At 43.5% G+C, this 228,025-nt stretch overlaps 7 protein-coding genes and 1 pseudogene across 11 annotated transcripts; 4 read left to right on the top strand and 4 right to left on the bottom strand.

Annotated features, from left to right (window-relative positions):
• Positions 1–2,148: 2,148 nt before the first annotated feature.
• JOSD1 (Josephin domain containing 1) lies at positions 2,149–14,476 on the top strand. 2 transcript variants are annotated; one of them, XM_082665522.1, is made up of 5 exons: positions 2,149–2,336; positions 2,740–3,559; positions 11,277–11,405; positions 11,534–11,728; positions 12,371–14,476. In XM_082665522.1, the coding sequence occupies exons 2-5, from the start codon at positions 3,375–3,377 to the stop codon at positions 12,468–12,470; spliced, it is 609 nt and encodes a 202-aa protein (XP_082521648.1). In that variant the 5' UTR covers positions 2,149–2,336; positions 2,740–3,374; the 3' UTR covers positions 12,471–14,476. The 2 variants fall into 2 exon arrangements, with proteins under 2 accessions (XP_082521648.1, XP_082521647.1); XM_082665521.1 differs by having other exon boundaries at positions 2,291–2,409.
• Positions 14,477–15,799: 1,323 nt separating this feature from the next.
• Positions 15,800–17,872, bottom strand: TOMM22 (translocase of outer mitochondrial membrane 22). The gene is made up of 4 exons (XM_082665523.1): positions 17,732–17,872; positions 17,361–17,479; positions 16,775–16,892; positions 15,800–16,538 (listed from the first exon to the last, which is right to left on the bottom strand). The coding sequence occupies exons 1-4, from the start codon at positions 17,849–17,851 to the stop codon at positions 16,464–16,466; spliced, it is 432 nt and encodes a 143-aa protein (XP_082521649.1). The 5' UTR covers positions 17,852–17,872; the 3' UTR covers positions 15,800–16,463.
• A 6,186-nt stretch (positions 17,873–24,058) lies between these two features.
• Positions 24,059–39,333, bottom strand: CBY1 (chibby 1, beta catenin antagonist). The gene is made up of 5 exons (XM_082666501.1): positions 39,222–39,333; positions 27,262–27,377; positions 26,225–26,330; positions 26,021–26,139; positions 24,059–24,740 (listed from the first exon to the last, which is right to left on the bottom strand). The coding sequence occupies exons 2-5, from the start codon at positions 27,337–27,339 to the stop codon at positions 24,660–24,662; spliced, it is 384 nt and encodes a 127-aa protein (XP_082522627.1). The 5' UTR covers positions 27,340–27,377; positions 39,222–39,333; the 3' UTR covers positions 24,059–24,659.
• Positions 39,334–43,464: 4,131 nt separating this feature from the next.
• Positions 43,465–123,846, top strand: FAM227A (family with sequence similarity 227 member A; the record flags this gene model as incomplete). The annotated part of the gene is made up of 12 exons (XM_082666193.1): positions 43,465–43,609; positions 51,673–51,755; positions 63,705–63,851; positions 67,877–67,978; positions 68,475–68,579; positions 70,619–70,742; positions 75,397–75,516; positions 94,499–94,593; positions 104,755–104,926; positions 106,642–106,798; positions 112,871–113,011; positions 123,708–123,846. 12 exons carry the CDS (start codon positions 43,465–43,467, stop codon positions 123,844–123,846), a joined length of 1,530 nt encoding a protein of 509 aa, XP_082522319.1.
• Positions 123,847–135,760: 11,914 nt separating this feature from the next.
• DMC1 (DNA meiotic recombinase 1) lies at positions 135,761–173,645 on the top strand (the record flags this gene model as incomplete). 2 transcript variants are annotated; one of them, XM_082666140.1, is made up of 13 exons in its annotated part: positions 135,761–135,811; positions 136,495–136,539; positions 137,453–137,599; positions 140,673–140,755; positions 146,392–146,444; positions 148,009–148,050; positions 149,149–149,221; positions 152,859–152,950; positions 153,366–153,439; positions 153,572–153,686; positions 154,489–154,549; positions 166,315–166,431; positions 173,576–173,645. In XM_082666140.1, the coding sequence occupies 13 exons, from the start codon at positions 135,761–135,763 to the stop codon at positions 173,643–173,645; spliced, it is 1,023 nt and encodes a 340-aa protein (XP_082522266.1). The 2 variants fall into 2 exon arrangements, with proteins under 2 accessions (XP_082522266.1, XP_082522267.1); XM_082666141.1 differs by lacking the exons at positions 149,149–149,221; positions 152,859–152,950.
• On the bottom strand, positions 139,680–140,203 carry LOC309829363 (large ribosomal subunit protein uL22-like; annotated as a pseudogene). Its single transcript has one exon. The product of its transcript is annotated as a large ribosomal subunit protein uL22-like (transcript).
• A 14,598-nt stretch (positions 173,646–188,243) lies between the features above and the next one.
• DDX17 (DEAD-box helicase 17) lies at positions 188,244–207,230 on the top strand. 2 transcript variants are annotated; one of them, XM_082665485.1, is made up of 13 exons: positions 188,244–188,599; positions 192,751–192,901; positions 193,622–193,721; positions 194,555–194,688; positions 194,994–195,059; positions 196,472–196,613; positions 196,990–197,150; positions 197,242–197,414; positions 197,758–197,868; positions 198,001–198,062; positions 199,498–199,557; positions 203,550–203,786; positions 204,632–207,230. In XM_082665485.1, exons 1-13 carry the CDS (start codon positions 188,550–188,552, stop codon positions 205,135–205,137), a joined length of 1,953 nt encoding a protein of 650 aa, XP_082521611.1. In that variant the 5' UTR covers positions 188,244–188,549; the 3' UTR covers positions 205,138–207,230. The 2 variants fall into 2 exon arrangements, with proteins under 2 accessions (XP_082521611.1, XP_082521610.1); XM_082665484.1 differs by having other exon boundaries at positions 203,550–203,792.
• Positions 207,231–207,381: 151 nt separating this feature from the next.
• On the bottom strand, positions 207,382–218,840 carry KDELR3 (KDEL endoplasmic reticulum protein retention receptor 3). Its single transcript, XM_082665486.1, has 5 exons — positions 218,629–218,840; positions 214,336–214,436; positions 210,432–210,590; positions 209,328–209,580; positions 207,382–208,464 (listed from the first exon to the last, which is right to left on the bottom strand). Exons 1-5 carry the CDS (start codon positions 218,717–218,719, stop codon positions 208,424–208,426), a joined length of 645 nt encoding a protein of 214 aa, XP_082521612.1. The 5' UTR covers positions 218,720–218,840; the 3' UTR covers positions 207,382–208,423.
• Positions 218,841–228,025: the final 9,185 nt, after the last annotated feature.

Genomic DNA, 228,025 nt, shown 5'->3' with positions numbered 1-228,025 from the left:
TTGCAACTACGATCAAATCTTTTTTTTTTTTTTTTTTTTTTTTTTAATATTTGGCTGCACCAGGTCTTAGTTGCATGGCACACGGGATCTTAGTTGCTGCATGCGGGATCTAGTTCCCCGACCAGGGATTGAACCCAGGCCCCCTGCATTGGGAGCCTGGAGTCTTAACCACGGGGCCACCAGGGAAGTCCCCAATCAAATTTTATCTGTACAAACACAGGTGAGAATCTGGGATGAGAAGCCACCCAACTCCAAAGGTCTTGATAATAGTTCTTCAATTTTTTTTTTTCTGGTGAAATGGCTCACCGCTATCCTACATATGCCTCTATGAGGTAGATAAAAATATTAAAATCTCAATTTGGCAGAAGAGCCAAATATTGTGGCATTATACTCCAGAATAATAGTGATATTTAGAATCTTACCAACTGGCTCTTCTAGAAAAAGTTCAAGTTCAGAATGTGCTGACACCTGATGGTAAGCTAAAAAACATGCCCTTCTCATTACAGGGCTTTACCCAGAAAAAAAAATATTCTCAGAGAAGGTGCTTTTTGAATTGACTAGAGAAATCTGAAATCACATTTTAGAGAGGGAATTCCTTACCATCTTTACATCCTCTTTCGGAAGACAGGTTAGAACCTAGGTTCAAATCCTAGGTCCACTATTTACTAGCTATGTGACCTCAAGCAAGTTAATTAACCTCTCTGTGCTTCAGCTGTCATCTAAAAAAACAAAAGTACCTACCTAACAGGTTAGCAGTAAATGAGTTAATATAAGTAAAGCACTTAGAAGAACAATGTTTGCAAGCCTCAATTACGAATCATGCACAAATATAACTGTAATTCTTAGATGGCTTACAGATAATAAAAATTTAAGATGATTCAAAAGTTGTCTGGACGAGGGCAGAGGACTCCCAACCACATGGTAGGCACACAAGCAAGTATGTTAAGTGATAATTCTGTGTTTAGTGTAATGGTGTTGTTAAAAAGAAACAAGCCCCAAATGGAGTCACTTGTGTTGAGCCCCACCAAGATTTAACACCTAACCTAACTGCAGTTTCAACCTCTATCAGGAGTAGAATCTTAAACCAATCACTCTGGAATTTCCTGAACAACACTAGTGAGGTAATCTGCCTGATAAGACCCCTTGCTTCCTATAAGGGAATGTGACCTTCCCTAATACAATCCACTCTTTCTTCTGCCTATTGAAAACTTTCCATTTTGCACAACTCCTAGGAGTGCCTTTCTATTTACTAGGCGGGATGCTGCCCGATTCATGAGTTGTTTAGTAGGCCAAGTAGATTTTCAGATTTACTCAGTTGATGTTTGTGTTTTAAGTGTTGAGCTGTGTTGAAGCAGGATTAAAGAAATGACTGAATTAAGTGTGATCTTTTCTTTTATTGTTTTTCCAACTTTCTGAACAAAAATCCAAAAGGATAGCAACACTAAAGTGGATGATGAATATTTGCTGAAGCCTTCCACATGTCTTTGGGTAAAAAAAAAGGGAAAACAATCCATGTGGGACTGAGTTCATCTTCCTGACACACACAATGCACTTACGCCTTAAGAAAACTCAGAGGAAAGCTCTACGGCCGCCACTGTGAGACCAGACGGGAACCCGAAGGCAAAAGGGCAGTGGTCTGTGAGTAGCAAGCCGAAATACGACACCAAGGAACTGAAATAGGATTATTCCACTTGAAACGTGACTCCCGGCGAGGCACTTACCCTCAGAGTTCCCGGAAAGTGAGGGCGGTCGGGCCCACTAAACAAGAGAATTTGCGCCCGACCGCGTCAGTAAGGTGCTTTGAAATCACCTGGCGAACGGCATGCTAGACAAAGATAAAACGGCCAGCGCAAGTGAAACTAGTCCCGGTTCGCGAAAGCACTCGGCCCAAAAAGCCTGATCAGAAAGACGGGAGGGCTGGGGAGAGTCGCGAAGTGTAGCCCCAGGCTGGGTCGCCGCCCCGGAACTGAGCCGACGCCCGTGGGACGAGAGGGGCGGGACAGGCATCGGGGCGGGACTCCCACCGGCCGCCCGGCCTGCCCAGCCCCGGAGGGAGAGAACAGAGGATCCGGGCACCAGCCGAGGAGCCGGGCACTATCTCTACCTGCGGCGAGTCGCCGCTACAGCCGCCGCCGGGCTACCCACCCCACACCGCCAGGAGACCCAACGCAGCGTGCACCCGCGCAACAGACGCACGGCGGCCGCGACCCCACAGCCGGCGCCGGTGACGTCAGGCCGACGTCAGAGCGGACGCCGTGGCGGGGCGGGAGCTGGGACGGCGAAGGAGGGCGTTTTCGGAGCACGCGCTGGGCTGGGGCCGCTGACGTCGGGCTCAGGTGCGCGCGCTCGCTCGCCCGCCCGAGCGCGGCCCAGGTGGCGGCTCGCAGCTCCAGGTGGCGGCCTGCAGCGGTGAGGGGGCGACCGGCGGCGCGTCCGCACGCTGTCCAGGCGGCGCGGGAGACCGGGCGGGGTCGGGGTTAGGGGAGCGGCGGGAGGGCGCCTCGGCTTGCACTCACGTGACGGGCGGGGAGGTTGGGGTGGGGGCGGCGAGCTGGGTGGGCCTGGGCCCCCGAGGGCGAGACGAATTGTCCGGCCCCACCCCTCGCGGGCCTGCCCGTCGCAGTGCAGGACCTTCCTTGGGGCTGGGGCCGGACCCGCCGCGCAGCTTCCCTGGGCAGCCTGGTCCTCTGCCGCGGCCCACCCGACCGCCGGAGCTGACAGGAGTTGTCTTCCCCGTAGGGCCGCGGCGAGAGGGTGAGAGTCCGCGCTTTCCGAGGGAGCTGCGCCGGCCTCGGCCCCGCGGGGTCCCACCGCACCCGAGAGGATGGAGAGCCTCCCCCGACGCCCCAGCAGGGCCCGCGATCCCACGCTGGCCGGCCCTCGCTAGCTGCTCGAAATTTGCGTTTTATCCACCACCTAGGCCTTGTCTCCTGAGTCAGTGGCGTTGTGGTTCCAAAGAAATGGAAGAAAAGGAGCGATGTGACCGACTCCGTTCGGTCCTCCTGCCTTGAGGCCTGGTTGGCATTTGCAGAAAGGAAAATACAGCAAGAAAATCGTGTGTTTTTGGAAAGGGTAGAAGAGGAGGGTGGAAGAAGGAAAACAAGGTCTTAGATTTTATATGATTTTTTAAAACTTCTGCACTTCGACAGTGGTGGCAAAATACACTAAATCCAAAAGTTATCTTTGTTTTGAAAAGAGGGGGATTATTTTTCCTTTTGATTACAACCTTTTCTCCCCGTGACAAAGCATAAATCATGGACATCAGAAAATAAGGTAGACCTCAGGAATCCTGCAAAGACTGAGAAGCTTACATTCCTCCTCAGGAGGAAAGAGTGGGGTGTTTTTAGCCCTCTCTGGAACCTAAAACGAAAAACATGAGTTGCGTGCCATGGAAAGGAGACAAGGCCAAATCCGAATCATTGGAGCTGCCCCAGGCTGCACCCCTACAAATCTACCATGAGAAGCAGCGCAGGGAGCTTTGTGCTCTGCACGCCCTCAATAACGTCTTCCAGGACAGCAATGCCTTCACCCGGGACACGCTGCAAGAGATTTTCCAGAGGTAGGGGACTCCTTCTTGGTGCCTCTATCCTTCTGTGCTCTTTTTGAATTTCTGCGCGTGGGGCAGCGTCTCTGCTGCATAAACCTTCAAACCAACAGGGATTGTTAGCTAAATGCTGTTAGCAGGTATAAGGGACACAGGAATGGGAAAGTGAATAATCAGGACCATTTACTGAGCACTTAACAGTGGGCTGGGCACAGTGCTAAGAGCCTCAGTGGTGTTACCTCAAGTGATCCCTTCTACAATCCATTGGAATCTGTGTTGTCATTTCCATTTTATGGATAAAGACAGGGCTCAGAGAAGTTCAGTAATTTGCCCAAGGTAACATAACAAGAGATGAAGCCAGGCTTGAATCCAGGTTTGTTGTTGCTGTGCTGTTGACCACTATGCTGTTAATGCCTCTCAAGTCCTGCCCCCAAGGAGTTTAGAGTCTAGAACGGGGACAAGATACGTACACACTCAGTCACCTGTCATCAGGGTTGGAATGTAGTGGGTTCCATAAGAAGGGTATATACACAGCGCTCAGCTTTTCTACGAGGCCGTGTGCTGGGGTTGGTGCTTTTCATATGGTGTTTTGTGTAGCTCTCCTAACAGTAGATTTACTGTCTCTATTTTACTGATAAACAGAAAGAAAGGTCAGGTAATTTGTCCAAATAGCTTCTAAGTAGCAAAGCTGTGATTTGAAGCTGACTCTAGGTCCCCTCCCCTTTCTACTTCATTCTAGAGGGCCTTTCTTATCCACTTTCCAAACACTACCGGACAGGTTGATAGAAGTTCAGCTTTCTTCTGTCAGCTTTGATGTTCTAAAATTCTTCTCTCAAAGGGTATGAGAAATGGTTCTGCAGTGGCTGGTTCAGCACGTGTGCTGTCCATAGCAACTCTGACGGTGCGCCTGTCTCACTACGCCAGCTTATAAAGAGTTATCCCGCTCAATTCTCAGTGCAGAGAAAGCCCAAGAATTCTTCAAGCAATGTGTATTGGCAGTTCCAGAAGACCCTTCTCTGACTCCATTCAGAAATGAAGTGATTGCCCCAGAGGGCCTGAATTACAGCTGGGAACAACCTATTTGGGGTGATTTATGAAGCATAGGTATGGACCACTTACCCTGAAAGAACCGTAGGCCCTCTCTTAAAAGAATGTTAATCCCAGTGTGCTGACAAAATTGTAATGAGAGTAATTATTTTCCAGTGTCAGTAATAACCATAGTAATGCCTTAGCAGGGCAGATGTGTCCTTTGCATCATGGCCATCATCTGGCAAGTAGAATTAACTCTTTTCAGGAAACAGGGCCCTGGGAGGTGAGATAACTTGTCTCAGATTGCTAGGTCGTGTAGCTGAAAGCAGAAAGGAGGCCAGTCCCTTAGACTGCTTCCTTTTGGCAGCCATTAATATATCTTCTTCTCCTAATTGGATATTTTCAGATTATTTCCTAATCGAAGTCTAGGGAGAAGAAAAAGACTGACAGTGAGTCCTTGAACTTGCTTGGTACTTGGTACTCTGTGACAGCCCTGCAACAACCTTATCAGTAGTGATCCTAGGAAACTAGGTTTCCATTTAAGCAATTTGCCCAGTTTCACTCACTAGTCAATGTCAATTCCAAGATTCAGTGTGTCCATTCAGAAGTTTTCCACTTCTCTAAATTTGGCCTGGATCTGACATCATGATGATCACTAACACAGATGAACACTCACTCTGTGCAAAGCACTGTTCTGAGTGCTTTCCTTGTGTTAACTCATTCCTGACACCAATCTTAAGGGTAGATCCTGGGACTTCCTTGGCGGTCCAGTGGTTAAGACTCCGCACTTCCACTGCAGGGGGCACTGGTTGGATCCCTGGTCAGGGAGATAACATCCCACATGCTGTGCGGCCAAAAAAAAAAAAAAAAGGTAGATCCTGTTATTTTTCATCTTTCCAGATGAGGGAACAGAGTTCACAGAGCTATTAGTTTTAGGATTTGGTCCCAAGCTTTGTGAATGGAGGGCCTGCTTTCCTATCTGCTCTGCTACTTCCTGAGTATTGGGAAGGTGTCTCAGAGCAATTACATCATCAGTAGCTGTTCACCCTGCTAGGAAGTTGGGCCTGGGTTTGAAGATGTGGACTATAAGCTGTTTGTGGATAATAGCAGGACTTTTTCAGCTATGTTTTCCCTGAATGAAAGAACGCTAAATATTTGCTAAACACTCACATGGAACCAAAGTTCTATTCCTGGCTTTTGAAGCTTTAGCAAGTTGTACTACATTCCCCCAGGTACCTATCAGCACAAGATCCACCTCAGAGTAACAGCAGACCAGTACATATGAGAATATCTGTACCCTACCACTCCAGAGGTGGAATTCTGTATGGAGTATTTAATATGGGAAGATTCGGTGTGGATAAATAGAAACAAAGAAGTGTGAAAGGGATGAGAGGAAAAAACAAAGGGAGGAGAGGTGAGGGAGAGGAGATAGAATTTTTTAAACAAGAAACATTTACTAGCTGCCTTCAGTATGCCAGGCACCACTACACACTGTAAAGAAAACAAGCTGAACAAGACTCAGCTGCAGAGAAGTACGTCTTAGAACTATCCATTGACCCGGCCTTGAGAAAAGACTTAAGTGGATTTAGAACCATGGAATTCAGAGCAGTCTAAAGGGAAAAAGATAATCCATTTGGATTTTAACAGAAAAGAAGAGTAATGTTGGCAGTAATGTTAACTAGATAATTTTAAATTCCCAGATCTTAAGTTCTATGCTTTTTTGAAGATGTGGCTGATGAATGGTAGAAATGGGACACAATTTTTGATTAATGCCATTTGTTGAGAGGAAGTTCATTCTAGCAGTTGAATTTTAGCCAGACAGAATACAAAAGCAGGGTGGAGTTTCAATGCAGTTGTGGGTATGAGATGACTCATGGCTGGAATAGAAATGAATAGGAATTTAGACAGGACTAAGCTAATGACTCGGCAGCAACACAGGAACAGGGAAGAGAGGAGTCAGGTGTGACAGGCTCAATCCAGGATTTGAAGATAGTGGTCACAAAGAGATCATTGGTTTGAAAAGGATGAACAACTGCAATTGGAGAAAAGGTCAGACTATAAGAGATTATAGATACTGGTGAACATCCTCTACCACAGAGAAGCCCTCCTGCCTCTCCATTAAAAAGTCCCTGAGCACACATTTAAAGGAAGGCGTCACATTTAAAGGTATGGTTGTAAATGGAGAAAAGGTGTTGTTGAGTGTTAATCTCTAGAGATTTAAATTTTCTCATCCAAGGGCTGGACAGACTCCTCCTCGTCATCATCATCGCCAGCACCTACAGAGTACTTTTGTGTACCTGGCGCTGTGATCTGTGCTTTATGTATTTAAGCTGTGCTTTATGTATTTAATAATTTAAAAACACATTAGGAAGTTCTGAGCCATATTTTCTAAGGTCACACCTCAGAACTTATAAAAAGGAAAAAATTAAGGGAAAAAAAGGAATCTTGATGACATGTTTCCACATTTCCTTTTCATTCAAACCTGAAGCATCACCTTAGCCAGACACAGTGGTAACTATAAGAGAGGACCAGAGACTTAACTGAGGGCACAGACATCAGTGGAGAGACTTGGACTAGAATCCATCTTCTCAGTTGTAGATCACTTCAAATCTTATGGCTCTAACCTCTGCTTATGGTGACAAAAATGAGAGGCTAGCGTATAGTCCAGAATTTCCGTGGAAATAATTAAGACAGTCCTGAATAGGCGTTTGCCGAGGAGTCTCAAGAAAACATTCCATTGGGACAGAGTAGAATTCCCATGGAATTCAGTGGGATGAGTGTGTTGAAATATCCAGGAGACCGTTCATTGTAGCTTTAGGTTTAGAGGTGGAATCCTAGCTCTGCCACTCACTAGCTGTATATGACTGTACAAGTCACCATAACCTCTTTGTACCTCAGCTTCCTTACTTACACTATGGGGTTAATTTCTATCTCAAGATTGTTGGGGGCTTCCCTGGTGGCGCAGTGGTTGAGAGTCCGCCTGCCGATGTAGGGGACGCGGGTTCGTGCCCCGGTCCGGGAAGATCCCACATGCCGCGGAGCGGCTGGGCCCGTGAGCCGTGGCCGCTGAGCCTGCGCGTCCGGAGCCTGGGCTCCACAACGGGAGAGGCCACAACAGTGAGAGGCCCGCGTACCGCAAAAAAAAAAAAAAAAAGATTGTTGGAAGGATTAAGGGATAAATCTCATAAAAATAGCTAACACAGTGGGCACTTGATTATTGTCAAAGTAAAAACAAGCACTGGTATAATGGGCACACTGGATGGATCCCACTTACTCAAATGGCCACTCTTCTAGGAGTGAGTTGGAAACCATTCTTAGCATTTCCTATATTGATTGGTTTGACAGACACATGGTTATGCAGTTGCCAATGCCCATCTATGAGAGATACAGAGGAGATGAGTCATCCCCTTTGCTTTGGGAATTTACTATTTTGTTGGACATGTATAAAATAAGTGAATTCTTCAATGATCCTATAAGATAGGAATCATTCCCATTTTTACAGAGAAGCTAACAGGCATGGAGACTAAATCTCAGAATTGATATTGATTCTGCTTGGATATGAACTCAGATGTGTGTGGTCCTCCTGATCTCCCTCCTTTTTCTGCTGCACTGGAGCCAGGAAGGATTCCATGGAAGAGGTAGGATGTTAGGTTGAGCTTGAAGAAGCTTTAGGATTTAGCTTGAAACAGGAACTAGGATAAAAGAAGAGAGGCCACATGGTCATGGTGCCTGAAGTACACTAAGCCCAATGAAGGGGAAACAGCAGGTCAAGTGGGGCTAGGAGGGTTGGAGTTGGCCAACCAGGCAACTGGCTCCTCTGACAGTTCTTATGTAAGTGAGTGAAATGATACCTTGGTGAAGGTGGCAGGAACATAAAGGCTGAATAGGTGGAAGGAGCACTTGGAAGCAAGGAGGTCAATTTAGGAACCTGTGTCAAAAAATCCAGGTGTGGGACTTCTCTGGTGGTCCAGTGGTTAAGATGCTTCCAATACAGGGGACGAGGGCTCGATGCCTGGTCGGGGAACTAAGATCCCACATGTTGCATGGTGCAGCCAAAAGATTAAAAAATTTTTTTTTAAATCCAGGTATGAGGTGAGGAGCCTCCAGTTAGGGGAGAGATAGTAGGAATAGACAGGCAAGGATTTGAATCTGAGATTGATGTAGGACAAGGAGAAGAGACACTTGGAACACTAGTCCTAGAAGGTGCACCTCAAAAAAAATGTGTGGTCAAACCTGTTTGGGAGCTGAAACCTTTTGTACACCCTCTCCCCGAGACTCAAGGTAAATATTAGCATATTAGGGGCTTCAAGAAAACCTGTAGGAAACTTGTTTACTTGATTCATTCAGCTATTGTATTAAATGCCTCTGTGATCCTCAGAGGAGCGCATTGCGGGGAAACGCAGCACTAAGGTTTGAGCTTGGTAGGGAGTTAGATGGTGAAAGAGGTGGAAGACTCAGCAGTTTCTTTGCTGGAACCTTCATGCGTCTCCTGGCTGGAGACTTCTCTGAAGGTATTGAGAAGCTACTGAAAAGTTGGTGAAGGGAGAGTAACTTGATATATCTTGAGATAGACTTTCATAGGCTTTCTCATTTAATCCAAGTGCCCAAGAACCCACTGAGAGCCTTTGTCCTGTTAAGCTACATTTTAGGCCCAGGCCAAGGGACTCAGCTGGCCTTTCCTCTTATCAGCCCACCGCCACCAGCCACTCTGATTCATGAGTCCTTGCCGTAAGGCAGCAAGCAGAACTTTGGATTCAAACAAACCCGAGTTTGAATCCTAGTTCTGTCATCTATAAGGGAAGTGATCACAGGCTAGTCATTTTAAATCACCAAACTTCAGTTTCTAAACCCATAAAATGGTAATAATTCATAGCTTCTTACGGGTTTATTGTGAGGATTAAATGAGATACATATATGAAAGCATCTATCATCAGGCATGGCAGAGAAGTTTTCACTAAACGGTATTTATTGTCACAGGTAAAACAAAGTTTGGTTGCAGAGTGGAGTTTAGTGTCCTCAGATCCCCTTCTTTGCTAACTCTGGAGGCTAGCATATAAGCCCTTATTATTTTAAGGGTCCACTAATATTTACAGGGCAAGAGAGAGGGAAAACAAAATAAACATGGAAAACATTTCAACAAACGTCCCTCGAGCACCTGTCACGTGCCAGGTATTCTTTGAGGTCTGGTGATGGGTAGAGAAGGCCCCTGCTGTCTTTCTAGTGTGGAAAAACACGCAAGTCAGAAAACACGTCCAGTAGTAACACGAGCTATAATTAAATTAAAGCAGGTGGATGTAAGAGGAAATGACTGGGAGAAATGTAGGGTTGGGTGGTCAGAAAAGGCCTCTAGGGCAATAACACTTGAGACCCAAAAAATGAGGAGCAGAGCAAGTGGAGATCTAGGGGAAGAGGATTCCAGACAGCGGGAACAGTGAGTGCAAAGGCCCTCCAGTGAGAAAGAGCTTTGTGTGTTCAGATTGCAGAGAGAAGGTGTTTGTGCTAAGAGGTAGGGATGAGGTCGGCAGAATCCTAAGGGCCTTGCAGGCCAGAGGAAGTAGTTTAGATCGTATTTAAGTGCTTTGGGAGCTATGGAGGGTTTAAGTAGTGGCAGGAGTATGTTTTATGTTGGAAAAATATCAGTATGGTTGCTGTATATAGAGTATAAGATTTCTTAAGTTTTTAGAGTTGACCTAAAGATCTGATTCTCTCCTGGAGATGGCATTTAGCAACCTCCTAGACATCCGCTCTCCACTTTTATTCCTGAGGAACTCACGTCATTTCCCTTCCTCCCCTTCACACAGAGGTGAAAGGCATGCTGCCCCTTCCTTCAAGATGGCCTTTCCTCAGGTCCTGGCCTGCGCCGCCTATGAAAGCAAATTAATAGGATTGGGAATGCCTTCAGAACTGACCTTGTCATGAGATGGAGGAGTGGCTAAAGAGGCCTGGGCAAAGGTGGCTTAAAGCCAGTGAGCAAACCACACTGCAGTTGAGTTTTGTTTATCTGGTACAAAATTTTTTTCCAATTTGTGTTTGTTTGTTTTTTTTTTAATTCAGGTATTTTACACACGTGTATATGCAGAATACCTTTAGGTGGTTCATGAATTTCAGTTTAATATGGGCCTTACTACTTTATATTGCCTTATGTGGTCCCAGTTCATACATTTATGTTACCTGTCTGAGCCCCTGTAGGCCTTTGAGTATTTAATGATTGATGATTACCAAGTATGCAAGCCTTAAACAGAAAGCATTTAAAGTGTAAGAAATAAGAGTAAGAAATACTACCCATGCAATCAAACTATCAAATACTATTTTTAATGTTAAAAAAAAGGCTGTATCAAGGCAGGAAGATGAGCAAGGAAGAAGACTGCAGAAATGGGAAGACTGGGGATTTCATAGATGAGACTGCTTCGTGGAACATTCTCTGTATCCATTGAATTCACTGGAGACATACTTTCTAAATGGCAGGCAGATAGGCCCCACTGCTACTGAATTATTGTTTTTCATAAAAGGAAAGGTAATCCCTAGGGAAGCAGGAGCCCAGACTTCAAAATACTTTGGTAAGAACTCGTTACATTTACTTGAATGGGAGGAAACAAGCTTCCAGGGGCAGTGGTGTAAAGTGCTCTTTTGTCCCTGCCAGTGCAGGGCCAGGAGGGGTTAGGTTGACCAGCAAGTCTCAGCTTTCCTCCTTTCACATTTGCAGGTTGTCTCCAAACACCATGGTGACCCCCCACAAGAAGAGCATGCTGGGAAATGGGAACTACGATGTGAACGTCATTATGGCAGCACTTCAAACCAAAGGCTATGAAGCTGTTTGGTGGGACAAGCGCAGGTAATTGAACCAGGCTTGACTTGATGAGAACTGGCATTCAGCCGGGGAGGTGGCCAGTGGTGGTGTTACAGCTGGGGAATCCGGGGGAGTTGGCTGCTGCAGAGCCCAACACCGTTTCTGTTCTGCAGGGATGTCGGCGCCATTGCTCTCACTAATGTTATGGGCTTCATCATGAATCTGCCCTCCAGCCTGTGTTGGGGTCCACTGAAGTTGCCACTCAAAAGGCAGCATTGGATCTGTGTTCGAGAGGTGGGAGGTGCCTACTACAACCTCGACTCCAAACTGAAGATGCCCGAATGGATTGGAGGCGAGGGCGAGCTCAGGTACCTGTGTGGCTGATGTAGTGGCAAGTTGAGCTTATCTTTGGACAAAGGAAATGAAATTCCTAGTTCCTTGGGTCCTCTCCTTATTGTCACTTAGAATCATAGGGTTTCAGACTTTAAAAAGACCTGAATCTTTGATGGCCCATGAAGACATTAAATCCCATTGGTAGAGAAGTCCCATTACCTGGGATGCTGGCTTTCTAGTCTGGCAGAACTGGCATTGTAACATTCTCCAACTTGACGGTATAGCTGCCAGTTCAATGAAAGGAAGGCAAACATTTGGGCCAGAGGGGGCTAAATTTCCCTGGAACCAAAGAAGAAACTCCTTCTTCTTCTTCTTCTTTTTTTTTTACAATTATAAGTCCTTTAGAGTACTTTGGGCTCTGTTCCTCACAGAACTGGCTACTGTTGGCAGTAACATATGAGGATGAGCAAAAATTCAGATTGGAAATTTAACTGGACAGATTGAGGGGTAACCAAATGTGGACTCCTCCAAGAACAGATCACTACTAGAGCGTGTTTAGGGCAGCCAAGGGTATAAATAACAAGGGCCCTGTCTGGCGAACATGTGGCCCCAAGACTGGAGTTTGCAATTTTACTAGCATTTTCATTTTCTCTTTCATCTACCCTTTTTTCCTGTAGGAAATTTTTAAAACATCATTTGCGAGGAAAGAACTGTGAACTCCTGCTGGTGGTACCAGAAGAGGTGGAGGCCCATCAGAGTTGGAGGGCTGATGTGTAACACAGTTCTACCCAGCCTTCCCTCACCTCAACCCCCGAAATCCTCTGTGATGTGCTGTGGCCTCTACAGTGGGTCTGCCCTTGCCACGTCCCCAAACATCTCATCGGGTTTTTCCCCTCAGATTTGACAGTGCAATAGGACAGACATGTAGACTGTTACAGAACCAACCAGCGTTACTTGTTCTGGGAAAGGAAAGTAGGAGCTCTGTGTGCTTAAGGCAAGCTATGGAAGACTTTTGTTTTATTTGAGAGGAGAAAGAAAGGTGGGTCTTAGCTTATTTCCCCGTTTCTCTGAGGACTTGCCAGAGGCTCTGCTGGAGTTCACTGCTGCTCTGACTCACCTGGAGATGCTGCCTTCACTTCCCCTTTCCTGGCAACCAGTGGGTCTGAAGACACAGTACAGGCAAAGCCCATGCTGACGGGTTTGAAGGACTTAGAGCAAAAAGGCCTCTCAGGAAACCATCTCCAAAACTGCAGCAGCAGTACAGCATGCTGTCTCCAACCCTTAATGCCGCCCTTACCCCGTTTTTAAGAGTGGTTTATGGCCATCCTTGGAGTTTTATAATGAAAAGTTCTCTAATATTCCATGCCGGGCGGTTGAATCCTGCGATATTCTAGTGTGACAGGGTGAGCTAGATACCTAAGAGGATGTGGCCAGAACCAGGCTGGGGCAGGCATGGGCAGCCTGTCCGCCTCACTCCAGCATCATCCCTCCCACTTCACTGCATTGCACTGGTTTAGGAGGCTTTGAGGCACAAGATAGGCAAAAGGGCAGTTTTCCCAGCTGACCCACTCTGGCAAAAATCAGGAAAAAAATAAGACTGCCTTTGACATCAAATTCTACTAGTTTGAGACAGAGTTGGGCAAGGAAAGTATTGGGAAGATAAGCCTTCAGAGACCTGGAGCAGCTAGAATGGGTAGAAGTCCTAGGCTTGGAGTCACTGTAGTGACAAGAAGCAGAGCCCTCACATTGGGTGGATATGTGCATTACGCTTTGTCATCTCTCTGTAGCTTCCTTTACAGATCAACTGAGAATGGACCCGCCCCCTACCTCTTTAAATAGTTGTAGGCCACTTTTCTCCCCGTAACTTGGGAAAACAAAAGGAGAAGTAAGGGTCATACTACACCGCCTGTCACCACAGTGGCTGTGGTTGTCTCAGGGCAGGCGGGCAGGCAAGGATGGCCTGTCCAGCCCTCACAGGTCAGTGGTTTCGGCAGGTCTGAGAGCTGCCCCACTGGCCAGACCTCTCCAATAGCAGAGCCAGCCTGGGGCTTGCATGTCCAGCCTGAGCAAGCTTAACGGGATGAAGCTGAGGCTTTCTCCCCACTGTGACTGGAGTGCATGTTTACACCAGCACTTTTTCTGCACATGTATCTTCAATCCAACAAGGCCATTTTTTATGCTGAGTAACAAGTGGCCGCACTCAGCAAGTGGCCGCATTCTCCTCTGCACCATTTTCTACACCAGACCTGCTTGGCACCACAGGGAGCTCTTCGCCCCTGCACAGACATTCCAACCACCACCAGCCAGAAGTTACAGCCAACCTTGCTCATTGTCACAAGCAGGACCTTGGGTCCATTGGCACTGTCAGTGATGTAAGCCATTTCCTGGGAGGAGAAGGAAACTCCTCGCCACCAATCTGCTGGGGCCTGTGCAAACGGCACTTCAAAGGAGTCCCCATGCACTTGGAGTCCATGAGCCAGTGGGATATATGCAAAGACGCTTAAACATTTCAGGGCTGGTTTCTCTGTTCATATCCAATTCTGGTGCTTAGGAACAGGGACCTATGCTGATGCCCAAGGGCAAAAGGCCCCACTTCCCATAAGAAAGGGGGCAGGCCTGACCCTGATGCCCAGTAAGGGGCAACCCTAGGCTTTTTGTTTTTCTTGCTTTTATTCCTTTTTGTTGGCCTTGTGCTGGGTTTGTTTACAAAAGATGTATTTTGTTTAACCAAATATTAAAAATGGAAAACTCCATACATAAATTTCATCTGTCTGAATTCTATAATTATGTACATTAAAAAAAGTGAAGTTTAGTATGATGCTGCTTTGGAAGGAATTCACTACCACCATAAGTCATCTTTTAGAGACATACTGTGCTTTGGCCAGACCTCTCTCACTTCAAAAATCCAGACAAAATACTCACCAAGTAGGACTTGATTCAGAAAAAGCCCGAGACACTTTTCGACTTAATTTGTAAAAACTAGGCTCCACAACATGAAGAACCCTAACCCTAATCTTAAGTACAAGTTTTCTTTACTGACAAGTGACTGTTCTTCCCTGGTTAACAGGTGGAAGATTATGTATTTTCACAGAGGACCTGGGAGGCCCCAGCACCAAGTACATAGCAGGATTCCGAGCCAGACTGACTAGATTTGAATTCAGATCAGGCATTTTCTATTCAGCCTGGAACAGATCACTTAACCTTTCTGGGACTGTTTTCCTCTTCTGTAAAATGAGAACACTATACCAGCTCCTAAATTGTATAGTATAGTTCCAGCAACCCACGTAAAGGACTTAGTATTGTTACTAGCACAACGCCAATAAAAATGTGTGTGAAATGGGAAAATTACAAAGTTCAAAGATAGGGCTACAGTTGGATTCACTGTCAATAGCTCATCAGCAATTACAATTGATCCTCAAACAGCACAGGTTTGAACTCTGGGGGTCCACTTACACGTGAACTTTTTTCAAGAAATACTACAGTGCCACATGAACTGTGATTGGTTGGACAGAAGACACATAGAGGGCCAATGATTTTTAAAAGAAATGCACAGGCTTTTGACTGCAAGGAGCGTCAGTTCCCCTAACCCCGTGTTGTTCAAGGGTCAACTGTATTTTCAAAAAGAACAAACCTAAGATGTTCTATTTGCAACCTTCCTATCCCCAGACTAGATAGCAATACTATGTCATTCTTTGCAAGTTCTTTATAATTATTGTTTTTGCTTTTTTTTTCCTTTGGCTGAGCTTCACAGCATGTGGGATCTTAGTTCCCCAAACAGGGATCGAACCCGTGTTGCCTGTAGTGGAAGCACAGAGTCCTAACTACTGGACCACCAGGGAATTCCCCCTTTGTAAGTGTATAATGTCATTGTAGACTGTGCAAGTACATGGACCCAATCCTTTGCTGGTGGATCTGAAACTGACTGCTTGAACTCAGAGAGGTTCTTGGTCAAAGACGAATTTTTCTTTACCTCTGGGAATTTAACTAACGTGGGCCTAAGGGATCAGTCGGTATTAAACGGTGGTGCTGGCTCAGGTGAGAGAAAATGTGAGGGGCAGTTTTCTTTGTCCTAAAATGGTCTAAATAATTTCAAGGTATGTATGACGAGCACTTGGAAGACATTTTTGGTTGGAATCATTTTTTAATATTTAAATAGAAAAAGTGAGCACTGACTTTTTTTTCTCTTTTAGACACACACACGTCTAACAGCTGAAATATGCAGAGGAAATGAGCTCCTGCTCTGTCCTCCACAGTCCCCACGTTGTGGCTGAAGCTGTTGCCAGCCCTCTCTCCATCCTTTCCAACATACACAGAAATTCACAGCACAGCTGTAATGCATTCTATCTCGTGTGCACGTCCCTCCCCAACATCCCCATTCTTAAAAACCGAACAGTCGTTAATGGTCAGGGGCACATCCTTCCCGATGGCATCAGTTCCTACCCCACAATGGGATAGTGAGGAGATCTTCCGTCAGAAGTAATTTAGTGAAAGGGGTGGGATGGCCGGAGCTGGAGTAACCATCTGCATTGCTGCACTCGTATCAGAGTGAGGACAGAACACATAAGTCAGGAGAGCACGGAGGGCACAGTTGCAAGTGAGGAGTCTCTCCATGAGACAATGTGGGGAGAATTCTCCCCACCAGGTTTAGATAAATCAATGTGCCAAAGTTCAAAAAAAAAAAATTAAAAAAAATCCAATAATCAGCAGTTCAAACACTATTGAATTTTCAAACTTCTCCCACCAAGACAGGCCAAACATAGCAGTAACAATCTAGATCTTTCCAGGAAGTGAAGGTAGAGCCCCGGGCATTCCTCCTGACAGCCCTGTATTAGGCCCTAGAAGTATCTGGAAAAGAAAAGGAGGGGTGTAAGGCATTGTACAGACCTAGGGCTCTCATTTTCATCATACCTGTCCAGGCAGACAAGGTCTATGAAAACAATGCTGAGGGCACAGTCAGGCACCTAAAGGAGGGTGGGCCGGATCCCAATCCCTTCCGGCACACTAACCGCCCTACCTAGGTGCCGGAGGAATAAACAACTTATGTCTCCACTACTGGCAACAAGCCCAGGGTCTGGGCTCACCTGCCGCTGCTGCAGCTGCTGCTGCTGCTCCATCTGCAACTTCTCAGTCTCAAAGACGACCGGAAGAACCAGGATCATGAAGGAAGTGGTTCCAATCCACAAGGCTGCCCTGGAAAACCTGCGGAGGGAGCATGAGCACGACGGCAAGACAAAAATACACAGCTTCACCAAGACCTCACCAGTAACCGAATCTCTCACCCTGCACATTCCGATGTTCTTGGTAGGCGCGTTCTACCCAACTCTTGCACTGTACTCCTACCGGAAACAGGAGGAGCAGTTCTAGAGACTGTACCTCTAGTGAGAGTAGTCTGAACATCCTCCTGAGTTCTCACAGTGCTCCTTATACATTAATTATATCACATAATCTGAGCTGATCCTCACAACGACCCTGCCCAATAAGAACCCTCACTTTACAGACGAGGAAATAGAGACCAAGAAAGGTTAAAGTAGCACCAGTCCAAGGTCACTCAGTGATCTAGCTGGCGGGCTGGCTTCCAACCTAGGTCTGCGGCTCCCAAAGCCCGTGTTCATTCAGGGCACCTAGTCACCCCAGGCACACCCCAATGTCTTTGCCCTCGTCCCTTACCTGTACATTTTTTGAGCCACGAAGAGGGAGAGATCAAAAGTGGCTCCAGCCGCGGACCGGACTCTCTCGGGGAACATCTCCGTCAGACCCCACAGTCTCTCCGACAGAGTCTCATCTAACTGTGGTGGAGGAGGCGCGGATATGGGCCGAAGCAGCGGTAACCACCCCCCGACGCCGGGACATGCCGGTCTCCTGGAGCTAGGGCACCCCGGCCCCAGCGGAGCCTCACCCCGCCTCCCGGAGACGCCTCTGCTCGGACCTCTCCAGGCTCCGCGACGCGCCTTCGTCCCGCTCCTGCAGCACGCGGAGCCCTCACCCCCGCTCCCCGCCCGCACCCTCCCAGCCCCGCTCCGCCCCGCAGTGCCCAGTACCTCCTCGTCGTCTTCCTCCTCCAGCTCCTCCTCAGGCTTCTCGGCATCGCCTTTCGGAAGCAATTCGTCCGGGGACAGCGGCGCCCCAGGGCCCGCGGCGGCGGCGGCGGCGGCAGCCATGGCTGTGGGGAACACCGGAAGCGGAAGAGAAGAGGCGAGTGCGGCGCCGACGGCGGACAGAGCCGCCCTTCCGGGAGCCGGAGGCTGGAGAGCTGGGGAAGAGCGCTGCCCTCTGGTAGGCGGGCTTCACCGGCCTTCAGCAAAGGGCGGCCGGGAGGTCGGAGAACGTGAGACACGTGGGAAACTTATTAAAGCCCTGAATCGGGGTGCGTCAGCGGTTAATTCTGTTCTGTGGGCTTAGGGTGAGCCCGAAAATCTGCATTTTAACAAGCCTCCCAGAGATCGCACGTAGACAAACACGAATCCAGTTTCATTTCCCTGAGGGCTGTTTTTGGTAGGAGCAAAGTAGAGATTTGGAGATGTATTGGTCTTCTGGGAAAACGTCAAGTAAACAGTCCCAATGTACTAAAACAAAGGCGAGAGTGTACCAGGCACTGTTTGTACGTGCGAAGGGCGGGGGTGGGAGGGGCGCTCATTTAATCTTTGCATCAACCCACTGAGGTGCTACTATCCCCATTTTTTTTGGCCGGGCCATGCCGCATGCAGGAACTTAGTTCCCCAACCAGGGATGGAACCAGTGCCCACTGCATTGGGAGCCGCAAGTCTTAACCACTGGACTACCAGGGAAGTCCCTATTGTCCCCATTTTAGAAATGAGGAGATTGACGCACAGTACAGGGTTGCTGCAAGTATTTCTGGAGGATGGATTTCAAGATGTGGGTTTGCTGGCCAAAACGTATGAACATTTAAATTTTGGTAGGTATTAGCTAATTGCCCTCGGAATGATTATATCACATACTTTCACAATAGCAAATGGAAGTGTCCTTTTCTCCACACCCTCCCCAGCATTAGGTATTATCCATATTTGAAAATGCTCCTTTTTATAATGTGTCCCACAAGTTATTAATACAAGGGTAGTTTGATATACCTCTTTAGACAACTGACCATGGAACCGAAGAATCTCAGGATTGGACGGTCCTGATCCTTATCTGATACTTGAGAGACTTGTCCTGTGTTTACATATTCCGGGGAGGGGGGGCGGGGTTTGCACTTTCTCCAGATAGAGTCCTCAGTCCTCTTTATCTCTGGACAGGGCAGCTCTAACTACAAAAAGTCTTCATGTCACAAAAGGGTGCGTACTGTCTGATTCCACTAGGTAAAGTTAAAAGACAGCCAAAACCAATCTGTGGTGAGAAAGGTAGTGATCCCCTTTGAGGAGGAAGAGGAGGCGTATCTGGGAAGGCAGGAGAGTGTCTGGGGCGCTGGTAAAGTTCTGTCTCTTGGCGTGTGTGGTGTTCCCACGGGTGTGCCCATTTTGGATAATTCGTCAGCCTGTACATTTATGAATTACACTTTTTGCATGTATTTAGATTTTTTTTTAAAGTAGGCTTGAAACCAAGCAGGATCCTGTGGGTCCCTCCCGGGTACAAATCCTTTCCCTGTCCCTGTTTCTTGTTTGTAGGAAATAGGCTTCTTTCAGCTTCCCTGACCTTCCCTGAGTTCCAAAGGGCAGGTGCAAACAGTTGCTAATCAGGGAAGGGAGGGAAAGCAGAAACAAAGGAGGAGCAGTCAAGAAACAGTGCAGCGATCCTGGTTCCTCCTCAAGGGATATACAGAACCTTTGGGTTCTTCTGCAGGAACTAAGGTCCCCACGCAGGTGGAGGATGGTAAACTCAGGCTGAGAGCAAGATTCCTGCAGCACCGCCCTGTTACCTCACCACCAACCAATCAGAAGAAAGTCTGCACACAGTGGAAGATAAGGAAGACTCTGACCCTCTCCCCAAATGATTCTCCCAGAATCTTTGGAGTCCGCCTTCTCCCCAGGTTGCTGACCTCCTGAATAAAGCAAGCTTTTTTTCCAACCAGCACTTGTCTGAGTATTGGCTTTTGAGCAGTGAGCAGCTGAACCAGAGTTGGTAACAGGCTAGCTCTACATAAATGCAAGGGCAATCAGATGCCAATGGCTTTTGATTCTCTTATGGGCTCTTTTAAGAAATGCTGGAAGACCAACACTCTTCCTTTTAAAAAAATTATTTATTTATTTTAGCTGTGTTGGGTCTTCGTTTCCGTGCGAGGGCTTTCTCTAGTTGTGGCAAGCGGGGGCCTCTCACTATCGCGGCCTCTCCTATTGTGGAGCACAGGCTCCGGACATGCAGGCTCAGTCGTTGTGGCTCGTGGGCCTAGTTGCTCCGCAGCATGTGGGATCCTCCCAGACCAGGGCTCGAACCCGTGTCCCCTGCATTAGCAGGCAGATTCTCAACCACTGCACCACCAGGGAAGCCCCTAGACCAACACTCTTGAAGGGTAGAGAAGGCAGTCTTATGTGGAAACTACAGACATCATTGACTCTGATGAAATAAAATTCATATTTTATGGCAAGACAAGAAAAATTTAAACATAAAATCTTTCTTTGCCTGTTTGGGCCTCCTCCCTCCCCTTTAGTGTGTATTGTGCATCTGCATTAACCAGATCTCCTTAGGAGATAACCTTCCTTCTTGTAGAAGGCCATGATGACCCATGACCCACTACTCCCTGTGTACACATAGATCTGGATTGTGTAAACTGTCAATAATATGTCATTTAACATATAGCACTCTGTCTCAAAAACTTACATAACTGTGCTTTGACCTCTAACAGATGGAAAAATTCTCAGAGCTTTCTGAGAGGCTTTCTCCAGGTTATAATCCTCAATTTGGCTCAAATAAAAGCCTCCATTTCTTTCTTAGATTGACTGATTAATCTTTTTTTTTTTCCATCGACAACGCCAAGTGGAAAGTCACAAATGCTAATATGAAGAAGTTTTTGGAAAACTTTGACCAATTAATTTTGTTTATATTCACAAACAGTACATGATTTTTCTAAAAATCCATGTTTAAGGCTGAAAGAGCTCTTTCAATGTTTATAAAATTGTCCAAGGATAAGAAAAAATATTGGGAATCATGCCATGCAGAGTATTCAAACCTTAGGAATAGATGTGATGATCCAGAAATGGCCAAGTGAGAAAGACAGAGCCCTGTGGAATCAGACAGGTGAGGGGGTACTTAGTCAAAATCATAGAAAGTAGAATGGTGGTTGCCAGGGGCTGGCAGGGAGGAGGAGATGGGGAGTTCGTTTCCGATGGGTATACAACAGCTTCAGTTTTACAAGATGAGCAGTTATGGAGATGGATGGTGGTGATGGCTGTACAACAGAATGAATGTACTAACATTACTTAACTGTATGCTTTAAAATAGTTAAGATGGTAGATTTTATGTTATGCGTTTTGCCACATAAAACAATTTAATTAAAAGCAAAAAAAAAAATAAGAGAACAAGAAAAACAGAACAACTATCCCCCCAAAAACCCCCAAAGGGGCGGGGAGGGGCACCTTCTTTCCCCAAATCCAAGAGATTCGAGGAGGAGCTGCTGGAGATGAAGAAGGGAAACCTTCACTGAAGGTTTCAAGGGGAAATGCTCAGTAGCAGCAAAGAAGACATGTGGTAAGACTGATGCCAGCCCAGGGGCCTCAATCGAGGCACAAGTAAGTGCTAATGTCTCACGCTGGGCACAAAGCTGACTCTGCCATCTGGATGAGGACGAGGTGTTCTAGAAACACCCCCGCCCAGCTCCTCTCATTCCCTATCCCTCAAGTCCATGGTTTCCACCTTTCCTGTTCCTGTCTTGTCAGAATGGGAAACTGGTAATATAGTAGTTCCTAATTCAGTTTGGTTCGGTGTGGGGCGTAGATCCCTTTGAGAATTTTACAAAAGCTGTAAGTACTCCTCCCCAATAGAACATACACATTAGCCCGTATCTGTACAACTGTGCATACGGATCCCTTGTTAAGCCTCAAACTCTTAAGATTTCCTCTGATTTTTTTTGCACTCACACCCACAGAACTTTCAATCTCAGCTCTTCAGTAACAGTTCTTCCCTTATCTGACACTCAGCTCAGAAATTTACAAAACAATTGTAGTGATTACAAATGATGATGTCAAGTAGATAGCACTATTTACTTGGGTGCCCCCAGAAGTAGTAGATTTGGTCAATAAAGGCTTTGAGGAGGAAGTATTTTAGGCAGAACCTAATACATGTATCGGACAAAAAGGTAAATCTTTAAAGTATGTAGCATTTTTTTTTCTTTTTTTTGGCCACACCGCCCAGCTTTCAGGATCTTAGCTCCCTGACCAGGGATTGAACCTGGGTCCTCAGCAGTGAAAGCGCAGAGTCCTAACCACTGGACCGCCAAGGAATTCCTGAAAGTACGTAGCATTTCAGTGGGGGGGGGGGGAATAAACCAACAAAGGTTAGGGTGGTGACATATAGCTGATTCTTTTTCCTATTTCTTACACATTTTCATTAATAGGATTATCCTTGACTCAGATCACACACCACATCCATCAGCAAACTTACAATTTGATGGTGGGCTCCACCTTCAATTCCTGCCTAGAATTTGACCACTTCACCTCCTCTGCTGCCACTTCCCTGGTCCCAGCCTTGAGCTCTTCAGTCTGTTCTGACCACACAGAAGCCAGAGGGATCTTTTTTGTTAAGTCAATCATAGCATTCCTCTGCTGAAACTCACCAACGGCTTGCTTCCCTCATCACCCCAAATACAAGTCCTCCTTCACTGCAGAGCTGTCCCACATGGCTGCAGCCCCCTCAGGTGCCAGTGGTGGTACAGATGGGACCAGGACCCATGTCACTATGACAACCAAACGTGCCCCTCCTGACTCCAAAGGTTTCAGTCCTAGCCCCTTCCCTCCCAGCTGTATCACCTTGCTGGGCTTGTTTCTTCATCTAAAAGCAGGGGATGACGATAACAAACTTGAAAAATTCTCATGAGAATTAGAAATATAGCCCTTCTTTGGTTTATGTCCCAATAAACCCATCATAAGTTGAAAATATAAGTCGAAAATGCATGTAATACCCCTAAGCTACCAGACATCGTAGCTTAGCCAACTTACATGTGCTCAGAACACTTACATTAGCCTACAGGCGGGCAAAATCATCTAACACAAAGCCTATTTTACAAAAGGTGTCCAATATCTCATGTAATTTTTTGGATACTGTACTGAAATGAAAATGAAAAACAGAGTGGTTTTAAGTGTGCTGACTGTTCATCCTCGTGACTGCGTGCTGATGGGGAGCTGCAGCTCACTGCCGCTGCCTCGCATCACGAGCATCGTATTGCATTTTGCTGGCCCGGAAAACTATCGAAGTTCGAAGTACAGTTTATACGAAATGCGTATCACTTCTGTGCCACCATGAAGTTGAAAAATTTTAAGTTGAACCGTCATAAGTCGGGGGACTGTCTACAGATGTCTGGTATCCAGGGTGCAGGGTAAATGGTTGCTAATGATACTGGTCTAGGAATGAGCAAACTCAATTGCGCCTATTATCTGCACCTGAAGATTTACACCCTCATATAACATCCTTTTCCAATGTCTTCTGAATTAGTCTCTCCTATTATCGGGAAGGAAGGTTATGGGCTGGGGCTACAGATCATGCTTCTCTATCCCTCCCCCATGGAGCTGGCCCTGAGGGTGGCCTACACACAGCAGCCTCCATTGGAGGCAGCCCCCCACACAGCTCCCCTCTTTCAATGTGGGCCGGGAATCAGCAGGCTCCCACACTTCCGCTGTCTGATCCTAGACCAGTTTCTGAACCTCCTGGGCTTTGCTTCCTTATCTGCCAATAGGCACGCTGACTGAGAGGCCTTGCTCCACAGGGCTGAGCTGAGGAGGAAATGAGAGTGTGAGCAACATCCTGAGCCCCGTCCAGGTGGGAAACAGGTGTCCTGACCTTAGCAGCCATCCCTGGGCTAAAGCCTGGGGCTCTGTGTCCCCACCCTCAGCGGCTTCCCCCTTGACTTTGGAAGCTCGACTCCCTCTTACTGCGTTTGGCTGGCTCCCTCGCCCAGCCAGAGAAGCCCAGCTCACTCGAAGACACAGATTCCCACTCCAGGAAACCAGGCCCCCATCCCAACCACTCGGTCCCTGCCTGGTCCAGGCTAGTTCCAACACCCCGAAAGAGGAAGGCAGGGGAATCTGAGCAGAGAGACCGCTCTGTTCCAGACCAGCCTCTGCCAATGCCCAGGAGGCTGGAACGCTTCTTCTGCAACGGTGACCTTCCCCCACAACCTAAAAGTCCTGTCTTTGGATGGAGCATCGGAAGCTTAGAACCCAGCCTCCATTACTTACTTCTGCAAGAACTGATGTTTCTCTTCTCAGTCACTTTGGCCAGAGAGAGATTATAGAACATCATTTAATTTAAAAAAGTAGGGTAGACAGGAAAGTAGCACAAAAATATAGCGTTGCCGTGGGAGGGCGGTGCTTGCTGCTGAGGAGCTGACGCCAGAGGAGGCTGTGGGTTTGGGGAACAAGTATTCTCTAAAGGAGGGAGAGAGTGGCCTGAAGGGCAGAGAACCAGGAGACCTTATCTGAGACCCCTAACAACAAGGCTCTGTACACCTGATGCCACACCACACACAACAGTGTGAGGGGATGATACGACGAACTCCGTCCGCTAAGCGTGAGCCTGGGCCACGGGCATTGGTGTGTTAAGTAACTGGAGGACACCAAAGGCCTCCGTCACCCCAGACCTCCCTGAGGAGGCCTCGCTGTGCTGTGAAGCACAGGACTGGCCTGGAATCCACTACGCTGTCACCTTCCTACTGCCAACCTAAGGGGGCCAGTGCCTTTTGGCCCCATTATATGATACTCTCTCCCAGGACCTAATCCACTATTTGGTTAAAAATTCCCTCAGCCACATCCTCCTCTTCTGACGAAGGGTTTCCCCGTGTGCGCCTGACGGGTGGCTTTGGGGTCTTCATTTTCTCCGCCGGCTGACACTCTTCAGTTCATCCAGCTCCTTCTCCATTAAGTGGGATTCAGCAGTGGTCTCAGAGAGCTGGAAGCAGAGCAGCAAACCGTTATAAAGAAGGACGTTTCTGGGCTATGTTTCAGGTTGGCAAGGCCAGCCCTGCGCGCTGGGAGAAGCCCCACGGCATTTCCCTTAACGCTGCCGGCAGCCTCCACGACGGGAAGCCCTTGGTAACTGGGCAGAAAGTAACCTCCTGATGACCCAGGGCCTCAAGCACTTGAAGAACATTTACCATCCATTCTATCAACATTTTTGATCACCTAGGGTTGCGTGGCACTCACTGCGCAAAGCACACCAGGTTTCAGGGGATGAAAAAGGCAAATATTGGCGATTTTAAGGTTAAAGGACTAAGGTCTAAGTTGCTTCTGAGTCGTGGCTCACATAAAAACGTTTAAAAAAGCATGCCACTTCCCGCATCAGAATCCTTCAGTGGTCTTTAGAGGAGAGGGTGGAAGACACTCCAGGCAGGGACGGAGAGACGCAAACTCCAGAGGTCAGCTTACTGTGAAACAGAGGAGCCGCACTTCCTGAGCAAGACGCTATTCCAAGAGCTTTGCTTATATTATTAACTCACTAATGAGGTAGATCCTACTAGCGTGCCCATTTTATTGCTGAAGAGACTACGTTTCTTACAGATACAGAGCAGTTAAGTCACACAGCCTGTGTGACTGAAGTCACACAGCCAGTGGTGGAGCTGGGCCAGGGACCTGGGAATTTTAGCTCTAGACACCTGCTCTTAACCACTGCAGTGTGTGCTCTGCTGCCTCTCAACCAACCGTCACACACAGCCCTAGGCTCAAAAGGTTGTTGGGTTTTTAAAAGCCACAGGAAGCCGATGCCAACGCAGAGAGTGCCCGTCGGCAGGTCTGCGCGGGGCACTGACTAATGGCTGCGTGGTGCAGGACCTCGCCCAGCCCGGAGCAGGCTGTCCTTCTTCCTGAATGCCTTCATCCCAGCCTCCATTCCCACCTTTATCTTTCCACATTCAGCTCAAATATCCCTTCCCCTGCAACATCCTCCCGACTGGACAGAATGAATCTCTCTCTCCCACGTGCGGACACCAGGCCGTGGAAAGACTTTAATCACTGCCCTTACCATGAGGCACTGTCACTATGTTTACTGTCTATCTCCCCACTTGACTGGGAGCCCTGGAGGGTGGGGACTGTGTCTGATTTGGTTTTGTATCTTTGGATTCACAGCAACGTACCTGAGCAAACTGGCACTCGAGAGGTGTGGGCTGGCTGAAAGGACTCGCAGTGGACCTGCCTAAAGAAAGCCAAGGCTTCCCTCCCCACCACCCTCCTCACCATGTCCAGCAGGATGTCCACCTTCAGCCGCAAGAGATTGTTCTCTTCCTCCAGCTGCTGGTTCCGCCTCCGGAGGCGCTGGGCCTCCCTCCGGTCCACACCTCCACTAACCCCTGTCTCTGGTGGAAGGACACAGGCAGCAGTCACAAGGCGGGGGTTCCTTCCACCATCTTGCTGGGCAAAATGGTAGGAAATGCAGCCCACCTGCTATCCACTGGCCGTTTTCAAACTTCAGGCTCTGCCCGGCCAGGTTCATGGTGGGCGTTCCATAGTCAAGGCCCAGCTCCACCTCCCGGGTCGACCGATCCAACTGTGGGGGAGACGCGCATGTTGGCTTCAGGAGGCCACAGCACAGGGGCTCGAGGCCCAGCACCTCTTCTGCTAACGGTGTGATCCCAACAAAGCATTTCTTCTCTATACTCATCACCCAGCATATTTAGTGATTGTTTTTAAGTCAGAAAATTAAATAAGGTACCCCCAAAACTTTCAAACTGTAAGAGAGAAGAAACGTACAGCTTTATACCATAGATATTTTCTGGAAAAGCTATATATGCTGAAATTTGTAAACTGAATTATTTCGTATGTACAGGGCACTTAGCAGTTTAAGAAATCCGACTGTAAATTTTGAATAAAGTGAAAAATTCTTTTTAAATGTAATAAGCCCGAGCTATCATTTGTTTCTTATGGAGCTACGTATGTCCTGGGAAAGGCATAAAATGCTAAGGCCCAAGGAGTAGTAGGAGCTGTTCTTTAATGTGTTTTTCAGTGTTTCTACAGCTCACTGAGCGCCCACCCTGCACCAGGACTGGTACTGGATATACAGAAATGAATGCAACCCCTCTGCCCTCAAGGAGCTCAGAAACTGTCTTTGGAGCTGTGATATATCCTTCTGAACGCTCTTAATGATAGCAAAACATCATCCTTTGAGAATAAATTTGATTCTTAGACATGAGTAAAACTGATTCCTGGACAAGTCTTGGGAGTCAAGTGAAGTCAAATTGGATAACATCATTTGGTCCCCAAAATGATAATGAGGACGACTACCTTTTAAGGTTCTTCAACAAGCTCTGACAATAATTCCCAAAAAGGAGTTTAAAAATGTTTTCAGCAATAACAATAATATGAATTAAAAGGATGCCCTCCCACGAGGATACCTCTGGAGGACCACACTTTCCATAAGAAACCAGGCTCGATGCTCCAGTCACGCTGCACACCAGGTCGAGCCCCATGCTGACACTCACATTATGCAGGTTGGAGAGAGACGCAGACTTCCGAGGGGGCGTCTTCTTCGGACTGAATGTACTCCCAAAGAGAGGCATCTTTGGCCTGATGAAGGAAAGGTCAATGCTCTCTTCTCCTAGGGGCAGAAAAAGTCAGGGATACAAAGAGTTGGGTCAGTGACCTTGCGCCCCGTCCCGGAATCATGAAAACACACATCTCATCACGTGGCCATTAACAATCCTGGGTAACAATCCTCAGCTCCCATGTGCTGAGTGCTCACTATGTGCTAGGCATAGTGCCAAAACCTTGGCAATATCTCAGGCCTCACAACCACTCTTTGTTTAGTTCCTCTTCCTATACCTATTTGACAGATGAGGTTTAGGAAGACTAAGGTCCTAAGTGTGAGTGAGTATTAGAATGCAGGTCTGTGTGGCTCCACAGTTCATGTTAACCACAGGCAAGTGCCTAACTGGCCTGTCTTAAGTTTTGTCACAAATTGGCATTACCAGATTTACACTCTAGGGCAAGGCATGTGATCCTACTTATTCCTGAACACTGGTAAGACTCACAGCTAGGGCAACAGCTTCTATATATACTCCATTTTCAAGAAATGAAGCCTTTCCTGGGACTTGCCTTTTTCCTTTTTTTTTTTTTTTTTTTTGCGGTACGCGGGCCTCTCACTGTCGTGGCCTCTCCCCTTGCGGGGCACAGGCTCTGGACGCGCAGGCTCAGCAGCCATGGCTCACGGGCCCAGCCGCTCCGCAGCATGTGGGATCTTTCCGGACCGGGGCACGAACCCATGTCCCCTGCATCGGCAGGCGGACTCCCAACCACTGCGCCACCAGGGAAGCCCCTTTTTGCTTTTTTATTGGTTTCTTTTTAAGTTTTTTAAATTTTTCTTAAACTTTTATTTATTTATTTTTGGCTGCATTGGGTCTTCGTTGCTGATCGCGGGCTTTCTCTAGTTGCAGCGAGAGGGGACTACTCTTTGTTGTGGTGCACGGGCTTCTCATTGTAGTGGCTTCTCTTGTTGTGAAGGACAGGCTCTAGGTGCATGGGCTTCAGTAGCTGTGGCACAAGGGCTCAGCAGCTGTGGCTCACGGGCTCTAGAAAGCAGGCTCAGTAGTTGCGGTGCACGGGCTTAGTTGCTCTGTGGCATGTTAGGATCTTCCAGGACCAGGGCTTGAACCTGTGTCCCGTGCATTAGCAGGCAGATTCTTAACCACTGCGCCACCAGGGAAGTCCTATTGGTTCTTTTTTGATTAAAGAAGTTCTTAATTTTAATGGGATCTAACTTATCAAAATATTTTTTTAATGATTAGTGTTTTTGTGTCCTATTTAAGAAATTTTTGCCTAAGGTCACGATATTTTCATATATTAACTTTTGGAAATTTTCTTCTTGCAGCTTTCACATTTAGGACTATGACTCATCTGCAATTAACTTTTGTATGTGGTGTAGAGCAGGGTCATGGTTCATTTCTTCCCATGTATTACCCAATTTTAATGTGTAGCTTAAAAAGATTCCCTCGGGCTTCCCTGATGGCGCAGTGGTTGAGTGTCTGCCTGCCGATGCAGGGGACACGGGTTCATGCCCTGGTCCAGGAAGATCCCACGTGCCGTGGAGCGGCTGGGCCCGTGAGCCATGGACGCTAAGCCTGTGCGTCCGGAGCCTGTGCTCCACAGAGGGAGAGGCCACAACAGTGAGAGGCCCGTGTACTAAAAAAAAAAAAAAAAAGATTCCCTCTAAAAAACTGTAGACTGATGATAACAATAATGAAAGCACAGGTGAGCAAAAAGAAAGAACCACAGCTCTCACTTTTCCTACTCTTAGGTATAAAAATCTTCCTTCACCACATTATGAGATAGAAATAGTAATGAGTTTATCATATCTGACAGGAAGTTGGCCAAAAAAGAGGGAATTTCTCAAGACTATCTGAAAAAAGGTTTTATGTCAACTATCATTAAACGATAACTCAAAGTAGGAATTCATCACAATTAGCAAGACATATATTCAATGAGAAAATGAAGAAGAAATTCTGTGCTGTTTTCAGTGATGCCGAAATTAACATCACTAAAATTAATGATAAAAGTTTAGAAGCTTCTTCGGAAGCTTTACAATACATATATACACTGTACAGAAATATATGCATAAACGACTTATAAATAAATAAATAAGACATTTAGAGGTGTGTGCTCATGAGAGTTTTACTAGTGTGTGTTTCTGATTAAAAACAGTGGTAGAGGGCTTCCCTGGTGGCGCAGTGGTTGAGAGTCCACCTGCCGATGCAGGGGACACAGGTTTGTGCCCCGTTCTGGGAAGATATCACATGCTGCGGACCGGCTGGGCCCATGAGACATGGCCGCTGAGCCTGCGAGTCCGCAAAAAACAAACAAACAAACAAAGAAAACAGTGGTAGAGAGCCCTGAACCAAGATGGCGGAGTAGAAAGACGTGCTCTCACTTCCTCTTGCAAGAACACCAGAATCACAACTAGCTGCTGGACAATCACTGACAGGAAGACACTAGAACTCACCAAAAAAGATATCCCACATCCAAAGATAAAGGAGAAGCCACAATGAGACGGTAGGAGGGGTGCAATCACAGTAAAATCAAATCCCATAACTGCTGCGTGGGTGACTCACAGACTGGAGAACACTTATACCACAGAAGTCCACCCGCTGGAGTGAAGGTTCTGAGCCCCACGTCAGGCTTCCCAACCTGGGGGTCTGGCAACGGGAGGAGGAATTCCTAGAGAATCAGACTTTGAAGGTTACTGGGATTTGAATGCAGGACTTCAACAGGACTGGGGGAAACAGAGACTCCACCCTTGGAGGGCACACACAAAGTAGTGTGCGCATCGGGACCCAGGGGAAGGAGCAGTGACCCCAGGGGAGACTGAAACAGACCTACCTGCTAGTGTTGGAGGGTCTCCTGCAGAGGCAGGGGTGGCTGTGGCTCACCGTGGGGACAAGGACAGTGGCAGCGGAAGTTCTGGGTAGTAATCCTTGGCGTGAGCCCTCCCAGAGTCCACCATTAGCCCCACCAAAGAACCCAGGTAGGCTCCAGTGTTGGGTTGCCTCCGGCCAAACAACCAACAGGGAGGGAACCCAGCCCCACCCATCAGCAGTCAATCACATTAAAGTTTTGCTGAGCTCTGCCCACCAGAGCAGCAGTCAGCTCTACCCACCACCAGTCCCTCCCATCAGGAAACTTGCACAAGCCTCTTAGATAGCCTCATCCACCAGAGGGCAGACAGCAGAAGCAAAAAGAACTACAGTCCTGCAGCCTGTGGAACAAAAACCACATTCACAGAAAGATAGACAAGATGAAAAGGCAGAGGGCTATGTACCAGATGAAGGAACAAGATAAAACCCCAGAAAAACAACTAAATGAAGTGGAGATAGGCAACCTTTCAGAAAAAGAATTCAGAATAATGATAGTGAAGATGATCCAGGACCTCGGAAAAAGAATGGAGGCAATGATCGAGAAGATGCAGGAAATGTTTAACAATGACCTAGAAGAATTAAAGAACAAACAAACAGAGATGAACAATACAATAACTGAAAGGAAAACTACACTAGAAGGAATCAATAGCAGAATAACAGGCAGAAGAACGAATAAGTGACCTGGAAGACAGAATGGTGGAATCCACTGCTGCGGAAGAGAATAAAAAAAAAAGAATGAAAAGAAATGAAGACAGCCTAAGAGACCTCTGGGACAACATTAAACGCAACAACACTCACAATATAGGGGTCCCAGAAGAAGAAGAGAGAGAGAAAGGACCAGAGAAAATATTTGAAGAGATTATAGTTGAAAACTTCCCTAACATGGGAAAGGAAATAGCCACCCAAGTCCACGAAGCGCAGAGAGTCCCATACAGGATAAACCCAAGGAGAAACACGCCGAGACACATAGTAATCAAACTGGCAAAAATTAAAGACAAAGAAAAAGTTACTGAAAGCAGCAAGAGAAAAATGACAAATAACATACAAGGGAACTCCCATAAGGTTAACAGTTGACTTCTCAGCAGAAACTCTACAAGCCAGAAGGGAGTGGCATGATATACTTAAAGTGATGAAAGGGAAGAACCTACAGCAAAGATTACTCTACCCGGCAAGGATCTCAATCAGATTCCATGGAGAAATCAAAAGCTTTACAGACAAGCAGAAGCTAAGAGAATTCAGCACCACCAAACCAGCTCTACAACAAATGCTAAAGGAACTTCTCTAAGTGGGAAACACAAGAGAGGAAAAAGGACCTACAAAAACAAACCCAAAACAATTAAGAAAATGGTCATAGGAAGATACATATCGATAATTACCTTAAACGTGAATGGATTAAATGCTCCAACCAAAAGACACAGGCTTGCTGAATGGATACAAAAACAAGACCCATCTATATGCTGTCTACAAGAGACCCACTTCAGACCTAGGGACACATACAGACTGAAAGTGAGGGGATGGAAAAAGATATCCCATGCAAATGGAAATCAAAAGAAAGCTGGAGTAGCAATACTCATATCAGATAAAATAGACTTTAAAATAAAGAATGTTACAAGAGACAAGGAAGGACACTACATAATGATCAAGGGATCAATCCAAGAAGAAGATAAAACAATTATAAATACATATGCACCCAACATAGGAGCACCTCAATACATAAGGCAACTGCTAACAGCTATAAAAGAGGAAATTGACAGTAACACAATAATAGTGGGGGACTTTAACACCTCACTGACCCCAATGAAAATAAATAAGGAAAACAGAAGCTTTAAATGACACAATAGACCAGTTAGATGTAATTGATATTTATATGATATTCCATATAAAAATAGCAGATTACACTTTCTTCTCAAGTGCACACGGAACATTCTCCAGGATAGATCACATCTTGGGTCACAAATCAAGCCTCAGTAAATTTAAGAAAATTGAAATCATATCAAGCATCTTTTCTGACCACAACGCTATGAGATTAGAAATGAATTACAGGGAAAAAACGTAAAAACACAAATACATGGAGGCTAAACAATACGTTACTAAATAATCAAGAGATCACTGAAGAAATCAAAAAGGAAATCAAAAAATGCTTAGAGACAAATGACAATGAAACCATGCCAATCCAAAACCTATGGGATGCAGCAAAAGCAGTTCTAAGAGGGAAGTTTATAGCTATACAAGCCTACCTCAAGAAACAAGAAAAATCTCAAATAAACAATCTAACCTTACACCTAAAGGAACTAAAGAAGAACAAAAAAAACCCAAAGTTAGCAGAAGGAAAGAAACCATAAAGATCAGAGCAGAAATAAATGAAATAGAAACAAAGAAAACAATAGCAAAGATCAATAAAACTAAAAGCTGGTTCTTTGAGAAGATAAGCAAAGTTGATAAACCATTAGCCAGACTCATCAAGAAAAACAGGGAGAGGACTCAAATCAATAGAATTAGAAATGAAAAAGGAGAAGTTACAACAGACACCACAGAAATACAAAGCACCCTAAGAGACTACTATAAGCAACTCTATGCCAATAAAATGGACCATCTGGAAGAAATGGATAAATTCTTAGAAAGGTATAACCTTCCAAGACTGAACCAGGAAGAAATAGAAAATATGAACAGACCAATCACAAGTAATGAAATTGAAACTGTGTTTAAAAATCTTTCAACGAACAAAAGTCCAGGACCAGATGGCTTCACAGGTGAATTCTAGCAAACATTTAGAGAAGAGCTAACACCCATCCTTCTCAAACTCCTTCAGAAAACTGCAGAGGAAGGAACACTCCCAAACTCATTCTATGAGGCCACCATCACCCTGATACCAAAACCAGACAAAGATGTCACAAAAAAAGAAAACTACACGCAAATATCACTGATGAACACAGATGCAAAAATCCTCAACAAAATACTAGCAAACAGAATCCAACAACACATTAAAACGATCATACACCATGATCAAGTGGGATTTATCCCAGGAATGCAAGCGTTCTTCAATATACGCAAATCAATCAATGTGATACACCATGTTAACAAACTGAAGAATAAAACCCATATGATCATCTCAACAGATGCAGAAAAAGCTTTTGACAAAATTCAACAACCACTTATGAAAAAAACTCTCCAGAAAGTGGGCATAGAGGGAAACTACCTCAACATAATAAAGGCCATATATGACAAACGCACAGCAAACATCATTCTCAATGCTGAAAAACTGAAAGCATTTCCTCTAAGATCAGGAAGGAGACAAGGATGTCCACTGTCACCACTATTATTCAACATAGTTTTGGAAGTCTTAGCCACGGCAATCAGAGAAGAAAAAGAAATAAAAGGAATACAAACTGGAAAAGAAGAAGTAAAACTGGCACTGTTTGTAGAGAACATGATACTATGCATAGAGAATCCTAAAGATGCCACCAGAAAACTACTAGAGCTAATCAATGAATTTGGTAAAGTTGCAGTTTACAAAATTAATGCACAGAAATCTCTTGCATTCCTATATACACTAATGATGAAAAATCTGAAAGAGAAATTAAGGAAACACTCCCATTACCACTGCAACAACAAGAATAAAATACCTAGGAATAAACCTACCTAGGGAGACAAAAGAGCTGTATGCAGAAAACTACGAGACACTGATGAAAGAAATTAAAGATGATACCAACAGATGGAGAGATATACCACGTTCTTGAATTGGAAGAATCAATATTGTGAAAATGACTATACCACCCAAAGAAATCTACAGATTCAGTGCAATCCCTATCAAATTACCAATGGCATTTTTTATGGAACTCGAACAAAAAAATCTTAAAATTTGTATGGAGACACAAAAGACCCCGAATAGGGCTTCCCTGGTGGCGCAGTGGTTGAGAGTCTGCCTGCCGATGCAGGGGACACGGGTTCGTGCCCCAGTCCGGGAAGATCCCACATGTCGCGGAGCGGCTGGGCCCGTGAGCCATGGCTGCTGGGCCTGCGCGTCCGGAGCCTGTGCTCCGCAACGGGAGAGTTCACAACAGTGAGAGGCCCACGCACAGCAAAAAAAAAAAAAAAAAAAAAAGACCCCGAATAGCCAAAGCACTCTTGAGGAAAAAAAACGGAGCTGGAGGAATCAGACTCCCTGACTTCAGACTATACTACAAAGCTACACTAATCAAGACAATATGGTACTGGCACAAAAACAGAAACATAGCTCAATAGAACAAGATAGAAAGCCCAGAGATAACCCCACACACGTATGGTCAACTAATCTATGACAAAGGAGGCAAGGATATACAATGGAGAAAAGACAGTGTCTTCAATAAGCGGTGCTGGGAAAACTAGACAGCTATATGTAAAAGAATGAAATTAGAACACTCCCTAACACCATACACAAAAATAAACTCAAAATGGATTAGAGACCTAAATGTTAAGACCGGACACTATAACACTCTTAGAGGAAAACGTAGGAAGAATACTCTTTGACATAAATCACAGCAAGATCTTATTTGATCCACATCCTAGAGTAATGGAAATAAAAACAAAAATAAACAAATGGGACCTAATGAAACTTCAAAGCTTTTGCACAGCAAAGGAGACCATAAACAAGACAAAAAAACAACCCTCAGAATGGGAGGAAATATTTGCAAACAAATCAACACAGGATTAATCTCCAAAATATATAACAGCTCATGCAGCTCAATATTAAAGAAACAAACAACCCAATCCAAAAATGGGCAGAAGACCTAAATAGACAATTCTCCAAAGAAGACATACAGATGGCCAAGAAGCACATGAAAATCTGCTCAACATCACTAATTATTAGAGAAATGCAAATCAAAACTACAATGAGGGTATCATCTCACAGCAGTTAGAATGGGCATCATCAGAAAATCTACAAACAACAAATGCTGGAGAGGGTGTGGAGAAAAGGGAACCCTCTTGCACTGTTGGTGGGAATGTAAATTGATACAGCCACTATGGAGAACAGTATGGAGGTTCCTTAAAAAACTAAAAATAGAATTACGATATGATCCAGCGATCCCACTACTGGGCATATACCCAGAGAAAACCATAATTCAAAAAGACACACGCACCCCAATGTTCATTGCAGCACTATTTACAATAGCCAGGTCATGAAAGCAACCTAAATGCCCATCAAGAGACGAATGGATAAAGAAGATGTGGTACATATATACAACGGAATATTACTCAGCCATAAAAAGGAACAAAATTAGGTCATTTTTTGAGACATGGATTGATCTAGAGGCTGTCATACAGAGGGAAGTAAGTCAGAGAGAGAAAAACAAATATCGTATATTAACGCATATATCTGGAACCTAGAAAAATGGTACAGATGAACTGGTTTGCAGGGCAGAAATTGAGACACAGATGTAGAGAATAAATGTATGGACACCAAGGGGGGAAAGTGGCGGGGGTGCTGGTGGTGGTGTGATGCATTGGCCGATTGGGATTGACATGTATACACTGATGTGTATAAAACTGATGACTAATAAGAACCTGCTGTATAAAAAAAATAAATTAAATAAAATTCAAAAAAAAAAAAACCAACAACAAATAGCGGTAGGCCCACAACCTGGAAGATGGCATTTGACACTTTAGGACTTGGACAAACCAGAATCATTCCAGCTTGGTGGTGGACAGGACATCACTGAGGACTAAGATGATGAGGGAATTTGAAGCTATGCTATCATATCATCCAAAACACAGTGGAAGCCCCTGGCATTGCTTCTGCTGGAGAAAAGAAAAAGGGTGGAAGAGGGAAGACAATTAACCTTATGTCTACAGAGAGCGGAACAGGAATGAAATGGGAATATCCAGGAAGAAAGATTTTTAACTCAAAAAAGAAAAGGTCACAACAAAAACTAACTAATATCACTTCCTGCTTATCCACTAGGGTTTGGACACAATGCTAGGCACACTTCATATATTTCTTTTATTCCCTGTAGTAACCCCATAAGGTAATTTTTCTGTCCATATCAGAGATGAGAAAACTAGGGCTCGGAGAAGTTATCCAATTTTCCCAAGGTCCACAGCCATGGTCAGCTGGCTAAAGATGTATACCAAATTATCCTTGTATTAATAACTTGTGGGGGAGACTTCCCTGGTGGCACACTGGTTAAGAATCCTCCTGCCAGTGCAGGGCACATGGGTTCGATCCCTGGTCCAGGAAGATCCCACATGCCGCGCAGCAACGAAGCCCATGCATCACAACTACTGAGCCTGCACTCTACAGCCCACGAGCCACAACTACTGAGCCCGCGTGCTGCAACTACTGAAGCCCGTGTGCCTACAGCCCATGCTCCGCAACAAGAGAGGCCACCACAATGAGAAGCCCACGCACCACAACAAAGAGTAGCCTCCACTTGCCGCAACAAGAGAAAGCACATGCGCAGCAATGAAGACCCAATGCAGCGATAAATAAATAAATAAATGTATTAAATAAATAAATAAAATTTAAAAAAAAAAAAAATTTTAAAAATTCAAAAAATTTTTTTAAATTAAAAATTTTTTAATTAAAAAAATCAAAAGAAAAATTTAAAAAACCTTGTGGGGTACATCATAAAAGGAAGCATTTTCATCCATCACATTGGCAAAATTTAAGAGCTCAAGAATATCCAATGCTGGTGAGGGTATGGAGAAAAAGATACTTTCATTTACTCTTCGTGGAAACATAAGATGCTATCATTTTTTCAATTAGGCAAAAGCTAGCAAAGTTTTTCATGTGCCCACGCTTCTAAAAACTCTCCTCCAGAAAGAATTGGACATGTTCACGCAAATGTTCTCTATTGTTGATAACAGCGAAAAATAAGAAACAATTCAAAATGCCTACTAATGGTTGGTGTAGCCAAATATATCGTGGCACATTCTTATAAGGGAGTCCTAGACGTCAAGTAAAGACAGAGAGACAGCTGTACATGGACCCCTCTAACATTAAGAAAGCAAGCGAGGGACTTCCCTGGTGGTGCAGTGGTTAATAATCTGCTTGCCAATGCAGGGGATATGGGTTCGAGCCCTGTTCCGGGAAGATCCCACATGCCGCGGAGCAACTAAGCCCGTGCACCACAACTTCTGAGGCTGCGCTCCAGAGCCCAAGAGCCACAACTACTGAGCCCACATGCCTAGAGCCTGTGCTCCGCAACAAGAGAAGCCACGAGAAGTGGCTTGAGAAGTCCAAAGAGAAGTCCGCGCACCGCAGCAAAGAGTAGCCTCTGCTCTCTGCAACCAGAGAAAGCCTGCCCACAGCAACGAAGACCAAACGCAGCCAAAAGTTAATTAATTAATTAATTTTTTTAAAAAAAGCAAGCGACAGAACAATGTGTATACTATAATCTCACATAAGACAAAAAGAAAATAAAAAGTGAGCATATAGGTCGCTAAATAAAAAAGATTTGGAGGGATAAACTGCACACAGTGGTTAAATCTGGGAAAGGAAGTAGGATGGCTGACTCAACTGAATTTGCCATTTTTAAAAACTTTTAATTTTAATTCTAATTTTTTTTGGCCGAGTCGCTCAGCTTGCGGGATCTTAACTCCCCAGCTAGGGATGGAACCTGGGCCCCTGGCAGTGAGAGCACCGAGTCCTAACCACTGGACCACCAGGGAATTCCCTGAATTTGCCATTTTAAAGGTAAAAAAAAAGCCAAATAGTGGCAATTTCATGTTACAATATAAAGTTATATTAAAGAAATATATTTCTGGATTTACTGAATTATTACAATGATAATAATATATCCATATATTACTTATGAAAAAACAAATGAACAAAAAAAACAAATAAAAAGCAGTCCCTGCCCCTCCAAGATCTGGAGACCAATTGAAGAAGGAAAAATAAGCCAAGTTGTTCTTGCAAAGCCCACAGTGGTGCTAAGAGCACTAAGCCTGAGCATATCACCTGGACACAACAGACCAAGTTCTAGGCCTGGCTCTGCCCCTCAGTTGCCGGCTAAACCCCGGCCAAGTTACTTTATTCCTCCAGGTTTTAACAGGGCACTTCACGCATGACCTCACTAATTCTCACAACACTTAAGCCAAGCACCGTCACCAATATATTACAGATGAGGAAAAGGAAGGGTCTGGACTAGCTTTTAAGTCAGATCCACTCATCCACAAACAGCTCTGGCTGAGATCCTGGGATCCTAGAACATTAGTATGGACCAAGAGGTCCCAGCTGTACCCTTGGCCCAAGGAAGCCTTCTTTCCAGTGGAACTCCCTGGAGAGAAAGGGCTCAGCACAAAGGAGAGCTTCTAGGTTCCAACCATTGCTCTGCTTCTCAACCCCAGTGGGACCCTGCAACTTACCTTCCCTGGGCCCCAGGCATAACAATAGTACCCACTCACAGACTGTTTTTTGTGCTTTAGTGTTTTTAAAAAACTGTCGCACTTGATGCTCACAAACAACCCTGGCAGAAGTAGATCAAGTAGTTTGTTCCTGTCTACAGATCAGAAAACTGAGGCTTAGAGAAGTTAAGTAACTTGTTCCCAGTCACGCCGTGGGAAGGTGGTGGAATTGGGCTTCAAATAAGGTCTACTCGTCTGCGCTGATGATAATAATCACTTCAACACTGTGCAACGCTTTACAGTTTGCAATGGGCGATAAAATACATTATCTTATTTTAATCTAACAAGAAGGTGAGGAAGCAGTCTCTGGCTTTCATCGGATTCTCGAAGAGTTCAGAGCCAACCAAGTATAAACCATGCAGGTACACGCCCACCCAGGGCTGTAAACTAACGGTAGCGAACAAACGTTCGTTCGCAAGCTCTCGTTAATCACCTTCACAGCTGACTTATGAGAGGAACTACCACCCCAATTTACAAAGGAGGAAACACACTTGGATAAAGGAGGTGACGGGCCTGCGGTAAACCCGGCCCCCGCCCCCTGCTCCGCGCCCTCCGGCTGCCCCAGCTGCGGAGAGGCCCTGGGTCCCCTGGGGAACGCCCGGGGGTCCCAACCCTCCTCAGGCCCTCGGGCGACGCCTGGCTCGGAGACGTACCTGACGTGCCCCAGAAGCTGAGGTTCCAAGAGAACCCCCCGACCTCCCGCTGGGTACCCAGCAGAGGCCACGTCCCCCGCCGCGACCTCGACCGCCAGCGCCTCCAGTCCGCGGGCCGCGCGCAGGCGCACACGCAGCCCCGCCGGGCTCTACCACCGAGGGAGGTGGGGGTACCCGACACGGCACGATCCCCAGCGCGAGCCTACGCAAAGCACCAGAAACTCTTGAGGACTACCCCCGATATATTTAATAGAATCCACAAAGGCAGTGTCTTCTGGAGTCACTTCCATGCCCCGTGCTACAGGCTAGAACGAGGAACCACACTCACCCTCCCCACAAACCCCTGGGTCTGGTCTCCCCCGCCTACAGGGGCCGTCGCCGTGGTAACGGCGTCTCGGGATGAGGTGGAGGCTCGCCACGCCTCCGTTGTCGTGGGAAAGGTGCGAGTGGTGGCTGCGGCCCGCGTTGCCTGGAGAACGTCAGGACTTACAAACGCAAAATGGGCCTCTCCCCGACGTCCCTCCTCCTCTTCCTCCTCCCAGACCACAAAACAAAGCGCACCCCTTCCTGGTGGATGTGGGGACAACGGGTGTCGGGTGTCCCATCCAGAACTTTACAGGGTCCCCAGAGGGAGCCGTGGCGGAATAGGCCCCGAGTTCGTCGGATTCCGCCTATGTCTTCAGGTAAGATGAACAGACAGACAGTGACCCTGCCTGCCAGCCTCCCCACGCCGGGCCTCTCATTGGCTTTGACGGGCTGGGGAACCTGAGGTCAGGGGCCGCTTCAGGGTCGCACAGTGAGCAAGAGCAGAGAGCTACTCGAGAATCAACTCCAGATCTCCTAAAATCCTAACTGTGTGTATTACTGGTTCCATTTGACAAATGAAGAGACTCCGGGTCATTCAAGGGATATTTACTGGCTGCTTAGTGAGTGCACCAGGTCATCCATCCAGGGAGGGGCAGGACCCATAGGTCTCTGGCTCCAAGTGCAGTTTTCTTCCAACTACACGTTACTTCATTGAAAAGGGGAGAGTTCCGTGTCCTAGAACCAAACCACATGGTCTAACCCAGCACAGTCCAATGGAAACATAATGTGGGCCACATATATAATTTAGAATTTTCTAGTAGCCATATTTTTTAAAAAGTAAAAAAAAATCAGATGATGTTAATATGACTAATGTTTTAACTCATATGTCCCAAATATGATCATTTCAACATACAATCAATATTTTAAAGTTTATTCTGCTTCAGTTTTTAAATTTTAATTAACTAAAATTAAGATTTTAGTGTTTCGGTCACACTAACCAAATTCCAAGGGCTCCATTGTCACATGTGGCTAGTGGCTACTGTGATGCACCGGTCTAGTCTTTTCCTGTCTTTCTACTGTGTGTTCCTCTGCTTGGGTGGTATTTCCCCTCCCCACTTACGTAATTAACTCCTGCTCTTCCTTCAAGTCTTGACTCCCTTGACTAGGTCATTATCCACTATTATGTTGTCTCTCAGAGCGCTGTGTCCCTCCCTTTGAAGCAGTGATCAGTTATAATTCATGGTTATGTATATAATTAATTATCACTTGTCACCCCTAGTAGACATAAGCTCCATTAAGGCAGGGATAAAGTCTGGTTTAACTCACCAACCTGTCCCCCAGTAGGGACACATCGCTCGCTGTGTTGGGCAGTCAGTAAGTAGTCATTTAATGACTGAAGTTTAAACTGAACAAAAGTCTGTCTGACTCCAAAGTCAGCATTGTTTTAACTTGTTTAACATGTTTAAGTTAAAATGTGTTAACTTTAACCAACGAACTTTCAAATCTCAGCTGCCAGAATATGTGCTCCATGAGGGCAGAACATGTTTTTATTCTTCCACTCACCTGCCCCTAATATACAGCACAGTGCTGGGCACAGGGTGGATATTCAATAAAGTTAGTTTGCTCCCCCACCCGTTTTTTCTCCCCAAATAGTGACAGTAAAAACTTATCATGCTTCAGAGAATACTTACCCTAAAATGATATGATGAAAATTTCAGAAGGGAACAGAGTATTTTAAATGTGTCTTTTAACAAGCATAATATTCAATTCTCCCATTAGGTATGGGTAATAATGTTAAGCTAAAGCAAGAGGCTTCTTAACAGGGTCCCGCTAAGCCTGGCTTTTCAGAGAACATGGAGTTTTCCAGTCATGCTGGCGGGGGTGGGTGGGTGGGTGGATAAAAGTGAGAAGCCCTAAAATGCACCTGCCTCCTCTTTACCCTCACCCCCTTGCCTGTATGGCTAAAGACTAGGGGCAGGAGGCAGGAAATAATAGTTTTGACCTGAGCCTGGGCCAACCTTTCCTACAATCCAACTGACTTAGGACAGCCCAAAGTGGATAGCCTCTTTGGACCAGAAAGAAGTATGGTGAGTGAGTTAAAAATGGAATCAAATATTGAGTGAACCTAATTCCTAGAGAGTAATTTGCCTAATGGAGAAAGACGTAGAAGCAAATAAATTCTGGTTCTGTATTGTAAGTGCTGTAATAGTTGAAAGCAGAATCCTGGACTTCACAGAAAAGGGGTGGTATTAATGGCCTGGAGTAATTCAAGAAGGTTTTCCAAAAAGACATATCACCTGGACTGATTGAGTGGAGGGAATTGCATGTACAAAGGCATAGAGGCACAAAGCGCACACCATGGCAGGGATCAGGAAAAAGTTCGGTGGGGCAGGCATGTAGGATGGATGGCTGGGGAGAAGACAGCAGAGCAGAAGGCGTGAACCAAAGGAGAAGAAAGGAGACTGTGGTGAAAGGACACCTCGGTTAAGTTTTCCATCAAAATATACCTTTTCTCTGTCTTTTCATTATGTATGAGCTTCTTGAGGGCAGGTCTGAGTCTTTTACTTCATTATAACCAGGCCTATACCACCAGGCTCTGGACAGGGAGGACCCACAGATGGTAGTGATGAACTCCTCCTGGCCAATAAGCAAGGACCCAGGAGAGCACTCTGGCCAGAATATTACAAATCCAGGAGGAAAAGTAGTGTGGGGCCAGTTTCCTGAAAGGGAGCAGAAGGCCTCAGCTAGATTAGGAGCCTCATGCTGAGGAGATGGACCCAGTATCATAGAAGCCCAGCATCTGAGGGCTGAAAAGGGGCTTAGGGACCTAATCCGAATCTCTGACTTTACAGGTGAGGCTCAGAGAGCCAAAGAGATTTGACTGCATTTCTAACTTGGAAACTGGCTTGCTGGAGGGTCTGGAGCCCCGTCTTTTCAGCAGTCCAGTCTTCTTATTTTTATTTATTTATTGATTTGGCCGCACCGTGTGGCTTACAGGATCTTAGTTCCCCAACCAGGGATGGAACCCGGGCCCCTGGAAGTGAGAGCGCCGAGTCCTAACCACTGGACCACCAGGAATTCCCTAGTCGCCTTATTTTTAAAACCAGAATAATTCTCATAAGGGGGTGGTGGGGATCAGCAGGTAGAAAGCAAAAGTATATATGCCTTGAAGTTCTCTGTTAAGAATGTGGTACCTATATACAATGTACACATGTGGGCTTCTCATGTGGTACATATATACAATGGAACATTACCCAGCCATAAAAAAGAATGAAATAACGCCATCTGCAGCAACATGGGAGGACCTAGAGATTGTCATACTGAGTGAAGTAAGTCAGACAAGAGAAAAACAAATACCATATGATATCACTTATATGTGGAATCTAAAAATATGGTACAAATGAACTTATTTACAAAACAGAAATAGAGTCACAGATGTAGAAAACAAACTTATGATTACCAAGGGGGAAAGGGGCAGGGGAGGGATAAATTGGGAGATTGGGAATGACATATACACACTACTATATATAAAATAGATAACTAATAAGGGCCTACTGTATCGCACAGGGAACTCTACTCAATACTCTGTAATGACCTATATGGGAAAAGAATCTAAAAAGAATGGATATATGTATATGTATAACGGATTCACTTTGCTGTACAGCAGAAACTAACACAACATTGTAAATCAGCTATACTCCAATAAAAATTAAAAAAAATGGGCTTCTCAGACAAAAGCATTTATTCCCCATTAACATGCAGCATGTGCCTCGCTATCAGCCCTGCTTACAAGATGAGCGTGGTTGTGCTTTCTAAGATGGTTGTATGCTATTTGTGATTCCCAGGAGGCTGGTGGAACAAAACAAGATTGTAGTGAGGAATGAGAGGCTCTTAAAAGTGGAAACTTACTGTTTGTCAGTTTACAAGAAACTGGACAATGGCTGATTTCAGGAACATGGATGTCATCAATTTCACTGCCTTGCCAATGGTGCCAGTAGATGAGCACCTGGCTGTCTCACTCACTGCACGGAAAGCAATGAAGGATGATGCCATGAGGAAGAATCTGGAGGACAGTCCACCCTGTATCCTTCTGTGGTGCCGTCTGCAATAGAGACCAAACACACCCGTGCAGAGGTGTAACCTGGGCTCGAGTCTATAACATACACCACTTACTAGCTCGTTTCTTATATGTTTGTTAATTTTTTTCAATTACTTAAGCCCTACCTGTCCTTTAAAAGAATATGGAGCTGTGAAGGATTGTTTGTCTTGAGTTTGTTTTACTAAGATAATCAGAAAGAGCCCTAAAGGGAGACATACTGGAAATATTCATTGAAAGAATGGGGAAGAGAAAAAAATGTTCTTTTTACCCCATTGTCTCTTTCTTTCCCTTCTGCCTTCCAAAGAATTAAACTTATAGATAGAAACTAAGTTGTAGTCCAGCCCTCTGCCCTCAGACTAGTTAGCTGAGTGCCCAACTTTTAAAAAAAATTTTTTTCTTTTTTTTTTTGTGGCCACGCCGCACCGCAGCTTGCAGGATCTTAGTTCCCTGATCAGGGATTGAACCCAGGCCCTCGGCAGTGCAAGTGCAGAGTTCTAACCACTGGACCACCAAGGAATTCCCTTTGTTTCTTTCTTTTCATTTTCTTTCTTTCTTTTTTTTTTTTTTTTTACTCCCTTTGACCTTTCCTCTTCTCACCTGCCACTGCCAGCACCTCTACCTGGGCCCAGACTTTGCCCCTTCTGACATCATCCAGGCTCTACCAGCATCTTTCTTCTCTGACTCTGCCTTTATTGATCCTGATCTCACTTCTGACCCTGAACCTTGTCTCTCAGGGACCCACAGAATCCCGCCTCTGGGGGACCATAGAACTCATCCAGCAAATAAAGACCCTCTCAGGTTATAAATAACCCTGTCTTTCCATCTTATATAGAGCTCATTTACCTTCAAGTCATCCTCCTGCCAACCAAACTGCATGTATCCCTCTGCATCACCTCACTTTCCGTGCCTCTCAGAAACCCTTCTCAAGATGAGCACAAACGATCCCATCAGGATCTATTTCAGGGTCTCCCTTTCCTGGGCCTTTTTCTAATGTACGCTCTTTCTTCTTAATCCTACACTTATCTCAACCTAAGTAATCCATTTCACTTCCTATGATTTGTCATGTCCCTCCTTGGCATCTCCATTTGTCAAGTATCCTCCGATTTGTAAGAACACTTGAGGGTAATGGCAGTAGCAGTGAACCTTGCTATATGTGAAGGCAATGAGGAGTGGTAGGATTATGGGGCTTTTACAAAGGATATATCCTAGACCAATTGAGGCTAAGACAGAAAGAAATGCAAACGTAGAGAGGGTAGTAAGAGGGTGCATTGAACTGAGCAGCGATTTCAACAGTGATAAACAAGGTTGAGATGCCCTTGGACCCAGGCATCCTTCACCTGACAGAAACAGCTCTCTGTGTGACTGTGTGCACCACAGCATTATCTGTACTTGTAAAACAATTGTAAACAACTTAAATATTCAATAGCAAGGTACAGTTAAGTCTATTAAGATGCATTCTCTAAATGGATTTGTATTCTGCCATTTAAAATATTATGAAGATTATTTAGCTTTATGGAAAATAATCATAATAATGAGTAGGAGAGAAGTCAGAGTAGTAAAATAGGCATCCACTGATATTATAATTATGTAAAAATGTGTGTATATCATAATGCTAGGAGGAAGTCTCCCGAAAACCTAACAGGTTGGTAGGGTGGTAGCGTAATAGATGATTCTTCTTATATTTTCCAAGATGTCTAGAATATGGTTAATTTTTGTTTATAATTTATAAAGCAACTCATTTAACACAAGATAAAAGAAGTGTGAATGTTCGCAGAGAAAATAATTAAGTGAAAAGACAGCACAGAGGGCCCTGAACCAAGATGGCGGAGTAGAAGGATGTGCTCTCACTGCCTCTTGTGAGAACACCAGAATCACAACGAGCTGCTGGACAGTAATCGACAGGAGGACACTGGAATTCACCAAAAAAGATACCCCACATCCAAAGACAAAGGAGAAGCCACAATGAGATGGTAGGAGGGGTGCAATCACAGTAAAATCAAATCCCATAACTGCTGCGTGGGTGACTCACAGACTGGAGAACACTTATACCACAGAAGTCCACCCGCTGGAGTGAAGGTTCTGAGCCCCACGTCAGGCTTCCCAACCTGGGGGTCCAGCAACGGGAGGAGGAATTCCTAGAGAATCAGACTTTGAAGGTTACTGGGATGTGAATGCAGGACTTCAACAGGACTGGGGGAAACAGAGACTCCACCCTTGGAGGGCACACACAAAGTAGTGTGTACATCAGGACCCAGGGGAAGGAGCAGTGGCCCCAGGGGAGACTGAAACAGACCTACCTGCTAGTGTTGGAGGGTCTCCTGCAGAGGCTGGGGGTGGCTGTGGCTCACCGTGGGGACAAGGACACTGGCAGCGGAAGTTCTGGGAAGTACTCCTTGGCGTGAGCCCTCCCAGAGTCCACCATTAGCCCCACCAAAGAACCCAGGTAGGCTCCAGTGTTGGGTTGCCTCCGGCCAAACAACCAACAGGGAGGGAACCCAGCCCCACCCATCAGCAGTCAATCACATTAAAGTTTTGCTGAGCTCTGCCCACCAGAGCAGCAGTCAGCTCTACCCACCACCAGTCCCTCCCATCAGGAAACTTGCACAAGCCTCTTAGATAGCCTCATCCACCAGAGGGAAGACAGCAGAAGCAAAAAGAACTACAGTCCTGCAGCCTGTGGAACAAAAACCACATTCACAGAAAGATAGACAAGATGAAAAGGCAGAGGGCTATGTACCAGATGAAGGAACAAGATAAAACCCCAGAAAAACAACTAAATGAAGTGGAGATAGGCAACCTTTCAGAAAAAGAATTCAGAATAATGATAGTGAAGATGATCCAGGACCTCGGAAAAAGAATGGAGGCAAAGATCGAGAAGATGCAGGAAATGTTTAACAAAGACCTAGAAGAATTAAAGAACAAACAAACAGAGATGAACAATACAATAACTGAAATGAAAACTACACTAGAAGGAATCAACAGCAGAATAACTGAAGCAGAAGAACAGATAAGTGACCTGGAAGACAGAATGGTGGAATTCACTGCTGTGGAAGAGAATAAAGAAAAAAGAATGAAAAGAAATGAAGACAGCCTAAGAGACCTCTAGGACAACATTAAACGCAACAACACTCACATTATAGGGGTCCCAGAAGAAGAAGAGAGAGAGAAAGGACCAGAGAAAATATTTGAAGAGATTATAGTTGAAAACTTCCCTAACATGGGAAAGGAAATAGCCACCCAAGTCCAGGAAGCGCAGAGTCCCATACAGGATAAACCCAAGGAGAAACACGCCAAGACACATAGTAATCAAATTGGCAAAAATTAAACACAAAGAAAAACTTATTGAAAGCAGCAAGGGTAAAACGACAAATAACATACAAGGGAACTCCCATAAGGTTAACAGCTGATTTCTCAGCAGAAACTCTACAAGCCAGAAGGGAGTGGCATGATATACTTAAAGTGATGAAATGGAAGAACCTACAACGAAGATTACTCTACCCAGCAAGGATCTCATTCAGATTCAATGGAGAAATCAAAAGCTTTACAGACAAGCAGAAGCTAAGAGAATTCAGCACCACCAAACCAGCTCTACAACAATGCTAAAGGAACTTCTCTAAGTGGGAAACACAAGAGAAGAAAAGGACCTACAAAAACAAACCCAAAACAATTAAGAAAATGGTCATAGGAACATACATATCGATAATTACCTTAAACGTGAATGGATTAAATGCTCCAACCAAAAGACACAGGCTTGCTGAATGGATACAAAAACAAGACCCATCTATATGCAGTCTACAAGAGACCCACTTCAGACCTATGGACACATACAGACTGAAAGTGAGGGGATGGAAAAAGATATCCCATGCAAATGGAAATCAGAAGAAAGCTGGAGTAGCAATACTCATATCAGATAAAATAGACTTTAAAATAAAGAATGTTACAAGTGACAAGGAAGGGCACTACATAATGATCAAGGGATCAATCCAAGAAGAAGATATAACAATTATAAATATATATGCAGCCAACATAGGAGCACCTCAATCCATAAGGCAACTGCTAACAGCTATAAAAGAGGAAATTGACAGTAACACAATAATAGTGGGGAACTTTAACACCTCACTGACCCCAATGGACAGATCATCCAAAATGAAAATAAATAAGGAAACAGAAGCTTTAAATGACACAATAGACCAGATAGATTTAATTAATATTTATAGGACATTCCATACAAAACCAGCAGATTACACTTTCTTCTCAAGTGCACACGGAACATTCTCCAGGATAGATCACATCTTGGGTCACAAATCAAGCCTCAGTAAATTTAAGAAAATTGAAATCATATCAAGCATCTTTTCTGACCACAACGCTATGAGATTAGAAATGAATTACAGGGAAAAAACTGTAAGAAACACAAACACATGGAGGCTAAACAATACGTTACTAAATAACCAAGAGATCACTGAAGAAATCAAAGAGGAAATCAAAAAATACCTAGAGACAAATGACAATGAAATCACGATGATCCAAAACCTATGGGATGCAGCAAAAGCAGTTCTAAGAGGGAAGTTTATAGCTATACAAGCCTACCTCAAGAAACAAGAAAAATCTCAAATAAACAATCTAACCTTACACCTAAAGGAACTAAAGAAGAACAAACAAAACCCAAAGTTAGCAGGAGGAAAGAAATCATAAAGATCAGAGCAGAAATAAATGAAATAGAAACAAAGAAAACAATAGCAAAGATCAATAAAACTAAAAGCTGTTTCTTTGAGAAGATAAGCAAAGTTGATAAACCATTAGCCAGACTCATCAAGAAAAACAGGGAGAGGACTCAAATCAATAAACTTAGAAATGAAAAAGGAGAAGTTACAACAGACACCACAGAAATACAAAGCATCCTAAGAGACTACTACAAGCAACTCTATGCCAATAAAATGGACCATCTGGAAGAAATGGACAAATTCTTAGAAAGGTATAACCTTCCAAGACTGAACCAGGAAGAAATAGAAAATATGAACAGACCAATCACAAGTAATGAAATTGAAAATGTGATTAAAAATCTTTCAACGAACAAAAGTCCAGGACCAGATGGCTTCACAGGTGAATTCTAGCAAACATTTAGAGAAGAGCTAACACCCATCCTTCTCAAACTCTTTCAAAAAAAGGCAGAGGAAGGAACACTCCCAAACTCATTCTATGAGGCCACCACCACCCTGATACCAAAACCAGACAAAGATGTCACAAAAAAAGAAAACTACACGCCAATATCACTGATGAACACAGATGCAAAAATCCTCAACAAAATACTAGCAAACAGAATCCAACAACACATTAAAACGATCATACACCATGATCAAGTGGGATTTATTCCAAGGATGCAAGGATTCTTCAATATACGCAAATCAATGTGATACACCATATTAACAAATTGAAGAATAAGTACCATATGATCATCTCAATCGATGCAGAAAAAGCTTTTGACAAAATTCAACACCGACTTATGAAAAAAACTCTCCAGAAAGTGGGCATAGAGGGAACCTACCTCAACATAATAAAGGCCATATACGACAAACCCACAGCAAACATCATTCTCAATGGTGAAAAACTGAAAGCATTTCCTCTAAGATCAGGAAGGAGACAAGGATGTCCACTGTCACCACTATTATTCAACATAGTTTTGGAAGTCCTAGCCACGGCAATCAGAGAAGAAAAAGAAATAAAAGAAATACAAATTGGAAAAGGAGAAGTAAAACTGTCACTGTTTGCTGATGATATGACACTATACATAGAGAATCCTAAAGATGCCACCAGAAAACTACTAGAGCTAGTCAATGAATTTGGTAAAGTTGCAGTTTGCAAAATTAATGCACAGAAATCTCTTGCATTCCTATATACACTAATGATGAAAAATCTGAAAGAGAAATTAAGGAAACACTCCCATTTACCATTGCAACAAAAAGAATAAAATACCTAGGAATAAACCTACCTAGGGAGACAAAAGAGCTGTGTGCAGAAAACTATGAGACACTGATGAAAGAAATTAAAGATGATACCAACAGATGGAGAGATATACCATGTTCTTGAATTGGAAGAATCAATATTGTGAAAATGACTATACCACCCAAAGCAATCTACAGATTCAGTGCAATCCGTATCAAATTACCAATGGCATTTTTTATGGAACTCGAACAAAAAATCTTAAAATTTGTATGGAGACACAAAAGACCCTGAATAGCCAAAGCAGTCTTGTGGGAAAAAAACAGAGCTGGAGGAATCAGACTCCCTGACTTCAGACTATACTACAAAGCTACACTAATCAAGACAATATGGTACTGGCACAGAAACAGAAACATAGGTCAATGGAACAAGATAGAAAGCCCAGAGATAACCCCACACACGTATGGTCAACTAATCTATGACAAAGGAGGCAAGGATATACAATGGAGAAAAGACAGTGTCTTCAATAAGTGGTGCTGGGAAAACTAGACAGCTACATGTAAAAGAATGAAATTAGAACACTCCCTAAAACCATACACAAAAATAAACTCAAAATGAATTAGAGACCTAAATGTAAGACCGGACACTATAAAACTCTTAGAGGAAAACGTAGGAAGAACACTCTTTGACATAAATCACAGCAAGATCTTTTTTGATCCACCTCCTAGAGTAATGGAAATAAAAACAAAAATAAACAAATGGGCCCTAATGAAATTCAAAGCTTTTGTACAGCAAAGAAGACCATAAACAAGATGAAAAGAGAACCCTCAGAATGGGAGAAAATATTTGCAAACGAATCAACAGACACAGGATTAATCTCCAAAATATATAAACAGCTCATGCAGCTCAATATTAAAAAAAACAAACAACCCAATCCGAAAATGAGCAGATGACCTAAATAGACAATTCTCCAAAGAAGACATACAGATGGCCAGGAAGCACATGAAAAGCTGCTCAACGTCACTAATTATTAGAGAAATGCAAATCAAAACTGCAATGAGGTACCACCTCACACCAGTTAGAATGGGCGTCATCAGAAAATCTACAAATAACAAATGCTGGAGAGGGTGTGGAGAAAAGGGAACCCTCTTGCACTTTGGTGGGAATGTAAATTGATACAGTCACTATGGAGAACAGTATGGAGGTTCCTTAAAAAACTAAAAATAAAATTACCATATCATCCAGCAATCCCACTACTGGGGATATACCCAGAGAAAACCATAATTCAAAAAAGCACATGTACCCCAATGTTCATTGCAGCGCTATTTACAATAGCCAGGTCATGGAAGCAACCTAAATGCCCATCGAGAGACGAATGGATAAAGAAGATGTGGTACATATATACAATGGAATATACTCAACCATAAAAAGGAACGAAATTGGGTCATTTGTTGAGACGTGGATGGATCTAGAGACTGTCATACAGAGTGAAGTAAGTCAGAGAGAGAAAAACAAATATCGTATATTAACGCATATATGGGGAACCTAGAAAAATGGTACAGATGAACCAGTTTGCAGGGCAGAAATTGAGACACATGTAGAGAACAAACGTATGGACACCAAGGGGGTAAAGCGGCGGGGGGGTTGCGGGTGGTGGTGTGATGAATTGCACCAACTGGGATTGACATGTATACACTGATGTGTATAAAATTGACGACTAATAAGAACCTGTGGGCTTCTCTGGTGGCGCAGTGGTTGAGAGTCCGCCTGCCGATGCAGGGGACGCGGGTTCGTGCCCCGGTCCGGGAAGATCCCACATGCCGTGGAGCGGCTGGGCCTGTGAGCCATGGCCGCTGAGCCTTCACGTCCGGAGCCTGTGCTCCGCAGCGGGAGAGGCCACAACAGTGAGAGGCCTGCGTACCGCAAAAAAAAAAAAAGAACCTGCTGTATAAAAAAATAAATTAAATTTTAAAAAATAATTGAACTGTGGGGGAAAAAAAAAAAGCACAGAAAGGCAGTGAGCTGCTTTTCTTTACAGGCTCGCCCCATCCTGTTCTATTTGTGTGTAGTCATCACCCATAAAGTTTCCTTAACAGACTCACCTCCCAGCCTGCTGCATTGGCTCCATACAGCAGGTGAACCAAGGGATTGCTGAGACAGATCTGAGTCCCAACCCGCTGGTACACAGCCTGGTAAGTTATGTGTGCTGAGGCGAGGCTTCCAGCAAGGAAGTGCCCTAGGGGCCCCTCTACTTATTTGAAAGCACATTTGCACAATAGAAGTCTCAAAGATATATTTTTAAAATTAATAAGTTTTATTCTTAGAGAAGTTCTGGGTTCATAGCAAAATTGAGCTGAAAGTACGGAGTTCCCACATACCCCTCCCTGTCCCCACACATGCACAGCCTCCCCATCACCAGAGTGGAACATTTATTATAATTGATGTACCTAAATTGACACATCACATTCACCCAAAGCCCATGTTTACATTAGGTTTCTCTCCTTGTGCTGTACATTCTATGAGTTTGGACAAATGTATAATGATACGTGTCCACCCTTATAGTATTATACGGAATAGTTTCACTGCCCTAAAAATCCTCTGTGCTGCTATTCATCCCTCTCTCCCCCCAGTCCTTGGCAACCACTGATTTTTTGCTATCTCCTTAGTTTTACCTTTTCCAGAAGGTCATGGAATTGGAACCATAAAGTATGTAACCTTTTCAGATTGGTTTCTTTTACTTAGTAATATGTCTTTAAGGTTTCTCCATGTCTTTTCATGGCTTGATAGCTCATTACTTTTTTGCGCTGAATAGTATTCTGTTGTCTGGATGTCCACAGTTTATTTATCCGTTAACCTACTGAGGGGCATGTTGGTTGCTTCTGAGTTTTGGCAACTTTGAATAAAGCTTCTATAAACATTCATATGCAGGGTTTTGTGTGGACATATATTTTCAGTTCATTTGGGTAAATACCAAGGAGCATGAATCCTGGACCATATGGTAAGAGTATGTTTAGTATAGTAAGAAACTGCCCAATTGTCTCCCAAAGTGGCTGTGCCCTTTTGCGTTCCCACCAGCAGTGAATGAGAGTTCCTGTTGCTCCACATCCTCGTCAGCATTTGGTGTTGTCAGTGTTTGGGATTTTGGCCATCCTAACCAGTATACTGTGATATCTCGTCGTTTTAATTTGCAGTTCTCTAATACCGTGATATTAAACATCTTTTTATATGCTTACTTTCCATCTGTATATCTTGTTTGGTGGTGAGGTGTTTGTTGAGGTGTTTGTTGAGGTGAGGTCTGTTGAGGTGTTTGCCCCATTTTTTAATTGAGTTGTTTGTTTTCTTATTGTTGGGTTTTAAGATTTCTTTGTATATTTTGGATAACAGTCCTTTATCAAATGTATCTTTTGCAAATATTCTGTCCAGTCTGTGGCTGGTCTTCTTTTTCTCTTGACATTGTCCTTTGTAGAGCAGAAGTTTTAAGTTTTAATGAAGTCCAGCTTATCAGTTATTTCTTTCATGGATCATGTCTCTGCTGTTGTATCTAAAAAGTCATTGCGAAACCCAGGGTCAACTAGGTTTTCTCATCTAGGTTATCTTTTAGGAGTTTTATATTTAGGTCTGTTATCCATTTTGACTTAATTTTTGTGAAAGATGTAAGGTCTGTGTCTAGGTTCATTATTTTGCGTTTGGATGTTCGGTTGTTTGACCACCATTTGTTGAAAAGTCTATCTTTGCTCCATTGTATTGCCTTTGCCTCTTTGTCAAATATCAATTGACTTTGTTTATGTGGGTCTATTTCTGGACTCTCTATTCTGTTCCATTGATCTATTTGTCTGTTTTTTTGGCCAATGCCACGCTGTCTTGATTACTGTAGTTTTATAGTAAGTAAGTCTTGAAGTCAAGTAGTGTCAGTTCTCCTTCAATGCTGGGTTTGCTATTCTGGGTCTTTTACTTCTCCATGTAAAGTTTAGAATTAGTTTGTCAATATCGACAAATAAGTTGCTGGAATTTTGATTGGGACTGCATTGATCAAGTTGGGAAGAACTGACGTCTTGACAATATTGAGCCTTTCCATCTGTAAACATGGAATATCTCCATTTATTTAGTTGTTTAATTTATTTCATCAGTTTTGTAGTTTTTCTTATTTTGATCTTGTACATATTTTATTAGATTTATACCTATGTATTTCATTTTTTTGTTAATATAAATGGTATTGGGTTTTTAATTTCAAATTCCACTTGTTCATTGTTGGTTATAGGAAAGGGCACATATCCAGTTGATTGATGATGCTGTTGAGTTCAGCTATTTTCTTACTAATTTTCTATCTGCAGGATCTCTCCCTTTCTAACAGAGGAGTATTAAAGTCTCTAACTATTATAGTAGATTCATCAATGGATTCATTGTCCATGCAATTCTTTTTCTGCCTCATGTATTTTGATGCTCTGTTTTTAGGCACATACACATTAAGATTGTTAAGTCTTCTTGGTGTATTGACCCCTTTATCATTACATAATGCCCCTCTTTATCCCTGATAACTTTCCTGGACCTGAAGTCTGCTCTGAGTGAAATATACTTTTTTTTAAAATTAGTGTTAGTATGGTATATCTTTCTTCATCCCTTTACTTCTAATCTATATATTTATTTATATTTAAAATGGGTTTCTTATAGACAAAGTATTTTGGATCTTGTTTTTGGATTTACTCTGACAATCTCTGTCTTTTAATTGGCATATTTAGACCTTTCATTTTAAAGTGATTATTGATATAGTTGGATTAATATCTACCATATTTGTTCTGTCTTCTATTTCTTGGCCTGTTCTTAGTTCCTGTGTTTTAAAATATTTATTTATTTTTAATTTATTTTTATTTTTTGGCTGTGTCAGGTCTTAGTTGCAGCACCCGGGCTCTTTGTTGTGGCACATGGGCTTCTCTTTAGTTATGGTACATGAGCTCAGTGGTTGCGGCACGTGGGCTTAGTTTCCCTGCGACGTGTGGGATCCTAGTTCCCTGACCAGGGATCGAACCCACGTCCCCTGCACCAGAAGGCGGATTCTTAACCACTGGACCACCAGGGAAGTCCCCTTTTTTCCTACTTTTGTCTTCCAAACTTTTTCTGCCTTTTGTGGTTTTAGTTGAGCATTTTATGTGATTTTATTCTCTCTCCTTTCTTAGCATATCAATCATACTTCTTTTTGTACTTTTTGTACTTTTTTTAGTGGTTGCCCTAGAGTTTAAAATATACATTTACAACTAATCTAAGTCTACTTTCAAATATTACTGTACCACTTCACGGGTAATGCAAATACTTGATAATAATAAAATATTCCTAATTCCATCCTCCTCTCTTTTGTATCATTGCCATCATTCATTTCATTTCACTTGTATATGTGTGTATATGTATATACACACACATTGCTACTACTATTATTTTGAACAAACTGCTATCTGTTAGATCAATTAAGAATAAAAAACCAAAATTTTTAATTTTACTTTCACTGATTCGTTCTTTGATGCGCTTCCTTTCTTTATGTAGATCCAAGTTTCTGACCTGTATCATTTTCCTTCCCTCTAAAGAACTGCTTTCAGCATTTCTTCACGGCAGATGTACTGGCAACAAATTCCTTCCGTTTTCGTTTGCCTGAGAAAGCCTTCATTTCTCCTTCACTTTTGAGGGATAATTTTGCAGAGTACAGGATTCCAGGTTGGCAGGGGTTTTTTCCTTAACACTTTAAATATTTCACTTCATTTTCCTCTTGCTTGCATGGTTTCTGAGAAGTCGGATGTAATTCTTATCTTTGCTCTTTTATAGGTAAGGTATTTTTCCCCCCTGTGGCTTCTTTCAAGATTTTTGTTTCTTTTTTTTTTTTTTTGTCTCTGTTTAAATATTTATTTATTTATTTAGGCTGCGCCAGCTCTTTTTTTTTTTTTTTTGCGGTACGCGGCCCTCTCACTGTTGTGGCCTCTCCCGTTGCGGAGCACAGGCTCCGGACGCGCAGGCTCAGCAGCCATGGCTCACGGGCCCAGCCGCTCCGCGGCATGTGGGATCCTCCTGGACCGGGGAACGAACCCGCGACCCCCACATCGGTGGACTCTCAACCACTGCGCCACCAGGGAAGCCCTGTGCCAGCTCTTAGTTGCAGCACGTGGGATCTTCGTTGCCGCGTGTGAGATCTTTAATTGTGGTATGCGGGATCTTTTAGTTTCAGTATGCGGACTTCTTAGTTGCAGCATGTGTGTGGGATCTAGTTCCCCGACCAGGGATTGAACCCGGGCCCCCTTCATTGGGAGCACAGGGTCTTACCCACTGGACCACCAGGAAAGTCCCTAAAGATTTTTATCTTTGATTTTCTAAAGTTTGAATATGAAATGCCTAGGTGTAGTTTTTTGGGTTTTGTTTTTGTTTTTTGCATATATCCTAGTTGGTGTTATCTGAGTTTCCTGGATCTGTGTTTTGGTGTCTGACATTAATTTGGGAAATTTTCCAGTCGTTTTTTCCTTCAAATATTCCTTCTGTTCTTTTCTCTCTTTCTTCTACTTCTGGTATTCCTATTATGCACATGTTACACTTTTTAATAGTTGTCCCATAGTTCTTGGATATTCTGTTCTGTTTGGGGGGTATTTTTCAGTCTTTTTTTTTCTCTTTGCTTTTCTGTTTTGGAAGTTTCGATTGTCATTTCCTCAAACTCAGATTCTTTCCTCAGCCATGTCTAGTCAACTAATGAGCCCATCAAAGGCATCCTTCTATTTTGTTACGGTGTTTTTGATCTCTAGCATTTTTTTTCCAAAGATTCTTTTGATGTGGACCATTTTTAAAGTCTTTATTGAATTTGCTACAATATTGCTTCTGTTTTATGTTTTTGTTTTTTTGGCCACGAGGCATGTGGGATCTTAACTCCCCAACCAGGGATCGAACCGCACCCCCTGCATTGAAAGGCGAAGTCTTAACCACTGGACCGCCAGGGAAGTCCCCTCTAGCATTTGTTTTGGACCCTTTCTTAGAATGTTCATTCTCTGTTTACATTATCCTTCTGTTCTTGTATGTTTCCTGCTTTTTCTGTAAAAGCCCTTAGAATATTAATCATAATTTTTAAAAATTCCTGGTCTGATAAGTCCAACATTTCTGCCATGTCTGACTCTGGTTCTGATGCTTGTTTATGCTCTTCAAACTGTGCCTTTTGCCTTTTAGTATGCCTTGTAATTTTTTGTTGAAAGGTAGATATGACGTACTGGGTAAAAGGAACTGTGGTAAATAGGCCTTCAGTGATGTGGTGGTAGGTGTGAGGGTTGTGGGGGGAGTGTTCTGTAGTCCTATGGTTGGGTCTCAGTCTTCTGATGAACCTTCGGTACCTCTGGACTGGACTTCACCATTGCTTCTCAGTTTTTTTCCTCCGCTTGGGTGGGACAAGATAGCTAAATGGTGCTAGAATTGGGTATTTCCCCTCCCCCAGGTGGGTTAGGCTTGGTAAATTATTGTCTCCTGAGGGAAGACAAAATGCTATATGGGATATTTAAGAATGGTTATGTTTCCTCCGCACTTCCACGTGGGGTCACCAGCTGGAGCAGAACAGCAGTGGCTCTCTTTATCAGAGCGTGAGGTCTCCCGGTTGCTACAGTTCCCACCACTCCCTGACGCTCCTGATATGGAGGCAAAGTGTTGGTTGCCACATGGTCTTACGCTCGGCCGGCTTCACTCATTTATGTTACTGACTACGTCTCCAAACACAATGAAAGAGACTCAGACTAGATGAGAACCCAAGTCATTTGTTGGCAGTGCAGTTCTGTAGATTGGGAGGACCTTCTCTGTGGGTTCTCACTTGGCCTGATCTTCAGTCCACCATGCTCCCTGGCCCTCCTTCTCTCCCATCCCTTCTCTCTGCTTCTTCGGTCAGTCTTAACCCTGCTCCTTTACTTCCTGCCAGTTCACTCCACCTAAGCCTCCTCACCCCTTCCTACCTGGCGTCTTGCTCTCCACCAAGTTCCTCTGGCCCAGGGTCCTGAACCTGGTGATCTGCCTCCACAGTTTTTAGCTTTACCCTCACCTCGGCTTTTCCAGTACTGACCTTTGGGCCAGTTTAGCTCTTGAGTCAACAATTTTTTTCTTTTATTAAAAAAAATTTAAATAGCAAGGTAATGCATGCTTATTCTAAAGTATTCAGGTATCTACAAGTATGTAAGTAAACAGTGAAAGTCACTTTCCCTCTCAGCCCTAGATCCCTCCCTAGATGCTAGTTATGTGGTGTGTATCCTTCCAGAACTTTTAAAAAATACATTAGAAATATACAATATAGACATTTAGGGTTATTGTTTTCTTTTAGGGTTATTGTATCCTTCCAGAACTTTTAAAAAATACATTAGAAATATAGACATTTAGGGTTATTGTTTTCTTTTTTAATGTAATCAGGATCATACCATAAATATTGTTTTGGAAGCTGCTTTTATTTTTTTCTTATTTATTTATTTTTAGCATAAATACCTCTTGGAGATTTTTCAAAGTCAGTGCTGTTGACTGATCCCATTCTTTTCGTAGCTGCATAATATTCGAAAAGTTGGATATGGCATAATTAATTTAACTCTTCCCTATCAATAAGTATTTCAGTGCTGTTTTCATCATAGTGAACATGTGAATATTTTTGTACATGTATCTTGGGACTCATTTGCAAATATTTTTGCAAGCTAGAGCCCTAGAAGTGAAATTTAAAATTTTGGTAAATATAGTCAAGTTGCTTTTCACAGAAGTGAAGGCATTCTTCACTGAAGTGGAAAGGACACCATGAGCTTCTGTTTCCCCTACCCCACTGTCGAACACATTCTAGAATTGAGTTGTAAATGAAAGCAAAATAGACACACACACTATTTGGAATGATTCCATGTAAAAAGCCTTATACCTCTGTATGTGTGCATGAGGGTAGAGCACCAGAGGCACAAAATAAGACTGTCAGAGTTTAAATTCCTGCTGCTTTACTGTTTTCTCACACTGTGACATTAGGTAAATTATTTAACCTTTATGAGTCTCAGTTTCCTGTAAAATAGTGATAACATTAATAACATACCTGCCTCATAGATGTATCATCTCTGAGAGAACTGGACAAGTTGAGACTCCTGAAAACCCTTAGATCAGTGCCTGGCCCACAAGAAGCACATTGTATATGTATAAATGTGTGGGGGAGGGGTCTGGAAGGATGCGCATCAGATGGAGTCGGTTCTGGCAAGGGAGTGGGGTGGAAGCGGGTAAACTGTTTTTACCCTGACTACTTCCGTAATGTTTGGGTATTTTACAACAAGAATGTATTTATATGTCAGTTCTGTGGTTTTTTTAATGATAACTTGAGAACCAGGGAAATGAATGAGACGATTCTCCCAGTAGCAGGATCTGGTGGCTTTTCAAGGCTGCCCAGCATGGGCACAGCTCCTCGGTGTTCTTCATTGCCACTCAGAACAGGGCCAGGGCTGGCAGGAGCAATCGTGGATCCTCACGTGACCTGGAGGAAGCATCCTTCCTGCTCCTCTGCGCAGGCAGCTGGTCAGACCTGGCAGATGCTGGCTGCCTGTTGCCACCAGAGCCCACCCCTGGGCTACCCTGCCCAACCTCTGCTGGCTGCGGTGTGCCCTGCCCTTTATATATCAGGCCTTGACTGTATGGCTGCTTCTCCCACGTCAGCACCTATAGCCAGGCTCCACGCTGCCCTGCCACGTGGCACCTAGCACGTACCTGGTGCGTAAGAAGTGTTTAATAGCTGTACTAGCAAATGAGTGAGCCGCCTCCTTCTGAGACCCAGACACCCCCCGCCGACTTCCCCCACGGCCATGTCCTATTTCTATTCCTTCTCCCATGCCCTAAATGTGGGTTCCCCCCAAGACTTTGGCCGTGAACTTGCCTAGCTCTTCTTTCCAGTCTCCTTCCTTTGGGAGCTTGTTCACCCACCGTCACAGCTTCACCATTCACTCCAGCAGTAGGTGTGTTCCTTCCTCTCCCGATAGGCCACTGCCTCTGCAAAGGCCTTCCCTGCACTCTCAGCCCAAGATCAGTGTAGGTGCCCCATCGGGGCGCCCTTCTGGCATCCTGTCCCTCCCCACAGCAGCATCAGTCACCTCATAATCACCGGCTTCTCCCTGCTAGTCTCTGAGCCCTTGGTGGGCAGAGACGGGCTTCACTGCTCACGGCTGCATCTTCTCTTGGACACCAGCCCAGCACCTGGCTTTTAGTAGGTGCTCAGGGAAGATTCGTGGAATGAATGATATGTTTGCAAATTCTATCTTCTCACCTGTTTTTCAGTCTCATATTCCCAGCTACCTAGAGCAGTGATACCTAAACCTAGCTGATCATCAGACTCCCCTGGGAGCTTTTTAAAAACTAAAAGTGAAGAGAGCCAGGCACAGGCCTGTGAGCTGTGTGTGCTCTCATCTGAATAGGTACAGAATATCTCTAGAAAGCTGTGCAAGAAACTAAGGGTCTTGGGTGAGCAGTAGGAAGGAGACTTTTTACCGTATTTGATTTTGTATCACGTAAAATATTTATTGTTTTTTAAATTTAGAGAACAACTCAGGGGCCACAATAAACAATTCAGAACCCGATAAGGAATGACATTTATTCCTTGGATTGGATGTTTATTCCAGATTCTAATGAACCTGTATATCTGAATACTTCCGCAGCAAGGCTGGTCATCAGCCAGGTTTGGGAGCTGCCTTCCCAGGGAACAGCCCCAGCTGTAGGTCCTTCCGTCGTCTCAAATGCAAACTCAGGTCTCATCATTCTTGCCCTAAAACTTGCTTTTCCTCCAGCGTTCAACTATCTTTTCTGTTCTTTCTCTGTGCAAATCTTGTCCATCCTTCCGGGCCCTGACAATATCAGCTACAGTGACATCCTGGCAGGTATCAAAGACGTGGCTGTATTGACACACACCCGTCCGATTCATTCATCCATCATGCCTTCTCTAGTGTACTTAATTGGAGTGACAGTGTTGATGCATAGGCTTAGCAGTGTGACCCCTTCCCTGACACACACACACACCTGCGCACACTCCAGTACCTTTAGCTCATCGTGCAGGCCGGGGCTGCCGGTTCAGGAGGAAGGTGGGGGAAGGCTGGAGGGGCACTTCACGGTTTATCAAGCTAAGGAGAGATGCCTCCTCCCTCATATTCCCAACACTCGTGCCCCGCCACTTCTGGCCAGTCCTCTGTGACTGCTCCAGCCCATACCGATCTTACTCCTTTGAATCCTAAACATAGCAGTTTAGGACTTAATTGTTCCACGTGTGTTGATTTGGTTCTCTGAATAGACTGTAAATTCCTTGAGGGTGGTGAAGACATAATCATACTTTAACTTCGTTACCCAAGCTCAACGCTGGGCTGGTTGACAATCAGTACAACTTGCTGGGTCACTGACATTCATTTTCCTTTCCTCCCTTTTTGGCAGGACTGGGGGTAAGAGGAGTCAGAGATCAAGGGAAATCTCTTGAGAGGTCAGGGGTATGATGATTAATAATAATAATAGTTACCCTTTATGGAGCAGCTCCGATCTGAAAGCCTCTGTGCTAGTGTTTCACAGCGTATTACATTCTTTATATCTTATCCTTATGAGAGCACTGGGAGGCAGGTATTATTATCCCCCTTTACAGAGGTCAAACAGTAGCTTGTAACCCGTGGAGCCATGATCGGAACCCTGTTCCCAATCCTGTACTCCTCAGGAGCGTAGCCAGGAGGAGGGGCAGGTGAGAGAGCGTGGGGGTGGGGGACACATCGGTGGTGACACTCAGGGGGATGAGGTCAGTGACACAGATGGCCACCAAGGCCCTACCACCTAGTGGGAGACAGCAAGGCCTTGCCACGCACTTTGTTCCAGGTCTTTTGCACACCAGCAGGAGAAATGGCCTACTCCCTGACCCCTGCCCTCCTCTAAGATTTGCACTAACCCCTAAAACCCCATTTCTTTTTTGGTTTTTGAAGGCAATTGAGAAGTACGAGATGGAGAAGAAGGCTTTAAAAGGAGAGAGAAGTCACGGCAGCTTGGGAGACAAAGGCAAAACTCCTTTCTCATAGCCTTGATGGTGTTTTTGTGGGGTTTGGTTTTTTAGTATCTAAAATGTAATCGAGTAGGAGTCTGGAGTCTCAGATGAGGGTATTTTTAGCCTCTTCTGAAAGAGCCTTTAATCTGACTTCTTGGCATAGGGCAAGAAAGGGGGGAGGGACAACACCATTTCCAGACGACCTGTATGGGACACACTGCACCAGGTGCTTTCATACGTATCCCCCTGTTAAAGGTTCCTAATGCCCCCTACCTGTGAGGCGGGTGCCGTAGAAAGTGTTTTATAGATGAGAGAATAGGCTTGGGGGTAAGGGAACAACTTGCCGAAAGCCACACAGCTTGTCTGCGGCAGGTCCTGGATTCTCCCCAGCCTGACTTCAAAGCCCACGTTTTATCTTCTCCTCCTGGCTGCTTCTCTGGCTCAAGCAGTCTAATCAAATGAGGGGAATCTTAGTAAGTCAGCAACCCAGGTGGGATCTAGGGAGACTAATAGTGTGCGTTGTCATCTGCTCAGGTTGAATGAAAAATCACAGGTATGATCACCACACAGCAGTGGACAGACCCCGTGGTTACTCACATCCTATTTCTCTTCTTCCATACTTCTGCAGAAAAGAGCGAAAGAAAATCTCAGTATATTTGCAAAGGCTCAGAATCCAGGAATGTCAAATCTTTCATTATCAAAAGGGTAAGAGATCTATTGCTAGGTCTGTTTCTGCTGGGCATGGACTAGATTTTATTCCCAGGGAGGGGATACTTGGCACCTGGATGGTGACTACGCAGGAAAATGGCAGAATTCCCTTTTTAGAGAATCTTAAAGTATTTTAATAATGCTGGAATTTCTCGTAACGACTCAAAAAGATAGAATGAGGAGTGTTCTAGAGGTCATTTGTCTGTTTATTTTTAGAACTCAGAAGATGTTTGCCCTAAAAACAGTGAGTTCAGATTCAGTTCACACAGCCACTGTGCTGCGCAGCTCCGCGGGGCCCATTCCCACAGCAGGGCTGGTTTTGTCGGTCACTGCAGATAGCCCGGGACGCTGGCAGTCGGGAACAGTCAGAGGATGTGTCCAGCATCAGGCAGCTTTTCAGTACCAGAGACCTGCTTCCCTCTTAGATCCCCGGACCTGCGGCCAGGCTCTCTCTGCTGCCTCTGCAACCACAGCCTGGCCCCGCCATACAGCCGCCCCAGTTAAGATCCTTCTAAGCTGGCTCTTTAACTACCCAGCTCGTGTGTATTCAAACCTGGAAATGCTGGGGAACACGTTATCCTTTTTTCACTTTTTAGCCACACAGCATAAAGCCCGATGGTTGACGGTCTGCACTGAAACTGTCATACTACCCATGATGGTGGCTGAGCACACTTAAATGTCCTGTCCAAGGCAGGACAGCTAGTAAATGGGAGAGCTGACATCTGACTCAGAGTCAAAGCAGTTAATCACTGAGTTCTTCCATTGTCAAGGCCATAGCCCAGTTAGAGAGGAACTCAGTCCCGCAGCATGTTTCCAGTAGGTGCCTTTGGGTGGCGGTAATAGGTTTCCTCTTTCTACTTTTCTGTATTTTTACATTTTTTATAGTCATATTTTATTTTTATTCTAAAAATCCATTTAATATATATGTTAAGCACCATAGGGATAGTTGTATCCTTTGATCTAATAGTGCCATTTTGAGAAATTCATACTAAATAAATAACCCCAAAGAGGTGAACCGTATGCTCCAAGTTACTAATAAATAATATTAATTTGAAGTGATCGGTGAGTAGTTAAAGCAATCTTGTTAACAAGATATATTATTTTAAATGATAAATTTGAAGACAGTGTAACAATGTGAAAAATCTAAAGTTAAGTGGATAAAGCAGGACATAAAAGTGTGTGTGTACATATACGTATTCTAAAATGATTGAAGTAACATACATATCTGTATACATGTGCTCAAAGCCAGAAAGGGAAAGTGGAAATAATGTATATAGGTGTTTGGTAAGGGGTGCTGCGATCATGAACGCACTCTATAAAACACTCTGTCTATAAGGTTGTTATATTGTCTCCGTGATAAAAAGCAGATACTGTATTGTTTTAAACTGTCAAAATGATGGACCCCATTTTCGTATTCTGCTCTTTTCTTCAGAAAATAGCAGACAAAAATATGCTGGCAGAGCTGTACCAGTATGCACAGTTTGACGACTCTAAGCCAAACAACCTTCCAAATGGAGTGGACTTCTATGACATGGTGGGCAATGTGATCCAGGCTGAGAGAAACCCCCTTAGTGGCAAGGTAAGGAAAGAGAGCGGCAGCCCCTCTGTGATATCCAGCCAGCCTCACACCAACCTGCGCGGCAGACACAGCGGTCCCAGTTTTACACACCAGGAAACCAAGAGTGGTGGCAATTAAGTTGCTGAGGGCCACACAGTTTGCAAGTGACTGAGCTGAGATTAGACACCAGGCCCACGTTTCCTCCAAAACCTACATCCTTTCTCCCAGACCTCTGGTCTCCCAACTAACTGTTCTGATCACGTATCCTATTAGCACAACATTTTGAGTTCACACCCTCATGATATATGTTTCTTTATAAATGATATATGTGTTCTGTTGTCAGTCACGATGTTGTATATTGGTAAATTTAATTTCTTTTTTTTCTTAATTAGACATTAGTTAGAATATTTACTTCCCACACCCTGTGGTACCCCTTGGGGTGAGTCACCCACTTGGAGAGCAGTTCACACTGGGTTCCTTAGGAAGGAAGGAAGGGAGAATTCGAAGGCCCTGAAGAACCTGTGTGCGTGTGAGACAACGCTGGCCACTCAGGAGCTGGGGGATAGTTGTGAGGAGGGGTGGAGAGGGGAGGAGGCCCAGAAAATGGTCTCAGCAGCCTTACAGCTGTGCCTCATCGCCCTTCACGATGGCACAACTCCAGGGTTCTCAAAGCAGCTATGACATTGTATCCTCAGCTCCTAACGAGTCACCCTCACCCCCATTCTTGGGACCCAGCTTTACAGTCTCTTCTGTCTGTACTTCTCACTGCTGCTTCAAACCACACCCCCCTCTCTCCCTCTTTCTCCCTCTCCCTGCCCACCCCCATCTCCTCCTCCCTGTCTCCCTCTCCCTCCTCTGCCTTCTTCTCCCCATCTTCATGATTTTTCCCTGCTGCCCTCTCTCTGGCTGTGTCTCTACCTCTGTTCCATCTTGCATTCAGACTTCCTAAGAGCAATGATCTGTTTAGGCCAGTCACTGCCCAGTATGACGATGGTGTCTGCTGGACTTCCAGTGCCGGGCTCTGGCGTGGACTGCAGTCAGTAAGCTGCCTTTCACCAGGTGCTGGTCCCCAGGGCAGGTAGTGGTCACCCTGGGATCAGGTACCTGATCCCCTGCTTTCTTTATCAGAGAGGTAGAGGAGCAGCAGGCACTCAGAGCATCACATTCTCTCCAGGACAATGTAAAAAGATGCTCACCACATGGATTCTGTGATAGCAAGGGACTGGAGGGCAGTACATCTTTGGTGGTTAAGTAGCTCTCTGGGCTCCAGTTTCTTCTCCTATAAAATAGGGATAACAGGGCTTCCCTGGTAGCGCAGTGGCTGAGAGTCCGCCTGCCGATGCAGGGGACGCGGGTTCGAGCCCCTGTCCGGGAAGATCCCACATACCGTGGAGCGGCTGGGCCCGTGAGCCATGGCCTCTGGGCCTGCGCGTCCGGAGCCTGTGCTCCGCAACGGGAGAGGCCACAGCAGTGAGAGGGCCGCGTACCGCAAAAAAAAAAAACAGGGATAACAATAGTCTCTACCTTGAAGTATTATTGTAAATTAAATAAGATAATATACATAAGCACACTTAGCACAGTGCTTAGTAAGTCATAATTGCTCAAAAAATGATAGTTTTTATTATCAATGTTATTAGAAAAGTTTAATGATCAATAATAGAAGAACAGTACAGTCATTTTTGGTTTATACATGATGGACTACTTAGCCACTACAATGAATATTTATGAAGAGTGTATTTTAACATGCTATGCTATGTTGTTAAATGAAAAACATCGGTATATAAAATTGCAGTACAATGTTACGTAAGCACACACAGGAAAATCTGGGGTGAAACCATACATAGCTATCACTAGCATTCTCTGAGTAATAAGATTGTAGTTTTTTAAAAAAATTTTATTGAAACATAGTTTATTTACAATGTTGTATTAGTTGCAGGTGTACAAGATTATAGGTTTTTTTCTTCTTCCTTTTTCTATAATTTAAAAACGGAAGAAAGACCTTTGGAAATGGATGGGGTGTTTCACAGACCCGCCGTTCCTGTGAGACCTTCCAGCACCTCTGCTGCCCCTGACAGGCCCGCTGGCCCAGCCACATGTGCTCTTGCTCCATTTGCTGTGTGGGTGGCCCCCAGGACAGTGACTACGATGCTAATTAATGTCCCCTGGGGAATGTTTTCCTGAGACCTGAATCCCAAGAAAAACTGTGCATCTACGGGAATGCTTTTAGTCTTATAACTGATGCTGGTTCCTGCTTTTCTTTGGCTCCCAGGAAACCCAAGGCAGATATGTGCCCTGGCTTTAAAAGGACCCTCTTCCATCCTGCTCGGGGGGCCATCCCAAATTTTACTTGCCTCCTCCTGTGATTCCTTCTCTCAAATGTCTGTTTACCTGTGAACACCTTCAGGGCAGGGACTCTCATCAACATCCCGAGCACCTAGGTGCTCGAAAAATATCTGTTGAAGAGCTGAAATGAAATCTTTTCGAAAGGAAGCAGGAGCGTGAATAAATAAACGATAAAGAACTAGCACACTCTTAACAAGTGTTGCCTAAGTGCCCGGCACTGTTCTAAGTGAGTATGTATGCTTTGCGTGTGTGTCACTCACTCATTTAACCCTCATAGCAGTCCTGGAGGTAGGGACTGTCGTCATCATCATCTCCATTTCCCAGATGAGGAAATTGAGCACAGACAGTTTCAGTAACATTGCTCAGGGTCACGCAGCTAATAAGCTTAAGAGCTGGATTAGAATCCAGGCCGTGCGGTAGCAGTCTGTGCTCTCCACCTCTCTGACGATACTGCCTCTCTAAGGAGACATGAGGAATGGCGGAAAAGACAAAGCCAAGAGCAGGGCTCAGAGAGCTCCTTGCTAACTAGGGTAGCTTGTGTATCAATGCACCATGCCCTCAGCTTCTGTAGGCTTGAAGGGAGTGCCAAGGAGTCTTTCCCTTTGCATCCAGGATGGGGGCAAGAGAGAGATCTCTGCTCCTCTTAATGGTAAGAGGAGAGGCAGCCTTACCATGTCTCTGGGGCCAGGCTGCCTGCTTTTGAGCCTCCCAGGCTGTGTAAGCTTAGGCAAGAATCCTAACCTTTCGACCCTCATTTTTCTCTTCTATAAATTGGGGATAACAGTTCCATCAACCAGCACCAACCGCAGAGATAGATGATGAAAAATAAAGTGAGATAAACAATGAACGGCATAGCTCAGTGCCTGATACATGGCAAGCATTCACCAAATGTTACATATTATTGTGGTAGCAGCTTTGGAGTCAGGGAAGGTTCAAGACCCAGTTTAGGACAATGAAGCCTGAATTTTCTGCCTCTCTGAGTTCACTGATAATTCTGTTCCAATTTTAGAACTCCATATGCTTACTGCTAACTCAGCAGGATTTCATGGTCCAGTGATTTGCATCTGTATAGTATCTATGTTTGTTGATACTGATTATTATTGAATGAACACAGATGACAGCATGGAGCAACTGCCTAGAGTTATGGGTTCCGATCCTGGCTCTGCCACTTGCTGGCTGTGTTACTTTGGGCAAGAGACTTCAGCAATATATTTATTTTGGCCGCGCCACGTGGCTTGCAGGATCTTAGTTCCCCCACCAGGGATCAAACCCGTGCCCTCAACAGTGAAAACGCAGAGTCCTAACCTCTGGACCTCCAGGGATTCCTGTGACTTCATCAGTTTAGTCCTCAGTTTCCTCATCTGTGAAATGGAGATAATAACACATGCCTTGTATGATTATTGTAAGGGTTAAATGAGAACATGTAAAAACACCTGGCAAGGTAAATAGTTGGCACTCACTGAAAGGTTAGGTGGGTTTTTTTTTTAAGTTGACCCCAAAGTGTGTTGACTCCAAAGACGTCTGGCGGGGAGGTGGTGTGATTAATGACAGTAACAAGCCATGGAACATAGGTGGAAAAGCAGGTTTTGAGTGGAGATGATTATGAATCTGGCTGTGGCTCCAGGTAAATTTCAAAGAATAAATAAGTAAATAAATAAACAATAACAATAGCAATAATCATGTGAATTTTGTTTCTTTTCAAGTCTTTCTGTTCAGATAGAGAATTAGAGCGGTTTCTCCGTTCTCCTTCTGTAAGAGCCATGTGGCTGGATAGCTTCTGGTGGATCTTTCATGAAAGGTACCAGGTAAATGCAAATCCGACGGCTTCTCTCCCTCACTTAAGTTATTTTTCTGTGGCACAAACCCCAGCCTCTTTAACGTGGGCTGTAAGCCCTTCTGATTCCACGGACCGCCCCGGCAGCCTCATCTGTCACACCCTGTCCCTTCCCCACCCATGCCTCGTCCATGCACTCTGGGCTGTAAACATTGCACCACGTCCTGCAGCTCCCCAGAGCATTAAGAACTGGTCCGTGTCACATGGCTGGTCAATGGCAGGGCAGAGAGTAAAGTCAGGACCTCCTGGCCCAGAGTTTGGGTGCTTTCCTCGACATTCTACCTCTCTGTATGTGTTTTATAGATCCTATAAAACAAATCAGTGTAGTATTTCATAAATAATATGAGATTAATTACCTTGAGAATAAGATTCCTAAAAATGAGAGAAATACTTAGTTAAGATTCCCAGTCCTTGGCCGCTTCAACAAGGGGCTCTAGTAATTCCTTCTCCGTTTTTATTCCCGGTAGCCAAAGAAGGAAGTCCAGAACAAGCTGTTCGACCGGATAGCCCAGCACTACGCCTTTCTTTTGTCTTGTGAATCCAGGTCCCACTACGAAGAGGCTCTCTTAAAAGTGAGCATCAATCGCTGTTCAGGAAAAAAAATCACATTGGTTAGCTGTTCACTGCTAGTGCCAAGTTAATGCCCTTAACGTGCTTTCCATAAGGGAGTAATTAGTAAGTTGTGATGTATTCATATACTGACTTGTAATGCAGCAGTTACCCAAAATAAGGTAGATCTATATATACGGATAGGGAAGATGTAATGATGTATTTCAAGTGAAAAACAAAACTCCATGTTAGAAAAATTATATGTATATGTATGTGTGCCTATGAGTAGAAAAAAAAGTCTGGAAAAATATTTACCAAACTCATAGCAATGCTTATTATCTCCAGGGAATAAGGTTATAAGAAGCTTCCTTTTATATTTTATTTATTTCTATAGTATTTAAATAAGCATGAGATTTGAAAATTATGAATATACATATGTACTTTTTATATATGTGTGTATGTACATGTATACTAAAAGGGTTGCTAGAAGAAAATATAAGTGAATATTGACATGATTTGGGGGTAGGGAAGGACTTTCTAAATATGACCCCAAGGGATTAACCATAAGAAGACTGATTTAACTATATAAATTATTTAAATTGCTACAGTCAAAGTTAAAAGGCAAATGAGAAACTATGCAAAAAATACTGGTAACATATATGCCACACAACATAAAGAAGTCTTACAAATCAATAAGAAAAATGGACCAATGGACAAAGTACATAAACCAGAAATTCACCAGGGAAGAAATAAAAATGGGAGAAAAAGTTCACCTTTGACAATAATCGAGGGAATTCCCTGGTGGTCCAGTGGTTAGGACTCTGCTCTTCCACTGCAGGGGGCGCAGGTTCTATCCCTGGTCGGGGAGCTAAGATCCCGCATGCTGCGTGGTGCAGCCCTCCCCAAAATAATAATAATTGAAAATACAAATTAAAACAATCCTTTGGTACATCTTTTTACCTGCTAGATTGCATAGATTAAAAAATGTAATTCCCAGTGTTATGAAGGACATAGGGAAATGGCACTCAGACAGCCTGAGTGGGAAGTGAATTGGGACAGATGGGCTGAAAGGCACTTACACTAGTTAAGTGTCTGCTTAACAAGTTGCTTAGGCTTTCAGTGTCTCAGTTTCATCACCCATAAAATGAGGATAATAATGCCTCTCTCGTTGAGTTGTCCTGAGTATTAAATGAGATGATGTTTGTAAGGCATCTGACATATCACCCAGCACACGCCAAGCCCCCAATATATAATAGCTGCTATTATTACTCTTATTATACCATCTTCTGGAAGTCATATTTGAATATATAGTAAAAGCTGCTTTCATTTATGCATTCAACAAACTTTTTTATGCATTCAACAAACTTTTGATTGCTTAATATGTGCCAGACACTGAGCTAGCTTAATAAATAAATATAATTATTCTGCATAATTTGTAATGCAAAGTCCTAGAAACAAGACAATATCCACAGATGCTGAATGTTTAAGTAAATTTTGATATGGTCACTCAGCACAATACTATGAAGGTCACTACTGGAAAAAAAAAATCCCAAAGAGTTTATAGTAAGCCGGGGAAGTATTTATGTTATGATGTTAAATTAATAAGCCAGATATAAATGTATAATTTGACCTTAACCATAGTTAAAAAGGAACAACAGTACTACTTATGCACAGGAAAGGAAAAAAAAAAAAAAACAGGAAGTAGGACTTAATATTATCTCTGGGGGACAGCAAGATGGGTATGTCAAATGTACTTTGTTATCTTCTGCGCTGATCTTTGGCCAGGTTGTAGAAGGGGCTGAGGCACAGACCGCATGCAGAGGAGCTGGGGGAGGGGGGTTTGCTGGCCAACGTAGCATGGTGTTTGAGGAGTGGTCCCCAGGTAGGGTAAGGGGTCCACCGAGATGTGGGGCAGCTGCAGATAGAAATTGCTTCCCTCGTGAACAGGAAGGCAGCATGGTGTCAGGTAGAGTGTTTTATCACAGGTCCTTTCTGAAGTCAGGGGCTCTTTTCTGGGTGTGGAAATGTCCAGAATATTGCCTGAGCTCTGCTTGCCCCCCAGAGGTTGCCATCACTTCTGAGTAAAGCCCTGTACACCAGCTTCTGCTGCTGCTTCCCTCAGTCCTGGTTCAACACTCACGAATTCAAGTCTGACATCTGTAACACGATGAGCCTGTGGATTTCAGGTGAGAGGTGGCTACTTTCTCCTGGGGAAAGCAATTCCAGAAACACGTCTTCCACCCGAGCCCAGGTAGGTTCCTGTTTGCCATCACACCTCTTCATCGAGGCAGTTGTTCTTTTCTCTCCTTGACAATAAAGAAAGTAAAGTGTGTGGTTAGAGCCCGAGGAGTACTCATGATTCTGCTCCCTCAAACAGTTCTGAGACATTCCTAGTCCCCTTTCGTCCCCAGCTGCATCGGCAGGGAGCAGGTTTCGGCACAGCCCTGTTAGTTAACAATGTGCTCTAGGCCGATGGACCCAGGAACCCAAAAGCAGTGTGCTGGCTAGATAATCCCGCCTTCCACCCCCACTGTGACCCCACTCGACCCAACTGTCGTCCCCCTCTCCCTGCAGCACACACAGTGCCAGCTTGAGTTTGCTTGTCAATTACTTTTCAGTCTCCTTCCTCACGTCCCCCATCTCAACCCAGACATCCTCTAAGGTCGTTGAAAGCTGAGAGGTTCCCTGTGTACTAGGTACTGTGCTAAGTAAGCACCTTTCACATTTCCTACTGTGTTGAGGGTCTCCGAGATCAATTCCACATTAGGAGATTCGGTGGAGCTCACAGGTCTCGGCATACAGTTGTGTTTATGGCTAAGACTTATTATTACGATGTAGTAAGGGTACACAACCAGATCATAAGGGGAAAGACAGGCATTGTTTGGAGGAATTCACATGCAGCCCTCCTCCTCCCGTGAGGAGTTATACAGAGCCCCTCATCCCACTGCAGTGAACACGTGGCAACATGTGTGTGATGTTTCTGCCCAGAAGCCCGTTAGAGAAACAGCGCCCAAGGGTTTTACTGCGGGCTGGTCATGGAGGCACCTCTGTCTATCGTGTACCAAAGTTCTAGGGAAGCAGGTGTTTAGCATCAGCTACATTGTTATATAAACAGTCTAGGCGCAGTGAGTCACTCGTCAGCTAGGGAATAAAATTTCCCCCAGCTTTATTGAGATATAATTGACATAGGACACTATGGAAGTTTAAGGTGTACAGTATGATAATTTGATACACGTATATATTGTGAAGTTTTTACCACAAGCAGGTGAGTTAACACATCCTTCACCTCACATAATCCCCATCATGTTGTTGTTTTATGGTGAACATTTAAGATTTACTCTCAGGACTTCCCTGGTGGCACAGTGGTTAAGTATCCACCTGCCAATGCAGGGCACAAGGGTTCGAGCCCTGGTCCGGGAAGATCCCATATGCTGCAGAGCAGCTAAGCCCGTACGCCACAACTACTGAGCCCTCATGCCACAACTACTGAAGACCATGCACCTAGAGCCCATGCTCCACAACAAGAGAAGCCCCCGCTCGCCACAACTAGAGAAAGCCTGCGTGCAGCAACAAAGACTCAACACAGGCAAAAATAAATAACTAAAATAGATACACTAAAAAATAAATAAATAAATAAAAAGATTTACTCAGAGCAACTTTCAAGTGTACAATACAGTGTTATTAACTGTAGTCACCGTGCTGTCCATTACATCCCTGGAACTTGTTCCTTCTGTAACTGCAAGTTTGTACCCTTTGCCCCACATCTCCTGATTTTCCCCACCCACAGCCCCTGGCAACCACTGTTCTACTCTCTGCTTGTATGAGTTTGGCTGTTTTAGATTACACACACATAAGTGAGATCATACAGTATTTGTCTTTCTCTCTGAGCCTTATTTCACTTAGCAAAATGTCCTCAGGGCCCATCCATATTGTCACAAATGGCAGGATTTCCTTCCTTTTTATTGCTGAATAATGTTCTATTGTGTATACATGCCATAGTTTCTTTACCCATTCATTTGTGAGTGGACAGTTAGGTTGTTTCCAGGTCTTGGCTATTGTGAATAACGCTGCAGTGAACATGAGCGTGCAGATATCCCTTTGAGATAGTGATTTCATTTCCTTTGGCTGTATATCCAGAAGTGAGATTCCTGGATCATATGGTACTTCTATTTTTAATTTTTTGAGGGACTTCTATACTGCTTCCATAGTGGCGGTTCCAACTTACATTCCTATCAACAGTACACAAGAGTTTCCTTTTTTCTCACAACCTCGCCAGCATTTGTCGTCTCTTGTCTTTTTGACAATAGCTGTTTTAATAGGTGAGAGGTGATAATCTTATACTGGTTTTGATTTGCATTTCCCTGATGATTAGTGATGTTGAGCACCTTTTCATGTACTTGTTGGTCATTTGTATGTCTTCTTTGGAAAAATGTCCGTTCAGATCCTTTCTCTTTCTCTAATTGGACTGTTTGGGTTTTTTTGCTACTGAGTTGTATAAGTTCCTTACAGACTTTGAATATTATCCCCTTATTAGACATATGGTTTGCAAATATTTTCTCCCATTCTGTAGGTTGCCTTTTCATTTTGTTGTTTCTTTTGCTGTGCAGAAGCTTTTTAGTTAAATGTAGTCCCACTTGTTTATTTTTGCTTTTGTTTCTTATGCTTTTTGTATCATACCCTCCAAAATCACTGCCGAGACCAATGTCAGGGAGCTTTTTGCCTGGGTTTTATTCTAGGAGTTTTATGATTTCATGTCCATTTAAGTCCTTAATCCATTTTGAGTTGTGAATGGTGTAAGGGGTGTCCAGTTTCATTCTTTTGCTTATGAGTATCCAGTTTTCCCAAAACCATTTATTGAAGAGACTATCCGTTGCCCATTGAGTATTCTTGGCTCCTTTGTTAAATATTCGTTGATCATATATGCACGGGTTTATTTCTGGGCTCTCAATTCTGTTTCATTGATCTGTTTTTCTGCTAGTACTATATTGTTTTGATTTTCATAGCTTTGAAATATGTTTATTTATTTATTTTTGTAAATTTATTTATGTTTTTTTGGCTGCATTGGGTCCTCGTTGCTGCATGCAGGCTTTCTCTAGGAACAGCGAGCGGGGGCTACTCTTCGTTGCGGTCCACGGGCTTCTCATTGCCGTGGTTTCTCTGGTTGCAGAGCATGGGCTCTAGGTGCACGGGCTTCAGTAGTTGTGGCATGTGGGCTCAGTAGTTGTGGCTCACGGGCTTAGCTGCTCCGCAGCATGTGGGATCTTCCCGGACCAGAGCTCGAGCCCATGTCCCCTGCATTGGCAGGCGGCTTCTTAACCACTGCGCCACCAGGGAAGCCCCTGTGATATAGTTTAAAAGCAGGGAGTGTGGTGCCTCCAGCTTTGTTCTTTTTCAAGATTGCTTTGGCTATTTGGAGTCTTTTGTGGATCCATACAAACTTTAGAATTTTTTTCTATTTCTGTGAAAAATATCATTGGAATTTTGATAGAGATTACATTGAATCTGTAGATGATTTGGGTAGAATGGGCATTTTAACAATATTAGTACTTTTGATCCATGAACATGAGATATTTTTCCATTTATTTGTGTCTTCAGTTTCTTTCGTCAGTGTCTTAGAATTTTCAGTGTATAGATCTTTTAATTCCTTGGCTCTAAGTTTACTCCTAAGTATTTTATTGTTTTTGATGTTATTGTAAATGGGGCTGTTTTCTTTATTTCTTTTTCAGATAATTCACCGTTAGTGTATAAAAACACAACTGATTTTGGTATGTTGATTTTATATTCAGTAAAAATGAATTTTACTGAATTCATTTATTAGTTCTAACAGTTTTTGGTGGAATCTTTAGGGTTTTCTGTATATAATATCATGTCATCAGCAAACAGATACAGTTTTACTTCTTCCTTTACAATCTGGATACCTTTTATTTCTTTTTCTTGCCTAATTGCTCCAGCAAGGACTTATAGTACTATGTTGAGTATGAGTGGTGAGAGTGGGCACCCTTGTCTTGTTCTTTTTATATATATATAAATTTATTTATTTTATTTATTTATTTTTGGCTGTGTTGGGTCTTTGTTGCTGTGCGCAGGCTTTCTCTAGTTGGGGAGAGCGGGGGCGGCTCTTTGTTGTGGTGTGCAGGCTTCTCATTGCAGTGGCTTCTCTTGTTGCAGAGCACGGGCTCTAGGTGCGTGGGCTCAGTAGTTGTGGCACATGGGCTCAGTAGTTGTGGCTCACGGGCTCTAGAGCACAGGCTCAGTAGTTGTGGCACACGGACTTAGTTGCTCTGCGGCACGTGGGATCTTCCCGGGCCAGGGCTTGAACCCGTGTCCCCTGCATTGGCAGGCAGACTCTTAACCACTGAGCCACCAGGGAAGCCCAGCAAAGTGTAATAGTGTGTTGAACAAACATTTGCTAAGTGCCTATTTATTGTGTGCCAGGTCCAATACTAAGCCCTGGAGGTACAAAGATGAATCAGACCCAGCCCCTGCCTTCCAGGCAGAGGAGATAGACAGGAAAACAAATAATTACTATGCCTTCACATCTGTGTAGTGTGTCACAGGTTCACACGTCTGTGGTGTGATCTCATCCTCACACTCACGCTGTCAGGAGGGCAGGGTGGGCATCACATCTCCGTTTTCCAGATAAAGAAACCAAAGTCTCATAGAGAGGAAGTGGCTCACTCAAGGCTACAAGGCCAGTACTGGGGGGAGGGAGGAGGGATAATGCTGGAAGCTCAGCCTCCCCGGGACCAGCAGGGGCATCTCAGAGGCCTCTGTCTTCCATTTTCTGCCTCCCTTTCTCTTTTGCAGAAGTTTTCATGATCACTCTTGACTCCCTCTTAGGTATATATCCTTGCCCACACAGCTATAATAGCTGGGACTACTCGAAACTGGATCCGGAGAGATTCCAGAGAGAAGAATTAATGTTGCAGAAAAAAACTCTGCTGAAGGGTAAGGTGCCAGGTAGGGACTTCCGTCCCCTCTGTCCCCTGCCACACCCAGCTACCATCTAGTCCGGGCTGGGAGGGGCCCTAATACTGAAATCCTCAGGCCTGGTTCTCTCTCACGTACCTCAAACTAGCCTCCAAAATGACTGAAATGTTAATGCTTAGCAACTATAGAGTCAGCACACCAAAAGTGCTGGGATGTGTGGGAATTTTAAAATAGTAGATGTCAGTTATTCAGTGTCTACCATGTGCTAGGCACCAGGTATCCTTTTTTTATATATATATATAAATTTATTTTTTAAATTTTTTTATTTTTGGCTGCATTGGGTCTTTGTTGCTGTGTGTGGGCTTTCTCTAGTTGCAGCGAACAGGGCCACTCTTCGTTGCAGTGCGCGGGCTTCTCATTGCGGTGGCTTCTCTTGTTGCGGAGCACAGGCACTAGGCGCGCGGGCTTCAGTAGTTGTGGCTGGTGGGCTCTAGAACGCAGGCTCAGTAGTTGTGGCGCACGGGCTTAGTTGCTCCACGGCATGTGGGATCTTCCCGGACCAGGGCTCGAACCCATGTCCCCTGCATTGGCAGGTGGATTCTCAACCACTGCGCCACCAGGGAAGCCCCAGGTATCCTTTTTTTTTTTTCCTGCAGTACGCGGGCCTCTCACTGTTGTGGCCTCTCCCATTGCGGAGCACAGGCTCCGGACGCGCAGGCTCAGCGGCCATGGCTCACGGGCCCAGCCGCTCCGCGGCATGTGGGATCTTCCCGGACCGGGGCACGAATCCGCGTCCCCTGCATCGGCAGGCGGACCCCCAACCACTGCGCCACCAGGGAAGCCCCCCAGGTATCCTTTCAATTTAATCCTCACAACGGCCAGCTGAAGTACACATTAAATCCACTTCACAGGTGAGGAAACCAGAGTTCAGCGAAGCAACTTGCCCAAAGCCAACTTTCTTTTCGCACTTAACAGACACGTAAAGAGCGCCACGTGCCAGGCACTGTGCTAAATAAACACTGGGAACACGGCGTGGAGGCAAGCACAGCCTCCGCTGTGTGGTCTAGTGGGAAGTCGAGGTCAGGCAGTTATCCTACAGTGGACTGGGCACTGGTGACAGGTATACAGGGTGCTGCGGCAGCAGCAGGAGGGGGACCCAGGCCAGCCCTGAGAAGGTCAGTAAGTGACAGGTGAAGCGAAGGACCACTGTGTTCCAGGCAGAGGGGACAGCAAGTGAGAAGACCCAGAGGCGCTGAGGGAACAGAGGCAGTCCTCGTGGCAACAATGAAAGGACTGTGATGGGCAGCCAGCCCGTGGGTGGCTAAACCAGGATTCAACTCAGGACTGTGAAGCCAGGGAGACGCCACCTTGGGTTAGGATAAATTTACATCCTCCAGCTGGGGGCTGTCTGCCCCTTTTTATGGGGCACCCCAGGGATGCAGCAAAGCCTTGTCTGTAATGGTCAGTAGGCCCCAGGGGGCAGACAACATCTGGCTAATCAAACCCCCGTAGCAACATCTAGGACCCTTTGGAGGGGATAGGAGTGAGGAGAGTTTTTTTTTTCTTAAATATGGTGAAAACAGTTCATACTGTCAAAGAGCATGTATCTGAGCACATAGCAGTAATCTGAATAAAAATAATGCTAATGCACACGTCGTTCTCTGCACCAGCCACTGTTTGACTTGTGTCATTCCACACCGCAGCTTCTTGAGAAATCCTGTCACCTCCATCTTACAGCAAGAATTGAGGTGCAGAGAGGCTCGTGTGCCCAGGGTTTTCCAGCACAGTTGGGGAGCCAGGATTTTGTCCAGATAGGCTAATCAGTCTCCTGCTTCGGTCAGTCTGGCCTCTCTGACCAGTTAAACCATTCCCCTCCCTCAGTCTAACGCCCTCGGGGAAAGCAAGGGTGCTCGGCAGGAAGGAGGGACCTCCTAAGAGGCAGTGCTGTCTCACCGTGGTGAGCTTCCTATCCCTGGAGGGCTCTGGTAGAGCTGCCGCATGCTGCCTAAAAGGTTCCGTGTTGGGTGGGAAGTTGGGCGAGGTGTCCCCTAAAGACCCTCTTTCTGAAGGCTGGAAAACTGCAGTTAGGATTGTGGCTAGGATAAACGAGGGTGGGGGAACTGTCCCCAAGGCCATGTTAACTTTCGGTAATTCCTTAGGACACACGCAGGGCTCAGTGTGTAGTCGTACTCACCGCTGTGATCTATTGCAGCGAAAGGGCACAAAGCAAAATCTGCAAAGGGAAAAGACAGGGCTTTCCTGGTGGCGCAGTGGTTGAGAGTCCGCCTGCCGATGCAGGGGACGCGGGTTCGTGCCCCGGTCCGGGAAGATCCCACATGCCGCGGAGCAGCTGGGCCCATGAGCCATGGCCACTGAGCCTGCGCGTCCGGAGTCTGTGCTCCACAACGGGAGAGGCCACAACAGTGAGAGGCCTGCGTACCGCAAAAAATAAATTAATTAATTAAATAAAGGGAAAAGGCACGTGGAGCAAAGTCCAGTAAAACCAGGAACAAGCTTGCAAGAGTCCTTTCCTGCAGAGTCACACAGGACCCACTTTAATTCCCCCAGCGAGTTGTGACAACACGTGTGAAATGTTGCCTGTCAGAGGAGCTCGTTAGGGACCCAGTGCCCAGGGTTTTCCTGGGTGCTGATCACATAGGCGCTCCCCTGTGTGGTCACATACCCAGATTCCAAACTCCCAGAAGGAAAGTGGGTATTCAGCGTAAACCACATTGTTTGCACCGACAGTTTAGGCACAGTGAACCACTCTTATCAGTGGTGGGAGCCCTCCCGAAAGCTACATTCCCAGATGCCAGTCAAGGGCCAAGCTTGCAGTCAGGACTTTTCAAGGACAGTAGCCAGGACTGCTGTGTTAACACTTTTCTGCACAGTTGTGAAGATGGACGTGAAGCCATAAGCAAGATGGAAACTCATGGAAATTCAAGAGCTTTCAAGCACAGTGGGACAGGCCAGGAGGAGACTGGAGCTGGGGTGGCTTCCAGATTCTAAGCAGCTCTAAGCATCTAGCAGCCAGCGTTTGTAGGTGTTCCATTTAGAAGTAAGAAATCGAGAGGAGGATCAGGTCTGTGGAGAAAGGCTATACGTTCAATTTCAGATGATGAATTTGAGGGAAGGATGGGACATCAGGTGGAGATGTCTAAGACATTGTTGGTGATACGGCTAGGGGAGAGATCGGGGCTGGGACTCCCACCTGAGGATTTATTCAGATACATGTGTTTGTAGAAATTACCTCTAAATGGGAATATCAAAGAAGGGAGGAGACAAGGCGGCTGAGGTCAGAGCCTCGGGGACCTCCTACACGCAGGAGGCGACAGCAAGAGAAATCAGAGGCAGGAGGAGCCCAGAAAGAATAGGGCTGTGGCAGCCAAGGTGGGCTCTCCTGAGGGGTGGTCAGTGGTGCCAACTACTGCAGAGCGTACCCCGGAACAAGGCCTAGGAGGAAGCCATGGAATCATACAGTTAGGTTGTTGGTGATCTTTATATATCGGCTTTATTGAAACCTGATTTACATAACATAAAATTAACCCCTTTGAAATGTATAATTCAGTGATTTTTAGTATATTCCCGTCACCACTTATTCCAAAACATTCTCATCATCCGCCTCCAAAAAAACCCCTGTTAGTGAACTTTGAAACAGCTATCAACATCAGGTGGTAAAAGGCGGGACCCAGATTTCAGGGAAAGTGATACAGAAGTGAAAACAGAGTAGAGAAAGGTGTGCTGGAGGCATTAACAGGGTTGGGGGTAGGAGAGCCACCCTCGTGTAAGCAAACACCATCGCTCTTAGATGCCAGCTGAGAAGAGCGGAAATAGAATGGGTAGAGGAGGAGGGCAGGGTGCTTCAGCATCGCCCTCTCCCGTGAGGCCTCCTCCCTGGGGTAGGTTTCCTGGCTCAGGAGGCAGGCTACTGGGCCTTCACCTCTCTGCCCCACGTGGCTCCCGTGGTGTGGCAAAGACCCGCTGCTCTAAGTGTGGTCCGAGGACCAGCAGCATCGGCGTCTCTCTAGATCGACTAAAGCAGAGCCTGCAGTTTGCCAGAGTCTCCCAGGGATCTGTAAGCACATTCCAGTGTGAGAAGTCCTGGTCCAGGGCACAAGGGAAGAGCATACCTGGCAGCCCTTAGGGAAGAGTATGGCTGCAGTTATCAGCTGGAAATTATAAGAGCCACCACGTATTTGTCTAAGCATTTGCAGCTACTGACTCAAAAGGTTTGCTTTCCCAGCAGTCGTCATGGACACACAGGAATTTCAAAGTGAAAAAAACAATCTAACCTGGAAATTGTCTTCAAATTTAATGACATTTCAATGAATATTAAATTTAACACCTTAAGAGGTTGATAGATTGTTACTCTTTTAAGTGTTTAGTCCAACATTTATTCATTTCAATTGTGCAAAGTTCTGAGTTTTTGTTTTTCTTTTGAAGCCAATGCTTTTTTTGTTTTTTCTTATGGGTTGACTGCTTGCCCTGTGTACTCCCTGCATACATCATTTGCTTTAATCGGCTCATCAGCCCTTCGAGGTAGTTAGCATTCACACCCTTTAACAGGATCAGAGATGTTAGGTAATTTGCCCGAGGTCACTCAGCAGGTGGAATGACCGAGAGGCTCTGCTTTGTCAGAGGCCAGTCCTCTCGCTGTTGCTGTTGCCTCCAGGGAGGGGGGCTGTCTCAAAGCTCCTCCTCTACAGTGTCACCCCCAAGACAAGAAGGAACTGAAGAACTACTTTTTTTCTCTTCCGTAGGAAGAGAGTTTTCTTTCCGCACTTCTAGGAGATACTTCAGCCAGAAGTCCCCCCAGAGCAAGAAGGTCTGCTGCCCTCAGGTGAGTGTGAGGCACAGACCCAGACGCCTTGGAGCCCCCTAAGCTTCAGTGACTTCCAGTTGGTTCCGCGCCTCTGCACTCCCCGCCCCATCATCTTGGGGAGGGGTCCTGCTAGTCCTCCAGATATACATGGATGAGTGGGGCGCTAAAGGGTAGCCAGAAATGCAAGGACTGGGGGGAGAGAGGAGAGGAAGCAATCTTCAAGTGTAGGCCGCAGCACAGGTGCTTCTGTATCTTCTCCTCCCCAGTGACCCTCATCTCCAGCCTGAACCTGGCCCTCCTCCCCACACCTCCTTGTTCCTCTCTGCCCAGTTCCTCTTCCCTGCTGCGTAGCGCCCAGCACCACCACTCCTCTCCCAACACTCCAGGTTGAGCTCCCTTCACCAGTGCAGTAGGCTCCTGTCTCCCTCAGGCTCTCATCCCCTCCCACCCCCCCCCACCCCGCAGTGTTTTCAAAACACAAATCTAATTACATCATCCTGTCACCACCTGGCCCTGCCCTACTCCCCCAGCCCTAAACACGGTCCTCTCAGCCCAAATGAAAAACGCCTTCCAAGCCTCAGAAAGCTTCCTCCTGCCTTGGGGCAGATGGCCCTGCGGGGCCCTGCCATGTCTGGCCAGCCCTGCTGCCACCCTCCCGGACTCTGGGGCTCCTGCTGCAGGGACCTATTTCCTTGTAGACACCACACCCCCTACCTATACCTGGCCTCTGGACCTGCCGTTCCTTTTGTCCCAGGAAGGATCCCTCCACCACTGCCCTCATCATTGTCAGCATCTCCTCCCAGTGGTAGCCCGAAATCGTCCAACGCTACCAACCAAGGCCCATTTTTTCCTGATAAATGTCCAGGCAAACTAAGAATGAGGCCTTCCACTGCCTGTTGTCGTAAATGACACCTTACTGGCACACAGTCACAGCTGCTGCTTGATTATTGCCTTTGACTCTGCAGCAGAGTTGAGTGGTTGCTATAGAGAATCAATGGCTTGCAAAGCCGGAAACGTTTACTCTCTGGCTCTTGGCAGAACTTTGTCGCCCCTGTCTCAGGGGACACATACTTATCCTTCCATCTCAGCCGAGGCCCTGGTCCTCAGGGTCGGCTGTCTTGACCCTGGTCTGGATTTGGGTCCTTGTCATCTGTGCTCACATCCCTCTCCTTCAGAGCACTTATGTAGTTATTCGGTCCTGACTCTGATCACGGCGCTCTCCAGAGCTACTCTTTGAGCTCTGGACTGACATCCCCGTTTCTCATGCTTCATTCTTAACAAGTAGCTTATGAGACTTGATCTGCTGTTAGAACAGCCTTCCCCCTTTGTTTGATGCAAAGTTGGGAGTGTTTCCACCCTGGAACCTTCACCAAAAGGATGTTTGGGATGGGTGGAGGTGTGCCTTTCTTCTGTAAAGTGGGATTAAGGGACACTGCCAACACCTGCACATTCTCAGGACGCTCACTCATAGCAAACAGTAACTAAGGAAACTTGAGGATCTGGAAATGGGTGTTCTTAGAACCGGCAGTCCCACTATTCCTTGGAAAGTCTTCATGTCCCCACAGGGGTTGACGATCTCTGCCTAGGAGCCTGGTCTCACGGGTTCAGATTCGAGCTGTGCAGACGTAGACAAGTTACTTAACTCTCCTAAGACTTGGCTTCTGCAGGTGTGAAATGAGCACAGTCACAACAGTGCTTTCTTCCTGGCACCACGAAGGTTGCAGCACGCCGACTGTGGCTGGGCTCCCTGTAGGTGCACGGCCACACGTCTCAGCTGGGCACTCAGCCCTGCCCGCCTGCGCTACCGCGCTCCCCCAGCCCGTCCAGGTTCCCACTCCTCCAAAGCCTTGTTCTGTTCCCTTTGCAGAATTCTCCAGCTGCAGTCAGCCTTTCCCACGCGCCCTCCACCCCAGCCTCTCCCAGGTAATGTCTTCATTGAGAAATTAGAAGCGGTCAGCAGTAAGGCCCTCGCCTGCCGACCACGAAACAGCCTGCCCCCATCTGTACCTTCGCCGCCTGCCAACCCGGCGCCCCTGGAGGAAGGGCCCTGCCCCCCACCTGTGCTTGGACCTTGGACCTCGGCTTCCACTCCTGCACTTGGCACCCTCTTTCCTGCATCATCGTTTTCCCCGCTCTGTTGGATCACTCCCATCGTTGAACTGTCCTGCTCTAGCATCTCTTGCCTTTGCAAAGAAAATCCCCGTTGTCTCTGCACCCCCATTTCTTGCTGCCTTTCCCACAGAATTCCCTTGAAAGACTCGTCTGCACCGGCATCTCCTTTCCTCAGCCACTCCCGTGGGTTCCTGCCCTCCACGTGCCTCTGCACCTTCTCTGGCCAACCTCGCCTGGCCCCTAACCTGTTCACTCTTCTGGTCTGTTTCATGTGGTGGGCTGCTCCCATCTCCTTCTCTTTTTTTTTGGCTGCGCTGGGTCTTTGTTGCTGCGCACAGGCTTTCCCTAGTTGCGGCGAGCGGGGGCTACTCTTCGTTGCGGCGCGGGCTTCTCATTGCGGTGGCTTCTCTTGTTGCAGAGCACAGGCTTTAGGTGCACGGGCTTGAGTAGCTGTGGTTCGCAGGCTCTAGAGCACAGGCTCAGTAGTTGTGGCGCACGGGCTTAGTTGCTCCGCGGCAGGTGGGATCTTCCCAGACCAGGGCTCGAACCCGTGTCCCCTGCATTGGCAGGCGGATTCCTAACCACTGCACCACCAGGGAAGTCCCTCACATCTTCTTGAAATGCTTTTTTCTCTTAGCTTCTACATTACCAGACTTTTTCAAGGGTCTTCCTTCCCGGCTGGCTCCCTGCCTCATCAGTCAGGTCTAGCCTGGCTCCTTCCCCTTCTAGCTATATATTCTTCCCAGGTGGTCTCATCTGGTCTGGTGGCTTTAAATACCACGCATATGCCAGTAACACCCAAATCTCCCTCCACGCCCTGGCCTCGCTCGGGACTTAGGCAGGTCTGTCCAGCTGCCCTGTTGGCTTCCCTGGGAGGCTCTCAACTTAGCAAGGGGAGGGGAGAGCACTGATTCCCAGCCCCGGCGTCACTCCTCTCCTGGCTCGTGGCAGTAGCCTCTTCCTGGGCTCCTTTCCTTCACTCTTAGCCCCAGCTCAGTCGCCACACAGCGACCAGAGTGACCTTTGACAGACAGACACCAGACGAGGTTGTTCCCTGCTCAAACCTCAGCAGCTTCTCCCGTGCCCTTCAAATGAACTCCAGACCCCTTAGCCTGACCTGAACTGCCCTGCAGAATCCAGCCACCATCTCTCTCTCTCCAGCCGCTTCACTTCCATTCCCTCACTGCACTTCCTTCTGCCTCTGGGACGCTCCAGGCCTGTGCCCAGTTGCGTCACTCGCTGTCACCTTTGCCTGGAACGTGCTTTCCTCAGGGTCCCTGAGGGAAGGGCTGGCTCCATCTTGTCCTTCAGATTCCAATTTTCTGTCATTGCCTTAGTGGTGTCCCTGGCTCCCCGACCACTCTCTGTCATCACATTGCCTGTTATGATTCCCCATACAGTGCTTACCACTCTCTGCTATTCTTCCTGCAGGATTTATATGTTGTTTAGTATCTGTCTCCCCCTATTTGAATGTAAACTCCATGAGAACGAGACCTCTTTTCCTTTATCCCTGTTCTATCTCAAGCTCCTAGAATAGACCATGTACAAAGAAGACACTCAACAAATATCTCTTGACTTCACAAAGGAGGTCATCTATGTAAACTCCTCACCCTGTGCTTAGTGTATAATGGTGCTCTATACATGTCAGCCTCCAAAAGTATAGACAAAACAGGCACTGTGGAGGGACAGCTGTCACTCCCAGACCGAGATCAAAATATTATTCAGTGTTTTTGCACTGCCTGTCACAACCGTGTCAAACACATGTATTTTCTTGTCCTGGAATACGTAAAATCTTCTGACAGTTATTTCAGAAACCCAGCTAAGAGAGTCAGTTTTCTTCCCCAGAAATAGAAATAATCAAAAGCTTTCCAGCCTTAAAAGCAGCTGAAGTTTTACTGGGCAAACCAGGATGGAGGGAGTCATCAGATTCCTCGTGCGGGCAGATCCTCTCTCTTCTTTTTAGCAAACATGCTTTCCCATCTGCTCAAGGAAATAGTTGGCTGTGTTCAAAATGTGCTTTTCAATGACAGCAATCCGTCTGGGAGTCCACAGTTCGGGGGAATGAATGGCAGTCATTAAAATGTCTCTGACCTGTGGTTTGCCCTTCTCCCACTTCGTGTTGGAAATTTGCACCGTGGGAATGAAAAAGCATCTAACTGTATATCTGACTTCTGCCATGAGGCTCAGCTATAAATAAGGGCTCCTACCTATTAGAGACCGGGTCATTCGTTCATCTAATAAAATGAGAGAATTGTCAAATAAGACCTTTGTAAGGAGGAATCATCATCAGAGTTCTTATTTGCAAACAAGGGAATCTACTCCAGCTACTTTAAAGAGGAAGAATGTATTAAAGGGTATTAGTGGTGCACGGCTCCCCAGGATGGGCCAGTGCTTTGGTTTCAAATGCCACGCCACCAAGAACGATGCCCAAACCATACACCCCTGCAAAGGTACACTGATGTGCGCCGACCAATGGTAGTGGGGACTGATGCTCAAAACTGCACTCTGCTTTCCTTGAAAAGCCAGTTGCCCCTGTCAACAGTCTCTCCAAAAGCTAGAGTCTCGTTGGTTCCCCACTTGCTCACATTGCTCATTTCCATCTTGAAGTCTCAGGCAGGTGCGTTGCCTCTGAGGGTTAGAGCCTAGGTAAAACTTCTGCACCCAGCCACAGAGGAAGCTGGGAGAGCAGCTTAAGTCTTTCACTTTGGGGCCTGGGTCTCATGAACATGGAGAACATGTGACAAATAACACCCCCAGAAAGTGCCATCTGAGCTGAGAACCAAAGGATGAGAGGAAGTCAGCCATTAGAAGAATGAATGAAAGAACCTTCCAGGAAACGGGAACAGCATGTGCAAAGGCCCTGAGGCAAAAAAAAAGGGGAGTTGAGACATTCAGGGAACAGAGAGAAGGCCAGTGACGCTGTAGCCCAGTGTGTGTGTGTGTGTGTGTGTGTGTGTGTGTGTGTGTGTGTGGAAGAGGGGCAGGAGTCGAGGCTGGAGAAGTAGCAGGGGCTGGATCCTGCAGAGTTGGGTGGGTCATAGTAAGAAGTATGGATGTAATTGCAGTGCTGTGGGAATCCATTGAAATAAGGGGATGACATGATCTGATTTCTATTTTTTAAAAGAACAGTGTCTTCTGAATACGGAGAATATAATTGAGAGGGGGACAGAAGACCAGTTAGGAGGCTTTGCAGTTGTCTAAGGAAGAGGCAGTGACAGCAGGAGGCGAGAAGCAGAGAGATCTGGAAGGTGTTTTGGAGATGGATATTTCAGAGCTTGCTAATGGATTGGCTTTGGGAGTGGGGAGGAGGGGGAAAATGGGAGGAGTCAAGGATGCATCCCAGTGTGTGGCTTAAGCAGCCGAAGGTGTGTGGGGTTTGTGAGACGGAAAGTGAAGGGTCAGGGGTGGGGGAAAGCTATCAAGTTCAGTTTTGAACTTGTTAACTTTAAGATGCCTGTGAGAAGTGCAAATGGAGATGTCAAGTAGGTAGTTTAAACATGCGAGGCTAGACCAGAGGAGAGGCCAGGGTTAGAGAAAAAACAATTTCTACCCAAGTTTCATGTATTGGTGACAAAATACGGGGACTGCGAGTGAGTGACCACCATGGAGCCATAGGCAAAGGCAGAAAGACATACTAGGCTTGGTTCCAGAAGAGCTAAATTTTCCCACCTACCAGTTATATAAGCTTTGAGCAAATCTGAGTCTCTCTGTTCTTATTTGCAAAATGGGCATCATGACTGGTATTAATTCTTATAGATTCAGTCTAGGTTTAGGAGATGTCCCATAAATTGTTGTCTAGCCATGTCCTGTCAGAATGTTTGCTCATTTTAACCAGAATTTTCCCAAGTTCCAGAGCATGGGTACATAAGGGTCATTTAACAATCATGATCCGAATTCCTGCAGCTCATTCCCATACCTGCTGATACCAGATCTGCAAAGCCCACTTCCCTCGCGGCCATTCCAGGGCATCCCCAGATTGAATCTCACGTTGGCTCAAAAGCAGGTTTCCCTGCTACTCTGTCCCATCACAGCTAAGCCCTCAGTGTGCAGAATCTGAGCGGCAGGCTGACACAGGGTGGAATGGTTCCATCTCCTCTGTGCCATGGTAGGAAGGGGGTCCCAGAGGAGTCTTAGTTAACCCCCCAGCCCAGCAATAGTCACCTTGCCTCATATACTCAGAGGGCGGTTGCTGGTCACAACACAAGAGAGTGGGTGGGAAAGGACTTTGGAGAAAGTCCACCATGTACAGATTTTCTTTGCATATATCCTCCTAGTCTATACGACATCCCTGCACTGCACGGTAGGTAATTATTATCTTTACTTGACTCAAACTGGTGAAAACTTGCCCCAGGCCACACGGCTGACTTCAGATGACGTCAGGTTGCTGTCATTCTGAGCTCTTTCTGCATCATCATGCTGCCTCTCCAACAAATACAAGGGTCTAATAACTTCATCCAAGCCCGTCTCCTTGCATCTATTCTCTGCTCCACGACAGATCGCTCCGAGGCCTGTTGACAATGAGCATGATGCTTCACTGTGCCCCGGGAGTGTCTTTTCTCTAACAAGTCCGAGTAACCACTTCAACACTATACAAATCAGTAGCTGTTGGACAACCAGCTGCATGGTGGATGGGGAGTCCTTTCAGCTTTCTTCTTCCCATTCAAATATCATATTTATATAAAAGCAAAGTGAGGATTGTTGAGGCTGGTGGACTGCTTGTCTGCCACTTGGTGGGCCATCTGTTTAACATTGCCAAACTCCTACTCATCCTTAAAGACAGAACAAAAGTGTCTTCTCTCCTTGGAAGCCCTCCAGCTCTGCCCCAAACAGAATCAAGCATTCGTCACTCTGGCTTCCTAGAATACTCTGCTGGTACTGCTGACTATTAACTGTTCCCCAATATTTGTTGTTTCCTCCCTCTATAAAAAAAAGAGAACCTATAAAATACAGATTACATTTCCTTACCTCCCTTACATCTATGTGTAGCCATGTGACTAAGATCCAGTTAATGAGATTTAAGCAGATGTGCCTTGTAGCCGTTTCTGGGAGCCCTCCTTCAAAAAACAGCTCATGTGACTCCTTCATCTCTTTGTCCTTTTCTCCATTCTGCTGCCTGGAATGTGAACGTGATGACTGGAGCTCTAGTTGCCATCTTGGACCCTAAGAACAAGGGTCCTATCTTAGGAAAGTTGGAACTGAGCTAGAAGAAGTCAGAGTCCCTAAGGACTTATCAGAAATAACATATAGACCCTGAATTGCCTACCTTCAGACTATTATGTGGGAGAGAAATTTCTACCTAGTTTGAGCCACTATTAATTTTGAGTCTTTGTCACTCACATACAAACCTAATGCTAAGTTACGTTACCTCTCTAATACGTGGTACTTTCCACACCTTAGCATAATTGTCTGTTTACTATTATCTCCCCTACTAGACTGGGAGCTCCTCTAAGCAGAGATTAGGTTTCAGATTCTGCCCAGTGCCAGACGCATTAGAAGTTGCTCAATGAAATGTTTTCTGAAGGAAGTGCGGTGAGTGATTGCATAAACAACTGTGCAGTGTCAGCGGAGCACTTGCCACGAGCAGCAATGCATGCACTTTGCATGCATTAGCTGACTTAATCCCCATAAGAACCCCACGAGGAAACCACGGCAATCGAGAGGTTCAGTGACTTGCCCGAGATCACCAGCTGTTGAGTGACAGGGCTGGGACTAGACCCCAGTCTGCCTCAGTCCCCAGCTCACGTATTTTCTACATCAGCCACTGCTGTCCCCCGTGCTCCCAGGATGGAGGGCTGAGTTATTGAGCTGTGCCTGAAAGGTCTCCCTCTACGTGTTCCTCTGTTGAGAACAATGACAAATATCTAGGAAATTGCACGTATACTTTTTGTATTCCTCTCACTACCAGTTTTACTAAATTTGTTCTTCTGTGTTTTTGTTTTTTCCTCTCTTGGCATCTTCTGATATGAATTCAACCAATGTGAGAACCTCTTTTGCCCAGAAGAATTCAATGGATGGCTCACAAATACAGAATATCTCAAAAGGTACATTAACCACCTAAAGGAGAAATGTAGGCTTTTGATTTAATTATCATCTCCAAAACTGTAGTTTCTTGGGTTTTTTGGAACCTAATCTGCCACCCTCATTTGCACCTGTGGTTCTAGCCTTGGGCCTTGACATCAAGCAATATCTTAGGAGAAGACACAATTGTCTTTTCATTTCAGTTACCACTAGTTAAGTTCCACTTTTGTGATAATGAGTTCAGCACAGTGCTAATATCTGTGGGGAAGAGAGATTGTTGGCAATGGAAGAAAATAAATCTAAGATATGATCACTGCTTCTCTCCCCCATCAGAAACCAGCATTTATTGAGTTAGACGCTGATTTGTACCTGGGTGTTAATTTACAAAGGTGACTGAGCGACTACACAGGTCAATGCCATTGAAAGAAAACTTTGTTGCTCTCAGTTCTAGAAACGGGAGGCACAGCTCTCCATGCAGGACCCTGGGAGGGAGCTCCAGTGTTGGTTAGGAGGCAGAAAATGCTACTGAAAGCTCAGCCTCTCTGGACACTGGTGCCAAATCCAATCCCGGGGACAGAGTTTTGGGGGAAGTAGAAAAGGATAGCTGTTGTAGTTTATCTTAGGACAGGGCCAAAAGTAAGCTCGTCACACGAGATGAATTGTGCCGAGGCACAGCAGTAGAGGGCTGCCGCTCGCTCAGGCAAAACAGCGCCGTCTGTCCTGCTGTGGTAGCTTTTATTAAAGCATTATCTAGGTTTACATTTTAAGACTTGTTTTCTTAACATTCCAGAAATGCCAAAGCAGCAACCTTTGTTTTTATTAATTACACAAGCAATAATTGGCTTTCTTGAGAACCTGCCGTGCTCCGTCCTTGAGCGCAAGAACAGCACAAAGTTCCCACCATTATTTTGATTATACTGAACTAGCACAAGGACATTTCCTTGCGTTCCCACCACTCTGTTTATACTGAGGACATCTCATGGATGAGTGCCCAAAGCACTCCATGTTTTTTTGTAGGCCCCCGGTTTGTTGGGGGGGCGCTCAAAGCATTTAGAACTGTTTACAGTTCTGGCTTATTCGCTAGCCCCCAGTTTGTTGCGGGGCGCGGCTCATGGGTTACGTCTCCTTTCCATGTCCTCAGTTGTTCCACTACAGATAGCTTTATTGCTTTGCCAGGCAAAGGGGGACACACTGGGCTTGTGCCTCATAAAAGCTATGTGACCCCACCCCAGAGGATTTGATGAGGGGTTTTATAACAGTGGTTCAAAGGTGGGGTCCTGACAAGATTAGTGTGTGTGCAGGGCTCGCCCCCCCCCCCCCATTCTTGTCTCAGGTGGTTTCTTGTCTGCTCCTCCCTTGATTAGCAACTGTTTGAATCCACCCTTTGGAACTCAGGGAAGGTCATGGAGGCTGGCGTCTTGCCTACAAGAAATGGTGGACAAAAGGAGGCCTCTGTGCCCAGCCTCCACTTGGTTTCAGGGCCTGGGAGCCCCACAGGGCCCCGCGCGGTTTCAAAAGGAGCAAGGGGAAAGCACAGGCCACAGCCCTTACTGGGATTTCCTTGGGAAAGGCAAGACACGACAGGGTAAACCACTTAGGATTGGCTATATTGAATCATTCCGGTGGGCTTTGGAGTATAAGGGCTGTCCCTAGTTGTCTGGCACCTGGGCCTGGGCTGATTTAAGTCAGGGGAAATATTGGCTTGGTGTGAGAGTTAGATAAAGGAGGTAGTTCAGAGTATGGGCTCTGGATCATGGAGGAGTTGTAAACGACTTTGGCCATTAGTTTGGCCCTGTAATTAATGGATGCCAAAGAGGCGAGTATAGAACCTGTGAAACCTGAGTTAGAACATAAACACGTAAGTATCATTCTAGACCATTTCACACATGCCATCAGTATTTGAAAAAAGTTAAGCAATCCTCTTTCTTGATGGAGAAATGGAGAAGTACGTGAATTACATCTCAATAAAGCTGTTAAAAATACCCAAAACTTGGGGGCCGCTTATTGAGAGGTATAGAGGGGATTCCAAATAGAGGGAAATATTTGTGGGAGACTTTGCAAGTCCCCAAAATATACATATATAGACCTATGAATCAAAGAGGAAGTATCAAGGGAAATTAGAAAATATTTTGAACTGAGTGAAAAGGAGACCTTTTCCCCTAATATGACCATTTAATGCTATAGAGTTCCCTCTGCGTGCTAGGCGTCCCACAAATGTTTTAGATAGAGTGTTTTTATCTTTATTCAGTTTTGTGTTGTTTCTACTTTGTAACTATCATAAATAATGCTGCTGTGAACATTCATGTACAAGTTTTTGTGTAGGCACACGTTTTCATTTCTCTTGGGTGTATGTGTACCTAGGGTGGAATCGCTGGGTCGTATGTTTAACATTTTGAGGAAATGCCAAACAGCATTCCGAAGTGATTATCGTACATAGTTTAAAGAATGTAAGAGGAGGAAAATACAGTATTATATTTACTCTATATAACCAGATAGATTTATAATATATATTATATATTTACTATATATATTGTACTTACTATATATAACCAGATATTTACAGTTCCTGTTGCTTTTCCTTCATTCCTGAAGTTCCAAGTTTCCCTCTGGTATTATTTTCCTTCTTACACGCCCCCTCCCAAAAGAAAACCCTTCACTTAAAATAAGCCTGCTGGCAATGAATTCGCTTAGTTTTCTTTCTTCTGAGAATGTCTTTATTTCACCTTCATTCTTTTTTCTTTTTTTAATGGCCTACTCACAAGACTGCCTTTATTTTTTTTAACATCTTTATTGGAGTGTAATTGCTTTACAATAGTGTGTTAGTTTCTGCTTTATAACAAAGTGGAGCAGCTATACATATACATATATCCCCATATCCCCTCCCTCTTGCGTCTCCCTCCCACCCTCCCTATCGCACCCCTCTAGGTGGTCACAAAGCACCGAGCTGATCTCCCTGTGCTATGTGACCGCTTCCCACTAGCTATCTATTTTACATTTTCACCTTCATTCTTGAAGGATATTTTTTTCTGGTTATAGAATTCTGGGTCGAAAGTTCTTTCCTTTCCACACTTTCAAATGTTGTTCCACAGCTTCTGGCCTCAAGGGTCTGATGAGAAATCCACAGTCATTTAAATTCTTGTCCCCGCTTTTTGTCAAGCATTTCTCTTAGACTGCCCTCAAGTTGTCTTGCCTCTCAGCTGGTTGTTAGGATGTATAGGGCATGGGTTTCTTTGACTTTGACTTGACTGGGGTTTGCAGAGCTTCTTGAAACTGTAAGTTTATGTCTTTTGCCAAATTTGGGAGGTTTTTCAAATTTTTTTTGGTACCACACTCTCCTTTCGTTTTAGGACTTTGATGAGACAATGTTAGACCTGTTGATATTGTCCCATAGGTCCCTGAGGCTCTGTTCATTTTTTCTGGTCTTTTGTGTCTACACTGTTCAGATTGTGTATGTAATAAAAATACAGATTTGATCTTTGTCCCCAGGTCCTGGCACAGAGCTCCTAAAACCCTTGGGATTTCCTGAGTGATGGGAATGTCTTTTGTTATTCATTATTAGCATCTTCCAGCCACACCTGAATATATCCTAATATAGTGACCCAGATTGGGGCCTTAGGTAGCTTCAGGATAGAACCCAGAAAGACCAAAACATGAGGGACTTCCCTGGTGGTCCAGTGGTTAAAAATCCACCTTCCAATGCAGGGGACACGGGTTTGATCCCTGGTCAGGGAACTAAGATCCCACATGCCGCGGGGCAACTAAGCCCGCGCACCACAACAGCTGAGCATGTGGGCCACAACTATAGAGCCTGCGTGCTCTGCCCACACACCACAACTAGAGAGGAGCCCATGCCCTGCAAGGAAGAGCCCGCGCACCACAGCGGAGGATCCCGCGTGCCGCAACGAAGACCCAAGGCAGCCAAAAATAAAAATAAATATTAAAAAAAACACAAGACCAAACATGATTAGAGGGTGGGAACTTTCAGCCTCACCCCTCCCAGCCTCCAGGGAGGAGAGAGAGACTGGAGACTGAGTTATAGAAACTCCTGAACAATGTGATTTGGTGAACTGCCAGGTCGCTGAACACACTGATGTGCTGGGAAGGTGATGTGCCTGAAGAGGGCATGGAAGGTCCGTGCTCCAGCCCACATACCGTGCCCTATGTCTCTCTTCCATTTAGTTGTTCCTGAGTCGTGTCTTTTATACTAAACCTGTAATAGTAAGCATAGCACTTTCCTGAGTTCCATGAGCCATTCTACTGAATTATTGAACCCAAGGGGGTCATGGGAACCCCCAAATTTATAGTTAGCTAGATAGAAGTATGGGTGGCATTTGACACTGGTGCTTGAAGTGGGGACAGTCTTGTTGGATTGAGTCTTTTAACTAGTGGGATCTGACACTAATTCCAGGTAGATTTGAAACTGAATTAAATTGTTAGACACCCAGTTTATTTCAGAGAATTGGAGAACTGGTGTGGAAAACCACACATATGATATTAGAAAACACACAAATTGGATAATTTTTATTGATCTGTCTTCAAGTTCATTGTCTCCTTCCTCCATCACCTCCGCTCTGGTATTGATCCAATCCAGTGAATTTTTTATTTCAATTATCGTGTTTTTCAGTTGTAAAATTTCTATTCAGTTCTCTGTCATAGCTTCTATTTCTCTGCTGAGACTTTCTATTTTTTCATTTATTTCAGAAGTATTCACCCTTACTTCTTAAAGCACTGTTATAATAGCTGCCTTAAAGCCTTTGTCTGATGATTTCAACATCTGAGTCATTTCAGGATTGGTGATGCCGATTGTCTTTCTTCCTTGAGAATTTATCAGATTATTCTGCTTCTTTGTAGGTTGAGTAATTCTGGATTCTATTCTGGATATTTTGAGTATTTTGAGTCTTGTTTAAATGTATGAAGCATGTTGGAGTGTTTTGTTTCCTTTGTTTTAGCAGGCAATTCACCCAGTTAGGCTCAGGTCATAAGTTTTGTAGATTGTGGTTTCAATGTTAGTTCAGTTTTCAAAACTTTTGCAGTGCTATTTTGATCTGTCCTAGATGTGTGCTACCCGGGGACCACATCTGAGACTTGAGAAGTGACCTACCCTGTAGTTCAGTTCTCAAAGCCATCTGTTTAGGGTCAGATACACGTTTATATGTGCAGCTCAGGGGTGAGCACATGCATCCGTACCCAATTATTTAGGATTCCTTTCTTGAGCTCTCTCCTCTCTGTAATTTCCCCCATATATATATATATACAGAGAGAGAGAGAATTTTTAGCAGTTCCTTACTGCAGTTCTCTTGGTAAGTGCCCTTGTTTTTCTATGAATGTCTTTATTTCATCTTTCTTCTTAAAGGATAGTTTTGCTGGGTATACACATTTACCTTAATGCTGTGGTGATTTCATTCCACTGTCATCTTCTAGCTTCCATTGTTACTGTTGAGAACTCTGCAGTCATTCTAATTGTTGTCTGTTTATAGATAATCTGTTGTTTCTCTCTGCCTGTCTTTAAGATATGCTCTATTAACCTTCTACAGAAGAACCATAACTTTATGCAAGAGTTGGATATTTTTTTCTGTTTTAATCACAACACCTTTCCTGATTCTGCTTAGCATTTTTAAAGCCTTTAGGCTCCTTCTTCCTTATTCTGGGACCATACTGTATTGTACAGAGAATTCTATCATGGCACATTAGTTAGTGTTACACTTATCATTTACCTGTCTTTTTTTCTTACTAAGCTGTGAGTTCCTTGAAGATAGTCTACTTCCAGCACCTAGCACGGGCCCAGCACATAGTTAGCCTCAGCAAAATGTTGGATGGATGGATAGAAGGATGGGCAGATAGATTAGTAAATGGACAAATGTGTGGCCACAAGTGTACATCTGGCTAAAATGCAAGTGAAATTCTATGAATTTACCTGAGTGACTTCCTCTAGCATCTCCCAATGATCTGAATATACCCAGGCATTTTCACATTAATAGAAAGCTAAGGTCTACCATATGCTCTTTCTCATCATAGCTGAGAAGCCCTATTGATCATTTTTTGTGCATATTGCATTGACAGAGCATAATTATCAGACTCTGGTCTTGAGGAAAGCAACACAACAAGTCAAAAGGATATCTGCGGCAAGAAAACTTGAGAATATGCTTCCTAAGCCGGTGAGCACGTGATTGCAAACTTAATAGCAGAGATGATTTAAAGGGGGCTAGGAGATCTGGCTACAAGAGCTAGCTCTGTGAAGATGTCAGGGTAAGAACGGGGGTATTTCTGATTGTAGACTTGGGTGAAACAGTAAGGAAATGTCGTAAGGGTAATTACTGACTGAGGTAGGCACAAGTTGAGTGAGAATCTTGCCTGGATCTCTCCAGGATTTAAATTACTTGCTTGAAACTCAAGAGCCTGGGTGTAATGGAAAGAGAAGAGTCTCAGTTTTCTACTCTATGAAATGGGGACAATAATTCCTAGGTCCTGGTGTTCTTATGAGGTTTACCTGAGGTAGTGATGATAATTAACATGTAATGAACACTTACTCACTACATGTCAGGTGCTATACTAAACCTGTGCATACAGTGTATTTTATTTTACTGTTACAGTCGTTTGAGATCATTACTCCTGCTTTTCTTCAGTTTATTAGTGAGGAAAGTGATGCTCAGAGCAGGTAACTAATTTGTCCAAATTCACAAAGCAAATAAGTGGTAAAGCCAAGACTTGCACGCAGATCTGCCTGACTCTGAGCCTGAGCTCTTACCCTCTGAGCTTTGCCACCAGCACAGCCCCCAGAACACAAGAGGCGAAGGATTACGGTGTGTTCTCTCCTCTTCTCCTCCCCTCCTGCAAATCTTCCCTACAAACCTCGGTGCATGGTAGTTTATATCAATGGCAAGTTCAGTCTTATGTAGTGGGAAGAGGCCCTTAGGACCCTGAACAGGGCAAGAGGCTTTGGGGCTTCCCCAAGCCACCAACTAGCAAGGGAGTCAGGCCATAGAATTTGGATCAAGTATAGCAAGTATTGTAGACAATTTCTTTCTTTCCTTCTTTCTTTCTTTTTTTTTTTTTTTTTCTTTTTTTTGGCTGCGCCGTGAAGCTTGCAGAATCTTAGTTCCCCGACCAGAGATTGAACCCAAGTCCTAGCCATTGGACCACCAGGGAATTCCCTGTAGAAGATTTCTTCAATGTTCTTCGTTTCTGCATAATTATTCCACTGCCTATTTCCCCTCAGCATTTAGCAGTGAAACTTTTGAGAAGTAGCAGGGTCTGGTGGAAAAGACAGACAGACGTGAGTTCAAATCTTGGTGCTGCATCTATCTCCTCAGCTGTGTTACTTGAGTGAGTTGTTTAACTCTACGGACCTTCTTCTGTAAAATGGGGGAAATAAAGCCCAGCAGTGTTACGGTGCTTACCGCTGACGAGGATCGTGGGGCTGCTCTAGAGATAGAGACAAGGAGAGGAGTAGTCACGTCCTACTCTGGGATCTGTCCTGGTGGGGTGGTGAAGCCCAGCAGTTAGAGTGGATAGTGGCAGAGTTTAACAGGAGTGGAAAGCAGCTGAATGGCCTGTGAATGGCCTGGCGGACACATGGAAGGGAGATGCGTCAGTGAGCTATTCACCGGGGGTGGGGGTGGGGGGCCTTCTAGATGTTCCTGACAGAAGAGCCAACACGTGACTCTACCACTTTAAGAAGCACAGCACTGATACAATCTGCTGCCCATTCTTTTTTTTTTCTTTTTTTTGCGGTACGCGGGCCTCTCACTGTTGTGGCCTCTCCTGCTGCGGAGCACAGGCTCCGGACAGACAGGCCCAGCGCCCATGGCTCACGGGCCCAGCCGCTCCGCGGCATGTGGGATCTTCCCGGACCGGGGCACGAACCCGTGTTCCCTGCATCGGCAGGCGGATCCTCAACCACCGCACCACCAGGGAAGCCCTATTTATTTATTTATTATTATTATTTTTTAATACCATAGTTTTTATTGAAAAAATTTTTGCCTGTGGTAAAACCAAACAGTATTAAAGGATATGTAACAAAAAGTTAATCTCTCGGGCTTCCCTGGTGGCGCAGTGGTTGAGAGTCCGCCTGCTGAGGCAGGGGATGCGGGGTTCGTGCCCCGGGCCTGGAGGATCCCACGTGCCGCGGAGCGGCTGGGCCCGTGAGCCATGAGCGCTGGGCCTGCGTGTCCGGAGCCTGTGCTCCGCAGCGGGAGAGGCCACAACAGTGAGAGGCCCACGTACCACACACACACACACAAAAAGTTAATCTCTCTTCCACGCCAGACCCTATGCCCCCTCCCCAGAGGCGAATCAAGTTTTTCCTTATATCCTTCTAGAAATTTCTGACGCATGTCAAGGAATATAAACCAGTTTTTTAAAACAAAAATTGGTATAATATATACACCATTTTGCACTTTGCTTTTTCAACCTAGCATATAATAGCTAACAATTATTGAATGCTTATATAGCAAACATTGTTCTAAACACATCATACGTGTTAATTCATTTAATCCTCACACAACCCTAAGAGAAGTAGGTTTTATCTATTATCTCCATTTTATGGATCAGAAAACTAAGGCTCAGAAATATTCAGTATCTTGCCCAAAGTCAAATAGCTAGTAAGTGGTAGAGCTAAGATTTTTTTAAAAGCTATAATTCACATACCATAAAAATCAGCATTTTAATGTAAAATTCAGTGGTTTTTAGTATAGTCACAAGGTTCTATAATTATCACCACTGTCTACTTCCAGAACATTTTTATCACCCAAAAAAGAAACCCCATACTCATTAGCAGTCACTCCCCAGCCCCCTCTCCCCGCTGCCTCTGGAAACCACTAATATTGTTTTAGTTTGTATGAATTTGATTATTCCGGACATTTCGTATAAATGGGAATCATATAATATGTGGCCTTTTGTGACTGATTTCCTTCACTTAGCATAGTGTTTTCAAGATTTATCCATGTTGTAGCACGTGTCAGTATTTCACCTTTTTTATGGCTGAATAATATTCCATTATATGACTATACCAAACTTTGTTTATCCATTTACTAGTTAATGGACATTTAGACTGTTTCCGCCTTTTGGCTATTATGAATGACATGGCTTCTATGAACATTTATGTACAAATTTTTGTGTGTACATATGTGTTCTATTCTCTTGGATATGTACTACCTAGGAGTGGCATTGTTGGGTCATATGGTAAGCCTACGTCTAACTTTTTGAGGAACTGACAAACGTTTCCACAGAGCCTGTACCATTTTACATTCCCTCCAGCAACATACAAGGGTTGCAATTTCTCCACATCCTTGCCAACACTTATTTTCCATTCTTTTTGGTATAGTTATCCTAGTTGGTATGAAGTAGTATCTCATTGTGGTTTTCACTTCCGTTTCCCTAATGACTAATGATACTGAGCATCTTTTCATGTGCTTATTGGCCAGTTGTATATCTTCTTTAGAGAAATGTCTGTTCAAATCCTTTGCCCATTTTTAGATTAAGTTTTTGTCTTTTTGTTGTTGAGTTGTAAGAGTAGAGCCAGGATTTTAACCCAAGCAGTGTGACTCCAGACCCCATGTTCTAAATCAGACTCTGTACTGATTTCAACATATCTTAGAGAGTATTCCGAATGAAAGCACATACGGATCTATCACAATCTTATTTCATGGTTGCACCTGTATTCTATAATTCATTAACCATTTTCCTATTCGTGGACATGTATGTGCTCCCAGTCTTTGCTATTATAAACACTGCTGTCTTGAACATCTCGGTATTTGTGTGTTTCTTGTCTCATATGTACAAGTATACATGTAGGAAGAATTTCTAGAAGTAGAATTCCTAAATCAATTGTATATCTTGAATTGCTCTCCAAAGAAGTTGTACCAATTTATATTCTCACCAGCAGCATGTGAGAGACTATCCGTGTACCTTTGCCAATGTTGTACATTATCAAATTACTTGTTGCCGTTGTGATGAGGGGAAAATGCTATGTTATAATTGTTTCAATATTAATTATTTAATTATAAGTGAAGTTAAATCTATTTCCCTATAGTTATAATCCTTTGGAATTTCTATTTCCGTGAAATGCCTCTTCATGTCCTTTGGTTTTGTTTTTGTTTTTTTCTATTCTTAGTAGAACTATTTCTGTTTCTAAGGTTCTTAGTCTTCTGCTCATTTTTGATTTGCAGAAGCTCAATTCTTAGTCATATATTTGGCAAAAAATGTTTCCTATTTAACCTTTTTACTTTAATTACGGTATTTTATTCTAGAAAGTTGAAAATTTTATACAGACATGTTTATTGGTCATCTCTTTTACGGCTTCTGGATTTCATTTCCTACTAAGAAAGATCTTTACCACTCCAAGATCTTATGAAACATTCTCTCCCATTTTTCTCCCCAATGTTTTTATATTATCACCTTTTTTTTTTTTTTTTTTTTTTGGCGGTACGCGGACCTCTCCCTTTGCGGAGCACGGGTTCCGGACGCGCAGGCCCAGCAGCCATGGCTCACGGGCCCAGCCACCCCGCGGCATGTGGGATCTTCCCGGACCAGGGCACGAACCCGCGTCCCCTGCATCAGCAGGCAGACTCCCAACCACTGCGCCACCAGGGAAGCCCTATTATCACCTATTTTTAATAAAAAACTTTACTCGCATAACCCAGACGTCACCAGCGGTTACTCTGCTCCTTTGAATTGAATTAAAGTTGGTTCAAGCATTTGTTATATGATTTGTTTGGAGCCTCATACCCTCCCCCAAATATCTGAACTCTGGGGACTTATGTCTTCTATGGCACCGAGCTCCTCTTCTGTCCTGCATGTGCTGTGCACGTACCACCTCTTCCCTTGATTTTCACAAAAACTGCTCACACGAGGCCTGTGTGGGTGTGTTGTGTATATAGAAAACTTTACTAAGTTTAGAGAGATGGGAAGAAGGGGGACCATATCACAGTAATGCAAAGACCTTCCATGTGAGTTGCCCTTCTTAAAATCCTTTAGTCATCCCACAGTTTGCAAGACCATCCTCTATAGTCGTGTGCACTTTCCTCCCTCTTCTTTCCCCAAACTCCTGCTCACCTCTAATGTAGAGCAATGTAGCTCTCACTCTGCCTTTGGCTCTAATCTTTGTTTTCCTGAGAAAGGACAGTCCCCTCCCTCTGGTGTATTCTGGTACTAGCGAAGTCAGTTTTTTGCCATCCCTCTACACTAGGAATAGAAGGAGACCTCGGTAACTTGATAAAGTCATTAGCATCAAAGAACCTACAGAACAGTGGGACAGTGGAGGTGTCTGGCTTAACACCAGGATCAAGCAAAGGACACCCATCATTCCACCTCCCTTTGAAGTTGTTTCGAATCAGGGCATCCAACTTCAGGGCTCCCTTACCTCCCTAGGCCTCGAAGGATTTTCCTTACTTTCTTACAAGCTCCTTCATTCATTTAAGAGGATTTTTAAATATTTTTCTAGCATTTTTTAGGTGTTTTGTCATGAGTGTAGGATATTCTATTAAATTTTAATGGCATACACTGAAGACCTGGCAATTTCACTTCTAAGAATCTATCCTGTAGAAATGTTCATACAAGGCCATCCCTTACAGCATTAATCTGTACCAGCGAAAACTGAGGAAAATTAACATTTCAGTAGATAAATAGGTAAACTGTGAAATGTTCATAATGCAGATACTCTGTTGCTGTTAAGACAGATTTATACCTTATCATATGAAAGAATGAAAGTCAACAATGTCTAAAATTAATAAATCAAGAGAATACTATAGGCAATATATTTAGATACTGATGAGTGAGAAATTAAAGTAATAAAACATGGTGTATAGTATGATTCTGTTTTTATTTTTGAAATACATTTTTGGTATAAAGTCATTATGTGCTTATAAAAAGGTTTGGAAGGATACACGGAAAAACATTAATAGTATTTATTCCTAGAAAATGCAAGTGAGGTTGGAGACTCATCTTCTACTATATACATTTATACGTTGTATGAATTTTTCACAAAGAACATAAATTTATTTTGTAAAAAAATAAACAAATAAATGTTTTCCCTCTCAGAGATAGCAGAAAAGGATATGTAAATGTCAAAACAAAGAACTTTTTAAAAAGATATACAACTGGCCCAGAATAAGGAAGAGGATGGTCCCACTTCAGATGGTCCCATCTAACATGTGTTCAGGGAGAGGGACCAGGCCGGAGAGAAAGAGGGTCCAGGAGTCACTGAAAGCACTGAAGATGTTTAGGTTGGAGAAGCAAGACTTAGAGAAAATGTGAGGGCTCTCCTCAATTTTTTTTTTTTTTTTTTTTTTGACCACGCTCTGCGGCTTGCAGGATCTTAGTTCCCCGACCAGGGATTGAACCTGGGCCCGGCAGTGAAAGCTCAGAGTCCTAACCACTGGACCGCCAGGGAATTCCCTCCTCAAATATTTTAAGGACTGTTATGTAACACACAGTCTGGAGGGAGATGGGTTGGAATTACAGAGAGTCAGATTTTTATCTAGAGGAAGAAGGAACTTCATAGGAGTCCAAGCTGCTGTCATTTTAAACCAGCTCTACCCTCCAGCTTGGCTGCAGACTGTCTCCTGGTTCCTGTTCCACTCTGGCTCTCAAACCATGTCATTCCTCTTGCCAGGTCTCTGATGCCAACCCCTTTTCTCTAACTTCTGCTCTGCTTTCTACCTGCCTCTAGGAGCTGAGGTTCCAGAATGACTCTCCTCTTGCCTAGTGGCTTGTCTTTGCCCAGTGCTATGGCCCTGAGCCAGCCCTTTCCCTGGGAGGAGAAGCCGGATGCTTACTGACAGTGGAACTGGATGTTTCAGAAGGGAGTGTATTCCTTGTTTCCAGAGTTAGGGAAGCAAAAATGGGCAAGTCCCTACTGAGAATATTATTGAAATGATGTGTATCAGTTGGGATTCTTTGCTTACAAGTAATAAAATATGCCAACTTGAGCAAACACTGCAAGAACATTGAGTAGCTGAACAGTGTGAAAATCGGTCCAGGGACCAGGAGGAGAATCAAGGCAGTTGCAACCCTTGAACCAGCTTTTCAAGGTGACATCTCTGGTATGGTTGAACCCCCATGTGTTTTCAGTCTATATTTCACCCCACTCAGGACTCAAAATCCCAGAAACCGGAGTTTTGATTGACCAAGCTTATCCCATGTGCTCTGGCTCTAACTGGGTGGATGAGAGAAAGGCTCTGGCTGGCAGAGCCTACAAAGGCTTCTAAGGCTCGCTCCTGTGGCTCACATGGGGAGCAAGACATTTGATTTAAAGTCCTTCAAGCAGTAGAGGGCAAGTAAACTCGCCCAAACACACAAGAATTGGGGGTTGTTGGCAGAAGGAGAATGGGTACTGGGCAACTGAAAGAACAGCACTTGAATAAATGTGGAACTAGATTAGTGGTTCTAGATCTTTGGACTTTTCTAGACTTGGAAAAACTTTTTTTTTTTTCACTAAATAAGTTCATTTAAACAAAATGACTGCTATCTGGTATCATCATCATTTCATAAAAGAAAGGTCATTAATGTAAAAAAAGTAGAAAGACAATCTCAGAATAAAAGAGAGTCCATAAGTGAATAAATTTCCTTTAGGTCATGGAATTCCCTGTTGGTGCAGTGGTTAGGACTCCATGCTTCCACTGTAGGGGCACAAGTTCGATCCCTGGTCAGGGAACTAAGATCCTACAAGCTGCGTGGCGGTAGCCAAAAAAAAAAAAATTACTTTAGGTCAGATTTATTACAATGTTTTGTTTTTGTTTTCTTTTTGCGGTACGCGGGCCTCTCACTGTTGTGGCCTCTACCGTTGCGGAGCACAGGCTCCGGACGCGCAGGCCCAGCGGCCATGGCTCACGGGCCCAGCCGCTCCGCGGCATGTGGGATCTTCCCGGACCGGAGCACGAACCTGTGTCCCCTGCATCGGCAGGCGGACTCTCAACCACTGCGCCACCAGGGAAGCCCTACTACTACCATGTATTTTTCCTTGTTTCCCTCATTTTGCTGGAGACCATTGAACACAGACTGGCCCCCATTTGGAGATGGGCTTTTAGGAATCATTGGACTAAATGATCTATAGGTGCTCTACTAACCCCAAGCAAGATCCCACTGTGATTCCAGTGGGATCTTGCTATCGAATAGTGGTTCTCAACTGGGGACAGTTTTGCACCCTAGGAGACATTTGGCCATGGCTGGAGACATTTCTGGTTGTCACAACTGGGGGTGAGGGGTAGAGTACTACTAGCATCTCTTGGGTAGAGACCACGGAGGCCACTCGATGTCCTGCAATGCACAGGACAGTCTCCCACAACAAATCTGGCCCCAAATGTCAAAGTGCCAAGGTTGAGAGACCCTGCTATCCATAAAGGAAATCTCATTAAGCAATTAAAATGAATAGGACAGGACTTCCCTGGTGGCGCAGTGGTTGAGGGTCCGCCTGCAGATGCAGGGGACATGGGTTTGTGCCCCAGTCCAGGAAGATCCCACATGCCATGGAGTGGCTGGGCCCATGAGCCATGGCCGCTGAGCCTGCGCATCCGGAGCCTATGCTCCGCAACGGGAGAGGCCACAACAGTGAGAGGCCCGCATACCGCAAAAATAAATAAATAAAATAAAATAAAATAAAATAAAATAAAATGAATAGGACAGAGAAGAGTGTGGTTAGGTGCCGCTGCAGCCTTCACTCGTGAGACAGAATTTTTGTCTCGTTAGATTATAACCGCTTCGTCCAAATAAAACGTATTTTTAAAAAAATACAAAAGAAGCACAGAATCACCACTGACATTTTGGAAAAAGGCAGAGGAATATAAGGAAGGGAAACAGATTACTCTCAGCCCCTGCCTGTTCTCTTTCCTGATCTCTGTTTCCTCTTGGTTGTCTATTAGCATCTCAAATACAGCACATCCAAAACAGACCTCTTGATTTTCCTGCCCTGTCAGCGTCTTCCCACATCTTCCCAGCTGGGAAACTGGCACCTAACCCTTTAGAGTCACCCTTGACTCCTGTCTTTCTCACACCTACATCGACTCCATCAGCAAATCCTGCCAATTCTGCTCTCATAGTATGTTGCAGATTCCATCACTTCTCACCCCTCCCCATTCCCAGCCCCAGCACTGCCTCAACCACTGCAGAGGCTCCCAAGTGCTCTTCTAGTGTCCACGTTTACCCACTGCAGTCATTTCTCCACACATCAGTTAAACTGATCTTTTTTTGTTTTTCATTTGTATTTTTTGGCCGTGCCACGTGGCATGTAGGATCTTAGTTCCCCAGCAGGGATTGAACCCACACTCCGTGCATCGAAATCACAGAGTCTTAACCACTGGACCGCCAGGGAAGTCCCAGTTAAAGGGATCTTTAGAAAAAATTAATCAGATGTACCCCAGCTCAAAACCTTCCAGTGGCTTCCATCACACTTAGAAAATCCTAACTTCTTCCTGTGGCCCAAAGACCCTGCTCCTTCTTCAGCCTCATCATTTGTTCTCATTTGAGCCGTGCAGGCCTGGTTTCTGTCCCTCAGCCACACCAAGCTCCTGTCTGCCTTGGGGTCTCCTGCACTTGCTGTCCCCTTTGCCTGGAACATCGCCCAGATCTTCCTTCCATCATTCAGGGTCTGCCGGGATCACTCCTCCTCAGGGCAGTCCTCCCTGACCTCCCCACGGAAAAGATCCCTCTCCTCCCCAGTCTCCCATCCCACCACCCACACCCCCTGCCCTACTCGATTCTTACCTAAAGCCCTTATTATTCCATAGTATCATGTTGATTTGTTTATTGTTTTTCTCTCAACTATGATACAAGCTCCGTGAGGGCTGGAATTCGTCTTATTCTCGGCTGAAAGGCCAGTGTCTAGATCAGTGTGTATACACAGTGGTCACCCAGTAAATATTTGCTGAACGAATTGTTAACATTTTGGTAACTACACTTCTAGTCTCTTATCTACCTTTTTTTTTTTGGTTGATTGATTTCATATAATTATATTCATTTTATATAAAATATATAATATTATCTACCTAATTTTGTATCTTGATTTTTAAAATTACTGTTATATCTGAAACAATGTCTTAGTACCAACTCTTCATAAACAATTTAATAGTGGCGTACTGTTCCTTTGGGTAGAGATGTCAACAGGTCCTTGAACATTTAGGTGGTTGTAACCTTTTGCTGTAGTAATTGTCACTGCAGTAAACATTATAGTGCCTGAATCTTTTTTTCTTGTGGGTAATTTCCTTAGGATAGCATCCTAAAACTGGAGTTACTAGATAAAGGATATGAGTGCCTTTACATTTCTTAATATGTGCCGTAAAAATGATAATATCCTTTATTTTTTTTCCTATCTCTTTCCTACTCAGTCTTACCCTGCCTGCAAAAGCCCTGAGATGACTTCAAACCTCTTCAACATTTATGGGAAGAGCCCTCTGATTGTGTACTTCCTCCTGAACTACGCCTCTCTGCAGCAGCCTGGCAGAGACGTGTTGATGGTCAGGAGGGAAAAAACCAAGACCATCCCATATCCTTTCCACCGTGGGCTGGGCACACATTACTCCAGGCCCCTGCTTCCTCTTCCCAGAAGCAGGGGTGAAGAGACAGGCATCCAGCCCTTAGCACAGCACCTGCCACATAGTAGGGGCCCATCAGGGGTGACCATTGTTACGAGCCTACGGGTCGGAATCTTGCTCATTTTAATTCCAAATCTGCCTCGTGCACTGGCTGAGTGGGACCCTGGGCAAGTCGAATTTCCCTGTGTGCAATAATCTCTTCCTTTCTACCAGAAAGAATGGACTACTTAGGGACTCTAACATATTTTGCAACTCAGTAATGCCTCCTAGATGCTCACTGACCCCACAGTATATATTGATCAGGAATTTTGGTGTCTAGGGGTATGTTTCTTCCAGCACCCTCCTCACACACACCCCTCCCCAGACCCATCAGCAAATTCTTGGCCCTCATGACATTTATCCTAAAAATATGGTAAAAAGCTCAGATCTTAAGAAAACAGGTGTGATATGCGTTGGTGTCCTGAGTCTTAACAGTTTACCGTAGAGGGTCAGAACATGGAATCAAATAGACCTGGATTTAGGAACCAACTCACCTGCTCACCAGCTGAGTGATCTTAGACAAGTTCCAGCTTCTCTCTGAGCCTCATTTTTCTCATCTATAAGATGGAGATAAGAGTACCCGCCTCATAGAGTTGTGATGCAGAGAACAGGCACAACACCAGTAAAGGCTTAGTTAGCACAGTGCCCGGCAGGTAACAAATGATTGAACGTTACCTATCAGCATACAGCGCCCCATAAGGAGGAGCTTTCATAATGAAGTAGGTAGGTCTTAACTCGTGCCCTACAGCACTTCATACCCACAAGCGTATTTATATATCTGTAGGCAGAGATTAACAACACACACTTCATAGTACTTTATTGTTTATAAAACGCTTTCCCTTATATCACCTCTCTGTGCTGTAAAGACAGCGTAGTGTAGTAGAAGGAGCCTGGGTTGGGGATACACAGCCCCGGTTTGCGTCCCAGCTCAGCAACCCACTGGCTTTAAGATCTCACGTGCGCAGCGTAACCTCTAAGCTCAATATCTTTATCAACTCATTCCTAAAGTGAGGATGGTTATACCAAATCAGTAGCGTTGTGACCAGGATTAAATGGCATACAGCTGGCACTAAAAAAAAATAGTGACTATCATTATCATCATTAACATCATCTAAGGTAGGTGCTATCTATTTTATAGGTAAGGAAATGGAGACGTAGAGGATGACATAGATTGTCTGATGTCCCACAGCTCGTGATGAGTGTGGCTGAGATTCTGACCAGTTCAGAAGGGGTGGAGGGGTGGCGAAGGTAGAGAGAACTTTTCAACATACAAACCTGAGACGGGGAATGGGGACTGGGCCTGAGAGGAAAGGAAAGTTGGAATCCCTTCCTGTTCACCACTGTGATAAGAGAGTAAGAATTTTAGATGGTAGTCTAAAACAAGCACTTCCTAGCCCTTCCATCAGCAGGAGGGGAGAAAGACTTTATTAAAAGATGGGGAATGGCCTAGCCATGGAGAGGATAGCTTCTCTCTTTCCCAAGCAGGCCATGGAGTGGTTTCCTGCTCAGATTTCCAGAACCAGGTCGGTTTCCCCATCCTGCTATCACACCCACCTCCTCCCCGTGTACTGGACACATCCCACTAATAATAATGCTGAGTCAATACCAACTGACAGTGTGGGGTTTTCCTCGACATGAAAGCCACTGAGTCCACCCTGACGTACGCTGAGGTCATCAGGCTGACCCTGAGCAACATGAAGAAGCGGAGGGACGACCTCCACCAGCTGAACCAGTTTCACTGGAGTGAGTGGAATCATTTCAATGCGTACCTGGAGGAGCTGCACAACAACTTCCTCAGGTATTTAAGGGGCCTTCAGGGGAAGAGGCGTGGTTTCAGCATTTGTCTATGGCAACACATCACACCAATTTGTAACTGGGGTCCAGCCCTGTAATGACCTGTGAAGCGCATTCCGCTTTCTTGTGGTCAGAATGTAAACCCCACGATAACAGAGGCCGGATATTTTCATAAAGTTATTTTTTTCCTAACTACAAAAACATTTATGCTCAATGAAAACAAACAAAGAACCTGGAAAAGCACCTACAGGTACACATTGCCAACATTTTTCTATAAATTCTTCCAATCTTTTTTCCTGGACACATACATCTGGATCTCTAAACAAAAGTAGTAATCGTACTGCCAGACGGTTTTTAGACTTCCCCCCCATTAGCAGCATATTATGAACATTTTCCTCTGCCTTCTCCCTCTTCAATATTTTTATTATATTTAGAAATTTTTCAGACCTTTCAGAAAAGTTTAAAGGACAGTGCCATGGACACCATTATGCCCCCACTGCGTTTACCAATTATTCACACTTTGCCACATTTTTCCTTCTCTCTCTAATAATTAGGTCAAATAAAAATTTCCCCAATTGTGCCCAAAGTACCATTTTTGGTTTTACTTGCTGCTCCAGGATCCATTCAAGGATCCAATACCTGGAGGTGTTGTGTTTCGACGTTCTCTCTTTGGTGTCTTTTAGTCTATGATAGTGCCCTGGCCCCCAGCTTTGTTATTATTATTATAATTATTTTTTATGACATGGACTTTCTTGAAAAGCTCAAGCCACGTTCTGGATTTTTCTGATTATTTCTTCGGGGTATCATTTAACTTGTTCCAATTGATCTCATATTTCCTATAAGATGGACATTGGATCTGTACTAGAGGACTGATTAGATTCAGGTTAAGTCTTTTTGCCAAGAATACTTCACAGAGACCTTGTAAATTCCTGTTACACCTCATTAGGAGAAACTTAATGTCGGGTTGCCCCGCTGCTTATTTAAGGTGGCCTCTGCCAGAGCTCTCCATTGTAAGCCTACATTTTTGCCTTTCTAATTAGTCAGCAGTGAATGGTGTGATTCTTTGAGACTGTGAATATGCTATCCCAACAACATTCATCCAGTGGTTTTAACATCCATCCACGGTCTTTGCCTGAATCCGTTGTTACCTTTGGGGCCGCAAAATGGTGATTTTCTACGTCTACTATTCCTCCTGCTTTTATTAGCTGGCTTTTTTTTTTTTCTTTTTTTGGTAAAAAGGAGCTCACCTTCTTTTTTCACTCTTTGTCTCACATGTCTTCTCTGCCTGCCCCCATAACTCTTTCATGTGGCCACCGTGAAAGAGAAGCTTGAGAAGTATCTGAGAAAGGAGAAGGAGATTTGCATGACTGGATTAGACCAGAACTGGTCACTTTGTTATCCAAAACAAAACTGGATTCAGTTTGCAGGGGAGAAAGGGGGAAATTGCTATTGGCTAGACAGCCATCTATATCTGCCATAATATGAGAGAAAGAAAAATACGAACTCATAGATAAATACTTTGTTATGCAAAGTGATACAATGAAGTTATTTCTAAAATGTGCTGGGACACAGACAAACAACACATACACACACGCTTGTTAAGCACCAGCACAGAAATGCAGTTCGGCCTAAACTTTCATCAAAAGATGATTGATTAAATAAACTATCAAACGTCCGTACTCTGCAGCCAAAAAAATGGTGATGTTGATCTATTTCTATTTTACAAGGAAAGATGGTCACAACATATTAATGGCCCCCAAATCACGTTATAAAATGGTGTGTATAGATAGGCACAGTTGTTTATCCTTATTTTACAGATGTGGAAGCTGAGGTCAAAGGACAGAACCTTAGAGGGCAACTGCATATGTGGGAGAGGATAGAGTATGGGGCAGAGGGAGAAGGAATGACCAGAAGGAAGGAGGAGAGCTTATATATAAAGGCAGACCAACAGAGAATGAAGCTGAGAGAAGAAGGGGAAGTAGTAATTAGCAGTGTGAGTGCCAGACACAGAAACTTGGGGCTGAGACAGGTTTGGTGCTTTGGTAGAGAGAGCAGTCAGACACTAGAACATGGGACATTAAGGGGAAGGTATGAGTCCCCATGTGGGGGTGGGAGGGGGGAGTAACTAGGAGGCAGAGGAACAAAATTCTGAATCAAAAGGCAAGATTGGATGGTAACAGGGCTATTTAAAAATAAGGTGGAAGACTCAAGCCTATATGAAGAGGGAGAGATTGGAGGTGCAGGTGAGGGAGGAGAAGGTCACGGTGGGTTAAGGGAGAGCACACAGGAATTGCTGTTTAGGGTTCTTTGCTTCTGCCTCTGTTACTGTAGTTCATTATGCTGTTTGTTCTATAGTTCATTGTCCCAGCAAATATTTTCAGCACCTTCTATGCACCAGGCATTTTATTTTGTTTACAAGACATTGTTTTGTAATGTCTGTCTCTTCCAATAGTTGTAACAGTTCTTGAGGGTGGGACCCATGAATGGCAGAGCTACAGCCAGAATATAGGCTTTTTCACTTACTAGCTCTATGATATTTGATCTGTCACATAGGTCATTTAGCTTCAGTTTCTTTGTTGATTTAATGAAGATAGTATTTCCTACTTTGTAGGGTTGTATTGATCAAATAAAATAAGGCATGTAAAGCCTTTTCATAACCAAGCCCACAGTAAATGATTGTATAAATTAGAATTAGATTTGGCTTCCAGTGACAGAAGAGCACAAAATAGTGGCTAAAACAAGATACAAATCTATTTCTCTCATTTAAAAGGAGTCCAGTAGATATGGCAGTTCACAGTGTCAGGGGTCCAAGCTCCTTTTATCTTATTGCTCCATAATCCTCAGCCTCATGTTCCAATATGGCTGCTCAAGCTCCAGCCATCAGGTCCACATTCCAGCCAGTAGGAAGGAAGATGGACTTCCTCCTGGAAGTCACAAATATACCTTCCATTTTCATTCCATTTGCCAGAACTTAGCCCCATAGCCACACCCAGCTGTGGCATTAACAAGGCAAAAATAGTTTAGGGTTAACATTAAATTCATATAGAATATTCAAGATTAAGCCTACAGAGGGAATTCCCTGGTGATCCAGTGGTTAGGACTCCGCTTTCACTGCCAAGGGCCCAGGTTCAATTCCTGGTTGGGGAACTAAGATCCCTCAAGCCACATGGCGTGGCCGGAAAAAAAAACCAACACAAAACAAATTAAGCCTACAGAATATTTATTTGAGAAATATATAAGGAAATCCTTTTTTAATAATGACACCCTTATCAGGTGAATTATAGTAAAGATTTTTTAAGTCAGGAGAAACTTTGTAATTATGTGTTAGCAATTACATTGCCAAATACATCCACTTTTTGTTAGATAAGAAACTCAGCATGGCTTCTATTAATAAAGTGCTCCTCCAAGTTTTGTCTCCAGAAAAAACTGGTGGCCTTAAAATACATCCATGTTGTTAGACATCAGGGCAGGGCTACCCTTGGGAAAGTAGGGTATGACTGAGCAGGCGTATGAGGGGGCTTCTAGGGGGCTGGCAACGTTCTGTTTCTTGATCTGGGAGCTGGTTACATGGATGTGCCCAGCACGTGAAATCTCCTTGAGGTGCACATTTAGAGTTTGTGCACGCTTTGGTATGTATGTTATACTTCAGGAAACTTTTAAAAAATGGTGACCATCTGCATCCACCAATTTAAAGGACACACAGAGCTCAGAGGACCTTGTCAAGCACTCCAGGGGTGCAATTGACAAATCCAGAATGGGAAATTCTGTAGGACAAATAACCTGGTTTCTTCAGTACATAAAAAGCAAGGAAAATAAAAGAGGGAGGAGGTGCTGTTATTGTTTAGAAGATACTGGAGAGATATATTAATCAAAACATTGTTTGGATCCTGACTTAAATCAACCGCTTGAGATAATTATCTCAATTATGAAATAACTGGGGAAATTTGAACACTGACTTGGTTTTAGATGATATTAAGAAATTCCTTTTATTGGTATATTCCCTTTTTTAAAGACATGATAATAGTTTTGTAGTTATGTTTTGAGAATCATGTCTTAAAGAGGTACATAATGAAGTGTATATGGATGAAATGACATGGTGTCTGGGATGTGCCTTAAAATAACCCTTGGGATGGGAGGCAAAGGAAGTAACAGATGAATCAAGACTGACTTCAGATTGATAACTAATAAAGCAAGGTAATGGGTAAATGATGTTAATTATACAATTTTCTTTACTTTTATAGATGTTTAAATTTTTGAACACTATCTTTTTTTTTTTAATGGTGGCCGTAACAAGATCAAAAGGTGACAAATGCCCCTGTGGAATAGTATTGATACTTGTAGGGGGGCTAGGACTCTTTTGGGACATCAATTACCACTTGTTCCCCTAATGTAGCGTATCAGCTGGGAGCACTGCCATTGACCTTGGACAGACCAAAGCTGTAGGAACAGCTCTGTTTCACCCTCAGTATGATTTAGGTCCATCATTTAGCCCATGTGAGGCTTGGATACCTCATCTACAAAACAGGGACACTACTCACAGAGTAGTTGTGTAGGTTAAAGGAGATGTCGAGCTTAGTGCCTGGCTCACAGGAAGTGCTCAGAAAATGACGGCTATTAGAGGTAATATGTGTGACCCCCACACCATGAAGAGTGCAGGGGCCAAAACAGCACTGGGCCTTGGAGTTGGAAAGTTTGCCACTGGGGAGGCCTAGCGAGCGGTCTCCCTTAGAAAAGGCGATCCAGCAGCTGTTTTGCTGGGGTCTCTGCTCTAGGTGGAGGAAGAGCCTAGCTGGCACATGCAGATGGAGCTGTACAATGAAGGAGCGGGGTCAGTTGCTGCTGCAGAACTTAGTTTCCTTGTGAGTCCAGAGCCCTGATCCTTAAACTTGTATGGGGGCAAAGCACCCGCAATTCAAAATGCCCTTTGCAGAGTTTTATGAAACGTTTCAACATATGATTCTCTCATACAAGCTAAAGATGCTTCCACTAGTGGAAAATAGGAGCCTAAGACATGTATAGACTTCAACAAATCAAGAGATGACAATATAGAAAATATTATCAAGGAATTACGACCAAGTTTTCCTGTTAGAAAATGTCATCACAGCAAGGACAAATGCAGGTCGCTGCTTGTTCTTTGTCTCTCCACTGCAAGCAGACGCAGGCTTCAAAAGGTTAAGAAAAAGTTGTGGCAGAAGATGCCAAAAATGAGAATTTTGTGTCAACACAATTTTTTCCTTTGACTTGGGGAAAGACCCTCACTGTTGGAATAACCACTGGTTTAGGCCAAGTTCAACACTGGTTTCTTAACACCAGTCTTTCTACATCTATTCTGCAGCAGCAGAGAAGTATATGACAGCATCTTAATTCACTTGAATGTATATTTGTTGTTTTTTGGCTGCCTTGAATGTCCATAACCTGCTTCTTCATCGAGTGGAGGTCCACTCATATTTCACACATCAGCTGGTATATTTTCCAGCTCAGCATTTCCGTTGAGTACCCCAAACGTATCTGAACGTGCTCCACTGAAAACCTTCTCCTATAATAGCAGCAGCAGCAGCAGCAACATTAATTGAGCACTTCCTATGTACCAGGCACTGTGCTAATCGCTTGACCTATGGTAACTGAATTAATCCTCACCACTACCGTAGGTTCCATTACATTACCATGTTGAGATGAGTACACTGGCAAGGAGAGGTTAAGTAACTTGCCCAAGAACACACAGCAAATGGCAGAGCCCCAAATTGAATTCAGCCTGCCCTCAAGCTCATGCTTCAGCTTTCTCTCAGGTCGTTGGTTTTCCTCAGCTGTCTTCCTAATTTGAGTATGATCCATTGAGTCAGGGACCACATCTTATTCCCCTGTGTCCCCCAGGGCTATATGACTCCCAGCACATAGCGGGGGCTCAGTGACTGAGTTGCTGCGGCGCAGTCAGCTTTCTGCTTCAGTCAGTTGCTCCTGACAGATGTAATGAATGAATTGGTAAATATTTGCCTCTCTTTTCATGTGAAAATAGAGTGAAACGATAACGCTGACTCTTTAGTCTTTTTCCATGTGTCTTTGTGATTTCCCCCCACAGGGAGATGAAGAATATTGATCAAAGAGCCAAAGACAAAAAACAGGCGAACCACATGTTCATCCAGCCTTCAACCTTCATTGAGGACTCCCCTGAAAAGAAATCTAGAAGAAGCCATCAGAGGGAGATTGCGTTTCTTTTGAGGTTTGTTTGAACGAAGACCATGGGAAAAGTAGAAATGTGAACACTTTAGGAATTCTTAATACGTGGAAAAGTATACATAAAAGTCCACTCGCTTTTATGTGTTAGTCACTCAACTCTCACTTTATTTTTATTATTATTAATGGCAGTAGTAAGAGCTACCAATGACTTTGTACTTCCTCTATGCCAAGCATTTTTACTTTACAAAGTGTATTATGAGTCAGAGCTCATAGGTTGCAAGTGCCAGGAACCCAGCTCAAACCAGCTTGAGTGGAAGGAACATCTCGTGGCTTTAGTAACTGGGAAGAGGCCACATTCAGGCTGGCTGCAGCCACGATGGACTTAAGGGCTCAATGATATTTTCAGATTCTCTCCCTTTCTTTCTTGACCCTCTTTGCCTCTGTGTGCTGGCTTGCTTTTCAAGCTGCCCCTGCCCTCAAAGAAAGAAAGAGGGCCAAGAACAGCCCCAACCCTATATCCTTATAAGTGCATGACCTAAAAGGAAGAGAGACACCCTCTCCCAGCCTCCATAAACCAAGCCTCAATAAAAGTCTCTGATGGTGTTGCCAAAAGCTCAGCCTCTGTACACTGGTGCCAAACTGAATCTCTGAGACAGTGTTGGGTAAAGTAGAAAATAAGAGATTTATTGCTTTGTCAGGCAAAGGAGGACACAGAGGGCTCCTGCCCTCGAAACTGTGTGTCCCAACCCGGGAGGATTTGATGAGGAGTTTTATAGCAGTAGTTCAAGGGCAGGGTTGCTGACAAGATTAGGGTGTGTGCAGGGCCTGCACTCCCTTAATCTCATCTCAGGTCTCCTAATCTTGATGAGCTTCTCTGGTCCCTTTAATCTTGCCTCAGGTGGTTTCTTGTCTGCTCTTCTGACCTTTGGAACTCAGGGAAAGTCATGGAGGCTGGAGTCTTGCCTACAAGAAAGAAGGGACAAAAAGGCTTTTGTGTCCAGGAGCCCCACAGGGCCCTTCTCGGTTTCAATGGCTCTGCTTGGTTCATGGTTCCACACATCCCTTCTGAACCAACACTGTGTTCAGGAAGAAGCAGTGCTATTACTAGCCAGACCTGACCGTCCCTGCAGCCTGAGAGAACAAGGCAAAGTCAGTGACATGGGGTAGAATTGGTGAGATGCCATCAGACAAAAACAACATGTGCAGTTTATTTGTATCTCAACAAAACCCCATTAGATAGCATAACACCCATTTTACTGAATAGAAAACTGAGGTACAGAGAAGCCAAGTGAACATTGACTGAAGACCTACTATGCCAGGCACTAAGGATACAAAGAAATAAATAAGTTAAAGTTCTTGCCCTCAAGGGCTCATAGTATAGAAGAAGGAAAAAGACATGGAAATAGATAACATGCAACAAATTGCATAGCTCCTGAGAGAGGACTTCAAAAGAGAACAGAGTAGGGAGCAGTCAGTTCTTTATATTTGCTAGGCAAGGGGGGAGGGGAAGAATGGGCTGGAACTCTAGGCAGAGAGATGTTCAAGCCAATTTGCAGAGCTAAAAGTTACCAGACTGCAGTTGGGTCTGGCTGATTAGAGAGTGAGGGAGAGTTGAGGCAATGAAGGGCATCAGAGGGTCTCACATGCCACCTTCTAGATTCTACCATCCTGTAGTGCATAGGCATCCAAGAGTCTACAGAAATTATAATTTTCAATTCTGGAATTTACATCCATTATTCTAAATAACATGCTTACATATGCATTTCTTGATTTCCTTTTAGACGTTATCTGTTGATAAGGTTTTCCAGATTGTTAAAAGCTATCAAAAACCAAGCAGCATCATTTTCCATATTCTCAAATGTACCATATATATTCTATGTATATCATATTAATATATTCTGTTAGGTAACGTGATCATAACCAGGACAGATGCAGTTAGCTGCTTGTCCTTTTTCTCTCCATTGCAAGCAGATGTAGACTCCTAAGGTTAAGAAAAAGTTGTGGCAGAAGATCCTGAAAATGAGAATATATTCTGATAATTTCTTCTTCATTTTTTTAATCTTGGAGTTCTCCTTCTCAGGCCCTCATCCTCCTCCAGTCTGGACTGGTGTGCTCAAGGTCTGCTCTCAGTTATCATTTTGGGGCTTCTTTTCACCATTATCCTAGGGCTTCCCTTAGTCAACTTCACTTTGTTGGAGTCTCCCAGGTCACATGTCTTTCTCTTTCTTGTTTACTCATTTTGCTGGACCACATCTTCTAGTAACTCTCAAGGGAAAGGTACGTAGAAAGTTTTTTTAGTCTTTACATGTCCAAAATGACTTTGCTCTTGATTAATATTTGACAAATGTTTTGCTGGGAATAAAATTCAAAGTCAATATTCCACAGGAATTTGAAAACATTTTTTTTCCTACTTTCTAGTTTGGCTGTTGAAAAATTTGATGCCGTTCTGATTCCTATGGTCTTGTATGTCACCTCCACCCTCCCCACCCCCAACCCCCGTGGGAGTTTTTAAGATATTGTCTTTCTCCCTATTATTCTGATGTTTCACAATCATGTGCCTTGGTATGACTCTTTTTCTTAATATGTTTCATTGGGATTGGGAAGCCTTCTCAAACTGGAGAGTAGTGTCCTTCAATTCTGAGAATTTTTCTTTTATTATTTCTTTGGTAATTTTCTTCCCATTATTTTCTTAGCTCTGTTTTTCTGGAGCTGTTATACTCAGTTGTTATACCTCCTGGACTGATTCTCTAATTTTCTTATTTTTATTCTCCTCTTGGCATCTGTGTGAATTTCTGTCCTACTTTCGAGAGGAGTCTCTACATTTTATCCTCCAATGACTCCTTTTAATTTTTAGAATTCTACTGTAGTATTAATTTCCTAGAGTGAGGTCTTATATTTTGGTTGTTTCTTTCTCATAGCATTCTATACTTTTTCATGGGTGCAATATTTTCATCTATTACTGAGAACATTAATCTTTATTTTTAAAGTTTCTGACCCCCATATTATTTCTGTGGGTTCCTTTTCTTGGGTACCTTTTTACATTTTTTGACTGTTTTCTTGTTTTGAACTCTCACCTTTGAACTCTCATCATTTATTTGGCTGCGCTGGGTCTTAGTTGCGGCACGTGGGAATCTTTTTTTTTTTTTTAGTTGTGGCATGCGGGATCTTTAATTGTGGCATGAGAACTCTTAGTTTTAGGTTCACTCTTAGTTGCAGCATGTGGGATCTAGTTCCCTGACCAGGGATGGAACCTCGGCCCCCTGCACTGGGAGCGCAGTCTTAGCCATTGGACTACCAGGGAAGTCCCCTGGGCTGTCTTTAGATTTAGGGGTGAAGCTCTAAAAAGCTGACAGTGGAAGTTGGTATCAGTGGTCATGACTTCTCAGTTGGTTGGCTCTCTTTTTTTTCATGATCAGGAAGCAAGCCAGCTTTCTCATTTGAGAGACTCTCCAATATCAGCCATTCAGTTTCTTAGGAGAAAATCCTCCAATCATTTGCCTGTGGGACATATGCCCGGCTAATGGCATTCTGGAAACAGAGGAAAGGAAAGGGGGGTAAAGATCCTGCATTTGGTAGGGCCAACTTCCGCTTAACTATTTTTATTTTCTACTAATCTACTATGCCCAAGACTGTAGCCTCTTTAATTTCCCCAGAAAGAAAAACAAAAGCACAAGAAAAACTTCCAATTTTCATTTGACTCTCAGAACAATTCTTTGATGTAACATATAAATTAGGATTTTATTTAGTCATATATAACAGAAAAATTAGAAATAACAATGGCCCAAAGGTTGATTCTCACATATAAAAGAAGTCTGAAGGTAGATGATATAGCCTGATACGGTGTTTCACGGGCTTCAGGGAGCCAGGCTCCACCATCCTAGCCCTTGGTATCCTTCCTCTGGGACTTCCGTGTTCCACCAAGACGGAAGTTGCTGGAGTTCCAGGCAACCTGTCTGTTTTCCAGACCAGATACTATAAGAAGGAAGGGAAGAAGGGGGCTAATGTCATTCTCAATCTCTGTCTCTCGGTCCCTCTCTCTCTCTTTCTTTAAATGTATTTTTAGAGGAGTTTTAGGTTCACAGGAAAATTAAGAGTAAGGTACAGATGTTTCCCATGCACTCTTGCCCCACCACATTGCAGAGCCACCCCCATTATGGACTTTCCCCACCAGAGTGGTATATTTGTTACAACTGATGAACCCACAGTGACACATCATAATCACTCAAAGTCCATAATTTATGTTAGAGTTCACCCTTGGTGTTATACATCCTATGAGTTAAGACAAATGTATAATGACATGTATCTATCATTATAGTATCATACAGAGTATTTTCACTGCCCTAAAAATCCTCTGTGCTACTCTTATTCATCCCTCCCTTCATCAAAACCCTGACAACCACTGATCTGTTTATTGTCTCCATAGTTTTGCCTTTTCCAGAATATCATATAGATGGAATCATACAGAATACAGCCTTTTCAGATTGGCTTCTTTCACTTGGTAATATGCATTTTAGGTTCCTCCATGTCCTTTCATAGCTTGGTAGCCCATTTCTTTTTAGGACTAAATAATATTACATTATCTGGAGGTACCATAGTTTATCTGTTCACCTACTGAAGGATGTCTTGGTTGCTTCCAAGTTTTGGCGAGTATGAATAAAGCTGCTATAAATATTCATGTGCAGGGTTTTGTGTGGATGTAAGTTTTCAACTCTTTGGGTAGATACTAACGAGTGTGATTGCTGGATCCTTTGGTAAGAGTGTGTTTAGTTTTGTAAGAAACTATCAAACTGTCTTCTAAAGTGGATGTACCATTTTGCATTCCCACCAGCAATGAATGAGAGTTCCTCTTGCTCCACATTTAGTGTTGTCAGTGTTCTGGATTTTGGCCATAGTAGGTGTGTAGTGGTATCTCACTGTTGTTTTAATTTGCATTTCCATGATGACGTGATGTGGAGCATGTTTTCATACGCTTATTTGCAGTCTGTATATCTTCTTTGGTGAGGTATCTGTTAAGATCTTTGGGGGCTTCTCATTGTGGTGGCTTCTCTTGTTGCGGAGCACGGGCTATAGGCGCTCAGGCTTCAGTAGTCACAGCACGCAGGCTTCAGTAGTTCCGGCACGTGGGCTCCGTAGTTGTGGCACGTGGGCTCAGTAGTTGTGACTCTTGGGCTCCAGAGCGCAGCCTCAGCAGTTGTGGCTCACAGGCTTAGTTGCTCCGCAGCATGTGGGATCTTCCCAGACCAGGGATTGAACCCGTATCCCCTGCATTTGCAGGTGGATTCTTAACCACTGCGCTACCAGGGAAGTCCCTTTGGCCCATTTTTAAATCAAGTTTTTTATTTTCTTATCACTGAGTTTTAAGAGTTATTTGTATATTTTGGAAAACAATCTTTTATCAAGTGTGTCTTTTGCAAATATTTCCTTCCAGTTCATGGCTTGTCTTCTCATTCTCTTCACATTATCTTTTGCAGACCAGAAGTTTTTAATTTTAATAAGGTCCAGTTTATCAATTCTTTCTTTCATGCATCAAGCCTTTGATGTTATATCTAAAAGGTCATCACCAACCCCAAGGTCATTTAGATTTTCTCCTATGTTACCTTCTAGGAGTTTTATAGTTTTGCTTTTTTTTTTTTTTTTTGAGTTTTGCTCAAAATGTGTATGCTCCATTTTTGAGTTAATTTTTATGAAAGATGTAAGGTCTCTGTCTAGATTCTTTTTTTTTTTTTTTGCACGTGTATGTCCAGTTGTTTTAGCACCTTTTGTTGAGAAGACTGTCTTTGCTCCATTGTATTGCCTTTGCCCCTTTGTCAAAGATCAGTTGATTATGCTTATATGGGTCTCTTTTTGGGCTCCCTATTCTGTTCCATTGATCTCTTTGTCTGTCCTTTCACTGATATCGCACTGTTTTAATTACTGTAGCTTTATAGTAATTCTTAAAGTCAGATAGTGTCAGTTCACCAGTGTTGTTTTTCCCCTTCAATATTGTGTTGTCTGTGCTAGGTCTTTTACCTATCCATATAAACTTTACAAATCGGTTTGTCGATATCCACAAAATAACTTGATGGGATTTTGATTAGGGCTGCATTGAATCTACAGATCGAGTTGGGAAGAACTGACATCTTAACAATATTGTCTTTCTATCCATGAACTTGGAATATCTCTCCACTTATTTAGTTCTTATTGATTTCTTTCATCAGAGCTTTAGTAATTCTCCTCATACAGATCTTATACATATTTTGTTAGATTTATACCTAAGTGTTTCATTTTTGGGGTATTAATGTAAATGGTATTGTATTTTTAATTTCAAATTCCACTTGCTCATTGCTGATATATATCAATAGGAAAGAGACTGACTTTTTAAATTTTTATTTTATTTTTTGGGGTGCCGCACCGCACAGCTTTGGGATCTTAGTTCCCCGACCAGGGATTGAACCTAGGCCTTCGACAGTGAAAGCACGGACTGCCAGGGAATTCCCACGATTGACTTTTTTTTTTTTTTGCGGTACGCGGGCCTCTCACTGTTGTGGCCTCTCCCGTTGCGGAGCACAGGCTCCGGAGGCACAGGCTCAGCGGCCATGGCTCACGGGCCCAGCCACTCTGCGGCATGTGGGATCTTCCCGGACCGGGGCACGAACCCGTGTCCCCCACATCGGCAGGCGGACTCTCAACCACTGCACCACCAGGGAAGCCCACGACTGACTTTTTTATATTAACTTTGTATCCTGCAAGTATGCCATAATCACTTACTAGTTCCAGGAAGTTTTTCGTCAATTCTTTTGGATTTTCTACATAGATGATCATGTCGTCTGTGAACAAAGACAGTTTTATTTCTTCCTTCTCAATCTGTATACGTTTTACTGTATTGTATTGTATTTTTGCATTAGCTAGAACTTCCAGTACAGTGTTGAAAATCAGTGGTGAGAGGGGCATGATTGCCTTGTTCCTGATCTTAGTGGGAAAGCTTCAAGTTTCTCACCATTAAGTATGATGTTAGCTGAATATTTTTGTAGATATTCTTTATCAAGTTGCAATAGTTCCCCCTATTCCTAGTTTGCTGAGTTTTTATCATGAATGGGTATTGGATTTTTATAGTGCTTTTTCTGCATCTATTGATATGATCATGTGATTTTTCTTCTTTAGCCTGTTGATGTGTCAGATTATATTAATTGATTTTTAAATGCTGAACTGGCCTTGCATACGTGGGACAAATTTCACTTGGTCACAGTGTATAATTTTTTTTTTTTTTTTTTTTGCGGTACGCGGGCCTCTCACTGTTGTGGCCTCTCCCGTTGCGGAGCACAGGCTCCGGACGCGCAGGCTCAGCGGCCATGGCTCACGGGCCCAGCCGCTCCGCGGCATGTGGGATCTTCCCGGACCGGGGCATGAAACCCGTGTCCCCTGCATCGGCAGGCGGACTCTCAACCACTGCGCCACCAGGGAAGCCCTAGTGTATAAAAAATTATTTTTATACATTGTTGGATTGACTGGCTTATATTTTGTTGAGGATGTTTGCATCTATGTTCATGAGAGATATTGGTCTATAGTTTTCTTTTCCTGTAACATCTTTGTCTGGTTTTGGTATTAGGGTAATTCTTGACTGGTAGAATGAGTTAAGAAGTATTCCCTCTGCTTCTATCCTCTGAAAGAGATTGTAGATAGGTATAATTTCTTCCTTAAATGTTTGATAGAATTCACCAGGGAATCCATCTGAGCCTGCTACTTTCTGTTTCTGAAGGTTATTAATTTTTTATTCAATTTATTTAATATATATATAGTTCTATTCATATGGTCTATATCTTCTTGTGTGACTATTGGCATATTGTGTCTTTCAAGGAATTAGTCCAGGAATTCCCTGGCAGTCCAGTGATTAGGACTCAGTGCTTTCAGTGCCAGGGCCCGTGTTCAATCCCTGGACGGGGAACTAAGATCCTGCAAACCACACAGTGAGGCTGGAAAAAAAAAGGAACTGGTCCATTTCATGGACCAGTTGTTTATAGTACTGCTTTATTATCTTTTTAATGTTCATGATTCTGATATTAGTAATTTGTGTCCTCTCTCTTGTTTTCTTAATTAGCCAGGCTAGAGGCTTATCAGTTTTATTGATATTTTCAAAGAACCAGATTTTGGTTTTGTTGATTTTCTCTACTGATTTCCTGTTTTCAAGTTCATTGACTTCTGCTCTAATTTTTATTATTTCTTTTCTTTTGCTTACTTTGAATTTCATTTGTTCTTTTTCTGGTTTCCTAAGGTGGGAACTTTAGATGATTGATTTCAGATCTTTCTTCTTTTCTAATATATGCATATAATGCTATAATTTTCCCTCTAAGCACTGCTTTCAGCACACTCAGCAACCACATTCTCTTTCAAGGAGCATTTCCAGAATCCCACAAGTTTTGATAAGTTGTATTCTCATTTTCATTTAGTTCAAAATATTTTTAAATTTCTCTTGAAACTTCTTCTTTGACCTATGTGTTATTTAGTAGTATGCTGTTTAATCTCCAAGTATTTGGGGATTTTCCAGCTCTATCTCTGTTACTGATTTTCTAGTTTGATTCCATTTTGGTCTGAGAGCAGGCATAATGTGATTTCTCTTATTTTAAATCTGTTAAGGTATATTTTTTGGCCCAGAATTTGGTCTGTCTTGGGGAATGTTACATGTGAGCTTGTGGAGAATGTGTATTCTGCTGTTTTGGGGTGATGTAGTCTACAGATGTCAATTACATCCATTTGATTGTTGGTATTGTTGAGTTCAACTATGTCATTGCTGACTTTCTGCCTGCTGGATCTGTCCATTTCTGATTAGAGGGGTGTTGAGGTCTCTAACAATGATAGTGGAGTCATCTATTTGTCCTTGTTATTCAATTACTTTTTGCCTTATGTAGTTTGATGCTCTTTTGTTAGGATCATACACGTTAAGAATTGTTATGTCTTTTTGGAGAACTGACCCCTTTATCGTTATATAATGCCCTTCCTTATCCCTGATAACTTTTCTTGCTTTCGAGGCTGCTCTGTCTGAAATTAGCATAGCTACTCTTGCTTTCTTTTGATCAGTGTTAGCACAGTATATTTTTCTGCATTCATTTACTTTTAATCTATAACCACATTCTCTTTTAAGGAGCACTTACAGAAGTCCCAAACAACATTTCCACTTATGTCTCATTGCTAGAATGTGACTACATGGCTACAGCAATTTCTTTCTTTTTAATAAAATATTGTTTTAAAAACATTTAAAATGTTCTTTTATTAAAATAATAATTATTAATATTTATAATTATGATATAATTGTAAATATTATAATTAATATTTATAATATTAATGAGGTACAATTTCCCGTAAGATTTGCCCACTTTAAGGGTACAAAATTCAATGACTTTTAGTAAATTTACAGAGATTTGCAACAATTACTACAATCTAGCTTTAGAATTTTTTATCACCCCAGAAAGTTCCCTCATGCCCATGTGTAGTCATTCCTATTACCCTCTCCCTTTTTAATAACCTGCCTGGAAATACCATATAACAGTACCAGTTTATTTCAAGGGCCAGATATTAGTCACATGGTGATGTTAGTTTCAAAGGAGGCTGGGAAATGTGTGACGGGTTTTTTTTTTAAATCTGGCTCCATTGCTAAAGTAAAAGGGGAGAGTGGATGATGGGTTGTTAACTAACCATCTGTATCACAGATAGATGGTGTTATACTCTCCATTTCAGAGATGAAGAAACCAAAGCTTAATGAGTTATGAAATTTAGCCAAGGAAAACTTTCAGTCTTAAACCTTCTAGTCGAAATTTTCCTTCAAACCAGAAAAAGACCACATTTTTTTTATACTAGGAGTTTAGCTTGAGGCCCACCTGTTTGAGCCATGGAATACTATAAGTTCAATGGTCACTCATTAGCAGTCTTTCTGATATCCATATTAGATTCTCAGAAATACAAAAAGCCAACTATTTTAATTCATCAATATTATTGTCATTCCCTCAGACTTGACTATCCTTCAACTACTTCTTTTTTTTAATTGAAGTATAGTTGATTTACAATGTTGTGTTAATTTTTGTTGTACAGCAAAGTGATTCAGTTATACATAAATATACATTCTTTTTTATATTCTTTTCCATTATGGTTTATCTTGGGATATTGAATGTAATTCCCTGTCCTATACAGTAGGACCTTGTTGTTTACCCATTTTATATAATAGTTTGCATTTGCTAACCCCAAACTCCCAGTCTGTCCCTCCCCTACCCTTTCGACTACTTCTTAATCTAGCTAACCCCTCACTAACCCTTAAAACCCAGTTCAGGCATCACCTCCAGGAAGTCTTCCCTGACTTGCCTTCTCAGGGTATTGTCTTGTGCTTTCCTGATCACATGCCACAGAACATAGCCTACTCTAGTTATAAATTTGCTTGTCCATCTCCCTAGATTGAGGTTTGTCCTTAAGGTCAGGAATACTGCCCTAGATGACCTTTTTTTCCCAGGGCCTAGTGCAGGGCCTGGCACCCAACAGGTCCTCAGTCAATACTTAGAAGATGAATGAGGGAGTCGTTGCAGTGTGTTCAGCACTCTGAACACACTGAACACACTCTGAACTGAATAACTCTTCAGTTATTTGCTATTGCCAATGTTACTGACTGTTTTGTAAACTTTTTCTTTCAATACCTATCAAGATTCTACTGAAACCTTTGAAGAAATCGCACTGAATTTTTGAGCCAATTTTTGTTGATGTCTTTTTTGTTTCCCCCACAGGAAGGAAAAAGAGGAGAGGGAAAGCGAATGGAAACAGAAGTTGAACTACTCTTCCTTCTCACCATCAAGCCCTGATGAATTCCATTCCCTGGAACTAGGAAGTCCCTACAAAATCTCTGATATTTCTGCTACCAGGTAGAACAACAACAGGAGAAAAAGAAAATTGTGGCCAAACGCTGAGAAATAGAAATAACTATTCCCAGGATAGGGGAAGGATTCCACTATAGTTTTTCCTAGGCTGAGTGAAAAGCAGGAGTGGGGAGATTTTTGCTTAGGTCACTACTTTTAGTCGTGCTAACAATATTAAATTATAATATAATAATCATGGCTACCATTAACTAACTGTTCACTCTGTACCAAGCACTAAGGTAAACACTATACAAACATGACCTCATTTTAACCTTCATAACAGTCCTATGAGGTAGAGATTATCCAGTGCATTTTATACAGCAACAAGCCCAGATTTGGAGAGGTTTCAAAAGTTCCCTGCAGCAGACCCTGGGTAAATAACAGTAGACACAGTCCCTATTCTCAAGGGGCTCACAGTCTGATAGAGAGAAGGCAGATATATCAACAAATAAATACCATAAGTTCCAGAAGTGCTGTTAGACAAAGGAGACAAAGAATGCAATGGCCTGGGAGCCATGCAGACACATTTTATAGAAGTGGTGTCCCTTGACCTGAGTCTGGAAAAGATAAGGTGTTTGTAAGGCAGGAGGAGGTGGATGAGGCAAGGGGTTGGCATTCTCAGTAGATGGAGCAGCAGAGGCAAAGGCTCAGAGGCAGGAAGTAATGTGGCAGGAGGTCAAGAAAGTGTGTGAGGGGCTCCAGGAGAGGTGAGCCTGGAGAAGATTCCTGGACAAATCATGAAGGGATTTTATTTTCTAAGTCGTGGGGAGCCACGAAGGATATTAAACAGGGAACCACGTGGCCATATTTGGATTTTTAAAGTCCTGATGGCTGATGGTGGTCTCCATGAAGGGAGTATGTATGTACTTTGAGGGATTTGCAAAGTCTCCGGCAAACATTTACCTCTATGTGAAACCCTGACTATACCACTTGATCAGTAGTCCACAAGCTTTCTTGATCTTGTATCTTTCTTAGTAAAACATTTATGAGAACTCAGCCCCTCATAATATATTAATTATTCAGTAGTAATATATATAGTTCTAGGCTAATATAATATGTATACTATAATATAATACATACAGAAAATAGAAATTAAAAAGAATGAGATAAAAATATATAAATAGAAGTTCCAGTATCTTCTCCTATAATGGATCCATTGTGGATCCATCTATGGGTGGGGATGACTACCCTGGATGAACCCCAGGTAACAATTAACCGGGTAAGGGAGTTACCTTTTAGTTTCCCCCACAGGAGAAGATGAAGCAGTAGAAGGAGCTTTGACTCTAAAAAGATCTGGGGTTTGCCCTGCCCCCTCTGTGACTTTCAGTTAAGTTACCTAAATTCTCCAGGCCTGTTTCCTTGGCCATAATAAATGTGGAAGTTTGTTAATGTGTAAACAAGCTAACCCATATAAAGAGTCTGGCATAGAACTTGTCAATAATTAATAGGCAATATATTATTTTCATAAGCTTCTTACATTCCTTAATCCAGGAAGCCTTCGAGGATGCTTGAGAGCACTGGTCTGGCCCAGCCCAGAAAGACTCCCTGGTCTTCTAAGCCCTGGACCAGCTGGGTTCTCATCTCTTAGGGCAGTCCTTACCCGGTGCTTACCCATCATGGGGGACTGAAATGTCGAAGCTCCAGAAAATATACAAGTTCTTATTCATAGGGAAGAGCCTCCAAAGTCAAAAGTTTCACATTCAGATGGGGCACAGCCTGTGTCCAAAAATGTCCCCCTAGACACCTCTTTCAGAGATCATTAAGGACTGGTGACCCCAGACTTTTAGGAGCCTGAGGAGGAGCAGACCTGCTCTTCCTGTTACAAACACTGGAAGGGAAATTGAAGGGAAGATTTCCCTGGCCCTGTGATAGGCATATCCCATCGGTTATCTTATTGAAGTCTCAGAACAGTCCTGTGAGGTAAATTTTATTTTTCTTGTTTTTTTTTTTAATATTTATTTATATTTGGCTGCGTGGGGCCTTAGTTGCGGCACACGGGATCTTTCATTGTGGCGCATGGGCTCTCTAGTTGTGCAGGTGGGCTCCAGAGCACGTGGGCTCTGTAGTTGTGGTGCAGGGGGTCAGTAGTTGTGGCACGTGGGCTTAGTTGCCCCGTGGTATGTGGGATCCTAGTTCCCCGACCAGGGGTCGAACCCGCGTTCCCTGCATTGGAAGGCAGATTCTTAACCAAAAATAGGAAAGTCCCCCTATTTTTCTTGTTTTTCAAAGGAGGCAACTAAGACTCACTTGAGTTAAGGCCCCATGAGTCTCTTTCAAAAATCCATATCTCATCAGGCTACTCCTTTGCTTAAAACCTGCAGTTTCTTCTCAACCCCTAAGGATCCTAGGGAGAAAATCCAAACTCTTAGACTTGAGGCCTTCATGAGGTGGCCCTGCCCACCTCCCCTCTCTCCTCTGTCTTCACCCACCACTCCCAACCACCTTTCAAGCCACATTGAGCCCCTGCAGCTGCATTAAGAGGCCAAGTTACCTTCCAGCCTCCAGGCCATGCTTGGCACAAGCTTCTTCCTCTGCAGGAAAATTTCCCCTCCTACCCCTGGCCTCCTTCCCCAGCCAGCTCCTCCTGCTTCTTCAAAGTCAGTGCAAATAATGACTCCTCCAGGAAGCTTTCTCTGACACACACACAGAAGATCAGGGTTCAGCACTTCTCCTCAAAGCTCTCAGACCTTCCATACCATGAAAACTTGCTGAGCCCAAAGCAGTGCAAGGAACTACATTGGAACATTCTGGACTGGGAGGTTTGGGGCAGACCCATTTTTGAGAAAGCATCCAGCAGTTGTTTCACATCGTTTCTGCGCTAGAATAGAGGACGAAGCCAGCTTCAAGTGCACATGCACCGAAGGGTAAAGGATCAGATGCTGACATACTCGGCATTTTCCTGAGTTCAGAGGCTTGATTTTCCCATCTGTCGGGGACAGGACAACTAGAAGTCATGGTGCTCTTTGCAGAAACCTATAAAAATATTACCAAATTATTTTGGTAATAAAGGACTATTGACTAAGATAAAATATGAATCTTTAGATAGCTGCCAAGTTATCTTAAAATAACATAACACATAATATGTTAAGAAATCACAACTAACTTTTCTCTTAATTATAACTTTTACTTACTCATTTGTTTTTATCACCTTGAGTACGCAACGTAGTTGTGTTTGCCAGGTCCTTATTCTCTCCTAAGCATGATACGTGTACTATTTAATTCTCACAGCACTTCTGTGAGATATGGGATGTTGTTATCCTCATTTTACAACTGAGGAAACTGAGGCTTAGGGAAGTTAGTGACTGGCTCAGGTGCTCACATTTGGTAAGCAGTGGAGCCAGGATTTGAAACCAGTAGTCAGACTCCAGGGCCTGGGCTACAGCCTAACAAGGCTTAAGAGGTGAACTTGGGACTTCCCTGGTGGTCCAGTGCGTAAGACTCCGCGCCCCCAGTGCAGGGGGCTGGGGTTTGATCCCTGGTCGGGGCACTAGATCCCACATGCATGCCACAACTAAGGGTTTGCATGCTGCAACTAATAAGTTTGCATGCCGCAAGTATTAAGTTCGCATGCCACAACTAAGACCCGGCGCAGCCAAAATAAATAAATAATAAATAAATAAAGATTAAAAAAGAGGTAAACTTAATATAAAGAAAGTTTTATCAATTCATTTTTTCCTTTGATTAGAGAAACAGTCACTGATATTGGAGTATAGCAGCATGGTTTGCACCCCATTGGTTTAGGCTATGGAATCTCCAGGTTAAGAGGGGCTTTTAATACTATTGTTTTTGACATCCATTTTAGAATTTAGAATGGAAGAGGAAACAACCAGTTCAGTTCATTTTAACAAGCATTCACTGCTCTTTCCTCTTCCTTGAACACACTTTGGCCACTTTTTCATCTGGCTAGATCCTATCTGACCCTTAAAGCCCACTCAGATGTTGTCACTTCCAGGAAATCTCCCCAGACTGCCCTAGTGACTGCCTATTTTGTACTCCACCAAATATGTCCTACTGTAGTCATGGAGTTGTCTGTCTCCCTCTCTGTACTGTAAGTCTCCCAAGGGCCTTTTATCATTAAGCATTGAGTCTCCTGCACCTATTCCTGTGGCTGGCACATAGTAGGGATTCAGCAAATTCTTTTTTTTTGGCCATGTCATGCAGCTTGCGGGATCTTAGTTCCCCGACCAGGCATCGAACCTGGGCCACTGGCAGTGAGAGTGCAGAGTCCTAAGCACCGGACCACCGGGGAATTCCCGGGATTCAGCAAATTCTTGATGAGGGGATTAATGATTAGCTAATGTGTGTTTAGCATTCTGCTCCAGTTAATTGCTTATAGAAAAAAATAACTTATTACATTTTAGAACTTTGTCTGTCTATACTCAAAGTTAGGAATAAAGCCTCTTAAAAATCACACTTTTAAAATTTTTGTTTTTATTTTAATTAAAGTAATACATAGTCATCCTTTAAGAATCAAATAGAGAGGCAACTCTGGGGCCAGACCACCTGGGGCCAGACCACCTGGCTAATTCTAGCTCCACGACCTACTAGCTGTGTAAGCTTGATCAATCATTTAACTTCTCTGCATCTCAGTTTTTTTATCTGTAGAATGGGGATGATAATATTATGTACAGCATAAGGTTGTTATGAGGATTAAATTGGTTAACATTTGTAAAGAAAGCACTTAGAACAGTGCGTGATGCAAAGTAATATATAAGGCACCTTAAATTAACTGATTGAATTAACTAATGCAAAGCATAATATAAGGCTTATTAAATTAACTAATTAATAGTTCTACAAAGCTTGTTACAAAAAATTGCACTCCTCCGGACCCCCTTTCCCATTCCCCAGCAACACTTTCCACTTTCCTAACTGATTGTTTTGGTATGTTTTCCTCCATATGTCTAAATACCATGGTGCTCTGGCTCCTTGATTTTTTAGTGTTAGGCATTATCTATTGAATTCACACTAGGAAAAGTGAGGACTGGGCTCTCTCTCACTTGCACACACTTCCGCTCTCCCATCCTCCCAATGTGTCTCTGTTGTGATTCTGGTTGGATCATTAATCAGCATTATTATACTATCAACACCACTGCCATGAGCTACAGAGTATACTTTGGTTATTTTTATTTCTTGCAAAACTTTTTGCTATCCCTGGAACTAAGTCTCTTTTTCAATCTACCTGTTTTCTTTCTTTTTTTTTTTTTTTTTTATGTACTCATCTCAGTTTATCTCCAAATTTTCCCTTGGTTGTATAAGTCTCCCAGTACATTCAGACACTTTACATTATCTATCAATTCCACCTTCATTTCCCAGCCTTCTGATCTGCTTCACTCTAAGTGGTTGATTTCCAGGCTGTTTATATAATCCTGGGGATTCCTTTCTTCATTCTCTTGATCACACTGATTTTTTAATCTGTTTCTGTTTGTATCTTTATGGTTCATCCACAGAAAGGTCATCAAGAAGTCAAAACCAATGCAGAAAAAGTAGTCTTCCTTATCCTCTCACCTTCCAGCTCACCTGCATGAATCCTTATCCAAGAATCAGAAGGACTTTCTGGATGAAGCCTGCACATGTTGTTGGATTTAATCTAAAATAGAAACAACAAAGCAAACAAATAAAAAATAATACTGCAATACATTTAGTCATTCGTAGTCATCCATGGGACAAAGAATATTAAAGTCCTCTCCTACCCTGGGCCAAAGTCAGGATTTAAACTGACATAAAGTCACCTCATTCATTCATGCGTTTGCTTACTAATTCTTTCATTCACTTGTTTATTAATAACAACACTATGGAGTATATATTAGTATGTATTATATAACAGTAATCATAGGAGACATCATTTATTGAGTACTTACTATGTGCTGAGTACTCTAAATCCTTTTCAAACCTTATCTCAGATTAACCCTCCTGCCCCCTTCTCTCCCAAGGTGGGTGTTGTTACCTCCATTTCTCCTAGGAGGACACTGGGGCTTGGAGAGGTTGAGGAAGCATTCACTAGGTATCTATCCTATACCATGCTTGCACATACCAGGTCCTGTTGATACAGAGATGAATAAAGACATAGTCCCTGGCCTTCCCTGGTGGCACAGTGGTTTAGAGTCCGCCTGCCGATGCAGGGGACATGGGTTCGTGCCCCGGTCCGGGAAGATCCCACATGCCGCGGAGCGGCTCGACCTGTGAGCCATGGCCGCTGGGCCTGCGCGTCTGGAGCCTGTGCTCCGCAACGGGAGAGGCCACAACAGTGAGAGGCCCACGTACCTCAAAAAAATAAATAAATAAATAAATAAATAAATTGCAACATGCAGACATTTTTTGGATCCCAGTTGATCCAAGCTTTAAAAAATATATGGCATTTATGAGACAATTGGGTTTTTGAATAATGCCTGGATATTTGATATTAAAAATTATTATTTTTGGGGTGTGATAATGGTGTTAACGGTTATGTTTTTAAAAAGAGTCCTTATCTTTTAGAGATACATACTGAAATGTTTACAGAAGAAATTATATGACATGTAGAATTTGCTTCAAAATAATATAAAAGGGAGGAAGTGGATGGAGGTATAAGTGAAACAAGACTGGCCATGTGTTGAAAATTGCTGCAGTTGGGTGATGGGGATATTATAACATTTTACTTAAAAACATTGAAGGCATTACTGGGGACTAGGTACTTTAAAGCGTATTTTTACAGATTATTTTGTCTTCTCTTATAGCCCTGTAAATGATGTACAATTTTCTCTATTTTCAAACTGAGGCCTTTCGTGATTGAAGCTACCATTGCCCCTGTCTTGGACTTTTACAGTGTTCTCCTAGGTATTCTCCTTGCCCTCTCTCTTGCCTCCTCCAATCCATTTTCCACACGGCAGCCCAAATACTTCAAGTATCTTAACCCATTAATTCTCACAACTCAGTACCAATACTGTTCTTGGTTTTCACATGGGGAAACTGAAGCACGAAGAGGTTTAAATAAATTTTCCCAAGACCACATAGCTTGTAAATGGCTGAACTGTACTATAAGTCTGGCATAGTTGCCATGCCTATGTGTACTTATATCATACTTCTATAAATGGAAAATAAAATCACATATGAACATACAAGATCTGTCATATACTGGATTAGCATATTAATAGGCTGAGAGCCTGAACACTGGAGCCAGACTGTGAACCTCAGGCAAGTTACTTAACCTTGTGGTACCCCAGTTCCATCATCTGTAAACAGAGATAATAATAGTTCCTACCTCATGGTATCTTTGTGTGAAGTAGATGTGTTCATCTGTGGAAAGAAGTTAAGTGATGTGTTAGCTATCAACAAACGTTACCTTTGGCATCTGAGAGTTCCTTTCTCCCTAGTACCTTTTACTCCAGCAGAACCACTTGCAGCTCCCTAAATAAGCCTCTGTGTTCCCTCTGCCTTTCCCACCCTGCCCAGCTGGTAAATCCTCACTTATCCTTTCAGCCCCAAATTAAGGGTCACCACCTCTGTGAGGATCCCCCAGGGAGAGGTCTACTTGGTTCCCAACTGTGTGTGTAATCCCTCTTATCTCACCTTGTGTGTTATTATCTGTTTCTGTATCTATCTTCCCTAGTAGACTCATCCCTTCTTGAGAGTAGAGACCTGTCTTTATCTCCATATCCAGCAGAGAGCTGGGTCCAACAGTGTTTAATAAATGTTGGTTAAATAAACGGTCGTGAACATGCCTCTCTGAGTAGCTGCGTGCCAAAGTTAGAAGTTTTTCAAATTTGGAAATAAATCTAAATCAATGAGAAAAGCCTCAAATGACTGATATGTATTATGTATATGTATATGTATATACGCTACTGCAATTGCCTATAAACTTATCTATAGCCCACACTAGGGTTTGTGTCTTGCTTGTTGTTGAATCCCTGGCAACAAACACCTAGTACAGTGTCTGACAAGCAGTAGGGTCAATAAACATTTTAAAAAATAAATGTGCTTAAGGGGAGGTATACCCAATGAAATTTTTTTGTAATGACCCTTCATTCTTTAGTTCTGTACTAAAGCATTTCTCACATTTGAGCTCTTGAAGCCAATAATATGCATCCATAGGCACCAGTTTGAAGCTACCCAACTGTACACGGTGGAGTTATATGCCTCTATTTGATTATAAGGTGGTTGTCCACAGAGGGGCAGTAAAGTGTAATGGTTTAAAATTCAGGTCACCTGTAATTCCACTGCCTGTTTTTTATTTCTTAGAATATCATAAAATGACACACATTTTAAAAAATTTGTAGAGACCTTGTAGACTCGCTGAAGGATTTGAGAAATTGGGAAAGCTAATTGACACAATTACTAATTGGTTACTAATTGACACAAAAGCTTTGGTTTGCCATGCTCTACATCTAGGATAGGAAAGTAGCATTTTGCCATGCAGGATTTTTCTCTAATACAGTCATTCTTATAAGTCTTTTACGGCTTCTCAGTTTTGTGTCATACTTGAAAAGACTTGTCTTACTCTGAGATAGTAAAAAATTTTCCCATGTTTTCTTCTAGTACTTTTATTATTTTATTGTTCAGATTTAATTTCTTGATCCATCTGGAATTTATTTTGGTATAAGCTATGAAGTATGGTTACAATTTTATTTTTCTTCCAGATGACTACCTAGTTTGTTCCAACACCATTCACTGATTTCATTTCCCCACTGATTTGAAATGCCACCTTCATCATATTCAGAATTTTTGTAAGGTATTAAAGACTAGTGGTTTTTTGGTCCTGATTTAAGTGGAAAGATCTTCAAGTGTACTTTTGAACTACCCCAGGGTTTTGGATTTTTTTTTTTTAATTTTAAAGTTGTATATAACCATCAATATCCTATCCAAACGAAATTTTTATGCTTACTTCACGAATTTGTCATTACCAAGCTCGCTTCAGTTTCTTTAAGTGTACTGCACACAACCTTTAAGTATTATGAACATTTCTCTCTCCCAGCTGTCACTACACCAAACTGCATATGTTATATTTCCCTAAATCATCTCGCTGTGCTCTTTGCAGCTCTTCTGTACGGTTGCTGTCTCCATCTAACAAGTTGCTCAGAAGTTACTATAATTGTTTTAGGTGAGGCCCAAAGAGAAAGCCTATCGTCACTATCCAGTTCATGTCAAAAATGGGCATTAATTTCCATTTAACATGGACAGGCTGTGTTTCTGGAAAGTAACAGAGTTTGAAGAACTATGGAGCTATTTGTAGGTTCTTTAAACAATCCACCTGGGGGGAAGGGGAATGTCCTACAAACGGCCAGCTGCTATTGTGGGAATTTTTTCCTATTTATTCCAGCAAAAGAAGATTCAGACACTGAAGAAAAAGGGTCGCCCTGTACTAGGTCTTGAACCCAAAGAACTGTTTGCACAGATATTCATCCAAGATACATTGCAGCCTCCACCTCAACAGATGCTCTTTCAAATGTTCCATGACTCTCCTCAACAGTCAGTTTCCATTTAAGGGGAGGAGGATGACGCTGCCAGAGATGGCTCTGCTGGCATGAAGGCTGGCCTAAAATTTCTATTTAAAAGCTGGATCAAAATATGTTTGGCTTCTGTTGTCTATTTAAAATTTCAAGTTAAGGCGAAGAAAAATTACGCTCCATCGTGAATGGGCCTTGGGTGCCTCACTCACAGACTAGAGTGGCAAATGGTAAGAGAGTCACAGACAAAGGAGAGAAAGTAGGAACGCGGACTGAGGTATTAGGTAGACTGTGAAGCCAGATATGAAAAACTTGGAGTGAAAAGAAAAGCCTTGAGCAGGGGGAAAGACCCCCATATTCGACCTCCTAACCCGAGGATCCTGATTAAGATAAGCATTCTGCATGTCACCTGTCACCGCGTCAGCCACCTCCGCCCAGCAGCCCTCCCCCGCCTCATGGCCTTCCACCTCCTGACCCCTTTCCAGCGGCCTCTCTTCATATCAGAACACGCCCCACCTAAGGGCCTTCTTTCTCACAGCTGCCTGTCTTCATCTCAGCGCCCGCCTCAGTACCCGCTAATCCGATGCGTCGCCTCAGTGCCCCCACCTCAGTCCTCTCCCTGACCTCAGCATCTCTCTCCGCTCCAGAGACGCCCCAGCCTCCCCTCCGACCAAAGCCCCTCTCCTCAGCACACTCCCTCCACCTGAGCGCCCGCCTCACCCCAGCGCGCACCCTCAGAGGCTCCTTTTGCTGCTCCAAGTTGCTCCCGGCCCTCCCGCCACCCCGCCCCCTCGTCCTCTGCCCCGCTCCGGGTTCCGCCCCTCGCTCTTCGCTCCGCCCACGGTGGGCCCGCCCCTCCGTCCGGGTCCCGCCCACTCCAGCCGCTCGCCCGGACTAGTCGTTTGGCGCCAAACCTCTCTGTCAGCGACAGGACGCCCGTCTCCGCGTTCTGGTTCTGAGGCAGAATCCCTGAGGACTGGAAGGCCCGGGCGGGGGGCGGAAGGGATTCAGATACCTTGAAAACCCCCGGGAGACTGTGGGTACGAGTGGAGTTTGTGGCAAAAAGGGAAGGCGGGTGAAGAATCTGAGGGGAAACTCAGGGTTTCCTTTCTTTGGTCATTGTCGTTGCTGGGCCCTGGGCTGGTGGCTTCGTGGGTCCCGTCCCCAACCCAGCCCCCGGAGGGAATCTCAGTGCTCTCGAGGGATTTCCAGCATCCTTATTTTAAACCAAGTCGGACCTAAGTCTTGAGGAGGCCTCCTCGGCCTTCTAATGAGGGAGTCAGGTGTCAGGAAAACGGCTGTGGTGGGGGGAGGCGGTGAGGGTGATCTGGCCCGCGCTCCCCACGATGAGGGACAGCTTCTGGTGCCTTAAGCCGAGGTGTCCGGGAGCCCTACCTTGGATTCAGCTGTTCACCCCGTCCATTGCTATTTGAGATAGATGGAGAGCAATCTTTTTGTTTATCAGGGAGAAAAGAAAGGACAGTCACAGTGGAATTTGGGGTTATCACACATATGATTAGCTGTCTGACTGAGGGACCGTACTCCAGAAGATTCCATCTCCACTGTCTCCTCGTTTGCCTCGAATACTTTGCTGTTCAGAGGTACTAGGTGGTAGCGACCATACCTCTACCTTAGCAGTTTGTTCCCCCTCTGGGCCGGGCCCCAACCTGAATTTGGTGTTAAGCAAAGAGATGGAATAGACCAAGAAAGCTGATTACTTGGACCACGTTTTCTAATGAAAACAGTCATACCTTGTAGCCCTGAGATCTTAAAACAACTGCTACAGTGTTAAATCAAAGACTATCTGCTTATTGGCCCTAATATTTTATCATGTTTAAATATTGGGTATCTGCCATAATTTTAAATCTTAAAAAAAATACATCATGAAACTAGGAAATACTATAAACAAAATACATCTAATGTTTTATTAAACAAAAATATATATGTTACAAGAGAGCCATTCATAATTCCCAAGCAGGAAGTCATCCCTCATATATGAGAAAAAATATATATCTTTTTTTTGAGGATAGACTAAGTTCTAGGTGCCAGGGAGAATACAAGGAAGATTGACTTAAGGCCAAGGTTCTTAGAGTGTTGTTAACCAACATGAAAGTTTAATAACAATATGGAATTCTAATATTCTACTTCTAAATAACATTCCAAGGCAACAAAAAGGATATTATTAGTCATGATTAATTGTGCTATAGGGAACTGAAAGATGATACAAAGTGGCCAGTTTTGAGGAACGAGAAAAGAAACTAAGTCCCCATCCCCACATACACACACCAACAAAAGATGTAACGCCACAGGCTTGGAGAAAGAAGATAGGCCAGCCCAGTTGTTCCAAACTAAATATTTTTCTAATTGTCCTTCTCGTCCTTGATATCTGAAATGAAATCAAGAAGGTCTATGGGCAAAGGATTTTGTACTATATGATCTATGACTACTTCTTAATATTTCTTATTTTTCCAGAATTGATTATTTTTCTGCTGTTCACCTTTCAATATGAAGGAGGATCAAGTTGTGCTGGAAGAACCAGGATTCCAAGATGAAGAAGTATGGCTAGAATGTTGAAAGATATGTAGACACTCAGTCATTCTACAAAAATGAAGTTCCTTCTCTGTTAACTACTATTTTTAGAAACTGAGATTAGAAATAAAACATAGTTCTGGAGAGAGGCAATATTACAAATATGTAACAACTTGTTTGGCAAGGAGTGCTAAGATTAGCTACTTAGCAGCTGGCATGAAAGTATTTTAATAATTTAACAAGTGGTATGGCTATACTGGTACCTATGCTTACTGGTACCGAGTAGCAGAGGAAGGAGTGCACGGTCTGGTGGGGAAGAAGATTGAGAAAACATAGTTAAAAATAGATTGTGCTGTTCCACTCTTTTGGATTAAGGTCTTAAAAATTTGGAGAGGCCATGGGACTTCTCTGGTGGTCCAGTGGTTAGGACTCCGTGTGTCCACTACAGGGGACTCGGGTTCGATCCCTGGTCGGGGAACTAAGATCACAGGTGCCTGTTGGGCTTCACGTTGCTTTCAGTGTTGGCACTTCTTTTAAGTATGTAACAATGTGTTTGAAAAAGCATTATTGATCCTACCTCAGTCTGTCTAGAGAAGTGGAACTTGAGGCATTTTGGAGTGACTCATAATACTGAATTAACTCTTTAAAATATGTGAAACAGTTGGATATGAAGAATCAACCCTCCTTTTTTTCTGTTCCATGTCCTTTAGGAATCTTTGTTTCAAGACATTGACCTGTTACAAAAACATGGAATTGTAAGTATTTTTTCAATGCTGTGTGAAATTGTCCATTTTAGAGTTTCTTAGTCTTGACTTTATTGGCATTTGGGACTGGGTAATTCTTTGTTTTGGGAGACTGTCCTGTGCATTCTAGGGTGTTTAGCAGCATCCCTGACTCCTAACCACTCACTATATGCCAGTAGCAACTCTCTAGTTGTGACAACCAAAAATTTCTCCAGATATTGTCAAGTGTCCCCAGGGGGCAAAATTGCCCCCAGCTGAGAACCACTGGTCCAGCTGGAGGCATTCAGAGCTATCTACTGTTTTCATCAACAGAAAATTCACCTTCTGTGTCATGTGATTAAATGACGTTGACAGAAATCAAGACTTTAAGTAACTAGCTAGATGAATTTCAACAGCAATTAGTTGGCAGTAAAACTTCTCTGACATTACCCTTTGAACCCCTCACATTTAATCTTTTTCAGTTGAATTTAGAAAATTGGAGCAAGAGAAAATCCTGGTCTTTTGGTTATGTAGTTATTTGCATTCTCCAAAGGTAAAGAAAAAAATCTTTAAAAAATTTTAAAGAACATTTTGGTAATGAAGTTCTGTAGAAGGAAGGAGCTGAACTGAGGGGGTTGAACGTGTGATAAATTTGTTAGCTTTCCTACCAACAGACTTCTCTTTTGAATTCCTTGTTACATTGCCATGGTCTCACTAACATTCTTGGGAAATCAGGGCACAGCCAGAACATTTGGCATCATGCTGGGTATGTTCTACTCAGATATTTCCAGAACATTTGGCTACATAGTGGGTGGGTTCCACCTGGCCGCTTGTATAAAATTGGCATCATGATGGAAGTAGATGGACACAAAAGCACATGACATAGTATGGGAGCCTTTCAGGCTGGCATTTTCTCAATCTGCTGCACCCATTCTTTTACTTACAGAATGTGGCTGACATTAAGAAACTGAAGTCAGTAGGCATCTGTACCATCAAAGGGATACAAATGACAACAAGAAGAGCGCTATGCAATGTCAAAGGGCTCTCAGAAGCAAAAGTGGACAAGATTAAAGAGGCAGCCAACAAGCTTATTGTAAGCAAAATCCATTCTTTGTTGTTTTAGCTTAGAAGGGCCCTGTGAGTCTCTGTAGCCTTTCTCATTATGTACACTAGCAGCTATTGTGAGAACTCTGAGTTCCTGTAGATCACAAGATATACGCCCCATGTTAACTTTTCATCATGTCGGTTTCAAAGCAATTAATTTCTGAAAGAATGAGACAGGGGTTAAGACACCTGGAAAACTATGAAGGTAATTATTTTTTACCAAAACTTTTCTTTTTGTCTCCCTTTATATTACTTTTTTCCCTTTCTGTGTCTCTGCCTTTCCTTCTCCTTTTCTTCTTTTTTTTTTTTTTTTTTGGCCATACCACGTGACTTGCAGGATCCTAGTTCCGGGACCAGGGATTGAACCTGGGCCCCCGGGCAGTGAGAGCACCAAGTCCTAGCCACTGGACTGCCAGGGAATTCCCTCCTTTTCATATTTTTTATCTTCCTCCTCCTTATTTTTGTCTTATCTCCTCAAACATTGTATCTACGGCTGTTGTGAAGTGCTCAGCAGCAAAGAAGTTGCTCTCTCCTGCTATAGGCATTTGATAAGAGAGCATTGCATTTGAAAACGACAGCAGTGGCTGGGTCTACATGTGTGCAGTTAAGATAGATATGACCAAGAATGTGCTCACTGAGGCACCTGAGCTTAAAGCTAAGTGAAACCTATACCTTGTAGCTGGGCCCACAGAACACAAGAGACCTATGCAGCTGAGAGGCTCCAAGCAAAAACACACGCCTTTGACCTAAGCTTTTGTGTAGAGCTTTTGGGGGCCACTGGAAGCACCAGCTCTGGAAATAAGAATATGCAGAAAGGCAAAGTCTCCCTCTTTGCAGAAGAGCAGGCTTCTCCGTTTCTACATGTGTATGTGAGGCTCTCATTCCCACCAAGTCCTAGAAAGTCTCTTCACTGACAGCCATCCAGTTTCCTTCCCCAGAGGCAGTTGAGGCATGAGAGTGATGCAATGTGGTCCTGAGCTTGGAGAGGACCCAAGTGAACTGCTCTGAACACAGCTCAGTTGCTTTACCTTCTGAGTACTCTTGGGCAGTATACCTGCAAGTCAGTTCCATAACTGCCAGGGTATCTAATGAAGCCCTAGAGCAGCACCCAGGGTTTGGGAAACTGCTACTTTATAGCTCCTAGGCATTAGTCTTCTTTTCTTTGGAAAATAATTCTATTACCAAAGAAAAGAACCTCTCTCCTTCTCATGTACCTACTAATGCACCAAGAGTCTCATCCTTTCTTAACTAAAGCTATTTATTCTGAAAGAAAGAGAAAACGATTGAGACATAGAGGGAGAGACAGAGACAGACAGAGACAGTTAACGTCACAGTACAGTGGTATGTATCAGAGTCATCTGGAGTGGCTTGTAAAGAACACAGAGGCCCAGGCTCGTTGACTTAGGGTTAGGCATGGGCTTTCCCCCACTTCACGTTCTCTGAAGTTTGAGAACCACTGTCATAGTATAAAACAACAAAGAGGGGAATACATTAGACCACATCAGGACCTATTTTCACTAGTTAGAACACCGCATCAGCTGTAGCTCATTAATTCAACCAATATGTAGTATATCTAACGTGAAAAATATTGTATCATGAATATTGAAAACTGAAATTCCTGTGCTCCTTCCAACTTCTAGAGCTGGGGGAAATGATGCTATTGAATGAAATCAACTGAATCACTTAGTAAAGTACCATTCTACTTTATGCCATAAATATATCTCATTTAATCCTTACAACTCACCTATGAAAGAGACACTATTATCCCCGTTTGACCCAAAAGAGGAAGCCGAAGTACAGCAAGATTAAGTAGTTTACCTGACATCACACAGCTAATAAGTATTAGAGACATATTTTGAACCTTGGTAGGGTGACTCAAGAGCCTGTGTTCTTTTTTTTTTTAATTTTTTGTTTTTTTTATTGTGGTAAAATACACATAACATAAAATTTACCATCTTAATCATTTTTAGGTATACAGTTCAGTGGTATTAAACACATTCACATTGTTGTTGCAGCCATTACCACCATCCCTTCCCCATAACTGCTTTTTTTTAAAAATTTTATTTTATTTAAACTCTTTTTTTTTTTTTCTGGAATATCTTTTTCTTCTGTGTAACCTCCGCTTCTGGTTTAGGAACAGTCTGTTCTTTTTCATTAAGGATCATTCAATATGGCAGGGAGAGCTCATGTATGGGTTGATCCAACCATAAGCTCTGTAAGTCCTGCGCCACATCTTGGGGGCTTTGTTCACCTGGATGTGCTCAATGACCAGAGAATCTACATCTAAGTCCTTAAGTTCAGCATTACTCTCTGCATTTTTGAGCATGTGCAGTAAAAATTCAGCACTCTTTTTGGGCCACCGACCTGAGTCCAGCCCCACTGTTTTGCCTGGGCACACCTACCAGCTCCACCATTGTAAAGTCGGAATGGCACACATTGCTTCTTTACAGTGACATCCTTCAGATACTTGGTGGCTTTTCAGCTATGCATACCCTTAATGGCCTGGGCAGTTCTTAAAGTGAACACGAAGATTTGAATCTCTTGATTTGCATGATTTCGTGGGGTTTTCTGGGTCAAGTGAATAGCGAACCATTTTTAGAGGTCACCTGGAAGCGAGCAAGAATAATTCTGTCAACATATATTTACAATAACTCATATAGTTTATATATGTACTAAACGCTGCCGGCAGCTACTCAGAGAGTTGTTGTTTTCACGATTAATCCAAAGGTGTCCTAAGAAATGCCATCATTGCAGTCTTTTTTAAAAATTTAATTTAATTAATCTATTTTTTTCTATTCTTTTTCAAATTCTTTTCCCATTTAGGTTATTACAGAATATTGAGCAGAGTTCCCTGTGTTATACAGTAGGTCTTTGTTGGTTATCTATTTGAAGATAAGAGCCTATGTTCTTAAGCATGATCTTGTGCTGCCTTCAAAGACAAATGAACTGTAGCTTATATCAAATGATGACCCTGGTAATCAAGTATATAGCTTTTGGTGGGATTTGAAATTAAAACCATCATCTTATACCCTTTTTGAACTTTTTCTTTTGTCTTTCTGTAGGAACCAGGATTCCTGACTGCATTTGAGTATAGTGAGAAGAGGAAGATGGTTTTCCATATCACCACTGGGAGCCAGGAATTTGAGTATGTATCTCATATTTTTTATAACCACTAAACATAATCTTTGGAATACTATATTTCTTTACCTCTATCCAGGTTGTTATTTTGACTATAAGTAGTAGAAATAGCTTCTTATTTTGCAGAAGTTTTTTTTTTTTTCTCAAAAGGCAACTGAAGCAAATAAATTCCAGACTGCTTGTAAAAGCAGGATTAAATTTCTTACAAGAAATTCAGACCCAAAATATAAGTAGTTTCTAAATCAGTCTATATTAATCTATAAACCATTTAAAAAATTAGTTTAACTTTTCATTTCCCTTTTCTTCTCCACTGATGAAGGAAATTCCATTTCACTTTTGGTTTTACTTAAAAATAAGTTGTTAGAGTGAATATTTTAGAAGAAATAATACAGTGTTGGTTTTGCTCTTCAGCCTCAGCAGTTTTAACTTCCCTTTTTATTTATTATCTTATGATTCCTGAGACATAGTCATCATCTTCCCAATGCAAGTTGACTAGAATGTGGTTTTTTTTCTCTAACTTAGTAGGCAGAGTTACTGTTTCATAAGTCAGAGCAGTGGCCAAGATCAATTTGAACAAAAGCAGTATTTCTTCAAAGTATTCCTCAAAACCCTGACCTCACAAAAAACTGCAAGAAAAAAAGAGTTCATAGTCAAATATGCCTCCACTTGAATGTCTGCTAGGCAGCTCAGACTTCACAGGTCTGAAACCAAACTTCTGATCTTTGCCCCAGATCTGCTCCTCCTAAAATCTCCCTCATCCGGAGCTCTTTTTGATCCTCAGATCTGAAACCTTAGTGTCATCCTTAGCACCTGTTTTCCCCTCTCACACCCTAACTCTAATCTATTAACAAATCCTGTCTGCTCTACCTTCAAATATATTTAGTCAGAACAAACCAACCGGGCTTCCCTGATGGCACAGTGGTTAAGAATCCACCTGCCAATGCAGGGGACACAGGTTTGTGCCCTGGTCCGGGAAGATCCCACATGCCGCGGAGCAACTAAGCCCGTGTGCCACAACTATTGAGCCTGTGCTCTAGAGCCCACGAGCCACAACTACTGAGCCCACGTGCCACAGCTACTGAAGCCCGCGCACCTAGGACCCGTGCTCCGCAACAAGAGAAGCCACCGCAATGAGAAGACCTCTCACTGCAGCGAAGAGTAACCCCCACTCGCAGCAGCTAGAGAAAGACCGCGCAGCTATGAAGACCCAGCTCAGCCAAAAATAAATAAATAAATTTATTTTTTTAAAAAAACAATCCTTATATTTAAAAAAAAACCAACCAGTTTCTTCAACAAATAAACTTTAAGGAATAAAAAAAAAAAAGAGAGATGGAATCAGGGAGAAGACCTAGAGATTAAAAGAGATTTAAAAGACATGTCACTTGGGCTTCCCTGGTGGCGCAGTGGTTGAGAATCTGCCTGCTGATGCAGGGGACATGGGTTCGAGCCCTGGTCTGGGAGGGTCCCACATGCCGCAGAGCGGCTGGGCCTGTGAGCCACAACTAGTGAGCCTGCGCGTCTGGAGCCTGTGCTCCGCAACAAGAAAGGCCGCGATAGTGAGAGGCCCGTGCACTGCGATGAAGAGTGGCCCCCGCTTGCCACAAGTAGAGAAAGCCCTCGCACAGAAACGAAGACCCAACACAGCAAAAATAAATTAATTAATTAATAAACTGAAGGTGCCTTGTAGGCACAGACTATTAAAAAAAAAAAAAAGACATGTCACTTAATCCCAATATGTGGATCTTATTTTGGATCCTGATTCAAACACACACGGATAATAAGACATATGAGACTGAAAATTGAACACTTACTAGATAGTTGATATTAAGGAATTACTAATTTTTTAGGTGTGATAATGGTAATGCAGTTATGTTAAAAATAAGAGTCTTCATCTTGTAGAGATACCTACTGAAATATTTAGGATGAAATGATATGTTGCCTAGGATGTGCTTAAAGTAATATGAAAAGGGAGGGAAGTGGTTGGAGGTTTATATGAAAAAAGTTGACCATGAGTTCATAGCTGATAATTTTTGAAGCTGAGTTTTAGGTACATGAAGGTTCATTATTATACTGTTTTTGTCTACTTTTGTGTGTTTGAAATTGTCCATAATAGAAAGTTTATATATATATGTGTGTGTGTGTATATATACATTTTTTTTTCTATTTGTGTCTATATGTGTACAGAGAAAGAGAAGAAATACGAATTCAATTACTTCTCACCACCTTCTCCTTTGTTAGCTCACTGGTCTAAAACACCTATTAGTATCTCTTCTGGATTATTAATAATAACTTCTAACTAACTTCCCTCCTTTAGACCTTGCCCCTACCATTTATTCTTCACATAGGAGCCAGAATAATCCTTTTAAAACATAGGTCAGATCATAACACTCCTCTGCCCAAAACATCCTAATGACTCCCCATCTCACTCAGAGCAAAAGCCAAAATCCTCTCTAATCTCAAATCTAAGCTCATCTTTAATTCATCTTGTGGTTTACTATGTACCAACCACACTAACTTCTTTGCTATTCCTAGAACATGCCAGATACACTCCCACCTCAGGGCCTTTGCACTTAGCATTCCCTCTGCCCAGAACACTCTTTCGTCATTATGTTCATGACTTGCTGTCAGGTTTTTCAGGTCTTTGCTAAAATGTCTACTTCTCACTAAGGCCTTCTCTGATCACTTTATTTGAAAATTTATTCGAAAACTCCCCATCTTCATCCTCTGCACATCTTATCCCCTCTCTGGATCTAATTTTTATCCATACCATTTAATAACAACTGACATACCACAGATTTTACTTATGTTTATTGTCTGTTCTCTCATTAGAATGGACGCTCCATGAAGTGATGGATTTCTGTCTCTTTTGTTCGCTGCTTTACTCCAAGGGCATAGAGCAATCTCTAACACAAACTAGGTGTTCAATAAATATTTGTAGAATGACTAATTGAATGAATAAACAGTGAATAAAATAAGTTAGGGAAGTGCAATATACTATATTCTCCTCTTGGAGATTCACACATTTTATTAAAGGATCTGAATTCCTGCAGTGAAATAAAACACCTCTTTAACCTAGCATTGCCTCAAATTTTTAAAATCACAGAACTTTTTTTCAAGTAACAGCTAAGGAAAAGTCTTTGGTCCAAGACAAATTGGTCAAGGTAACTTGATTCCGGGACTTCCCTGGTGGTCCAGTGGGTGGAACTCCATGCTCCTAATGCAGGGGGCCAGGTTCTATTCCTGGCCAGGGAACTAGATCCCACACGCATGCCGCAACTAAGAAGTCCACATGCCACAGCTAAAAGATCCCGCGTGCCGCAACTAAGACCCAGTGCAGCCTAAATAAATAAATAAATAAAACTTGATTCAAACGACAACTTGATATTCTCCAGTTGCTCTACCACATCATGGTTTAAGAACCATTAGGCTTAGAGAAATTATTACTCTCATAGTGAGCTTTCTGGTGTCCTCGATGTTGGGTTTTGGGGCACGTAAAAGATTACTCAGGAGCTAGGCTTTTTTAAATTAATATTTTATTTGTTTAAATGTTATATAATTTTTTCTTAAGCTGCAAGTCTATTTATAAATTTGGCAAATTTTAAGGGAGCCTTTCTAATATGGTTAACTAAATTCCCTTAAACAGTTTAAATTATATTTATAAATTTATTATATTATATTTCCTCTAAGAACTTTACCTGTGTAATTATTAAAATCTTTCCAATTATCTGAATATCTTATAAATTTAATAAATTAAAGTTATAAGTATAGTGAGTCTTAGACACTCTTAAATGTTCAAATACTGTGTATAAACTTAGTTATCAACTTAGAAACTGCAGGTCTATATCATTTAATCAATTAGAGGCTAATGTGTTATTATAAAAATGTCAAATTCTCTTAAATTTTGAAAATTCTCAGGTACCAAATATGCACAGATTATTCCCAAATTTAATATGAAAATAGTAATCTGTGGGTTTGATTTGTGTCTCCATTTTTAAATCTTCCTAGATTTAAAAATACTATTTCTGTACCTAATTGTAAATTTTCCTGAGTTTCATAAGGGAACAATTATGCTATCCCAAGTAATTTGGGGTACCCTTTCAGTTAAATTTTGGGGTCACTTTTTCAACATATCAACCAGAAATTTTGTCTGAGATTTTCCAGAGCTATAGCCTTTCAGGGTGATTTTTCTCAAGATGAGGAGGGCCAAGTATCAATAAAACTCTCTTTAATAGTTGGTAGGTTTATAGAATCCCTAAGTATTGGGTTGGCCAAAAAGTTTGTTAGGGTTTTTCCAGAACATCTTGCAGAAAACCCAAACGAACTTTTTGGCCAACCCACCAAATGGAGTGGTCTCTCCACCATGTCCTTTATGCGGGTCAGTATCTAGATTTTTCTTTTTCTCATTAAAGTCCATAGCCCTCACTAAATCTGCGAATAACTTCCAACATTACTTCAATTTACATTTAAGCTGCTCTCTTAAACTACGTAAGTGTAAATCTGTTAGATTATCCATCTCTTAAAGCTTTGTCTAATCTGTGACCATGTCCCAAAAGTCATGCTAATAAAAACTACAAAGAATTTTGGGCTTCCCTGGTGGCGCAGTGGTTAAGAATCAGCCTGCCAGTGCAGGGTACACGGGTTCGAGCCCTGGTCTGGGAAGATCCCATATGCCGCGGAGCAACTAAGCCCATGCGCCACAACTACTGAGCCTGCGCTCTAGGGCCTGTGAGCCACAACTACTGAGCCCGCGTGCTGCAACTCCTGAAGCCCATGCACCTAGAGCCCGTGCTCTGCAACAAGAGAAGCCACTGCAATGAGAAGCCCGTGCACCACAACGAAGAGTAGCCCCCACTCACCGCAACTAGAGAAAGGCGGTGCACAGCAACAAAGACCCAACGCAGCCAAAAATAAATAAATAACTACAAAGATTTTAAAAGTGCTCTTACCAGGTCTTAGCACAATTGCCATAATTAATATTTGTTGCATTAAATGAATGAATGAGATTAATTAACTAGATCTTTCCATATCAAGAGTATGTATTAAATCGCCGAGTCACCGCACTGCCAGCTAAGTGCATGCTGTCAAAATCTCACAGTTATTCTTCTACCTGCTAGCGTTACCTGTCACATCGTTGGATATTTTCTATTCTGACATGTTCTTCATAGCATTTGGTTTGTGTGAGATAAGACAATCACGGTGACAATCACTGGATTCTCCTAATATCTATTTTTCATGTTTTTCAGTACATTAAAAAAAATTGGGTATTCAGTTGACTTTTAGAAACATAGTCCCAGCACAATATGAAAAACCCAATTAATAACTAAAAATCATTTATTCGCACTCCAGTTCAGTTCTTTAGAATTACTGAAATATAAGCCCTGCATAGCCCATTTCCTATTGGTACACAGGAGTTAAGAACAACAGGGCTTATAAATTGTTTTGTTGATCCCCCTGCCCATACACAGTATAACCTGTGATCTAAACAGGTGGGAAGCCATTTATTCAGCCAAGAATTCCTGTTCATGTTGGACAGATAGAAAGGTATATAGATAGATAGAAATGATACTAATGATATTAGCACTTTCTCCTTTCTTGATATCTCTATTTCTGTTCCCGTTACTAAAGCTTACTTTCTATTTCTAGTAAGTTGCTAGGAGGTGGAATTGAAAGCATGGCAATCACAGAAGCTTTTGGAGGTAGGTAGAACCTTAATATTTTGTTATATGAAAAATATGTGTATATATACACACCCATATATATAATTAAGTAGTCAATTGTAAATTGTATCTATTTGGGAACTTATGATGAAATATCAGTTATCATAATGCAAGATCATTCTGGGCTGCAATTAAAATATATTCCAACATTAACAGATGAGTTTTATTGGCATTTTTCATCTTTTTATCTCTGATTCCTATAGAAGAGATTAGAATTTTTTTCTCTCATACCTTCAGAGGGTAGTTGTATAATGAGACAGATATTATTTCTAAGAAATACATGTTTCAGGAACATAGAGAATAGATTTCCCTTCCCTTATTGTATCCTCTATTTAAAAAAAAAGTCAGGAATTCCCTGGCGGTCCAGTGGTTAGGACTCTGCGCTCTCACTGCCAAGGACCCAGGTTTGGTCCCTGGTTGGGGGACTAGAATCCCACGGGCCACACAGTGTGGTCAAAAAAAAAAAAAAGGTTCATGCATAGCTATGTTACGTACTATTCCTGACAGTTCCAGTATTTTCAGTCCTCAGAGAACTAAATCTGTTTTTTGGTTGTTGTTGTGTTTTTTTTAATATTTATTTAATTTATTTATTTATTTGGCTGCATCAGGTCGTAGTTGCAGCACACGGGATATTTTTTTTTTTTTTTTTTTTTTTTTTTTTGCAGTACGCGGGCCTCTCACTGCCGTGGCCTCTCCCGTTGCGGAGCACAGGCTCCGGATGCGCAGGCTCAGCGGCCATGGCTCATGGGCCCAGCCATTCCACAGCATGTGGGATCCTCCCAGACCGAGGCACGAACCCGCGTCCCCTGCATCGGCAGGCAGACTCCCAACCACTGCACCACCAGGGAAGCCCCCACGGGATTTTTTAGTTGCAGCATGTGGGCTCTTAGTTGCAGCATGCAGGATCTAGTTCCCTGACCTGGGATGGAACCCGGGCCTCCTGTATTGGGAGCGTGGAGTCTTAACCACTGGACCACCAGTGAAGTCCCTGTTTTTTGTTTTGTTTTTTTGGTGTTGATGTTTCTGTTGACTTGGAGAAATAAATCTGTGTTTATTTCGGTTGACTCTCAGTCTTAATGGCTTACCTGCTGTTGTATTCATTGATATTTGTGAGCTTATTTCTTGATTTTAATCTGTTGGAGTTCAATAGGCCTAAATTGGTGAGTGGGGACATTTTTCTCCGGAGAGAATTTGCTTTTGTTGGTAGCTAGGGAATACCACCAATCTGAGGATCCCAGGTCAGTGGGAGAACCCCAGACTCTCATTCCTGTGGTGGAGTCTTAAACTTTCATTTATATAACTATTCCTAAGGAAAATTTGGTTTAAGTTAATTATTATCTAAAGGACAGTTCTGAAAAAGAAAACCTTTTAAAAGTTGTTTTTACTACTGGTACTCATATATGCAGAATCCATTCATGACACAGAGGTACTTTATGTGTGAGATTTGACAGTTGGAAAAGAAAACCATACTCTGAGGCCATATTTATTCTTTATGAAAATATCTAAAAATTAACTATGTATGTTTTTTTTCTATATTTCACAGAATTTCGAACTGGAAAAACCCAACTCTCTCATACCCTCTGTGGTAAGGATATGTAACAACAACAATAATAGCAATAACAATAATAATCATAGTGATCACTTACTATTCTACTTTGTGCCTGGTACTTACATAATCTCATGTAATCTGAACAAACTTGCAAGGAAACTAAAACTCAGAGACATTACATAAACTGCCCATGGTTACACAAATACCAGAGCTGGTCTTTGAATATGTGATGCTTGAGGTGATGTTGTATATACTGCACTCTGAACACCTGAATGGCAATACGGAGGAGGTAAATGGGTATATGAATGTGTTGGTGGAGAGAGGTATTCATTCACGGTCTCGATTTTTCCCATTCTATCTTTTCCATATTGTATTTATGAGAATGTCACAGAATCTTTTGAGGCCTAGAATTCCTTACTTTCCATAGAGTAAGGTTGGAACTAAAAAAGACTTAAATGTTTCTAAAGCAAAATAAGCAAAAATACCTGCTTTTGCATAAAGACATTACATTTCTTTGACCTAAGTAGAAGGAGCATGGAAAAGTGTTTAATAAGGGGATTCTGGCATCAAAATAGCTCTGCCAATAATAGCTGGGCAAGTTGCTTCACCTTTCAGATTTTCCCTATCAGTAAAACAGGAGTAATGATAGTGCCAAACTTAGGGTTGTTTTGAAAAATAAATGAAATAATGTATGTACTTTATGTAAAGTAATTCTTTAGTGTTAACTACTACATATAAAGAAAATGCATTTAAAATTTTGATATACATTAATTGAAAAGTTACTTAAATGAGTTATGTAGCATAAATTATATTTATGATTATTTCTTATAGAAAAAAGTCAGTGATACTTAAATTCTACTTCTTTAGGAGAACTAAATTTCATGAATATCTCCCATTGTGAAAGATATTGACATTCTTTGTTGAATTACTACTATGCTGGCAGAATACTTATAATCTTACCACTGGTTAGTAATATAAAAATATAGCATGCTGTTTAGAAACTAAAAGATCATTATTCTTTGCTACATGAATAGAGAGTTGCAACCAGCCTAAATACCATATTAATTTATATACACATTTGTACAAAGTTTATTCACTCTTACTAATATTAACTAAATTTTAATTGCTTTCTAGTGACAGCTCAACTTCCAGGAGCAGGTGGCTACTCAGGAGGAAAGATTATCTTCATTGATACAGAAAATACTTTGTAACCCTTTTATTTAAACAAGTTGCTAACATAATAGTGAGATAGAGTACTGTTACTATAAAAGAGAATTTGTTTGAAATATGTCATTTTGTGATCACCCTGTAAACCAGCAATAATGAGAAAAGCCAAGGGAAAATAGTTGCTAGTCGAGTTTGCAAATCACTTTTTCCCCCTGAAATTTTTATTTTATTTATTTATTTTTTTATTGAAGTATAGTTGACTTACAATGTTGTGTTAGTTTCAGGTGTACAGCAAAGTGATCCAGTTTAATATACATATATATATATATATATATATATATATATACTTTTTCAGATTCTTTTTCCCTTATAGGTTATTAGGTTATTACAAAATACTGAGTATAGTTCCCTGTGCTATACAGTAGGCAGTAGGTCCTTGTTGGTTATCTATTTTATATATATTAGTGTGTATATGTTAATCCCAAACTCCTAATTTATCCCTGCCCACCACTCTTTCCCCTTTGGTAACCATAAGTTTGTTTTCTATGTTCAAATCACCTTTTTTCATAGTTTTTTTTAAAAATTTATTTTATTTATTTATTTATTTTTGGCTGTGTTGGGTCTTCATTGCTACGTGTGGGCTTTTCTCTAGTTGCGGCGAACAGAGGCTACTCTTTGTTGCGGTACACGGGCTTCTCATTGCAGTGGCTTCTCTTGTTGCAGAGCACAGGCTCTAGGTCATGGGCTTCAGTAGTTGTGGTATGCGGGCTCAGTAGTTGTGGCTCACGGGCTGTAGAGCTCAGGCTCAGTAGTTGTGGCGCACGGGCTTAGTTGCTTCGCGGCATGTGGGATCTTCCCGGACCAGGGCTCGAACCCGTGTCCCCTGCACTGGCAGGCTGATTCTTAACCACTGCGCCACCAGGGAAATCCCTCAAATCACCTTTTTTAAAAAAAGGTTTCACTTCTCCAAATGGGTTTGGTGTAAAATTGATGAAACAAATACATGAGAGGAAATTACATCCTATTTGTTTTTAATTCTCTTACTTCTCCAAAGATTTAACTTAATAGCTAGAAGGTTATTGACTCACTCAAAGTCATGGCCTCAAATAAAGGAAAAGGTCTGCATTAAACAAAAATACAGAAGGAAAAAGAGAAGAACCTGTTTGGGTAACAAAAAGAATTGCAGTTTTATTGAAGTGTAAGTTATTTCAGAAAGCAAGACTGGAAAGGTGGGTCTTAGACATGAAGGGTCTTGAAGCTGGATGATGGGTGTAAATTGGATTCTTTTGTAATATTCTAGGCAAGTAATGAGATTTGATGACTGTATTTGGTAGACAAAGGAAAGAGAGGCTTGGGAAACCACTCTTAAGTTTGTCTAGATACTAGGAGAATAATGATGACAGAATTGGGAAGATCATATTTCAGAGAAAAGGTGATGTTTCATTTTAATATGTCAAATATGAGGTACAGAGGGACATCCATATGGCAGTTGGAAATGTTGGGCTCAGCTTGAGAAAAGGGTAGGGCCAAGGATATGGATGGAATAGCCAGGGGGAGGCAAGAGAACTTACATAGAGAGAAGAGAAGAGAACTGAGAACATAACTTTGGGGTGTGCCTATGTCTAGGAAGAGGGACTAAAAAGACGAATCAATAAAGACAGACAAAGTAAGAGGATATCTGGTTGTGGATGCTAAGCATAAGGAAAGTTTCAAGAAGAAAATGGTAGTCAGTGATGTTCCACAGAGAGAGAGAGAGAGAAGGTGCAAACTGAAAAAGATCACTGAGGTTTGCAATTAGGAGTCCAAGAGGCCATTTGCAGTAAAGTAAGATGATGGAAGCTTGTTGCAAATAAACAGTAAGGAATTGAGGCAGTGTGTAATTAACCAATAAATAGAAGAAATACTGTAGTTTGAGGAGATATCAGGTTCAGAGGACATTCTTTTTAACAATAGGACTGTAGGAAGAGGCGCTCAGCTGGAGTTCAGCTAGTTTCAGAAACAGTTGATTAAGGATGGTTCTTGAGAGGGAGGAATTGTTCTTGCAGAATAGCTGCCACTGTTTGGGCAATTTGGATTTTATCAAGAATAGGTGAAAGAAACAGTTAGGAGCCAGGTCATATGCAAGAGGGAATAGGGAGGAACAGCTGGGAGGAACAAGGACATGCAGGGACCCGAGTGGAATGTTCTCACTCTTTCAGAGTCTCTTACATGTATACTGCTCTCTCGTGGTACTTGTCTTTTTATGTGTTTATATTTTGCCTACATAATTATGTTTTACACTTACCTATGGCATAGATTATCTTATGACCCTTAAATCCTCCACAGTGCCTTGCACTGGTAATTGGTTAATATGGTAACCGATTCCATATGGGAATCAGTTAATAAACATTTGTAAATTGATTTGAACTTCCCTTCAGCATAAGTCCAACTTTTACATTCCTGGTTACATAGTCACCCGGCTTTGTAAAAACTGACATAGTGAAAAACATTTTTTATTGCTTCTTCCAATTCCTTGTCTTCTTTGATTTGTCCACCAGAAACATCTACTGGGTATACTCAGCAGCAATAGAAGATTTAAGTGGCTGTCACTAAAGCTCTGAAGAAAACATATATAGTGCTGTAGGACAGAGATGGCTGGGAAGTCCTAAAGACAATTCAATTCAATGTTTACTGAACTAGTTCCAAGTGTCACAAATAAGGTTAAAAATGGTCCTTACTTTACAGTTACTTATAGTATGATCAGTATTATACAAATACTGTAAACAAAGTGAAATGAGACCACAGATGTGCATTTTATTTTATCTTACTTCACTTTAGAGAATATTATAGACATATTGTTAGGATCACCAAAGACCTATAAAGAATGTTTATTACTCCTTTACAGTCTAGATAGGTATAAGTGATTATTAGCATCTTCCAGAATACCTTTTCAGGTACACTGAATTTGCCTCCCTATGAATTTACTAATTTCAGAATGCTAACACAACTCCTTTAGAAGAAAGTGGATTTTAAACCCTAAATAAACAAAAAACTATATGATAGTAATTCCCTTCTGGACTCTTGAAGTTACTTTTTTGACTCTTTGGTTTATGTAGTCAAATTTATCATTTGTTGGCAACACGTGGTTAGTGATATATTAAACTATTTCATGTTGAACAAGTGAGGAATATGAAGAGAGTGAATTAATTCACTTTGAAGTGACTTGAATTATAATTCCGTGATATTATCTTCCTTGACTAGGTCTATATTTATTGAACTGAGAACAACAGAGAGTCACAAATCTTAGTTTCTAGTTTTTCTCTTGGAACTGATTTGCTGCATAATCCTGAGTCATTTGCCTAATCTCTGTTTGTCAGTGTCCTCCTTTGTAAAATGTAATAGAGGCCATAACAACTAACTTCCAAGGTTATTGTTTAGATAATTTAATATTTAAATTCATTACTGTCTCATTATTTCTATCACTGTTATCACTACCTAAGGTATTCATTAATTGAGGCACTTATGAAAAACAAAGTCTAATATAGATTTTAAGTGATTATTGGTATCCTCCAGAATACCTTTGCAGGTACAGTGTTTTGCCTCTCTTTGATACACTTGCTTACAGTCTTATTTTTTGTAGTTGTTGTCTAAACTTTTTGGAATTGATTTATTGAATCCTTAATCCTGGCATACTCCAGCCGTCCAGATCGCCTTCGGGACATTGCTGATCGCTTCAGCGTAGACCATGATGCAGTCCTGGACAATGTACTTTATGCACGTGCATATACTAGTAAGAGCCCCATGCAATTGGATGCTTAGGCTGTTTTAAGGTTGGCAGCACTGATTTATTATTTGAGTGATGCTTACAACGTTTTGACACTACCCTTTTCTCTTCATATTTTACCTTTCTCCAAATTTATTTAGTCAGTCCACAAATTTTATCATCTGGTAAGTCCTTAGACATTGAAATGCTCTCAAATTATTTCTTATTCTTTGTCTTTGAAATGGAGAGTAACATTCTTTTTGGATAAGGTAGCATTTGGTATGTATGCTAAGGCAGAATATGAAATCATATTTAATAAAGTCATAAATAATTAAGAAAATCCTTCAAGGACTCTCTTTTGCCTGACTCCCAAGAACATACATGATCTTAGCCTCTGCTGCTTCTAGTTTTTATAACATTTTCCCACTGCATTTCCCATCAGGTGAACATCAGATGGAGCTACTTGATTATGTAGCAGCAAAGTTCCATGAAGAAGCTGGCATCTTCAAACTGTTGGTACGAGCTTCTAAATATTGCTCAGTCTAGAGCTATTTAGCATATTATCTTTCTTCTATTGATTCCAATTCAAATTAACTTCTTCCTTCCATTTCCAAATGCATTATTTATTTTTACATTAATCCTACACAGATCATTGATTCAATAATGGCACTTTTCCGAGTGGATTTCAGTGGTCGTGGGGAGTTGGCTGAACGGCAGCAAAAACTGGCCCAGATGTTGTCACGACTCCAAAAAATCTCAGAAGGTAGATTTTTTTCCTTAATTTTTTAAAAATAAATTTATTTATTTATTTATTTTTGGCTCCATTGCTGTGCGCAGGCTTTCTCTAGTTGCAGCGAACAGGGGTTACTCTTTTTTTTGGCTGCATTGGGTGTTCACTGCTGTGCGCGGGCTTTCTCTAGGTGCGGTGACCAGGGGCTACTCTTTGTTGCGCTATGCAGGCTTCTCACTGCAGCGGCTTCTCTGGTTGCGGAGCACGGGCTCTAGGCATGCGGGCTTCAGTAGTTGTGGCACATGGGCTCAGTAGTTGTGGCTCGCGGGCTCTAGAGCGCAGACTTAGTAGTTGTGGCACACGGGCTTAGTTGCTCTGCAGCATGTGGGATCTTCCTGGACGAGGGCTTGAACCCGTGTCCCCTGCCTTGGCAGGCGGATTCTTAACCACTGTGCCACCAGGAAAGTCCCTCAGAAGGTAGATTTTTAAAATAAATGGTGATATCAAAATAGCACCTGTGACTGTTTGCTAAGTAGGTTTTTCAGAGAAGCTCAGAATAATGTCAGGAGGCAATCCATTTATTAAAAATAAAATTTCCTTCATGGGAATACAACTCTTTTTTTAAACCAAAAATACTGATTCTAATACAATAAGGTACCTAAATAAGATAACAATAATAACTTTAATTTATGATATCAATGAAAAAACAGGAATGTAATCTTGTTCATCAAATAAATTCATGGCACAATATTTCTAAACTCTGAAATCTAAGCAATGAACTTTTAATATTCACATTGTCATTCTCTTAGTTTCTTAATTTTATTTCTTGATGCAGAATATAATGTGGCTGTGTTTGTGACCAATCAAATGACTGCTGACCCAGGAGCGACTATGACGTAAGCCCTAATATTCTGCTTTTGTATTTCACAAAAGTTAATATCAAAAGGGTTAGAGTGTAGAATAGGAAATAATTCAAAAATCATCAGCCTTGATGTGGACACAGATATGTCACAAATCACTTTTTGCACAGTGCATATTACTTCATAATTGCAAATATCATTTATTTGTTATCCAGTTCTATTCTTCTCTAGTTTTTTGATAAAACAAAGCAATAGTTTAACTATTTTCAGATATACTTTGGGATCCTTTTTGTCTAGGACTAAAAGGATATTGGAGGACAATAAGAAAAAGATCTTAGGGAAATAAAAATGTATATTCCAGATACATGAATGGTTTCTAATGCACTGATAAGCTCTTAGCCTACAAACAAAAAAAGCAGGCTCTCTACAGGATACACATGAGATATATATTTAATTTATATATTTATTATTATATAAATATAATATATTTATATTTACAGGATATACATGAGATATATTTATGGGTCTCTTATATATTTATAAGAGACTTGCTATGAGAGAAGTCTCCTGTTTGAAGAAACAGAATTTCACTCCACACTAGGCATATTCAGAATTTGTTGAAATAGTTGTGCACATAACATACATATTGATGGCTCTGCTTGAAAGATGGCAGTGAATAGAAAGACAAGGAGATGGTGGTGTGATGAATTGGGAGATTGGGATTGACATATGTATAAAATGAATAACTAATAAGAACCTGCTGTATAAAAAAAAAAATAAAATTAAATTTAATAAAAAAAAGAAAGAAAGACAAGGAGAGTTAAAGTAGTATAGTGAAACAGAAAGTTCGAATAAGGACTTCCCTCGTGGTCCAGTGGTAGAGGCTCTGTCGCCTAATGCAGTGGGCCCAGGTTCGATCCCTGGTCAGGGAACTAGATCCTGTATGCCACAACTAAAAGATCCTGCAAGCCGCAACTAAAGAAAAGAAAGATCCTGCATGCCACAACTAAGACCCGGCGCAGCCAAATAAATAAATAAATATTTTTAAAAAAAAAAAAACAGAAAATTCAAAGAAAGTTCAGTTGCCACCATCGAGTTTTGAGCATTATGTATCTGAGTAAGCAGTCAAAATAGCCCTGAATCTATGTACTGCTTTTTTTTTTTTTTTTTTTTTTTACAGTATGTGGGCCTCTCACTGTTGTGGCCTCTCCCGTTGCGGAGCACAGGCTCCGGACGCAGAGGCTCAGTGGCCATGGCTCACGGGCCCAGCCGCTCCGCGGCATGTGGGATCTTCCCGGACCGGGGCACGAACCCGTGTCCCCTGCATTGGCAGGCGGACTCTCAACCACTGTGCCACCAGGGAAGGCCCTGTACTGCTTTTTTAAAGGTCTTTTCAGCAACTTCTTATTTATAATAATTTTTAGCCAGAGAAAAGTTCCAAGACTAGCATAATGAGTCCACAAATATCATTTGCCTATTTTCATCAGTTGTTAACATTTTGCCACATTTTTTCCCTCTATGTGTTTGTGTGTGTGCGTGTGTATGTAAAATCTCTCTATATGCTACATACACACACGTGCTCATATATGTAAAAGTGTATATGTTCTGTGAACCTTTTGAGAGTTGTTTTCTCCGAAGCAGTGAGAATTATTTGCAGACATCATGACACATCACTTCTTAGCACTTCAGCATCTCTTCTAAGAACAAGAACATTCTTCTACATAACTACAACATAATTAGCACAGTCAGGGAGTTTAACATTGGTGTACTATTTATCCAATACACAGTTATATTCAAGTGTCTCCAATTGTTCCAATAATATCCTTTGTAGTTTGGGGGGTTTCTTGTTTTGTTTTTGATTCAGGATCAGTTAAGGATCATGCATCCCATGTACTTGTCATGTCTCTTCAGTTTCCTTTAACCAAAACAGTTCCTCAACCTTCGTTAGATTTTTGTGACACTGACTTTCTTTTTTGGTGGCGCTGTGCAGCATGCGGGATCTTAGTTCGCCAACCAGGGATTGAACCCATGCCCCCTGTATTGGGAGTGAGTGACATTTTTGAAGCGCACAGGCCAACTGTTTTTCAGAATGTCTCTCAATTTGGAGTTGATTTTTTTCTCATTATTTAAAATGTTAAACACTTTTGGCAGGAAAACTACTAATATATAAGTAATGTTATGACCTTTTCCATATATCACATCAGGAGGCAGTTTGTCCCTTTATTAGTGATAAGTCTGATCATGTGATTAAGATGGTGTTCACAAGATTTCTCCATTGTAAAAGACCTTCTCCTGTTTGTAATTAATAAGTAATTTGTGAGGTGATACTTTGAGACTTGTGTAAATATCATGTTTTGCACCCAGTGGATTTAATAATATCCATTGCAGATTTTTGCTTATATCATCACTCTGATGGTTGCAGTACAAAGTTCTGTTACTTTAAAACTGAGTCAGTACATCATTTGGTAGCAGATAAATCAGTCATTGACATATATATTAGAAGATATTTGATATGATATTCTAAATTATGTAAATTGTGCTGAAATGAATGTATCTCTCTTTAGGCATTTTCTAAACTAAACGCTAAGAGTATTGCTGCATCTTCTGCAGTTTGCTATAGCTCTCACTTTTCAATACGCTTTTATGATATTTTCTACTTAATTACAGGAGATTCCAATGTGAAAAGTATTAATTACATGAAAGGTTTTAAGCAAGATCTTTTTGTTTGTTTGTTTTTTGAGTTTTATTGACCGCACCATGCGGCATGCAGGATCTTATCTCCCCTACCAGGGATCGAACCCATGCCCCCTCAGTGGAAGTACAGAGTCTTAACCACTGGATCACCAGGGAAGTCCAAGCAAGTTAAAAAGATTGAGGAGGGGGAAATCAATCATTTATTCATTCAGTATATATTTATTGAAAATCTACTATATATCAAGGTTCTAGGAATTCACTAGTGAACAACAGAGACTATGTGCCTTGCCTCCATTAGGAAAAAAATAAATGATGTCCATTTAACTCAAAATTTTAAAGTCTTGGTTGGTCATGCATTGTCTGTAGTCCTTGAGGGGTTAAGGCAATATTCTCTGTTTTATAGGGTATCTTTCATATACAGGACATAAAGTACTTCACAAAGAGAATAATTTTAAACTGAAGAGAAATGGGAGATTTTTAAGGCTCGCTTTAAAAAGAGAAAATGACTCATTGGCTCAGAGGGAGGAAGTGGGTTGCATTCAAATAAAACAGTACAAGTTAAAGAGCAATGTTCTTTCTTCAGGTGTAGGGAGGGAACATTGAAGAGGCCAAAACTATCGACCTAGAGTTAGAAGACAAAGGAAGTCTGTGGAAATTAGGTCAGATAGGGTTCTTTTTCTTATATTTGTAGAAAGTTTCAAAAAGCTTAAAACCATTTTGAATTGACTCCAATAGGAGAAAAATAGAGAAATGACAGAAAGGAAATAATTGCAGAAGTTCAAAGAGGGGAGGAGATTTATAATGAAATAAGCTAAGAAAAGAGCCGAAGAAGGTAACAAAGACTAGTATTTTTGCTGGGTGAATCTGCTTTGAAACAGCATCTCCTCCACCTAGCCAAGTTATATGGAAACAAATTTCACTATAATTAGTATATTCTAAAGTACATCATAACAATACAAATTAAATGCATGTGCTGTAAAGCACATATATTGCCACAGCTAAATTAAAAAAGAAAACAGGACAGTTTTAAACTAAAGGATTTCAAATGCTATTAGAATACTTCCCATAAAGGAAATATCTTTGTTTCTCAGTGTTAAGGAACTCCAAGCTGCAACTCCCCTGGAGCCTGGCAGAGAAATATCACTGTAATTGGTATGAGTACCCAAGTACACTGACAATAATTGAGGCTTCCATCCCTGCATTATACTTGATGGCACATCGTATTAAAAAGGAACAAAATTATAGAGGCGAGGAGCTTCCATATGATACACCAGAGCAGTAACTCCTAGATGAGGCTTACAGATACAGATTTTAGAACTAGAATGAGCCAGTTGATGAAGGCCTGGAAATAAAGTCAAAGTATCAGCCTGTAAAGCTCCATACCACAGCAAAAATAAGATAAGCAACAAATAAGACCATGATGTTGCCCCCGACTTCACTTGTGTATTTGTTTCCCTAAAAGTCATCTTAGAACATTTGCAGTCTTGTAAATGTGCAGTTTATTCTTTAAGGATGCCACTTACTGATTCTACATCATTAGTATAAATTAAGAGGCAATATCGGGACTTCCCTGGTGGCGCAGTGGTTAAGAATCTGCCTGCCAATGCAGGGGACACGGGTTCGAGCCCTGGTCTGGGAAGATCCCACATGCCACGGAGCAACTAAGCCCGTGTGCCACAACTACTGAGCCTGCGCTCTAGAGCCCGTGAGCCACAACTACTGAAGCCCGCGTGCCTAGAGGCCGTGCTCCACAAGAGAAGCCACCGCAATGAGAAGTCTCTGCACCGTAACGAAGAGTAGCCCCCGCTCACTGCAACTAGAGAAAGCCCCTGCACAGCAACGAAGACCCAATGCAGCCAAAAATAAATAAATAAATAAATTAATTAATTAAAAAAAAAAGAGGCAATACGGTTAGAGAAAAAGCATTAAACCAAAGTCATTAGCATTGTGACCTTGTGCAACATTTAAATTATTTGAATTTTACTTTCCTCTCCCTCAAAATTAAGAGCACTTATATTTATTGGTTGCTTAGCATGTGCCAAGTGCTTTCATGTATCATCTTATATAATTCTCATATCACCCCAACATAACTCAGCCTCCTAGACCTCCCTGTTCTATGAAGCCAGTCTCAGTATATTGCTATATCTCTCCCCAACCCCGCAACAACCCCCTGCCGAATTCTATCTTCAAAAATTTGAAAAATGTAGATTTTTCTGCATATTTTGGGAGGAAATGGGGGGTGGGGTTATTTAACAAAACTTTTTAAACATACTCCTTTTTTTTTTTTTAACCATCTCTTCTTTTTCACCAAAATTCTCTATCTTCCTCTAATCTCAAAACATCCTCCTCTCTCTTGGACATGGTTCACCCAGTCTTTCTCTCAATGGACCCCTTCTCAAAAATTCCATCTTTAAGCTTAACCCTTAGCAAGTCAAAAGTACCAGGAGTACCAATTGTCCCTCAAGTTTGCCCTTACCAGACCCCTCAAGGCCTCCACTCCAACCAGTATTTGAGGTAGACACTATTATTATTCCTAATATATAAAGGAGGAAACAGAGGCTCAGAGTGCCTAGCTGCTCAATCATACAGTTAAAAAACAGGAGTCAGATTTTGAACCCAGGTTTCTTTGACTTCAAAGCTGATGCTCTTTTAGTCTCACTGTGCTATTCTTCCTATCTCACTCCCAGAAAAATATCACCTGCCCTACCATCACCATAATCCTATACTCCCTGCACCCTAATTTGCAGTTGGAAGGTCAGGAGGTTCTGGGTCTTACTGTAAACAACATAACAGGCTGTATCCTGTTCAACCAGAGGGGGATAAATGAAACAATCTTTCTTGGCCCCTCTTTATTCCTAATATCCACTCCCATCTCTTCCTCCTTCTCCTCATACTCCCCCATCCCCCTGAGAAAAGGAGGAAAGAAGAGAAGATAATATAAAAAAAGGGGAAATAAGAGAGTAGGCTAAAGGAGGCATGTGGGTGGTTTTCTGAAGCCGTTTTTACTTGGTCAGAAATAGAAGTAAATTAAAGCCCTCTAAAAGAATGTGGAATGCTATTACACCTTCTTGTACTTTACCTCAAGACTTGTTTATAACTGCTAGAATACTCAAGAAGTTCAAAGAAACTTGAAGAAATGTTTCTTTCTTTCTTTCTTTCTTTTTTTTTTTTGCGGTACGCGGGCCTCTCACTGTTGTGGCCTCTCCCGTTGCGGAGCACAGGCTCCGGACACGCAGGCTCAGCGGCCATGGCTCACAGGCCGAGCCGCTCCGCGGCATGTGGGATCTTCCCGGACCGGGGCACGAACCCGTGTCCCCTGCATCGGCAGGTGGACTTTCAACCACTGCGCCACCAAGGAAGCCCAAGAAATGTTTCTTGATTAACAAGTCACTGAAAGAGGATTTTAACTGAATCACTTAGTTAAATAATAATAGTTACCATTTATTGAGTATCTCTTATGTGCCATGATTACTGAAAGGGTAAATCTAATGCTTTATAGATGACCTGGCACAGTTCCTGGCATGTAGTAGGCTCCCAATGAGTTAGATTAAATATATCTTGAATCTTCACAACAGCCCTAAAAAGTAAGGGGTTTTTTTGGTTCCCATTTTACAGTTAAAGAAACTGAGATTCATAAAGGTAAATAATCAGCCCAAGGTAACATAGATAATAAGGGAATCAGGATTAGGAAGGCAGATAATAATAATTGCAGTCACTGGGTTAATGCCTTACCTAAATTATTTCATTTTATTGTTACAACTACCATACCAGTTAGGTACAATTATTATCCTCCATTTAAAATGAAGAAACAGACTCTTAGAATGATTAACAATTTTCCTGAGGTCATATGGCTGGCTGATAAGCCAAAATTTGAACCCAGGTCTAACTCTAAAGCTCTTACACCACTTAGCACATTGAGGCTGTATGTGCCTGGAGAAAGGTTAGCATGCTGTCATATGAGACGCTTTGCAGGGATGTATCCATTACCCTGGTGAGTTGACCAGTGTTCAGGGTCCTCAGCCTTATGGACAGAGATTTGATGTGGTCATCCTACTGAGCATAAATCCATTTCTCAGGGACAGACTCACATTAATCAAACTCATGAGACTCAATGAAAGATCAGAGGGCCAGTTTACTGATAAAGAAAAATGTAACTACATTTGAAGTTCTTGTGACCAGGGCATTCTCTCCTTGTAGGCAGACCTCTATAGGAATCCAAATTTTAATCCAAAGCTATTTACTAAATATGGAATCCAAGCAAAGGGAAATAATTAGATGAGTTAGAAGTGTCTGTCACATAGTAAGGACTCAGTAAATCTTGGTTGTGAATGTTATTGTTAATAGCCAACCACACTGGGGCAGGGGGCGGGGTGGACCATGAATCTCCTAAATTTATGAAAATTTTTGTATGTGTACATATGTGCATTTTTCTGGGGGAGAGTCTATATCTTTTATTAAATTATCAAAGTGTTAGTGACCTACAGGAAAAGTCAAGAGCCATAAATTCTACATGAAATTCTACACAGAATCCTGAACATTTTGATGGAGCAAGTAAAATTTGAATTGGCTTGATATTCTCCCAGAGCTAAGGCTGTTATGCTATGTTGCAATTTATTTTAATTAAGTATAACCTCTTACATTATGAGTCACTTTTTAGGACTTTTTTCTCCCCATATTATCTTTCCTATATGATTTCTTAGCACTTTTGCCGATCTTATCATTTATTTCTCATTGAGTTCATTCAAAATCATCTCCCTTTGGAAACGACATTCTTTTTTTTTTTAATTTATTTTATTTATTTTTATTTTTGGCTGTGTTGGGTCTTCGTTGCTGCGTGAGGGCTTTCTCTAGTTGCGGCGAGCGGGGGCTACTCGTTGTGGTGCGTGGGCTTCTCACTGCAGTGGCTTCTCTTGTTGCAGAGCATGGGCTCTAGGTGCACGGGCTTCAGTAGCTGTGGCACGTGGGCTCAGTAGTTGTGGCACGTGGGCTCAGTAGTTGTGGCTCGTGGGTTCTAGAGTGCAGGCTCAGTAGCTGTGGCACACGGTCTTAGTTGCTCCGTGGCATGTGGGATCTTCACGGACCAGGGCTCAAACCTGTGTCCCCTGCATTGGCAGGCGGATTCTTAACCACTGCCCCACCAGGGAAGTCCGGAAACGACATTCTTAACACTCAGGCTCTTCACCTGGAGTAATCAATGACAGGCAGTAGTACCTATTCTGTGCATAGGGTACCACATTGGTAATAACAAACAATACTTTGTTAAGAAAAAAACATAGCCATACAGCTAAAACCTAGATTCCTGCTCTTCCTTAGATTATCCGTAAGGGGGTGGAGGTGGGGAGGATTACTTCAATTAGGGGGAAATCCTGTCTCCTTTTACATTTCCCTTTCTGTCAGAACACGCTTTAAAAGTTCCTTGAATTACAGCTTCTTTGAAGATATATCACAAATCTGTGTCTAAAAGGATCTAATTCGGAGGAAACCCAAATTTTCTTCTCTTCCCGTATCCATTCAACAAGCGTTATTGAGTGTCTTTTATATTATAGGTACTTTTCTAGGCACTGGAGTTACTAAAATGAATAAGGATTTAGAGTATAGTTAGGGAATGAGACCCATGAATTAAAAATTATAATGTAGTGTGCTTTAATAGAGTTATATAATAGTGATATGAGAGGACAGGGGAGGTAGGCTCTACTCTGTTTCAGGGTATCAGGCATGGTTTTCAAGAAGGGATGACACTTGATGGGTGAGTAGGAGCTAAATGAGCAAACACAATAGGAAAGGGGCTTTTGCTTCAGAGATAACTGAGTTTATAAAGGCATTGAGGTATAAGAGGACTTGCTGAAATAAGAAAAAATAAAAGTTTGAGGAGGAAGAATGAGTACAGCTGTAGATAAGTACAGTGAGCCCTTCGTATCCATAGGTTCCACATCCATGAATTCAACCAACCTAGGATCAAAAATAATCAGAATAAAAAAATCCAGAAAGTTCTAAAAAGCAAAATTTGAATTTGCTGTGCTCTAGCAGCTATTTACATAGAACTTAAATTGTATTTACAACTATTTGTGTAGCATTTACATTGTATTAGGTATTATAAGTAATCTAGAGATGATTTAAATTATATGGGAGGACACAATATTGTAAATCAACTATACTCCAATAAAAAAATTTTTTTTTTTCGGTACGCGGGCCCCTTACTGCCGTGGCCTCTCCCGCTGCGGAGCACAGGCTCCGGACGCGCAGGCCCAGCCGCTCCGCAGCACGCGGGACCCTCCCGGACCGGGGCACGAACCCGCGCCCCCTGCATCGGCAGGCGGACCCCCAACCACTGCGCCACCAGGGAAGCCCTAAAAAATTTTTTTTAATTAAAAAAATAAAGTATATGGGAGGATGTGTGTAGGTTACATGCAAATACCTCACCATTTTATATAAGGGACTTGAGTATTCGTGAATTTTGGTATCCATGGTTGGGAGGTGGGTTTTGGAACGGATCCCCCTGTGGATACCGAGGGAGGACTGTATGTAGGTAGCAGACAAAAAGAAGCAGAAGTTGAGGGACTGTCTTCCTGAGAGCCCTCCTTTTCTTTGTGAAGAAGCAGGCAATGTCATCCGAAGTTAGGGAAAAGAACAGAAAAGAGCACTTAAGGAGACTACTGAAAGTTTGGTAAAGGGGAGGTGAGGTTAACCAGGCTCATATAGAAGAATTACTAGGCAGTATGGAGAGACCATCTGTGAGAAGCATTAACATAGCTGTTAAAACTTCTCTCTGACCATTTAGCGAACCCCGACTCTCCTTTCTTGTCTCCTCTTCATAGCAGTTTCTAACTGGTCTACCTGCTGTAGGGGCACCTATCTTTCTATTGCCCAATATTCTCCTTGGTATTTTTGTAACTTCTATGTCTTAAGCACAAAAAATATTTTTGAGCACCCACTGTGTGGCTGGTTGCTACAGAGCTGAATACAATGTCATCTGCCCTTAAGGAGCTTAGTGATAGGTAATAGGCGAGGAATTGAGGGGGAATAAATATGTAAATAATAATAGCACTAAAGGCAGGACATGAAAAATGCACTAAAGAAGCATAAATACAGTGTTTGCAAGTTCAGAGTTCACAGCCCAGCTGAGAATATCATCAGACCCTCAAGCAGCCCATCTATGTAGAACATAGGATCCTTTTAAGACCTTGAAGAACCACCTGTAATGGAGGGTAACCTGGAAGGTTTAGAGTTATTCCATTAAAAAGAGTGGCATTGATCTGTAAGCGTTATAGAGACAATTCATCTCTAGCTATTCCATCCAAGTGAAAGGGCTTCATTGCTTTACTACCCTTTCAGCTGTCTGAGTAAAGCAACCTATCTTCTGACTTCTTAACTCCTGTCAGTCTCACCTGCCTGGATGCTACTCTCTTGATAGTGGTTCACTCCAAAACTAACTCTGTTCTTGTTCTCACGTTGGACCTGCTGAATCAATCAATCCTATCCAACCCCAGCCAGCTGGTCCTAACCTGTGAGCCATTTAATCAAGCAGCAGTTTATTTTTTATTTTTTTCAATTGTTTGACTCCACAAAACTCAGAAGGCACTAACGGACAGCCAACAAACCCATCCCCGTGGTGCCCTGAGTGAAGACAAGTCAGCTTGGATATATGATGGACTAAAATCCCACCACCTAAGACTCTAAGCAGTGAAATGAACAGCCATCAAAAGGCAGCAGTTTGGGACTTCCCTGGAGGTCCAGTGGTTAAGACTCCGCACTCCCACACAGGAGGTGCGGTTTCGATCCCCAGTCAGGGAACTAAGATCCCATGTGCTGTGAGGAGTTGCCCAAATAAATAAAAAATAAAATAAAATAAAAGCAGCAGTTTATATTAGCAGACTCCTTTCCCAGAGAGCTTCATATCCCCATTAACCTACAATCTTTTTAGCCTCGTGTCAATCAGCCACATCGTCACTACACCAAGCCTCATGCTTACAGTAAACAGAATCCTGAACTTCATGGAGCAAGCAGAATTTGAATTGACTTGCAACTGAATTCTCCCAAAGCTGAGGCTATTATGCTATACCAAAATTTATTTTGATCAAGTGTAACCTGTTAGTTTAAGTTCAGTTCCATTTGTTGATGATTTTGAAGCCTAGATTTTCTTCTTCATCAAAGGAGATGATCTTGTGGTTTTCTCCTTCATTCTATTGATACGGTATATCACAATGATGATTTTCCTATGTTGAACCACTCTTGCATTCCTAGAATAAATACTACTTGGTCATGGTGTATAATCCTTTTGATATGTTGCTGGATTCGGTTTGCTAGTATTTTGCGGAGGCTTTTTGCACCTAGGCTTTTTTGAAGGGTGGGCTTACTATATTAGGTTTATTAAGAACCTTTTACTTCTTGCCAAGTGAGTGTTAGTCCCCTAGTGAGTATATCTCTCAAGAGTGTCAATATTTGTAACTACCTTGCAATCATAATATATTTTTGAATTGATAAAATCATAGTAAGAGCTTATCTTTTTTGTATCCTATTTTAGAAGAACAAACTTTAGACATCAGCAATAAAGATATTTCTGAGATTCTTCTCACCTTAAATTCATAACCAGTACAACACTGAAGGTTTCCAATGTACAGTTAATGAATAAGAAGGAGGTTCTCAATCTGCTGTCATTTATGTCATAGCATCATGAGGGAGGGTTGGATATTACTTATTCATTAGACTAGAATAGTGGTTGGCACACAGTAAGCCATTAATAAATACTTCTGATACATGAAAGAATGAATAAATTCAATCTTTGTATTTTGTAAAGAAAAATTGCTTAACCCCAAGATTTATCCTAAAACAGTGAGTAGTGTTTTATTTGTTTTTTTATTTTTAAAAAATCAAACAAAACATGAACCATTTATCATAGGAATCTCAGAAGCCTGAACTGGATGGCAATGGGGTACATAGCAGCTCCAAACTCTAGCCCATTCCCTGGTTTATGAACAAGCCTCTGCTTGTTTAGAACGCAAACCTACTCTGTCCCCTGCCATACTCCACAGAAAAGTTGCCTTGTAATTGCAGGTAGTACTGTATATAGTCCATATGATGAAACCTGAAAAGGTGTTTTATTAATTCAGTTTTCAGGCAGACCCCAAAAAACCCATCGGGGGACACATTCTGGCTCATGCTTCAACAACAAGAATAAGCTTGCGAAAGGGAAGAGGAGAGCTGAGAATTGCCAAGATTTATGACAGGTAAATATTTCTTATCTTAATCAGATTCTTGCGCATATGATATTATATAGAATTGCCTCTCCTGAGAGGCTATAATTATTCCACTGGCAGACACTACATGTTTGAATTTCCTTCTCAAAAAGTATGCAATTCATTGAGAAGTCCCTACTGTGTACTGGGTTCTAGGGATTTGGAGATCTTGTTGACAAATTGACTTGGTCTCTGACCTTCCCAATCTTACAGTGAAGCTAGAAAATGAAATGATTCCAATTGAAGTGAGGTAAATAGAGGAAAAGTACAGCATGTGATAGGGATGTTCTTCTTTCTTTCTGCCAGTTTTTTTTTCAGGTTTCAGTTTAAACACTGCTTCCTCAAGGAACCTTTCCCTGACCCTTACATTCTAAGCTAATACTCTATATTACACCTTTTATTCTTTCACAGTACTTTACTTATTTAATTAACAGTTATAAGCTTAGATTTTACCAGCAACAAACCTAAAGCGATTTGAATTGGGGAGGCATTACCCACCCCTTCCTGAGCGTTGCTGCTGACCCTTCTCTGTGGACCTCCCCCATTTTTGCCCATCTGAGGGGTTGGCAGGGGAGGGTACCCCCACCTTCCCTGCAGCTGTTCCTCAGGATTCATGACTTTGACTGGGTCTAGAAAGGTTGAGCTGGAAGGGGTGGCCCCTGGTCACTTTCTGAGCACATGTCTCAGAGACCTGGGGCTGGTGGGAGTGCTGCTGGAGCTGGATTTCAACACATAGGGTGCTGCTGGGCCAGCTGGTAGGGTTGCTGGGCTCCAGGCCTCTAGCTCCAGCTCTTGCAGACCTAGGCCCCTCTCTGACCCGAGAAAGCTCCTCAGGCCCTTGAAGCTGATAAACCAAGAGAGTAAGGAAACATTCTTTAGAGTGAGAAAGCTAATGTTTCAGCCACTTAGAGATAAACTGCAAAACTAGAGCCTGGCATGGGGCTGGGGCTAAAGATTTTTCTCGAACTTTTCAAGATTTGCAAGTATGCAGCTTGGAAGGAGGCTGGTGGTTTTACTGTTAAAAAAGCAATAACGTGGCTTTTCCTGTAAGGCTTGCATAGTACTTCTTACCCCTCTCCTGTCTCCCCCTGCAAAGATGGTGCTGGAATGTTCTGGAAGGTCATGTCAACTTCAGCTTTCCTGTGGAAACTGAAGCCATTGGGGTTTTCTGTCCAAATTCAAAAGGAGTCATATATGTGTGTGTGTGTGTATGCATATATGTAGATGTACATATATACACATACACTCATTTATATACATGTATGTACATGCAAGTATTATAATATACATATATACATATGCAAATATATGAATAAACTTTGACAACATAATTGATGTACATGGTAAAAAATAAATAAATAAAATCAAACAGTACAAAAAAAAGAGTTATAAGCTTAATAAGTTTTTACAGAGAAACCTATTACATATCAGCTGTTCTAGATTCTGGGGATAGAGCAGTGAACAAAACAAAAAGACAAGGCCCTGCCCTCATGGAGCTTACATTCCATTAGTAATGATTTATGTAACATATGTCATCCCCACTAGACAGTAAATACGCTGAGGACAGAAATACTATTCTCTTGCTTACCACTGTATTCTTAGTTCCTCGAACATAATAGATGTATTTGTGACTGACTGATTAGCCAATCCTGGCAACAAGGTAAAGATTTGTAATAACTCTTTACCCTGGGGAAGGAAAAATCAGCCAAAAAGGAATCAGATGAGCTCTGTATCTGGTTTTGACTATGAATCACAGTACTTACTATGTATTGTCATTGAAAAATATTAAATAATCAGTTCCCCCCTCTATCTGGTTTTTATTCAGACCATTTTGCTTTTCATCATCAGTCCCTGTAGAAGACTGTGATACACATATGCAAGTGCTATGCTTTGTAGAGCTTCAGCAATCTCTAGAAATTTGTTACAAATGTTCTTTGTTGAATTAAGTAGATAGTAGGATTGTTCCATAATTTTACTAAAATTTCTTGGTCTATATCTTGGACAGATTGCTGTGCTTAGAACTTTCTGAAACATTTTTCACTCTGAATTGTAATCATCTGATTACATGTACATCTCCCTCACTACAGGGACTGAGTCTGGTTCACTAATGTCCCCAGCACCTAGCATGGTCCTTGGCACATAGTAAGAGCTCAATAACTATTTGTTGAATTAATAAATGAATGAATTCCATCTACATGTTCAATCATTTGTATATTTAATCAAGTCCTCCAAACTTTTAGGAACAAATAACCTCTGCAGTTTTTACAGTCCTAAGAGAACACTAGGGTTCTGCAGTCTCAACAAAGGATAATTAAAATTATCGTAGAAGTTAGTCATGTCAACTTTTCATAAATCTGAATAAAAATAGCAAAACTAGATCAGAACTTAAAATGTGAAAACTTAATTTGCTGTGCATCTTGTACTGCCTTCTTTCTGGTCTCTAAAGATTTCTCACAAAGAATTCTCCTTGACTTTAGAAAAAATTTTTGGTAGAGAAGATCATGATGCTATAAATGATAGCTAACACTTACTGAGTGGCTACTATGTGCTAGGCCTGTGCCAAGTGCTTTATTTATTTACTTTTTCATTGTTTTTAAGGACAACCTTAAGAGATAGAGATTATTATCCCCATTTACACATGAGGAAACCAAGGCCCCAAGTAGTTAGGTAACCACTGCCCCTCTACAGTCTATTTTAAACACAGAAGCCAGAATGATCCTTTGTAACACCAAGTCAGAGCATATCTATCCTCTCTTTAAAACACTCCTATGGGGCTTCCCTGGTGGCGCAGTGGTTGAGAGTCCGCGTGCAGATGCAGGGGACACGGGTTCGTGCCCCGGTCCGGGAAGATCCCACATGCCGCAGAGCGGCTAGGCCCGTGAGCCATGGCCGCTGAGCCTGCGTGTCCGGAGCCTGTGCTCCGCAACGGGAGAGGCCATAACAGTGAGAGGCCCGCGTACCGCAAAACAAAACAAAACAAAACAAAACACTCCTATGACTCCCCATCTTAACTCAGAATAAAAGCCCATGTCTCTACACTGGTTTACAGAGCACTACATGAATGGCCCTATTCTTATTCCTCCTGTTTTCCCCCTTGCTCACCATGCTTCAACTTCAGTGGGCACCTTGATATTCCAGAAACATGCCAGTCACACTCCTCCCTTAGGGCCTCGCCTCTGTGATTATTGCTCTCCCTGCCTGGAATAAGCTTCCCCTACATAGCCCTCTCTCTGGCTCTCTCCCTCAGCTCCTTCAAGTCTTTGATCAAATGTTACCTTCTCAACAAAATGCCTATCTTGATCTCCCTATTTAAAATTGCAGCTAGCCTTGTCCCAGTTTCCATACTTCCAATCTCCCTTATCCAGCTCTATTTTTTTCTTTCCCTGTAACACTTATTTTCTAACATATCACATATTTATTTATTTATTATGTCCATTATTTATTGTCTGTCTGTCCTTCCCCAAAATATAAGTTCCACAAGGCCAGAGATCTTTGTCTATTTTTTTCACATACGGATCTCAAGTGCCTACAACAGGGATATAGGAAGTGCTCAGTAAATTTTTTTTCTTTTTTCTTTTTTTTCAATTTTTGGCTGCATTGGGTCTTTGTTGCTGCACGCGGGCTTTCTCTAGTTGCAGCAAGCAGGGGCTACTCTTCGTCGCGATGTGCATTGCAACGGCTTCATTGCGCTGGCTTCTCTTGTTGCAGAGCATGGGTTCTAGGCACACAAGCTTCAGTAGTTGCAGCACGTGGGCTCAGTATTTGTGGCACGCAGGTCCTAGAGTGCACGGGCTTCAGTAGTTGTGGCGTGCGGGCTCTAGAGCACAGGCTCAGTAATTGGGGCGCACAGGCTTAGTTGCTCCTCGGCATGTGGGATCTTCCTGGACCAGGGTTCAAACACTCCCCTGCATTGGCAGGCAGAGTCTTAACCACTGCGCCACCAGGGAAGTCCCAGTAAATATTTTCTTAATGAGTAGGTGAATGGACTTGCCCCACATCACAAAACCAATAAGTAATGGAACCAGGATTAGAATCTATACTGTCTGAATCTAGGGTCTACACTTTTAACCACTACACTATTTCTTAGTTTATTAAGGATTATCTATTCAGGGTAGTAATAGCTAGTCTGCTATAGCTACTCCCATGGCTTCAACTACTACCTTATACAGATGTAAGAGAAAGACATTTCTTGTTAAAACAGAATTCCCCAAGAATTGAGCAGAAAAGGGTTCTCATAATTCCCAGGAATACAGGAGTGACTACAAAAGGGAACCTAGCCTTTTTCCTTGAATAGCCTATAGTTACTGCTTCTGTAAGTAACTATAACTGGCCCTCAAGTGTATATTTTCTCTCTTTAAAACTTTGAGTGAATAAAAACCCCATTTATTTTATTCTACTTAGCATATCTGAGATCAGTGAACATTAAAACTCTACTGAATTCAAAGGAAAATCAAATTTTAAACAATTACAAAAAATGAAAAGGCATACAAATGGTCAAGTTTCTAAAGTCATTGTTTTTTATTCTGTTTCAAAACCAAAACAAACAAACAAGCAAAAATCCCTGGTTCAACTTAGCAGATACTTTGCTTGGCTTCCCTCTTTCTCAACTCCTTGTCTTCCTGCCATTTTTAAGTGACTGACTATTTTCCATCAAAGTCAAAAAGTTATTTTCTAATTCCACTCACGCCTTCTTATTCTTCAACTCCAACTTCAGTCTAGCAAGACCTACTTTATCTATAGCTCATGTTCTATCCTCCAGGGAGATTCCTCTGCTCTTTCTTAAGGGAAGTAACCTTACCCATGGTGTGCTCAAAGTATACTAGCTAATCTGCACCCTCCAAACAAAACAAAACAACCAAACAAACAAAATGAAAAAACAAAAACCAATTTTGCTTGACAATATAGCCTACTGATTAAGACCATGAGCTTTGGAATCAAATACCTTAGTCTCTAATCCTGGCATCTTCAATTCCCAGCACTGTGACCTTGATCAAATTACTTCTCTGAACCTCAGTCTTCTCATCTATAAAATGTGGATAATAATACATACCCAACAGAGTAATCGTAAAGTTTAAATGAAATAATAAAAGGGAGACTGACACATAATAGTAAATACTTAATAAATGGAAGCTATTAATATTACCGTACAGTCACCATAACCTGAATATAATAACAGCACAAAGTAGCAGTAGGCTCTTTCTCTCATGGTCAGTAATTTTCAAATTCCTATTTTTAGTCTAACATTTTATTCAAGTGTTAGATATTCATTTCCAACTACTTGCAGACCTCCTCTACATCAATGCCCCACAGGTATCTCAAGCTCAACATATCTAAACCTAACTTCTTATTCTTCCTCTCTTTCTTATACACAAAACAAGCTTCTCTATTCCTACCCTTTTGTTTGTGCTAGAAATGGAATACCCCCATTTCTGTCTCAAAGGCTTCTGTGAAGTCCTCTATTATCTATGAAATCTTTCCTGATCAACCTAACCTGCATAACTTCTTTCCTTAGAGTTCTATAACATATACTGACTTTATGGAACTTAGCTTACTTTGCATATTTGTTATGTCATAGCTCACCTTTTAGGCTTCTTGAGAGTAAAGACTCTGTCTCATTTTTGTAAATTCTGTGGGGTCTAGTACATGCTAAAGTATGATTTTCAAAGAGTTAAAAACATCACTTTCTGCAAATACGCATAAAATGGACGTGTCAAAGATTTTATTCAACTCCTTAATTAATGAGGAAACCACTGATTCAAAGGATAATTTGAGGAACAGAGATTTATGTAGTTGGTCAAAGCAATGCTGAAATAAATTTGCTAATAGATACAAAACTGGTTAATATCCTACCAGGCAATAAATTGTAAAATTTGAAGCTGTCTTTTCTACTGGAGAGAAATCAATTGTTTCTCTACACAATGAAATTCATTTCCATTGCTGTAGACTGGCATCATAAGAATAATCTGCATTGTTATCAGTTTTCTACAAATTAATCTCTACTCCTATAGAGCTGTAGAATAAATTAAAAGGTAAAATTTAAAAGAGCATGAAATCATGACTCGTACAAGTATAAAATGTCAAAGATTTTATTTAACTCATTACCTCATGCAGGAACCAATAAGATTTTATAACCAGATCAAAGGAAAAATCAAATTACCACACATATGTAGTCAAACAAGTAATGCTGAAATGAATCACAAATTGATAAAAAATGGGTCAATATCCATAAGACAATAATCAATTGCATTCCTCCTCACACAATTTACATTTCTATGAACCAGGATAATTTGTATGACTCATAGTTTTCTACAGCTCATGGAGTTGTAAAACAGCTCAAAGACAATGAAAGCCACGGAGTCCTCATAGATTTGGATAACCTCGAAGGATGTGTTAGGCAACCTATTTTTTCGCTGAAGGTACTCAGTTATCTTTTAGTTCATTTCAAAGTCTTTTATGGTTTTTGCCTACATTAGTCTAGTCAATGGAAATGTGCACACCCATTTAAAAATTTTTATTGAGGTATTTGATTTACAATACCTGTGTCCCTTGCATTGGCAGGCAGATTCTTAACCACTGCGCCACTAGGGAAGTCCTATTTGTAGACTTTTTAATGATGGCCATTCTGACCAGTGTGAGTTAATACCTCATTATAGTTTTGATTTGCATTTCTCTAATAATTAGCAATGATGAGCATCTTTTCATGTGCATATTGGCCATCTGTATGTCTTCTTTGAAGAAATGTCTATTTAGGTCTTCTGCCCATTTTTCGATTGGGTTGTTTTTTTGTTATTGAGTTGTATGAGGTACATACCCATTTAGAATCAGATAAGCCTCCAAGGGTCTGCTACATAATACCTGACAGTGCACTGTAAGAACACACAGTTATCCCTTTTTGCCTATTTCCAAGTGTGGGGTAGTTTTTCTTGATGTTTAGAACCTTACATATAGAAGTTGTTCAATAAATGTTTGTGATGGTTGATAATACTTGTAGGAAAATTCTGTAGTCCACATTTAGCTGTACCAACTCACATGTCTCTGGAGACTCAGACTAATAGGAATGTGATGCTGTGACATGAATATAGTATTTATAGAAATAGAGCTTTTTATAAACTTCTGTTCCTTTGTATTCTGTTAGCCCTGAGATGCCTGAAAATGAAGCCACCTTCGCAATAACTGCTGGAGGAATTGGGGATGCCAAGGAGTAGGTGGCGAATTGATGCAAATTGCTTCTTAGTGCTTATTAGGAGCTGAAGAAATGGAAAAGCAGTCTCAAATTTCAGATCTTGAAGAGTCTGTTTTTTTTCATGTGTTATTAAAGGAAAGTCAGCAAAAGAGAATTAAATCATATTTATCTTAAAGGTCTCTGATTTACAATAACTACACACTGTATGTCGGTTCAGGAATATAAATATGTACATGAATGAATAAACCTTTTGAAAAATAGTTGGGGAAGGGGTACCTCACTTTAGCTTCCCAAAGTGAGCCACTAAGCAGATGGCAAGTCTAAGAGCTCAGAAATGTCTCCTCCTCCTAACAGCTGCCCCCCAAACACTTACAGAAGTGAATACACTTCCAAATGAGGGAGACATTTAAGGGAAGAATGTTTACAGGACACACAAAAGAGCTTTTTTATTTATGATATCAAACTATATATTCATATTTATAGCAACAGAAAAGAAACATTAAATTAAGCTAAATTTTAAATCATTTGACATTTCGACAAGTTGAAATTACCTTTTAAAAATGTATTTCTGGGGCTTCCTTGGTGGCGCAGTGGTTGGGAGTCCGCCTGCCAATGCAGGGGACACAGGTTCGTGCCCGGGTCTGGGAGAATCCCGCATGCCGCAGAGCGGCTGGGCCCGTGAGCCATGGTCGCTGAGCCTGCGCGTCCGGAGCCTGTGCTCCGCGACAGGAGAGGCCACGGCAGTGAGAGGCCCGCGTACCGCAAAAAAAAAAATTTTTTAAATTAAAAAATAAAAATGTACTTCTGATACATACATATTTTACTGGGAAGGTAAAAAGGAAGGTAATTAGGAACTTTATAATTTTGGGTGGTCAAGATAGCATGACTTTTTGGGCCTCTCACTGCCGTGGCCTCTCCCTTTGCGGAGCATAGGCTCCGGACGCGCAGGCTCAGCGGCCATGGCTCACGGGCCCAGCCGCTCTGCGGCATGTGGGATCCTCCCGGACCAGGGCACAAACCCGCGTCCCCTGCATCGGCAGGCGGACTCTCAACCACTGTGCCACCAGGGAAGCCCAGCATGATTTTTATATTTTAAGTTTTGGGTAGAGAATTCAGAATCTTCTTTAAAATATTAAAATTAATTTAAATGTAAAATTTCTGGATACTAATTTTATAAATGTATAAAAATATTGGTTTCTCTAATTAAAGGAAAATAAAATGTAGTTTTCAAAATGTATGTATGATAAAAATATTTATTAATTAAAACACTAATAATATAGTGACAATCTTTATAGATCTCAGAAAGATTTAATATCTTATGTTGCATCCACTTGTATGAGAATTCAAGTATTGAAAGTACCATTTGTTACAAAAGGTATTTGACTATCCTTAAGTCATTTACTCACCAATTGTATACTGAATGCTAAGTGCTAAAGAATCTACAAAAGAAGTATGGTTCCTGCCCTCAAAGAATGTGTATACTAGTTAAGAGAAAAGACTAATATTTACGAAAGGATGAGAGGACAAATAATTATAATTAATTTGGATTGTGTGATTCCAAAAATCAGAGAGGAGAGGTTAAGCTGTAGGACAGCATGTGCAAGTATAGAAGCTGGAATTTGGAAACAAAGAGACCAAACTGGCAAGCAGAAATTGTTCACAGTGTGGAGTTCTGGGAAATAAGAGCTTTTTAATTTTATTATTTTTAAAGCTCAGAAGCTGCTCCTCTGAATAAGCAGACGTTAAAGTCACTATGGAGCAGATTTTCTGTATTCTGCAAAGTCAGTTAAATGCCTTTTCTTAGTATGCAAATATAAATGCACACTTTTTCCTGGGGAAGGGAAGGTTTTGCTACTTGATAAAAACAGCATCTACTAGAGATTCCCTGGTATGCCAAGTCCTGGAGAAGGAATGGACTAATTTGTATAGAGCCCAGAGCTGTTTGATAGGAAAGGAAATAAAACTCCCAAGATTTGAATTTCAGAAAATTTTTCTAGGTTAAGCTGAGTACCCCCCTGACAAGGAGAATTTACCCATTGGTGTAGAGTTGGAAACCAGGGCTCAACACAGGGCCTACAGTTCTGTGGGGGAGGCTGGTTTCAATATGGCACATGGCTAGGACTGGAAACCTCTCTGGATCCAGCCACTCTGATATGTCCTGCTTTGGAGAACAGTAGCTGAGCATGTGAATGTGAACTAAAAAGCTGTAAACTTGGGGCTCAACTTTGGGACAGCATAGTAGATTGTGCAGTGCCCACTGAACTTTTCTAGGTCAGGGTTCAATTTGCCACCAATGATCAAAGCATCAGGTCTTTCCAGTCCTCCCTCTCCATCTGACTGTACAAATAGCTTTGGCTTATTCCAAGCGGGAGAGAGAGACTCAAAAAAGAGATGTTATTGGTCAGGACTCTTTTAGTCACAAGCCACAGAAACTCAAACTAGCAAATGCAAGACATGAATTCATTGGCTCAAGAGAGTTTGAAAAGTCCAGAAGTAAAGCTGACTTTAGCCACAGCTGGAGCCAAGATCTCAAAGAGAATCATCAGGACTTTTCTCTCTGTCTCCATCTCCTGCTCGTCTCATTTCCATGCTGCTATTGTTCTTTGACACGCTTTCCCCACATAGTAAATAGCCAAGGTGCTGCTTGTATCCCAGCAAGTTAGAAAATACACTAGAAAAAGCATGCCTTTTTCTTCCACAGATTATTCATTCTGTGGAAATAAGCAAAAACCACCAAATGAGAACAGAGGCTATTTACTCAGCGTTTGCTACAGCAAGAGTCAGTGACCTTCATTTGCTTTTGGCAGAGACTCAAAGGCAGGCAAAGGAATGGGAAAGCTTTATAGAGAAAAATAGGAAAGGCCTCAGATATGCTCTGATTGGAGGTTGTTGGCATGGGAAGTTGGAGGATTAATTTGATAGAGATGCAGAAAATTGATAAAGGAAATCATACTGGCACCAGGGAGATAATTTAGGAACGGTTATGATAAATCAGTTGTGAAGTGATAAAGAATGTGACTAGGGGGACTTCTCTCGTGGCGCAGTGGTTAAGAATCCACCTGACAAGGCAGGGGACACGGGTTCGAGCCCTGGTCCGGGAAGATCCCACATGCTGCGGAGCAACTAAGCCCACGCGCCACAACTACTGAGCCTGCGCTCTAGAGCCTGCAAGCCACAACTACTAAAGCCCGCGTGCCTAGAGTCCATGCTCCGCAACAAGAGAAGTCACCGCAATGAGAAGCCCGCATTCCTTAACGAAGAGCAGCCCCCGCTGGCCGCAACTAGAGAAAGCCCGCGCACAGCAAAAACACCCAATGCAGCCAAAAATAAAATAAATAACTAAATAAACTTAAAAAAAAAAAAAGAATGGGACTGGGGTGATAGCAATGAAATGGACAGTTCAAAAAGGTATTTAAGATTTGGTGTGAGATTGAATATAAAAAGAGGAAGAGAAGGCAGAGTCACAGGTGACTTGACAAAGCTCTTTAACCTATGAGAGGAGATTATGTTTGTATCGTGAACACGAATGAAGAAGTGTAGAATAAAGATTAGGTATTTTACCTGGGAAGGTTAGCTTGTATTAGTTTGCTAGGGCTGCCATAATAAAGCACCACAAACTAGATGGCTTAAACAACAGAAATTGTTGTCTCACAGTTCTGGAGGCCAGAAGTCCAAGATCAAGGTTGGTTCCTTCTGAGGGCTATGAGGAAGAATCTGTTCCACGCCCCTCCCCTGGCTTCTGGTGGTTTCCTGGTAATCTTCAGCATTCTCTGGCTTGTAGAAGAATCACCCTGATCTCTGCCTTCATATTCACATGGTTTTCTCCCTGTGCGCATGTCTTTGTGTCCAAATTTCCCCTTTTATAAGGATACCAGTCATGTTGGATTATAGGCCCACCCTACTCCAGTAAGACCTCAGCCTAACTAACTACATCTACAATGACCCTATTTCTAAGTAAGGTCACATTCTGATTAATTGGGAGTTAGAACTTCAACATATAAATTTTAAGGGGGACACAATTAAATAACAGTAAGAATCAGGTACAGTTAAGAGTCAGACACCAGAATGCACAAGATACCACTTGAACTCAATACCTGCTACAATCAGAAACATGGAAGTCAAGATCTGGGGAAACCTAGTATCTATTCAGAAAATGAAGAGATTGAAATAGATGATCTCTTCCATCCTTTCTAACTTTCCTGTTCAATCCTTCCTTAAAGAACAAAGAACAGGGACTTCCCTGGTGGCACAGTGGATAAGACTCCACACTCCCAATGCAGGGGGCCCGGGTTCAATCCTTGCTCAGGGAACTAGATCCCACATGCATGCCACAACTAAGAGTCCGAATGCCACAACTAAGGAGCCCTGGAGCCATAACTAAGGAGCCCACCTGCCGCAACTAAGGAGCCTGCCTACCACAACTAAGACCCAACTAAGACCCAGTGCAGCCAAATAAATAAATAAATAAATAACTTTTTTTTTTAAAAAAGAAAAGAACAGAGAACAAACAAGGACAGAAAGCCAGGAGATCAGAATAGGGTGGTCAAGCCAAAAATAGGGAATACAGTAGACTAGACTCAGAGAAGGGATATCTTTCATGGAGAGGAGAGGGATTGGGACCTTAGACACCACGTTACAGCCAGTCAAGTCTCCTTCACCTGACTCAGGGTTGTTGGATGTTTATCATTTTTTTTGGTTGCACAATTTCCATTTATCCATCATAATAACACCCTGGTTTTCTTTTAAAGAGTCACCTCTCCCCAGTTCATGTAGTCTATCCTGAGACACTGGATACTGAGCGACAGTCACAAGGATGAGAGCATGGGTTAGAGGCCACTAATACATGCAAGGACAGCAAGGGCTGTAGGGCCAGCAGCAATGGCATTGACCTGAACAAGCTGTTCCTGCTGTTAGACTGCAGGTTTCTGACTCCTAAACTGCAGAGTTGCTTAGACTCCTGTCCATTCCTATGGTGGTTCTCCAGCCTCCTGCCAATTCAATGACTCCTAATGTCCTTCTGATAAATTTCTCTTTGCTTCAGTAGCCAGAGTTGGATTCTATTACTTGCACTCTAGAACTCCACCCAAGGTGACACCCAAATGCTGCTTCAGGGGACCAGAAAAAAGGAAGCCAGGAAGGGCTTACTTAACAGTCAGGTGGATGATTCCTTATTATTCGTATACTTTTCTATACCAGTCTTCAATATTTTATTTATTTTTTTATGTTTGTTTGTTTATTTATTTTTGGCCGCACTGGGTCTCTGCTGCTGCATGTGTACTTTCTCTACTTGCGGCGAGTGGGGGCTACTCTTCATTGCGGTGTGCAGCCTTCTCATTGTGGTGTCTTCTCGTTGCAGAGCATGGGCTACAGGGGCGCGGGCTTTAGTAGTTGTGGCGTGTGGGCTCAGTAGTTGTGGCTCACGGGCTCTAGAGCGCAGGCTCAGTAGTAGTTGTGGCGCATGGGCTTAGTTGCTCCTCTGCATGTGGGATTTTCCCAGACCAGGGCTCAAACCCATGTCCTCTGCATTGGCAGGAGGATTCTTAAGCACTGCGCCACCAGGGAAGTCCCTACCAGTCTTCAATATTTTAAAAGGAAAGTTGTTTAAGAGACTATTAGAATTTTTCTTGGCCGAACCCAAAATAATAGTGTCTTAAAATCGAGGTTTGTTTTTTCCTCATAGACAAGAAATCTGAAGCCAGGCAGTCCAGAGCTATTATAGTGGCTCTACTTCGTCATCAGGACTCCAGGCTTCTGTCTTTCTGCTTCCATCCTGCTCTTGGCTTCCATTCTCAAGGTCAGCTCATGGCCTAAGATGCTACTGCAACTATGGTCAGAGAAATCCAGTTGGGCGAATGAAGGTGAAAGGCAGAAGGGCAGAACAAAGTTCTTTCCAGCTGAGTCAGCTCCTATGAAGGCCCCCCCACCCAACACACACACACACACAAACACTTCTGCTTACAACTTATTGGCCTGAACTCAGTCATATGGCCATATCTATATATAGAAAAGTAGTGAAATACTGTCTTTTGTTCTAGGCAGTGATATGCCCAGCTGAAATTCGTAGTTCTGTAATTAATGAGGAAAGGGAGATTGGCTGTTGGGTAAGCAACTAGCAGTTTCTACCACAAAATCTTCTTTTACTTTCTCAGCAATGACAAATTTCTTGAATGTCTACCACAGTAAGTCCCCTACATACGAACCTTGATGTTGTGAACCTTCAAAGATGCGAACGTGCATTCATATATCTAATCACGTTAGTTAGTTCATGTGTCTGGTGTACGTTGTCACATACGTGCATCCTCTACAAGTGGCTGTGCTTTTGTGTACTTTGTATAGAGTACAATAGTACAGTATCTTTATTCAAGCCCAGGATGTCTGGAAGCAAGTGTAAAAGCAGCGGTGACGTAGCTGGTACTGCTAAGAAGCGCCAGGAACTGGAGGCCCAGAGAAAGGATGAAGGGAGACAAGAGGAAGAAGAAGTAACTGCAGAACCAAAGAGATTCATGATGCAGGAAACAGCAAGGGGATTTTATTTGAGGAGGTTCTGTTAGTTTTTGAGGCACAGGATCTGAACGTAGAATGGTACATGAAGGTTGCAGCAGTTGTTCAGAATACGATCCAGTGCTACCATGTCATCTATGATGAGAAAAAAAGAGCTACTACCCAGACATCACTGGATCGTTTTTTCAAGAGGGTAGAAAGAACTGAATTCAGCAAAGAACCAGAACCTGCGCCATCAACGTCAGGTGTGAGTGAAATGGCAGCTTGCCCTCCATCTCCTATTGCTGACGATCCCTCAGCTCTACCATCTTTCACCTCCTCTCCCTCCTCCAGTCAGTAACTCTTCTTGCCTGTTCACTTGACGCCAGCCCCTGTATGCCAGCTGTTGTACTGTACTACTGTACTTTTCAAAGTACTGTACTATAAGATTAAAACTTTTATTTTTTGTGTTTGTTTGTTTTTAATGTATTATTTGTGTGAAAAGTATTATAAACCTATTACAGTGCAGTACTATATAGCTGATTGTGTTAGCTGGGTACCTAAGCTAACTTTGTTGGACTTATGAACAAGTTGGACCTATGAACACCCGCTCAGAACTGAACTCATTCGTATGTAGGGGACTTACTGTATATACTATGCAGAGCATTTCAGGAGTTTTGTACTTGTACCAGCAAAGTTGGTTGAGGAGTATATCAGTTAGAATGCCCTCAGCTGCAAGTAACAGAAAACCCAACTCAAAGCAACCTAAACAATGAGGAAATATGCCATCTCATATAATAAAAAGTCCAGGGACTTCCCTTGTGGTCCAGTGGTTAAGAATCAACCTTCCAATGCAGGGGATGTGAGTTCTATCCCTGGTAGGGGAACTAAGATCCCATATGCCACAGGGCAACTAAGCCTGTGCACTCTAGAGCCGGCACGCTACAACTAGAGAGAAGCCCGCGTGCCGTAACAGAGAGCCCACGCACCACAGTGAACGATTCCACACACCGCAACTAAGACCCAATGTGGCCAAAGTAAATAAATAAACAAATTTTTTTAATTAAAAAAATAAAGTCCATAAGTCAACCAACTCCTTAGTTAATTCAGCAACTCTATAATATTATCAAGGGCCTGGGTTCTTTCTTTTCTCTCCACTTTCCCATCATCGTTGTGCTGGTTTGGGTCTCTAAAAGCTCCCCTTATGGTCAAAAGATGACTATAGCAGTTCTACTTTCACATCCTAACTTGATCACACCTAAAAGAAAGACAAGGCATTCTTTTAGGAGCAAGGAAACGGCTCACTCATACAGCTGCATTCAGTTCATTGGTTGACTGGAGGGTCTAAGTTGGCCTCGCCCATATACCTAGGGTCTTGGTGGGGATAGTTGAAAAGGTGAGACTTCTCTCTGTCATCATTCAGTAGTCTAGCCTGAGCTTCTTTACATGGCAGCTGGGTTCCAATAGGGCAAGTGCTTATCAAGCCTCTACTTGTATTATGCTTGTTAGTGTCTCACTGGCCAAAGCAAGTCACACAAGAAAGCCCGGAGTCTTTGTGGGATGGGACTACACCGGAGCTTGAATACCAGATGTGTTTTCTTGGAGGTCATCAGTATAACAGTTTTCTCCAAGGTACTGTGTTGCGCCCTTTGGGGTGGGGAGAGTTTGTCTTCAAGAGCTTACAATATGGTAAGGGACATGAGACACAAACTCTTGTAAAGTTAAATAGAAACACATGACTTAAATATTTAAATAACATTTTAAAGGCTATGTAAGTCTGAAGGCAGGCACAGTGAGGGGTTCAGCCTGCAAAAGCTAGTTGGATTTTTTTCCCAGGAGATTTCATATGGTGGTGAATGTTCCATGCCTCAGGGTCAGGCCTTCAACCTTCATCTTCAATATGTTAGTGCCCCAGTACTGGTTAATTTCTAGAGAGATGCCTCAGTCTGACTAAGCACGCAATCTGCCAGGGAGAGTATACCAGGATGCCAGTGACACTGAAGAATAGAATATAATGTCAAGCAGACCAGATGTGAAGATTGACCTGAACAACCAGCCCACTGCCTCAGTGAGCAAGTTCATGTGAAGCTAAAGGTGCATGATGAACACAGAATCAGAATAAGGCTGCTTGGATATAAAACTTGAATTATTCATGGATTCTGGTGGCCCATTACATTCATCTTCATTCATTCATATGTGTATTTTAAATGTATTATGAAGTATTTAAGATAAAAAGGCATAAAAAGTAATACAATTAATATTCATAAAATAAAACATTATCAATATAATCAAAGACCCCTAAATATCCTATAGGATTGACTCTCTTTCCTCCCCCACAGAATTATTTACTTTTCTGAATTTGTTGTCAAATACCTTTATGCATTTTTTTATTCTTACCATATATATGGTAAGGGATATATAGATATAGATATAGATATATATCCCTAAGTAATAAAACATATTGCCTTGCATTCAACCAATATTGAGACACCAGTTAGGTGCCAAGTACAACAGATATAGAAATGATTAATCAAGACAGTCCCTGAAACGTGGAGTTATGGGGAAAATCACCCAAATAACCACAAACATGGTTAAGTGCTGCAAAGCAAAAGTTCAGGAAGCTGTGAAAGTACCCACTGAGGGAGCCGCCTTTTCTGGGGTTAACCTGACCTGGTATGGGGCAGGTACAAAGGCCTGTCCGGCACCTTGGACATTCACATTGTCTTGATAGGCACCCTCTACCTTGGGTAGCTCTTGAATGGCTGCATTGCCAACCTCCTCTCTACTCCCTTTCCCAAGTAGTTTCACCCCTTCTTGGCAGAGAGCAAAAAGCCTGTGCTGAACATTACAGTCCCAATTCAATTCACAAGTACTACCAAGGGAGTCAGTTCCCTCATTTCCCAATCTGAGAACTGGTCTTTGCAGAGATTCCAATAGGTAGAGGAGGTAAAGCCATGTGAATCTGCTTACACTGACTTATTTACTCTGAGCAGGAGCCATTTTGAGGGGAAACAACAGGTCTGCATCAACCCCACAAATTCTCAAACATACATGTCTAGAATTACATATGTATACAAAAGCAAAAGTCCCTTCTTTTGACTCCACCCGATTTCCATCCAGTACCAATAGAAACACCTCCAGATCAGGTAGGGTGTGTGTGTGTGTGTGTGTGTGTGTGTGTGTGTGTGTGTGTGTGTGTGTGTGTGTGTGTGTGTGTGTGTGTTAGGGCTTGGTGTCCTTGTTTGGCACAGTCCTTCATCAGAGATAACCCTAATGCTAGTTGGTTTTCCTCCAAGTGTGTGCAAACAATATTTTGCCTTTGTGATCAAAATTATGTGAATACCAGAGCTTCCCTTCTCATTATATAATATCTTAGAGAAGCTAGTTGGTGTTTAACTAACCTATTGATGTTTTCACTGTCTTTGTCCTTATGTTCTAATTTTTGGTGCCAGTTTGCTTTTCTTCACACTATTAAGTCTACGTATTTCTAGAATACAATTGACTGTAACATAATTACATCCTTTGGGGTCACCTCTCCTCCTTTCCATTTTATTTCTTAGCAGGATGTTGCCAACTTTCCTCTCTGACTCTCAACTCAGCTCCATATCGGATCAACACGTCTATATCTGTCTGGGGAACACAGAGGAACCTATTAAAAAACATGAACACAGCTCTCTAACTCTTGCTCAGCTACTAAGGAGTTTGGTCTCTATTTTAGCATATACCTACTCCCTCCCCTCCAGCCTATGAGAACTGACTTTTGGGGCTGCCCAGTGTCCATTCTTCCATAACAAGGCACAAGATTTCCACTGAGGAACACCCTCGCTTCAGGGTGGTCTTGGTGGGATGTGAACCAGGTGTCAGTCTCCCCAGAGAAGCTGACACCATGTCCTATACAGTGGGGGCAGGCACTGGACCCTCTTCCAGGCTGAGTCCCCGGAGTCTCCAGCTAACCTGTATAGCTTCTACCAGAGGCCCCATGCCCTAGGGTTTGTATCCATGGCTTGTGCCCTTTCCAAACCAAGGAAATAAGTTCAGAGAGGCCCAGAGACCTACAGATGATGCACAGCCCCTGGGGAGCTCTGGGCACACAATAAACCCTTTCCCTGGTCGCCCAGTAGGGAGGGAGAGACAGCAGGACCTTTACTGCACACTCTCTGGGTCCTAAAACACAACCAGAGCAGCGCTCCTCCAGCGCTGTCTCCTGGGCCCTAAGGCTGTGGGTGAGTTTTAGTTAATGAGCTGGGCCAATTCCCTAATTCATACTAGGTAGTAGCTGACCCCTTCCTCCTGATGAGGACCACACCCCTCCTCCTTCCCCTGTATCTCTCTGCCTCCTTCTCAAGAAACGGCACTGTCAGGACTTCCCTGGTGGTCCAGTGGTTAAGACTCCGCACTCCCACTTCAGGGGCATGGGTTCGATCTCTGGTTGAGGAACTGGGATCCCGCATGCCATGTGGCAAAAAAAACAAAACAAAAACAAAGACAAAAAACATGAATAAGCTCTTCAAGAGTTAAACATTTTACATGGTTCCTTTTTCTCTTTGAACTCTTATTTTCTTTCCAGAATTTTAACTTATATTTTTACATCAAATGTCTTATTCATCACTTAATTTTATTTCTCTGTGTATTAAAATTTCTTCTGGATTAAGTTATTGTAATTATTCGAACAAAATTAAGCAAAGCAATTTAAACATATTACAACTCTTAATAACTATTAAACAGAAAGTAAAATTTTTAATGGAAATGCATCTTTTAGTAAGATAGAAAGAGACTAACGGGGGCATCCCTGGTGGCGCAGTGGTTAAGAATCCGCCTGCCAATGCAAGGGACGCGGGTTCGAGCCCTGGTTCTGGAAGATCCCATATGCCGCGGAGCAACTAAGCCCGTGCACCACAACTACTGAGCCTGCACTCTAGAGCCCACGAGCCACAACTACTGAGCCTGTGTGCCACAACTACTGAAGCCCGCGAGCCTAGAGCCCGTGCTCTCACTGCAATGAGAAGCCTGTGCATCACAACAAGGAGTAGCCCCCACTTGCCCCCACTCTCTGCAACCAGAGAAGAGCCGGTGTGCCACAACAAAGACCCAACGCAGCCAAAAAATAAATATAATAATTTTTTTAAAAAATAGAAAGAGACTAAGAAAAAGTAAATCCTGTATCCATAGAAAAATATTACTTTTGGCAATTTTTTTCTCCCTTTCTATAGCCATTAAGTGCTTAGAAACTTTGATCACATAATTTAGTAGGTGGGAATGGAAAGAGTTTTGTTATGGTAATATCCCTCAATTCTTTGATCTTCTTCCAAGTTATATGGCAAGAATCCAGTAATCTATCTTAAGAAGTTATTTTTAAGGATCTATCAGCTGAAAATTCCACGTGGTCCTCCTTCCATTTTGTTGAAAACCAAAACCAGAATTCTCCTGATTTGCAAAAGGATATGTTACCAAGTCATTAGAATCATTTACTTTTTTTACATCAATATTAGCATTTCTAATTGTCCTTCTATTTGTCGCCTCTGAGATTTTTACATCCATGACAAAGTCCATAGTAAGATTTTGAGTAGAAGAGAAATATTCTTTTCATTTGTAATGTGGGAGGGTGCAATTACGGACATATTTCTCAGTCATATCAATTTTAGAAAGGAATATATATGAAAGTTCAATCTGGAAATAGACTTCCTGTAAACTCTGTTCCATTGTGTCCCTTTTATATCATAGTTTGAAGGCAACTGCTTTAGGTGACCTTGTTGACTTAATGACCTCAAATATTCTCAACCTCTTGTATCTAAAGTACAATTGACCCTTGAACAACACAGGGGTTAGGGGTGTCCACGCAGTTGAAAAGAGGCCTATAATTTTACAGTTGCCCTTAAATCTGACGTTCCACATCCATGTATTCAACCAACCTCAGATCTTATAGTACTTATTTAGTGAAAGACATCGTGGTATAAGTGGACCTGGGCATTTCAAACCCCTGTTCTTCAAGAGTCAACTGTACAATAAGCCAAACTATCAAAGAACCAAGGTGGGTCATACCAAGATAGAAAGCAGAGGCATTATATTTCACATGTGGGTAAGTTTAATGACTATGCAATCATAGAGTTGTGAACCACTCACAATAACTCCTTCAGGGCTTATACAGCCTAAATCATAGTAGGAATTTAATTGTTGGCCAATTCCTACAAAATTCATCCTTGACTCGTTTCTTTCATATCCCACTCATCAAGAAATCGTTGGCTAGATTTTCAATCAGACGATTTCTCCTTTACCCACTGCTATTAACCTCACCAAGCGCCATAATTTCTTGCCTGGATTACTGCACTAGCCTCTTAATTAATCTGCCTGCTTCTGTCCTAGCTCACTCTCAATTTATTCTCTAGACTGCAGTGATAGGGGTCCTTTTATTATGTCTCTGCTTAGAACCTTTTAGAGATTTCCATTTTACTGGAAGGAAAAGATATAGTCCTTAAAGTGGCCTACAACTCCTTCAAACTCCTTCATAATCTGGCCCTCTCCTGTCTTTTCTCCTTGCTACTCCAGTTACATTCTGCCTCAGGGCCTTTGTACTTACTCTTTCCTCTGTGTTAGCAAGCCTAGCTCCCTCACTTTAGGTCTCTGCTCAAATGTCACTTGATCAGGAAGGTCTTCCTAGGACATCCTATGTAAAATACTATGTCACAAGTATACTCCCCTCCCCCACAGGCGCTACACTATCCCTTTTCTATGCTTTTAATTTTTATTTAAGTTAGCAACTGCCTGACATTTATTGTCTATCTCCCCACTAGAGTGTAAAATCCACAGGCGCAGGGACTCATTTGTTCATTGCTGTGCCGCAGTGCCTAGCACAGTGCTTGCACCATTAGGTCTTCAACACTTGTCCAATGAATCCATGATTGTCCATCTCGTCTATGGTCTAAGACATCTGCACGACCCGTCACGAAACTCCTTTCCTTATGCTACTTTTCTAATAACTTGGGAAGCACTCAGCCCCCACAATGAGGGACCTCAAATCTCCTCCCCCTTCACCCATCTGTAGAAATAAGAAAGACGTTCAGCGAGCTGCTCTGCAAGGGCCCTAGCAGCTGACAATTCTGCTATCTGGCCAAGCTTATGAGACTTTAAAGTGCAGCTAGAGAGAGAAGGAAGCAGCTAGGGAGAAGGAAGTCATCTTAGAAGGAATTGAGAGAGGAAGGCAGCCTAGCCTGGTTAAAAACATGTACTTATGCCTTCACCTTTTCAGGGTCTCAAGACCACCGCTTTTAAACGTTTTCGTCTCGGGAGGGCACTAGGGGCCTGTCACGGGCCTCCTGAGGCAGCGCCATTTAATGGCGGCCAAGGGGCCTCAGCGTCTACCTTAAGAAGGTCTCCACCCACATTTCGGTTCTTTGTTAGCTAAATGTGCTCAGCCGGGGACAGTGTAAATATTCTGTTCAGAAAATGCACTCCAGTGTGAACCAAGCGTAGCAGAGAGTGATCTAACTCAGCTGGGACGTCGGCGCCTGACCAACTCCCGTAAGAATCGACAAGGGACATCCATCATGGCCGCCGGCGACAGCACAGCGAGAGGCAACCGATAGGAAATGGCGCCGGGGCGCGCGGCCAGACCCGCAAGGCCCAGGGCGCCGGGGCCAGATGGCTGATAGGACCATCTTGGGGAGCCAGCCAGGGACCCTGAAGACGCTCGTGGGCGTTTGGCACCTGGAGACCCTGAAACTTGACGCCTTCAATATGGAGGACAGTTATTGTCTCTGCAAGGCAACTTACACAAGCAGGCCAGTGTTCCGTCCCGTGTCGGAACCCGGCAAAATCCTCTATTCTCTAAACAGAATGCGTTACGCACACAGCGCATCTTCGCAATAGTGGGCCGGCTAACGACGCAAAGAATGTTACGTCGCTGTCCCCCTCCCCTCCCTACCCCTAGTTCTGGTTCAGGTGGTGCGAGAACTCTACGCCTGATCCGTACTTTGTTTTTTGGCTCCCGACCGCAAAGTGCGCCCGCCTCCGCAACTGACGTAAAATGCTTCCAAGAATACCCGTAGTACTCTGTGAAGCCCGCGAGCTATTCCGCGACGCTGTTTACGTATCGTCTCCGGCGTACGTAGCGTTAAGCTGGAGCCGTCTCAGCGTCGGCCGCCATTTTGTGCAGTCGCTGGGAAGGAAGGAGACGCCTAAACCGCGGCACTGCCGGGTTTGAGCGTAGCCAAACCTACCCACTGCTTCTGTAACCCCGATTCTCTGTGTTTTGCTCCCGTCTCCGACGAGAGAGGCGGCGACGGTGGCGTCTGCGACGGGAGACAGCGCGTCGGAGCGAGAAAGCGCCGCGCCTGCCGCCGCCCCAACAGCGGAGGCGCCGCCGCCATCGGTCGTCACTAGACCGGAGCCGCAGGCCCTCCCGAGCCCGGCCATCCGTGCCCCGCTCCCAGATCTCTATCCATTTGGGACCATGCGCGGAGGCGGCTTTGGGGACCGGGACCGGGATCGTGACCGTGGAGGGTAAGGGGGGAGGAGGAGAGGAAAGGCCTTGTGAGCCCGCGGGGCGGGGAGGAGGTTGCTTCCTGAGGAGACCGCAGTCTGCGGTCGAGCGGAAGACTTTAGAGCTGACTGCGAGCGTGGGAGCGACGCTCCCAACTGTGGGAGGCGAGGCGACCCGGGACGTAATACCGGTTTAGAGCGCGGGCCTCTGGGTGGGCCTGGGCCCCCGGGTCACTGGTGACCCGGCAGGGGGGGCGGCGGCTTGGCGACGCCCCAGCCCCTGCTTGCGGACGGTCGTCGTGGCGCGGCGCGGCCCGGCCTCAGCCCCGCGGGGAGCAGGAGGGGAGGCCTGGCCGCCGCCAACTCGGCCCGGGCCTCCTTCGTTTCCCGGCTTTCGAGCCCGGCCGATTTGAGCAAGTCATTTGATCTCTCCAGGCCTAGTGTTCATCCGTGAAACTCGGATGTTCTTGCTGAGAGAAGAGGATGAGGTCTCCGAGTTCAGCCTGGGAAAATCTTTTACGCGAAATGGCTTCCCTGTTCATGGAACTGGAAACCTGGCTTGAAACTAGAGACTAAGAGGCTGACTGGTAGTCTTTAAAATATTTAAAAATTACCTTTAGTCGTATTTTAAAATAATTCGATGGAAGCACATTGAAATGCAAAGCGATGGGATTACTTGCCCTCTAAATGGTCGTTTGGGGGGAGGGAGTTTTTGGTTTGGTCGTTATTACAGGGTTTTGGGTTTTTTTTTAATGTTTCAGTCTTTTTTTTTTTTCCTTCTCTAATTGGACTGAAGCATTAACTTCTCGGCCTAGCTTGAAAATTTTTGATGTTGTAATGCCACGGTTATTGGGTTGGAAGTTAACAGGGTTAAACCTGGAGTCCTCCCAGATACTGAGATACAAGTCTTAATGTGTCCCCCCCTACACCGTTAAAGGAGAAAGTTGCTTTAGAGATCCGTGTTGACTTATGCTGTTTACTTTTTTGTAATAAAAGTTTTATCTATGCATAAAAAGTTTATGTGACGCCACTTCTTAATATATATATGAGTGTGGGTGACATTGGGCAAGATCCTGAACCTTTGTGAGCCGATTTTCTCATCTGAAGATGGGAATAGTAATTGCCTTTGCATTGTTCTCCAGAATTGAGATACTGTGTGTAATTGTCTCTCTGTAGTAGGCATTCTGTTAATGCTATTTTCTCAAACATTTTTGTCTTGTGGTTCAGATACACAAGTACCAGACCTTCTACTCACAAGCTCTTCAATTATCTCTTAATTTACTAACTAAAAAGGATTGCTTTTACTTATACCTTGTTATGAAGGAAAATATTTGATTTTAGCGTTAAAGTCGGAGGGCTGTAAGTGGAAATGTTTGCTTAGTGTTTCACAGTATAGCTAAATTTAGAAGTGAATTTCAGTACAACCACTTAGGAAAAAGAACTTAATGTTACGTAGTAAAATGAAGATGACCCAGAATTCCTCTCTTAAGCTTTATACCCTAGACTCTTAGGCCTAGAGAAACCCTGTACACCTACCCCGGTATCCATGTTTATAACAGTGTTGTTCATGACAGTATTAGGAACAGCTCAAATGTCTGGATAAATTCATTAGCATAAACTAAAGTGCAATAAGTCTGCGGTACAGCAGTGAAAAAGAAAAACTTGTATCAACATGGATGATTGGATGATTCACAAATATAATGTTAAGTAAAACAAGTTGTGCTAGAAGAATAACATATAAGGACACTAACAAATAGGACAAGACCAAAAAACAACGCAATGGTTAAAATTCGAGGTACTAGTTATGATGGGGATTGTAAACTTGAAATAGGCACATGGAGGCTACCAAGGTACTGGTAATGGTGGGTTTTTTTTACCGTGGGTGTTTGGTTTAATATCTTACTGTATATATGCTTTAATAATAAAAGTTCATTATTTGAAAAGAGGAAAAAGTGAATTACTGATCCATTCTTAGTTTACCCCACCCATATTGACTCTTAAGTGTCAGATGACATTAAAAAAGACTTTAGAAATAATTCATTTCAAACAAAATGGCACTCTTTAATGTGGTCTGTGCCCTGATTCTACCTTTACTATGAAATTTCCTGTGTTATTTGAATTGCTGCTGTTTGTCCTGAACTGAACAGAGCTGAAATGGATTATTGTTTTGAAAGGGGAATGAGTGAGGTAGTGTACGTACACGGACAGTACAAATGTGCATTGTACATTTAAACTACCTTGATTTTGCATGTTAATGTACAAATCTTCAAAACTGGTATTTATTGCAAAGCCAAATTAAACTTAATACTCGGTAAAAACATTAAATGAGCAGCATGGTATGCAGGGGGTTAGGATATGTGCATCTTTAAATGGTGGCACAAATATACTCAAATTCTACAAGAGAAAAGGCTCTAAGTTCTGTTCTAGGTCGTTATTTTAAGGTCTGGGTAGCGCTGGAATGCAACAGCAGCAGCATTGAAATGGCATCTTCTAGGAATCACATAAATTTATATAATTAGGCAGCCAATCTCTGAAAATTGGTCTTGGGTCATTTTTATTCTTTGCAAGACTGACAATCTAATGACTTGGCTTTTTTATTTGTAGAGCACCTTATTTAAAATTGTGTTAGTTGCTTCACTTGCAAGTGAGGGGGGAGGGGTCAACCCATGTAGTTTTAGGTCTGTTCAGTCTTAAGCCTGAGGGCATATTGAAGGTGTCATAGGTATTGATCAGCAGTAGTATAAATGGAATCAGCCAAGTTATGCCTTTTTTTTTTTCTTTTTTTTTTGCGGTACGCGGGCCTCTCACTGCCGTGGCCTCTCCCGTTGCGGAGCACAGGCTCCGGACGCGCAGGCTCAGCGGCCTGCCGTGGCTCACGGGCCCAGCCGCTCCGCGGCAGTGGGATCTTCCCGGACCGGGGCACGAACCCGTGTCCCCTGCATCGGCAGGCGGACTCTCAACCACTGCGCCACCAGGGAAGCCCTGCCTGTTGATTATTAAGTGGAACCACTTGGAAGAGGATATGATTGACTTAGAGTGGAAAAAAATTAAATTCAGTGTATTTTCAGGAGTAAGGAAATGGGATAGAAAACATACTGTATATTATTTGTCCATCAGACAACGCCCTGCACCTTAATAGGTTGAAATACAGAAATGAAGACCATCTTAGTGTTGGGATTCTTCTAGGAAAAGTAGAATATCAAGTTCGGCTAATGACCACATTTGTATTCCAGTTGAACTTGTATGTTGTGAAAGATAAAGCAAAAAGATTGATTTTTAAATAGAGATTTAAAGACCTTAAATAAGCCTTATTAATGGTTCTTTTAGCAAATTTATAGTTAGTAGTACTATTTGCCTGTGAACAGAAAGGAGAAAGAAGATAAAGGTGGAGATAAAGTGGTAGGAAAGATTATAAATTTTTGCCCTGGCCATTCATTAGCATAAACTAAAGGTGAAGCCTAGCCTACCAGTCTTTTAGGGGTCCTAGTAGTTTTCCTTAGCAGATGAGCAGGCAAAAGGAGTGCTCATCACAGTATAAAGGGGTAAGGGGTTCAAGAAGCCGTTCCAAGTATGGAGCCACTTGAACTGTTTTTCTTCCTGTCCACAATTTTGCCCTAATTTAAACTTTTATGTCCTCACTTACCTACATTTCAGAATATTACATAAGAGTAGAGACTTCTATTCACTTTAATATCTCTAGCACCACTTAAAACAGTACCTGGTACATAGTTGGTACCCAGTAACTATTTGTTAAATGAATACAATTAGGCCAGCTTGTACTGAGTGTTTACTATGCCAGATACTGTTTTAAGCACTTTACAAGTAAATATTTTTTTGGAGGGGGCTGGTAGTATCTTAAGAGTCCCATCTTTTTTTTTTTTTTTTTTTTTTTGCGGTACGCAGGCCTCTCACTGTTGTAGCCTCTCGCGTTGCGGAGCACAGGCTCCGGAGGCGCAGGCTCAGTGGCCGTGGCTCACGGGCCCAGCTGCTCCGCGACATGCGGGATCTTCCCGGACCGGGGCACGAACCCATGTCCCCTGCATCGGCAGGCGGACTCTCAACCACTGCGCCACCAGGGAAGCCCAAGAGTCCCATCTTTTTACATGTTTTTGTGGCACCTAAGATATTTTGCTTTAAAAACACTAAAAAGCTAAAAATGTTGGTGTTTCTAGGTTTGGAGCAAGAGGTGGTGGTGGCCTTCCCCCGAAGAAGTTTGGTAATCCTGGGGAGCGTTTACGTAAAAAGAAGTGGGATTTGAGTGAGCTCCCCAAGTTTGAGAAGAATTTTTATGTTGAACATCCAGAAGTGGCAAGGCTGACTCCGGTAAGTTTGGGGGGTTTTATTTATTTACTTTTTTTTCTTATACAGTAATGAACCAAGTAGGTACGTTAGCCAGAGTATACTTATATACAGCCATTGCTGTTACATGTTTTTGTGTTTTGTTTTGTTTTTTGTTATATGTTTTAGTCTAGTGTGGTGGTACTTTCCTTGGTTCTTGTTAGGATTGCTGATACAAGAGAAACCAGTAATACCTAATGTATTACTTGGTTCTCATTTGTTGGTTATATTTTCCAACCAATTTGTTATGTGATTTTAGCTGTATATGAGGTATCATGTCTTTTCATCTATGAAGTAAATTAAAAATTTAAAACATTGGCTTTTACTCGGGTTTGTATTTTTAACCTCATGATTATTTTGGACTTTACGCATGACATGGTAACTTGTTCAGAAGAAAGTGTAAGGAAAGAGCACTTGGTCCTAAGTTCCACATTTTCTCCCTCTTCCTACTTCTGGCCTTGGGCAGTTTACTAATCTTTCTGAGTAACTGTTTTCTCGTGGAAAATGGAACGGTTGCTAACCTGCCTCATTGACTCAGAGTTGGATGAAGCTGAACACATATGAAAGCACTATAAGAAGTGTTATACATATTTTCCAATGTAATTGTGGATTTGATGATAATTGTTCTGCTGTATTGGAACATAAAGTTTTGCATGTTTAGAATAACTTGTTTACTGATTTGTCTTACTTTGTCGTCTTACATAGTATGAGGTTGATGAACTACGCCGAAAGAAAGAGATTACAGTGAGAGGAGGCGATGTTTGTCCTAAACCTGTGTTTGCCTTCCATCATGCTAACTTCCCACGTAAGTGTTTTTCAATCCAGTATCTTAATTGTTAATTTAGCTTGAACAGTCAGTGTGGTCATAGGTTATTTAAAGGTTTTGACCCAGGCTCAGGATTTTGTTGAAAAGATAAGTAGAAACCTTTCACAAAGGTTTTTGGGGGTTTTTGTTTGTGTGTGTGTGTTTGTGGTTTTGGGTTTTTGTTTTGTTTTTATTATTTTTTTTGCGGTACGCGGCCTCTCACTGCAGTGGCCTCTCCCGTTGCGGAGCACAGGCTCTGGGCGCGCAGGCTCAGCGGCCATGGCTCAGGGGCCCAGCCGCTCCGCGGCATGGGGGATGTTCCCGGAGCGGGGCACAAACCTGCGTCCCCTGCATCGACAGGTGGACTCTCAACCACTGCGCCATCAGGGAAGCCTTGTTTTGTTTTATTTTTAATGCTCATGTGTTCTCTGCTTAGAACTTTTTGGGTTTTTTGCTTTTTTCCCCCATCTTTCCCTGGGATTTTGCCTCTACTTTTTAGAAAACAGCAAAATGAAATTGCTTTCTAGCTGGTTAAAATTTGAATTAGATAAACAATAAGTGACTACCATGTACCATGGTAGTCATTACCATGTTAAATACTTCAGAGCAGTGGTTTTCAAGTTTTCGAGGGTAAGGGTAGATGGCTGTGGCAGTAGCCTTCTTGAGAAGTAGTAAGTAACAGGTCAAAGATTCAGTACTGAAGAAAAAAACAATACTTGGAGAGATGTAAAGCTGGGTAAATCCTCCCTTCAATGAGCTTAACAGTTTTTTAAATTTCTTTTGGCTGTGGGTCCTTAGTTTTACTTAAAGTAGTAATATCGATTTTCGTACAGAATACGTAATGGATGTGTTGATGGATCAGCACTTCACAGAACCAACTCCAATTCAGTGCCAGGGATTTCCCTTGGCTCTTAGTGGCCGGGATATGGTGGGCATTGCTCAGACTGGCTCTGGGAAGACATTGGCGGTATGTACCAGCAAGGGAAGATTTTTAATATTGTGGTAACTTATTTTGCTATTGTAAATACTCCATATGTTCTCAATTCTTGAAATTCTAATTCAGATAGGGATAATATTTCAGCTTTTTTAGGTATCTGAAATATGTGGAAGCATTTTGTGTTCAAATATACATTGCACATGTGTGTAACAGTTGTGAGTTCTGTTTTCCCTTTCCTAGTTACTTAGGCATTATCAATTACTGTGATAATTTAGAACAATTAATATAATGGCTTAGTTTTGGTATAACACTGTCCTTCTTTCCCCCCACCCCAGTATTTGCTGCCTGCTATTGTTCATATTAACCACCAGCCTTACTTGGAAAGAGGAGATGGCCCAATTGTAAGTGTGTTTCAGTTTGTTTACACTTCTAAGAATGACTACAACTTAATGATTATTGTGTTTCAGGCACTGTGCTTTACATATGTTCTCAGATTTCATTCTCAACCCTACCTTCTGTATCCGGAAGAGAGATTATGTCTATCTTACTGATAAATTTTAGACACAATGCAATTAAATGACTTGCCCAGGGTCATATAGGAATTAAATGGCTGAGCTTGAATTTGAACTACTCGTACTTTTACCAGTTATGCCCATTACCTTCATATAGAGGCATTTACTCTGCATTAAATTCAAGTGCAATTCTTAATTGCTCATTGATGCTATGAGGGATAAAAAAGTATGAAATGAGATCCTTGCCCTGTGGCTGAGTCGGGTTTCGGATGTGTATTCTCTATGGTTAAGTGATGCGTCTGTAAATGTTTACAGAGCAGCATGATTTTCTTGTTTGATCATTTTCATTTATGCTATTTACTGTAAGATTTCAGTAGTGGTCTTCAAACATTTTGAATGTATATTCTTAACTTTTTTTTTAATAGAGCTTGCACTCACTATATGTTTATGAATACATTATTATAGTATGTCTCAGTGTATTCACAACAAGAAATAATGCATTACCTTTCATTAACATTATATGTAATGTATTCCATATGGCTAATAGAGTTAGCTTTATTGTCATTAGTTAATGTCTAATGGATCAGTACACCGAGTGAGAGCCATTGTTAACAGTATATATGATACCTGTTTCAAAGTGTCTTAATTTTGTATTTTTTGGCCAACTTCTTGTCACGTTGTGTATAAGTCATCCTTGTTTTTGTCTAATGTGCCTGGCTAAGAGCTTAAACTTGATGTCAGAAAAGTGTCAGCTTTGCTCATTTCCTGTTCATCTGTTTCTTTTTTTTTTTTCTTTAATTGGGATACAGTTGATTTACAATGCTGTGTTAGTTTCTACTGTACAGCGAAGTGGAGTTCCCTGTGCTATACAGCAGGTTCTCATTAGTTATCTATTTCATACATATTAGTGTATATATGTCAATCCCAATCTCCCAGTTTGTTTCTAATATTTAATCCATGGTTTTGCAGGAATATTTTATAGCTACTTACTCATTTTGTGAATTGTTTAGTTAAAACTAGGTAATACAGTCTGTAAATCTACTTACATAGCACACATAACGGTAATGAATCATGTGTCAAAAGTCAACCATCATACCACATGCCAAGTATTAGTTCTCATAATTTTTGCCACACTCCAGTGCACTGTCTTAGACCCCCTGCCTTCCCAACTCCTCACCCCATCACAAACTTGAAAGTACCAAATTAAACAATAGAGAATTAAATAACCTTTTTGTACTTTTCTTTTCCTCCTTAAACTTGAGATAGGTGTCTCAAGTGATTTGTTTGTTTGTTTGTTTTAGTGTCTAGTTCTGGCTCCTACCAGAGAGCTTGCCCAGCAGGTACAGCAGGTGGCTGATGACTATGGCAAATGTTCTAGATTGAAGAGCACTTGCATTTATGGAGGTGCTCCTAAAGGTCCCCAGATTCGAGACTTGGAGAGAGGTAATTTAAAAAATTAGTGTTTAAGAATTATTAGTTTCTCTCATTTTACCAATTTCTGTAAGTGAAATTGAAGAAGAAAACAGTGGATTCTGGTTGGTGGGGGGAGATGAGTATTTCAGCAGCTTAGCAATTCTCAAATATGGTTAAAATGCTATTTTAGGGAAGTTCAGTGTGACTAGACTTAAACTTTGTCGAGGTTCGGGTGATTATACATAAATTTTTGTTACATCATGCTTTTCCAGGCACTGTGTTAAAATTTAGTTAGTGCTCTGCAGCACTGGGTACAACCACCAGAGTTGGTGCTTCTTAGTTTGCTGAGGCTTGAACAGTGTGTAAAGAATTCTTCGTTGGATAGATCTTTGGATTTGTTTTACAGGTGTCGAGATCTGTATAGCTACTCCTGGCCGCCTGATAGATTTCCTGGAGTCAGGAAAGACAAATCTTCGCCGATGTACTTACCTTGTACTGGATGAGGCTGACAGAATGCTTGACATGGGCTTTGAACCCCAGATTCGTAAAATTGTTGACCAAATCAGGGTGTGTAAAGCTGATAATTCGTTGTCTTATACCCTTTGCCTGTAGTAGTTACTTAATCTAAAAGAAAGCCTTTCCATTCCTTTCCGGATAGCCTGATAGGCAGACATTAATGTGGAGTGCAACCTGGCCAAAAGAAGTAAGACAGCTTGCAGAGGATTTCCTTCGTGATTACACCCAGATCAACGTAGGCAATCTGGAGTTGAGTGCCAACCACAACATCCTCCAGATTGTGGATGTCTGCATGGAAAGTGAAAAAGACCACAAGTATGAAAGATTTCACTGTTTTGATGATGCTGATAAACCTTTCCTAATAATCCTCCAAAACTAAAGTGTTATAGATGCCAGTATTTTTTAGGCTTGAAAACATTAAAAGCATTGCTAGCTTTCCAACAATCCATTCTTTATATTATTCATCAGAGCTTGTGGTTAAAGGCAAGGATTCTGGATCCTTGGATTTGAATCCCAGTTCTGATAATTACCAGCTATAGAGAAAGTAATTTGAAAAGAAAGTACTAAAGCTTTGGAGGGTTGATAATGCAAAGATAGCTTCTGCGTGATGTGTAGGGGGTCTTCTCTGGATGACTGAATTGTTTGGTCTTGTTTTCAGGTTGATCCAACTCATGGAGGAAATAATGGCTGAAAAGGAAAATAAGACAATAATATTTGTAGAGACGAAAAGACGCTGTGATGACCTCACTCGAAGGATGCGCAGAGATGGGTGAGTGCAGCACTGAGGTAATTAATTTGCCTCAGATTTTATAGTTCAGTAGGAATTTCTAAATTGGTGTTGTGAATGTTGTATAATATTTCAGCAATGCCAAACATGTACTTTGCTCTTTTCTTCTGACAGTTGGCCAGCTATGTGTATCCATGGAGACAAGAGTCAACCAGAAAGAGATTGGGTACTTAATGGTGAGTTCAAAACTAAGCATTGTTCTTACACTCTGTTTCAGGGATTGGCACACTTTCTGTAAAGAGCCAGGTAGTAAATATTTTCGGCTTTGCAGACTGTATAGTGTTTTGTGTCACAACTGTTAAACTCTGCTGTTGTAGCACAAAAATGGCCATAGGCATTATGTAAAGAGATAGCCTGGCTGTGTTCCAGCAAAACTTTATTTGCAAAAATAGGCATTGTGCCAGATTTGACCCAAAGACCAGGGTTTGCCTAGCTCTGCTCTAGTTAATTGAATATTGGGGGCATTTTTGTCATCACCATACTTCAAGGTCATTAGTGCTGGCTCTTTACACCACTTTTTCACCACTTAGACCACCCTTTATCTAATGAGGTCTTGTCTTTATAGATATGTACACCAGCCTGAAAGCTCCCCACATCCCATACTTGTGGGCTTTTAATAGAGGCTTCATCACATTAACTCAGTCTCCCTCTCCTCTCCTCTCCTCTTCAGAGTGGGGCTCAAAGTTCCAAGCTTCTCTGATCATGGCTTGGTCTTTCTGGTGAACAGCATCCATCCAGGAGCTATTCTGGAGCCCATCAAGTGTCTTTTCACTAGAACAAAGATTCCTGTCTTGTTCTTGTTTAGGAACTCTTGTTCAGGGACCAGGGTCAAAGACTTAAGTATTAGAATAAAAGATTCTCCTAGCATCCCTGTTTTACAAGGGTTTTAGGAGCTCTGTGCCAGGAACTGAGGGCAGAGACCAGTATATATATTCTGTTATTTCACAGGGCAAAGTTAATGGTTTCTCCTTTCATTCCACGTCTTTTTTTTTTTTTTTGGCGGTACGCTGGCCTCTTAACTGCTGTGGCCTCTCCCGTTGCGGAGCACAGGCTCCGGACGCGCAGGCTCAGCGGCCATGGCTTACGGGCCCAGCGGCTCCGCGGCACGTGGGATCCTCCCAGACCGGGGCACGAACCCATGTCCCCTGCATCGGCAGGCAGACTCTCAACCACTGTGCCACCAGGGAAGCCCCATTCCACATCTTTTAAACTTCCTCCCTTTTCATACCCCCTCCCCCACCCCCACTTTTGGTGTTGTTTTATTTGGGAGACAACTTTGCTGTCATAATTTAAGGGAAGAAAATTTCCACCTCATGTTAATTCTGTTACACATTGCCACACCGTTTTAATGGTATTTCATTATTAGAGGTAAATTTTTTGATCTATTGCTCCTGTGCTAAAGGTGAGTATAATAAATATTTTCAAAAGAATTACTATTATCTTTAAATTTAGAAGAGCTTGGTGTGTTCTTACACCATTACTTGAAGTTTTAATATGATAGGGTAAGAAGGCCAGATAGCTGGGAATGTTTATTTGGTCATTTTTTAAGATATATCACGGTGTAGCCTTAATTTTATAACTTGCTTTCATGGTACTATCCTTGTTTTGCAGAGTTCCGTTCTGGAAAGGCTCCCATTCTCATTGCCACAGATGTAGCCTCCCGTGGGCTAGGTTTGTATAGATAGGTGTCTCTGTCAGTGGTATATGTATCTTTTGGTTAAAAGATTTGCTTGTCTTTTCACATTAGAGTTGCATATACGTGTGTTTAGATAAATATTTAAAAGAGAAGAATTACATACAAAGTACGTGATTCCCCTTCCCCCCCATGATTTTTTTTAACCTTGGTGGGTTTTTTGTTTGTTTTGGGGGGTTTTTTTCCTTTTATTTTCAAAGTCTCTTCCTGCTCCTAACAAACAGGCTTTGGTCTGCAGCAAGGCCTAGGCATGACTGTTTAAACTGGTAGAGGGAGAGGAGACGTTCATTTGCACAGCTCAACTTCTTCCTGGTTTTATTCTATATTCTGGGTGAATAAAATGAGCCCAATTGAACCTAGCTATTAGAAGCTAGTTTCTTCAGTTATTTTTTTCCCCTTTACCAATCTATCTGCAGATGTCCAATTCCATAAGTGCTAATGTATTCTTGGGATTTAGTAAATCTATAGATACGATATCTTTCAGCAATTAAATCTGCATTGCCCAATTTAATTTACTGAAGTAAAACTATCATGAGCACTCAGTTATCCCCTCCTCCCACCCATACTCATATCATCGATGCGCTGTCTTCCGATTGAAGAACGTAATTTGAAGTTGATGTTCTGGAGTTTTCAACCCATTACGATTTAAGGTATTCAGAGATATTTTGTGGTATTTTAGCCCATTATTCTGAGAAAAACAGGTGTAACTCAAAACTTATTATATTTTTAAAAATGATAGAGTATTTCTGTCACAAAGATATTTTTAAATTATTGACAGATACTAATTTCTTGCCCAGGAAGGCGAGAAGCACCATATTCCCTTATGATATTCAACATAAAGAGAGCAAGTATTCAAACTGGAATACAAAAGTAATGAAGGCTTTTTAAACATTGCACTCATCATTCCCTCCTTCAGAGGTGGTGACTTGCAGCCATGACTGAAAAATTGTCTCTGCCCTCTGAGGTCATGTCTGGATCTGTGCGGTTAGAACTTGGACCTGTTGGGAGAAGAGGCTGAGGCCTGAAAGCAGTTTACATAAAAGCTTTCAGTGATGGTGGTTTTTAAACAGGCTTGCTATGTGCTGGTAGCTTCTTTGTGCATCTTGCCTAGACAATTTAAAATATTTGTTCCATGTCCCCCTGCATTTCTAAACCAAATCAATTGGCTGCCATTAGAATAACTTATAGACTCTTCGTCCCACCCCCACTCATCCAAGAGAGGGGAGAGGGAAGGTATCTGAGTCTGTTTCTTGTTACTCAGCATCAGTGCTTGTTTTGGGCCCCTTTGTTTGCTGCCTTGTAAAAAAATCAAAAGGAAGGGGAAAACCCACCAAAATGGCAGAATGCTGACCAAGGTCCTACAAGATCCTGGAAAGTGAAGGCTTCTACCTCATTAGACAGGGGTGCAATTTTCAGCTGAGTCACCAGGCCTTTTTTCACTTCCTGTCGAGCGATGGCCTCTTAAATGTTCCCTTCAGGTAAGTTCTTCGATTCCCATAATTTTATAATAGTCATCCTCCGGAAACCACTGTTTATTCCCTTTCCAGTGGGATATTTTTTATTTTTCCTTTTTTTGTTTAAACTACACACTGTTAAACTAAAAGTATTGAATTGATTTTGTTTTGTTTTTTAACAGAAGCTTTGATAGCAGCTGCAGATCACTCAGTACATGGCCGAGGCAAATCTACATTGGCCCGAAGCAGCTCTAGATGAGCCTATTGACTAGTCTCAGCCCCTCCCAATTAGTGATTGGAGATTCAGGCCATGTCATAGGGCTTGTCAGACAAAAAGTTCTTACCCTGGGCAGCTGGCCAAAACATTAACTTTTTGATTTCTTACCCTGCAACAGCATCTTCCTCTAAAGACACCAAGGTAATATTGTGACAGTGCACAAATAACATCAGGGCAGGCTAGACTAGACTGGAGAGAAACAAATTCTGCGCTTGCTCTTATGTGCCCTCAGCCAGCTTTATCTGTGCACACGCAAGACACCTTTCTAGTATGAAGAACTTGCACTATGTCTGCCCACTATTGAACCCTTCCAGAAGTATTCCCAAGTGTTGATAGCTGAACTGTTGACTCCAGTCCCCAGTGCTTTCTGCTAGGAAAGCACACATCTGTGCATCCAGTGCAATAATTCAACCTGCTCTGCTGCCTGTGGTCATACACAGTGGGAGTGAGTAAGGAGCATTATCCTAGCCCTGAAGATGTGGTCATGGAGCATAATTCCCCATTCCCCCCGTCTCACATCCATCCTGGCCCTGTAAATTTTTGTTTTCCCTTTGTTACCTCAACGACCCTAGCCGGAGACTCACGCTGCCCCCTGTGATAAGTGCCTTCTCGTCTTTCTGGTGTGATTTCAGGACTTTAGGGGTCAGTAAAGACTGAGGAGCCTTTATTGTAATAAGAAACAGACATAATGCCCCTTTCTTCACAGGCCCTTTAACAACAGCTGAATTTTTTTTTTTTTAAATCATCTCCCCTTTCCCCCTGAAATTAATCCAGTCTGGGCAATAGATGCAGTCTGACCCTTTGGATGTAACTTACATTTTTTTTATTAATTATTTTTTTCTACAATCACCCCAATTATCCTTGGGGGAGGCGTTGGAGGACCTGAAATTTTTACCCGAACCCAGGTTCTCCGGCGCTTGGCAACCAAATGGGGCTACAGAGAAGCATCTAAGCCAGTTCACAGAGCGAGCGTGTGTGGGGACTTCTCACTGCCACGGACCCTTGATGCATGCTCCCCGCGCTCCAGTGGTCCCGTGTCAGAAGGCGGAGTTTTCGAAAGGAGGCCGCCAAAAATAAAAGGCAAAGAGACGGGATCGGCTGCAGCGGTTTCCCAAAGGAGGAGGGAGTGTGCATCGGTCTGGTAACAAACAGAGAATGTTTTTTAATTATTTATATCACAAAAATCTGTGTTTTATCTAGGATATTTTCTGAATATTCTTTGTAAAATGCAGATTTTTTCCACAAAACATTAGGATTCTTTGTTATATTCTTAAATTTGTTTGTTTAAGTAGGTAAAAATATACATTTAGCTGAAAGCATTACACTAACATTTACATACTTTAAGCTTTAGGAGGTTATTCAATCCAGTTCCCAGCAGTGGACAGAACATTAAACTTGTGTCTCAAGGTTTCATGGTTTTTCCCACACTCTTTGGCTGTTTAATTTTCCAGGTTACATAGACAATCTTTGATCATTGAAGCAAGGACTGAGTTGAAGTAACCTTGAGTTGAGAAAAAAACCTCATTTGGCAGAGCTGGGTTTGGTAGTACAGTGAAATTTTAGTGTAATGTGCTCTTGTGGTAATTGAAAGAGGAAAGGTAATTTGGATATTTCTGCAAAGGAAAATAAGTGTGTATTTAACTTTGGCTCTGATCAGTTTTGTTTTTTTTTAATATAAGCAAAAAATTTTTAATCTAAATATCTTAAGTCTCCATGGAAATGTAGTAATAAAGTATATGAAGTTTTTGTTTTTGTTTTTGTTTTGTTTTCTTTTCATTTTGCTCTGTGACTGGTTTAAAGGTAAGTTTGTTATATTACTGGTAGATTTTGCCAGGCTTCTCCCAACAGAGTAGAAGTGATTTGGCCTTGTAGCTTAATGATGGTACCACTTTCTACATTCCAGTTTTGAAAACGATGGAACTGGAATTTGGTACAACTCCTGTCAGTATATTGCTTAAGATACAGAAGAGGCAGGAGTTTGGATGGTTGAATGGGATTTCCTTAGGATTTTACAGCTGATAAAGATGCTGCTTCCTCTGCATGTCTCAAGCATCATTAATCCTCTTTTACTCTGTTGGGATGAGTCTTTTTTTGTTCCTGTTCAGAGTGGTTACTAACTTAATCTTCTCTCCTCTTGCTGTCATCTGCATTCGTGCTTCCCACCTGTTGTTGGCATGTCCTTTACCTTCTCTTTCCCTGCCACATCAACCTACACACTGACTCATCATTGGCTTTGAAGATGTGGAAGATGTCAAGTTTGTGATCAACTATGACTATCCAAACAGTTCAGAGGATTATGTGCACCGTATTGGCCGAACAGCCCGTAGCACCAACAAGGGCACCGCCTATACCTTCTTCACCCCAGGGAACCTAAAGCAGGCCAGAGAGTTGATCAAAGTGCTGGAAGAGGCTAATCAGGCTATCAATCCAAAACTGATGCAGCTGGTGGACCACAGAGGAGGCGGCGGAGGAGGGGGTAAGGGTAAGTCCTGGAGTTTTCCAGGTACTGCCAAGGTATCATTTTTGTGTGTTCATTGTGCCTTGTTTCTTTAAGCCAGTGAAGGTTAATGTATGTTGCTTAATAATTTTTCATAATCTCTTCTAAGTAAGACAATACGAAGTTTGGGAGCCTGTCATAGCCTTAGTAGTGTGTTAGGTTTTTGGTTTTCCATATGGAGAAATCAGTAATTTTATACCATTTCGTGGTAGTAGAGACAGGCATAGTTACTGGATCTGAATTGGACAGTTGCAAAATATAGTAGTATCTGGGTTTCCTGCCTACAAGTTTGATAGGTTTGATAGGATGTTTCCCCCCCACTTGCTGTATGTTGAAGCTTTACATCAGAATTCCCTTCGAGGTTTTTAAAATGCAGTTGTTGTTTTTTTTAAGTGGGTTTGGAATTGAACTAGAAACCTGAACTTTTCCCCTAAAACTTGTGAGATGATTCTGATGCAGTTAGGTGTGCGAAGCAACATTTGAGAACCAGTGTGCACTAGTAGAGGATCCCTTCGTGGTCGTATGAACTTAGCTGCATGCCTTTTTTTGTTTTTTAAACCGTCCTTACCATTTTTCTTACATTTTGAAGAGTCTGTTTCTTGGTAATCCTCAAATAAAGAAAGGGCCTAAAAGGTGAGAAGTTGAATATCCTTTAATAATGTTTACCATTCTTTTGAGTATAAAGTGCTGATTTGGAAGCTGGCCTAGCGCTTAATTAAAGATCAAGAAAGAATATTGAATACTTTTGTACTGAGTAGCATTTTTACATGGGGTTATGTTTGGATCATATATGTAGTATTGAAAATTCCTTGTGTCCTCATCAGGAGGTCGTTCTCGATACCGGACCACTTCTTCAGCCAACAATCCCAATCTGATGTATCAGGATGAGTGTGACCGGAGGCTTCGAGGGGTCAAAGATGGTGGCCGGAGAGACTCTGCAAGCTATCGGGATCGTGGTGAAACCGATAGAGCCGGTTATGCTAACGGTAGTGGCTATGGAAGTCCAAATTCTGCCTTTGGAGCACAAGCAGGCCAATACACCTATGGTCAAGGCACCTATGGGGCAGCTGCTTATGGCACAAGTGGTTACACAGCCCAAGAATATGGTGCTGGCACTTATGGGGCCAGTAGCACCACCTCAACTGGGAGAAGTTCACAGAGCTCTAGCCAGCAGTTTAGTGGGATGGGCCGGTCTGGGCAGCAGCCACAGCCACTGATGTCACAACAGTTTGCACAGCCTCCGGGAGCTACCAATATGATAGGTTACATGGGGCAGACTGCCTACCAGTACCCACCCCCTCCTCCTCCCCCTCCTCCTTCACGTAAATGAAGCCACTCAGGTGGTAGTGACTTGTGCAGACTTGACTACATTTAAAGGAACGCTATCTTTTCCTTTTTTTCTTCTTCCCTTTTTCTTTCTTTTTCTTTTTTAATTTTTTTTCCCAACCATTGTGATTTGTCTTTCATGCAGATTAGTTAGAATTCACTGCCAGGTTTTTTCTGCCTGCCAAAATGATCCAGTCTGTAATAAACAGATTTTGTAAAAGTATATATATATGTATAGCCGACTGGAAGAGATTTTTTCCCCCAGCTTCTTGCATGTTGAGGATGTTTGAGCTATTTTTCATCTTTAAAAGAAAAAGTAAGGTGTTAGGCCCTTTTGTGGGAGCCCATTTTTTGTTGTCCTGAGTTACGGTCGGGGGGGGGAGGGTAGAGGGTTGAATTCTGCAGAAGAAGACGGCATCTGTGCTTTAAATTGCTCTCGTTACTGGAATAGAAAACCAAGAGGGAGTTCCCTGCACATTTTCTGTAATGCTTTTTAATGTTTTTTCAAGCTGGAACAGGGTTCCTCAGGCCTGATGAGTTTTTAAGACAGTGCTTTGCCATTGTCATTTTGGCTGATTGCTTGTTAAATGCATTTGACAGTTTTTTTAAAAATTCCTAATTGGCTTTGTCTCCCTTACACTCTGCCTTCCCCCTTCCCAATTACTGAAAAATAACCATTTTAATTGTCAGGTTAGAAATTAAATTGCTGAGTCTTGAGTTTTTTTAAGTGTATCCTTTAAATTAAAAATCCCAAATGTTTATTGTCATGGTTAAATGTAGCATCTCCGCATCTGGGTGGAAGCTGCCTATTTTTCTTCCCCATGTTACCAGGGACCATCTGTGAAATTCATTTTCCAACCAGACAGCTGCTGTGAGCAGAATGAACATAAATGCTCATTGGAAATTTATGAACCAGTTAAATATGCATTCACCTGCAGAGTGAGAACCACGTTTAATTATAAACAGTATAGTCCGTGGGCAGGTTTTCTTTTTAAACTCAGTATTTGTAGAGCTAGAGTAAAAGCAACCCTTTGCCAGCTACTCAGCCCTTTTGGCCAAGTTATCTTGAAGGGTCTTAGGGTTTATTAAGAACTCTTACTCTCTGCATACTCCCGTTCTCTGCAGTGCTTGTAACAGCTTTTGGGTGCAGATTTTCCTCAGCATCCTTTTGCACTCAGCTTTTTACAGGTAGGTAGTGGACTAAAGTCCAAGTCCTTTTACTTTTCCTCCACCTGAAAGGTAGGTGAGATTGTCCCCTTCATAGTAATACCAACCGTTTTACTGAGACTTCATATAGCAGATGGGCCTGGAAAGAATTTTCTGCTCTTGTGTTCACTGTAACAGGACAGGGAGATCAGACAGCCTCAGAAATCTCTTCGTATCTAGTGTGGGACTTAATTTTTTAATACTGTTATTGATATTGTTCATTCACAGTGTAGTTAAAGGGGGGAGCCTCCACTGCATTCTTTGGCTTAGGCCTGAGATTGCTTGCTGGTTTGTAAGATCAGAATATCTAAATACTTGAGGTTTTTGTTTTCCTCTTAAAATTCTTCAGGGAGAGAGAAGGGATTGTTTCTGAGGGGTACTGAAAGTGTGGTTGAATGTGCGACATACAGGTAGGTTGTCAGCATAAGCTGAAATGTATGCATGTGAGAACTTTGATATCTCCCCCCACCCCCCCACTTTCTTCTTTCTTAACTTCTTTTTCTCTTCCTTATAGAAGTTGAGGCTGAGGGAGGACGGTAGGCACAGGAAAAACATGGCAACACCGCTCTGTGCTTTCAAACCAAAGTGTCCCCCCGCCAAAAAAAAAGTTCGTCTAAGCACTGATTAGTCCATTATAGGCATTTTTTTCTACACCAAAATTCTGATTTTTATTTTATTTTATTTTTTTTTAACACAAAGGTGCCACCACAGGGCGTGTCCTACTCTCTTGCAAGTCTTGAAAGCATCCCTTTGCGGGCAAGGTCTCTGGGCAAGCAAGCGGTATTTGGCCTGCTACTTGCTTTCCTTTTTCCACCGGGGATATTGTAATCATAAAGTCAAAATAACAGCATATCCCAAAATTCAAAAGCTATTGTGGCCTGAGCACAGCTGAAATCTAGTAGTTTTTCCTGTATAGCTCCAGAGTTAAGTCTTCTGCCTCTATGTCTGCCACTCATAATTCAGGTTCTGCCTTTGCTTCAGAATGTGAGCAGAAGAATCCTCATTTGATGCTAATTATTGTACTCACGATTGAAACTCATTTAGGGAAAGGATTTCTATATTAAGCTGTGGGGCTGCTTCTCCCCAGTCCCTCCCTAACAATTCATTGTGTGGACTTCTCTCATCTAAAAGGTTGGTGGCTTTTGCTTGGGATCAGTGCTCTCTATTTATGTCCTTGCTGGTTTCTGAACACATTCCTGTTGCGTTAAGACTTGAAAGATTTGTAGATGTATGATGTTCAGGCACAGGATGCTAAGAGCTTAAGAGCTTATGTTACTATTCTTAGTTTGTAAATTGTCCTTTTGATACCATCTTGTTTCTTTTGTAGGTATAAATAAAACACTTGACAATAAGGTGTGAGATTTTTATTGCTTAAAAAATTCTGACTACAGGCCAGTGACAGTCTCTTAAGAGTTTTTATTTGCTTCAAGACCATGTTGATTGACTAACACCTTAGCACCTAAAAATGTGAAAGGGGTGGTGGGATTAATTGTTCTTAGTGCGAAAATTTGGGAGCAACAAGACAGTACCTAGTAGGTAAAGCCTGGGGTATTCGTTTCCTCATAACATTTCCCACCTGTCATATCACCTCTGTATCTTGACTCCCTAAACTTGATGGTCTCCTACCTGGAAAGTGAAAATTAATCACAACAGTACACTCCTGATACTTAGGGCTGTCTGTGATCTTCATTTGGGGCTTTTGCCTTATACACAGCAGGGTATATTTCCGGATTGGGATTGGCTGTTCCTTAGCATGAGTCTCACACTAGGGCCTTAGAGAGCAACAGTTGACTTGATCCATTCATGGGTTAAACACCTAAGGTTTTTATGATGGTCCAGTTGACATTGTGAGGGTACCATACTTATGTAATTGGCCCAAGTTTTAATTACCTCTATAATTTAAGGGAGATACTGATGAGAAGGTCTTCTAGATAGAATGATCAGCGCTTTGCTGAATTCCACACTAAGCATTTTTCTGACTTCAGTTTTAACATTTGGTCTCAGTCATGTAAAAGTCACCAGGAGAACACTTCAAATAGCTTGCTTCGTGTCCATGTTAAGGTGTAGAACATCTCTGAGGACCTTCAAATTGGCATTGGAAGACTTAACTTCTTTCCTTTAAGGACTAGAAGAAAATGACAAATTAGTATCTATCGTGAAAGGACGCCTTTATAACTTTGTGCATAATCTTAGTATCTAATGCCTATTTCACAGTATGTATTCAGATGTTAAAGCCAAGGGGAAACATCTCTGCAGGTTTAAGTACAGGTTCACTGACCCCATCTTGGACACTGATGGCACCACTCCCTCTTGGCAGGCCATGAATCTAGCAGTTGTCCTCAACTTCTTTATTTCACATCTCACACCCAGTGCACTGACAGTTCCTATCAGCTCCACTCTCGAGAAATGTCCCTGTCTCTTTCCACTGATGACCACCTCCTGGCCAATTCCAGCTGCTCCAGAACATCTCCCTGCTTTGGCTGCTTTTTACCCTACACAGCAGCTGGTGGATTGGTTTTCACATGACCCCAGTTGCTGCCGTTTGTGGTTAGAATGCAATGTGAATGCCTTACCCTGACTTAACTGAGGCCCTAGGTGATTAATCTTGGTTGACCTGCCGTATCTAGGTTTACAGTTGACTGTACTAGCCTTTTTGTCCTTTATCATACCAAGCTGGTTCCTGCCTTGGGGCTTACACGTAAGCTGTTCTCTCTGGAATGTATTTGTCCTATATTTTCCTAACCCAAGTATTTTGTCAAATGTTACCTCATGGCCGTCTTCCCTGTACACTGCATAGTACCTAAAATATCCTACTGGTCTGTATTTTTTCACGGCACAGAGTTTCTGAAAACATTTGTCTTCCCATGTTAGAATGTAAGCACCGTGAGGGGCACACAGACTTGCCTCTGTTCACTTCCATATCCCCTCGAACATTGAATGGATTGGTAGCTGAGACAGTGCCAGCAACACTGTTCTCGCAGCACCTACCTTTGGTCACATACAAGTAGAAGAAGTCACAGTAGAAGATGGTTTGTACTACCCCAGACACCACTGCAATTTGGTCATAGAAATTCTCAGTCTGGTACCGCCTGATCCAGTTAGCCAAGTAGAGGGCCCGGTATAGCCCAAGAAAGAACAGGTAATGAGTAGTAATGGTCTCAGCCTCTCCAGTCTTGCTGATCATGAAGAGCTGCGGCAGGATGGCCACTGATTCCAGGTAGATAGAGAAAGTCCAGAGGATCTGAGCCAAAGAGAGAAGTAGGCAGAGGAGGCTGGTCAAGAAGGGGCCATCTTTAGAATTTAGTTACTAAAATAATGTTTATTGGAGAGAATACAGTGAAGCAAAAGAGAATTTTTTTTAAGATGAACTAGTTCACCATTTATTCAGGTCTTATTTATTTGCCGCTCCGTGTGGCTTGCAGAACCTCAGTTCCCCAACCGGGGGCTGAACCCAGGCCACGGCAGTGAAAGCCAGAATCCTAACCATTAGTCCACCAGGGAACTCCCAGAATCATGTTCTTGAAATTTTTAATTATTTTCATCAGTGTATCATTCCACCCCTTCCTTTGTACATAAAAAATATTTTTAAGAGATTCAAGCGTACTGCCTTTTTCACAAGCATGAACGTTGCTATAGAACATAATTTTTAATTGTTGCAGAATTCTGTCATACAAACTTGATTTAATTGAGGCTGTGGTTTCTCAAAATGGAATCGATGAACACCAGCATCAGAGTCTCCTCAGATGCTTGTTGCCCCAAAGATTCTTGGGTCAGAGGCCAGACCGGAGCTGAAATCTGGGTCTGGACTGTGCTCTAATACCCACTAATCACCAGTTGGCCAGAGGGTCTTAGTCTTAAGTAGTGCTGTGATGCCTGCTTTGTTTATGAACACGACTATTTAGATGTGCCCATTTTCAAGAGGAGCACTGTCGATAGCTTATTGGCAATTTCTAAACTTACAACAATACAAGAGTAATGGCTATGGTTGTGGCAGAAAGGTAGCCCAGATGTTACCAAGGGTCCAGAGGTAAGGACTTTAGGGAGTGTGTTTACCTTTGGGAATTAGTACTCTGTCTGGGTCCCTTCCCTTACCTCCAGAGGAGTGAAACTGTAGTTTTCAAGGAAGGAGAGGCCAATGACTGGGACCAGAAGAAACTCCAGGCGGAATGTGTCATTCTCACTGTCAAATGTTTTCCGGAATTTCCCATAGATCATGTACACCGTGACATAGGCACAGAGGAGAAAAACCACCTAAAAAGGGAGAGAGACACATGGGAATCAATAAAGTCATTTCCCAACCTATTTGCTGGGCTTCAAAGCCACGCTGAGTTGGGACCTACCAAACCCAAGGGCTAGTGTTCTGCCTTAAGGTGGAAAAGGTAAAGTGTGCTTGCACATTTCTCTTGGGCCAATGAACCTAGAATCTGAAGCTAATGACCTTTTTGTTAAGTAACTCCATGCTTCTAACTGGGACTGATAGTGCTACCATGAAGACAAAGGTGCCCAGGCGTCCTCTCACTGTGGAATGTTAGGCCAAAAAAACCAGAATTGGTCTTTGTCGGGGGACTTGGTGGCATTCCATGGCTATTTATTTATTTATTTTAAATTTATTTATTTTTGGCTGCATTGGGTCTTTGTTGCTGCGCGTGGGCTTTCTCTAATTGTGGCGAGTGGGGGCTTACTCCTCGTTGCGGTGCGCGGGCCTCTAATTGCAGTGGCTTCTCTTGTTGCGGAGCACAGGCTCTAGGTGTGCGGGCTTCAGGAGTTGTGGCTTGAGGGCTCTAGAGCGCAGGGTAAGTAGTTGTGGTGCACGGGCTTAGTTGCTCCGCGGCATGTGGGATCTTCCCGGACCAGGGCTCGAACCCGTGTCCCCTGCATTGGCAGGCGGCTTCTTAACCACTGCGCCACCAGGGAAGCCCCCAGGGCTCTTCTAAAGCCTCAACTTCCTGGATCTGCATCAGTGACTTGAGAGCATTCTTCCACAAAGACTTGAATCAGTTGACCATCAATCCTTCAGAAAAGTGCTCTTTTTCTAACTACAGTAGCTGTCCTCCAGCATATAATGGTTTTATGATCTGGCCTCTAACGTAGGCCAGAGGCTCTCAAACTTGAATGTGCATCAAAATCATATAGATGGCTGCCCCTTCCCCTGCCCCCAGAGTTTCTGATTTAGTAGGTTTGAGCGAGCCTGAGAATTTTGCATTTCTAGCAAGTTCGTATGTGATACTGCTCTGCTGGTCCAGGACACTAGCCTAGAAAACTAATGTTTGCACTTCAAAACTCAGGTTATTTCCTCAAAGTCTTTTCTCACCAGAACGAGGCACACATGCTCTGTGTCACCATACCCCCATATAAAAATACTCATTGCTGGGCTTCCCTGGTGGCGCAGTGGTTGAGAGTCCGCCTGCCGACGCAGGGGACACGGGTTCATGCCCCGTTCTGGGAAGATCCCACATGCCGCGGGGCGGCTGGGCCCGTAAGCCATGGCCGCTGAGCCTGCGTGTCCGGAGCCTGTGCTCTGCAACGGGAGAGGCCACAGCAGTGAGAGGCCCGTGTACCGCAAAAAAAAAAAAAAAAAAAAAAAAAAATACTTATTGCTGCTTGTGAGCACATGTTCTGTAAATGTCTGTGTACCAGTCTGTCTCCCCTAGGAGAGGAGATTCCATAAGCGGGTCCATGCCCTGTCCACCTCTGAATCTAACTCAGTGCCCAGCACAAAACAAATGCTGGAATGAGTGAATGAATCAATGAAATGGAGATCACTTCTTCATTTCACAAATTCGGAAACTGGCCTCTTTGAGGATCCGAGACCTCATTCAGCCATGGCAAGGGCTGGGTTTAGTCCTGCCAGGACTGCCCAAGTCAGACCCTTGGGCAGAGAAATAAACTAAGCAGGTGGTGTTTGCTACTTCTGTGTTGGATTTAAGGAGACAGCGATTTCAGGACCTCAGACTGTAGTTCACACTGAGTTCAACAGTGCACAAGTAACAGCATCCTCCATTCCACCAATCCCAGGAACAATATGCCCAGAATCCCAAAGGGACATCCCTGATATAGAGAAAGAGAATTCACTTTCAGTTAAATATCTTCTGGGTGCTAGGTACATTACACAGATTATCTCATGTCATCTTCACAATAGCCCTGCAAGATAGGTAGGATTCCTCCCATGTAGCCTTTTTTCCTTAAAAACAGGACTCCTATTAGACAGTGTGCCCAACTAAAAACTAATTTCCCAGCCTCCTTTGCACATAAGGATGGTCAGTGACATGTAGATGGAAGTCCCTGGAAAGCTCTTTAAAAAGGGCTTACCCGGCTGATAGGCACCCTATTGCTCTTTCTCCCCTTCCTCCTCCTTCCCGTCCTGAATGTGATGTGATGGTAGGAGCTCTAGCACCTATTTTGTGACTCTGAGGCAAACCTGAGGATAGATATCACATTCAGGACTAGCTATATCATTTGCAGGGCTTCTTGTTAAAAAATAAGTATTTCAAAATGGCAACAGCAAAGCATTAAACCAAGCATAGGGCCCTTCTGAGCAACTGCACAGGTAACAAGCTCAAGTGCTGGTTGCACTAAAGCTGGCAGAGCAGAAAGTTAAAAGGAGATGCCATCCCGGCCCTAGACTACACACTTCCAGATTTTGTGTTATGAATGAGATAAAAATAAATCCTTACCTTATTAAAATAACTCAAGTCTCTGTTACCAGCATCCAAACCGTTACATCCCACTTTACTGACTCTGAAACCTGGGCTCCTTCCACTAAACTGTGTTGGATGGTTGGTTAAAATCTCAGAAAATGTCTCATCCCAACCAAACCTCACAGCTATGGCCCAGGGCTGAGAGATGCTGTTTCTCCGTCTATAAAACAGGACCAAGCTTCAAAGCAACAGCTTCCCATGGCAAAACCAAATCCAAACTGTTCACCTGGATCATCTGCCCTCACCCAGCCCTCTATCGGCACCCCTACCACCAGCAGGTAGCCCTCACCTGCTGAGCTCCCAGCGTGCCTGCCTTCTGTCTGTCCTTTGAATATGCCAAGCTTGTTCCTGTCTTGGGGGTCTTTGCATCAGCTATTCCATCTGCCTAGAATGCTCCTCCTCTGAGCTTAATCCCTGTGTCACTCAGATCTCAGCTTACACGTCACCTCTTTGGAGAGGCCCTTCCTGATGACACTCCCTAAATAGCTCCCTAGTCGTTCTCTATCATGTAACCCTGTTTTTAAAACTTCTTTCGTTATAATTGAAGGAAACATCGTCCTATTTTACTTATTTGCATAGCCTTATCCCTAACCAGTTTTTCTTACTTGTTTTATTATCTGTCTCCCCGGTTAGAATGTAGGTTCTGTGAGTATAGGCGCCGCATATATCTCCTTCAGGTACCTAGCTCACAGTAGGTGCTCAATAAATAATTGTCAGATAAATGGACGAATAAGTTCTCTGAAAGCTCAAGGTACCATGTTTGACTTCTTGCGGTATGCGGGCCTCTCACTGTTGTGGCTTCTCCCGTTGCGGAGCACAGGCTCCGGACACGCAGGCCCAGTGGCCATGGCCCACAGGCCCAGCCGCTCCGCGGCATGTGGGATCTTCCCGGCCCGGGGCACGAACCCGTGTCCCCTGCATCGGCAGGCGGACTCTCAACCACTGCGCCACCAGGGAAGCCCCGAATTTTTGCTTATTTTTTAACCATTATAATAGCTAACCTTGATTGCGTTTTTAATATATGACAGCTATTGTGTATTTACATTTATTACCTCGTTTAACTTTCACAACAAAATCCTCTGAGGTAAGTACACCTATTCTTCATTTTGTAGAGGAGGAAACCAAGGTGCACAGAGGCCAGAAGACTTGCCCAAGCCCAGGTCCCACAGCTGCTAACAGCAAAGCCAGGATTCAAATGCAGGTCTGCCTGGCTCCACAGCCTGAGTCCCCAAGTATACTGTCTCACCGTCTGGGGGTTGCTTGGCAGCCCCCCCACCATGGCTGCCCATCCCCCTTACCTTCATTACTGTGTTGTAGATGGAGATAAAGTTGGTGAACAGGTCCAGGTACCTGGTGGTGAAGACGAGAGCGAAAAGGATCTGGCTCTTCCCGGAGATGCCTGTAGCCGGATGGGGACAGGAGACAATAAGAACACAGACGGCCAGGCTCACACACACTCGAGAAGCCCAAAGCCTGAGTTGGAAAGGCCTCCAGAGTGTCCACTTCATAATGACACCCTGTCCAGGACACTGTCACCCTCAGAGGGCCAGGAAACACCCCTTCCCATTGGGTCACTTGAGTCTTTTACTCTCATTAGGCTGTAATCTGTCACCCAGTCTCCAAATCAAGACATGAACACCAAGTTCCCAGGGCCCCTGTGCGTGCCTGCCTTGGTTCCTGCTCTGGGGAGGGCGTGGGGATGGGGGGAGTCAGGCTTGCAGGGGGTAAGTGTCAAGGCTCCTCTTTGCTCTACCCCCAGGGTTCCACTGACAATCCCCAGGGCTCCATCTTTTGGAGAACAACTCACCGACTCTACAAGGTGCTGATTCACCAGGGAGACCACAGCAGGTGGAGGAAGGCACAGGGCCAAGGGAGCATTCTATTTTATTTTTCCAAATTTTAAAGATTATAAAGCTTTTTTTCTAGTTATAAAAGTTATGACTATTTTTACTCATTGTAAAACAAAACCCAGATAATACATAGAGATGTAATTTAAAAAGCAACAATCACCTGAATCCCAAAGTCTGAGTGTGCGATCTTCCAGATCTTTGTTGGCGCACACATACACACAACACATATGTGCACACATATGACGCATTTGGACGCATCAAGTTGACAAAACTGGGTTTGTACTTTCCATGCTATTTCCTCATCTGCTTTGGTCTCTTTAAACTTTTTATTTTGAAACAATTTTAGATTTACAGAAGAGTTGTAAAGACAGTACAGAGAGTCCTACCCTTCACCCAGCTTCCCCTAATGGTAACACCGTGCACAATCACGGAACATTTGCCAAAACTAAGAAACTGACATTGGTATAGCACTATTGACTGAACTCCAGACTTTTCACGTTTTCCCACTGATGCCCTGTTTCTGTTCCAGGATCTAATCCAGGAATCGAGGCTACATTTAGCCATCATGCTCCTTAGTCAACTTTTGCCCACTTTTGATACATCGTGGAGGTGGTTCCTGGGTAAAAGCAAGCAGCTGCCCTGCCTCCCATTTCTCTTGCCCCATTAAGCCCACAGCAGTCTGGATACTTCACCAAACCGCTCCCATGGTCCCCGATGCCCACGTTACTGCATCCAAACGTCAACTCTATCTCACCCACCCAACTCCTCAAGAGCACTCCGTCTATCCCAACCACACCTTTCTCCAGGTTTCTGTGGCTGTCCACACTACCGGCTTCTCACCGCCTCTGGCCACTCCTGTCCTCCTCAACACCTAATCCTCAGAGGGCTACCTCTCTTCTCCCTCTGTCCCTTTGCCATCCCATCCGACACACAAGGGACCCTCTGGCTCCAGATTCTCCTTGGATCTCTGACCTATATATTCCTGCCTGACTAAATCCACCATCTCCCCTTGAACCCCCTCCTTCTCCTGTCTTCTGTCCTTCTTCTGCCACCATCATCCCCTTTGTGCTCAAGGTAGAAAACCAAGAGCCGTCCTTGAGCCTCTCTCACCTCTGTCCCCTCACCCCTGGATTTTATTCTAACTATGATGGATCTACTGGGGAGTTTGACACCAAGAAGTGACATTACCGGATTCAGGGTTTGATTCCTTTGTACGCCTGATCTGTGCCTTTTCTAATTATTCCTCTGGTGAGAGACATTTTGGGGAGAGGGGACAATCCTAACGACTGAGGATGAACACCACTGAAGCCCCTAATATCCTGGAGAGGGCTGGGTCCACCTGCCAGCTTTCCTACCCGCATGGCAACCCTGAGCCTCAACTGTAAAATGGGGCAGGACTGACGTGAGGACTAGATAGGATTCAGTGAGGACCCGAGTGCCTCCCTGCGGGTCTGGCAGTGGGGCTGGCTGTGGGTGAAGGAGCCCCCTGGGGGAGGGGGTCGGAGTCCAGGAGGCAATACTGATCCAGCTCGGAGCTATGCCTTTCGTGATGCCATATCCCTGAGCCCTCACTGAGGTCTGGCCAGGGGGGTCCTCAGCCCCATTCAGGAGGGTCCAGGCGGCTCTAGTGGGGGATGCTTGGCTACCCCCTCACTCGGCCTTTCCCCACTCCTCCCCTCTTTCCATCCCCAGCCTGCCAGGCCCCTGGGCTTCACTCACATGTTCTTAGCTCTTTGGGAGCCCTGGAGGTCTTGAGCACAATGTTTTTTTCACACTGTTTTGAAAGCAGTGAATAATTTCCACCAAAGCAAGCTGCACATGGAGACCCCAGGACACAGAGGAGAACAGGAGCCAGTACCTGGCCAGAGTCCCTCAGGGAACCCACTGGCCAGGTACAGACCTCCTGCCATTTGACAGATGGGGAAACTGAAGCCCAAGGTTACACAGTGAGTCCGTGGCAGAGCAAGGATGAAGCTCCAGTCTCCTGCCTTCGGGGCTGGGTCACAGGGGTGTCACACCAGGCCCTGCTCCTCGGGGCTGACGGGCTGCCATCCAGGAACCTCACCCCCTCCGTTCTCAACCAGCCTGTGCTGATTCCTCTCCGCACACACACAGGCCCCACTGCTCACCCGCCCTTTCCTTTTCCAATAGCACTTCGCTTCCCTGACAAACCGTATCGTTTACTCGGTTGCTACCACTGTAGCTGGTTGGCAGTCTCCCACTGATAGATTCAGCTCCACCAGGCCAGGATCTCTGCCTGTTGCCTGGTTATATCCCAGGTGCCCGGTACAATGCCTGGCAGAGTGGGATGGGGAACAGAGCCCCCTCCTGGTCACGGCTGCCCACCCCGTCCAGGGCCCTCCAGTGGCAGGGACAGGTCCAACCCAGATTCTTCCTCTCACTGGAGCCCCTCTCAGGGCTCCTGGCCCACTTCCCCTGAGTGGGAACCTGAGGGCCCATGAGTGCCTACTTCCCTGGAGACCCCAAGCCCGAATGGCCTCCAGGTCTGGAATCACTCCCTCTGCAATGACCGGCACCCACCTCTCCCCCCCACCAAGCCCCCTGGGCCAGCAGCCTCCACGACGCTCTCTGCTTCCTCTCTCAGCCTCCCCACACAGCTTCCAGGGTCCCCTCCGAGCCCCTCCCCTGCTCCGCAACTTTCCTTGGCTCCCAGTTCCAACTCCCTACTTGACAGACAAGGCCCTTTCACATATGACCACCCACCCCCCTGGACTCATCTCCCTCCCAGACCACCCCGAAATTGGGCTGCTCACCATTCCTGGGACATGCCCTGCCCTCTGTGACACAACACACCCTTCCTGGGTGACACCCTGCCTGTCTTCCAGGACCCAGCACAGAGCTGCTCCCTCCATGAAGCCTTCAGGGGTCCACTCTGCCTCCTTGGCTCCCACAAGGAGCCTGGGCACGTCTCTGTATCCCCTCACCCCAGTGCCAAGCACAGGGCAGGCGCCTCCAGGACACCAGTGGACAGAGACGGCTGCAGGCAGCTCAGCAGCCTCTTAATACACGGGGTCTGTTTGGCCACCACCAGTCCAGCCCTGAAACTTCTCCAACCCCCTAGCAGGGCGGTCAGACTGCTGGGCAAAAGGGGGACCCCCTCCCTCCCTCCCTGGGCTTCTGCTCATGGGCGGCTCCATGCCCACCTGGGCCTGGCTGGTGCCCCTCCTGCCACATCATAGCCGCCTGAGGCACAGGCTGGGGAGGAAAGAGGGCCCAACTTGGGGGGAGGGGGGAAGTCCGGGAGGGGGAGGGGAGAGTGGTGGGGGCAGGAAAAGAGAAGACCTTGAGGGTCTGGAGCCGCTTCCTGTGTGTGCACCTCCTTCTCCCCCGCGCCCCGGTCCCCACCCTGGGTGGGGGCAGAAAGAACAATGGGCCCCAAGGGATGCTGCTCCTGGGCAGCAAAGGGAGTGTCACCTCCTCCTTATCCCCCTCCTCTTCCAACTAGCAGCGGCAATGCCAAGCAGGGGAGAGAGGGGGTCGGTCAATGGAGGCGCAAGCCCGTCTTCCCTCCGTAACTTCCGCAGGTCTCTTTTCTGTGATATGGTACAATTTTAAGTTTTCTTTGGAAGCTGAGCTACGCAAAAACAGTTTCAAGCACCCCCAAGCCGAAGTGCCCACCCTCAACAGACATTCAGGAGGCTCCCCGTAAGCCCTGCAGCAGGGGCGTGCGGCTGGCCCTCCGCCCCCGGGGCCCCACCTCCCACCCGGAGCGCCCCTCACCCGTGCAGCACTTGGAGCGCCAGATCTTCCCCAGTAGCAAGATCATGGCCAGGAGGTGGCTCAGGTCGCCCAGGATCCGAAACACGTTCATGGTCCGGCCCGCTCTCAGCCAACTCCTGGGAAACTTTCTGGCGGGCGAGGCGGCTGCCACGTCCCCGGCCCCGGCCTCTGGGTCCCGCGCCCCTGCCCGCGCCCCCGAGCTCCGCGCTCCCGCCCGGGCGCAGCCGCTCCGCCAGCGCGCTCTTGGCGAGGCGGTGACGTGGCCGAGCCTGCCGCCGTGCCAGGGAGCCAGGAAGCGCCGCCGCCCGAGATCCCGAGATCCCGCCTCCCGGCCCAGCCCAGCGCCGCGGCTCCCGGGGCGGGGCGGCTCCGCGGGCTGGGGGGCTTCCGGCCTGGGCCAGCCTCCCGCGGCCTGGGCCCGCCACCCGCCGCCGGGGCCGCTGTGCGTCTGCGAGGTGCCTGCCACGTCCCGCCCGCCCCACCCCGCATACCCGGAGAAGGGTCCGCCGGGAGTCCGGGACTCTGCCTCCTCTGCTCGGAACCCGGGGTCCTACCGCACGTGACCGTGGGCAAGCCACTGAGTCCCTCTCTCTGCCGCGGTTCCCTCATCTGTACACAGGGCTAAGAAGACCCGTGCTGGGGTGAAGTGGTGTCCCGCGTGCCACTGCTTGGCATGAGCTCAGCAGGTTGGAAGCCCCCCATAAACGGTGACCCACTGCTACTGTCATCATCAGCCTGGGGTTGGAGCTCCTCCGGTGGGAAGAAGAGCTGGAGCTGGGTTCCCCACCCTCTCACCTGTTAATTTGAAGAGCCGCCTTGCCCTGACCTGACCTGTTGGACAATGGTAACCAAAGACTCTCTGGTTGGAAGTCAGGCTGACCTTGGTTCCAGCCTGGGTGCTGGGAGACTTCCTCTCTCTTGGCCTCAGTTTTTTCATCTGTAAAACGGGATCACTGTGAGCATGGAAGAGGTCAGGTCTCTCAGGGAGAACCAGGGTCCTCCCTAGTGTCTCCCTCTTCTTGGTGTGACAAAATGTTAAACAGGAGCACAGGCCAGAAGAGACTCCAGAGGGCTGGGGAATGTTGGCCAGCAAGTTGGGAGGGGTGAAGGGTGAAGGACCAACTGTGGGCAGGAGTCCTGTCAGGGCTGCCTGACCTGAGCAGGTCAGACACCCTCTCTGGGCCTTGGTCTCTGCATCTGTAGTAGTGGATCACATGTGTTAAGGGCCCTTATCACCACCGCCCTTTTGACCCCTGCAGCCCCTTCTCCCACTCAGGACCTTCATCTCTCCCTAAATTACTGGCTTCCTTTCTGTGGCCCCCCTCCCCATCACAGACAGCCAGAGAGGCTTTGCCATGATGAAGTCTGTCACTCCTCTACTTGTGACCCTTCCATGGTCCCCTCACCATGACTCGCAGGGCAAGGCAGTCTTTTGAGACTCAAAATGTGGTCCAAGGACCAGCAGCGTCTGTATTGCCTGCTGGGAATGCAGAATCTCGGGCCCCACCCCAGACCAACTGAATCAGAATCTGCAATTAAACAAGATCCCTGAGTGATCTGTGTGCACATGAAAGTGTGAGAAGCACTGATCTAAGCAAAACTAAGAGGGAGGTACTGTTATTATCCCCATTCTACCCTGGGGAAACTGAGGCACAGAGAGCTTAAGTAATTTGCTTAAGGTCACACAGAAACTAAATAGTGGAGCCTGGATTCCACCACACAGTCTGACTTCAGGGTTCATGCAATTAAATCATGACATTACACTGTGGGTTGTCATGGGAGGTGATGAGCTCCCTGTCATATGAGGCAGGTGAGCAGGGGGGTGGGTGCCATTTGTCACGGATGCTGCAGCGGGGACTCCTGCCCTGGCCGGGATAGCCATCAAGTATTGGGCATCTACCGGGTGCCAAGCGTGAGTCAGGCACGTTAGACAGGTTCTCGCCATTCAGCCTCAACAGTCACCCTCAGAAGCAGGCTTTAAATCTCACTTTGCAGGAGAAGCCTATCGAGGCCCAGGGAAGTGAGATGCGTGGTCACAGTTCTTCTGGGAGGAAGAGCCAGGCACTCATCCCAGGGCTGTGACAGGTTCTGAATGGGCCGCTATGTTCCCTGCTCACCCCCCACCCCAGCCCTGCCCAGATACCTCCCCTCCAGTCAGTGCCCAGAGAAGGCGGTGGCTATTTAAATCCCTCAGGTGTGGCTACAGTTCTCTCTGCCCAACCAGCTGGCATCTCTTTCTCAGCGCCCACCTCCTCCCCAAGCCAGGGAAAAGCACGTGCATTTGCCATTTGGTAAAACATCTGTCCTCTTGAGAAGCAGCCCTAACTGCCAGCAGGGGATGGAACAAGGCTAGAATCCTCTTCCCTCTATTTCTCCAGGGGGACCACAGGGGAACTGGCCCAGGCCAGGGGAGGTCTGAGGAGTGACCCCCACGGTGGTGGAGGGGGAAGAACTCAAGATCTTGTCCTGGGCCTGCCACGGTGGCCTTGAGCCTGCCTTGTCTCCTCCTTGGGCCTCAGCTTTCCCATCTGTTGATGGGGATAATGAAGAGAGAAGTATTGCTGACTTGTTATTCGGTCCTCCTTACATCTAGTCTTCGCAGTCTCCCTATGAAACCGATACTCCCTATGTCTCAGGACAGAAAACTCATCACCCCAATTTTGCAGATAAGGAATCTGAGGCTCAAACTTGTCTCTTGCTCCCACAGGTCACATAGACCTCCTCTCCCCAAGGTTCTACCACTCTGTCCTTAGTAATGAGCCCCGCCTTTTTCACACCTACTCCATCTTCAAGGTGGAGCGTTTTTCAAAGCTCCCAACGAAGAGCGGGGGAAAATCCCCACTCATTTCATTCCCCTGGCTCTAGCGCAGGCCGGCACGCTGGCCACCTGCACTGTCGGACCTATCTTTCCCGGACGCTGGGTGGTTCCCGGCAAGTCCCTCACTACTCAGCCTCACTTTCCTGACACTCGAAATTTGTCTGCTGTAGGAATGCAATTGAGGGGAGGCCAAGGGGGAAGTTTCCTTCCGTTCAAAGGGCAAGGATTCTTTTTCCCTCATTAAGAAAGCAAACTGTATGTTCAAAGTCAGATTTATGGGAGAGTGAACGGGACAGTTGCTCAATTATAGGAAGAAAAAATGTATGTGTAGTCTTTTTTTCCTACCTGGTCCTAGCCCTTTGTTATATTTCACCGCTCTTTTGAATATCCTGCTAACTGCCTCAAGTTCTGTGGGGAAGGAAAGTGTGGATATAAAGGGAAAATCACGATCCTGAGGACACCCCACCACTTAATCAGCTGCTTCTGGCCGGGCAGGGCCCTGGAAGGAGGTGGGAGCTATTGGCCCGGGCTCCCGGGACTCCCTTCGGGTTCCTGGGGGCCGCTATGGCTTTCTCTGGTCTCGGCAGCAAGTGGACGCTCCCCCCGTGGGAGGAATGAACTCTTCCCAGGAAGCCCCGAGCCCGAGGTCCAGCGCCCGCCCCACCCCGCCCCCGCAAGAGGCGTGGACGAGTCTATTCCCTAATAGAATGGGGGTGGGCTGAGGGCAACCTTCCTGTGGTTCCGCCTCAGGTGTTCTGGAAGCTTCCCCCTCCCCACTCCTGCTCAATACGTTTTGGGTGACACACGGCAGGGCCTAGTATGCGCCCCATTTTTACCCGGCGGGAAACCAAGGTTCCAAAACCTCTCTTCCACTTTCAGTCCCAAGCACATTTATTGAAGAGCAGCTGTGTGCCAGGCGCCTTGCAGGTTGATTGTAGGTGCAGACTTAAGGAGCCCTTGGGGCACCGTGGGAGGCGGGTGCCTGTGCATGCATTGGATATGGCGCAGAGGAGAGAGTAATTACCCTGGGCTAGGGGGAGTCATGAGGGAGAACTGCAGTTAGGAAGGCTTCAGAGGATGCCAGAGCCGGGCATTGAAGGATGAGTAGGAGCCTGTCTCAAGGACAGAGCCTGGGGGAAGAGAACAGAGTCCCAAGTAGAAGGAACTACATGCGCAAAGGCGCAGAGATATGTATGATACCACTCCCTGGTCGGAGTCTCCCAGTGCTGCGCAGCCAAAACAAGAAAGGAAAAAAAAAAAAATAGGAGAGGGGAGAAGGATGAACGTCAAGGTTAGAGAGACCTTTGTTCGAGGCTCAAGCTCCACCACGTACGAGCTGTCCGAATTCGCGCAATTTATTTAACCTCTCCAAGTCATAGTGTTCTCATCGGTAACTTGAGGGTAAACCAAGTACTGACTTCAGAGGGTAGCTATCAGGGTCAAAGTTAGGTTTCTAAAGCGCTTTGCAAGGAGTGAACCACGCAACAAATGCCAGTCCCTTGCTCCCCTTTACAGGACACTGAGGCCCAACGAGGCAAAGCAGAGCCGGGCAAAAACACGGAAATTCCGTGTCCTCAGAAGACAATCACTCCCTCGCCGGTTTATTCCAGGAGAAGCGCAAAAGAGACAATTTTTTGTAACCTCTCGGTCCGAGGAAGCCTTCTTGGGCGCTGCAAGTGTTCTGTATCTGGATCCGAGTGGTGATTACATGAGTTTTATACCTACGTAAAAACTCACTGAGCTGTACTCTTAAGGTGTATTACTGTTTGTTAGTTACACCTCAATTAAAAGAAAAAGAAAAAGAAACCAACCCTGTCCGCGATGCCCTGGCGACACGTCGCCACTGGCGACAGCTGTCTTTCAGAGACTCCAAAGACCAATCTCCCAGCGTCCGGCGCAGGCTCAGCGCCCTGCGCGGAGAAACGCGCACCTCGCGCAAGGGCCGGGGCGAGGTTCCCAAGGCAACCGCGAGCCGCTAGCCGAGTCTCCGGAATGACGAGGCGCCACCGAAGACCCGGAGCCCGGATTGCTGAACCGGAGCCACGGAGCGAGGCTGGAGCGAGAGGGCGGCTGGCCAAGTGCGGAGGGGAGCGACTCCGCGCCCTTTGTCCTTGCGCTGGCATCCCGAGGGCATCTGGGAAACTCCACTCCCAGCCCTGACTGTGGCCATAAACTGCTGTTTGAATACACCGCTAGGGATTCACTCTCGGCTTTCCAGGTGGGGAGATGGAGGGCTTGGCTACTCCCCAGTACCACAGGGCAAATCAGGGGCAAAGCCGAGCTCTGCACCCTGGTGGCCTGCTTTCCAGCTTGTGTCTCGTCGTCAAGTGGGAGGCACATAGGGCTGTGTGCTGGCATCTCCTTGGGGTCTGGTTCCAGCTCTGCTAGTGCTCTGTGGTCTTCAAGTCCCCTCTCCTGTCTGGGTCTCAGGGATGGGGACAATACCACCAATATCTCAGAGTAGTTGTTACCGAGTATGTGAAACAACGAGTGTAAAAGTGGCTTATAAACTGTAAAGGGCTTTGCCCGTGTCAGGGACCACCACCATCGCTAACCTAATGCCTTCTGGTCCTCATCATAACCCCAGCCCCAAATGCATCCTTGGTGACAACCAGCTGCACAGGGAACCTGGGGCTCCGAACTCTCCATGCCGGGAGGTTTCCAGTCGGTAGGTGAGAGTTCCCTGCCCCCATTTTCTGCTTCCTAAGGAATGGGCTCAGGGCAGATCTCCCACAGGCACCAGGGACCCTTTGGTCCCCAGACCACCCAGTTAGAGGCGTTCACAGAGACCACCCTCCACCCATCCTCCTAATTTTCCACCCCCTGGCTGGATCATAGAAGGTCCCAGAACACATTCCCTGGACAGAGCCCAGGACACACTACTCAGTGCCCTTTGAATGCCACATGCTGGGCATGTTTGGACAGTTGTGTATTCATGTGTTGTGAGGCTATATATACATTGGTGTTTGTGTGTGTGTGTGTGTGTACACATGTGCCCGGCATGCATATGTTGGGGGGGGGTGTGTACTTGGGATGTGTATCTGAGTGTGTGTAAATGTTTGTATTTACGGCTGTGTGGTATGTGCTTGCAGGTGTGTGTTGTGTATTTGTGGCACATGTGTTTGCCCATGCATCTATTTGTGTCTTTGATGCTGTATATGCATATTTAGGTGGACATTTGTGAGTTTGTACTTGTGGTGTGCACAAGTGGGTGTGTAAAACTGTGAGGTCTGTGATTGTGCATGAGTGGGAGTGTGCTGGGGGTCCTGGGTGCAGGAACTCTTTTCTCTCCCGTCTCCCCTCATCTGGCTGACCTTCCCCTAGCTAAGGACTGTGGCCTCGGCCACAGACATGCTTCAGCTCACTCTTGCCCCCTCTGCAGACCTGTGGCTGCCCAGGTCTTTAGCCTGCCTGGGTCTTTGGCCAGTGTGGGCACCAGGGGCAAGGATGGGTGGGTGAACCTGAGGCCAGGGCTCGTGTGCCACCCCCTCTCCGCCTGGCCTCTTCCCCTCCCCACAGCAGGAGCAGCAGCGGGAAAGGTTGGCGGAGGGGGGCTATTTTGGGAGCGTCTCCTTAGCAACAGCTGCCACGGCCGTCTGTGGCGGTTTTTCTATAGGTGCTAAAATATTCCACCCTGGTGACTACTGAGTGCTGGGGGGTGGGCGAGGGTGGGAGCGGAGGGCGGGAGAGACCCCTAGAGTCCTCTGTCCCCAGGGCCCAGCTTGCTAGGATGGGTCCTCTGGACCCCCAGTTCCCCTTTCCCCACCTCCGGTCCTCACCCCTCAGGGCTGCTGGGACTTTAGAGCTCTGAGGCAGGCCAGCTGTGTCCTGGTGTGATTTCTAATCTAAGCAGCTGAGCTGTCTCAGTTTGCCCCATCTGTAGAATGGGCTTGTCTGACTTTAAGGAGCTCTCTGGGCCAGTAACCTCTGGACCCTGTGGCTCTGGCATTTTGTTTTGTTTTTTAATTTTAATTTTAATTTTTTTAACATCTTTATTGGAGTATGATTGCTTTACAATGGTGTGTTAGTTTCTGCCGTATAACAAAGTGAATCAGCTATATGTACACATATAACCCCGTATCCCCTCCCTCTTGCATCTCCCTCCCACCCTCCCTCCCTATCCCACCCCCCTAGGTGGTCACAAAGCACCGAGCTGATCTCCCTGTGCTATGTGGCTGCTTCCCACTAGCTGTTTTACATTTGGTAGTGTATATATGTCCATATCACTCTCTCACTTCATCCCAGCTTACCCTTCCCCCTCTCTGTGTCCACAAGTCCGTTCTCTACTTTATTCCCGTCTTGCCCCTAGGTTCTTCAGAACCTTTTTTTTTTCAGATTCCATATATATGTGTTACATACGGTATTTGTTTTTCTCTTTCGGCTCTGGCATTTTGAGGTGGACTTTTCCCTCCCCTCCCCACCTGTCCCACCTGCCTGGCCCAAGTCCCCTTCCCCTCCAGCCCTCCCAGCCCTCTGCACAAGCTCTCCGGGCCCCTGTGGGACCAGGGAGGCCTGGCTGGGCTGCCAGAGTGAGCCAGTTAGTGGGTGCTCTGCTGGCCTGGGATGACCTTTCCCCAGAAACTAGGAGCAGGTTCAAATCACGGCTCAGATACTTGCTTACTCCCTCAGTGACCCCAGGAGAGGGTCTTCCTCTCTCCAGGTTTCTTTGGTTTTGTTTTTGTTTTTTCCTCCAGGTTTCTTACCTGTGAAACTCAGCGAGTTGTTATGAGGGTCAAATGGGAGAATGGAGAACGGGCAGGAAGCTTTGGCAAAATGTACAGATGGACGAAGGTTTCTACTGTCATTTCCATCAAACTTCAGAGCAAGTCTCCCCTTGCAGAGAGTTTTTCCTCGCCACCCGGGCCATGCCACATGCCTCAGTTTCCCCATTGGTAACAAGCGCGGTGTCATAGAGTTCTTGTGAGGATTAAATGAGACAGTGCTCATGAAGGTCTAGAGCAGTGCTGCCTGATGACAGTCACTCAAGAGATGCTTGTTCTCTGCCCTCCATCCCGGGGGGCTTCTGCCTTAGATGATGACAAAGTCTATTTGCCCTTTGGGGCCCTGGTCCAGACTATCCCATTACAGATGAGGCCTCTGAGCTCCAGTGAGGACAAGCAACTTGCCCAGGGTCACCCAGGTTCCAACACCCAAGTCTGCCGCCCACACCCGTGCAGCCTCTGCACACCTGTCTCCCTGCCTCCCCACCCCCCTCCCCACCCCTGCCCCGCACACGGCTAGAAGCTACTTAAACAAAATTCTTCCTTTAGTCTTCCTTTAGTCTTTAATCACCCTCAGAGTGGCTCAGTGGTTAAGAATCCGCCTGCCATTGCAGGGGACACGGGTTCGAGCCCTGGTCCGGGAAGATCCCACATGCCGCGGAGCAACTAAGCCTGTGCGCCACAACTACTGAGCCTGCGCTCTAGAGCCCACGAGCCACAACTACTGAGCCCATGTGCCACAACTACTGAGCCTGTGCTCTAGAGCCCGTGCTCCGCAACAAGAGAAGCCACCGCAATGAGAAGCCAGCGCACTGCAACGATGAGTAGCCCCCGCTCGCCGCAACTAGAGAAAGCCTGCGCACAGCAACGAAGACCCAACACAGCCAAAAATAAATAAATTTAAAAAAAAATCATCCTCAGAACATCCCCTTAAAGTGGATACTGTCCTCCCCACTTTACATATGAGGAAACTGAGGCCCAAAGAGGACAGATGAGCTGCCCAGAGTCACACAGGGGTGGATGGTAGAGAAGAGACTCTTTTTTCTGGGGTCCATGAAGCTCTCCCTGCCTGGAGCTGTCCTTTCTGCCTCTCCCCGCTTCCTTCCAGTCCACCCTCAGCCTCCACAGGACTCTCCTTACAGGAGATGAGCAATTGGGGCTGCAGTCTGCAGCCCCAGGCCTAGCAAGGGGACCATCACCAGTTGCTTCCTCTCAACCCCTGTGTCGTCACAGCCACCAGGCCTCCTCCTCCTCTTTCCCTGAACTCACTGCTCCTGAGCCCCCATTCTTTCCTTAAACTGGTGCCCAGGGACCTAACACTGGGTTTGATCCCATGGGAAAAGATGCTCTAGGTCTAAAGACACCCTTGTCTCCATCTCCCCCTTCTTGCTGCCCCTCCTCCTTCCCCTGTACCCCACACTCCCAGGGCAGCCACCAGGCCAGGCCTCTGGCCAGGTGAAGAGACCACAGGCCATTTGCCTCACCTGCATCCTCCCACTTTCAATTCATGGAAAGGTATGATAGGTACCAAGCACACATGGCTGCTGACGCAGCGTTCAGATTGCTTGAGTTCCCCCACCCATTCACACACCAAAGACTCATTCCATGGAACATCAGTCCTGGTTGCCGCCCTGTGAGGACACAGCAGGGTAATGAGGAAGAGGGGCATGGAATGGGATACGTGCTGTGCGGCTCTGCACAGCGTTGAAGGAGGACCGAGAAGGGATGGTCACGTTTATTGAGCACCGACTATCAGCTGTGCATTCCTTGTGCATCCACCTCACTTGACCTGCACCTGTGAGGCGAGGGACAGTGAGGGTCCTCATTTTATAGACAGGTTAAATAGAAAATTTGCTCA

This window comes from Grampus griseus (assembly GCF_964374135.1).
Source record: "Grampus griseus genome assembly, chromosome: 11".
Lineage (NCBI taxonomy): Eukaryota > Metazoa > Chordata > Mammalia > Artiodactyla > Delphinidae > Grampus > Grampus griseus.
This window is presented reverse-complemented; position numbering and strand designations above follow the sequence as displayed.

Excerpts from the sequence above, each read along its gene's own strand:
- TOMM22 (XM_082665523.1), bottom strand. The coding sequence starts at position 17,851 with ATGGCTGCCGCCGCCGCCGCCGCCGCGGGCCCTGGGGCGCCGCTGTCC. Across the intron at positions 17,480-17,731 it reads AGGAGGAAGACGACGAGGAG|TTAGATGAGACTCTGTCGGA; the intron begins GTACTGGGCACT and ends CCTCCACCACAG. Across the intron at positions 16,539-16,774 it reads AGCAGCTGCAGCAGCGGCAG|ATACTTCTAGGGCCTAATAC; the intron begins GTGAGCCCAGAC and ends TTTCTTTTCCAG.
- KDELR3 (XM_082665486.1), bottom strand. The coding sequence starts at position 218,719 with ATGAACGTGTTTCGGATCCTGGGCGACCTGAGCCACCTCCTGGCCATG. Across the intron at positions 214,437-218,628 it reads GCGCTCCAAGTGCTGCACGG|GCATCTCCGGGAAGAGCCAG; the intron begins GTGAGGGGCGCT and ends ATCCGGCTACAG. Across the intron at positions 209,581-210,431 it reads ACAGTTTCACTCCTCTGGAG|ATCCTCTGGACTTTCTCTAT; the intron begins GTAAGGGAAGGG and ends TCTTTGGCTCAG.
- JOSD1 (XM_082665522.1), top strand. The coding sequence starts at position 3,375 with ATGAGTTGCGTGCCATGGAAAGGAGACAAGGCCAAATCCGAATCATTG. Across the intron at positions 3,560-11,276 it reads CTGCAAGAGATTTTCCAGAG|GTTGTCTCCAAACACCATGG; the intron begins GTAGGGGACTCC and ends TCACATTTGCAG. Across the intron at positions 11,406-11,533 it reads GTTTGGTGGGACAAGCGCAG|GGATGTCGGCGCCATTGCTC; the intron begins GTAATTGAACCA and ends TCTGTTCTGCAG.
- CBY1 (XM_082666501.1), bottom strand. The coding sequence starts at position 27,339 with ATGCCTCTCTTTGGGAGTACATTCAGTCCGAAGAAGACGCCCCCTCGG. Across the intron at positions 26,331-27,261 it reads CTCTCTCCAACCTGCATAAT|TTGGATCGGTCGACCCGGGA; the intron begins GTGAGTGTCAGC and ends TCTCCCCCACAG. Across the intron at positions 26,140-26,224 it reads AAACGGCCAGTGGATAGCAG|AGACAGGGGTTAGTGGAGGT; the intron begins GTGGGCTGCATT and ends TCCTTCCACCAG.
- DDX17 (XM_082665484.1), top strand. The coding sequence starts at position 188,550 with ATGCGCGGAGGCGGCTTTGGGGACCGGGACCGGGATCGTGACCGTGGA. Across the intron at positions 188,600-192,750 it reads CGGGATCGTGACCGTGGAGG|GTTTGGAGCAAGAGGTGGTG; the intron begins GTAAGGGGGGAG and ends TGGTGTTTCTAG. Across the intron at positions 193,722-194,554 it reads CCATCATGCTAACTTCCCAC|AATACGTAATGGATGTGTTG; the intron begins GTAAGTGTTTTT and ends ATTTTCGTACAG.